This window comes from Podarcis liolepis (genome assembly GCF_965112155.1).
Source record: "Podarcis liolepis genome assembly, chromosome: 7".
Lineage (NCBI taxonomy): Eukaryota > Metazoa > Chordata > Lepidosauria > Squamata > Lacertidae > Podarcis > Podarcis liolepis.
This window is the reverse complement of record NC_139561.1, coordinates 22,565,032-22,796,464: the sequence shown is the minus strand read 5'-3', so window position 1 is coordinate 22,796,464 and position 231,433 is coordinate 22,565,032. Positions and strand designations below refer to the sequence as shown.

The 231,433-nt window shown below is 47.5% G+C and overlaps 7 protein-coding genes and 1 long non-coding RNA gene across 13 annotated transcripts; 5 read left to right on the top strand and 3 right to left on the bottom strand.

Moving 5' to 3' along the window:
• Positions 1 to 455: 455 nt before the first annotated feature.
• Positions 456 to 199,853, top strand: FNDC10 (fibronectin type III domain containing 10). Of its 2 annotated transcripts, none has more exons than XM_083513288.1 (2): positions 456 to 3,405; positions 199,841 to 199,853. In XM_083513288.1, the coding sequence occupies exon 1, from the start codon at positions 1,480 to 1,482 to the stop codon at positions 2,293 to 2,295; it is 816 nt and encodes a 271-aa protein (XP_083369414.1). In that variant the 5' UTR covers positions 456 to 1,479; the 3' UTR covers positions 2,296 to 3,405; positions 199,841 to 199,853. The 2 variants fall into 2 exon arrangements, with proteins under 2 accessions (XP_083369414.1, XP_083369413.1); XM_083513287.1 differs by lacking the exon at positions 199,841 to 199,853 and adding an exon at positions 5,950 to 7,562 and having other exon boundaries at positions 456 to 5,853.
• Positions 24,804 to 26,086, top strand: LOC310711352 (actin-related protein T2-like). Its single transcript, XM_083513223.1, has one exon. The coding sequence runs from the start codon at positions 24,906 to 24,908 to the stop codon at positions 26,004 to 26,006; it is 1,101 nt and encodes a 366-aa protein (XP_083369349.1). The 5' UTR covers positions 24,804 to 24,905; the 3' UTR covers positions 26,007 to 26,086.
• On the top strand, positions 27,349 to 79,033 carry SSU72 (SSU72 homolog, RNA polymerase II CTD phosphatase). The gene is made up of 5 exons (XM_083513334.1): positions 27,349 to 27,760; positions 49,774 to 49,917; positions 71,774 to 71,913; positions 75,500 to 75,618; positions 78,310 to 79,033. Exons 1-5 carry the CDS (start codon positions 27,681 to 27,683, stop codon positions 78,409 to 78,411), a joined length of 585 nt encoding a protein of 194 aa, XP_083369460.1. The 5' UTR covers positions 27,349 to 27,680; the 3' UTR covers positions 78,412 to 79,033.
• On the top strand, positions 86,175 to 126,103 carry TMEM240 (transmembrane protein 240). 2 transcript variants are annotated; one of them, XM_083513307.1, is made up of 4 exons: positions 86,175 to 86,194; positions 88,217 to 88,323; positions 122,552 to 122,760; positions 125,694 to 126,103. In XM_083513307.1, the coding sequence occupies exons 2-4, from the start codon at positions 88,232 to 88,234 to the stop codon at positions 125,840 to 125,842; spliced, it is 450 nt and encodes a 149-aa protein (XP_083369433.1). In that variant the 5' UTR covers positions 86,175 to 86,194; positions 88,217 to 88,231; the 3' UTR covers positions 125,843 to 126,103. The 2 variants fall into 2 exon arrangements, with proteins under 2 accessions (XP_083369433.1, XP_083369432.1); XM_083513306.1 differs by lacking the exon at positions 86,175 to 86,194 and adding an exon at positions 86,938 to 87,932.
• LOC310711449 lies at positions 126,211 to 127,657 on the bottom strand. The gene is made up of 2 exons (XR_014528442.1): positions 127,289 to 127,657; positions 126,211 to 126,949 (listed from the first exon to the last, which is right to left on the bottom strand). It is a non-coding gene; the product is annotated as an uncharacterized lncRNA (long non-coding RNA).
• ATAD3A (ATPase family AAA domain containing 3A) lies at positions 140,019 to 184,089 on the bottom strand. Its single transcript, XM_083513052.1, has 16 exons — positions 183,813 to 184,089; positions 181,422 to 181,498; positions 178,954 to 179,055; positions 177,992 to 178,051; positions 176,379 to 176,448; positions 175,271 to 175,436; positions 174,111 to 174,180; positions 166,528 to 166,683; positions 163,185 to 163,241; positions 160,205 to 160,330; positions 158,817 to 158,941; positions 156,347 to 156,398; positions 155,961 to 156,031; positions 150,383 to 150,550; positions 147,982 to 148,090; positions 140,019 to 140,506 (listed from the first exon to the last, which is right to left on the bottom strand). The coding sequence occupies exons 1-16, from the start codon at positions 184,018 to 184,020 to the stop codon at positions 140,339 to 140,341; spliced, it is 1,785 nt and encodes a 594-aa protein (XP_083369178.1). The 5' UTR covers positions 184,021 to 184,089; the 3' UTR covers positions 140,019 to 140,338.
• On the top strand, positions 184,805 to 196,234 carry LOC310711303 (uncharacterized protein). Of its 4 annotated transcripts, XM_083513088.1 has the most exons (6): positions 184,852 to 184,970; positions 185,670 to 185,800; positions 187,506 to 188,397; positions 189,655 to 189,828; positions 191,392 to 191,588; positions 196,013 to 196,234. In XM_083513088.1, exons 1-5 carry the CDS (start codon positions 184,864 to 184,866, stop codon positions 191,558 to 191,560), a joined length of 1,473 nt encoding a protein of 490 aa, XP_083369214.1. In that variant the 5' UTR covers positions 184,852 to 184,863; the 3' UTR covers positions 191,561 to 191,588; positions 196,013 to 196,234. The 4 variants fall into 4 exon arrangements, with proteins under 4 accessions (XP_083369216.1, XP_083369215.1, XP_083369214.1 ...); XM_083513089.1 differs by lacking the exon at positions 196,013 to 196,234 and having other exon boundaries at positions 184,808 to 184,944; positions 191,392 to 195,054; XM_083513087.1 differs by lacking the exon at positions 196,013 to 196,234 and having other exon boundaries at positions 191,392 to 195,054.
• Positions 194,385 to 231,067, bottom strand: VWA1 (von Willebrand factor A domain containing 1). The gene is made up of 6 exons (XM_083513081.1): positions 230,667 to 231,067; positions 212,591 to 213,154; positions 201,570 to 201,848; positions 197,728 to 198,000; positions 196,622 to 196,891; positions 194,385 to 195,516 (listed from the first exon to the last, which is right to left on the bottom strand). Exons 1-6 carry the CDS (start codon positions 230,734 to 230,736, stop codon positions 195,476 to 195,478), a joined length of 1,497 nt encoding a protein of 498 aa, XP_083369207.1. The 5' UTR covers positions 230,737 to 231,067; the 3' UTR covers positions 194,385 to 195,475.
• Positions 231,068 to 231,433: the final 366 nt, after the last annotated feature.

Here is a 231,433-nt window from a genome sequence, read left to right as displayed (position 1 = left end):
TAGTGTTCTGTGGGGGATATATACACCTTGCATAGAAACCAACTCCTAGGGGCCAAGGTCCCTTAATTCACTCCTTAAAATATTTCAGGGGGGCGCACCCCCACCCCCAAGTTCATGGGCATTGCCATTCAAAAGGTGTGTTTGCACCCCATCATGTGATTGATTGATTATGTGACATAAATCAAAACAGCTTCAGTGGCTCTGCTCTGGAACCAGCTCTGGACCTCACTGACTTTGTAGAAAAGCAGAGACTTCACCTTGCCAACAAAGGTCCATATACAGTGGTACCTCGGGTTAAATACTTAATTCGTTCTGGAGGTCCGTTCTTGACCTGAAACCATTCTTAACCTGAAGCACTACTTTAGCTAATGGGGCCTCCTGCCGCCGCCGCACCACCAGAGCACAATTTCTGTTCTCATCCTGAAGCAAAGTTCTTAACCTGAAGCACTATTTCTGGGTTAGCGGAGTGTGTAACCTGAAGCGTATGTAACCCGAGGTACCACTGTAGTTACAGCTATGGTTTTCCCAGTAGTGATGTATGGAAGTGAGAGCTGGACCATAAAGAAGGCTGATCGCGGAAGAATTGATGCTTTTGAATTATGTTGTTGGAGGAGACTCTTGAGAGTCCCATGGACTGCAAGAAGATCAAACCTCTCCATTCTGAAGGAAATCAGCCCTGAGTGCTCACTGGAAGGACAGATCCTGAAGCTGAGGCTCCAATAATTTGACCACCTCATGAGAAGAGAAGACTCCCTGGAAAAGACCCTGATGTTGAGAAAGATGGAGGGCACAAGGAGAAGGGGACGACAGAGAACGAGATGGTTGGATAGTGTTCTCGAAGCTACCAGCATGAGTTTGACCAAACTGCGGGAGGCAGTGGAAGACAGGAGTGCCTGGCGTGCTCTGGTCCATGGGGTCACGAAGAGTCGGACACGACTAAACAACAGCAAGCTGCGCGGCGTTCCCCGCAACAACCCTGTGAGGCAGGTTACGCAGAGAGCGAGGGGCTGACCCAACGCTTCAGAGCCAAGGTCGGATTCGAACCCAGGTCTCGCAGGGGTGGCACTCTACCTACTACACCACACTGCCTCTATACAAAATGCACTTTTAATTGTTCCCACACGCACCCCCCTCTTCTCTCCGATTCCACCTTCCAGACCCAGCGAGAATTAACCGCGCCGCTGCCGCCGGGAGGAGGAGGGCCGCTGGGCGGCGCCCGAACCTCCCGGATCCCACCCGAAAGGAGGCGCCACCGCCGGCTCCAGCGCCGCCGCCTCGCCCTCTTCAAGTTGGCACTTTGAAAATGTCTCTGCCGTTTGCCCGGGAAAGCCGAGGTCGCCGGGGTCCCGCCTCGGCCTGCCTCCGGCCGGGGCTTCCCTTTGCGCCCAAGCCCCGCTAGAGCGCGCCGGATCCCGGCCTGGCAAAGCCCTTTCCCCCGCGCTGCACCTGCTCCTGCTCCTCCATGCCCCGGCGCCAGCCATGCTTCTCCGGCTCCTGCTGCTCGCCCTGCTCGGCCTGGGCCGGGCGCCGCGGCTGGGAGGCGTCCCGACGGCTTGGGGAGCCTCAGAGGCGCGCGCCGCGCACCGGGACCCGCCGCTCGGAGGCGCCGAGGACGCGGGTGCGGAGGGAGACCCGTGGTGCCCGTACAAGGTGCTGAGCGAAGGCCCCGACGGCGGCGGAGCAGCCTCGGGGGCGCAGGGCGGGCGCCTGTGTTTCCGCAGCCGGGCGCGGGGCTTCCAGTGCGCGCCGCGGAGCTGCAAAGCGCACCGCTCGCCCGGGCGCGCCCTGCTGGCCAACGTGCTCCTCAACGGCAGCGTCCTCCTGCAGTGGGGCTGGCCTCCCCTGCTGGCCGAGGGAGAAGAAGACGGCGACGACGAGGGAGCCGAAGTTCCCACCTCCTCGGCCGAGCTCGGCCTGCTGCGCGGCTTCTCGCTCTCGTGCTCGTGGGAAGGCGCCTACACGCGTTTCCAGTGCGACCGCGTCCAGCTGGGCGCCGCTTGCCGCGACTACCTGCTGCAGGACGCGCACGGCAGCGTCCGCTACCGCCTCTGCTTGCAGCCCCTCTTCTCCGCCGCCGCCAACGGCACCGATCCTGATTCTGCTCCTCCTCCCCGGTGGCCTCCGGAATGCGTGGAGTTCACCGTGGAGCCGGCCGGCATGCGGGAGATCGTGGTCGCCATGACGGCCGTCGGGGGCTCCATCTGCGTCATGCTCGTCTTCATCTGCCTCCTGGTCGCCTATCTCACCGAGAACCTCACGCCCCCCGCCGCGCCCGCCGCCAAGAGGGGAAACTGAGGCGGGTTAAGCCCCGAGGAGCGCGCAATGAGACCCTGGCTGCCCTCGGGTGGACGGGGGAAGAGAGCCCCAGCGAGCAACCTTTGAGCGTGCGCATCGTGCCGAGGACGCACAACTGTGATCCCTGCTCCGAATTACTTTATGTAATCACGGGAGTAAGCCATAACGGGGTGTAGCGTCGGAAGCCCACCCCCCTTTCAGATTGGTTTCAAATCGGATGGGGGACCTGTGTGTTGAGATTCTTGCATTGCAGAGGGTTGGACTAGATGACTCTGGGGTGCCTTCCAGTTCTGCAATTCTAGTATTCTTTCAGGTTTGCTTGGCTATAAAGCCCCCCTCCCGGGGATTGCTTTCTGAGTAAGCCTGCCCAGGAGAAAGGGGCTGTGCAGGTGGGATCCCTGGTCACATTTACTTGGGAGAAAGCCTGGGCTTTAACTGGCGAGCGGATCCAGTTGCAAATTAGGGCTGCAAAGGCTCTTGGCCTGATTGGGGAAGCGCTTCTTTTCAAAACCCTTTTTAGCTCAGTTAAAAGGGTTCCTTCTTTGGATTAATGCCACACTTTAAAAAATAGATATATTTAGGTTAATTTCTAATATTCTCCCTCTTCTCACACATCCGGGAATGCTTCTTCCAACAAGAAACATGGCATTCTTTCTCTCCCCTCCCCTCCCCCCACTGCTGGGCATATTTATGCAAATTTAATTGGCTGACCATTTAATCAATGAAAACTCATAGGATGAATCGACATGGGGCCCTTCTAGATTACCTGTTTATGTTGCGTTCATCCTGATTTGTTTGCAGGGTGGTTAGACAACGCCTCAAAGGAAGCGTTGCCCTTCCAGTGCGTTTTCACTGTTACTTTCCTTACTGCAAAAACTCCAGTCTTTGGGGGAAGCAGGTTTGCTGCGCAAGACCTCCCCACTATAATTGGCCAGGCGGTAGGTAGCTCAATGGTAGAGCATCTGCTTTGCATGCAGAAGGTCCCAGGTTCAATCCCCGACGTCTCCAGCAAGGGCTGGGAATGTCACCCCTGTCTAAAACCCTGGGTCACTGCTGCCGGTTGGTGTTGCCAATACTGGGTTATATGGACCAAGAGTCAGCTTCCTGCTGGTATGTGATTGGACCCCGCTCAAAGAGAGCAACGGTCTGGAAGCACCCTAAGATATGTGAAGTGGTTATGATGGTGATGGTAGACTGTGCTGAGCCTCCCTTTTCTGTGGGGGGGGCAAGGAGAGAGGGAGGCTCCCTCCCCTACTTTATGAAGCAGTGGTTCTGGTCCTCTCTGGCTAGAGACCTCTGGGGGAAGCCCTCATCTCCACACCTGACAACTGCACCATCAAGTGACGACTTGACTTGGATTTTTGGATTGTGGGTCAGTCACCACCTAATAGGAAGTCCACTTGCTCCAGGCCGCCCTGCTTTCAGTGGTGTGAGCTCCCCATTCACTGCCTTTTCTGGTTCTTTGAGAAATTTGCAGGTAAAGTCCCACATGCTCTGTTAACCCCTCACTGACTTCACTCACCTTGCCTGCCTGCACAACGTACAGATGTTGTATTTTAAAGAGGCATCTCCATTTTTGGAGGAGCAGCCCTTTTTGGTGAGAAGTGGTGGGAAATGCCTCCAGTCTTGGAGATCCCAGGGATAGGGACCATGTCTGTGGGGCTACTGGCTATTAGGAAAGAGACTAGTGTCTGCTCTGGGAGCAGGAGGGGTATAAGAGGGGAAGCTAGGACCAAGGGGAATCCCTTGGGTGGGTGAGCAGAAATATAAGGGCTAGCTGAAGATGATGCTGGGAACAGCTGTGATGGAACAAAGCAACCTCTGGCTGTGCATTAATTTTTTCCCCTCCCCAAAGAATCCTGGGAACTGTAGTTTGTTCTGGGTGCTGGGAATTGTAGTGCTGTGCAGGGTAAACTGCAGTTCACAGGTTTCTTGGAGTGGGGTATGCTTCAAAGGCACTTTGTGTATGCAGCCTCTGTTTCTTCCCCATTCAGAAGTCTGTTCTGAATTCCAAAGCTCGGGTGGTGTAGGAAGTGCAGGAATAAATGCAAAGTGCCCCTGAGCATGTGCAGAGTCCACTTCTCCGAGCTAAGCAGCGGTTCCCTCCACCAGCTGGTTGGGGAAGTTGGACACCTTCAGAAAAAGTATAGAAGCATTTCTCCATGGCACCTGGCCCTGTTGAAACAAAGTAGGGTTGCCTCCATTGCATCAGCTTTAGCTTAGAGACACACCTGGACTGGTCCAGAATATGCATCTTCACATCCATCATGTCTAGGACTTGTTAGCCTGCATCTGGACTATAGATGGAAGGAGAACCAGGCACCTCTCTTCCCCAAGAGTTGAGCTGAATTCTTGAAGCAGAAAATCCCTGAACTCAAATGTGAGAATCTGCCGTCTGAATTTTTGAAGTTTTGAAAATGCAGTGTTTTAAAAAAACGATCTCGAAGCAACTTTTTCTATGCTGTCGTAATCCAACACCTGCTTAGACGGGGGACAGCGTGTAGCAATGAGCACATATGTGGGTGGCTCTAGGTATGTCCCCAAACCTTTCACCTTCAGCACAAAGAAGTACTGTAGATTCTTTTAAAAAAGAAGGGGGGGAAGTGGTTTTCAGGTTTTATATATGGGGGGGAAATGAATTTGAAGTCCTTCATTTCAAATTGTTGTCAAACATCGTTCTGTGTCTAACCGTACTCAAATAACTTTAGAGGGAGATGGAAGCTTCCTTGAAACTAGAGTTTCCCAGAGACGAAATTCAGGTTTCAAAAGGATTTTAGAAGCATATATGAGTTAGACTAGGGGTGGCTAAGATGATGAGTTCTGGGTGTCCCTGAGTTTTAGCTCGCATCATCTGCTGACTTGGGCCCTCCGGGTGTCGCCAAACTACAATTCCCACCATCCCTGGCTATTGACCATGCTTGCAGGGACTGATGGGAGTTGTAGCCCAACATCAGTCAGAGGGCACCAGGTTGACTGTCCCTGAGGTCAGACTTTGCATTAAAGCAGATGTGGGGAACTTGTGGCCCTACAGACATTGCTGGACTAAAGCTCCCATCCTCCCTTGCAAGTGTGGCCATAGCCAGGGAAGGTGGGAGTTGTAGTTTGGCAAGCCAGAGGTTTCCCACACCTGCTTAAAATAAGATTGGTCAACGGTTCTGTTGCTCTGTTTGCTGAATTTTCTCTGGATTGGTTTCAAGGGAGGAAAAACCTTCATCTCGCTCAGGTGCTTAGATATCGTTTTCTGTTTCTGTGATGGGAAAACGTAACGCAGTGGTGAAATGGGGAGCATAGATGCTCATTTGATCAGACTTCCTTGTTTGGGCGGCAGTAACGTGTGTGAATTTTCTGCCAGTTTTAGTAGAAAGTCCTGCATCGCCGGGGGTTAGACTAGATGTCCTTCGGTGTCTCTTCCAGTGCTACTGTTCTATTAAATGGTCGCTCTAGGGCAAGGATAGGAAATCTGTGGCCCTCCAGATATTGTTGGACTAGTGCCGCAGACCACCCGATGTGTTTCTTTATCTATCTACCCACCGCAAGGTCCTTCTGCAGGTCGCAACAGTACGGAAATACAGTATTAAAATCAGTTACAGATCTGCCACAGATCTGGTCTGCCATAGTCAAAATAAAAAAATTGCTTCCAGTAGCACCTTAAAGACCAACTAAGTTAGTATTAAAATCAGTTAAAACAATTGGTAATTGGAAGAACAGGGTGGGCCCTAGAAATCTCTATCGGGTCAAGTTGGGGGACCTCCCAGGTATGCGCCCCCAGTGAAAAAGCCCTCCTCCTGTGCCTGCTTGCAACTAAGCATCAGGCCATGGCGATAAATAACTGGACTCCATTAGTGGTGCCCTTACCAGGCAGTGAAGAAGAAGGTGATTTTTCAGGTAATCAGCTCCAGAGTTATTTGGGGCTTTGTTCGCAGGGAGCAGACCGCTAAAACTGGTTTGGTGGCTAAACAGGCGTGGAGCCTGACTTGGTTCCCATTGGGATAGCTCAGTCGGTGGAGCACGAGGTTGTGGGTTCGGTTCCCTGTCCTTGTCTAGCCTTGAGGAGGAAGGGCAGGGCTCAGTTAAAGTGAAAACGTGAAGTGTAGTGGATGCTGGCCCTTTGGGGCAAATGAGGCAGTGCCCTGCTAACCCCTGGCTGCCCTCTGCCAGGCCGTTCCCACCTCCCTGCCTTCTTACAATCAGTCCCTAGCTGGCGGCCTTCCTCTTACCGCTTGTAAAACTCAGCAGGGAGGAAGATGGGGTCAAAACTTGCTTGCCATTACCTTTGGCTCCCCCTACTGTTGGCCTCCTGCATTTCAGCCCGACGCACACCAGTCACCATCACCGGAGTGAGGAGAACCTTTAATAAGCATGATGTAAAATTGACTTACGTGGGTGATTTCCCCTGTCACCAATGCACAGAAGCTGTCCTTCTGGCAAAGGCACCTCCCACCACTGTGGTCCACTAACTGTTGTCAACGCTTTGGCCAGCTGGCTCTCAGCCCTTCTCGCTTACTGCTTCTGTAACACCCCAGTTGTCGCCATGCTTTGGTATTAACTATCTTGTGCCTTAAGTGTGTCCCCTCCCTTTGTGCTCTCTCCACACACACACACACACACACACACACACCGCTGGTTTCCACTCCATCAGTTTTACGGGATAACAAATACTTTGCTGTTGTCTCTTTTACAGTAGCTGTAAAGGCATTTTAGTTAATGAGCTGTTAAATTACGTTTAATTGGTTTAATTTGGTTTGTTGGTGATTTCCCCCACCACCACCAAAAAAAGCAATTGCCAGATCTCATCATAGGAGATCTGTTTGAGGACCTTTGAATGGTAGCTGTGGTTTTCTCTTTTTTTGGTTAGCACAATCTGTGTCTAGTCGTTCGGCATTTCTACAGCAATACCAATGTGTGTAGATTGTTTTAAAAACTGTTTCTGCTAGTTCCCCCCATGTTAACAGATGGGAGCTGTGCCCCATAGAGAATAACTAGCCCAAGGCTATATGCCGTGTTCCCAGCTGATTTATTTTGTCATTTTTTTAAATAAAAAAAACCACACACATTATTATGAATGCTTTTGGGAGCAAACACGCAAAGTGGCTTACACACAATTACATATGTATTAAAAATCAGTTTCTGGATCCTGTCTCTTTGTCACCGTGTGGCGTGACCAAGAAATAGAATTCAGGGTGGAGCTATGCAAATAAGGAGCGGGCTCGATTCTCAGCGGCTCCCATTACCTTCTGTCAGGAGCAAATAAAAGTTAATAAAAACAAGTATATGACTCAGTGTGTTGTTTCTTGCATGAAGATCAGGTCGCCAGTCCGTCTGTGTTGATTTATACATCCAAGCTTTAAAGCAGCATTACGCCTCTGCCCACAAAGCACCCTGGGAACTGTAGTCAGTTAAAGGTGCTGAACGTTGCTAGGAGACCCCTGTTCCTCTCCCAGCACTACCATTTCCAAGGTTCCTTGGGAAGATCGGTTGCCTGTTAAACACCCCTGGGAATGGTAGCACTGGGAGGGGAATAGGGGTCTCCTAACAACTCTAAGCACCCTTAACGAACTACAGCTCCCAGGATTCTTTGGGAAGAAGCCAGGACTGTTTAAAGGGGCATGGTGATGTTTTAAATGGGCAGTACATGTGGGGCCTACTGGAGAGATGTTTGGCTCTCTTTCTCAGGTACAGTTGCTTGCAAGGCTAAGACAAGCACAGAAGCAGTAGCCAATCGGATACCATGTGGGTTTGCCCAATACATAGTAGAGGCTGGACCATTTAAGCTGAGCAGGGCACTGCCTCACCAACCTCAGCCAGCGCCCACCTGCCTGCCTTCTGACATCCAGGCCAGAGGGTGGAGGCACTCTTTCTTAGTCTCAATGCTGCCCTTGTAAAACACACCAGGGAGGAGGATGGGGACAGAACTAGAATAAGTTGGAGTTGCCTGTCGGTGTCTCTGGTGCCACCTACTGTTGGGCTCCCTGCTTTCCACCCTGTCGGTTCCAAGAGGCACCAGCCACCACTGCCGATACAGGATCAGAATGCCTCCTTTTCATTGCTAACTTTTGCCCCTGCTCTTCCCACTATCAAACGAGTCCACTGGAAGCTGTCATCCTTGTTCCAAAGAACCAAATGACACAGGCCTCCTTGAATTACAGCCCTTCATTTTGCAGGTGTGGACAGGTGCAGAATCACATAACTGAATTCCACATTTCTGCACGTGGAAAGCTAGCACGTCAAGGAAAAGGGCTGGATCTAACGCTTTACCCTGCCAGACTAGATTTCAAGATGCAGGGAAGTTTGTTTAAAATGGAGCATTGCAATAACAGGGGTCAGCAAACTTTTTCATCAGGGGGCCGGTCCACTGTCCCTCAGACCTTGTGGGGGGCCGGACTATATTTCAACGAATTTATATGCCCCACAAATAACCCAGAGATGCATTTTAAATAAAAGGACACATTCTACTCATGTAAAAACATGCTGATTCCCGGGCTGGATTTAGAAGGCGATTGGGCCGGATCTGGCCACTGGGCCTTAGTTTGCCTACCCATGCAATAAAGGTTTCCTCAGGTGAAATTGGAATCTGTACAATCGAAGCAATTTGCAAACAAATACATTTGCCAATGAGCCTCGGATCACCTTGGTGCTGATGTTTAAGAAGTTGCCAGCATGGCGGAACCTGCTGTGTAAGAAAGTGGAGGAAAATAAACGTCAGAAAACATTTATGTGGTTCTAGGCTACCAAATTGGGCAGATTGATGCTAGTGGGATTGTGAAAAGGGTATCCCATTGAGTTTTTCTCGCTGTCCATTTGCTGCTGTCGCCTTGAGCTGGCGGTGGATATAAATAGTGTCTCTTCCCTTCCCCGCCTCCCTGCCTGGCAGGTTTGGCAGATGGTGTCGCATGTGACAGGGGACCCAGCTGAACAGATGGTTCTGTGAAGAGCTTATATCCTGTGCCATGCAGGCCGCCGGAATCCACACAAAACAGCACATCTGCCTTCCGAGGAAATCCTGGGTTACCCGAACCCTTCTCTCCCGGCTTGCACCCTCAGACAAAAGCCTTCGGCTCTCAGTGTGGGAGGTTATGGGGTTACACAGCTCCAAAGGCCAGAGACTAGGGCCAAATCCACACCATAGATTCAAAGCACTCTTAAACAGTCATGGCTTCCCCCAAAGGATTCTGGGAGCTGTGGTTGGCGTTGCTGAGAGTTGTTAAGAGACCCTTACAAGCGCAATAAATACGAATATGGTACTTGACTTAATTCTTTCCGGAGGTCTGTACTTAACCTGAAATTGTTCTTAACCTGAAGCACCACTTTAGCTAATGGGGCCTCCTGCTGCCGCCGTGCCGCCGGAGCACGATTTCTGTTCTCATCCTGAAGCAAAGTTCTTAACCTGAAGCACTATTTCTGGGTTAGCGGAGTCTGTAACCTGAAGCGTATGTAACCCGAGGTACCACTGTATCTAGATAAAAGTATTGGTTTGGTTTTTTAAAAAGGGGAAATATATTAAGTCTTGTATGTTTCTCTATAAACCTTAATAAAATCTATTTCAGAATAAATAAATGAAACAACTGAGCCCACGCTAAGTTTGTGTGTGGAGGTTTAACACACACAGCCCCCCCCCCAAAAAAAACTCAGAAGGTATCACAACCTCTGCACAGGTGAATCAGACTCTATTCACCTCTCCTCCCCACTCTCTCCTTTTACAAAGGACATTAATATCCCTAAAAGCAATCCCCTGCCCTTCCCACGCCCTGGAAATTGCAGCTCTTAAGAAAATGCAGCCAGGACAATTCTTCTTTATCAACCCTCAGATTTGTTCTGGCCTATCGGGGCGACTTAAAATAACTCCCTCTCCTTCTTTTCAAAGGGATAAGAAGAGGCGCCAAGATCAATATGACCGACCTTGAGTTTAAAAACGGGAGGCAGGAGAACGATCCATTTAGGATGCAGCAGTTTCCTTCCTCCTTTTAAATGGGGGTAATTTGATTTATTGGCAAGATAACACTGCAGAGGCTTGGAAACAGAGCACTGGGGAGAAGGGGGATGGTGACGGCAGGTTGTGCTCAATGGACAGTGTTTTTATTTAGGGGAGAAGGATGAAGCTGGCAGCCCCTATTGGGGATGGTCAACAAAGAGGATTTGTATAATCTTTTCTCATGGGGGGGTTTGGCTTCCTTATATACCTCCCTGTATCTGAGACCAATTTCTATGGCCAGATCAGTCCGCAAGAGAGACATGTTGACTTTTGCAGACTCCTCTCCCCTCTGCCAACAGCATCTGGGTCCAGAAGACTTCAGGCCGGTCCTTCCGTCAAGTCAGGCAGTCAAGAAGAGAGAGGACAGAACCTCTTCTTCGCTGCACATGAAGAAATGCATTCGTTCACAGCCCTGGACACAACCAGAGGCATTTCAGATAATAGAGGGCTATATTTGGAACAGACAGGCACGTGTGTGCGGCAGGAATAGAATGTGCTGATCACACCACTTCTCTTCCCCAAAGGACTGTAAATAAAGGTGGCACCTTTTCCCCAGGGCAGGGAGAGGAAAGTAGAAGAATAAACACACAGGAATGGGGGCAGAAGGTACAGAATCAATAGTAGGTTTGCCCCATTTCTCCCGGCCCTACCTGGAGACGCCAGGGATTGAACCTGTGACCCTCTGCATGCAAAGCAGATGATCTGCCACCGAGCTACTGCCCTTCCCTTCAGCCAAAGGAAGGTAGAAGGCTACCTTATACCAAGCCAGGTCGCTGGTCCATCTAGATTAGTATTGTCTACTCTGACTGGCAAGGGACGCGGGTGGCACTGTGGGTTAAACCACAGAGCCTAGGACTTGTTGATCAGAAGGTCGGTGGTTTGAATCTCCGTGACGGGGTGAGCTCCCGTTGCTCGGTCCCTGCTCCTGCCAACCTAGCAGTTCAAAAACATGTCAAAGTGCAAGTAGATAAATAGGTACCACTCCGGTGGGAAGGTAAACAGCGTTTCCGTGCACTGCTCTGCTTTGCCAGAAGCGCTTTGTCATGCTGGCCACATGACCCGGAAGCTGTACGCTGGCTCCCTCAGCCAATAAAGTGAGATGAGCGCCACAACCCCAGAGTCGGCCACGACTGGACCTAATGGTCAGGGGTCCCTTTACCTTACTCTGACTGGCAGCAGCTCCCCAGGGTTTTCAGACAAGGAGCCACTCCCAGACCTACCTGGAGAAGCCAGGGATTGATTCTGGGGGCTTCTGCACCCAAAGCAGATGCTCTGACCACTTAGCTGTGGCCCTTCCCCAATCCATCATGTTTCCCTATATATATGTATGTGCTGAGTCAGTTCAGTTTGATGGGGTGGGGTGGGGGGAATGATTGTGTACACCCAGCTTCATCTTCCTTTCCCTGTTTTGCGTGTTGACGGATGCTCCAGGTGGCGGGTTTGGCTTCCCAGATCAGGCTGTTGGGTGTTTAGCATGCAGGGCTTGTTTCTGCTGAGTCACTGATTGCAGGTGAAGCCTTTTATAGCAACAGAGGAGAGAGAAGGATGAAACGGAATGCAAAAGAGCGTGACTTAGAGAAGAAAGGAGAGGGGGAAACCCCACCTCTGTGGCCTTAACATGTGCCAGGACTTCCTATGGCTCAGCCGTGCCCTTGCATCCATTTCTCAGCACTGGGCTGTACAGAATGCTGGAAGCAAGGAGAGATCAAAGTGTTCCTGAGCTGGTGCAAAGTGCATTTTCTTTAGCACTGGGAAACTATAGCAAAGCCTTTTAAATTAGGGTTCCTTGGGAAAGGTTCACCAGTAGGAGCCTTCTGGACTCAACCAGGGCTTGCAGAAAAGGGTTCTGGTCCTTTAAGCCCCAACAGTCTCCTTAACAGAGAGCAGAGATTCAAATGCCAACTAGTGAACCTCCAGGTTTATCTATCTGGCCCTGGGTGCTCTCTCCAGGCCACGCCCCTTCTCTCCAGGCCACGCCCCTCACCACTCTTGCTTCGTACCCTGTTTTTGCCGCCTGAAATATTCGCTTGAAATCTGAAAATGCCGCTAGTTTATTTTATTTTTAAAATTTCTATACCACCCTTCATCCTAGGTTCACAGAGCGGCTTACAACATGACAACAGCACATGCCATCGTAACAAACAAAAACAGTATCTGCCCATCAGTTCAATGGGCTTTGGATTGTTTTATCAGCCAAAGGCCTGGGAGAAGAAGTGTGGTTTTTGCCTGGCGCCTAAAGATATGTAACAAAGGCGCCAGGCGAGCCTCCGTGGGGAGAGCATTCCACAAGCAAGGAGCCACCGCAGAAAAGGCCCCGTTCTTGTGATGCCGCCATCTGGACCTCTGGTGAAGGAGACACACAAAGAAGGGCTCAGATGATGCCTGGATAAAGGGGTATGTGGAAACTAGCCTGCCACACAAAGCTAAAGTTCATTGCTCTGTCCACTTTTGCCTCTGGCTCTGCTCACTAGGCGACTGTGGCCCCTGGCAGGTTACTCATGTGGCCCGCAGAATGCAAAAAGCCTTCCCAGCACTGGCTGAAGCTCTCCATCTGCTCCAGATGATTGCTGCAGCCACATTCCACCCTGGCTGCTCTTGGGAGCCTTGCGTCCTGCTAGGATGTGTACTGTATCTTGCTTCTCAGTGAGCTGACCATGGTCCTGCTTTCTGAGAATTAGCCTGTACTTCTGCTAGATTTACCCCATCCAAAAAGCCCCCCTGCAGAATCTAGCCTAGAACATGATAGGAAAGGGCAGCGATCTCTTTGAATTCTGCAACCGACCACACCTTCTTAAGCTTTTGTTGTTATTGTTCATCTGGCAGTGTGGTAGCCTAGAATTCTGTGGCGGCGGGAGATGTGCTTCAAATATGCTTCAAGGCAATGTGTACAGCCATAGTATCTCAGAGCAGCCTACCTCACAGGGTTGTGAGGATGAGACAGAAAAGGGGATGAAACAGAAAAGGGGAGAAACATTTTGTGCCACTTTGCAGTCCTTGGAGCAAAACACAGTAGTAGTAGTAGTAGTAGTAGTAGTAAAGGTAAAGGTAAAGGTAAAGGTAAAGGTAAAGGTAAAGACCATTAGGTCCAGTCGTGGCCAACTCTGGGGTTGCAGCGCTCATCTTGCTTTACTGGCCGAGGGAGCCGGCATACAGCTTCCGGGTCATGTGGCCAGCATGACTAAGCTGCTTCTGGCGAACCAGAGCAGCGCACGGAAACGCCGTTTACCTTCCCGCCGGAGTGGTACCTATTTATCTACCTGCACTTTGACGTGCTTTCGAACTGCTAGGTTGGCAGGAGCAGGGACAGAGCAACGAGAGCTCACCCTGTCGCGGGGATTCGAACTGCCGACCTTCTGATCGGCAAGTCCTATGCTCTGTGGTTTAACCCACAGCGCCACCCGCGTCCCTAGTAGTAGTAGTAGTAAATGCAATGAGTAAGAAGCTGGGGTAGCTTAGTTGGCAGAGCATGAGACTCTTAATCTCAGAGTTGTGGGTTTGAGCCCCACGTTGGGCAAAAAGATTCCTGCATTGCAGGGGGTTGGACTAGATGACCCTCGTGGTCCCTTCCAACTCGATTATTCTGTAATAAAGCATTTTGGCTCTCGATGCAGCTTTCCCCTCTATCCTCCAACAAAACGCCAATTTGTGTAGGTGTTTAGACTGGTGGGACCCCCCCCCCCTCCTGCTGCCCCTCTCTTAAGCTCCATAAGGAGAAATGAGTCTTGTGGCAATGGTCTGACCTTCAGCTGTGCTAACTGAGCCAGGAGCCAAGAGTACATTAGGCGGCAACTGATTCATTTGCTTGCTGGCTTAGATTGATAACCCTCCCCCCCTTTTCCGTGGACTCAGAAGGGAATCAATCGCTCTGCACTTCCAAGAGGAGAGTACGGCAACTGGCAGCCTCTGCCCCGTGGGCTACCCCCAGCCAATCCTCTGATCCCAACTGCCCCCTCTAATAGCATAACGGTGACAATGACAAGGCCATTATTGCGCCATTAGATGCTGGCTTGGGATCAGTGAAATTGGCTGGGGGCGGCAGACACACGGCCAGCTGATCTTCTTGCGGCCTTCATCTCAGACGCTGGAGGAGGTGCACACTTTCTGCTCATTTGCAAATGAAAATATCACACCCTTTCTGACTGCAGGGCTCCCCTCCTTCCGTGTTGGTTCCCAGGCACACCATCTCGGTTCAAAACAGTGTCCTAAGGTATCAAAATGTGGACCGAAACTCGCTGCTCCATCTCCAGAACCGCAGTGCCAAATTGGCCGGCGATATCTTGAGGGATGTTTTTTTTAAAAAAATAATATTTATTAGATTTCCAACAAATTAAACACAACACTACAAAAAACCAAAAAAGAAAAAAACATACAATACAATACTAAATAAAAGAAACAAACAAAACAAAACAAAACAAAACAAAAACCATTTAAAACACAATCCAGTTTCAACATCTTATCTTTCTTTCCCTTATTTCCTCGACCTCCTCACACCTCCTTTTTTGTATTCCACTTCTGTTATTTGTTTCAGCAATTCCTTTCCATCTTCCTCTGTTTTCTATCCTATAATTGTCTTAACACATTCTAACCATATTTTTCCCTTTAAAGCTCTATTAATCTATTTATACTTAATTCCTTATAGCATTTCTACTAAAGCCATATAACTTCATTCCAACATTTTTCTAACATTCATTAATTTTACAGTATTTCTGTAAATAGTCTTTAAACTTTTTCCAGTCTTCTTCCACCGACTCTTCCCCCTGGTCTCGGATTCTGCCAGTCATTTCCGCCAATTCCATGTAGTCCATCAACTTCATCTGCCATTCTTCCCTGGTGGGTAAATCTTGTGTCTTCCACTTGAGAGGTGTTTGAATGCACAGAAGACAGACAGACAAATCGCTTTGCAAAATATTGAGTAGAGAAATAGAAGTTAGAAAGAGAGTGGTACCCCTCTTGTTGGTGGCATTGCATCAAAAACTGCAAACCAGGAGTGATTTGTTACATGGCTGGAACTTCATAATGAAGTTGTTGTTGTTGTTGTTGTTGTTGTTGTTGTTGTTGTTGTTGTTGTTGTTGTTGTTGTTCCACCTTTCCCCCAGAGTGGGACTCAAGGTGGCTTACAGATAAAATATAAACAGCTAAAAATGTAGAGGGGGAAAACAATAATTATTTGTTATTGTTATTTATCCCATTTCTATACTGTTTTATATTCTTAAGAAAGAGAAAAATATCTCAAAGCAATTTACAGCACGTTAAAACGTCAAATATAACAACCCAGAATAAAACATTGCTGATGAAAGTCAAATATAAAGCATACGTTCAAAGCAACACAATTAAACATTGACTAGAATCAAAACAATGTTGATATGGAAAAGATCTATTAAAACATACAGGTAGTTACAATGAACACTTTGCAGCACCAGCCCTTTCCTTAAAGACAGTTGGTTACCCCAAAGCCTGCTGGAACAAGTTAAGTCTTCCCCTGTGGCAAAAGGGCAACAAGGCAAGGAGAGTCAGTCTAACTTCTCTAGGGCGGAAGTTCCAAATCTGGGGGCAGCCACTTAGAAGGCCCTTCCTACATCCACATCAAGTGTACCTGCGAGGGTGGAGGGACTGAGAGAACAGCCTCCCCTGATGATCTCAAAACCTGGGCAGGTTTGTATGAGAGAATATGGTCTTTCAGATAGCTTGGACCTAAGCCATATAAGTAGGGACGCAGGTGGCGCTGTGGGTTAAACCACAGAGCCTAGGACTTGCTGATCAGAAGGTCGGCGGTTCGAATCCCCGTGACGGGGTGAGCTCCCGTTGCTCAGTCCCTGCTCCTGCCAACCTAGCAGTTCGAAAGCACACAAAAAAAGTGCAAGTAGATAAATAGGTACCGCTCCGGCGGGAAGGTAAACGGCGTTTCCGTTCGCCAGAAGCTGCTCTGGTTCGCCAGAAGCGGCTTAGTCATCCTGGCCCCATGACCCGGAAGCTGTACACTGGCTCCCTTGGCCAATAAAGCGAGATGAGTGCCACAGCCCCAGAGTCGGTCACGACTGGACCTAATGCTCAGGGGTCTCTTTACCTTTAAGCCATATAAGACTTTATAGGTCATAAACAGCACTTTCACCTGTGTCCAGAAACAGACCAGCTGAGCTGTTGTAACAAGGGAGTCATGTGCTCCCATAACCATTAGAAGTTATAAATAGTCTCCATTGACACCCCCCCCCCCCCACACACACAAAAGATGCACAGTTGGCTGGGGCTGATGGGAGTTGCAGTCTAAAACATCTGGTGGGCACCAGCTTGGTGAAGGCTGCTTCAGCACACACACCTTCTGACTCAGTTGATCTGCACTCCAAACAAGTGGTTCTCAACACCAGGTTTTCCCTTCCAGATCGGGGCTTTTCCATTTTTAATTTTGACAAGACACTTTGAATAGCAGATTGATTTTTCCTCAAGAGCGATCCCACAGGCTGGAGATAGACTTTGCAAACGGATTGCGGTCTGTGGTGTTTCAATGCGGCCGCTGCCTGGACTAGAGAAGGATGAAATGGTGTCTGAATGGTTTATCTGGGTGTCATAGAAAATGTCTTGCCAGCAGCCAAAGAGCCATTTTGTTTTGCCTTGTGTTTTATAATTATTCAAGAGGGGGGTTCTTACCTTGCATGATCTTTCCCCAGCCAATAGATTTCCCTCCCAATTACATTATCTTGACTTCCACACCATTACCGATCACTGATGTGTGAGCAGAAAATACAAAAAGTCATGCAGAACAAATTGTATTATTATTAATATTACTTGCAGTATCAGTATTATTATGATTAGCAGATGAACTGGGTTGATTAATTTCTCAGCCTTTGGGCTAGCATCAAGTATCCTGCAAGCATTATTACTGCAGGGTTTAACTGCCAAGGATCCACAATTGAAAGCTGCAATTGGGGGAAGATGATATTCCCTAATCAGACTTTCTGGCCTTCTATTTTCTCCAGAAAGGAATCGCATGGTTTATTATATGCTGCTACTTACGATTGATTACTTGCTAAAACTGCTTCAGCATGTACCCAATTTCCACAGGAAAGATATAGACTTCTTCCCTGCCTATACATTGATTTGTGATCAGAAAATCTCTACTAAAATATTGATTATCAGTGTGTAGCTAAGGGAAACGGGTATTATTGGGTCACATCCAATTAAGTCTGACCCATAGCAGACCCACTGAAATTAACAGATCTAAATTAGTCATGAGCACAAATTTTCACTGTTCTACTCTAAGTATAATTGAGATTGGGTACAGTTGTTCTTATGGTTCTTGTTGCAGTTTTTAGCCAATTAATTGATGTTACTGCTACTACTGCCATGAAGCCCATCATTTCCCCTCCTCTACTCACATGTTTTTCTGCTTTGACGATTTGAGTCTGCCTTTACTGAAGTAGTGACAGATCATTCCAGTATATTATATTATATTTTATATTATATTATATTAGTACCTCAGGTTAAGTACTTAATTTGTTCCGGAGGTCCGTTCTTAACCTGAAACTGTTCTTAACCTGAAGCACCACTTTAGCTGATGGGGCTTCCCGTTGCTGCCGCGCCACCGGAGCACGATTTCTGTTCTCATCCTGAAGCAAAGTTCTTAACCCGAGGTACTATTTCTGGGTTAGTGGAGTCTGTAACCTGAAGCGTATGTAACCCGAGGTACCACTGTATATTAATCAGTGCTTTTTTTCTAAAAAAATGTTTAGGGGTACTCTCATTTTGACTCAAGAAAATCACCTTTTTATAGTTCAGTTCAGGGAGAATACAGAAATGGACAAAGGTACAAAGACTCACAAAATGTTTAGGGGTATGCGTCCCCCTGCGTCCCCCCAGAAAAAAGCACTCTGTTTGTGTTTGTGTGTAATAGAATTGAATGTAGCTTGTTTATCTTCCCCTGTTTGTGGCACCAGGGTGCCATCTAGCGGTCACCTGGCCTCTTAACCATCTGTATACAGACCTTTTCCAGCTGGGGAATTAACAATTTGCAACAATTTGGAAATACCGTATTTTTCGCCCCATAAGACGCACTTTTTCCCCTCCAAAAATGAAGGGGAAATCGGGGTGCGTCTTATAGGGCGAATGCCTGCAAGCCTCGCGCGCCCGGCAGGAGGTCCCACCGGATGCGCGAGGCCTGGGGCGGCAGCCTGTCGCCCGAAGCACGGGGAGCCCTCTGGAGGGCTCCCCCTGCTTCGTGCCAGTGTCTGCAAGCCTCGCGCACCCAGCAGGAGGTCCCACCGGGTGCGCGAGGCTTGGGGCGGCAGCGGACTGCTTGCCGGCATGCAGAAGCTTGGGGCGCGCTGACCTCAGCACGCCCCAAGCTTCTGGATTAGCGCAGGGGTCCGCTAGCCCTGGGAGAGGCGCCCGGCTCTCCCACGCTAGCGGAGACCTTGCCGGCACGCAGAAGCTTGGGGCGCGCTGAGCTCCGCACGCCCCAAGCTCCTGGTGTAGCGCAGCGCACCTGGGGGGGAAATAAATTTTTTTTCCTTTATTTCCCCCCCTAAAATCTAGGTGCGTCTTATGGGCCGGTGCGTCTTATGGGGCGAAAAATACGGTATAGAAGCAGCGAAGAAGGCTTAATTCAGAAGTATTTTCTGGCTCCCCTTATGTTGGTGAGTCACCTTATACAAGGGACGGGGAATGCCGCCCCCCCCCGATCTTTACCTTTGGCCCACAGGACTCTTTCCCAGCTACGTCTCCTCTCCCCAGGCCATTCCTCTCCCCATCCCCGCTTTCAGACTCTCCAAGTGTCCCTATTTTCCAGAGACAGCCCGGATTTACAGAAACCATCCCTGTTTCTGATTTGAACTCAGAATGTCTCTATTTTCATCGGAGAAATGTGGGAGGACATGGGAAAGGTAAAGGTAAAGGGACCCCTGACCATTAGGTCCAGTTGTGGCCGACTCTGGGGTTGCAGCGCTCACCTTGCGTTATTGGCCGAGGGAGCCAGCGTACAACTTCTGGGTCATGTGGCCAGCATGACTAAGCCGCTTCTGGCGAAACCAGAGCAGTGCATGGAAACGCCATTTTCCTTCCCGCTGGAGCGGTACCTATTTATCTACTTGCACTTTGATGTGCTTTCGAACTGCTAGGTTGGCAGGAGGGCATGGTAGGATATTCCTATTTTAATTGGACTTTATGTGACCCCCGAACCAAAGAGATAAGTAACTATACAACATTTAGAAGACATCCGAAGGCAGTCCTGTACAGGGAAGGTTTTAAAAAAAATGTTTAATGTTTTTAAATATGTTGGAAGCCACCTAGAGTTTTATCTCAGTGTATTATAAAAAGATACTTTGTAATGGGTACAGTGGATGCTTGGATTGCGAACGTGATCCATGCGGGAGGCACGTTTGCAACCTGCATCAGCGCGTCTGTGCACGTGCGGGTTGCGATTCGGCCCTTCTGCGCATGTGCAAAGCGTGATTTAGTGCTTCTGTGCATGCGCGACTACCGAAACCCAGAAGTAACCTGTTCCAGTACTTCCGGGTTTCGGTGGGTCCGTAACCCGAAAAAATGCAACCTGAAGTGTCTGTAACCCGAGGTGTGACTGTATGCCTTTTTGTATAGCTTTGAATAGATATTGTGATAGGAATTTTGAGGTCTTAGATATATGGTAATGTTCATAAGTGTACCAACCAAGCACATACATAGATCAGCACAGGAAGGCCAACCTGGGACCATTTTGATTCCCAAACTGAGCAAATGTCTTCTCTGTAAGGTCAAAGTGGGAAACCTCCCCATTGTCTCTTTCCTCACAAATCCTGTCTTAAGGGCACATTTAAGATATGAATAGGGCATGAGCCTGTGACCTGGCGCAGGAACTAAGTATTTATCACTACAAAAGAATGACCAGGCTCCCCAGGCAATCCAATCAAGTAACCTGCCAGACAGGAGATAAACAACAACAGGAGAAAAACAATATTCAATTTTCTGTTTTAGACCACCTCTTCTGTTATGTATGTTTCTGGGGGTGGTCTTGATCTACAGGATGGCAATTTCAAAAGTCTTTATAAGGCCTTGCACGCCATTTTTCTAGGTCCCTCCTCTCCTGCGGGTGAGGGGAGCACCCTGTTGCAACAGATCGATAAAGATCAAGCTTACTAGCTGCTTTGCTTCTCAATATTCTCTGGTTGGCCTCTGTTATTCTCTCCTACCAATAGGGAACCTATGTAAGGACTCTATATGGGCTCTTGGGTACCCCATAAGGGGAAAGGGCAATTTTTATTTACAACAGTATCAATAAATAAAATTAAAAAGAGAGAATGAGAATACTTGCTAGGTGGGGGGCATTGAGGGGTGTGGCTAGGGGAGAATTCCCAGGGCCAGGTAGAGAGGCCGGGGGCCGCATTTGGCCCCCTGCCCTACGGTGCCCCATCCTTGTCCAAGCCAAATAATTTACTCACAGCGTTCAACCAGTTTCTGAAAACTTTGCTGCAGCTCTTTGCATTCTTTTCTGTTGGGCAACTTTCTGCACAGAAAGAAGAGGTGGAAGCGGAGGTGGAAGTGGGTGGGGGAAGGAGACACAGTAATTCTCCCTCAAACCACACCAAAGCTGCTTTGCACATCAGTTTTTGATGGAAACCCTTAATTAAGTTAACGTAGTCACTGTCCTTCCCCAGATGGCCGGCCCTTCGCGTTCCACTGCAGTCTAATTACGGTCATTCCTCAGCTGCCTGCACGGCCGGCTGATTGCATTAAAGGAAGGATGCCCCTGAATATCTTTGATGGGCTTTTTCTTCCTTTTCGTGTTAGCAAAGGCACTTAAATAATGCAGGCAGAGTCTAGGGAGAGAAGAAATCATCACGACAACTCTACTGAGGAATGGGGGGGGGGGGAAGCAATGTATAATTTGAAGAGAAAGGAACAGAGATAGCAATGATTTTAATTTTGTTGTTGTTGTTGTTTAGTCGTTTAGTCGTGTCCAACTCTTTGTGACCCCATGGACCAGAGAACGCCAGGCACTCCTGTCTTCCACTGCCTCCCACAGTTTTGTCAAACTCATGCTGGTAGCTTCGAGAACACTGCCCAACCACCTCGTCCTCTGTCGTCCCCTTCTCCTTGTGCCCTCCATCTTCCGGGTCTTTTCCAGGGAGTCTTCTCTTCTCATGAGGTGGCCAAAGTATTGGAGCCTCAGCTTCAGGATCTGTCCTTCCAGTGAGCACTCAGGGCTGATTTCCTTCAGAATGGATTGGTTTGATCTTAATTTAGGTAAAGGTAAAGGACCCCTGACAGTTAAGTCCAGTTGCAAATAACTCTGGGGTTGCGGTGCTCATCTTGCTTTACTGGCCGAGGGAGCCAACGTTTGTCTGCAGACAGTTTTTCCGGGTTATGTGGCCAGCATGACTAAGCCACTTCTGGCGAAACCAGAGCAGCACATGGAAACGCCGTTTACCTTCCCGCTGGAGTGATACCTATTTATCTACTTCCACTTTCAAATTGCTAGGTTGGCAGGATTTAGGGGTAGCTAAATCACAGCCTGTAGGTTGTATGCCCCACCCGGCAAAAAAATAAAAAAGATGCTCAAATTTTTTTTTAATCACTATTTAAAAAATATTGACCATTTCCAGGAGTTTCCGACGGTGATGCAGTAATGACTGTTTAATCAAGAGGGGGGGGCACACAAAAAACCCTTTTACTGACTGCTTCCATAGCACTGTGATGCTAAAAGTCCCCCAAGGCTTTCTCCACATAGTTCATTTCAAAAATGAAAGAAAAAACATTACTCTTATAGGCTTCCACATTGTGATACAGTGCTGTGATAGCCAAAGGTTTTTCCCCCCAAACCCATCTCCCTTGAAACTGTAATTCTCTCTCTCTCTCACACACACACACCCCACGTACCATAGAGTTGTAAATTGGAATGGGACCCAAGGGTCATCTAGTCCAACCCCCTGTAATGCAAGAGTCACAGCTAAAGAATCCCTGACAGATGACCATCTAACCTGTTTCAAAAACTTCTCTCTGTGTGTACATATAGAATTTAAAATAATGTAGAATAACTGATAGCTGAGTTTTTTATTATTTTATTTACTTAAACAATTTATATACAGTGGTACCTCGGGTTACAGACGCTTCAGGTTACAGACTCCACTAACCCAGAAATAGTACCTCGGGTTAAGAACTTTACCTCAGGATGAGAACAGAAATCGCGCGGCAGCAGTGGGAGGCCCCATTAGCTAAAGTGGTGCTTCAGGTTAAGAACAGTTTCAGGTTAAGAATGGACCTCCAGAACAAATTAAGTTCTTAACCCGAGGTACCACTGTACAGCTTGGCTACAATCATCCGTAGAGGGAAGTGAGGGGAAGATGGGGCTTGTCAAGCTGGGAAGGTAGCCCATCTAGGAGAAGGAAAACTCTGATCCTGAATCTCTGCAGCCAGGGATCTTGTAAGTGCAAGGAGAAAATGGAGGGGTGCACCTTTGGAGGTGAAGGAAAATATTGGAAGGTTGCAGCGCCTGCTGTGGCTGTAGAGACTGATCCGGGAGAGACATGTTTTGTTGCAGCTGGGGCAGATGAAGGCGTCTGGTTGTGCTGCTGCAGATGTACCGCAGTATTTCTTTTTCCTGTGCTCCTCCCAGCAGGCATCTCTCCTCTATTCACTGCTATGTCTGTCTTTAGGCAGGGTTGACACTGCCATCCTTCACGTGATATTCACAGACATCTTTGTAGCACAGAGTTGGTCTGCCAATGGGCCTGGCGCCTGAAGCTAGCTCCCCATAGAGCACATCTTTAGGGATGCTGAGATCTTCCATTCTGTGAAGATGACCAAGCCCGTGTAGGCGTTCCTGAGACAGGAGCGCGAACATGCTGGGAGTGTGAGCTTGGCAGAGCACATCTTTGTTTGAGACTCTGTCCTGCCATGTGCCACCTCGCTTAACTAGCATCCCTAGGATTCTTTGGAAGAAGCTTGAAACCCACCCATACATCCTTTTTACTGGGCATTCATGATTATTTGTGCTCATGATGACATTGGGAAAGTTTTAAGTGACTCTGCTTTCAATACTGTACATGTTTCAGGGTGTACATACTGCTATGTTTCCAGAAATGCATGTCCCATAACTTCTGAAACACCACAAATGCGGTTTTGTGTTTGTGTACATTCTGCTTTTGTTGAGCTGTAGTAGTAATAGTAGTAGTAGTAGTATACCTGAAGGAGCGTCTCCATTCCCATTGTTCGGCCTGGACACTGAGATCCAGGGCTCAAGGCCATCTGGCGGTTCCCTCCCTGCGAGAAGCAAAGTTACAGGGAACCAGGCAGAGGGCCTTCTCAGTAGTGGCACCCGCCATGTGGAACACCCTCCCATCAGATGTCAAAGGAATAAACAACTATCTGAATTTTAGAAGACATCTGAAGGCAGCCCTGTTTAGGGAAGTTTTTTTAATGGCTGGTGTTTTAATGTATTTTTAATCTCCTGTTGGAAGCCGCCCAGAGTGGCTGGGGAAACCCAGCCAGATGGGTGGGATATAAGTAATAAATGATGATGGTGATGATTTAATTAGTATTATTTATTTTTTTATACCCCCTTCATCCACTCATTACAGGGTGGTAAACAATATAAAAATACAGAAATACATAGCATAATAACAAACAAAAACAATAACCCAACCACAGTTTAAAGATCCATAGATCGTTTAATTAGCCAAAGGCCTGGGAGAAGAGGAATGCTTTTGTCTCGCGTCTAGAGATAATGTAATGAAGGAGCCAGGCGAGTCTCCCTGAGGAGACCACCAAGCTATAGCACAGGAATTCCCTTCTAGACAGCAGTATTATGGTAACACTGGAGAAGCACCGCAGAACAACTAATACAGTGGAATTATGTGTGAATGTATAGGTCTCCCAGCAACATGCTTATTGTGTCAATGGCAAATTGCAGAATATACCTGCAAAACACACGAAGGAGCGCCCACGATAAAGTAAGGGCCCCAAGATAATTTAAGTGGGACAAGTGCAAGATCAGTTCACATTCCTGCCAACATTTTGTGATGAAAATTCGGCCTACTGGAAGGTCTCCCAGGCCTGTGCTGCTTCAGGAGGCGCAGTGCAGACTGGAAGAACCTACCAGAAAGTCATGCCGGCCTCCACTGCATCTAGAGATGCTGTGTGGACCGGAGAAGCCTACTGAATGGTCGACCCAGCCTGTGCAGCTTCGGGAGACACGGCGTGGACAAGACCTGCCTCCTCCTCCTCCTCCAGCGCCACAGACAAAAGTGCCATGGCGGAGGGAGGAAGAGGAGAGATGACACGTGGGGGGAAGGTAACTTTTCCTTCCGTTTCTTGGTCTTGCAATCTGGTTTTAGCCGACTCGTGCCAGAACTGAAAAAAGCCCACCTTTTGGTCCCACGCTCTGGCGTGGCTGGAGCACAGGAGCCAAAAGGGGCATCCACGATTGGGGTCAGAAGCTGGGGCGGCTTCTGTCAATTTGGGATGTCCCGCTTACTGTAAATCGGGACACTTGAGAGGTATGAGTTCAGGGTGTAAATAGAGCTGGAATTTTAAGCAGCTTTGCCTGTTTGTGATGCCAGGATTCTAGAATGTTCTACGGTCAGACATTGCAGCATCTTTTCGAGATGCCTCATGGAAATCACTGAGCTCTTAGTATTTGGGTTCTTTTGCCAACAGTGCAATGTTGGATATCAAGCTGCTCCAAACGCCAGCCGTGATAATTGATAATGGATCTGGGTCATGCAAAGCTGGGATCTCAGGTGAGTCTGAACCACGATCGCTTATTACATCCGTTGTTGGACACCTTAAACAGAACACGGAGGATTACTACATTGGGGAGAAGGCTTTCTCTAAGAATGGTGCCGTGTTGCTGAATTATCCTGTTGAGCGTGGCGTGATTACGTCTTGGGATGACATGGAGAACCTCTGGAAACACATCTATAAACAGGAGCTTAAAGTGAAAGCCAACGAGAGGCCTGTGCTGCTCTCTGAACCACCACTGAATCCACTGTTGAATCGGGAGAGAACAACAGAGATGATGTTTGAACGCTTTCAGGTTCCAGCTTTGTACCTCTCGGTCCAAGCCACACTGGCCCTTTACGCGTCCGCACGCACCACTGGGTTGGTGATGGACAGCGGAGACGGAGTAACTCATACTGTCCCCATCTATGAAGGATATTGCCTACCCCACGGAGTGTCCAGACTTGATGTGGCGGGGAGGGACATTACCAATTACCTCGCCAGCCTCCTTTTGGAAAACAGCCAGCCTTCCTTAAGCAGGGCCAAGAAAATCATGGTGCAGAGCATCAAAGAGAAGTCCTGCTATGTGGCTTTGGATCCCAAGCAGGAAGCAGAAAGAAAAGCTGAGGTCTTCAAGCTGCCAGATGGAAGCACCATCACACTCAATCTTCACCTCTGCCAAGCACCAGAAATCCTTTTCGTGCCAAAGATCATCGGTGTTGAGGCCCTGGGCATCCAAGCCATGATCACCAAGAGCATTAGAAAGTGTGACAGGGATATTTGCAGCCTCCTCTATGGGAACCTGGTCCTCTCAGGCGGATCATCACTTTTCCAGGGTCTCGATGAGAGGATTTTTAAAGAGATAGAACACCAAGTCCCACAGGGGGTTCCGCTGCGAATCATAGCACCTCCAGATACAATGTGCGCTGCCTGGCTGGGAGGATCCATTCTAACTCACCTGGACTCTTTTGTACCCATGTGGATTACCAGTGAGGACTACAAGGAATTTGGTGCGGGTGCAATCCACCGAAAGTGCTTTTAAGAAGGATGTATACTTATTATGATGATTATAAAGCTCATCTGCAAGATTGTAACTTTAATAAAAGTACAAAGAGTGTTCAATCCTCCAGTCTCTTTCTCTTTGTGTTTATGAGCGTGACCTTCATGTTATGATAATTATGTTTGTATTTTGTTCTGGAGGAGCTTTTGAGACTGTGAAAGGATAGCTTTCACTCATTACTCTGAAAAAAGCAGGAGGCATGAGGTGTTTTTTTCTTTTGAATTCTCCATTTTCAATTCTTCTCAATGAAAATCAAGAGGGGGAGAGGAATGAATCAAAATTTTCCATGAATATCCTTTTTTTCGCCTTCATACTCCTTCTGGGCTCTGCCTTAACTCTTGCAATATTTCGTGTGCTTTTCCAGAGTTGGCAGCCTTGTGACACCACAGGCACTCTCTTATAACATCACCCTGCATTGTGACATCACTAGCTTTGGGATACTGCCGTCATGGCAACCCTGGGCTTTAACTCTTCCCTAAGGGTCGGGAGGGGGGGATGCGGGTGGCACTGTGGTGTAAACCACTGAGCTGTGCCAACCTAGCAGTTCAAAAACACGCTAAAAAAGTGCAAGTAGATAACGCGACTGGATTTAACTGTCAGGGGTCCTTTACCTTTTTAAGGGTCTTGGGAAACTCTTCTGCGGAGGTTCATCAAAAGAGAGGGATCACTACCGAGAATTTCCAGCACCACCTTCCAACTATGCTTTTAATGCCTCACTTTTAACTTTTTAATTGATAAATTTAATATTTATTGTAAAGCACTTAAAGCTTTTGCTTAAGTGCTATATAAATGTTGTTAAACAAAACCAAAATAAAAAAACTACAGCTCGCAGCATCCTTTTTGATAAGGCGTAAAAATTTTAATAACCTTTTCAGTTTTGGAAGGGCCACACATTTCCAGCTCAGAGTTAATCCTGCTTTAGCGGCCATTTCCTCTGAGAGCCCCTCAGATATGTTTTTGCCTTTCCGAGGGTTACATTTCCCAGGTTTCCTGAGTGGAGGGCAAAGCAAACTGGGAAATGTAGTCCTGAGAACCGAAGGACTCTCTACCAGGGAATTTGTTTCATGCAGCCCCCTAAACTACAATTCCCAGAAGTCATTGGGGAAAGGAATGACAGTCAAAACTGAGGCGGAGGCGGCTGCTCCTCGTCCCTGTTCAAAAGTTCTCGCTCGGCCCTTTGCCGTTTCCATAGAGATATGCAAATATCACTCCTCTGGGGCGGGGGATTTCTCCCTCTGGCGCATAAATACCCAACTTTCCGCTCATTGTCGTTGTCGTCATGGGAAACTACGAGAAGGAGGTTGGGGAGGTAAAAAACCCCCTTGGCCAGACGCTCTGCCCCTCACTTCCGCTTCTCTATGGTTGGAAAGGGAAGGCGAAAAAGGTCGCAGCGAAAGCAGGCGGGGCGCGGCTCATAGAGCCGGACACGTCGGCCAGCCCCGCCTCTTCCGGTCCCAGTGGACGCCATTTTGTGTATGTGAGTGAGAGAGACGAGAAGGGAAGCGTCGCCGCCGCCGCCGCCGCCGCCACCACCACCACCGCCTGGGAATCTCACCGCGGGCCCTTCGCTGCCGTCACCCGCCGCCTTTCCCTCTTCGACCCTTCCCCTCCCCAGGCCCCCGCCCCGGCCCCTTCCTCGCCGCCGGGCGTCCAGCCATGCCCTCCTCGCCGCTCCGGGTGGCTGTGGTTTGCTCCAGCAACCAAAACCGCAGCATGGAGGCCCACAATATCCTCAGGTAAAGCAACTCTGGGCCTGGGTAGGCCTCGCTCAGCTACCTCACCCCTCTCCAATTCCGTTCTCTGGTTTCCCGTTTGAAGTGAGGTGGGGGGGGGGGTGTTTGACGCCACATTGGATCAAGGTGGGGCCTCCTCATCCTAGTCGTCGTCACAGTGACGTCAGTTAACCCTTACAGTCCCCCCCCAATTCTCTTGGTAGCGGGAGATAACGTCAAGGAAAGCTCTTCCACATCGGGTGGAATAATTTACGGCAAGGGGCTCCGTGACATAGATCGAACTCCCAATTTTGTCAAGAAGCCGGGCGGTGGATTATTATTATTATTATTGTAGTTATTACATTTCTTAACTGCCCTTCCCTGTAAGGTCACGGGGCGAGTTCCAGTAGTGTGAAGATGCCACTTTCAGATTCGGTTAAAACGATTATTGCTTACTGTTAATTGGCTTTAAAAGAGACTTAGGCAAGTTCATGGAGGAGAGCGGTGTCAATGGCTGCTGATCATGGCGGCTGTGGTCTGCCTCCATTGCTGGATGCAATGCAATCATTGCTGGAGGCAGTAATGCTTCTGAATGCCAGTAGCAGGAGGGGAGAATGCTCTTGTGCTCTGGCCCTGCTTGAGGGTTTCCCTTTGGGGCATCTGCTTGGACACTGAGAACAGGGCGCTGGACTAATGGGCCATTGGCCTGATCCAGCAGGCTTCCCTTATGTTACTATTTAGGTTTCTTACCTGCCATCCACCATAAAGTCCTGGGCGTGGGTTGCAGCAGTGTAAACATGCAATACTGAAAATGTTTACAACACTTAACAATAATAAGAATAGAGCGTAGTCTTTTAAAACATATCTCTTAAAGGCCGGGATGAAGAGTACGTTTATCCCACTTTATATCCCTGAGAGGCTCTCAAGACTGTCTTATGAAAATATTTTCACACAACAACAAAGCATTTTAAAATCTGGTATCAAGAATGGAAGTAACACAAGTTTCCTGTGGTGGTGGGATTATTCCTTTCTTCATCCTGGTTCTTCCCTGGTGCTGCCCTTGAACCTCTGCCTATTGGAGAAGAGCCATATCTGATGTTCTCTGACACAAGGGGGTAGGGGCTGATCCGATCACAGTGGAGCCAAGTCTTGACTTCTGTTTATAAAAAAAAATGTACTCCAGGATGTGTTGTGCAATACATTCTACATAAACCAAAATTAAAACAGAACCAAAATACAGCAATCTGGCAAGTAGAACAAATCAGCTTTATGCTTATTTTGTGGGGTGGGGGTTATGTATCATGACAATCCTTGGGAGATTTTGAAAACAAGGCTGTTGCATTATAAGACTATGCAAATATTGAGGGGTGGGATTTCATAATTGTCATTGACATGATTTAATATATTTTTTATTACAGGGTTTTTATACTGCCCTTCAATAAAACTCATTTTATTTTATTTGAGGCTGTGGCAGCATCACAGTTCTTGATAAGCTTTATGTAAAATGAGAGTGAGGGAAAGAGAAGAGATAGTGTTGATACAATCTTTAAAGGATGTGGCAGTTTCCTTTTCTGTCTCATTTTTACTTCCTCCTCGGATGCCAGCATGTGAATCTTGAAGTAAAGGAACTGCGACCTTATTGTGATTATAGATTCCCCTCCCCACTCTGGTTGAAGGGCTGCAGAAGGAAAAGATGCTGCTCTTGAACCCTTATTTGAGGGCTCTCTACTTGCTGTTATTCTCTTTTTTCCACTCTTCAAATTCACTTAAGGTTCCTAGGTAGGGCCGATGTGTTTTCATCATGTCTTTTCCCACCTTACAGTCTTGGCATAAATACAATATTTATATTTTGTTTACAAATGTTCAACAATGCTCTAATAGTGAATTGTGGGGGTGATGTGTACCTGGAGATATGTAGCTAAAAGAGGACAACTGAGAAATGGGAGGGAAGTACCTTTATGCTTAGGAGCTACCCTGACATTTGCAGGTGTGTAAACACCCTAGAGAATCCATAGGAAAAGCAAGGGTGGAGTAGAATGGAATGGAATATCCAGAAGGAGGGCAGCTTGACTGGTTGGTTGTCAGCCATCCTAAATAGGCACACTCCTGCCTAAGGGGTGAAGAGACACCACTTCATTTTGTCCTACGTCCCACTTGTTATCTCCACAATCCTTACAACAACCCTACGAGTTTGGTGAATATCATCACATTTTGAATTGTGTGAGCTGAGGAGGGGTGAGAGTGTTTTGCCCAGGGGTAGGCAACCTAAGGCCCATGGGCCAGATGCGGCCCAATCACCGTTTCAATCCGGCCCACGGGGAATCAGCATGTTTTTACATGAGTAGAATGTGTCCTTTTATTTAAAATGCATCTCTGGGTTATTTGTGGGGCAACAGGAATTCATTCATCGCCCCTCCCCCCAAAAAAAATTATAGTCAGGCCCACCACATGGTCTGAGGGGCAGTGGACCAGCCCATGGCTGAAAAAGGCTGCTGACCCCTGGTCTTGCCTAAGGATCTCAGTGAGTGACTGATAAGAGAGTAGGCTCAAACCAAGGATTTTTCTTAGCACACTTTCTTAGCCATAACTCTGAACACTTCTGTCCTCCAAACACACAATCCTTACAAAATCCAAGTGTGGTCGCACCACACTCCAGCATTTCTAAACAGACACAAACACAAGCACCTGAGGGATACCCAGCAGCAAGCAACCTACCTGTGGGCTGGAGGCAAGATGTGTGTTTTCATGGGATAATTGCTTTGTATTTGAGGAACACTTCTGGAAATGCTTAATGATATGGAGACTTGCTAGTCTGACTCATTAGGTACTACTCCCCAGACAGTGTGGAAGTACCAGGGGTGGGGGAGCAACTCACAACAAGGAACTGGCTGTAAGGCATTGACTCATGGCCATGTAATGCATATTTCTTAGCATTGTTAGCTTTGCTCTTAAGGATTAAGTGTCTAGAAGGTTTCACAGTTTACATATTAAAATATTTGGACATATTCAGGTTTCATACAGTGGATGTGGGGAATGCAAGGGGGCACTTTACAAACCCCACACATATCCTGTACCTATTCCAGATTCTAGTTGGCATCAAAGGACATGTGTCCCAGAGCCCAGTGTCTTAAATTTGATTGATTTACTCTCAAACAACTTGGTATCTTCAGCCATGCTTAACTACAACAGATGCAAATTAGAATTTTTGCTACTGCATGGGTAAGCATATATCAGGCTTCCTCAACCTTGGCCCTCCAGATGTTTTGAGACTACAATTCCCATCATCTTTGACCACTGGTCCTGCTAGCTAGGGATGATTGGAGAGGGAGGGTGTCTACCCTTTTGCTGCTTGAGCATTTGTTCAATAGTTTGCGTCTGGGTAGCTAATTAATATTATGTTTGTAGTTAGTTAAGTAGGTACCAGTGAACATCTAAGACGCTAATTGAAGAAAGAGTGATGTTTTATGTTTGATTAAGTGACCCCAGAACTGATGGTCATGTGGTTTTGAGTGGCTCCAAATTTTAGGGTTGATAATATTTAATCCAATAAATGTGTGTATATTCTTTCTGAAGTGCTTAAATCCCTCCAATCCTAAACTCCAGGTGAGTGCTGACAGCTGTTGATTTTAAGGATAAGATCCTGATCTTTTGGAGGGATGTGTGGCTGAGCCTCCTGTCTCCTCTTATCACATACCATTTCCTGTAAGGACTCTCTGCTCCTGAAGGGTGTCCTCATCAATTTACAAACCGTCTTGTCTTTTTGCTGCATCTAACCAGATTTGTTGATTATTGGCCTCCTCTGCATAGTGACTGTGTATTTGGCAGCTAGGATCCAAAAATGCTTTGGGTGGATGAGCTTCCCCATATTAGTGCCACCTCCTTCCAAAAGTCCCCTAAGATAGGTCTCCTTTTGGCATGAAAACTCTTATGAAGGGCAGCTGTTAAAAGGAAATATGGCTTCTCTTTGAAGCAAGTGAAAATGCACAGAGGTTGGAGTTTGGATTTAGTGAGATAGAATGTGCAAGTTTGTGTCCCCTGCTAGACCTACTAGTTCATTCTGTACAATTGCTGATACTATCACCAAGGGGTTGGCATTTTCTGTTGCCACCTGAAGAAGACTCCTCTCCCTCTGTGGGGGTGCTACAGCCACCCCAAACTAGGATACAAGTCTCTTAGCTAATATTTATGCTCAGCTGACCTCTGTACCCTGTATTAGATGAGGCCAGACAGCTCTGTTCTGTAGAGACAGTTGAAGCTGGCTGCCCCCAGGCTTCGTGCTAGCTGGAGGATATCCCAGGAGACAAGCACCAGTATTACCACTGACTATCAGGAGGCTCATATTCCACATTATTCATAAAGTGAACTGTCCTGTTGGAAAAATAAGTTTTGAGTTCTTAGCATTGCTTGCAGATTAGCATCATCCTCTGTATGCTTTCTCAGAAGTCCCACTTTGTTCAAGGGAGCTTTGTAATAGAGTCTTATCTGCTCACGCATTCATTTCTGGCCTGAAAGGAAAAACAAAAGCCAGCTTCTGTATAACTTCTCTTGGGGCCTTGCTTAGGCAACCGGACAGCCTACTGCTCATCACCATGGCTTAATGGGTCTGCTTAGGATTACTGTTATAAAGTCCTCTTCAGACTATTTATCTGCCTTCATCTCCTCACGTTTCACCAAAGAACAGCTGCACAGTTCAAGCCAGTTATGGGTGTTAGGATGAGGGCGGGGTTTTCTCCTTGAAGAGGAAGCTGCCTCTTTCGGTGAGAGAATGATTGCTTGTTTACCAGCACTAGCTGACCTTTTTCAGCCATTTGCTCACAGTACAGTATAAGTAGGAAGTACCAGTCTCCACCCTCCTCCCCATGGCTTTTAGGTGATAAGAACTTACAAAGCGCCAAAGGTCTATTTAGCAAGGATCCTTCTGCCCACAGTGACCAACCAGATGGCTCTGGGCAATACAAGACAAGAGGGCATGTCTGTTCTTCAACAACTGGTGTTCAGAGATGCACTGTTTCTGAACCTGGAGATTAACCAATCATAGTTAACCATTAATAACCTAATCTTCCATGAATTTTTAAAATTCCCTGTGGGCCGGCATTCAATCAGGCTGTTTACTCAGTGGGTACAGACTCAGACACTCTCCATTTCCTGGTTTGCTCTAACCATAGCTTGGTGTGATCTCTGAGTTGGGGCAACACCTTTTGTTACACTTGAATCCTGCACTTTTTCCAAAAACTCAGTGAGACCATGTCCATTGTTCTCTCTGATCTCTTTTTTCCTTCACAACCTCTGTGAGGAAGGTTAGGCTGAGTATGCGACTGAGCCATAGTCACCCACACCCAGATTTATGACTGAGTTGTCTTGGTCCTAGTCCAACACTATAATGATTCTTAACTACAGTTAGCTATAGTTAACGCTGTTTCTCAAACCGTGCAGTATATGATTGGCACAACACAGCAATAGTTTGACAGGATCAGTGTGCCAGAAGAGGGGTGGTCTACATTGAACCCAAACTTGGTTTTTCAAGTTGGTGGTTTGTATGAGAGATGGGCTGTACATTTCATTGTGGTGTCTAGTACTAAATGCAGCCTTGTAATTAAACCTTTATAAGCTACTGGCCTACACATCCCATCTGCGAAGCCTGCATTTCTCTGCTAGCCATGGAGAAAGGGATGACTCCTCCTTTGCAGACAACATGGCAACTCAGGGTTCAAAGCTTTGTCTAATGCTAAGTAGGCTGGCAGAAGAAAGATAGAATGCTCTATTACTCCTCTGCCAGCCCACTTGCATTTTGTGCTGGGTACAGGGCAAGGGGCTCTTTTCTGTCTCTAACATGGAAATCAAGCAGGCTGCAGAAGGAGTGATGGAGCATTCTATTTCTTCTCTGCCTGCCAGTGTGTCCTCTCACCTGCATGGAATTCATTGCTTCCTGTAGAGACCAGGCTTTTTACTTACAAGATTGTCCCAGTGAACAAGCCAGTTAAACCTGACTGCTTTGAGTCAAGCCTATTTTGTTCCACATCTTTCACGAAACTTAAATAGCCTTGAATCCAATTCCTTAGCTTTCAAGTGCCAGTGGATTGGGCTGCTTATATACTTCAGTGAGAGATTTGGGTTGATACTGGCTCCATCAGAATTTATAGCGATGAGTAGTTGTCACTTCACCCACCACCTACCTATCTGATTTGAGAACATGTGCTTTTCTTGCAGTCCAGATAAACATTAGAAGCACCTTCCATGTACAGGGTGTTCTGTGCTTTCTTAAAACGGCTTCAAAGCAAAATGTAAGAGTTTTGTATAAGATGAATCATGTCCCAAAATTTCAAGCTGGTGCCCTTTTAAGCAGATGATGTAAGATTACTTAGCATCAGAAGATTTCTATAAATGTCTTAAACTCCATTCTGGGTGGACGTGAGTAGGTTGTGTTTATTGCCACACTAGTTTCTCTACACTGGTATTGCAGGGATTTGTTACATCCCTAGTTTTATGCAGCAAGCTCTCACTTAAAATCCTGGTTATTGCTGTTGTGCCTTCCAGCCTAATTTCTTTGCTTTAGTTTCTGTAGCTCCTTAATTTGTCAGATGCTTGAAGAAAGTGGGCTTGAATTATTGACTGTTTCTCATTCTTTTTTTAAAAAAATCCTGCTCTGCCAAGGAAGATGGCATACATGGATATTCTCTCACTATTCCTCAGAACAACCCAGGCAGGTGGGTTAAGCTGGGATATTCTAACTGGCCATGGTTACCCAGCGAGTTTCATGACTGACTATGGAATTGAACCCAGATCCCTCTGTTCATTTCCAACATGGACCACTAGGCGATTGCCTACAGTAGCTCGGAACATAATCAAGTTAGCTTTTAAATTGCCACAGCATTATTTTGAATGTTACTGCTGCAGACTAACTGGTGGCTCTTTTCCTTTTCTGATGTGTCTTCCAAATCCCAGCTTCTTCATTGGGCAAGAATCATTGGAGACCTGTGCAAATTCAAGGATATTTTTGCTCAGAAATCGTATCTTGTCTCACATGCACATGCACATAAACACCCCCCACAAATGTCTATTTACAAATGTATTGTTTAATAGACACTGCCTTGGTGAGCAAAAGGGTAGGACTGGACAGTCAGGAAAACCATTGGTGTAGGGAGTACATACATATCCAATGCCCCATTGTTCCCAGTATCTAGAGGGCAGTGGGTGTCCCTTTTCCCACATCAAAATTTTCCCTGCTTTCTGATCCCTTCATTCCTCCCTTGGGATTTGTGTAGAGGCAGAGGTAGGGGTGTGTGTGTGAGAGGGGGGGGGGAGTGAAGTGTGAGACGAAGGTGTGGGAAGAGTTATTGTGAAAATGGAGGATGCTTCTTTTCCACTCAAGTCTTGATTGTTCTTGGACCCTGCTTCCCTCCATGCTGTTTGGTTGCAATTCTTCACCCTTCAGTGGAATCCTGGTTTTCCTTTTGGACATGGAATTGGGGTACTCTGCGCACTTGGCAGCTACTTTTAGGGGGAGGGCTTTGGAAGTTCTGCAGGCCCCACCCTGTGGTGAGTCTCTGGACAATATCTTTCACATAGGGCCTGAACAATTCTTTCCTCACCCACTTGCTATGACAGGCAGCTTGGAAGAATAAGATAACAATGAGTTATACACATAACACTCTGTTGCATCTGATTTGCCTCTGAAAGCTAGCTTTGCATAGCTATTTGTGGCTTTGACTATATTTCATCAGGTGAACAGGTTGCTTCACTAGCCTGTTGCACACACAACCCTCTACTGTTCACACTCTTAGCATTCCCTGACACAGAAGGGACTTGCATGTTTTAATGTGCCTTTTAATCTCTGTGTATCATTTATTGATTGATTATTGATTTGTATCCTGGCTCTTCATTCAAAGATTCCTTCCCCATTTTTATTTTAACAACTCTGTGAGATACATTGATATTGACTAGCTCAGTAGCACCCAGTGAGTTTGTGGCTGAGTGGGGATTTGAGCTAGTAGCCAGCCCTGGACTCGCACTACATCTGTAATCACCACACCTGCATAAACAGTGAACATTTATTAGTATATCTAGACCTTTAAATTGTGGATCTTCTGGCTCAGTTTCTACATTGTGCTAAATTGTTATTTATGCCTACTTTATTTGTAAACCCAAGCCATGGTTTGAGTTTCCAAATGGGCCACAGGCAAACCAAGGCTTACATTTCATTGTCTGCTTTTCATTTCCACCTTCAGCACTTCATTTGTTCACATTCCCTCCATAATATAAGTAAGGTAAAGGTAAAGTACCCCTGGATGGTTAAGTCCAGTCAAAGAGACTATGGTGTGTGGCGCTCATCTCGCTTCAGGCCAAGGAAGCTGGCATTTGTCCACAGACAGCTTTCTGGGTCATGTGACCAGCATGACTAAACTGCTTCTGGCGCAATGGACCACCGTGATGGAAGCCAGAGCGCACGGAAACACCATTTATCTTCCCACCGTAGTGGTACCTATTTATCCACTTGAACTGCTATGCTTTCAAACTGCTAGGTTGATAGAAGCTGGGACAGAGCAACGGGAGCTCACCCCATCACGTGGATTCAAACCGCCGACCTTCCAGTCAGCAAGCCCAAGAGGCTCAGTGGTTTAGACCACAGTGCCACCCGCTCCCTCCCATAATATAGTGTCCCAGGGAGACAGAGGAGATGGCTGAAAATAGTTGCCAACTCAGACATTATGCAAAGCCATGTTTTGTAAATCCACTGCAAATCTTGGTCCTCTGTTCTGACTTGCTGGCCTGTGACAAAACTTGGATGATGAGCTGCACCATGATCAAGCTTCTTTAACCATGGTTTGGCCTGGTGTCTGAATTGAACCATTGTGTCTGTTATGCCAGATCTAACAAAAATGTTTTGGGGGACAAACAGCCAATAGTTTACCAGGTGAATCTGTGACACGCACACGTATATAGATTGCTTGACTGACTACTTTGTGCGTGTTTGAAATGTGAATTATAGTACTTCCTTTATAAGCTGTTTGTTATGCCCCTGAAGTAACTAGTTCTGATGTTACTTCAGTGCCAACTTCCACTGTCGGCATGCTTCTATGCCTACAGTTGCTTGCAGATGTGAATATTTCCTTCTGCACAGATGGACATGAATTGAAGGCTTTGCTTCCTAGGAAGAATAAATTTTTAAAAGGGCACCAAGTAATCTTGGTTGTCTTCAGCTCCAATTAAATTGTTGATTTCTCCTGAAACGGGGCCCTCAGTTTCAAATGCAGCAAGAGAGCAGCCAAGACACTTGTGAACACACCCACAGGGGCCAAGGGGCCATGTATCTAAAAAGCACATTGCTTCAAATATAAAATTGGCAGTGTGTTGGGGAGGTGTAGTTTATAGCAGGTTGGCTGTTTTTCTCATCGTTAGTGGAACTCTACTGTTAGGGGACAAAGCAGTGGGTGATGCAGAGGTGTTCTATGCTCTCCACCCACCTACTCAGACAGGCCTGTCTTCAAAGACACTGGCCTGCTTCTGATGTGTGGGAAGCCCTAAGGCAGGGGTGGGGTTGGGGAAAACCAATTGCAGCCCAAAGGCCACATTCCCTTTTGAGCCAACTTCCAAGGGCCACATCATAGTGGTGGATGGGGCCAGAGGCAAGAGTGGGCAAAACAACAGATGTAAACTTTACCACTCTGTAGTTGGCTAGTTTCTGTACACACTCACACATCCCTTTCTGCCTTCCATCCTGAACACCGTGAGGCATTACCAGAGTTTAAGGACAAATCCCACACAGGCAAAAACACTCAAGGAAGGTTTGAAGCAAGGCCAATGAGGGATGTTGCCTGGGGAGAAAGTCCCTAGGGCTAGACAGAGAGGCCTGATCTGAAGTTCCCCATCCTAAAGGAAGGTAAGCAGGATTCCTGCATTGCAGAGGGTTGGACTAGATGACTCTTGGGGTCCCTTCCAGCACTACAATTCTATGATTCTGGGGAATACCAGATATGGAAGATGGCGCCTATCAGTCTGAGATTTCTAGGCAGCTCAGTAACTTAAGTGCTATTCTGCAGATGTCTTTGCTGAGAACTTCCATTGGTCTCCCAAGCATCAATTCTAACTTGTTCATTTCTCAGTGAATTTTGCTGTTGTGTGCAGATTGTTTCTCATGCATATCCTTTGCTATTCTTCTGAAACCACCTCACCTTTGGTGTGCGGCTTCAGATTTGCAGTGTGCAATCTGCTGCTCCTGGATAACACAGGCCTTATTGTTAGTGGCGTCTGCTTAAAATCTAACACCAAAGGCGAAACATCATCAGATAAACTTTCTGCAATGTGTGTTTTCAGTTGTCGCAGCAGATGTCCATCTGTAAACCATTCTCGGTGAAGCCTGACTCATCTCTCACGTCCTATAATTAGTCCCATAATTTACATTTGGAATGAGACGCAGTGTTCTCTCTGGATGGCATTCTCAGTTTGTAGAACAGGACTGCATTATGTACTGTGGTGTGGTTAGGAGTGTGAATGAGTGTGTGTTGTGTGGAGGGGGGAGCAAATGAGCCTTTCATGAGGAATGATTGTTCTCAGTTCTAGGTCGGTTGAATCAGTTTTGGGTGATGTGCTATAATAAACTCTGTTGGGATCTGGTGGATGAAGAGCATTGCTGGGCTTTGAGTGTGATCATCTGCTGTTGGGAGACGAGTAGTGACTGGTGATTTGAGAGTCTTGAGTAAGAGTTCAACCCCTGTAGCTCTGTTTCACTGGTCTCTGTTCCTAACCCAGGGATTAATCACTGTAGTACTATCTGGATGCTGCTGGACTCCAGCTCCCAACATGCCTGACCTTTGGCCTTTCTGGACTGTGGCTGTTGTGAGTCCAGTAACATCTGGAAGGCACTACATTAGCTACCTCTGTGCTAGGCTAAAGGATAGAGTGTGGGGAAGAGAAAGAACCTCACTAAAATCTAGGGTTTTTATTGATAGTCTTCCACCGCAGGGTGCATTCTGTGGTAGAGAAGACTCCCATAAGTCAGTCTCTCCCACCACAAGGGGTTCAGTGGGGTGGACCTGGGTGACTTAAGGAGCTTTGGAAATATGTTTACAGAAGTTAGCTGGTTCACGAAAACTGATGCAATGCAACAGGGTTTCAGCTCCAGAATACATGAAGAAAGCAGTGATCTCTGGGCACTACTAAAATGCCTTCTTTAGTAAAGAAGGAAATTGCATTGTCCTGGCTGGCTGTTGTTTTTTGCTTAAGCAAAGAGGTATGAGATCAATCCCAATAGCATATGGTCAGCAGGCAGAGTCATATAGGTGCTCATATTTTGTATCAGTTGAATGCTGTGGTGCTATATTCCTGTTTGAAATGCCATCTTCAGGAGAAATTAATACAGTATAGCAAAGGAAGGCAACGCTGCATTCCTGTCAAATGATCCAGTTATGTTTTAACTGCTATATAATGTATTCTCGAAGACAGTACTGTCAACTGCATTGGGAAATCCGTAATCCAGTCTCTTAAATGGTATTGGCACTTTTACTTGGCTCTGCCTATTACTGTTCTGCAGGAAAGGCAAACAGCTAATTGAGAGTTCACTTCACACCTTTTCCCTGAGGGCAGCCTCTGGCAAGGCAGAGGTAAATAGGGGATAAATGCTCTTTTCAAAGATGAGTGCCAAGCAGTTTGTTGACTTGGGGTGCTTCCAGTTGGGTGGATGTGTTGTGGGATCTGTGCTGCTCACATGTGCAGATTTTTCGGTGTCCATGTGACATTGTCAGCATCAAAACGCCAGCCTGTGTTTTCTTCCATTTAACTCAGATTAGCCCTTTTGTGAAAAATCTGATGTTTTAAAAACAACCAATTGCCAGCGACCAATTTGTGTTATCTGAATAGCCTGTTAGGCTCCCATCTGGAATCACGTTTGGTCTCTGCTTCACTGGGTCTTGTTCAGTGCAAAAGATTTAAAAAGCAGCAGAGCTCTTTCACAACAGAAGTCTCTTGCTTTGCTTAGCAAAGTACTGCATGCCCACTGAGTTATAAAGACCAAGGCTGTGTACACTCACTGTATTTAAAGCACTCCCACTACAGCCTGGGAACTGTAGTTTATTCCTCCCAGAGCTACAGTTCCCAGCATCCTTAACAAGCTACAGTTCCCAGGATTGGGAGGGGCGCGCTTTAAATGTATGGTGGGAATGCATCCCAAGACACATGCTGGGGAATGTGCTGTAAATCAGGAACTCTTGAGCTGCCGCTTGCTTGCCCAAGCCAGTTTTCTAGTTTCTGGTAGCTGTCAGCTAGTATATTTTGAAATACTGCTTCTCAGGCAAAACTAAAGCAAGTCTCAGCAATTAAAAATTCAATGCACAATTCTGTATGTAAATTGAAACATGGCTCTGCCACCAGGCTTGTGAACTAATAAAATGGGAGGGGGGAAGGGAGTAGAGGGTGAAAGGAGTTGGATGTGGGATCTACTTGGCAGTGCCAGCAAAAAATGAGAGATAGGCTTTTACATTCTGTTGTGGGGTCAGGCTTATGTTTCCCTGTTGCTTCTCTTGTTGAGGGGGCAATTATGTATTATTCCTATGGTCTTTAGGCCCCTGCCATCTGCCAGAGTACTAAGTGGCCTTCCTCTTGTGCCTGCAGATACAAATATTGGTCTGGTTTGCTTGTAATGCTAAGCCAAACCATAGCTTGGCTGAGGCTCTGGGAGAGGATTTCCTTCTTTCTGGTCATTCTGCTGCTGCACCCAAACCAGAACATGGTTCTGCACACTTTCCCAGGGCTAACTGTGAGCTATAACCAAGGTTGGTCCTAGGAGTTACGACTTGTAGTTTGTCCTGGAGAGCAAAACCATAAGCCCAGGTTTGGATAACTCATTAAGCCTGGCTTGGATGACTCATTGGTGAGGAGCAGAGTAGCCACAGTCTCTCTGAGAGCCTGCAATTGTGCTAAGCCAGACACCCCCAACCTTTGGCCCTCCAGATGTTTTGGACTACAATTCCCATCATCCCTGACTACTGATCCTGTTAGCTAGGGATCATGGGAGTTGTAGGCCAAAACATCTGGAGGGCCATAGGTTGGGGATGCCTGTGCTAAGCCATGGTTTTGGCCTAATGCCAACAATCGAACCGGGCGGTTGTTAGTGACACTGCTGCATTAAATTTAGAAGATAGGCCCTAGTTTTTAAAGCTTGAGATTAATTGCCATGTATAATTCTTTATTTGGTCCAGGCCTAGGCAGATGTAATGTGGGAGAGTGCATACATTAATCAACTTGCCTTCTTGCTTCCCTGCATCTTCCTCCCCTCTCACATGGTCAGCAACAAAAGCCAGCAGAGGGAAAATGAAATTACAAGTATTAAAAGCAGCCAAATTCATTCATTTTCCATTTTTGGTACTGCAGCAGCTGTGTGACTCGGCAAAGTGTTTTGCTGCTATCCAGACCCCTTTCTGGTAGGAGTGGTGGGAAATCCCTCTCATTGGATTGCCTCAAAAGCTGGTGCTTTAAAACTTGAACACTCTGTCTGGCCCTGCTTTAGGTTACTTCAGCTCAATTTCACTGATTGTCATGTACAGTTTCCAAAATGAGTGACTTGAAGCTTGCAGTGAACTTGGGAAATATTGGCGGCCAAGTCAGAAAGGTGCCAAAACACGGAAGTCTAGGAAATTGTTTTTTATATCTCACCCCAATTCCACTCCCCCCCAAAAACCCTTTCCAGACCTGCAAGGAGAGACTCTTATTTCCAGCAACATAAAAGGTCTCTGATAGTCACAAAAAAGGGCTGGTAACTATGTGGAAGAGCACTTGCATTGCACATGAAAGGTCCCAGTTTCTGGCATTCCTAGATGTGGCTAGGAAACAGCCCTCTCTCAGATTCTGGAAAAACTGTTTAGCCAGGGTAGAAAATACTGGGTTAGATGGACCACTGAGATTACTCTGTATAAGGCTGTTTCCTGTGGATGCAGCAGTCTCTTAGGCCTATCTGTCTGATTCTGCTAAAACACAGAGTATAATATTTAGTTTTTGGGGAATCTCTGCTTTTTTTGTAATAGCAAAGTATCTAGTGGCCCTTATTCTGTGACTATGCTGGTAGTGTATGGGCAGCAACTGGTTGAATTACCACAAAGCTAGTGAGGTTGCCCAGTAAGAGTTAAGTAGACAGAGCTTTTTGCCCTTTCCTATAACAAGGAGAATAAATTACATTTTAGAATTTAGAATGATAGCGCATGCGTGCGTGGAACAGGTTGCGGAATTTGGCTTGTGTTGATGTGGAATACCGTCTCTTAGTAAAGGGTATAAGTAGCCTTGTTGATTGATAAGTGAATGGCGCTTGCCAGTGAGTTGTAGTGAGCATTCAAGATGAAAGTCAGCTTGAGCAAAAGAGCAAACACATCCTGGAGTAAAATGGGATTGAACACACTGAGAGTTCTTTTGTGCCAAGCACACCACTTGGGCATCAAAAGTGCAAGGCATTGACTCCTTTGTAGTGGGCTTCTCTCAAGGTAAGTGCATCACAAAGTATCTTAAAATGATCTGCAGGTTTTAGTTGTTTGTTTATATGTACACCATTCTTGTGACACTTAATATTTTTAAAATTTTCTTAAGTGGTCTACAAAAAACTGAAGCGACAACAGACAACTTGAAACAAAAATACTACAAAAATACACAGTTACATATGAAACTTTGTACATTAGTACAAAGTTACCAATATATAAAAATCTATATTGTTTCATTTTCCTTCTGACACAACTTACCTCTCAGCCTCCGGGTTCTCACCCAGGGTCCAAACAAAACTCAGCTCACCCACAAAAGTATCATGATAAGAAGAGTTCCTGTAAACAGCAAACATCGCCCTAGTCTCTTACTATAGACTTGCTTTTTATGGGCAGGCCCAAGGCGGATGGTAGCTTATGTGCCTAGTCAACTTAATTGACTAGAAAACCACCACATGGGCCTAGCGCAGTTAAGAGGTGGTCTACTCTTCTCTTCCCTCCCCAGCATTGGTGGTGTAATTATGATTGTGGATATGTTGGGCGCTAACCATGGTTAGCTTTAAATCTGGGTTTGAGGTGTGGGATTTAAAGTGGATGTACACACTGGCTAACTTCATTGTAGACACAACATTACACGTTAATACTGTAGATGAAGGTGTGGACTTCGATGAGATGGAAAGGAAGGGAGCATTAATGTCTGGCAGTCGCTCCTGATCTAACCATGGGTAAGAGGCTTGGAAGTGTTGAATCAGCAGTGCCAGAATGTCTGCTTTTATCTTATTATGTTTGATCTCAGACAACAGGCAGGTATCCTCACTGCAGAATACCACCTTTTTCCTTTCATGCTGTCTGTACTAAAAGTTCAACATTCTGTGCTATTTGCAGTATTTATTTATAGTATTTGGACCCTGCTCTTTAGTCAAAAAGGCCCTCTGAGTGGCTTACATGCACATTTATTGAGTAACTTCAGAAAATTTCTCTTAAGTCTGGTTTTGCTGGTCATGGTGAGCAGAAGCCCTACTTTCAACCCCTAGGGTCTTATTCAGCTATCTCCCTAGCCTCTGAGATTTTAGCAGACATTACGTAATATTTGTAGCAACATGGATTAGAAATTCACTCTCTTAAAAACTAGCTGAAGGTAGGAACCACATCTAGGTGATATTTAGGTGCTTTCTACACAACACTATGATAGGAATAGGGAACATGTGGCCCTCTGGATGTTGGACTAAAATTTCCATCAATCCCATCCACCATGGCCAATAGTTAGAGATGATGGAAGTTGTAGTCCAGCAACATCTGGAGGATCACAGGTTCTCCATCCCTGGGGATGTAGCTGATTTATTTGATACTATATCTCCTTGTCTCCAGCATCTGGTAACCATTCTTTCAAGTAGTGGTTAAGACCCACAGAGGGGTCTCACCCTGACCTCAGGTGGGATGCGTTAGTGGTTCTACTACCATGTTAAAAACAGTTTGGTGGGAAGCTGACTAAAGGTGGGAGGATGGAGGGTGACTAGATAGAGGGACATTGTTCAATTTACCACCTAATTTGAGAAGCTTGAGCCTGACAAAAAATTTCCTCTGCAGCACCTATTTGGGACAGCCTTGTATTATATCAGTGCTAGCCTGATACCCACAGGTGAAACAGTTCCATGGAGGCAGGTCACTGGGCTGGCAGAGCAGGGGTGAAGGCCTCCCTCCTTTGCCAGTTCACAACAGGCTAGTAGACTTTTTTTTTGCTTGTTTACAAGGCTGTACCAATGTCCATTAAATCTGGAAATAAAAGCAAAAGAGAGAAGTGGACAAACACAGCAAAAGAACAGCAACCTCCATTTATTTGTTATAGATTGAGGTTATGAATGTGTCCTGAATTCAAAAGTGAAGTTTATTTTTTTTCACAGTGTGCATCCAATCATTTATGTTTGACTGCTTACACTTGGTTATTCCGCCGGTGTTAGAGCTCCCTGTTGGGAATGTGTTACGTGTCCAAGTGGCAATTATCTGTGTGCAGGAGAGCACTTCCATGAGCAATGGCACTTGTGTAACACTGTTTGGTAAGCATTTATGCAACCTCTGCATTGTGGCTCTCCCACCGAGTGGCATTAACACAATTCCAAACCACTTATTTTCCAGCTTCGAGTGAGGCTAATAATTTCCTAGAAGTGACACAGGCGGCGATGATAATAAAAAAACCTTTACCAACAGTAGTTACTCATGTTCTAAGTCATTTGTTTAATGATTCACTGGTTTACGCTTGGGATGTTTTCAGAAATTATCCCTGCAATCATAAGGGCTAAACAAATTTTAAGTACACATGAAAGAACAAAAGTGGTTCCGGTTCCCCTTGGTGAGAAAGCGTCTAGAAACACGTTCCCCACAAAATAAGGGCAGAACGAATTTCCTTGCAGTGCTGCTGGTCTTGAGTGGTTAAATATTTCCACTTGATGATCGAAGGAGTAGGAAAAGCACTTGGTGATTGGTCCAAAACGGTTTGTGAGTTGCTTAGCAGGGAGGAAGTTTGAACCCTGGTGCATGTTTCATAACAGCGCTCCAGTGTGGGGCAACTGACTTAAGCTAACTTCAAATGATCTCTTTGTTGAAAGCCAGTTTCTGTTGAGAGGAAGTAGCACGTCAAAGGGTTGCCTGCCTTGCAGCAATGGGGAGAAAATTCGTAACAGCTAATGCCAGGTGATGTGCTGAAAACCAACTCCAGGCTATAGTATTGTGAGTGGAAGAAGTTGAGAGCTCCTGTTGTGCACTAATAACTGAGCACAAAACACAGACGTCATAATTCTGGTTCAGGCTTGTGGTCCAGCGTTCTTCAGCTTCCTGTTTATAGCTTTGCTTTGTGTTTTTAAAGCATTTAATAAAACCTAAGTGTCACAGTCAAAGAGTCTCAGACCCTTCGGAAGTTAGAGTGGGTGGTGAAGAATCTATATTCAGCCAGAGGGCCATGTTCCCTGCTGGACAGCTTTTCAAAGGGGTCACCTGCCATGGGTTAGCAGGACCTCAAGCCAAAGGGGGTGGGGCAACAGAAGCAAATACAACCTTTGTACACAGTAGGCTGATTTTTACACAGTACCCTTCTGTAGCCTCCATCCAGACAAGCAGGAGGCATTATTGGAGTTCAAGGACAAATCCCTGCCAGGCAAAAACAGGAGGGGGTGAAGCAGGGCCAATGAGGGTGTGTGGTCTAGGGAGAGTTCCTTGGACCAGAGGCCTTGAGGGCCACATTCTGCCCCCTGGCCTGAGATTCCCCACCCCTGACTTAGAGCAGCTGGTCCTTCCTTTCTCTATGTCTCATTGAGTGCGTGAAGAGAGATAGCCTAACCTACTTTATCCTCCCTCAAGATTAAGCCTCCACCTTCTTCAGGACTCTCCGCTTCCTCCTTTCCCTAATTCCCCCTGAGGCTTATAGCTCAAGAGGAGGAGCTGGGAGCCTCTTTTCAGCTTGGCCCTTGTGCCCCCTTGCTGATTACTGGTTGAACTACTTGTGAGCAAGCAGCTGGTCTTGTGGCATTCCCGCTCCCCCCATTAAAAAATTACAGAGATGCTTAAATGCAGGTTTGAAATTAATGTAGCAAGGTTGGGAGGCCAAAGCAGAGATTCTGGAATGGCAAGGCTATGGAGACAAACCAGATGCAGTAAGTCTAGTGCCCTTTCCTAATTTTTCGCCTAAAGTTGCTTGGCCTGTAACCACCATCTTGTTGTGACTTATAACAAGCACCTTAGAAATTCTGGGAACCCATGATCTGGTTTTCGGATTGTGGGAAAGCTCGCTTTCTGGTTGTCATTTAGATTTTCCCAACACTGAGAATATCACTGAATCAGAAATATATTCATGATCTAAGGCCAAGGACCCGCCTAGTGGCTCGCCAGGGTTGGTCCCGGCCTACTGGTGAACAGAACACCCACCATTCCACAGATTCCTATCTAGAGGTCTAATTCCCAGTACAGGATAAGAGAAGACCCTGGCTTGTACCCTCTGTTAGTCCTACTCGGAGTAGACCCATTGAAATGAATAGGCATGGCTAACACAGGAAGTCCAGTGGGTCTGCTCTGAGTGAAATTTGGATATAGCCCTGTGCCTCTTTCCCTATCTGCATACTGCAGAATGTGGGGGAAGGAATTGGTGGTAACGCTAAATAATGACTGGCTGGTAAACCAAGCGGAACACTTGACTTCCTAACCAAGTAGCAGCTAGATAATAAAGTAGGCTGCTCTGTTTTACTTTACTATCTTCTGACACCCACCCCTTTTGCTGACAACAACTATCTAGGCAGCAGTGCACATGGAGTTCTATGTCACATAGCAGTCCAGAAGTGTTTCTAGTCAGCCGTTATTTTTGACTGCTTCTAGTTCCCCTTCTTCTTGGCATACAAAGGGGGCTTGATTCTTGCCTTATTTCTGTAGGATATGGGGTAAGCAAGAAATGGGGGGGGGGGGGTTTGACCGTCCCAGGCTGCTTCAAAGAGGATCATGCTTCAAAATACAGTTGAAATGAGACCTGTGGGAGTAAGAGACAAAAACGCCTCTCAAAGTAGTTAACTGTGTAGAATGCAAAAGGAGAGACCTGTGGTGCTGAGGTGTCGTGGTCACTAGAAGGCAGTGAGGACTTGCTCATGAGAAATGGATTTGTTGATACGTGTGCGTGAAAGAACATTGTGGTTCAGGATGAAGATACAGTAATAATAGGAGCATCCACACCCTGCATCAACCATAATTCTTTCCCTCTCATTCCCTTACGTGGCTCTACATCCGCTTCCCAACCAAGTTGACAAGCTGCTACCTTCCGAATGGCAGAAATATTTTTAGGGAGAGAAATCCTTTCGTTTTGTTCCCTGGTGGGGGAAAAAACAGCCTTCTGTTCATTTAAACAAATGGGTCTCTTGTTTAAAGTGCCCCCCCCCCCGGCATGATCTGCAATAGGGAAATGTTCTGTGCTGGTACTTCTGCAATCCAGTTTGCTCATGTAGAAGGAGAAAAGTACCGTATTTTGCGCCCCATAAGACGCTCCGGCCCATAAGACGCACCTAGTTTTTTGGGGGGGAAATAAAGAAAAAAAATTTTATTCCCCCCCCCAGGTGCGGGGCTGGAAGAACCAGGTCGGGGAACAGTGGGAAGGCACGCTCTGCCTCCCCGCTGTCCCCCGAGCTTGTGGGGCTGGCGATGGGGAGGGCAGCTCTATGCCGCCATCCCGAGCGGGGCGGGACTTAGCGCCCCGCTCGGGATGGCGGCGTAGACCTGCCTGCCGTCCCGCGACGGCAGGCAGCTCTGTGCCGCCATCCCGAGCGGGGCGGGACTTAGCGCCCCGCTCGGGATGGCGGCGTAGACCTGCCTGCCGTCCCGCGACGGCAGGCAGCTCTGTGCCGCCATCCCGAGCGGGGCGGGACTTAGCGCCCCGCTCGGGATGGCGGCGTAGACCTGCCTGCAGTCCCGCGACGGCAGGCAGCTCTGTGCCGCCATCCCGAGCGGGGCGGGACTTAGCGCCCCGCTCGGGATGGCGGCGCAGAGCTGCGCTGGTCCCAGGACCGCACGCAGCTCTGCAGGGCCACCGGGAGCGGGGCGGAGCTTCTCCCCCGGCTCCCGGTGGCCGGGCAGAGCTGCGCTGGTCCCAGGACCGCACGCAGCTCTGCAGGGCCACCGGGAGCGGGGCGGAGCTTCTCCCCCGGCTCCCGGTGGCCGGGCAGAGCTGCGCTGGTCCCAGGACCGCACGCAGCTCTGCGCGGCCACCGGGAGTGGGGCGGAGCTTCTCCCCCGGCTCCCGGTGGCCGGGCAGAGCTGCGCTGGTCCCAGGACCGCACGCAGCTCTGCGCGGCCACCGGGAGCGGGGCGGAGCTTCTCCCCCGGCTCCCGGTGGCCGGGCAGAGCTGCGCTGGTCCCAGGACCGCACGCAGCTCTGCAGGGCCACCGGGAGCGGGGCGGAGCTTCTCCCCCGGCTCCCGGTGGCCGGGCAGAGCTGCGCTGGTCCCAGGACCGCACGCAGCTCTGCGCGGCCACCGGGAGTGGGGCGGAGCTTCTCCCCCGGCTCCCGGTGGCCGGGCAGAGCTGCGCTGGTCCCAGGACCGCACGCAGCTCTGCACGGCCACCGGGAGCGGGGCGGAGTTTAGCGCTCCGCTCCGGATGGCAGCGCAGAGCTGCGCTGGTCCCAGGACCGCAGGCAGCTCTGCGCGGCCACCGGGAGCGGGGCGGAGCTTCTCCCCCGGCTCCCGGTGGCCGCGCAGAGCTGCGCTGGTCCCGGGATTGCAGGCAGCTCTGCGCAACCCTCGAGCCGGTCTCCCGAGGGTTGCGCAGAGCTTCCTGAAGCCTGGAGAGCGAGAGGGGTCGGTACGCACCGACCCCCCTCGCTCTCCAGGCTTCAGCGAAAGCCTGCATTCGCCCCATAAGACGCAGGCACATTTCCCCTTCATTTTTGGAGGGGAAAAAGTGCGTCTTATGGGGCGAAAAATACGGTAACTAAAAATAGTGCTCTGCATTCACTGCACAGCTGACTTTATTTCGGAGATTGCTGGGTTCTCTTTTGAAACGTCACATGTTCTTTCTGAAATGGCAAATCCAGGCCCTTGAGGAAGACTTGTCTTTGAGGGTCAGAATTGCTTTCTGCTTAATGGCTTAATTGAGGAGTGCTTTAAAATCGGCCAGTCTTCTGAAAGAGCTGTGATTAAGAGTATTTTTTTTTTTAAGTATGTGAAGCCATAGAAAAGTTACACAAGATCTCTACTTGTGCCATTTTCTCTCTCATTGAGTGAAATTCTTGTCTTGGTTGCTCTTATGAGAGCAACAAAGTTAAAAATAGCTGATTATGTTGGGAATAAGTAGCAAAATCAGAAGCTGTCATATTCAGAACCTGAATAACCAGCACAGACTTCTAGATTGCTTATTCTGCCGTAAGGGATCAAGACGTGGTGATGCTTGAGAGGGTCTTCTCTGAGGCGGGCTCTCAGATTGTGGAATGACCTCCTTTCTGATGTGCGTCTTGCGCCATCTCTGTATGCTTTCTTTGCAGTAAGTGCACCTCTGTGCCCAGGCCTTTGGTTATTGCCCTGTCCTGCTGTTTTCCTTCTGTCATTGGTGGGTTGTGGTCTTATTTTATGTTATCAATGTAAAATTATACTTGATTTTCAATGGTGACAATTTTGTAACCCGCCCTGGGACCATTAAAAGTGGGCTGGAGCACTTCAAATGTAGAATGAACCTGTTAATTAAACCTTCCAGTGGTGCAGTAACCTCAGTATCTTCCAGAGTTTCTCTTATTTATCTTTCAGATTTATAAATTGCGTCATAGCCAGAAGCTATTGAATCAGTGCATAATAAGATAAAATGAGGTAAAGCACAAAAGATGCAGACACTTAAACAATAAAACTAATTCTTAAATTTGTGCAGTTAATATTCCATAAGTGATTCAGGGAAAGGCTTATTTAACAAATATATCATCAGTAGCTTCCTAAGCATCAAGATACTAGGCACCTGTTGGATTCCAGAGGGTTGTGTAGATGCTATTTACTATGTATTGTTTTGGCATGTAAAAATGAATCCATCCAGAATAATTAAGCTTCCCTCTTTTTTCCCCTTTTTGTCTTTCAGTAAGCGTGGCTTCATTGTTCGATCCTTTGGGACGGGGACTCATGTGAAACTTCCAGGACCAGCGCCGGACAAGCCAAACGTTTATGATTTCAAAACGACATACGATCAGATGTACAATGACCTGCTTAGGAAAGACAAAGAACTGTATCCCTGTGGAATGCCCCTTTCAAAACCCTGCTGTTCACCTTTCCGAAAGCTGTTCTTCGCACGTTTGCATAAGGAATATGCTGCTACTTGACTGTGGCAAGGTCTTGGTATTTTTCCAGTTCTAGGCAGGTGCTTCACATGATTGAAGGGCTCTTACCACATCCCTTTAAATGCTCTCTTTACCCTCCAACCCCCGGTCCATTAAGTAGTGGTGCATGCGGTAGAGGAGATTTGACACTTTCTTGGGATGTGATTTGCACTTCTGTGCTCTGGATGACTATGTTGGGTTGCCCCCCATAACTGGCTACTCAAATGGCAATAGCTCTATAGTCATGAAATTCACTAGGAACCTGACAGCTGAAGGTTTTGGCTTGATATCCCAATTCCTGACCGTACACAGCTGCTTTCCTTTCTGGCCATTCTCCCTCTTAGTTTTCTGTCCTCTCCCAGGCTTTCCCTCAAAACCATTCCCATCTCCCCAAATCCCCCTGCCCCCTTTGGCCAGCCCTGACCCCCAGGCTCCTGTTGACCCTTCTGCCTTTCCCACCTCTCTGTGACATCAGGGGTAGCTCAGCCACTGACTGCCAGAGACCACAACTACAAAATCTTCTTTACAATATATATATAGAACTGCTCAGATGCTAAGCATCTTGTTCCCCCCCCCCCCCAGTTGTACTGGAAAAAGCACTTTGGACATTGTCCTTCAGAGAGAGCTAAAGTAGAAGCATTTTGTCCTAGAATAATTCAGTTCAATGTGGGTTCCCCCAGGATGATCAGAGCTAGTGTAGCATCTTTCCTGCACTAACAGGTTTAAAATATACCTCCCATTGGATGTGTGAACCCTACTGTGAATGGATTGGAGCAGTACAATGAGTGGTGTGAATGCATCCTTAGAAACAGTGTGAGGGTCTGGCACCTTTCCCACATGGCCTGGCAAAGATTTGTTCTTTGCAATGAACTGGCTGTGGACGACAGTTCAGGCAAGGAAGTAGGTAAGAACTATAAAAGTAGACCAGCCTGTACCTTGGACCAAGACGGAGGTGTGTGATTAGGTGTCACCACCCCTTTCAGAGCAGCTAAAATGCAGGTCCTGCAACTCTTCAGTACACTCATCCATATTCAACTCTAGCATATAGACTTAGATGTTCTTTCTGGTGCATCTCAAAGTGTTCAGGATCCATTGGTATCCTGGATTTACTGGGGTGGTGTTTTTGTCAACCTTGGGGGGGGGGGAATTAACCCTGCTTAAGCAAAAGCATGCCTGCTCCTTTCCTAGGATTAACTAATGGCATTTGTAACAAGAATGACACGCTTTCAAAGGTGTGTTTGGTCTAATGGGATTCCCCCTTCATCTCAGATATTACCTGGCCGAATTTTAAAAACAAAAACAGGAAAACTGCATACACTTTGGAAATAAAGGGGCTTTAATGAGTTCATTACCAGCCAAAGTTTTAGGCTGTAGCAGCCCTGGAACCTTTCTAATACCAGATATGAAACTCACATCTTTTGAGAAGTGGTATTTAAAAGTAACCTTTCCAGGTGCCTTAGCAGCTGAGGACAGCCAGGAAAGTCTGCCTCGCTTGAAACCTGGGGCCAGTAGTTCCTGCTACTTCCTTTTTCTCTGGAGCTTGAAAAGGGAGGAATGAAAGGGAATGGCCAGGAGGGACAGCACTGTTTACACTCTCAGAAGGCTCAAATAGGTTAAAAGAAGATGACATCCAGAAGTAGATGCTTAAAAACTAGCATAAAGCTGGTCCCAGGCTGCTGAGTTGAGAGGATATTGATAACCAAATACCCACAAGGTCAGTACAGAGAACAGTCTGGCAGTAACAGGTCCTCATTTCGTCTCCTAGTCTTGCTTTAGATCGTTAAAGTGATTGTCAGAAGACTTGAGGGAGACATCAGGGGGTCCATAAATCCACATGTTTTGGGGCAGAGTTATCAGCTCTGTGTGCGTGTGTTAACTGGTGGGAGACCATTAAACCTGAGAGCCTACAGCTCCCAGTAGTTACGGTTTTCATTTTGTTTCAGGCTTTCCTTAAACCTGCATTGCCACGTTTCTCTTTGGGGGCCGCATACACCACACCTGGAGCTTTTCATTTAGGGGGTGTCTTGTTTTATAAAAGGATTTCCCCATCACCAGTAATGCTGTATGTGCCAGGGCTTGAGGACTGGTGGGGATTGAACTGGGAGCCTGTAGCCCTTGAGCTTCTCATGTAGGTATAGTTCTCACTGAGGTTGCAGAACTGTGTCTGGGCCCTTCTACTGTAAGCTGGGAGGTGGGGGATGCAGAATCCATTGATGGAATATAATCCCTTTAATGGACCACGGGTCCATCAAGCACCACGCTTTGTCTGCCATGGTGCCTAGATGGCTCCAGATCACAAGCTGGGCATGTCCCACTAGAGGTAATACTGGTTCTGAACAGTTGAGTGTCTCTCTTTAACCATCATGGCTAATGGCAGACAAATCCTCCATGAATTTGCTCTTCTTGGCCACCTGAGTCACTGCCGGTTGTCACACCCCCAAGTAAATTATGCATTGCTTGAAAGATGTGCTTTTTCTTCTACCGGTCTTACTTCTGCTGCTACTCAGTTTCAGTGGGTGACCTGAGTGCTAGTGCTGTGGCAGAAGAGACGAATATTTCTGTATCCTTGTTTTTTCTCCACATCACACACAATCCTACTACTGTCATTCCCCATGTTGGTGATCTGCCCCCCAAATTAAATTGTCCCAAATTAGCCAGGGATGGGAAACTTTATGGCATCACAAAAGAGTGATAGGAGTTGTGATCCAACCAACATCGGGAGAGCCACAGTTTCCCCATTCCTGCCCTGTACATGGAAATGTAGCTGGTTTTGGAGAAGGTGAGATTAGTGCCCCTTCTTGGCAGTCTGTGTGCAGGGATTTGGGGAGGGGGACCACTCCATCATTCAAACCTCGTGTCAACAAGCCTCCGTTAATACTGTCCAGACACAGTCAAGACCTCAGTGAGAATTAGCACCCGAGAAGCACTACGAAAAAGGACTGGTCCCATAACATACCTCATATGGTTGGGCTGGTTTTTGTTTTAAATATACTTTTTTCCTGAGGTGGTGACCATCTCAGTGGGGCACTAGCGATTCTATTAGAAAATGGGGAAGACCATAGACATTTTGAGGATCTATGTGATGGTTGCCTTTCTTGTTAAAATGATTTGTTGTACTGAGAACATAACAATTAAAAAAGAAATACAATTGGCCCCCTGTCCACGCTCCTGGAGTTGCTTTTTTCTTAGTTCAGCGCTGCATTGAGAGGCAGAACTGTGGCCACCAAGCACTCCTTGCGATGGGGTGGGGTGGGGGAAGTGGAGCAGTCAGTTGCATTTGGGGCCCTAAGGGTCTATGAAAGGCACCAAAAAGTTTTTAGGGGCTCTGACCTCTTGTTCAGAAGGCAGTACTCCTTTGGATTGCAGTTGAGAAGGCAAGAGCAATCTTCCACTCACTATAAATTACCAGTTCTCTACCCCCCCAATCCCACCCGCTGTCATTTTGGGGGCAGATCTATGCTTGGCCTGGTGGGGTGGGGGAAAATGAGATGAATTGTTCTAATAAAATAGTTGCTGCAGGATACTTGGGCAGAGAAGAATGGCTACGGAGGAGTTCTGCTTTTTAGATGGGAGAGCCCACCTTAAGATGGGCAAGTTGTGTGGGGTATCTCAAAAGAAGTGTGGATGGGAACCGTCCTCCAGAAGCTGTAGCTCAGGAAGGGGGAACCTGTGGCCCTCCAGCCATTACTGGACTTTAACTCCCATCAGCCAGTAGCCAAAGGATGATGGGAGTTGGAGTTCCATCAACTCCTGCTTCCCCAAGTTCTGCTCATTTTCAGGTAGGTGAGGGCTTCTCCTTCCAGCCTTCCGTGTCTGAAAAGAGCAGCTCCTCTGTGTATAAATGGGCAAACGTTTTGTGTCTGCGCCTCCATGGTGTGTGGAAACAGGTCCATGTCTCGGCACCAGAAGGGGGTCTCCCTGCCCTAGCAGAGCATGGAAACTAGGGTACACGGTGGACGTTTGTGGAAAGGCTTCTGCTACCCATCTTCCCCCTCACCTCCCACCCACCCCTCCAGTCCATCTGGTCAGTCAAGGAAGCAGCCATCCCAACCAGGCAGAAAAAAGCGCTACAGCGACTTACATCAGGAAACCAAGGTAAAAAAAGAAAAAGAAACAGCTGCTTAGAATGGCAACATGTATGTTTAAAAAACAACAACTTTTTCCTACCCTTTATAGGGAAAACGGGCAGGGGTGGGGAATGAACCCCATTTGGTGTTTAAAGGAAATTGAAGATAGTCGTTGTTTTGGCTGAGATGCACGACGCACAGTCATACATGCAGGGCTGCTCCCTGTTCCTCTTTTGAGAAGGTGTGGAAATGTAGGCAGCTCCATATGTACTTGGGAGGATGAAGAGTGGCCATAGCTCAGTGGTAGACCACACGCTTTACTGCAGAAGGTACCAGATTTGATCTTTGGTATCTTTCTAGTGAAAGGATCTTGAGCTGGAGATATGGGAAAGACCCCACAGAGAGCAATTCCCTGTCAGGAGGATTCCCAAGTGCTGGGCTACATAGACCAGCAATCTGATTTCAATACAGTGATACCTCGGGTTAAGTACTTAATTTGTTCCGGAGGTCCGTTCTTAACCTGAAACTGCTCTTAACCTGAAGCACCACTTTAGCTAATGGGGCCTCCTGCTGCCGTCGTGCCACCGGAGCACGATTTCTGCTCTCATCCTGAAACAAAGTTCTTAACCCGAGGTACTATTTCTGGCTTAGCGGAGTCTGTAACCTGAAGCGTATGTAACCTGAGGTACCACTGTATAGGACAGTTCCTACACTGGAAGATGGCGCAGCCTGTTTGAACACGAACAATTTGAAGCATATTTGGATGGATAGGAGGAAATGGTAAAAGGCAGTTGTTGACGAAGCTTCAAGGTGGGGTTGGGGAAACCAGTGGCCCTCCAAATGTTGTTGGACTTCCAACTTGACTCAGCCAGCATGGGCAGTAGTCAGGGATAAAGAGCCGGCTGTGGGGCCAAAAGTTCCCATCCCTGCTGGAAAGGGCTATGGGTGAGCAAGGCTCACCCAAATCCTGCCAGAGCAGCTTATGGAGTTAGCAACCCAGACAGAACACCCTTAGCGAAAGCTATTGCTGAGGGATTCAGTTCTGCAGCCCATTAGCACTGATACACACAAAGCCCATTTCTCATTGCAGCAGATGGTCATGTGACAAGAGCATAGCAGGTAGCACTTAACCTATTAAGCATTTCTTTTTATTATTGCCTTTGGATACCACCCGCCCTCCGAGGAGCTGAAGGTGGCATACATACTTCTCTTCCTCCTCAGGTTATCCTCACAACAGCCATGTGAGGTAGGTTATGCTGAGAGACAGTGACTGGCTCAAAAGTCACCCAGTGATCTTCATGGCTGAGTGGGGATCTGAACGGTCTCCTAGGTGCTGCTCCAACTCTGGCCAACGCACCACACTGGGTGTACCATTCCATGGAGTTGAGCAGCTTTTAGTGAAGCTTCCATGCTACTAAAACACCAGTACATGTTTCTTCTTGAGAGGCTGAAGGAGCTTTTGTGTGTAAGAACTTAAAATGCAGTGAAAAATAGCTTTATGAGTCTTTGGTAAGAAGGCAAGGTATCTTCGTTGCTCGTCATTTCCTCCAGAACCAAATCAGTACCACAAAAACAAGAATCGCAGACTTAACTCCATCACTTTAAACTGTCCTGCACAGGTGAATCAAAAGCTTTAGTTGATCAGTCTGCTGATTTTAAATTTTGCAGTCAGTGAGTTCCCTTTCTGATTTTAAAAAGCAATATTGATTTCACCCTCCGTAACCTTTCTAACACTGCCCAGCCATGAAGCGTTTGCTTAAAATACTTGATGTATAGCATCACTGTGCGTAAAAGACAGTTGAATTAGGTTATGCCCATGGATTTGGTTTTTCAGCTATATTAGAAGTGCTTCATAAACCATTTGGCTGAATGGGATCTCTGTAGTTGGGGAAACTTTTAGGCTAGATTCCCACCCCCCTTAAAATTCAGAACATGAAAGATTAGCTGATTATTTTTAAAAGTTTGTTGTAGGGAATTTTTTTATCTCCCTCTTTCTCAGACCCAGCCACCAAAATCTTAAAATAACATGATTGGCCATAACTTTAGCTCTTGGAAAACGGTTTTCAACTTGGGTTGGAAATAATGCTTTTAAAATTACTTATATGTAAGTCTCTCACACATATTCATGTGCGTGCACACTGCAGTAAGCTAGTTTAAATGGGTTAAAGTTACTTTGTTATGTACTGAATGTGCATTTCCAGCAGTGTGGCCCATTCTGGTTGGCTTCAGTGTGCCCTGACAGTATCTGTGCAAAAATAATTATGTGTAAGCCCCCTTGAGCGCTGTTGATGACGATGGAAGGGTAGCACTTTGTACTTCACCATACTACTGCAGTTTATATGGCGAGTTCAAGTGTTCAAGGCATTTCACTCACTTTATCCTGTAATTCTAACCATTGCCTTTGTAAGAGGCTGATTTTCCCAAATTGCACATGGCAGGAGGGAGAGGTGGGATGCTGCAGGAGACCTCTTGAATTGAGGAATGGCCACAGCTCACTGGTAGTGCATCTGCTTTGCATACAAGAAGTCCCACATTCAATCCCAGCCATTTTTAGGTGGCTCTGGGAGAGACCCCTGCCTGGAGAGATGCTGACAGTCAATGTAGGCAATATTGAGCTAGATGGACTTAGTATAAGGCAGCTTCCTATGTTAGACACACACACACACACACACACACACACACACACACGTACGTTAATCATAGGGACTTCCTGATCCATTGTGTGATCTCGGCTGCATCAGTGTTTCAGGCTTTTTCATCATCCTGCTTAGAGGGCAATCCTTGAGCCAGAAGATGGCTAACAAAGTGATAAAATGCAATGCAGAATCAAAACAAAGGAGTAAAATTAAAGAAGACCATATCACTTCATACCCCCAGCAGCTTATAATTCAAAACCCAGTAAAGTAATTGTTGCTCTCTTTCAAAGGGCCAGTAGAGGAGATCTGGCAGGTCTCCTTTAAAAGGGGATGGGCTTCAGCAACAACCCCCCCCCCCCAATCTGCATACTTTCTCTCTGGTAGATGCTAATCTTAACAAGTGATGGTGGTGATGGATCATCACAACCTCCTTCGGTTACGGGAGTGGGGGAAGAGCTGGGCCAATTACATTGCTTCCAAAGCACTTAAGCCAGACCTTTGTGTTCTGCACCAGCACAAAACCTGGTGGTCAGGATTCTGAGGTTCCCAGTGTTAGGGGAGTATGGGAAGTACCCTATTTCAAATCTCGCTTCTGCCATGAACTCTGTTTCTCCCCTTCTCCACACTCAGCCCAGGCAGTTCAGGCATGAAACCCACATCTCTATAGTAGACTGCATGCATCTCCTGTTGAAAGGTTTGGGTGCCAGGTGATGAGCAAACACCCTTCATGATCTAGAGATGCTGGAGAGCCATTGCCAGACAAATTTGACCAGGTGTGGGGAACTTTTGACCCTCCGGATGTTGCTGGACTACAGTCTCCCATCATCTCTGGTCTCTGGCCATGTCTGCTTGGGCTGAAGCAGCCTTGCAGTTCAGCAACACCTGGAAGGTCAAAGGCTCCCCACACCCAAACTAGGTAATGCAAGGCTAGATGGGACAGTTACACAGACCTGGAAAAGGTAGCTTCCTCTTATGTGGGGTAACTTCTGTGCTTCAGCTCCTGTCGAGAGAGAAGTGAAGAACACCTGCTAGCAAGAAGGGACCTAAGTGATCTTCTCTTCCAACTCCCTGCAGCTATAGCATCTCTGGCAGGTTCGTCATCCATCCTCAGCTCAAATGCTTCTGGTTGAGAGCCTCCCTCCCCTTTCCATGGTGGTCTGTTCCTATCACTGTACCGCTCATCCCATTAAGAAATTTCTCCTAACTTTTAAGCCAAGATATGCTTCCCAGCATATCTAAGCAGTTTGCAAAAATATAAAGTAAAGCATCAACATTCTCAGTAATTAAAAACAGTTGAAAGCAAGTACAGTGGTATCTCAGGTTTTGAACGTAATCCATTCCGGAAGACCGTTCTGAAACGTTCGAAAACCGAAAACTCGACAGCTGACAGAATCTTGCACTCAGCGGAAGCTGCGTGGCATGTTCAACTTCCGAGGCGTGTTTGAAAACCAAAGCATTTACTTCCGGGTTTGCGGCATTCGTTAACCGAAATGTTCGTCAGCTGAGACATTTGAAAACTGAGGTCCCACTGTACTTAAAAGCATTCAAAATATAACTAAAACCAACAGGCACTAAAATGTGATAAACACACATAAAACTTCTCCATGTCTGGATAGGCTTGTCTAAATAAGAATGTTTTAAGCAGGAGCCAAAAAGTACTGGGAAGGTGCCTGTCTGATGTCAATAGGCAAGGAATTCCACTGAAAGGTGGATTTCTTCCGAGTGTGGAATGGATCTCATGTGGCACCTGTAACAGGGTCACTTCAGCAGACCTAAGCATTTGACTCCTCAGAGCAACAGAGAAACCAGTCTCTCCCATCCTCAGTGTGAAAGCCCTTCAGATATTTTTTCCAACTTCACCAGGCTAAGTACCCCAGCTCTCCTCAACTGTCCTTCATAGTTTCCAGGCCCCCTCACCATTCTGGCTTTTTTCTTTTTCTTTTTCTGGATACCGTAGTACTACAGATGCTGTCTGGACTGTTACTGATTGTGACACAGATACCACTTCTGCAATCTGAGATTGCATTAAGCTGCTTTGGATTGCACATTGCTGGCTTGTGTTTTTCACTTTTGACCTTAGATGCCCCTAGATCCTATTCACATGTATGACTGCCCACAGATTCTTCATATCTAAATGCAGGTTTTTACATTTTAATCTCTATTGAGGTCCATCCTGGAGTAAGTTAGCTACATCCATTAATTTTAATGGGTCTGTTCTGAGTAGGGGTAATGTTGGGTACAACCTAGAGTTCCGTTGGTACTCTTGACAGATTGATTCAGAACTATTCATGATCACTCATTGGGATCCACCTAACAGTAGTATTGTTAGTATATCATCAAGGATGTCATGGAAGACCTTGTGAAATCCTTCACTGAAATCAAGATAAACTACTGTCCTTAGCCTTCTCCTTATCTATAAACCTTAGTAACTCTATCCCCCCCCCCAAAAAAAAGGAAGGAAAAAAAGATAAGGTTAATTTGGCACAACTCAGTCTTTATAAAGCTTTCCCTGGCTCCCGGTAATCCATTCTTTTCTAGTTGCTCACGTACAGACAGTTTAATCTGTTCTAGAATTTTGCCTGTTACTGACGTTGAGTTGATTTTTCTCTAGCTTCCCAGATTTAACCCCCCCCCTTTCCTCCCCTTCTGAAGATATATAGGGACAACATTCATTTCTAGTCACCAGACAGCTGTTGTACCCTGAAATAAAATCTTGTTGCAAGCCCCTTCAGCAACCTGGGATAGGATTCCTCTGGCCCTGGAGACCTGAACTCCTTTAAAGTAGTAGTTAGGTGTTCTCTAGCTACCTCCTTAGCAATCCTGAGTTGCAAATCCCTCCTTGCATCGTTAGTCCTGCTTTTCCCGGTCAAACTCTGTTCCCTTTTTGGGAGAAGACCAAAAAAAGGAATTGAATGGTTCCGCCTTTCTCTGTCAACTCTTAACACTTCTCCACCATCCCTAAGCGACTGTCATTATCCTCCCTTGTCCTTTTCCCCCAAACATGGCCTGAGAAGTTCTTTTTGTCGTTCTGAGTGTCCCTTAAAAGCCACTGCTCATTTAGCTTCCCTGACACCATCCTTACAGCTTTGGACCTCTTTATTGTGCTCCTCCTTAGTTATAAACCCCTCCATTTCCTATATGTATTCTTTAAAAGTCTCGGAGGCTTCCCTGTGCTGTCTGCAAGTGGTAGAGCATCTGCCTTATATGCAGGAGGTCCCAGGTTCAATCCCTGACGTCTCCAGTTAGTGCCGAGAGAGACCCCTGTCTGAAACCCTGGGGAGCTGCTGCCAGTCATTGCAGACAGTGCTTAACTAGATGGACCCAGTGGTCTGGCTCTGTATAAGGCAGCTTGCTAGGTCCCTTACAAGTCTCCTGTTTATCATTTTTATTGGGAGAGTTCAGATTGTGGCATCTGCAACATACTTCCCTGCTAGACCTCATGAAAATATTTACACCAGCCGCTCATTTTCACAGTGTGTGGTGGAATAGATGCTCAGCGGCTGGACCCAAATCTTTCTTTAGTTTCTTGGACTTTTTCAGGTGGCACTTTAGAAACCGCAAACACTAATAAAACCAAAATTAAAGGGTAGAATAAAATAGCAGCAGTGCAGTCTTAAATAGGCATTATAAAGAGCAAACAATTGCTGGAGCCGAGTCAAGAATCAAATGGTCTTTGCCTGTAGGGAGTGCCACATTGGAGATGGTGCCTGAGGAGAGTATTCCACAATAGGGGGCCATCACCGAGAAGGCTCTTCCCCTGCTTTCCACCTGCTCTGTGACATAGCATGCCCTGTAACATGTGCCTGTTCAAATTCTATCCCATGCAAACATGGAGCTGATCTACTGCACCATGCTTGTGATTCTTGGCCACCATCTAATTTTTACTTACATAAAGTATTTTTTTTTAAAGATATTTATTAAGATTTTCAAAATATTACAAAGTAAAAAAAAGAAAAATACAAAATAAAAATAGTTAAAAACAATTCAATCTTTCAATAACTTATCTTTCATTTGCTTATTTCCCGGACCTCCTCACACCTCCCTTTTCTGTATTCCAGTTCAATTTGTTGGTTCAGCAAATCCCTCCCCTCTTTATTTATCCTAGTCTTCAATCTTAAAATATTGTGACATTGAATTCTTACCTATTAATAGCCCATTTTCTCATATTCCCTTGTAGCATTACAGCTATAAACCACTTAGTTTCTATCCAACATCATTCTAACATTCATTAATTTTACAATATTTCTGTAAATAGTCTTTAAACTTTTTCCAATCTTCTTCCACCGACTCTTCTCCCTGGTCTCGGATTCTGCCAGTCATTTCTGCCAGTTCCATATAGTCCATCACCTTCATCTGCCATTCTTCCAAGGTGGGTAGATCTTGTGTCTTCTAATATAACTTACGTAAAGTAAATACAATTGGTTTTATGCCAGGGAAAATTAGTTCTGACTAGCATCCCATTCAGTCCAATGGGACTTATGCATGTCAGCTTCCTCAGAATTGCACCCAGTTACCGTCCTGTTTTCTGCCACAAATCTGCCTTACACATGAAGCCAGTTGTTTGCATCCCTTTTATTTTGTGGCCATAATGTGCGACTGCAGAAAGTGATGCAGCATTTAATTGTTGGACTGTCTTTGTCCATCTGGAAACACTTGAGTTCGGTTGGGTGGGCTGGCTTCAGTCTTGTATGGTTCCCCCGTTTTCTCTCCCCTGGCCTGAATTCCCTCAGTCCATTGCTATTCGGGATCTCTTAACGTAGACTAGTTATAAGTGATTCTGTCTGCCTTCTCACTTCCAAACATATTCCAGGTGGGCGGCTGTCTTGGTCTGCTGCAGCAAAACTGGTAAAAGCACATTTAAAAGACTTGCAAATTTACTATGGCATAAGCCAGGTATGGGGGACCTCTGGTCCTCCAGATGTTGAACCACAGCTCCCATCAGCCCTAGCAAGTATGGTTGATGGCCAGGGGTTATGGGAGTTATAGTTCAGCAACTTCTTGAGGAACAGAGGCTCCCCACACCTGACATATTTTTGTGGGTCACAGTCATCTTCAGTAGATATATTTAGCATTATCCTGAGCTGTAGGTATCCATGTACAGGGTAAGATGGAATTATATTTGGTGAGCACAGAGGGGAATGAGGTGGAGTAAGTATACATAAGTTCTGATCCATCATTTGCAGAAAAGAAAAAACAGCCCTGAAGGCCCATAATCTATCTTCTGCCTTCCTGGAGTTACATGATGTTTCAGCTTCATTGGATAGACCCCAGTTCTCCCTCTCGGTCCTAGAACTTGGGATCATCCAGCAAGGCTGGAATGTTGGAAGATTCAGGAAAGGTGAAAAGGAAGTACTTATTCATGTAGCGTATAGTTGAACTATGGATTCCATTCCCACAACATGTAGCATTGACCAATTTAAAGGTAAAGGTAAAGGGACCCCTGACCATTAGGTCCAGTCGTGACCGACTCTGGGGTTGCGGCGCTCATCTCGCTTTATTGGCTGAGGGAGCCAGCGTACAGCTTCCGGGTCATGTGGCCAGCATGACTAAGCCGCTTCTGGCCAACCAGAGCAGCGCACAGAAACGCCGTTTACCTTCCCGCCGGAACAGTACCTATTTATCTACTTGCACTTTGATGGGCTTTTGAACTGCTAGGTTGGCAGGAGCAGGAACCGAGCAACGGGAGCTCACCCAGTCACAGGGATTCGAACCGCCGAACTTCTGATCGGCAAGTCTCTGTGGTTTAACCCACAGCACCCTTTGACTAATTTGGATTGCGTTAAATGTGGATTAAACAAATTCATGGAGAAGACCATCGGTGGCTACCATCTACAATGGCTGTGTCCTACTTCCACCGTCGGAGGCAGTATGCTTCTGAATACCGGTTGCTTGGAATCACAAGTGGGGAGAGTTGCTGTGGGGAGAGTTGCTCAGGTCCTGCTATGGGTCTTCACATGTAGGCATCCAGTTGGCCATTGTAAGAACAGGGTGGTATTTTAGGTGGCCTTTGGGCTGATCTAACAGCCATGCTCCTCTTACATTCTTGCAATACAGTTTACTGCAGGGTAGTGGCATTTAGCTGAAGATTCATTTTCATTTAAAACTTTGGAAATGTCAGCCTGCCTCCTCTTCGATCCCTGTGGAGCTCTTCTATTTTCCTGATAGTGTTGCCAGCTGGCCCAAGTAAAATGCTGATGTTTTTTCAACTGGGGTTCTGCTGCCCGGTAACTAATTGGGTTTGACAATTGTGCATCCATCAGATTAAACCTACAAATAAACCTAGCTGAAATGCCACTTGTTTAAGAAGCTTTTTGATTTCACCAGTGGTCTCAATAGTTTACTGCACCTCGATGAAGGTGGGAGCTTAGACATGCTATGTCCCTAAAGCATAGCATTACAATTAATACTCTCTCCAACCGAAACATCAAACCCGACCTTCCCTTCACAAACTCCCGAACCAACAGCATTCCTTGAGAGAGAGAAAAATCTGTGTTAGATTTATAACGTCAAGTTGTCCTGCAAAGAGGAAGCTTTGCAGCATCTGCGTTTGGCGGAAAGAAGTTAGGAGTGAGGAGAGTCTTAAAAGATTTGAGGAAAAGCTAGAGAGATCAGGAGGTCTTGGACCACAAATGCTTCTGCAGCCTTCCTGTCTTCAACTGGTAAGTTGAGGAGAGGGAAGCAAAAGCAGATCCCTGCCCCAAGGAGACGACAATCCTAACTCTCAACTGTGGGGCAGATGATGATGATGATGATGGGAGAGGAGATGGGAAAACATTGGCAAGGAGAAATGAAAGTGAACAGATTTTCTTAAGTTAGTTTCATCATGGTGAAGGCATCATACAATAACGTGAATTGCACTGGGGGTGCCACCACTGTCTTTTCAGTTGTTTCTTTAAAGGGGAGGGGAGCAAAGTGAGGAGGAAGAAGTATACAGTAATAAAAACAGATTTAAAAGTGAGTTTTATATTTCAGGTCAAACCAGTCCTCAGTTGCCAATATTGTAGTATCCACCCTTGGCACCCAACTGAGTGTCTTCCCTTCCCCTAGCAAACCTACACTTGTGGAAACCCTGGGATGTGTCCACTGTAGCACTAGGTTTAAGTCACTTAGTGGTATACTTGTTGCACTGGTATAACTTCTTGTGCATTGGGAAACATGAGTACATTCCTCTAGACCAGTGTTTCCCAACCTTGGGCCTCCAGCTGTTTTCGAACTACAATTCCCATCATCCCTGACCACTGGTCCTGCTAGCTGAGGATTATGGGAGTTGTAGTCCAAAAACAGCTGGAGGCCCAAGGTTGGGAAATGCTGCTCTAGACCACAGTGCAAACGTCTAGACCAGGCATGGCCAAACTTGGCCCTCTAGCTGTTTGGGGACTACAATTCCCATCATCGCTGACCACCGGTCCTATTAGCTAGGGATGCTGGGAGTTGTAGTCCCAAAATAGCTGGAGGGCCACGTTTGGCCATGCCTGGTCTAGACGGTTGCACTATGGATTGCACAACAAGCCTCTGCCAGTACAACTTCTTGAGGTGGATTCCTTTGTTGTGCCAGCTTTAAAACTGCCATCCATAGTGCAAAGGGGTCTTGCATTAGTGGGCAGAGAATGTTGGATGCAGCCCCCTGTAATTATTTCTGTGGCCAAATAGCTTCCTATGTCACTGCAGGAAATCCATTTTAAGCCTTTGGCAGCTTCCCATCCCAAAGATGGGGAAAATATATTTGGCAGCTGTTTCTCAGTTAATCCTAACAGTAGTGTTCACCTTACTGCCGGTTAGCTCTCCGTGGAGCAGGAACTACTTCAGTGCACACCCTGTGAAATGCATTCCTATGTCTACCCAATCATGCGCTAGTTTGGGGTCATGAATAACTTAACAAAAATACCCTTCCTGATTAACTTATAATTAATTATGCAAAGCAAGTGAGGTGTATGCGGCAATGGTCCCTTGCCATTTTATTTTACTGAAAGCTTTTTTTCCCAATGTTTACTTCGCTGTTCAGCCAAGCCAACCCCCCAGAGCTGCTTACAAATGCCAGTGATAAGACAGTCTCGGTCCTTAGGCGTACAATCTTAAAAGTCACAACAGGAAAGGGAGGAGGAGGAGAAAAGCAACACTGGGCTTTATTCCCCAATTACTGGATTCTTGTAATGGCCAGCTGGGGTTGAAAGATTTACACGAGAGGAGGATTTTGTTCCTAGTGTGAAGAAGAAATACTCTTGTGGCAGCTCGACAGTTGATGGCTGTCCCAGTGAAAGGGGGCTGCCTTGCTTGTGGCAGGACGAGGACGTTGTTGGACTCCAACTTCTATCATGTCCATCCAGCATGGCTAACAGGGATGATGGGAGTTGGCAGCCCAGGGATATCTGGAGAACTGTAGCTTCCCCATCGCTGCCATAGGACTGCCTCTGTCCCTTCCTTGCTTGGGATGGGAGAGGGGCACAGACAATGCTGCAATGTTCCTAGTGCCCTTTAAAGGGGGGTTAAGACACAGCTGTGACTTTGTTGTTGTCGTCGTTTGGTCGTGTCTAACTCTTCGTGACCCCATGGACCAGAGCATGCCAGGCACTCTTGTCTTCCACTGCCTCAAGCAGTTTGGTCAGACTCATGCTGGTAGCTTCGAGAACGCTATCCAACCATCTCGTCCTCTGTCACCCCCTTCTCCTTGTGCCCTCCATCTTTCCCAACATCAGGGTCTTTTCCAGGGAGTCTTCTCATGAGGTGGCCAAAGTATTGGAGCCTCAGCTTCAGGATCTGTCCTTCCAGTGAGTACTCAGGGCTGATTTCCTTCAGAATGGATAGGTTTGATCTTCTTGCAGTCCATGGGACTCTCAAGAGTCTCCTCCAGCACCATAATTCAAAAGCATCAATTCTTCGGCGATCAGCCTTCTTTATGGTCCACCTCTCACTTCCATACATCACTACTGGGAAAACCATAGCTTTAACTATACAGCTATGACTAGGCCAAGCATTTTTAGAGTAGCCCAATGGAATGGAGCCTCCAGGCTCAGCAGCAGTATACCTGTAGGGCCACACCACAACTGGCAGCCAATCACATTCATGTTTTGGTTGTGGGCTGCTTGGAAACCTGGCAGGACATCGCCGGGAGGGTTGGGCTGGAAGATCCTTGTTCTGCTTTTAGCAGGGCTCTTGGCGTTAAGCGTTATCATCTTGGACCCAGAAGCATTATGGGTTTGGGTTTTTTTAAGTATATAGGAAGAAGCCGGGGGGCGCCACAAGGATTTCCTTCTCCGCAGCAAAGCAAAGTAACAACATGGACATCCCACCTTTTTTCCTCCGAGAAGCTCAAGGTGGCACACATGCCTCTCTCCTTGTTATCCTCACAACAACCCTGTGAGGAAGGTTGCGCAGAGAAGGTGCCTGGTCCCAGGGTGCAGCCCAGTGAGCCTCATAATGGCTACGTGGGGCTTTGAACCCTAGACTCTCAGGTCCTAGTCTTGACACTTCACTAGTGGCATGCTGAAGCTGGTCTTGTAGACAGGCCCTGTATGCTTGCCAGCACCCGAAGAGCTGGATGGATCAGTTATCTGACTGATCAGCTTCCTTCTGAACTGAGGGTGCCGTGGGTGCTAATACAGTGGTACCTTGAGTTAAGAACTTAATTCGTTCTGGAGGTCCGTTCTTAACCTGAGGTACCACTTTAGCTAATGAGGCCTCCTGCTGCCGCTACCCACTTTCTGTTCTCATCCTGAAGCAAAGTTCTTAACCCGAGGTACTATTTCTGGGTTAGTGGAGTCTGTAACCTGAAGCATCTGTAACCCGAGGTACCACTGTACTCTTGCAGAGTGGTAAGAGGCAAGGTCATATTTAGATGGATCCCAAGTGAGCTACTTCAAGCAGGTTGAAGGTTTGAGCTTAAGGCAGTTTCTTTGGAGTGTCCCGAAGTTAACTGGATCGCTTCTTTTTCTCCTCTATCGTAACTCCCTAGCCCTTGGACCCACCTTTCTGAAATTTTGCAGGCTACTTTCCTAGAGGCACCTCTCCCAATATATACCTTTTACATAGCAAGACGCATTTCTCACAAAGCCACAAGGAAGAAAATAAACTTTGCATGTACTGTGCCTGCACATTTCACCCAATTCCATCAAAAAGGGGGTAGGTTTAAAACTTCTTTTAAAATTACCCCAATAGAGTGAATTGGGGGGAAGGCATGATTCACCCCCTGGAATCAGGATTTGGCTGGAAACCCTAAGCTGATTCGGGCATCCTCCGAATAGGTTAGGAGCAATTTGGGCTGTTTTCCAAAGTGCCACATCAGGGTCTGAAAAAGAGTTGGCGCACTCTCCTAATAAGCAGGAGTTTAGGAAGATTAGGAGATCAGGTTATCACTAATTATCTATTATACACCTTAATATGACAGGTTTCATGTGCTAGATTGACAGCCCTTAGTTGCACTGGAAGGGAATATTCAGCCTCCCTTTGCAGAGTAAAATTGCAGAGTGAAAATTGTTTTTAAAAGGCCCTTAGTTTACAGCCTCCCTTAAAAGCCTTAATTAATTCATTTTGATGCCTTCTTATAAAACATGTTTTCTGATATTATATAATTTATTCCAGCTTTACTAGTCATGGCAGTAACTCAGACTTCTCACCACTGGAGCTCCTGTCTAGCATTCACTTGTGTTGTTTTTTTGAGATTTTCACAGGCATTGCTGATAAGGCTTTGAGTTCATCTTCACAGTCTTAAGGTTCATTCGCTAGAGAATGAGACTCTTAATATCAGGGTCATGGGTTTGAGACCCATGTTGGGCAAAGGATTCCTGCATTGCAGGGGGTTGGACTAGATGACCCTTGTGGCCCCTTCCAACTCCTACAGTTCTATGACTGTATGACTAGAAATGTGATCCTTCCTCATCAATAAATGAAAGAGAAACAAGAATTGGCATGCTAAATTTTGAGTTTCACTTTCACTTGGCAAATGCAGAATGCCTGACTTAATCCAAACAGAAAACTGACATATGACTGTTTGAAAGAACATCATAGATTTATTATTAATGATTTATTATTCTGAGTAGTAATAATTTGCTAGAATCAATTTAGATTAAACATGTTTTTAACAATTCGAAGTAGTTACTTGACATTCCTTCCCCACCACTGTCATTTCTCAAAAGCTGGAGCATCTAAGGGAATTCTGCACTGATTTATCCCTTGAGTGAGCTGAACTTGATGGGAATTAACTTCCTACTAAAATAACACAGAGGGTTTGCTTTGAAAAACAAGAGATTTTGCTGCATCAATAGAAGAAGATGGGGTAGTGGTGGGATAACACAAGCAAAACATTCCCAGATAGGTCTGTACAGTACTAGTTGCCCTCAATGTCTGGGAGAAGATAAGAGAAGGAAGATAAACATGTTCCAGAAGGGATGCAGCAGTGAAAAGACAAGGACTTGGTTCTGCTCTTCTGACCACGAGATGACTCTTATCCATGCCCCTGCTCCGAAACGGTGAACGAGACATGTTTTGCGTACAGGTGCGTCATACACACTTGAGGAGCTGGGATGCGCTGTAGGTTTCTGTTGAGCGTACGCTCTTAACCCACAAGGCAGCCCAAAGAAGTGGGGTCTGTGCTGTGGGTTGCTGGAATGGTGGTGGTGGTGAAATTTTAGCTGCATGTGAAACTTGGCAAACTTTCACCACGGGGGAATGATAATCGCTACATTGCAAATCTCTGCTCTGGGAGAACTGGACTGGGGCTCTGGCCCACAGGGCAGATTCTCCATGGACAGGGTGGGACAAGGGTGAGTTTCTCCCCCTCCCCTAGAGGCTATTTTGAACAACACAATGGTGGCTTTGGCTCGATTTGTACCCAAAGTGAAGCAAGGGTTTAAAATAAAACTATGGTTTGCAACCCTCACAACCACTTTGCCCCTCCGCTGCTCCTAACTGGGCCATTCAGGGGAGGAAATAACCTGGGAGCCTGGCTTCTTGCCATGTTCAAACCTGGGCTTGTGGTTTGTTCCCCTCTAAACCAGGGATGGGAAACCCGTGGCCTTTCTGTTTGAACTGCAACTCCCATCATTCCTGACCTTTGGCCATGCTGGCTGGGGCTGATGGGAGCTGTTGTCTAAAACATTGGGGAGCGGGAGCCTGGGGTGGAGGAGCAAAGGTTCCCCATCCCTGCTGTAAACAACTCACGAAAAGTAAACCACGATGTGTTCTTGGCTTGCGGCTCGTGATTGATTTGGAGGAGATGGACTGCAAGTGCAGGCTTGCATTATCACAGTGAGCCAGACTCTGGCTTGTTTCTTCCCCTATTCTGCACAGTTGCCAGCAAAGTGCTCGGGTGCGTCAAACCGTAGTTTTATTTTAAACCATGGCTTAGCGTTGCATGCGAACTGGCCTGCAACATACTCTGTTGCAAACGCAGCTGTTAGAAAATGTTCAGGTAGGGCTGTGACTAGCCTGCGGCCCTTCAGAAATTGAGGGACTCCAGCTCCCATCAGCCCCAGCCGGCAGGGCCAGTCGTCAGGGGTGATGGGAGTTGCAGTCCAGCAGTAGCCGGAGAGCTCCGGATGAGCTGCCCCGGCCGTGGAGCCACACATGGAGAAGGCCATTAATGGCTACTAAACACAACGTCTCTGTTCTACCTCCACTGTCGGAGGCAGCATACTGGGAATCCTAGGTTCGAGCACTGTTGGCACTCAGGTCTTGCTTTCAGGCTTCTCATAGGCATGTGGATAACCACTGTGAGAACGGGAGGCTGGACTATGCGGGCCTTTGGCCTGATCTAGCAGGGCTGTTCTTATGTTAAGGGGACCAGGATAGGATTGCACAGTGAATGCCTTCCAGGTGCCGTGCGGGAGACAGAAGAGAGGGCTTGAGCCCTGGAGTAACTGTAGAATCCTGTTCCTTGATACCATCCATCTGGCATCATCTATATCAGGCTTCCTCAACCTCGGCCCTCCAGATGTTTTGAGACTACAATTCCCATCATCCCTGAACACTGGTCTTGCTAGCTAGGGATGATGGGAGTGGTAGGCCAAAAACATCTGGAGGGCCAAGGTTGAGGAAGCCTGATCTATATAGGGGGCAGCTTTTTGCAAGTCCTACCAAGAACAGTAAAGGCTATGTTTAGGTTTATAGAAGCAAGCGGCAGCCATTAGCTAACCTTTCAAGTTGGTGCATGCGGTTCTTTCCAATCTAGGGTAGGTGGGTATGGCATGACCGAAACACAGGTCAAAAGGGAAAGTCTGGTGTGGTTCTCTGTCATAGCTTTACAATATTGAGTCCCCTGCCCCGAGCAGCTTACAGTGTAAACAACGGCAACAGCTAAGTGGAAAAATCAAAGGGATGCTATCAAAGTGGACCTGTAATGATTCAACATTTTACAAATAGATCCAGAAATAAATTCCACTGTGTCCTTTGAGGCTAAATCTATTTGTTGCATTTCTTTCCCATATTTTTCTCTTAAGGAGCTCGAGACGGTGTAAATAGATCTCCCTTTCCTCATTTGACACCCACAACAGCCCTGGGAGGTAGCTTAGGCAGAGAGGCACTGACTGGCCCACAGTCACTCAGTGAGCTTCGTGGCTGAGTAGGGTTTCGAACCCTGGGCTCCCAGGTCCTAGTCCAACACACTAACCATTGTACTACACTGTGAATTGCAGTCTTGCTCGTGCTGGAGTGTGATGGAATGTTTGGGTACTGATTTTGAAAGCTGAGTTTATTTGAAGTTCTGCATGCTCGGTCTTTAGTGAGTTCAACAGGTTCAGTACGACTTTTGCCCAAGCAGAATCACGGGCAGCTGCCTTATCCCAAGCAAGACCTGTGGTCTGTTTTGCTAAGTATTGTCTACACACTTGGCAGAAGTTGTCCAGGATTTCAGCCCAGAGTCTGTCCCAGCACTATCTAGAGATGCCAAGGATTGAACCTGGGACCCCGAGGCATTTTGCAATGCAAGACAGATGCTCTAACCACTGAGCCCTTCTCCCGTCATGGAAGTATGCTTAGTGTTGTATCTGTGGTTCTGTTAGCCAAAGCTGTAGTGTAACGCCTACCTGCAAAAGAAAAAAGTAATTGGCAATAGAATTTGACTTTTCAGACAGCCTTTTTCACAGCTGGCCGGCACATTTGATAATCTTTAAACTCCATTTGATATACTTTGCTGGGGGGGCATTTGCAGAAAGATAGATGCCTGCTGCTCAGGACTTGGTAAAGGAGGAGGTTGGGATAAAAGTGGTTGTGATCGGATAACAAATGAATGTGGTTATATGGACTTTGATGTGATGCTATTGGTGCTTCACTGTTGAATTCAGGGATCAGGAACCAGGGCTGCTCCTCATCATCCCCAGTCACTGGCCTTGATGGATGGGCCAGATGGTCTTGTAGACCACAACGTCACAAGGGCACTGGTTTGGGGATGGCTGTTTTAAGATTTTCAGGTCCCCCATTTCCAGCTATAGACAGCACATTGGACCAAGTTGATGCGTGTGAAATCTCAGGTTCCTGACTATTTCAGGTTGGTTTGCAAGAAAGCAAGTTTCTAGTCCTTGTGACTACCAAGAGCGCCAGGGAGATTTTAAAAGCAAAATGAAGCTTTTTTATTTTATTTTACAACAGAAACGCTTATTTAAAAAATTGAGGTAGCAAGCATCGTCATAAAAAAGAGGGCTTTCCCCCTTCTCTGTCAGATAGGTGGGGGTTCTGTTTCCATGAAGTCGGCTGCTACGGCATGCATTATCAGAAAAAAAAAATGATGTTGTGTTTCTTGTGTGAGAAATGTTTTACTTGTGTGCGAATTCAATCCGCACACTTGTCATTTTAATCAGCTAAACCATTTCAAGGCTTCTTTGATCTCTAAGCCTTATTTTACCACACTGAGATTTCATATCCTAGGAGGAGCGCAAGGGATTGTCTTGTACATTCAAAGAGTTAAACTTGAGGGCAAGGGGAAATCTGATGGGATCGCTTGTTCCAAATTTACCTTACCCCCCCCCCACAACTGTCCTAAGTGATTCCCAAACAAACAAAATGTAACCACTAAAATCAACCCCAACGACAGCAACCTTTTTGACTTGTAAGTTCCTTAACCCTGGTAACCTCAGCTATACACAGAATGGGATTTTGCACATGTTGGACAGAAACAAGCGGATCAAACCACGGCCGGAGAGATTCCAGAACTGTAAAGACGTCTTTGATTTGATCTTGACGTGCGAAGAAAGGGTCTATGATCAAGTAGTAGAAGGTAAGGAGATGAAAGTTGTTTGCTTTAATGGCAAGGACCAGTATGCTATGGTGCCAGGGGTGGGGGAGCTGAATATGGCCCCCCGGACTTTCTTAGCTGGCCCTTCGGGCACTCTCTGGGCCACAACCCTCCTGGAATTCTTCTAACATAACTGGAATGTGTCCTTGAACTGTTCATCCCTCTAGCTTGCCTGAATGGAGAGAGAGGGGTGTTTGTGTGTTTTGCCTCTGGCCCCCGGAATGCTCCTTGTAAGAGAAGTGGCCCCCAAGCTAAAGAACGTTCACCACCGCTCCTTAGCTGTTGGCGTATTGGACTAGAGCCGCAGAGATTTTGGTTCAAATCGCTGCTCCCTTCTCAAGCTTGTGGTGTGACCTGCAATCAGTCGCTCTTTTTCTTTCTGGCCCACTTTGCAGGGGTTGTCGTGAAGATTTGCTGGAGGGCAAAATTTTCACAGAGGCTGGGTGGCCATCTGTACTTGTGTTGCAGAACGTCCATCAATCAGGGGGTTGGTCTCGTCTACCTTTCCAACTCAAAGGCTCTTTATGATTCCAAACAGGGTTGAGAGTGGGCAGTGGAGACTGCCTACCATTCCCCTGAACTCTCTGAAGAAGGGATGGCGTAAAAATGTGATGGAAACAATCTGGGCTCAAACTCGGATGGGGTTGTGTGTTCTGTGGTTCAGCAGAAGTTTCGAAGAGGGAATCCTTCCTAGGAACTACAGACCTAGGAAGCACCCCCACCCCCATCATAGTTCTGCAGTGGGAGCAACGAAATGCAAATCCAATTAGGTTTCTGCAGTGACGCTGCATTCCTGTTAGTGCAGCATTTATTCTGCTCTGCTATCCTGCTGTTCCTCCAAAGAGGCCTGGGAATCTATGCATTGGATTATTTCTGCTTCACCCTTGCATCAGCCTGGGGTTAGGCTTGAGAGCAGATCATTGGCCAGCTCTTGACTCATTGACTTTTGTGGCTGAGCAAGGATATGGAGGTAGGCCTCCTTGGTCCAGCAGTCTTATTTGCCGGGTGAAGTCCCAATGGCAGCTTGCATATTCCCGAGACAGGAGACAGGAGAGAGCACAGATTTGCCTCCGGTCTCCATTGATGAGCAGTTTCAAGGGCCCCTCCTCTCCCTTTACAAACCACGCATGGGACAGGCTGCTCTTCAAATAGAGGACTGCCCTCTGGAAAGTAGGCCATGTGGCCATCTTAGGTCTGGGCCTTCCTCACAATGGAATGGGCCCATTATTGTCCCTGCACATTCGTTTGCCCTCTCCCTGAGTACGTCAGAAGGGCCTCACTGGGTCCAGAGGTCTATCTAGTTCCGCCTTCTTATATCCCACAGTGGCCAATGAGATGGCTGCAGGAAGGCAATGGCCCTCCCTCCCTGTCACTCATAAGAAGTGCCCTGCAGATAACGGGCATTTGGAGGCACAGTGCAGAGGGGGAGAACATGTCCACAGTGACTGGTAGGCCGCCCAGCACTACCCACACAAAGAGAGTGAGGCCAGCAGGCAGCCATCGCAAGGGGGAGGAGAAAAGGATGGCCTTTTCTGAATCACAAGCGGGAAGAGACACTGTCACACTTGGGTCCTGCTTGCGGGCTTCCTATAGAACAATGTTTCTCAAACTTGGGTCTCCAGCTATTGCTGGACTACAACTCCCATCATCCCTGGCTAGCAGGACCAGTGGTTAGGAATGATGGGAGTTGTGGTCCAACAACATCTGGGGACCTACTGCCATAGAGGCTTCTGTGTTTGGCCAAAGTCAGAACAGGATGTTAGACTAGATAGGCCTTTGGCCTGATCCAGCAGCCAGGCTCTTATTGTGGCTCTTCCTCGCTTTTTAAATTTAAACTAGGCATTTACACAACCCCCGTGCAGCAACTCTGGCTAAGCCTTAAAAACAAAAAAAACCCAGCCTGGTTGGTGGTGTTGGCAGATCTGCCGCTCAACGTCTCTCCAGCCCCCTGGCTTCGCCTCGCCCCCCGCTAGGATGTGGCAGATCTTCTTCAAATTTAGGAAGCAGCCGAGTGGACACAGTGGTGTCTCATAAATAAAAAATGCTCAGGGGCAAGGTGGGTTCCTCACCGGCCAGACTCTGCCTTCGCTCCAGGGCTGTCCACTCAGTTGCCGCAGAGCTCAGAGTGCATTACAGGGAGCCGTCTTGGAGCCTTCGCCGGTTTCCTTAATGAGTCGCCGTGCCGAGAGATGAATGAAATCTTCACTCTTTGCTTCGGGGGGAGCCGTCCTCCTTGAGACAGAGGGTTCATTTTGCAGCAGTTGGGGAAGGCGAAGGCCGTCTGCTTGCTAATTTCCACCTTCTTTACCCTCTTCCCTCTCTCTTCTGAATGCAATTCTTCACATAAGTGGCACAGGAGAGAGCCCGAATCCCCGCTGGCAGTCCCCGCTATGAAGAGATGATGAGATTTTTAAGCTGGACTGCCTCGCTTTGCTTGGCCTGATCTGCTGGAAACACTGTTCAGGGAGGGGGAGGTGGACCAGTTTCTGAGCTTTACATTTGCAGGTCAGCATCTTGAGGCTCCTTAACACTGCCTGGGAAACCGTGTCTCTTTGGCCGTGCCGGATCCGTGTACGTGACAGCGTTGTCTGCACACCGGTCTTAAAAATAAGCAAATCTCCTGTCCTGCTGTGGGTTCCGTTGGCGGAACAAGAGAAAATGCAGTTATATTAAGAGAGATGCAGTACAACACAAACCTAGGCCCACATTCCCTTCTCGGCGCCCTTCTGGGGGCTGCATGCAAGGCTTGCATGACAAGGCTTGAGACAAACGTGGGCCAAGCAATGAATGTCAGTGTGTTACCTTTTTAAAAAAACAGTAGGCTGGTTTCTACGCTCGCTCTTCTCTATTTACCTGGATGAGTAAGAGGTGTTCAGCGCAACTCAAGGACATCTTCCAGCCAAGCAGAAGCACTCCAGGAGAGTTTGGAGCAGGGTGTTGCTTGGGGCCCAAGGGCCAGAGTTTATAGAGGGCCACATTTGGTTTCCCAATCCTTGCATTCAAAAGAACCAGCCAAGTGGCCACCAGATTAGAAGCCTCAAAACTGGGATTCCACCAACGTCTGTGCTGCTGTCAGACCCAACGCAAGGAGTGTTTCTTCAAAGAGCCTGGGGAAAGAGGCCTTAGCTCAGTGGCAGAGGCCCTACTTTGCCCAGGGTTCAGACTCCCAACACCTCCTGTTTAAAATAGTTTGGGCAGCAAGCCGTGGGAAAGAGCTTGCCTGCATTTGTGGAGAGCCACTGGCAGTCGAGTTCCTAAACAGGCAGAGTGCGGACTTGTCTAAGGCCACTTCCCGCACTCCTTTGCATTATTTTAATTCCAGTCGCCCAAGACATGCAAATGTTGCTCCTTTCCTTCCCCTGATGTCGCCTTTGCCAACCTGGCAACCCCCAGACGTTGTTGGACCCCCAACTCCCCATCAGCCCTGACGGTCGGCCAACACCAGCTGGGGCTGATAGCAATCAGACTCCCAGCAACATCCAGAGAAGACACGGGTTGCCTACTGCCGGTTTGAAGGCTTGATTTCGACCTGCACCCAAAACCACTTTTCTTTGTTTTTGCCCCTCAGACTTAAATTCTAGAGAACAGGAGACATGCCAGCCTGTACATGTGATCAACGTGGACATTCAGGATAATCATGAAGAGGCAACGCTGGGAGCTTTCCTTATCTGCGAACTATGTCAATGTGTAAGTATTTTTATTTTAACCTTTTTACTCCAATTTCCTCTTTGGGGTACCAGAGGATGCCTTTCTCCTGTGGTGATTTTGAACCCTTGCTAAGTCCTTCTGCTCCTAAGAAATCTCTGTGAAGCTCACAGGCAGGGGGTGAAAGTGAAACGCTTCCCCTCCTTGCTGCTCAGAGGTACACTGCCCCTGAACATGGCTGTTCCATTACTTGCTATGCATAAAGACACCCACCTGGACCAGCAGCCTTGCAGCAGCCAGCCTGATCCCTCCAGGACAGTGGCCTTCTGCTGGTGAGTTAGGAACCACCAGTGGGCCGCTGCCGTGATCCAAGGCAGGCTGCAACGGGAGCACTTCTACCATGCAAATGCTGAAGCAATGGGCCCCCCAATGCATTTGTGCTGGCTCTGGAAAGGTCGAAGGTCTCTGCTCCGGCGTGATCTGAAGCCAGAAGCTACACCTCCCCCCCATTCATCCCCAGCATCTGCTTGGGAAGTTCAGATCGCACAGCCAGGTCTTACCTTTGGCAGCCATGTCTGTGTGAGAAAGAGTGCACAAAATCATAAGGCAAGCTGCCTTCCTTCCTGGGCAACCTTCTGAGGGCCGATTGCCAGGGGCAGCCGCAGCCAGATAATAATAATAATAATTTATTATTTATACCCCGCCCATCTGGCTGGGTTTCCCCAGCCACTCTGGGCGGCTTCCAACAGAATATTAAAATACAACAATCTATTAAACATTAAAAGCTTCCCTACACAAGGCTGCCTTCAGATGTCTTCTAAAAGTCTGGTAGTTGTTTTTCTCTTTGACATCTGGTGGGAGGGCGTTCCACAGGGCAGGTGCCACTACCGAGAAGGCCCTCTGCCTGGTTCCCTGTATCTTGGATTCTCGCAGCGAGGGAACCACTGGAAGGCCCTCGGCGCTGGACCTCAGTGTCCGGGCTGAACGATGGGGGTGGAGACGCTCCTTCAGGTATACTGGACGGAGCCAGAGGGCGAAAGCAGCTGGAACACCAAAGGAGCGGCTCTCGCCTCTCTATCCTCTGCCCTAGCAAGCAAGAGGCATTGCCACGGTTTCAAGGGCGCTTTCTATCCAGGCCAAAACACTCAGGAAGGGTGCTGAGCAGAGCCACTAGGAAGGGTGCCCAGGGAGAGAGGCAGCTTGAAGGGTTGTGTTTGGCCCCAGTTCCCCACCCCTGCTGTAGAATCTAGGAGGCAAGCATGGAAGTCCCCTCCCTCCACTGCCCATTGGCCATTGACCCTTGACCCACTCTGCTCCATTCCAGGGTGTTGCTTGCTCTGTGCGGAATTTGAGCAAAGGGCATTGTATTTGCAGCCACCGTGGCTTTTTACCTGCCCAGCCTGCCATTGTGAGCATGTAGGGAATTAAGGCGAAACCCCGAACCCTGAACGGAGCGGAGGCATTTTCTCTGCTTTTCAAAGAGAAGAAAAGAAACCAGCTCACTTCTGCGTTGGGTTTGTTTTTTGTTTTTAAAGTGGGTCAGCCAGCCCAGGGCAGACTCGGGAATAGAACTCTCCTCTCCACGGGGCCCCACTCCTATGGAAACTAGGCCACTCTGCCTGCATCTGAATGGAGCATCAAGGAAAATGAAAGAAAGGCTTGAGCTCCTTGTCCGCTTGTCAAGTCTGGAGGCACTTTGTTTGGGCCAAATGGGGAAAGGCTGCTTTCACTCCCAGTGGTGTGTGATTTGCGTGTGTGTGTTTCGAAGCAGGTCCAGAGGCTGCTAGAATATATAAAAAGTCAGAGTGGTTTAGAGCCAAGCTCTTCAACCTGGAAATCTGGTCTTTCCAGATGTTTCAGAACTTCCATCACCCCAGCCTGCTTAACCAGTGTTGGGGCCCACGGTTGAAGAACGCTGGCTTGGGGTCTGTTCCTTTGGCAAAGCTTATGTGGCTTTCTTAGGCATGGGGTTAGCCGACGCAGTGCCTTCCACATGTTTTGGGATGCCGTTCCCATAACTCCTAACCTTTGGCTCTGCTGGCCGGGGCTGATGAGAGATCACGGAATTGTAAGAGTTGCAAGGTGCTGCCAAGGGTTATCTAGTCCAACTCCCTGCAACGCAGGAATCTCAGCTAGAGCATTCATGGCAGATGACCATCCAATCTCTGCATAAACATCTGAAGGGCACCATGTTGACTATCCCAGGCTTAGAGCAGAGGTGGGAGTCTTGGGGCCTTCCAGTTGTTCCCATAACTGCATCCTGACCATTGGCTGGGGTTGGCCCCAAGCCCAACAACATCTGGAGCATCACCGAGTTCTCCATCCCTGTTCCTTATTAGATCCAGGGTGGGGGAGCCTTTGCCTTCCAGGTGTCGCTGAACTACAACTCCCATCAGCCTCATCCACCATGGCCGTTGGCCCAGGACGGTGGGCATTTTAGTTCAGCAACACCTGGAGGGGTTTCCCCGCACCTGTTTGAGATGATAGCACGTGGTCTTCTAGTAGCAGACATTGTTTCAGAAGAGGTGTCTGCTCTCCTGGTGCACAGGAAAGGTGCTTTTTTTAAGGCAGGTGGCGGCGGGACTCCTCTTCTTCAATGGGTGCTTTCCACTGGGGTTTTTTTTGTTTTTGTTTGCACTTCTCTTTTTTTGTAAGAGAACAGAGCAGCACAACCCTCCTTTCAAAATAAATACTTGAGCCCTAACCCTTCCCCTCTTGCCTGTTTGCTTCCAGATACAGCATACGGAAGACATGGAAAATGAAATAGACGAGCTGTTACAAGAATTTGAAGAGAAAAGTGGAAGGACTTTTCTGCACACGGTCTGCTTTTATTAAAAGCACGCCCGCCTCTTCCTCTTAGGCCTTACTTGCGGACGAAAGAAGCATGTGTTAGTTCTGAATCTACTGGACTGTTTTCTCCCTTCCTCTCGGAGAAGTCGACTTAACAACCTCTTTCATTGTTGCTGTTTAATTTCTCTCCCCAACCCGCGCGTGTCTTCGTTTTTTGTTATTTTTAAAATTGTCTGTGGGATGTTTCCACGCAGAAACACAAACGAACTTTGTGTGTAAAATGAAAGAAATTCTTTACATGAAACGCTGCTTTATTTAAGAGATTTTTTTTAACGAAAAGGAAAAAGAAATCAAGGTTTTGTTTAACTCTTCCCCTATCTCCTGTCTTCCCGCCTCCCTCTCTTGGATGCCCTTCTTTAATTGTTATAAGTAGGGTTTTAATTATAAAGAGAATATATGCAGATGATATCATTTATATTTTCCACCGTAAATATCTTATTTCAGTTGTTGGGTATTGGGGGGCGGGTGGCAGCGAAGGGGAGATGCTTTTCTTTTAACGCAACAGAACTGAACGGCTGGGATATGCAAAGGTATGAATGGGACAATTAATATCTGTATAATATTAGGAATGAAAATTGGAAGTGTCCAATAAATATAAACTGCGCCATTTCTGTCCTGTTCCTTGTGTTAATATAGAGATGTCTAATATATCTTCCTATATATGTAAACATGAAGGTTATCGTCACACAGCCACTGTCAGAGGAATTGTAGTGCCACATCGCAATCCTAGAATTTCATGAAGCAGGTTGCACAAAAGCGACCACAGCATGAGAATGTGATGAGGGAGAAACTGATGGGAAAATTGGTGGTTTTAAACAATGGCAGGTGTTTGAGAAAAGTACCTTCACAAAGTAAAGTATTGAGGGTTCTTCATCCTGTATCCTCACACGAGGCAATGAGGAATGGAAGAGGCAGAAGTTTGAGTACAGTGAGAAGGGAGTTACACTGTAAGGAAAACAAGTGACTGTTTTAAACAACAGCAGGGACGGAGGGAAATGGAAAATGTGGCAATTTTCAACAATGGCAGAGGTTTCAGTAAAGTAGGCAGGGGTTGACCCAAGGAGGGGACATGACAGTTTAAAACAAGGCTTGAGCACAGCGAGAAGGAAACTGAAATATGTCCTGTTTTAGCTTTTTGGTGTTCGCTTTTGTGTTGTACCCATCTCTGCTTTTTCTCCTTGTTAAAACGAATTGATTCAAAACTAATCCCTCAATGTTTCTCCAACTCCTGCTTTACTCAAATTTACGTAGTTTGAGTACAGCTAGAATGGAGCTACACTGAAAGGAAAGAATCTGGTTGTTTTAAATACCATTTAGTGTTTGACTAAAACTCATTTGTTTGCTCTGGGTTTGCAGCCTTTGGAATTACCATTATGCTTAATTCACCGTGAATTCTGCCACTCAAAGGTACCTTATCAAGATCCGTTCTGACCTTGGGACATTTCAAGATCAGGAATCCTTCCAACAGCAACAAATACCTTTCAAGATAAATTTTGAGAGTGGCAGGCATGAGCATAAAGTGATGAGCTGTCCTAATTTGTTACAAGAACATGGCAACACTCCACAAACTTAATGGATTATGCTGTGTGTGGCAGGGGGAAGGGAATCCTACAATGGGCCAGATAGATAGATAGCCATATTTTTCACTCTATAAGACGCACCAGACCACAAGATGCACCGAGTTTTTGGAGGAGGAAAACAAGAAAAAAAATATTCTGAATCTCAAGCCAGAACAGCAAGAGGGATCGTTGCGCGGTGAAAGCAGCAATCCCTCTTGCTGTTCTGGCTTCTGGGATAGCTGTGCAGCCTGTATTCACTCCATAACACACACACACACACATTTCCCCTTACTTTTTAGGAGGGAAAAAGTGAGTCTTATAGAGCAAAAAATACGGTAGGTAGGTAGGTAGGTAGGTAGGTAGGTAGGTAGATAGATAGATAGATAGATAGATAGATAAACAGACAGACAGACAGACAGACAGATAGACAGACAGACCGACAGATAGATGGCACTTGGAAACTTTATAGTAGTTTGTATGGTACACAGAATTTTCAGCCTGGGTTTCTGAAGGGACACAAGTTGCCAATGATAAGAACAACAATTAATAATACTGGGCATTTACAGAGCCCCTCACTTATATTAACTTGTTGCCACTTAATAATAATAATAATAATAATAATAATAATAATAATAATAATAATAATTTATTATTTGTACCCCGCCCATCTGGCTGGGTTTCCAACAACCTTCTAAGGTAGGCTGGCTGAGAGCAGGCTGAGCTTAGTGGAGCAATGCCCTGTTCTCCCCACTGAACCAGCCTTCCCTGGGTGATGGGAAAGGTGATGCGCTTGTTGAGATCCATGGAGAGTTTCTGCTAGGGTAAAGAGCACAGGACTTGATGAGCAGATAACCTCTCCTAGGGGTTAGGGGAGAAATTTGGTTGGGTTCGCATTTTCATGTGGAACTCCCTAGTTCCTGAAACGAGAGGACCAAAACAGAACCCCAGTTCAAAGCGTGTGCTTCTCCTAAGATTGCAGGTGCAGTTCTCCAACCAAACAATGTCTCCAAAGAACATCTGTTCATGCATAAAGTAGTGAAAATAGGGCATATATCGGGAGAAAATTGCACGCAAATGCTGGTGAATTTCCATCAGGATATTTGGCTTAAAACTGAACCTAAGCTTGGAAACAATGGAAAAGGAGAGAAAATGAAACGGGCAGATTTGACCCATCTTTAGCCTGACCTGGTATTGGACAGTTTCTTGGGCTCCTGAATTAAAAGAAATAGAAAAGGTACTGTTTAAATATATATGTATACAGGCTGAAGAATAGGGGAGTGTGGTCTGCACAGAGTCTTGATTCTCTGGATAAAGTTTTTGAGAGTGTTGTGTTTTTTAAAAAAACGCACTCCAATTTACACACCAAATCCTGGCTCCGAATGATTCCTGTTGCGAGCCAATGATATATTTCTGCTTCTAATGACTGAGCATCCTTGATCTCCGCTGTTCTTTCCTAATTTGGGCTCTGGACCAGTGGCTTTTGGCAAGCCTGCTCCAGCTGATCCTCACATGATCTGTGCTCGTAGTTTAAGGACAGGAGGTGGCAGAAAGGAGTTCCTGACCTACAGCTTACTTCTCTGTGTTTTCCAAGACTTTGACTCACAGCAACTCGAAGAGGCTTGACCAAAATTCCTGATAGCTGTTGAGGTTTGTGTTTGTATTTATCTGTAATATTTATTACCCCAACCCACTTCACCATAGTGACCCAGGGCAGGCTTCAACAATGCAGTATCGAGGTATATAAAAAAAAACAGATGAAAACATTCTGTGTCATGTCCTTTCCCCCTTGCCATACATGAAACGGCAACCATCTGGTGCTTCCGACATATTGTAAAGACTTATCTTTTCGTCCAGACTTTCCGTGACCCATAGGACTAGACACTGATTTATGTGAGTGAGCCCCTGGACTCTCCAGTTTTCTATCCTGTTTTATTGATTTTTAGGCTATATTTTTGTTGTTGTTGTTGTTGAAATGGATCTTGCTTTTCTATTGCATGTAGCCTACACCACTTGGAGATTTTAAAATATATTAGGTGGTTTAAAAAATGCTTTTAAACAAAACAAATAAGGCCGATGTAATCGTCAAAACAAATAAAACGGTTCAAATTGGAACAGAACAATTTGAGTTTTCTTCCACTAAGTGCACAGCCTTTGGAAGCAATGCACCTAAATTAGTCCTGTCCATTAATTTTGATGACTCAACTCTTGAGTAGGATTGACGTTTTTTATTATTAGTTATTAAATTTTTATACCGCTTTGTACTCGTGGGTCTCTGGGCGGTAACAACATAAAAAACATCATAGAAAAACAAAATACATAATCAAAATAACACAGCCCAATAAATTCAGCAGAAGAGGTTTTCTCTTTCTCTTTCACACACACACACACAACCTTAAGTGGCAAAGCAGTGTGTCTTCAGCTCATGGTAGATGCAAGGTGCATGTCTGTGGGTTCAGAGTGCCAAAATCTGGGAGTTGCTGCAGAGAAGCCCATATCCTGTGTTCCCAATCCTCAAACCACTGTGGGTGGCAGTGCTACCAAGGGGACCTCCTCTACCAGTCTTAAGAAGGTCAGTACAGATGGAAACAGACTTTCAGATATTTGAGGCCTCTGGGTTGTGTAAGCAATACTCAGAAGAAACCCACTTAAACTGAGTTAGCCATGGTCAGTGGGTCTGCTCTGAGTAGGGCCAGCAGTGGCAATACACTTACCGTAAGCTCTCTAGGGTTGGGTTCTTGCCCAGGATTGCTGTGTTAGGCTGTAAATCCTAAGGATGCTTGACCTGGGATGGCGTAAGGCCCGTGGTGATCATGGGCACATAGCTCCGAACAAATGTGTGTAAGACCGCACTGTTTAAAAAAAAAAAAGATTTTGAAATTGAAATGAAAATTTTCTCTCTGGGAGGCATCCGCCTGTTTGGCTTCCAATAGTTTTGCTCTTGGAAAACATGTGTTTGTGTGTTCCTATTTTTCCCTTGAATAATAATTTCATCTCAGGGAAATGTATGTCTTCCAGCCACATCATGGAATTTATTTGTCACCTGAATTCATTTTAATCTCTTTTTGTAAGGAGAAGTGGGGGAACCCCAATTGCCTATTACAGAGTACAGTGGTACCTCGGGTTAAGAACTTAATTCGTTCCGGAGGTCCGTTCTTAACCTGAAAATGTTCTTAACCTGAAGCACCACTTTAGCTAATGGGGCCTTCTGCTGCCGCTGCGCTGCTGGCACACGATTTCTGTTCTCATCCTGAAGCAAAGTTCTTAACCTGAAGCACTATTTCTGGGTTAGCGGAGTCTGTAACCTGAAGCGTATGTAACCTGAAGCGTCTGTAACCCGAGGTACCACTGTACTGTAAGGCGCCCAAAATACAGATGCATCATTAAAATTAAATGTTGTCCTCAAATTAAAGCACAAATAACTCCAGGAATTGGGGGGGGGGGAGAGAGATAGGGAGAGAGAGACCCTGCCAAAAGCAGGATAGAAAGAAAATTCCAGGCCAGTGTCTTAAATATCTGTGTGGCATGTTAAACTGGTGCACCATTTTGCCTAAGTCCTGCTGTGATGCCTCCACAATTAACTGCAGGTTTCAGGTTGGCCTAGCGCAGGAATGAGGAGCTTATGTCCTTCCAGATGTTACTGGACTCCTCCTCCCATCACCCGTGATCCATGGCTGTGCTAGCTAAGGCTGATGGGAGATGGAGTCCAATGACATATGGAAAGTGACAGTTCTCCCCATCTAGTGCCTGCTTTTTCAAGCTCTACTCATTGGACCATACTGCCTCTGAAGATCAGCTATGGATTGCACACTTCCCCCTACCCTGTGCACATATCGACAGTGGTTTAAGGTTACCAGATTTTTTGCAATGAATCTGGGGACACTTTTCAACTTCCTCCTAAATAGATGGATTTTGTCAGGGGACTGATTTGTAAATCTGGGGACTGTCCCCGGGAAATGGGGATGTCTGTTAACCTTACTGTAGTTTATACGCACAAACAGGCACATGATTTTGCATATGATATGACGCTTAATATGGCTTAATATGGGGGATAAAATAACTTGGTTCCAGGGATGGATTTGTTGATTTCGCTTCTCTCCATTTCTTCTGACTAAACATTTAAGAGGAACTTTCTCTGGGCACCACAATTCAAGAAGGACACTGACAAACTGGAACGTGTCCAGAGGAGGGCAACCAAAATGGTCAAAGGCCTGGAAACGATGCCTTATGAGGAACGGCTAAGGGAGCTGGGCATGTTTAGCCTGGAGAAGAGGAGGTTAATGGGTGATATGATAGCCATGTTCAAATATATAAAAGGATGTCATATAGAGGAGGGAGAAAGGTTGTTTTCTGCTGCTCCAGAGAAGCGGACACGGAGCAATGGATCCAAACTACAAGAAAGAAGATTCCACCTAAACATTAGGAAGAACTTCCTGACAGTAAGAGCTGTTTGACAGTGGAATTTGCTGCCAAGGAGTGTGGTGGAGTCTCCTTCTTTGGAGATCTTTAAGCAGAGGCTTGGCAACCATATGTCAGGAGTGCTCTGATGGTGTTTCCTGCTTGGCAGGGGGTTGGACTCGATGGCCCTTGTGGTCTCTTCCAACTCTATGATTCTATGATTCTATGATTCTGATGCTTTGACAGTGGAACAGACTCCCTTGGAAGGTGGCCGAATCTCCTTTGCTGGAGGTTTTCAGCAGAGGTTGGACGGCCATCGGTCAGGGGTCACTGAGCTGCGATCCCTGCATTGCTGGGTTTTGGATGACTCAGAGAAGACCCACTGAAATGAATGGGGCCTAAATGAGTCGCGACTCGCACCTGCTAATTTCAAGGACCTAGCGTTCGGTTGCAAGCCAATTTTTGTGTGTGGATCTTTCTTTTTTCCTTTAAAGCCTAAAGGTAAAGGGACCCCTGACCATTAGGTCCATTCGTGGCCGACTCTGAGGTTGCAGCGCTCATCTCGCTTTATTGGCCAAGGGAGCCAGCGTACAGCTTCCGGGTCATGTGGCCAGCCTGACTATGCCACTTCTGGCGAACCAGAGCAGCGCATGGAAACGCCATTTACCTTCCCGCCGGAGCAGTACCTATTTATCTACTTGCACTTTGACGTGCTTTCGAACTGCTAGGTTGGCAGGAGCTGGGACCGAGCAACGGGAGTTCACCCCATCACAGGGATTCGAACCACCGACCTTCTGATTGGCAAGTCCTAGGCTCTGTGGTTTAACTCACAGCGCCTGATGTGCAAATGAAGCGACCTGAACTTAATATTGGATCGGTTGCGGGAGGGGGGGGATGATTGAAAGGAACCCAGAGCGGCGAGATATGCTCCCATCTCTAGCCTAGCAAGCTCATTTCTAGTGAGCCTGATCTCTGAGCGTGCCGAGAGCGTCCAGCAGAGGACGCCCACGAGAGCAGCAGTTCCTACATCTGGTAATCTCAATTTCTCAGCCTTATGGGGAGAGGTCGCTCAGGTCCCTGCCTAAGGAGCGGAGGTGTGCTTCGTGTCCTTTTGCACTTGGGTCGTAACTTTTGCAATGGAGAGCTCTCCACCCATAAACGAAAGACACTCTCCACCCATAAACGAGACCCCCGCCCTTCCTCCAACCATCCCCACCCCCCCGACTCAAATTTCCTTCCTTTTCTAATTCTGCACCCTTTCACAACAGCAGCAGCACACAAAACCAGCCCTTTCTGATGGCGAAATCACTTTTGTGGGTGTGTGGAGTGGGCGGGGGGGGGGGTCACTACTGTCTCCAGGTGAGAGGTGTCAGTGAAGATCTGTGCGAGAGAGGGGAGAGAGAGAGAGAGAGAGAGAGAGAGATATGAACGGAGCCTCTTTTCCACTGGGGATTTCCAGGGCAAAATAGGAGAGGTGTGATGGCTTTTTCTCCCCCGTTTCTTTTCTTGGTGTGTGCTAATACCAAGCTAGAGATCCTAGGAAGAAAAGGCAGAGCGGAGAGCGAGCGAGAGAGAGAAGGATTCCAAATTTGATCAAGCACCATTTTGATTAAAGGAAGGGAGAGTGGGGAAATTTGTGCAGAGAGAGAGGGAGGGAGGTTAGTAAAAACACACAGAGAGAGCACAGGATCTGCAGCGTGGAGGGTTTTTCCCCCCCTTTCCTCTCCCCCCCCCACCTCTGTCCCTCCTCCCACCCACCCCCCTCCCTCCTTAAGCAACGAGCCTTTAAGATGGAGCGGCGCCACCTCAAATAGGTAAAAAAATCCTTTCTCTATGCAAGCGGGTGGGTGGGAAGGGGAGAGAGAGAGAGTGCGCGCGAGCAGGGGGATCAAAAAAAACCCAAAAAACCACCTTGCTAATTTCCTAGGATGAAATCGACAAGACCCAGTTGCAAGCCCCTTCTTGCAAGCGGCGAGAGCACCCCCCAACCCAAAAGGAGGGTGCCACCCACCCTGCCGTCCCACATCTTAAAGTCCCGGGGCGGGGCTGGCTTGGTGCGGTGGGTGGGTGGGTGGGTTGGGGAAAGGAGGGCTACGATTATGGTTAATTATGATGATGATGATTTAAAGAGCCTGATTTGGGGGGTGGGGTGGGGGTGGGACTCGTTCGTGCTGACTTTGCAAAAGCACTAGCGTGTTGTTGTCTTTAAATAATAATAATAATTTCTCTCTCTCTTAAAAAAACACCCATTTTAAACAAAAATGCCTCTAACTTAGATGGTGCAGGAGGTATTTATTCCAGCTTCAATGTCACCAAGAGAGAGAGGGAGGGAGGGGGACAGGGGGTGGGTGGAGAAAGGGAAGCTGCCAAAATCCATCCTCAGGTCACGTTTTGTGGGGTTTTTCATTCCTCCTTTCCATCCCACCCCCCCGGGAGGAAAAAACACAGCAGCAGTTCCAGGCAGGCAGCAGAGCCTGGGGTCTCTCTCTCTCTCTCTGAGTGTGTGTGTGTGTGCGCGCGCTCGCGCTCTCGCGTGTGCGCGTGCATTTCCTCCCCAGCGATGGGTCTCCTCCCCAGCAAATGGAACAAGACCAGGCGACTATCTTTTTAAAAGACTCCAACATGACGCCACCCCGTGCCCACCAACATCTCATCTTGCCAGCCGCCTTCTTCCATTTTCCCCCCTGCTAAGGGGGGGGGGAGAGAGAGAAAAAAAGAGAGCAGAAAGGGGAAGCAATTTTTAACAGCCTTCCATCTCCCAGTCTTCTTTGCACCAATTGCTCACCCATACCTTCCCCCTCCCCCAAAAAGGATGGATCCTTCTTTTGAGCAGAGGATGCCGTGAAGCTCCAGAGTATCATCTGATGGCCCCAGAAGCAGAATCTACTCTTTATCATTCCTTTCCACCCCCTTCCTCTCTTTCTCTCTGCATGTTGGGTATTTTTTTTTTATTTCTTACTTGGTTTCGTGTTTTGCTTTTCTTAACAAAAAACAAAACCTCCCCACAAATTATTATTTTTGGGGGGCTGGATCAATTCCTCTGCCTGGTGTTGGCGGTGCACCGCTGTGATGTGGTCGACCTTTCGCTTGGACGGCTTGAGTGGATCGCATGATTTGCCCTAGGAATCTTTCTCTTCTGCCTACCTGCCGATCTTTTCTATCTATCGATATATGTTGGACTAATCCGAGGAAGAAGAAGAGGAGGAGGAGGAGTTGGAGGAGAGCGGGGTGGAAAGCAAAAGACCCAAACAGACCAGCCAGAAGGTTCAGCTTGGATAAGAAAATAGAGGAGTGCATTTGTGTATGCTTGGAAATTGGGGGGGCCAGGAGCCTGCCCCCCCTTCAGGACTGCAGATCGGTTTGAAGACCTTGTACCTGACCATCTCTGACCTCTATAGGAAAAGCTGGCACCCCTTTCTCTCCTTTTTCATTCTGGGCAAGGGGGTGGGGGGTGGGCTGGGGGGTAGTGACACAGCGGCTGTCCATTTCCAGTTGATGTCCATGAATACAAACACCATGATATTTATGATCTTGGGGGCCTCAATTGTTATGGTAAGGAGACACTTTGATTTCCTCTTATTTCCTTCTCTCTCTCGTCTTCCCCTTCCCCAAATTCTTAGGTGCGGTTGTGGAACGTCAGATCTGTGTGCCCCATTTCAATGTATGTGTGTGTGTGTGTGTGTGCAATATATAATTCTGAGGGCAAGTCGTTCTTTCATAGGCCTAGGTTTCCTTTAATATATATTAGCAATCAAACACGAGAGACTGTTTTATTCCAACACTTCTAGCCTTATTGGCTTGTGTGATTATTATTATTATTATTATTATTGAAACAGGCAATTGCGTGCTTGATGGATATGAACGCACTTTTGGACCGATTTCACAATTATATCTTACCGCATTTGAGAGGTGAAGACAGAGTCTGTCACTGCAACTGTGGAAGGTAAGGCCAGCGGCCAGCGGCCATGCACCATCCCATCCCATTTTTTGGGGGGGGGGGAGTTTGTACACTGCATTTCTCACCTCCCATTGGGAGTGCAGGGGTGGGGGTGAGAAAGAGAGAGGCAGAGAGAAATGTGGCCACGCAGAACAAGGAAGGATGAGGGATGTACTGTTTGGGTATTTTGCCAAATTCAAGGGAATCCGTTGCCTTGGAAAGTGGATGTCATCAGGGATCTCTTGAATGTTTCAAACGGTCACAGGAATCACCCTTAGCCATTCTGCCGTACGCTCCCTTGTAGTTATTCCTCACGACAACCCTGTGAGGTAGGTCGTGATGGCAGTGTCTGTACTGCAGTCTGGAAAGGGCAGTGTTGTTGGGGGCCTTACCTGGCGAGTTTACCTCAGGTGAGATTCAGCTGCTAGGGTGCCCGTTGCTGAGTTTGTTTGTTCTCATCATTTAACCCATCCACCGATGTGCAAATAATATACGTATGGATATACCTCTGCAAGGTTTGTGGTGATGGCTGGCAGCTTAGACGACTTAAAAAAAACAACAAAACCCACGAGGGGGACATCAAGCAGATTCGTTGAGAATAAATCGGCAGCTGTTTACTTTTGATGAGAAAATGGAACTTGCATTGCCAGCAGCAGTCTACCCTCCAGCGCCGAATTACGGGGGACAGCCAATCAGGGAAGGCTGTCCGCTTTGGGGGTTTTTTGCTTCTGAGTTCCCCAGTGACATCTTGACTTCCCGCTCTTGGAAGACAGGACGTAGGGACCCAGTGGATCTTTGATCTGACTCGACAAGCCTGATTTATAAGAGCAGTTGTGGCAGGCACACAAATGGGGCGGCAGTGGTGGTGGTGAAAGAGAGGCTGAATTTCCTTTGAAAACACTTGGTGTGTCCCCCCCCCCCCCCAGTTCAAAGACAGTGCCGCTTCCTAAGGGTGTTTTGTGGATATCTGAGAAGTTAGAATCGGGAGCTGCTCAGGAATGTACGAAGCAGCCTTATCCTGAGCCACACCATTCGTTCAGTACTGTGTACACTGACTGGCAGCATCTCTCCAGGGCTTCAAACAGAGGTTTCTCCCTCTACCTGGAGGGATTTGAACCTGGGACCTTTTGTATGCAAGGCTGATGCTCTACCAATGAGCTACAGCCTTTGGCTGTGTTTTATAAGCTCTTGGCATCAGCTGAGCATCTTGGCTCCCAGGCTTTCTCTCCCTGATCCCATTTTGGGGCTTTCCTTTCAAGATCTACAGTTTCCTCACATTTTTAGTGGTGTCTTTCTTTGATGGTGGTGTTGGAGGAAGTGTCGGAACGAGCTTCTGTTTTTAAGAATTCAAATTCAAAGAATTCAAAGGGCAGGTGATGCCCTTTCAGAGCAGAGAGAGGTGAAGTGAAATGGGTTTCAGAGGAGGCCAGAAGCCTCTGTTTCCCATCGCCAAGTGCCGCTAGGTGCCAACTCCCGTCGCCTCTAACCATTGGCCATGCTGGCTAGAGGAGATGAAAGTTGAAGCTCAGCAAGATTCGGAAGGCAAAAGCCTTTGCTCATCAAGGGTACGGCCAACGAGTCTTAGGTGGAAGGAACTAGGTTTGGGGAAGAGTTGAGGCGACTTGCGTACCTAAAGTGTTGATGCATAGAAACACAGCAAAATGTCTTATGAGTCAGATTGGTTGGTCTAAGTCATGGATAGAGAAACTAAAGCCCGGGGGCCAGATCCGGCCCAGTCGCCTTCTAAATCCGGCCCACGGACGGTCTGGGAATCAGCGTGTTTTTACATGAGTAGAATGTGTCCTTTTAAAATGCATCTCTGAGTTATTTGTGGGGCCTGCCTGGTGTTTTTACATGAGTAGAAGGTGTGCTTTTATTTAAAATGCATCTCTGGGTTATTTGTGGAGTGTAGGAATTCATTCATCCCCCCCCCCAAATAAATATACTCCAGCCCCCCACAAGATCTGAGGGACAGTGGACCGGCCTCCTGCTGAAAAAGTTTGCTGACCCCTGGGACTCTAAGCAGCTCAGTATTGTCTGCTCTGATTGGCAGCAGCTCTCCAAGGTTTCAGATGGGAATCCTTACCTGGAGATGCTGGGGGTGAAACCTGGGGCCAAAGCAGGTCTCTGCCTCAAACCTACGATCCCTTTCTTTAAAGATAAGTAAGCCCCTAGTCCTCATGTTTCGGAGACATGAGCTTTTTCCAACAGGAAGCTGCCTTTGTACTGCATCGGACCATTGACATATCTAGCTCAGTGCTGCCTACACTGACCACCAGCAGCCAGCCCTCCAGGGTTTCCGATGGGGGTCTCTCTCAGACCTCCTTGGAAATGGCGCCTATTGTACCCAAGGCCCCTCCCCAATGAAACAACAACATAGGAACATAAAGGTAAAGGGACTCCTGACCATTAGGTCCAGTTGTGACTGACTCTGGGGTTGCGGTGCTCATCTCGCTTTACTGGCCGAGGGAGCCGGCGTACAGCTTCCGGGTCATGTGGCCAGCATGACTAAGCCGCTTCTGGTGAACCAGAGCAGCGCACGGAAACGCCGTTTACCTTCACAGGGATTTGAACCGCCGACCTTCTGATCGGCAAGTCCTAGGCTCTGTGGTTTAACCCACAGCGCCACCCGTGTCCCTTGCATTATACCAAATCAGACTGTTGGCGTATGTAACACAGTGTTGTCTACACTGACTGGCAGCAGCTCACCAGGGTCTCTCCAAGCCCTCCTTTTCAGATGCAGGCACCCGCAGCCTTCTGTATGCTGCACTGTGGCCTTGAGGAGGACAAAGGCTGGGTCTTTGCTGCACCAGGGCACAGGTACGACTCTAATGGGCTCAAGTTGCCAGAGGGCAGTGTGTGGCTGAATCTTAGGAGGTGGTGAGAGCCGTTCGATAACTGGAATGATCCCTCATTGAGCCAGTGGGCATTCCCTGGCTGGGACAGTGGAGGCTGGTGCACTAGCGCAAAGGGGGCCCTGCCCTGCCAACTTCAGCTAGCCCCACTGCCTGCCATCTTACTAAGATCCAGTCTAGCTTCCTCCTTCTAATTCTCAGGGTTGTCCCTTGTAGAGCTCAACAGGGAAGAGAAGGATGGCAATGAAGCTGGACTGCATTGGTTTGGCCTCTTGTGGACTCTGGTGCCACCTACTGTTCAGCTCCCAGCCTTCCGCCCAAACAGTTGCAACGGGCACCGGTCACCCCTGATTGGGGTTGCCCTGGTCTCCGATTTTCCTGCTGAAGCCGGAGGGGCGAAGTACATTCCCTACAAGACTCTCTACAGCTACGTACAAACCATAGATTGAAAGCACATAACTTCCCCCCAAAGAAGTGGTGTTTGACCCCGCAGAGCTACAGTTCCCAGGGTTCTTTGGTGGGGACACCATGTACTTTAAACGTATGTTGAGTATGGTGACTGAAATTTGGCCTCCAACCGTTTAGCCAAAACCTGTCACTTCCACCCATTTGTTCTAGCTCTGCCTTCTGAAGCGACGCTGTACATTTCAAACACATTGAAAGCTTCCGTCAAAGAATCCTGGGAACTGTAGTGCACCCCTCGGGAACTGTAGTATACCCCTAACAGCCTTGGAAAGCTGCAGTGTCCAGGATTCTTTGGGGGGAACTCTTGGGCTCGAAAAGGAGAGCGTGTGATTCTGTGGTGATCATTCAACCTTCTTGTCATGTCGTGGTCAACTTAAGGTGAGCGATGAAAAATGCACCGCAAATAAACCTAAGTGAGGAGGTGGTTTACAGAGCTGTGCGTCAGGCACATTGTGCTCCTTTCGCTTGCGAGAAAAGGAACATTCATGCACGCCGCCAAGGAGCCAATTCGTAGGGGCCGAGGTCCCTTTGGGGCCCCCCAATAAAATATTTAAGGGGGTTTGGCCCCTGTTGATCAGCACTGCCATTCCCGATTATGTGTGGCAGGGCTTACCTCTCCCCCCCAAAAAATATTTTATTCAAGTTGGCACTCCCACGCGCATCATGTAAAGTTTGGACTCTGGCTGTGCTGTGTCCATGCCATACATTTCTCCAAAGAGCTCTGGGAACTGCAGTTTACCTTTGCACCTCCTGGCACCTTTAACAAACTACAGTTCCCATGATGCTTTGGCAGAGAACCATGTGCTTTAAATGTATGGACAACGTTTTGCAGCAATTAGCAGCATGACGGAGTTATCTCAGGAAGTTGAACGAGAGCAGAGCCACAGACCCTGTGTCCTTTTTGCGGGAAAGGCAGTGTGGTACAGTGGGCGGATTTGTGGGACCTGAACCAGAGATGTCTGCGTTTATTTCATTTAAAAAATATCCACGTTTTTATGCTACTTGATTGATCAAATTAATTTGTTATGCATTGATATCCCACCTTTTTCTGCAAGGATCTCCCGGTAGCATGCCAGGGCTTTCTCCCTCCTCACTTAATCCTCACAACAATCTTGTGAGGTAGAAAAGTCTGAGAGAGGTTTCCCAGGCCCTAGTCCAGCACTCTAACCACTAGACCAACTACCCCCTCCTTATATCTAGGCCTTCCTCCTTAAGCAGCCCACGGAGGCCATCAAATACAGAGTGTGAGCGGCAAACAGATTTTGACGCCTTCCCTTGAAAGACATGAACATAATAATAATAATAATAATAATAATAATAATAATAATAATAATTTGAGATTTGTTTTAGACAAGAGACACCTTTAGCTTGACAGATCACTGGGTGGAAATAATGAGAGAGAGAGAATGAGAATTGCTTCCACGTCAATTGATTCAGGACTGTAATGTCAGAAGAGTCGCAAATCTCACTTTGTTATCGCGGTCCATGTGTTTTGCTTCCACTGTGGACCATCGCGCCAGTGGGCTTGCGGTGATTTTCTACTCGTCGTTGGTTAGCGTGGGGGGGGGGGGAGAGACATCTTAATGGAGGATCTTTCAATCAAACAAACAAACAAACAAACAAACAAACGTCTCCCTGCTTGCTGTGAGCAATTAATCTGGACTTTGCTCAATTGCTAGGGCTGCAGTCAGAAACTCTGTCTTCGCGGTTGTCGTCCGCCCTCTGACAAGGCCTCAGGTGGGGCAGGGATGAGAGAGGAGAGGACCTCAAGGTTGCCTTCTTCCGTTTCAAGAGCTGAGCATGAGTAAAGGTCCCTCATCCTCAATATAAGGGCCTTAAAGGACAAAACTAACCCTTCTAATGGGCCCCAGAAACAACTAGGTAGGCGGTGGTGACCAGTAGAGAACTGACGGCATGGGGTACAGGTGCTTGGCGTCTAGAGGCACAAACTTGTTGTGTGAGAGAACGTGGGTTCAAATCATAGCTGTCAACTTTCAGATTTGAAAATAAGGGATCAGCAGCCTCACCTGTCCCGGGGGACAGTCTACGGGATATCTAACAATCTGGGATAGCAGCAGGAAGCAGCAGGAAACGGCGCTGGAATAAGGGAATTTCCCACAAAAAAAGGGAAGGTTGCCAGCTGTGGTTCAAATCACTGCACTTTCCACTCAAAGGGCTTCTAGTAGCCAGAACAGGGAAAACCCTTACTGGAGGTCAGTGGAGGCTGGTGCTTCAAGGCAAATAAGAAAATAAGACCCTGCTTAATCAGGCCAGTGGCCCAACCAGTCCAGCGTCCTGTTCTCACAGTGGCCGACCAGATGCCCATTATGGCAAGCCCAAAGGCAAAACCCGAAGACAAGAACCCTCTCCCTTCCTATAGTTTCAAACAACTGACATTGCTGCCTCTGAATGTGGAGGCAGACATAGCCATCGTGGCCGGTAAGGTAAAGGGACCCCTGACCATTAGGTCCAGTCGTGGCCGACTCTGGGGTTGCGGCGCTCATCTTGCTTTATTGACCGAGGGAGCCGGCGTACAACTTCCGGGTCATGTGGCCAGGATGACTAAGCCACTTCTGGCGAAACTAGAGCAGCACACGGAAACGCCATTTACCTTCCCACCGGAGCGGTACCTATTTATCTACTTGCACTTTGACGTGCTTTCGAACTGCTAGGTTGGCAGGAGCAGGGACCGAGCAACGGGAGCTCACCCCGTTGCGGGGATTTGAACCGCTGACCTTCTGATCGGCAAGTCCTAGGCTCTGTGGTTTAACCCACAGCACCACCTGCGTCCCAGGTAAAGGTAAAGGGACCCCGCACCATTAGGTCCAGGCGTGAATGTGGAGGCAGAGCATAGCCGTCATGGTCGGTAGCCTCTGTGAATTTGCCCTGTCCTCTTTTAAAGCCACCCGAGTCGGTGGCCATCACCGTTTCCTGTGGCAGTGAGTTCCACAGTTTAACTATGAAGAAGTGTTTTTGGCTACCTGTCCCGAATCTTCTAATGTTCATCTTCGTTGGGTGTCCAGTGTTATGAGAGCAGAAGGAAAACTTTCCTCTGCCCACTGTTGCCCTGCCACGCATGATTTTATAAACGTCTGTCATGTCTCCTGTTAGTCACCTTTTCTATAAACTATAAAGTCCCCAGTGTTGCAGCCTTTCCTCACAGGAGAGTCCTCCATCCCCTGAATCATTTTGACTGCCAACCTTTTCCAACTCCGCAATAACCTTTCGGAGGCGAGGCCAAACGTGGCACTGCCTGCCTGCCTACTTACAAGTCCAGCTGCTTGGCTTGGCCAGAGTGTAGCCGCTGTGTCCTCAATTCTGAGATGTGGGGTGAAGAGGAGGCCGATATATCATTTGGCTTCCCCGAGGACCGCTCTGCCCAACACCCAAATCCTCCGCTTGCCAGCTTGGTTGTGTGAATTGGCTGCTTGCATGTCCCTTCTTTCCAAAGCTGGCCAGTTGGCTAGGAAAATAATACCTGGCCCGTTCCTCACCCTCCTTCTCTGGGCCAATTGCCGTAATGTTTCCCGCAAGAGCCAAAAATGTGTCCTGGTTGCCCCAAAGCCTTTCCCCCCTCCCCCAAATTAGTAAACGGTCACACGGTCAATTTCACTCGGCCTGGACACAATTCAGCAGTGTATCTGAAGGGGAATCAAGAGGATCCCCGGTTTCTGATCTCAGCTACCAGGCTGGGCATTGCTACCCAGTGGTAAGTGGTGATATGATCCAGCCCTGGTAGGTTTGCCAGCTTCAGGGGTGCGGTAAGGTCATTTTGGACTCTGGGCTTCGTGGTTTCTTTTTTTATACATATATAAATTTTTATTAGGTAGGTTTCTTTTAACATACCATTTTCAACAATAATTAAACATACTTTTACATCTTATACTGTTTTTGGACTTCCATCAATCACATCTGAAAATTTTTCCAATCTATTCGCTTAATATACATTTCTTACTTTCACTATTACATTTAAATCTCATAACTAATATCTCTATTCTTTCTCTACTTTGCAATGTTTCATATATTTCTCTTTACAAAACTTCTTGTAGTCCTACTAGCATAATTTGTTGATTACAGTTGCTCTTCAAATAGTTCGTATATTTCTTCCACTCTTCTGTGAATCTCTGGTCCCGCAGGTTTCGAATCCTTCCTGTCACTTTATCTAATTCTGTGTAGTCGATTAATTTTGCCTGCCATCCTTCTTTAGTTGGAATCTCTTCTTGCTTCCATTTCTGGGCTAACAATACTCTTGCCGCTGTTGTTGCATATAAAAACAATTTAACATCCTGTCTATTAATATCCTCACCTATAATACAAAGTAAAAATGCTTCTTCTTCTTTTTTTAAAAAAGTATATTTCAACATCTTTTTCATCTCATTATACAGTGGTACCTCAGGTTAAGTACTTAATTCATTCCAGAGGTCCGTACTTAACCTGAAACTGTTCTTAACCTGAAGCACCACTTTAGCTAATGGGGCCTCCCGCTGCCGCCACACCGCCAGAGCACGATTTCTGTTCTCATCCTGAGGCAAAGTTCTTAACCTGAAGCACTATTTCTGGGTTAGTGGAGTCTGTAATCTGAAGCGTATGTAACCCGAAGCATGTGGAACCCGATGTACCACTGTACAGTATATCATTTCCCAGAAATTTTTTACTTTCTTACATTCCCACCACATATGATAAAATGTTCCTTCTTTTTCTTTACATTTCCAACAGTTATTATTTGCCTTATACACGGGCTTTGTGGTCTCAATGGGAGCTTAGAGGTAGAGCATCTGCCTTGCCTGGAGAAGATCCCAGGCTCAGTCTCCAGCGGTGTCAGGAGCGAGCCAGCAATAAATCACATCAGGCTTGTTGGAGTTAACTCTTTATTAGCAAAAACAGGATCTGTGCAGGCCTAATGAACACAGCAACTCATTAGATCAGGCATAGGCAAACTCCGGCCCTCCAGATGTTTGGGACTACAATTCCCATTATCCCTGACCACTGTCCTGCGAGCTAGGGATGATGGGAATTGTAGTCCCAAACATCTGGAAGGCCGGAGTTTGCCTATGCATGCATTAGATCTTGCCCCCATGAAGCAGTTGCTGAGACTGAATGTCCCCACCTCCCATCAGCTGTCTTAAGTCCTCTCCACTCCAGGGTTTTCCCCCAAGCAATCTGAGACTGCGCCTGCGTGCAGCCTGCTGCTGCTCTGCCCGTTTCAGCCCTCTGCTAGTTCTGGGGGGCAAACGGGGAGGGGAGCTTGTTGCTAGCAGGACCAGTGGTCAGGGATGATGGGAGTTGTAGTCCAAAAACAGCTGGAGACCAAGGGTTGGGAAACACCGGCGAAGCATCACGATGCTGAGAGGGCGGATGGGGCCTAAGTCCCTACTCAGTAAAGCGGAGCCCTTGAAGTCAGCACACCTAAGTTAGTCATGCCCATGAACTTCAGTGGGTCTACTCTGAGTAGGACTGGCATTGGATGCAACTCAAAGTCCGGACGATCACGTGCTGCGTTTTTTTTAAAAAAATGGTTAAGGGCCAGCCATACCGTGAGGAAGAAGTGATAGTAGAAGGTTGCTTTCTTTGTACGACCTTGGAGCACTTTATCGATGGATAAAGTTAGATGGTGGCCATCTGTCACATTCCTGCATTGCCGGGGGTTGGACTGGATGACCTTTGGGTTCCCCTCCAGCTCTACAATTCTGTGATTCTGTGAAGCGGTTTCTCTAAATAGGTAAAACAGTATTTGAAAAAATTGTTCAGAACATTCCCATAAGATGCGTAGACTTGAAGCTCTTTGAGAGCACCAATTATTTGCAAAAAAAATTAAATCATGATGAGAAATACATATTCTGTCATCCTTATGGGTGTGTATGTTTGGGGTGTGTGTGAGCAGCTTAAAGGGGGAAAGACCCCCCGGTTCCTTGCCCTTACCTGTTACCATGTAGAGGTGACCTGCTCTAACCATCTGTGCTTTCTTAGGAGGACACACTCTTTTATTTTATGTTTTTAAATCTCCATTGTTTCCCCGTAGTCTCCTGGAATAGCTCTCCCACTGAGAGCCAAGTGCCTTCCCCCTTTCTATTACCTTTATGGATGTTGCTCGCAAGCCTTTAGGAGGAAAACTGGTCTTTCAAGCCAATTCTGACTTCCCTCGAACCGGAATTGTCAATTAATTTCTTTGAAAGAGCCAAAGAAAACCACACACACACACAGACCTCGTGTAACAAATCATTGCAGGCATTTTGATCTGCTTTACGAGAGAGAGAGAGAGAGAGAGAGAGAGAGAGAGAGAGAGGCATACACATGTATGTGGAGATCAGGATCCAAAGGGGTGAGGAAGGGCTGCTCCGTGACAGAGCACGTGCTTGGCATGTAGAAGGTCCCAGGCTCACAACCCAGTGGCATCTCCAAGTAGGTCTGCCAGGCAGGCCAAGAGCATCGCAGACTTTGAGATTTTAGGGCTCAAACTTGAGACCTAGGGGTAACTCACAGGGGTAGGCCCTGGAGATGGAGGTTAATTGGGAATGGGGAGCATGTAATTTGCACACAGTTCCTGTGGGGCTATAGCTAGCAAGCTGCATGTACAGCCTTCTTAGTACACATATATATTTATTAAATATATATGTTTATTAAAGGGGCTCTCTCCCACTTGCCGAGTCGAGCTCTGCTCCCACCTCCCCAGCCTATCAGCTGGAGAATTCAGGTCAGACCAGGAGCTCTGGCAAATCTCAGCTGGGAGAGCTTCCCTGCCTGGAACCCTGGAGAACCGCTGCCGGCCTGTGTAGACAGTGCTGAGCTAGATGGACCAATAGCTTATGGTCCTGTGATGTAGGCTCCTTGCTCTTTAAAACCTGGGGGAAAGGACCATCGCTCTCTGGAAAGTCAATCCCTGGCGTTTCCAGTTTAAAAGAGGATCAGGTTACATAGGGGTGAGGAACTTCAGATCTGGTGTGTGTGTGTGTGTGTGTGTGAGAGAGAGAGAGAGAGAGAGAGAGAGAGAGAGACCCTGCCAAAAGCAGGATAGAAAGAAAATTCCAGGCCAGTGTCTTAAATATCTGTGTGGCTTGTTAAAGTGGTGCACCATTTTGCCTAAGTCCTGCTGTGATGCTTCCACAATTAACTGCAGGTTTCAGGTTGCCCTAGTGCAGGAATGAGGAGTTTATGTCCTTCCAGATGTTACTAACTCCTCCTCCCAACATCCATGATCCATGGCTGTGCTAGCTAAGGCTGATGGGAGATGGAGTCCAATGCATAGGCGCCGACTCCATGGGGCTTGAGGGGGCCCGAGCCCCCTCAAAAATTCGTTTGGGGGGGCTCTGCCCCCCCAATAATCTCCGGCGCCCCTCCAGCAGAGCGCCATCGCCGCCCCTCCCCCAGCCCAAAATGCACAGGGTCGGGCTGCATGCCTCCTGCCCTCCCTCCCGAGCAAAAGCTCCACCCAATTTCCTTCGGAGCTGATTAATAGGCGCAGCACGCTCTCCCCTATTCGCTCAGGAGGCGGCGGCGCCACTTTATTTGCATATTCATGAGCTTATTTATTATTCATGAGCCCCCCCCCCCAATATTTTTTATAAGTCCGCGTCCCTGGTCCAATGACATATGGAGAGTGACAGTTCCCCCCATCTTGTGCCTGCTTTCCCAAGCTCTACTCATTGGACCATACTGCCTCTGAAAATCAGCTATGGTTTGCAAACTTCCCCCTACCCTGTGCACATATCGACAGTAGTTTACACACACACACACACACACACACACACAATTTGGAGTATGAAATGGTGCTTAATATGGGGGATAAAATAACTTGGTTCCTGGGATGGATCTGTTGATTTCACTTCTCTCCAGTTCTTCTGACTGAGAGAGAGGGAGGGAGAATGCGGCCCTCCAGGACTCTGTTTGGCCCCCAGGTAACAACCCTCTCCAGCCCTACTTTGAGTGCTTTGGCCTGGCTGAATTGTGTCACTGAAGTACAGTGGAACATCGGGTTACAAACGCTTCGGGTTACAAATGCTTCGGGTTGCAAACTCCGCTAACCCGGAAGTAGTTGCTCTGGATTGCGAACTTTGCCCCAGGATGAGAACGGAAATTGCGCACCGGCGGCGCAGCAGCAGCGGGAGGCCCCATTAGCGAAAGCGCGCCTCAGGTTAAGAACGGTTTCGGATTAAGAACGGACCTCCGGAACGAATTAAGTTCGTAACTCGAGGTACCACTGTACGATGATGCCTCTTGCTAGCTGGATAGAGAGATGTGTGTTTCGGGTGTTGTGTGTGCAAACATCTGACTTGTGCGGGCCAGGATTGCACCATACTGGGCCCACCCATTGCTGCGCCCACTTTCCCTGTGGACTCGCTCCCACCTACAGGAGATTCCCCGTGAGCTACTGTGGCCCTCAAGCTACAAAGAGAGCCAGCATGGTGTGTAGCGGTTAGAGGGTCAGACTAGGGCCTGGGAGACCAGGGTTCAGGTCCCACTCAATAGGGAGTGACCTTAGAAGCCGCTCACTCTCAGCCTAGCCTACCTCACAGGGTTGTTGTGAGGATAAGACGCCGGGAAGGAGGCCTGTGCATGTTGCGTTGAGTGCTTTGGAGGAAATGGTGGGATAATAATAATAATAATAATAATAATAATAATAATAATAATTTTTATTTATACCCTGCCCTCCCCAGCCAAGACCGGGCTCACGGCGGCTAGCAACCAATAATAAAAACAAGTTGATTAAAATACAATTTAAAAAACAAGATTAAGGATTTTAATCTTGCAGCCTCTTCACAGGGGGAGAAGGAAAAAGAAAGAGGGGGAGGGAATCAAACTGATTCTAAGCCAAAGGCCAGGCGGAAGAGCTCTGTCTTACAGGTCCTGCGGAAAGAAATCAGATCCCGCAGGGCCCGCAGGATAAAATAAAATAAAATAAAATAAAATAAAATAAAATAAAAGTTCCCTGCCCCTAGGTTAGAAGCAGGTGAAGGAAAAGATGGAAATTTGATTCAGTTTGCAATAAAAGCTGAATCTATCAATTGCACACTTTCTGAAGCAACATGAGAACCAAAACACAGCCGCTCTAAAGAAAGAGGCACTTCCCTGAATTTTGCAATGCAGTTCGTCATCCAAACAAGGTTAACCCAAAAATGCATCTGTTAGGGGAAAGCATGCATAAAAAGGAATGTATTATTGGTAATAAACATACAAAAATGCAATATATTATGAGAAATTGCCTGCAAAAAAGTATACAAAACTGTACACAAGATAAATTTGTTCTCGGATGCTCCATACTTTTAAAATGAGGATTTCTTTTTTTAAAAATGCAAATTGCTGCAGAAATGTAGAGAACCGCATTTAGACTGGAAAAGTGAGAAAGGGAGGGGATCCCAATGGACAAGATCCTTCTACCCCTACTGGGGAGAAGTGAAATCGACAGGTCTTTCCACCACTGCCAACCTAGCCAAGCCTTGTCCAAATGCACAACACTGAGGTAGAGAGACAATTAGTCTGACCCAATATAAGGCCTCTTTCTGCGTTCCTAAGGACACAGCAGCATCTTAATACATGCCTGCTTTTCTCAGCGGCGGAACACACCTTGGTTGGTAGAGCATGGGTTGCGGGTTCGAGTCCCATGCTGGGCGAAAGATTCCTGCATTGCAGGGATTGGACTAGATGACGCTCGTGGTCCCTTCCAACTCTACAAATCTGTGCTTCTGTGACAACCCTGCATTTGGCAAGTATGGGGAACGTTTCCCAGGGCCACATCCCATGCTGCACCTTTCAAGGGCCACATGTCAGTGGTAAGCAGAGCTAGAAGCAAATGTGGACAAAGCAAGGCATGTAAATTTTACCCTTGTAAAGTAGTTTATTGGTTTGCTTTTGTTCTCTATTATGTATTTTTCTTTTTTACTTTGTATTTTCATGTTGTGAACTGCCCTGAGAACTACATATGAAGGGCAGAATACTGCTGCTGCTATTATTATTATTATTATTATTATTATTATTAGGTTTGTTGTTACACACATTTGCACTAACACCTCTCTCTAGTCTCAAAATTTTATTTGTATGCTGCTTTTCCATAGTTAAAACCATGCTCCAAGTGGCTTGCAATATGAAAATAATTAGGTAAAAGTAAAGGGACCCCTGACCATTAGGTCCAGTCGTGGCCAACTCTGGGGTTGCGGCGCTCATCTCGCTTTACTGGCTGAGGGAGCCGGTGTACAGCTTCCGGGTCATGTGGCCAGCATGACTAAGCTGCTTCTGGAAAACCAGAGCAGCACATGGAAACGCCGTTTACCTTCCTGACAGAGCAGTACCTATTTATCTACTTGCACTTTGACGTGCTTTCGAACTGCTAGGTGGGCAGGAGCAGGGACCGAGCAATGGGAGCTCACCCTGTCGCGGGGATTCGAACCGCCTACCTTCAGATCAGCAAGTCCTAGGCTTTGTGGTTTAACCCACAGCGCCACCTGCATCCCTTATGAAAAGAATTACACGAATGCAAAAGGAGCCATAAGCAATAAATAAAACACACTGAAAAGTGCACCAAATTGAACAGTTTCCGCAGAAAACGTAGCAAGAGCCAAACATAAAGATACAAAAAAGTTTAATATCAGTAACTCAACAAAAAAAACCCCAACAACCCTCCCTAAACAATACTGCAGCCCAAGAGTCTGTTCAGCAGCCTCTGTTTTTGTAGCTGGAGTCAGTCTGGGCCCCGTCCTCCCAAGCCAGGTGGGAAAAGGCCTGCAGGTCTTCCAGGACTTGCAGCCGAGAGGGTCAGAGTTCAAGGGCCGAAACACTCAAGGAGGGAGCATAGCAGGGCTGGGGAGGAGTGTGGCCTGGGCAGAGTTCCAGGGGCCAACAGAGAAGCCCGGAGGACCAAATTTACACCCCTGTCCTGGGTCTGAGATTTGCTGCTGCCGCTGCCGCCAAATAGCAATCTTTGGAAACAAACAGGGGCGTGGGAAGGGGGGCGGCGGGGGTGGACTGCCCCGGGTGTCCTCACTGAGGGGGGTCATTCGGCGTGCCACCTGCCCGCAGCTCCCAAGTCTACCCCGAGCCATTGGGGGAAGGGGCAGAGCTGTGCCGCCTTGCCGACGGCCTTCCCCCTTCGTTTTGACTGCTTCGGAGTTGTGGAGGGCCATGCGCCAAATGTCCACCATCGGTGGCTCACTCCGCCCCTGGCTGCAGGGCACGAACACTGCTCTGGTCACCTAAGTGGCTATCCCACGCCTGGGAGGGCACCCTCCGTGCCATGCCCCCCTCGGGAGAGTGCCCACTCTGGGCAGCATGGGCATATGGTCTGCCACTGGGTGCAAAGCAACTCAAGAGCAGATTGCGATCCTTGAATAGAGAAACGAGGCGGCGCCAGTTGCATCTCACATTGCAAATGAACAGCTAGTCTCAGAGCCGAAGAAGGTTGCCAAAACAAACAAACAGAAGCAGCAGATTTTGCTGGGGGGGGGGGGCAGAATGGAACCTTTTGTGAAACGCTTGGAAAACTGAGGCAATTCTTTGAGCAGGGCTGGCGTGTTCAACATTTCTCTGATGAAAATGGGGACGTCCTATTCCATCATCAACATCATCATTTTAGTTATACCCTGTCCATCTCACTGGGTTGGCCCAGCCACTCTGGGCAGCTTCCAGCATATTGTGGTACCTCGGGTTGAGAACTTAATTCGTTCCGGAGGTCCGTTCTTAACCTGAAACTGTTCTTCACCTGAAGCACCACTTTAGCTAATGGGGCCTCCTGTTGCCACCGTGCCGCCGAAGCATGATTTCTGTTCTCATCCTGAAGCAAAGTTCTTAACTTGAGGTACTATTTCTGGGTTAGCGGCATCTGTAACCTAAAGCATATGTAACCCGATGTACCACTGTATATAAAAACATAACAAAACATTTAAAAACTTCCCTATACAGGGCTGCCTTCAGATGTCTTCTCAAGTTTTTATTATATCTTATCTCTTTGGGTACATGACTCCATACCCTTTGACATTTCTCCGATGAAAATAGGGACATCCGAAGGAAAAGCGGGACATTCTGGAATCAGAAACTGGGATGGCTTGTGTAAATCTGGGGCTGTCTTTGGAAAATAGGGACCCTTCTGGGTCTGCAGTCCCTGCCTGCCTGCTCTTCCTCCTCTGGCTCCCATTGGGTGGGCAGGTGAATGTCAGCAATGGGGCGATGGGGGGGGGCTCAACAGAAGCGTCCTCCATCTGTTTGTTTGCCGCCTTGTCATCCGGCCAGCGTGTGGGTGGCATCAGGAGCAAGCAGAAGGGGGAGCAGCAGCTGGCGACTGTGGCGGCATGGAGGAGGTAGGACTGCTGACTGAGGGAGGGGGGACCTACAGTGAAACCCCCGCTAAGCAGCCATTGAGGAGAGCTCTCCCCCAAACCCTCTGAAACCCAAAGCTATAGCGCTGGCCCAAGTATACCAGCCTGTACCTTCTTGGGACGAGCAGCCTGTGCCTTCCTGGGACGAGCCTTTTTAAGAAAAAGGCTGTCCAAAGATTAAGAGGGGAGAATGAAGGAAGGTGAGGACAGGTGACCTCACCTAGGCCTGAAGTCACCCCCTACCAAAGCAGGCTCAAAGCTTCTCAAAGCTTTTCAAAATCATTTTCTCAGCAGCTAAGCATCAGAAACATTCCGCTTGCTGTAACTAAAAAGATTGCAGCAAGGTAGAGAACAGAGCCCATTGTCTTCTCAGGCCTTTCTCAGAACCACATTGCAACTTGCTTTCTCTCCGGGAACCATGCCAAAGCACAAGAATGAAACAACGGGAACACACTGAAACCCCCTCACTCCCTTTCCTGCCAAGAGTCCACAATAGCCCCAAGACAGCTTTCTGTACATGCTCAGGAACCTCAACATGGGGCAGGACTCCTGAGGGAGGAGAAAGGAGGAGGGATCTGGAAGGGGTATATATGCTTGTGCACATGACTGTGAACTTCGTGCATGCTTTTTGTGACTTATCACACTTGCTCCTTCTACCAGTTCATGGATGGTAGAAATAAAACCTTTTTCTCCGAAACTATTTCTTGAGTGTCTGTTGACTCCCACTTCCCTTTCCCAGGCGCAATATTTTTCCCACCCGAGGGCAAAGCCTCATAAGGCTACAATGTCAGTGCACACATCTGACTTGATTACTTTTCCTTTAAATATATATATATTTATTCATTCAGTTTTTACATTTAACAATTAGAATCAGACGTAAATCAATCATCACAAACACATAGGGTTCTCCGAATCCTTTGACTTCCCTCCACGGGTTCCATAGTTATTCTTTCCCAACTGCATTGTATAATGTTCTCCATAGAGTTGTATCTCGGGTTAAGAACTTAATTTGTTCCGGAGGTCCGCTCTTACCCTGGAACTGTTCTTAACCTGAAGCACCACTTTAGCTAATGGGGCCTCCTTCTGCTGTGCCGCCAGAGCACGATTTCTGTTCTCATCCTGAAGCAAAGTTCTTAACCTGAGGTAATATTTCTGGGTTAGCGGAGTCTGTAACCTGAAGCGTATGTAACCCGAGGTACCACTGTATTTCCTTAACACTCAGTTCTTACCATAGTTCTTGTTACATCGCAAGTGTTTTTAAAATCCTGCCAATGTTTTTAATTGTTTACAGTGTTCTTTTAAGTAACTTATAAATTTCCCCCATTCTTTATTAAATTTATCATCTTCTTGGTTTCTGATCTTCCAGGTCATTTTTGCCATTTCAGCATAGTCCATCATCTTTGTTAACCATTCCTCTTCAGTAGGTACATTATCTTCCTTCCACCCAGCATCTGTGCAGCTGTCGTAGCGTGCATAAACTGACTTTTCTATTCCTTTGGTATTTCTGGACCTAAAATTCCTAATAAAAAGGCTTCTGGTTTTTTAAACATTTTCTTCAACGCATTATAAATCATTTCCCAATATGCTTTTGTCATCTTGCATGCCCACTGCATATGGTAGAATGTGCCTTCCTTCTCTTTACACTTCCAATAGATATTTGTAGCAGTCCTATACATTTTTTGCTATTTTAGTAGGAGTTAGGAACCAATTATACATCGTTTTCACGACTACTTTTCCAGCTATAGCAAGGTTTGTTTTGATCTGTTGACAACCTGGGGCAGATGGTGCGTCATTCTTAACCACCCCGTTTCCCACCCCTTTGGAATATGTCTCCCTGAACGAACCAAATAACCTTGTGGCTTTTGCATCCCTTGTAGGAAAGGCTCCCACAGTGTGTATGGGGAGGTCTAGGTCTTGGATGAGAGTCATAATGCCTTCTGAATGTTGATGGACTCCGACTCCCATCAGCCCTAAGCCACCATGACTATTGATGGAGGGCAATGGGAGTTGTAGTCCAGCAATATTGAGAGGGTCACAACTCCTGTCATCTTTGACCCTTGGCCATGTTTTAGGGGTGGGGAAGAAATCTGACTGAGTTCACATTGAGAGGTGAATTTACATGCACTTTCTGGAAAAAGTACAAGAACCAAAGTGCCCCAACCTTTGAGATCTGTGCTTCTCTGAAGTTTGCTACGCAGGTCGAGCTGATGAATGTGTACCAAAATTGCATCTTATTAGGATACAGTGTGCATAAAAATGCATATATTCGTAAAAATTAAATCCAGGCATGCATTACGTAAGGGGAAATTGCTTTGCAACAATATGAATAATGGGCAAGAACTGCATGCGAAAAAAGGTGAGAAAATTGCACCAGAATGCAAACAGATGTGGGGTTGTGGAGAGCTGAGTATAAGATTCAGATATTTTCGTTTAGGGAAGTCTGTCCAGACATGTAGATGTTTTATCTCCATCTCTGCTGATTTTCGCCATCTCCTGCATCGTTCTAAATATTTGGTTTTGCGCTGGTTATTTTAATCAATGATTCTAAAGCTTTTGTAAACCATTTAGCGGTTTGTTCGTTGCTGTGGTTGCTGTTTTACAGTCGTGGTATATGGATTTTGTTGAATACTCCCTGCTAGGGAGTCGATGTACAGCTCCACAAACCCTGGCCTAGGCAGCTTCTGTACCGGATTTTTGGATGGGGTCTATGCCTGGCGCCCTCAATGCCTGTCCAAAACATCTGGTTGGTGGGCACCAGGTTGGTGAAGTCTGGCCTAGAAGTTGGTGAAGTTTCTTCCTCCATTCCCAGGCTCTTTTATTCTTTTCAGTGGTACCTCGGGTTAAGAACTTAATTTGTTCTGGAGGTCCATTCTTAACCTGAAACTGTTCTTAACCTGAAGCACTACTTTAGCTATGGGGCCTCCTGCTGCTGCTGCGCTGCCGGAGCATGATTTCTGTTCTCATCCTGAAGCAAAGTTCTTAACCCGAGGTACTATTTCTGGGTTAGCGGAGTCTGTAACCTGAAGCGTCTGTAACCCGAGGTACCACTGTATAGTGGACGCTCGGGTTGTGAATGTGATCTGTGTGGGAGGCACATTCGCAACCCGCAGCACCGCGTCTGCGCATGTGCAGGTTGTGATTCGGCGCTTCTGCGCATGCGCAAAGTGTGGTTTAACTCTTCTTCGCATGCGTGGCCGCCGAAACCCGGAAGTAACCTGTTCCAGTACTTCCGGGTTTCGGCAAGTCTGTAACCCCCCCCAAAATGCAACCTGAAGCATCTGTAAATGTATTGCATGTCCTCCAAAGTTCTTCCCGTTCCTTCTTTAATCCCTATAACAACAGCCCTGCGAGGTAGGCTGGGCTGAGAGGCAGTGACTGGCCCAAGGTTGCCCAGGGAACTTCACGGCCGATTGGGGGATTAAAGAAGGCAAGTGGTAGGACACCTGCTATGCCTGCAGAAGATTCAGTTCCCTGGCACCTCCTAGGAGAGCAAGGATTGCCCCCAAAGTGCAACCCTAGAGAGCCGCTGCCATTCAGTGTAGGTGATACTAAGTTTGCTGGGCCAGTGGTCTGACTCAGGATAAGGCAACTTCCTGTGTCTCCAGCAAAGGACCGCAGATCAGGATTGGAGCAGCTGCCTGGCAGGCAGAAGATCGCAGGTTCAATCTCCAGTCTGTCCAGGAAGGGCTGCCTCTAAAGTGCTAACAGTCATTACTGACTAGGGCGGAATCTAAAGGTAAAGGTAAAGGGACCCCTGACCATTAGGTCTAGTCGTGGCCGACTCTGGGGTTGCGGTGCTCATCTCGCTTTATTGGCCGAGGGAGCTGGCGTACAGCTTCCGGGTCATGTGGCCAGCATGACTAAGCCGCTTCTGGCGAACCAGAGCAGCGCACGGAAACGCCGTTTACCTTCCCGCCGAAGCGGTACCTATTTATCTACTTGCACTTTTTAGCGTGCTTTTGAACTGCTAGGTGGGCAGGAGCTCGGACCGAGCAACAGGAGCTTACCCTGGCGCGGGGATTCAAACTGCCGACCTTCCAATCGGCAAGCCCTAGGCTCTGTGGTTTAACCCACAGAGCTACCCGCGTCCCTCTAGGGTGGAATCTAGACACAAATAAAAAACGCTGTGAAAATGCATTTTAAAAAAACTTTTAAAAATATATATTGAATTTGCCATAAGCTAACCATGCCATCTAGTGTCACATTTGTATAATGCATTTAAATGTTATATTTTCAGCTGAGTTCCAGGCTTCTTCCAGATCCTCCAAGTGTCCCTATTTTCCAGGAACAGTCCTGGATTTATAGGAGCCGTCCCAGTTTTTGATTTGATCCCGGAATCTTAGGGTGTCCCTGTTTTCATCGGAGAAAGTTTGGAAGGGATGGAGATATGCAACCCCTGAGCCAAGGAGATAAATAACTATACAACCTTTAGAGGACATCTGAAGGCAGCCATGCTTACAGTCAGTGGCGTAGCGTGGGTTGTCAGCACCCGGGGCAAGGCAAGTAATTTGTGCCCCCTAACCCGTGGATTTGCGCCCCCTAACACTAACCCCCAGATGTTGTGCCCGGTGCGGCCGGCCCCCCCTGCACCCCCCACACTACGCCACTGCTTACAGTGTTAGAAACTGAGCTATGAAAGCTAGGAGCTAAACGGCACCTTAAACCCAGGTTAGGGACGCAACAACGGAATGCCTAGGCGTGCTTTTTTTGTAGCAAGAATACAGAGCTGAAGATGAATGAACTGCAGCTAAAATATTATGTTCATTTTTCACAAGGTCCAGTCCTTCCCCTGCCCACTCCCCTAATATTCTTAAGAGGGTCACTTCTCCAGTCTTCAGAGAGTAGCTGGAAGTGGGGAGGCAGAAAAAGCTCATCCTTTCCTTCCACTCTGTGGTTTTAATCTGAAATCTTAGGCGCCAAGAGCTCAGAAACTGCTCGCGCTAATGAAATTCCTTGTCGCAAAATGCGCCTAGAGTAATGGGGATTTTGAACACTGCCTGTCTAGGGAAGTTTTTTAATGTTTGATATTTTATTATATTTTGATATATGTTGGAAGCCACCCAGAGTGGTTGGGGCAACCCAGTCAAATGGGTGGGGGTATAATTATCATTATTTAGGACATCCCTATTTTCATCATGGGACGCGGGTGGCGCTGTGGGTTAAACCACAGAGCCTAGGACTTGCCGATCAGAAGGTCGGCGGTTCAAATCCCAGCGACGGGGTGAGCTCCCATTGCTCGGTCCCTGCTCCTGCCAACCTAGCAGTTCGAAAGCACGTCAAAGTTCAAGTAGATAAATAGGTACTGCTCTGGCGGGAAGGTAAATGGTGTTTCCGTGCACTGCTCTGGTTCGCTAGAAGCAGCATAGTCATGCTGGCCACATGACCCGGAAGCTGTACGCTGGCTCCCTCAGCCAATAAAGCGAGATGAGTGCTGCAACCCCAGAGTCGGTCATGACATATGGTCAGGGGTCCCTTTACCTTTTTATTTTCGTCAGAGGAATGTTGGAGGGTATGATCTTCCCAGACGATTGACGTTTGCCCTTGATTCAGAACCTTGAGGACTAGAACCTCAGTTTGTTTTTAAGGACTTATACTGTCGCTCAGTGCCGGAGTGTGGATTTTGCCTGGCTCAGGGCTCAGCCGGGCTAACCTTGTGTCAAGCGCCGCACGTGGAGGCCTGCATATTCTCTCGGGGCGGCATCAAGACGTTTGCCGAGAACCAGAAAAGACCAAACCCGGAGGGTGGGCAGGAGCGATGACAAGGGAGTGAATTAGAAGCAGGGAAGTGTGTGGAGCCTTGTCTGATTTCGTCTCTTGTCTTCCTGGCCCGGCTCTATAGAGTGACACACTTTCCCCCAGCTAATGAATTCAAGACCGTTTGTGCGTTCCCCATCTTGTGTTGTCAGCCGGCGTTATGCTCACCCGTGTGTCAGGAGAGAGGCCTACCAGCCGATCTGGGTGGTTTGTTCTCTTTCTCTCTCTCCACATTCTTGCACTCTGGAAAAATAATAATATCGAATTTGGATCCCTGCTCCTGGGGAAATCTGGCAAAGTGGCTGCGATAACGATCGGCTGGTCCTCAGAGCCACCTGTGATGGGAGCATCTTGTTCTGAGAGTGACATGGAGGGGCATGTTCTCCGCGAGCAACAAACGGCGGCATCCGTCGCACTGCCGGGTTTGCGAAAGGCTCGGCTGCTTCTAGAGACATAGGAAGTGGCCTTGTGTGGAGTCAGAGGACCGGTGCCTTGAGTTTGGTATTGCCTGCACGGACTGGCAGTGTCTCTCTCCAGGGTTTTTTATTTTATTTATTTACTTGTATTTATTGATTCGATTTACAGACCACCCTTCGTCCTGAGATCTCAGGGCAGTTCACAGAACAAAATACAGTGGTACCTCGGGTTACATACGCTTCAGGTTACATACGCTTCAGGTTACAGACTCCGCTAACCCAGAAATATTACCTCGCGTTAAGAACTTTGCTTCAGAATGAGAACAGTGCTCTGGCGGCGTGGCGGCAGCGGGAGGCCCCATTAGCTAATGTGGTGCTTCGGGTTAAGAACAGTTAAGAATGGACCTCCGGAACGAATTAAGTACTTAACCCGAGGTACCACTGTACAGGATAAAAACAAGTAAATAATTAAAAACGAAACATTGAAACAATAACCCACTTACATCTCTTCTGTCTAGCTTTTGGCTTGGCTGGTTAGTCTATTTGGGTGTTTCTGTCAATCTGTGTTTTCTGTATTATTTAAGTTTTGTTTTAAACGATATACTCAAGCCACCTTAAACCTTGGGAAATTGACTAATAAATGCCTTTCATTGCCTTTCAGAGAGGGGCACTTCCCAACCTGTAACTATACCGAGTCAGACCATTGTGCCATTGAGCTCAGTATTGCCTGCACAGATTGGCAGCAGCTCTGCAGCGTTTTAGAGAGAGCCTCTTTCTCAGACCTACTTGGAGATGCTGGGACCTTCTCTATGCTTAGTTGCTCGAACTACTGAATTACAGTCCTTCCTCATCAAAGGAGGAGGTTGCGCCCCAGAGAGAAACACTGCCAGTCAGTGTAGACAGTATGGGGCCTGATGGGCCAATGGTGTGGCTTGTTATAAGGCATCTTTCTGCACAGGGGAGAGAGGCAGTGGCCGTGGAGTCAGTTGTGGATGTGAATTTTCCCTGGTTCAATTCCAAGTGGTAGGAAAGATGGCAGCGACCTCTTGCTGCCAGCTGGGCACAGAGGGCACTGATTTCTTGAAAACTCTTCTCTCCTGCCTTTCTTAAAAGTTCAAGGTGGCTAATACAGGGCTCAATGGTGAAAAAAGAGTCAGATCCCGGGGTAAGGAGGCGTGCGGATATAGGCACCTGCCTCACCATTGGCCCACCCATCTCAAAAGTGGGTGGAGCAACAAATGCAAACGTTGCCTTTGTTCAATAGGCTGGTTCCCACATGCATATGCTTGAACACACCCTTCTTCATCCTCTATCCAGGCAAGCAAGATACAGGTGCCCAAAGTTGGAAGCCATGAGGACTAAAAACTTATTTAGGGAGGTTCACTGGAGGTTCTTTGCTTGCCAAATTCCTCACCGGATACTCCATTCCGGGTAGGACAGATGCTTGATTTGTCTGGCAGTGGAGAGCCGCAGATGTCCAGTTATGGAATTGTTATCATTGTTATTTTTCTCCAGTATATGTGTGTGTGTGTGTGTGTGTGTGTGTGAGAGAGAGAGAGAGAGAGAGAGAGAGAGAGAAAGAGAGAGGCAGGATGAGATCTGCAAGCAGGGTGACTCCGGGAAGCCCCTTGCGAATAAGCGCAGCCACTAATGGATTCGTGTAATCGCCACATAACACGATGGAGCATGAACAGCCTTGTGGGGGTCTTTCCAATGACCTTGTTAGCAGCCTGGCGCAGGGAGAAGGCGGGCAGTGCCCAGCCTGTCTTAATGCGCTGGCTTTTGCTGCTATCAGCAGCGATCAACTTAGGAAAATTATCCCATCGATCGGCCCTTTTAAAAAGCAATGGAAACTTCTATTGCCTTTTAATTCACCTCGTCTTTTGGGACGCTGGCAGAGAGGATGTCCGCCCCCCCCTTCCCCAGACGGCTTTCTCCTGCGTTGTGCATTTTGCTCCCCCTCCAACCTTATTGTCAGTGGACGCATTTGTCGCATTTGTCGTTTGAACGACTTGGTTGCCTCAGAAAAGGATATTATAAAGGTTCAGAAGAGGAAGACCAGGGTGATCAAGGAGGTGGGGTGACTCCCCTGTGAGAAAAGGTTTGGGGCTTTTTGGAAATTACTTTAGCCAAAAGTGGAGGCATGACAGAAGCGTAGGAACAGACAGAGAAAAGCTTTTCTCCCTGTCTTGTAACTCGAGAAACGGTGGACATCTGGCGAAGCTGGATGTTGGATGATTCAGGTCCAATGGAAGGAAGGACTTCTTCCCACAGTGTTTAAACTATAGAACTCACTGCCCCAGGAGGCTGTGATCATTGTTGTTGTTGTTGTTGTTATTTATATGCTGCCCATCTGGCTGGGTTTCCCCAGCCACTCTGGGTGGCTTCCAGCAAAATATCAAAACACAGTAATTCATCAGATATTAAAAGATTCCCTAAACAGGGCTGCCTTCAAATGTCTTCTAAAAGTCAGATAGTTGTTGATTTCCTTGACATTTGGTGGGAGGGCGTTCCACAAGGCAGGTGCCACCACCAAGAAGGCCCTCTGCCTGGTTCCCTGTAACTTTGCTTTTCGCAAGGAGGGAACTGCCAGAAGGCCCTCAGAGCTGGACCTCAGTGTCCAGGCAGAACAACATGAAGCTCGTGTAAGCAGCTTCTTGCTGTTTGAAGCATCTGGGTGGCTCTGAAAGGGGATCACATTTGGGGAGGAGAAGGCAATTGAGGGCTGCTGAATCCCTGCGATGGGGTGAGCTCCCGTTGCTCGGTCCCTGCTCCTGCCAACCTAGCAGTTCGAAAGCACGTCAAAGTGCAAGTAGACAAATAGGTACTGCTCCGGCGGGAAGGTAAACAACGTTTCCGTGCGCTGCTCTGGTTTGGCAGAAGCGGCTTAGTCATGCTGGCCACATGCCCTGGAAGCTGTATGCCGGCTCCCTTGGCCAATAAAGTGAGATGAGCGCCGCAACCCCAGAGTCGGTCCGGACTGGACCTAATGGTCAGGGGTCCCTTTACCTTTACCTTTTTAACCCTGATCTCAACGTTCTTCCTCCTGCGAATCACAAGTGGGGAGATCGGCGCTTGCACTTGGAACCTGTGTGATGTCTGTGGCAGTTTCCTGTGCTTTGGGTTTGCAAAGGCTGCCTTGGAAGCTGATTTCTTCTGAGTTTCTCAGCTCCTCGGAGCAAGGACTTGTGTTTTTAATATCACCGGTTAAAGCGCCGTGTGCTATGGAGATCTAACGTTGCTCTGAGTACGTTTGTAGAAGGGGAACGAAGACTGCAATTTGAAACACACTTTCTGGGAAGGAAGCCTGATTAAACGCAGTGGAACTTGTTCCCGATGAGGAAAGCACTACAAAGCTCGCCAAAAGACTCTTGGAAATGAAGGAAACTGCCTGGTTGCGAGTCAGACCATTGGTGTAGTGAGCTCAGTGTTGTCTGTACTCTCTGGTAGTGGCTCTCTACAGTGGTACCTCGGGTTAAGAACTTAATTCGTTCTGGAGGTCCATTCTTAACTGAAAGTGTTCTTAACCTGAAGCACTACTTTAGCTAATGGGGCCTCCCGCTGCTGCACGATTTCTGTTCTCATCCTGCAGCAAAGTTCTTAACCCGAGGTACTATTTCTGGGTTAGCGGAGTCTGTAACCCGAAGCGTCTGTAACCTGAAGCGTCTGTAACCCGAGGTACCACTGTATAGAGTTTGAGGCAGAGGTCTGTCTCTCCTACCTGGAGACGTTGGGGATTGAAGCTGTGACCTTCTGCATGCAGAGCAGGCGATCGTTCCATTGAGCTGTGGTTCTTCCCACACCAACTGATGCCAAAGAGAGCAGTGAATGGGTAGGCTTTGCAGAAGCAAGAAGTACCATTGCCACCCCTGTAATAATGGATCCGGTTCTCACCAACGATGCTAATTTAAGCAAATGGGAAACTGGCTGGGAGAATTTGTGACTTGGGCTCCCTGCTCATAAGGAAGTATTTGGTTGCCAATGCAAGCTGGCAAATTCCACCTTCCATAATCAGATTCCCTTGGTGTGAGCCAGGACTGTACCTCTCCCCCAACCCCTGTCCACCCACCAATGTCTCTGTTCCATTAATAGCTCCCCAGGCAAAATGTGAATAGAATCAAGCAATCATAGAATTGGAAGGGGCTCCGAGGGTCATCAGAAATGAGGGGGTTCTCCAAGGAGTTTGGCAGGCTGTAGAGAAAGAGCTGTACCTCAGCGGCAGAGCATCCGCTTCTCATTCAGAAGGTCGCGGATTCAATTCCTGGCATCTCCAAGTAGGGCCGGGGAAAACCGCTGCCTAAAACCCCAAAGAGCTGCTGCCAGTCAGTGTGGACAGTATTGTTCTAGATAGGCCAGTGGCTTGAACTGATAGAAGGCAGCTTCCTTCTGAATCCTATTTATCCTTGTCGTTGGGAATCTCAGCTTTCATTTCATTTTATTTTTTAAAAAAGCCCAAGTATCTAGTCCTTATGAAAATGTGCAAGCAGTTCTGCTAAGGTCTCAGAACGCAAAGGGGTGGTCCTGGGACCTTCTGAATTCAAAGCAGCTGTTCTGGGACTGAACTGCAACACCAGTAGTGCCTCTCCCCCCTTTGGAAGGTGCCTGGAGGTTGATTTCACAAATGAAAATGGCGGATCTCTTATGCTCCACACCAAAGACCTCCAGTTCCATTTCCACACACAGAGAAGCAGGCTTTATTCCACCCGGGCCTTATTCCAGGGATGGGAAGCTCCCACATGTCGACTACAACTCCCATCGTCCCTGACTGTTGGCTTTGCTGCCTGGGGTTGGTGGGAGCTAAAATCCCAGCAGCAACCAGAAAAGCCACAGGTTCCCCATTCTTGCCTCTGTTCATTGACTCAGCAATCGCCTGTCCTGGGCTGGCCTCTGAAGCAAGGGACGTTGCCTTAGTTCACCTGACAATTCCCTTTTTCTATTAAAAAGAAAGAGAGAGAGGTTTCATAGAACATTGAATCCCAGAATGAATGGAGTTGGTCTTTGCTATAGAATAGCTGACCCTCAAAATACATTCCAGCAACGTTTCCGTATTTCTGCGTCAAAGATCTCGGTGCACTGCCCCTTCTCTCCAGCAGTTCAGAGTCTCTGCAAGTGTGTGCCTAGGACATGGGTATGCAAACTAAGGCCTGGGGGCCGGATCCGGCCCAATCGCCTTCTAAATCCGGTCTGTGGACGGTCCAGGAACCAGCGTGTTTTTACATGAGTAGAATGTGTCCTTTTATTTAAAATGCATCTCTGGGTTATTTGTGGGGCCTGCCTGGTGTTTTTACATGAGTGGAGTGTGTGCTTCTATTTAAAATGCATCTCTGGGTTATTTGTGGGGTGTAGGAATTTGTTCCTTTTTTAAAAAAAAGGTCTGACCCCCCACAAGGTCTGAGGGAGAGTGGACCGGCCCCCTGCTGAAAAAGTTTGCTGACCTCTGGCCTAGAAGGAGCAAACTGCCAAGGCCACCGCGGAAATGGAAGTTCACTCAATTTACAGTGGATCAAAGCGCCCTCTGGCACAACAAATCCACTTAAAAACAAACAGGCCTTATGCGGTTAGGAAAGTGCGTCACAGGGGGTTGGAATAGATGACCCACGGGGTCCCACACAACTCCACAATTCTATGATTCTATGGGGGAAAGGGTGAGAGGAAGGCATGATGAATAGAAAGGCTTCTACATGCCCTGCAAGCAAATCAGAAAGAAGGCTTGATAAGGAGCAGGCCTAGTGTCTTTCCAGTTCTGGGGTTTTTAATGTGGGCGTATTCTGCAGCATGTCATTGCCGCGATAATAGCGTATTAGCAGTAGATTTGTTCAGGACTGTCCACACAGCGTTCTGCTCTACTACTTGTTCTGTGATGCTTCCTCCGTATAACTGTGTGATTGCCATCCAGGGGAACACTCTTGCATCGTGGTGTGGCAAAAGTGCATTGTTAAACTATGGAACTCTCTGCCACAGGAGGCAGCGATGGCCACCGACTTAGGTGGCTTCAAAAGAGGGAGAGACAAATTCACGGAGGACAAAGCTATCAAGGGCCATGATGGCCACGCTCTGCCTCCACAGTCGGAATATACTTCTGAATACCAGTTGCTGGAAACCACAGGGAGGAATAACGCTCTTGTGCTTTGATCCTACTTGTGGGTTCCACAGGCATCTGGGTTGACCACTGTGAGAATAAGAAGCTGCACTAGGTGGGCCATTGGCTCGATCTTCCAGGCAGTGGCGTAATGTATTGGTGGGGCCCCGGGCGCAATATTGTTAGGGGGCGCAAACTTTCAATACAGCTGCATGCTTCTGTTGCTGGGCTCCGTTGAAAACAACTTCTCCATGCAAGCCAGGAAGTGACCTCTCCAGATAATGGAACGACTCTTCTTTTCTTATCTCTGTGGTTGCGATCTCCTGGGTGCTGCAGACAGTTGACTGCCCATTTCCCTCCACATGGCCCTGGGTACTGACAACCCATGCTACATCACTGCTACCAGGCCTCATATTCTTATTCTTGGATGGCTTTAGGAGAGAATTAGGCAGGTTCATGAGGACAAGGCTATCAGTGGCTATGTTCAGTCTCCACCAGAAGAGGGAGCTTGCCTCTGAATATTACCATAGTTGCTGGAGAGTTGCTTTGGTCTTCCTATGGGGGCATCTGGTTGGCCACTGTGAGCAAAGGCAGTTTAGGGTGGCGTGACCAGTTCGGGTGCATTGGGTGCCATGCTGCAGGGGGTGCCACAACTGTACTGTGGAATGGAGCGAGAGAGGCAGGGGGCACAGGATTTTAGCGCAGCACAAGGCGCTGCTGAAATTTGAGAGCCCAAAGTCTGCCAGTGCTGTGAGAACAGAATGCTGGACAAGCTGGGTCACTGGTCTGATCCAGCGGGCTCTTTTTTTAGGTTCTTACAATGAGAAATAAGCCAGAACAATTATTTCAGCAGGAAGTTACAGGACAGACACTGATTGGAAGCGAAGAAGTATCTCCACATCGAACCACTCTGTAACCACCATAATCACAGATAACCTCCGTGTAAGCTTTGGGAGAGCAAATTAAGATGAAGGCTCAAGAAACGGGTTATCTGGAGGAGCCCTCTGGGTGAATGCATACCCTCCAACATTTCTCTGATGAAAATTTTGTTGTTGTTTAGTCGTTTAGTCATGTCCAACTCTTTGTGACCCCATGGACCAGAGCACACCAGGCACTCCTGTCTTCCACTGCCTCCCACAGTTTGGTCAAACTCATGCTGGTAGCTTCGAGAATACTGTCCAACCATCTCGTCCTCTGTCGTCCCCTTCTCCTTGTGCCCTCCATCTTTCCCAATATCAGGGTCTTTTCCAGGGAGTCTTCTCTTCTCATAAGGTGGCCAAAGTATTGGAGCCTCAGCTTCACGATCTGTCCTTCCAGTGAGCACTCAGGGCTGATTTCCTTCAGAATGGATAGGTTTGATCTTCTTGCAGTCCAGGGGACTCTCAAGAGTCTCCTCCAGCACCATAATTCAAAAGCATCAATTCTTCAGCAATCAGCCTTCTTTATGGTCCAGCTCTCACTTCCATACATCACTACTGAGAAAACCATCGCTTTGACTATATGGGCCTTTGTTGGCAAGGTGATGTCTCTGCTTTTTAAGATGCTGTCTAGGTTTGTCATTGCTTTTCTCCCAAGAAGCAGGCGTCTTTTAATTTCGTGGCTGCTGTCACCATCTGCAGTGATTATGGAGCCAAAGAAAGAAAAATCTCTGCCTCCATTTCTTCCCCTTCTATTTGCCAGGAGGTGATGGGACCAGTGGCCATGATCTTAGTTTTTATGATGTTGAGCTTCAGACTATATTTTGTGCTCTCCTCTTTTACCCACATTAAAAGGTTCTTTAATTCCTCCTCACTTTCTAGGGATGTCCTATTCAATAATAACAATAACAATAATAACACTTTTATTATTTATACCCTGCCCATCTGACTGGATTGCCCCAGCCATTCTTCCAATTTATATAAAGACATAATAAAACATTAAACATTAAAAAAACTTCCCCATACAGGGCTGCCTTCAGATGTTATTCTAAAGGTTGTATACACCCTTGGCTCGGGGGTCACATAACTCTTTACTCTCCAACATTTCTCCAATGAAAACAGGGACATCCTAAGGAAAAGTGAGACATTCTGGGATCAATTCAGAAACCAGGACGGCTTCTCTAAATCTGGGACTGTCCCTGGAAAACAGGAAGACTTGGAGGGTTTGCAAACGCACACCCACTCCACCGAAACTGAACTTCTTTGACATCTGGGCAAGGTTGTGACTTGATACAGAAGCTCTGTGCCCATATGGAGACGCAGAATCACTTTCCATTATTTTAAGGGACCCCCCTAACATCTCGCCACCGTGGGCGCAAAGAGGAGCGGTGCCTGTCCCTGACAAAACAGGGAGCCAGAGTCGAGGGAGCGCTTTCCTGCCGCTGTGCTTGGAAGTAATCGGGAGATGTGCTCTTTCGCTGCTGCTGCTGCAGTGACCAAGTTTGACTCTGCAGTGGCTCGATGCGGGCTGTTGCGTTGCCGAAGGGGATGTGGGGGGTGCTGAGCGTCCTTCTTCTCTGTTGCAGCCTGGCTGTCCGGCTGCCAGAGCGAGGTGCGCTGCCAGGGTGGTCCCAGGGGCTGGCTGAACAGAGGGAAGAGGCCGGGAGCGCAGCAGAGAGGGAACCGGGGAAGGGTCGACGGCTGGGGAGGGAAAACAGCACGCCTCCCAGCCGTGCCTGAGCCTCCAAACGGGGCTTGCGGTCGAGGTGGCTGTGGCATGACGCAAGGTGACAAAGCTGCTTGAGCGGAGCGTTTCTGGACACCGTTTACAAGGCACTTAGGCGCAGGGATTTAGGAAGGCGACGGATGTGGAGTCAGCTGATTGGTGCATCCAGCTTGGTGTCGTCTGCACTGACTGGCAGCTGCTGTCCAGGCTTTCAAACAGCCCTACCTGGAGATGCCAGGGATTGTGCTGAGTCAGATCACAATGTTGCCTGCACGGACTGGCAGCAGCTCTCTAGGGTTTCAGATAAGGGACCTTCCCAGCTCTACTTGCAGATGCCATTAGGGTACGGCTACCAGATTTTTTTCAATGAATTCGGGGGTACTTTTCTTTTTCTTTGAAGCTGAGTAGCAACAGGGAGTCAGTTGTGGGGATGGTGAGGCAAAAGACCCTGGGCCCAAGCACACATGCATATTGTATAAAGGTGCAAAGCCCTTCTTTCACACCCTGTGAAACATAAATGCACAGAGTTTTTAAAAAACTGGGCAACGGTGCGCCACGCGCCTGTGATTCCCGAGCCTTCCCCGATCTCCTGCCCCCTTCCCCCTTTGTTTTGACAGATTGGGGGAGGCTCAGGAGTCAAGGGCAGGTGGCCATTGCCCAGGAGGGGTGCAAGGTGTGCGGGTTCCCTGCCAGGCAAGGTGCAAAGCCCTTATTTCACACCCTGTGAAACATAAATGCGCAGAGTTTTTAAAAAACAGGGCAACAGCCGCCCGCCCGCAACTCCCAAGCCTCCCCCGATCAGTCAAAACAAAGGGGGAAGGAGATTTGTACCGCCGGACGTCCCCGATTCACCTCTGGCAGTGGTGGTGGCAGTGGCAGTCAGCAGTCTGGAGCCAGCCTGGTAGCACAGTTGGCTCTGGCTGGCTTCAGGAGTTGCTCGCTGTCATGGCGCCCACCATTTTTCCTCGCCAGAAGTTCTAGCAAGGAAAAATGGTGGGCGCCAGGGCAGCGGGCAGCTCCTGAAGCCAGCCAGAGCCCACTGCGCTACCAGGCTGGCTCTGGACTGCTGAGGCTGCTTCTGCCACATTTTCCGGGGACAAATTTGCAAATTGGGGGACATTCTGGGGACGGAATTTGTCCGGGGACAGATTTGCAAATCTGGGGACTGTCCCCGGGAACTGGGGACATCTGGTAATCCTATATTAGGGATTGAAACTGGGACCTTCTGTGTGCAAGGCAGATGCTCTGTCCTGGAGCTGCAGCCTCACCTTGAACCATTTGGCCCAAATTATTGGGGAGGAGGGAAAGGGCAGGGGTCCCTTTAATGGTACCCATGAGCTCTACCCCCTTAATCCCTCCTACCCATTGCCAAATTTCAGCCTCCCCTGTAACCTTGCAAAACCTGTAAGGGGCCTCCTCTCTCCACACCCCTCCCCAGTAATTTACCTAAAGTACTGTAGTTAAGTTAGCCTCTCCTACTCTGCGCTGCTCATATTTTAGTGGGTGGGAGGTTGTTGGATGATATAGAGCAGGGGTCAGCAACCTTTTTCAGCCGTGGGCCCGTCCACCGTCCCTCAGATGTTGTGGGGGGCCGGACTATATTTTTTGGGGGAGGGAATGAACGAATTCCTATGCCCCACAAATAACCCAGAGATGCAGTTTAAATAAAAGCACACATTCTACTCATGTAAGAACACACTGATTCCCGGACCATTCGCGGGCCGGATTGAGAAGCTGATTGGGCCGCATCCGGCCCCTGGGTTGCCTACCTCTGTTATAGAGCAATCCATATAGCTCAGTTGGTAGAGCATGAGACTCTTAATTTCAAGGTTGTGGGTTCAAGTCCCACGTCGGGCAAAATATACCTGCGTTGCAGGGGGTTGAACTAGATGACTCCCACGGTCCCTTCCAACTCTATGATTCTATGATCCATTTAATGGATTTGTATTGTACATTTTGTTTTTCTGGTTTTTATGTTTCCCTGTTTGTATTTTACCTGGTTAGGTGGCTTGGAGATACACATACACACAAAGGGCTGCCGCCCCTGCTTGCTGTGCTTATCAACCCTGCTCACTCTTTTGCCTGCTGCCCTTCCCCCACATGTAACAACACACCCTCCTGTCACAGCCCCCACAGCCCCTCTCACATATCCCACCACAACTCGCCTCCCTCCTTCCATTAAACCTCGCAGCAGGCTTGTTTCACGAAATACTTGCCTGCATGCCTGCTATTCAGCATGCTGCAGTTGCAGCGGCCACCTTCTGGTGGCCACAAGAACTGCAGCGTGACAGCATTTTACATTTTCATGTGTATAGGAAGATATGCCACAACTAAGTCATTCAGTAAATAAAATAAAGATACAGTGGTACCTCAGGTTACAGATGCTTCAGGTTACAGACGCTTCAGGTTACAGACTCTACTAACCCAGGAATACTACCTCGGGTTAAGAACTTTACCTCAGGATGAGAACAGAAATTGTGCGGCGGGAGCGGGAGGCCCCATTAGCTAAAGTGGTACCTCAGGTTAAGAACAGTTTCAGGTTAAGAATGGACCTCCAGAACGAATTCAGTTCTTAACCAGAGGTACCACTGTAACTACTTGGAGCCCTGTGACCAGCTCTGCTAAGGGGACACCATCCAGTTGGACATTTACCAGTGCAAGCCTCTTTGAACTTAAATGCTTCCTGCTGGGAAATATTCTGGATCAGCTCCACATTGTTCAGTTGGTTGTGGGTGGTGCTATTTGGATTCTCTCTCTCTGTTTCTCTCTCTCTCTGTCACACGTACACCCTGTTGAAGTTAACGGACCAAAGCGAGTCATTGTGGTTAGGAGACTCCTATTCCCCCTCACAAAACTACAAACCCCTTAGTTTCCTGGGAAGAGAGACTGATGGCTAAACCAGTCTGGGAATTACAGTTCTGTGAGGAGAACAGGGGTCTCCTAACACGTCCCGGCACCCTAAACAAACTACAGCTCCCAGGATCCTTTGGGAGAAGCTATGACTGTTTCATAACGCTTTAGATGTAGGTAGGCAGGGATGCAGGTGGCGCTGTGGTTTAAACTACTGTGCCGCTTGGGCTTGCTGATCAGAAGGTCGGCAGTTCGAGGCCCCATGACGGGGTGAGCTCCCGTTGCTCTGTCCCAGCTTCTGCCAACCTAGCAGTATGAAAGCACATAGTGCAAGTAGATAAATAGGTACCACTCCAGCGGGAAGGTAAATGGCGTTTCCGTGCGCTGCTCTGGTTTGCCAGAAGCGGCTTAGTCATGCTGGCCACATGACCCGGAAAAACTGTTTGCGGAAGCGGACAAATGCCGGCTCCCTCGGCCTGTAAAGCGAGATGAGCGCCACAACCCCGGAGTCGTTCATGACTGGACTTAAATGTCAGGGGTCCCTTTACCTTTTAGCCCTGTTTAGGTATCTGAGGCAGTATTAGCCAGTGACACGGGAGCTAGTGAGCCAGCAGAGGGGGTGGACTTAACACGCATTGATGTTTTTAAACGATGCCACACCAGATCCAGTATCCTACTGATCAGCTGTAGGCCCTGTTTCATTGCAAGAGCCCAGACAACTGCTCAAGGATTCCACCTGATGGCACCGGCCTAGGACCTGGGCGGAATCCCTAATGGCTGCAAATCCATTTGTTCTCCTTTTTTGCCCTCCAATCTTTGATGCTTTCCTCCTTTTCTCTCTCTCTCTCCCTCCCTCCCTCCCTAACCTCACAGGCACCATGTTCATTACGTCATCCCCTACGACGGAGACCAGTCCGTGGTGGATTCGTCGGAGAACTACTTTGTGACTGACAATGTCACCAAGCAGGAAATCGACCTGATGCTGGGACTCTTGCTGGGATTCTGCATAAGCTGGTTTCTGGTGTGGATGGATGGAGTGCTTCACTACGCCGTACGGGCCTGGCGGACAAGCCGACGGTATGGTAAGTGAGTGCTCACCGGCCTGTTGCCGGAGGGGTTTCGCTGGCGCTGGCGATGCCCCAAGGGGAGGTGTTTTCACATGCCCCAGGGGGAGCAGGTTCCTTGTGGTTTCTGGGTACCTCGTTCATGCTCCTCAAGCTTTCATCCCCATTTTGAGGATCACGTCTCTAGCCCTCAAGGATGTGAAAATGTGCTTATGTTGAAGGGAAAGCCAGGCGAACGTCACCTTTCTGGCTCTGAGCTAAAAGATGTCCAGCAGAAACGAAGGGTTGTCCCCTCCAACAAAGCCCTACTCAAGAGTTGACCCGTTGAAATTAGTGGGCCAAAGTTATTCATGTCCATTTATTCCACGTGGGTGAGCAGAACTTTGTACTGGATGCAGCCCTGAGTGTTTGAACCATGAGTCAACAAATTTATGGCCCCACTATTTTATTTGATTGGGGCTTTTAGATTTAGAGAAAAGATGGGGGGCGGAGAAGGGACAACATGGTAGAAGCGTGTAAAATTATGTTTGGCGCAGAATCATAGAATGTGACCCTGCTCTGTGTTGCCTCCCTGTTTGGTTTTAATTAAAAGCAACAACTACCGAATGTCACAGCAAGCAATTAAAAAAACAAACAAACAAAAAACCATTATTATTTATTAATTAAATTTGTTAGCCCTTTTATTTAGCCCAGGGCAACCCAAAACAACTTACAACCCAAAGCAGCTTACAATCAAACAACTGCCCCCCGCAAACACCACATAGATACATTAAAACAAAGTGGGAAAAGAAATACCGTATTTTTTGCACCATAACACTCACTTTTTTCCTCCTAGAAAGTAAGGGGAAATATCTGTGCGTGTTATGGAGGGAATGCCTACGGGTGGCATGCCTATGGATTTTCCTCCTCTAAAAACTACGTGCGTGTTATGGTCGGGTGCGTGTTATAGAGCGAAAAATACGGTAGATTAAAAAACACCCCACCCACTTCTAAAAGGCCACAGAAAGTTAAGGGCTGGAGGTTATAAGGTCTTGTTTTCTTGCCACTTAAAGATGTCTAATTAAGGCACCAGGCAAGCCTCCTTGGGGAGAGCATTCCGCAAATGGGGAGCCACTGCAGAAAAGGCCCCGTTCCCTTGTTGCTGCCCTCCAGACCTCTTGCAGAGGAGGTGCATGAAAAAGGACCTCAGAAGATGATTTCGGGGTCTGGGGCGGCTCATATGGGGAGAGGCAGTGCTTGTGGTCCTGAGCCGTCTAAGGCTTTATAGCTGAAAACCAGCACTTTGAATTGGGCCTGGAAACTGATTGGCAGCCAATAGGGTCAGGCCAGGAGTGGCATTATAATGCTCAAACCGTCTTGCCGGATTGAGCAACCCGGCTGCCTAATTCCGCACCAGCTGAACCATCTTCAGAGGCATCCCCATGTATAATGCATTGCTGTAATCTAATCTAGAGGTTACCAAAGCACAGACAACAAAAATTAGGCTATCCCTGCTCAGAGAGGGGTGCAGCTGGGCCACCAGCCGAAGCTGATGGAAGGCTTTGGTGACACTGAGGCCACCTGAGCCTCAAGTTGTCACCTGAGGATCCAGGAGAACCCACAAGCTACGTACCTGCTCCTTCAGAGGGAATACAGTGGTGCCTCGCAAGACGAAAAGAATTCGTTCCGCGAGTCTTTTCGTCTTGCGATGTTTTTCGTCTTGCGAAGCACGGTCCGTCGCAACTGCGCCTCTTCAAGCGGCTTTTTTAAAAAAGCGCAAGACGTTTTCATCTTGCGAAGCAAGCCCATAGGGAAATTTGTCTAGCGAAGCAACGCAAAAACGGAAAACCCTTTCGTCTAGCGAGTTTTTCGTCTTGCGAGGAATTCGTCTTGCGGGGCACCACTGTATAACCCCATCAAGAGTGCAGCAAATCAGAAATAAACTGGTCCCAAGCTGTTAAGGGCTTTTTTATGCCCATAATAGCACCTGTAACAAATCAGCCGCAAGTGCAGATCTCTGGTGTTCTACCCTGAGAGAGTCTAGCATGCAAACATGTACATTAGTCCATTAAAATTTTATTCAAACCTGTGGGTTTGATTTTTGGGAGATGTATTTCCTCTCTTTGGGGACTGTAGTTCAAAGTAGGATGGCTGCCTGATTAAGTAAATCTTAACTAATCATAGGAATTAAATTGAGCTAATTGATTAAATTTGCATATAAATTAAAGGAGAGTTTCAAAGCCCAAAACTCCATATATCATGATAGGTAAATCATAGATCGGGATCTATTGGTAGATCAGTGGATAATTTGATGTATATCAGCAAGGAATTTCTTCACTCTTTTTAGTTTTTAATGTTTGATGTTTTATCATGTTTTTAATATTCTGTTGGAAGCCGCCCAGAGTGGCTGGGGAGGCCCGGCCAGATGGGTGGGGTATAAGTAAATAATAATAATAATAATAGTTCTGGCTGGAAAAAAAGCCCCTATTACAAATTGAGCAAAAGTAGTCAGAAACAAGAAATGCTTCTCAAAGTCTACCACCAAATTTAACAATCATGGGCTGGGTTTTTAAGCATGGCTAAGCTTTTGGCGCTGTGGGTTAAACCACAGAGCCTAGGACTTGCCGATCAGAAGGTCAGCGGTTCGAATCCCCGCGACGGGGTGAGCTCTCGTTGCTCGGTCCCTGCTCCTGCCAACCTCGCAGTTCGAAAGCACGTCAAAGTGCAAGTAGATAAATAGGTACCGCTCTGGCGGGAAGGTAAACGGCGTTTCCGTGCGCTGCTCTGGTTCGCCAGAAGCGGCTTAGTCATGCTGGCCACATGACGTGGAAGCTGTATGCCGGCTCCCTTGGCCAATAAAGCGAGATGAGCACCGCAACCCCAGAGTCGGCCACAACTGGACTTAATGGTCAGGGGTCCCTTTACCTAAGCTTTTGCTGAAGTCTCTCTCTCTTTTCTCTTTCTGTTGACAGACACCACTTGGTCTTGGATTCCAAAATTTTGTAACTTCAAGGAGTTCAGGAAACGTCACCACCGGCAGTACGACGAGCCGACCGGGAACATGGTGCACATCAAACAGAAGTTGTACCATAACGGGCACCCCAGCCCCAGACACCTCTAAGAAACCCAAGACTGTCGAGGGGTTGTAGAACTTTGCCTTTTTGCCGTCTGTCGAGGGGCTCCGCCCGTTCCTCAATGGACGCCACTTTAAGGACTTACGTTTAGTTACCCTTATCGGTGTGTGTCAGCCCGGCACACCCAGAGAATGCACAATCCAATCCTGTCCCGGCTGCGAGGCTCCCGGGACGTTGCACTGTGGTTACCATTTTATTGGTGGACTCCTGTATATATGTAAACAAAAAAACAAACACAAAACCGGAAAGAGAATTTGCATTGTACTTCCGCAGCCCACCAAGCTCCTCGATGGTGTGTCCTGCAACGCCGATGTACCCTTTTTGCGTTTTGTTCGTTATTTATTTGGTTTTTGGGGGGGTGTTTCTTCTTCTTTTCCGGAAATCTGTTGTTGTTCAAAGTCTTCGTAGGTGAGTTTGGACAGAAGATGTAATGTTTAGCCTAAAGTGTTTCCATGTCCCCCACCCACCCCCAGCCCTGCCGCTGCCGCCACCCCCCAGACCCTTCCCGGATGCAGAACGCGTCTCGTTTCCAGTTGCAGATTTGGCTTGAGGTTCATAACGCCCGGTAGCTCTGTTGCGTACAATAGACGGCGCCCCATTCTTGGTTCCTTTGGAACCAAGTTGCTAGCTTGTTGTCACGACACCCTCCCCCTCCCCATTTTTACAATTTTGTTCTGTTTCTTAAATTAATGGGATCTGTAGTTCATCCTGTCTGGTTTTTTTACTAGCTCGGAAGAAGCAACCGATGCTGGTTTGCCGCGGAAAAAAATGTTAAGCAGGTTAGAAGCCAGGCGGAAGGACACCGGCTTTTGTGGAATGTGTTTGAGGGCCTGTTGATGCTTATCTCTGACCACGTCAGCCCCCCTGGGTGTCTCTGCCAACTGTTCGCCTCACCCTGCCTTGAGAATGATTTATCCCTTGATAAACGTTGCGTCGCTAATGCGTTAGGAGCTCAAAATGCATCGATTACCAAACGGCATTTGTTGGTGTTTGTAATAACTTAACCACTTGTCCAGAACACATGACAAGGTGCATGGCAGTGAAATGAGAGCTAGTTCAGGCAGCCATTGGTCTCATGGTGAAACCATTGAGCCCTGTACAGTGGTGCCCCGCAAGACGAATGCCTCGCATGACGGAAAACTCGCTAGACGAAAGAGTTTTCCGCTTTGGAGGTGCTTCGCAAAATGAATCTCCTATGGGCTTGCTTCGCAAGACGACAATGTCTTGCGAGTTCCTGCTGGTTCCCCCCCCCTTTTCTAAGCCGCTAAGCCGCTTATCAGCTGATCCGATCAGCAGATAAGCTGCTAAAAGCCTCTAAAAGCCGCTAATAGTGCTAATCCGCTAATCCTTCAATGGGCTTGCTTCGCAAGACAAAAAAACCGCTAGACGAAGAGAATCACAGAATGGATTCTTTTCGTCTTGCAAGGCACCACTGTATATGTGTGTGTGTTGTTGACTGGTCTTGTAAATGTAGAATTGTAGGGTTGGAAGTAACCCCCTTGGGCAGGCATAGGCAAACTCGGCCCTCCAGATGTTTTGGGACTACAACGCCCATCATCCCTGACCACTGGTCCTGTTAGCTAGGGGTCATAGGAGTTGTAGTCCCAAAACACCTGGAGGGCCGAGTTTGCCTATGCCTGCCCAAGGGGCATCTAGTCCAACTCCCTACAATGCTAGAATATGTTTCTTGAGAATGGAGAGTGCTGCTTTATACCAAGTCTTTGTCCATCCAGCCCAGTACTGTCTGCACTGACTGGCAGCCGCTCTCCTGGGTCTCAAGCAGAGAAGGGTCTTCCCCATCATGCTGTGGGGAACCTTGGGTCCTCCAGATGTTGCTGAACTCTCAACTCTCCCAGCAGCCCTTGCAAGCATGGCCAAGAGCCAGGGATGATGGGAGTTGTAGTTCCGCAACACCCGGAGGGCTCAAAGTTCTTCCGTGCCTGTTTTATGTAGAGATTTGCTGGCCAGATTCAGAAGGTCTTCTTGGCCAGGGGTGGGGAAACCTGCAGCTCTCCAGAGGTTGTCCAACTACAACTCCCATCAGTCCGACAACACCTGGAGGATCACAGGTTCCCCATCCCTGTTTTAGACCATGGTGATTTTCAGCTTACCATAGCTGGAATCTTCTGTTTGGATGGAAAATGGGGCCCAGAGTCCAGGAGTAGCTAACAAGCGTAGATGTTTCTGGACCGCAATTCCCATCATCCCTGATTGGCAATGCTGGCTGAGGCTGATGGGAGCTGGAGATTGAGACTACGCCTGGACCAGACAGTCAGGGACTGCCATCTCTAATTATTGTAGCATTTCTAAGACCAGCTACCTCCAAGGCTTAACTCCGCAGTGGCTTCAGGATGTTGAAGGAACAAACCATCGTCGTGTGAGTTGGCCATAGACCTTTTCATGCACTCAAAAGGACATGTGAGGCATTAAGTGTGGAGGGAGTTTATGTGTGAGAGAGAAAACGAAGGGCGGGGGGGGGGAATTGGCTTCATTTAGGATTTTAATGCAAACCTACCTGATTCGGACTTCCAAAAACAGGATGAAAACCAAGACACAGCTGCCTTTCAGATTTCTGAAATTTTACAATGCAGTTCTCCAGTGCATAACAAAATGTGTACATTAGGGGAAAGCCTGCATCAAAATGCATATATTAGGGTTTTTGTTTTTAAAGAACCCAGCAAAATGCATTATTTCAAGGAAATTTTTTCATGCAGATTTCAGGGGAAATTGCGTATGAATTTTGGAAAGACTTAAGAGCCAGCATGGTGTAGTGGTTAAGAGCGGTAGACTCGTAATCTGGTGAACCGGGTTCGCGTCTCCGCTCCTCCACATGCAGCTGCTGGGTGACCTTGGGCCAGTCACACTTCTTTGAAGTCTCTCAGCCCCACTCACCTCACAGAGTGTTTGTTGTGGGGGAGGAAGGGAAAGGAGATTGTTGGCCACTTTGAGACTCCTCAAGGGGAGTGAAAGGCAGGATATTAAGTCGAAACTCTTCTCTTCTTCATAATAATAATAATAATAATTTTATTATTTATACCCTGCCCATTTTGCTGGGTTTCCCCAGCCACTTCTACACTTATAGATTATAGACTTACAGATTTCCATGAGGATTTAAAAATAATAATCGCAATTATTAGCGGAAAATGTGGAGAACTGAATTTAGGCTTGGAAAAAGGAGAAATTGGGGGAAGTGAAATTATTAATTCTGATTATTCTTAAGAATAATAAGAATAGTAATAGTAACAACCTGCTCTTCACCTTCTAAGGCTGCAGGGCGGGTTTCGACCATGGGAATGCCATGTTTAAAACACATTTAAAACAGCTTCCAGCCACAGAGAATAAGCTGTGTCCTAAAAAATATAAATCTTTGGGTGTCCAAAGCTGGGGAGAAAGGGGGGAAATGGACAGATCTGTTCATTCCTTGGTGGCACAGGGCTCCCGGCATCCTCCGTTGCTCAATTGCAAGGCGGCTTCTGAGCTCATTCAGCCAGATTCCTTGCTCAATACAGGAAGGTGAGAGGTGGAGTTGGTGAGGACTTTAGGAACGGTGCTGGTCCTCTGACACTTTATGCCCTCATGTCTTCTTTTGGACGCATGAAGTGGGCACCTGCCATTTTCATGCATGCGGAGATAACTCCCAGTTCCATTGCTGCCTGTTTATTAACTCACCAACCAGGATTCATATGAAGAGTGATTTATTTATTTATTTTAATGTGTATTTATGGAAAAAAGCTTGGTCCCATTTTGTGTGTCAGGTGGCCTCATCCAACCAGGGGGTGGTCTCTTGACTGCCCTGGCTCATAAAGGGGCACGGGACTATGTTATGAGGCAGAAATTCCACCGCCAGACATTAAAGTTGCTGCCATACCTGCAAGAGCTATGTGGCAGGCAGATATCAAACAGGTGCTGACTCATCCATCATTACTGGGGGTGGGGGGGGGAGGAAGCGGAAGCAGCTGCACCTGTTGAATTCCTGTCTGCCAGGCACAAACTCCCCCCACTTTGAATGCAGACAAAGCCATTTGCATCTGTCGTCTTTTCCTTTTTCCAAATGCCGGGTGTCCCACCAGCCAACCGTTTCGACCGTTTATTTATTTTTGAAATTTGAAACGATATCCCGCTTAACTTTTCTTTCTTTTTATATATATAAAGAAATATAGACTCTAGGTGGCTTACAATTATACAGAAAAGAAAAAAAATCAATAATAATCCAAACGGAATTGCATGCATGCATTAGTGCGGATGAATACCCGTGTTAAAACAAGGAACATCCTCGCCAGGCAATATTGAGAATGTTGTCTCTGTGCTGATTTTGGGGAATTGGGGTTTTTTTGGGGGGGTGGGGAGGGGAGCGGAAGACCCTGATCTGACACAGAGTTGAGTGTGCTTAAGCCTTTGATTTGAGTGGCTTTACGTGTGCCCTGGCAAATGCTAATGATAGCTTTCCACCTGAGGGGTGTTTATATCCTACGTCCAAAATGTGTACAATCTGTGAACACAGATTGTGCGAGCTGTGTACCCCTAGTTATTTGCACGTGGTGCTCAATGAGTGTACGGTCTGTGTGCCTGTGCTTACAGCTGTTGTATACAAATGCCCTCCGAAGCAACAAGTGTACACACTCTTGCCACGAAGGGATGGAGGCAGCGTTAATGTACGAAATCTGAGGTTTGCCATGGAAGTAGGGCCGGAGCTGGTTTCTGAGTGGTTGGGTGTGGGGGTGAGTAACCTAGTAAAGACTTTGGGAGTTCGCAGGATTGAACCAGTGCAATAGGAAGAGGGAAAGGGGCTTGCTTTTATTTTATTTTTTAAAGAAAATTATCCAATGGGTCTCTCTGCCTGGGGCTGTTTTGCTTCTGCAGGGTCCAACCTCTCATTCTTTGCATATTTCCGGAGGACAGAGATGCACCAGTCAGGACTAGCGGGCTGATACATTTGATAAAAATAAATCTTCTCATTGCCTCAAAGTACCTGGTCTGCTGAAGACAAACACTTGATAAGGGGAATGCCAAATAAATATTAAATATACCCGGTGGCTGCTCTGGTTTAAGCACATTTAACTCTCGTCTTGTGCGTCCGCTTTACTTGGAGGTAAGGTCCGTCCAGTACAAAGGACTTTCCGAGTGAAATCTGTTTAGGATCAGGGCTCTGCGCCAGAAACCCAATTCTCCACCCTTCTCACTTTCAAGTAGACACGGCAAAGAAAGGAGGGGGGGAACCCACCATTGTTATTATGATTTAAAATGTTGCAGGCTTTGTGTTTTGAAAAAAAAGAAAGAGAAGCTGCCCCCTTGTTAAATGTTACAAAAAAAAAAATTATAATAAGAGAGGAGGGGGGAAATTGGACAGACCCTCCTTCTGAAAAAAATATTGACAATGTCTGTGATTACTCTATTGTTTGATTGCAATGTCTGTGATTAAAAGGAAAAACAAAACGAAACACGAGAAATCTACTGCCAAAGTTAACCCCATGAATGTGACGGCTCATTTGATTCGATGGTTCCTGTCAGAGAGCGGATTTGCGAATGTGTGTGTGATGTGGAAGGCTACCCCAAAGGTTTGGAGTTGTATCAAGGTCAGAGTTAGACCCATTGAAATGAATGGACCCATGTTAGCCATGCCCATTAATTCTGATCCATCTGCTCAGAGTAGAATTATATGCGACCCATTGCATAAAAGCTACATTTTTGTTTCGTCTCTTGATATCCTATATATATATTTATCTATACATTATTACCAGGGTGGTGTAAGTGGTTAGAGTGTCGGGACTGTAACCCAGGGGACTGGGCTTCAAATCCTCCCGCTAAACTATGAACCTGACTGGGTGACCTCACAAGCCAGACAGTCTTTCTCAGCTTAGCCTATGTCACAGATTGCCACTGAATATAGTTGTCAGGGAACAATGGCAAGGACGGTATTTTGCTGAGAAGCCGCCTTAGGGGGAAAAGCTGGAAAAGGTTCGGAACGGGGAAAACAGATATCAAAGGGGTGGAACAACTCCTGTGAAGAAACCTTACAACATTTGAGGCTCTTCTGTTTAGAGAAAAGAAGAGGGAAGGAGGGCCAGAAGCAGATTTAGGGGTGCAGAACTGGTTCTCCCACACTTGGTGCCAATCCGAGAGGGCACTGTGACAATGATAAACAATGGAAGGTGAGAGGTAGGGGGTTGCGCCAAATTTCTGGTGTTGCACAGGGCACACCGCTGGAATTTCAAAGCTCACTTTAAATGCCACTGAGAGGGCACGATAGAAGTTTGCAACATTATGTATGGCAAGGGTATGAATAAAAATATTGTTTTTTTGTGTAGCCGAAGGCTTTACCCCCCCAAAAAAGAGAGACAGAGACATAAGACGAAATAAAACACGTTACAAAATAAAGCACATCACACAATTAGAATATTTATTAAAACCAGGCATTCTGTCAGATAAGGGCTTGGTCCTCTGGAAAACAATTTAACATCCCCATGAACCTTTCTCCTTAAAATTGCTGCTCTAGAGGTAAAACAGGCCGGCACCATGGCTTGGAGAAAGTGAGAAGTTTTTTCCCCTCTCTCCTCATGACAGAACTTGTGGAAACCTAGGGAAGCTGAAAGTTGGAAGTTTCTGGTCAGATAAAGAAAGGACTTCTTCATGTAGCACATAGTTCAACCATGGAACTCGCTGCTGCAGGAGCGCCACCAACTTGGATTTGGTTTTAGAAGCAGATGAGATAAATTCATGGAGACGTAACACTTTCAAGGGCTGCCAGCCACAATGGCCGCGCTCTGCCTGGTCCATGGCGGGAGACAGCTATGCTTCTGAATACCAGTTGCTGGAAAATGCAGGTTGGGGAGAACGCAGTGGTGCTCAGGTCGGGCTTTGGGCTTTTCAGCAGAGGCATCTGGTTGGCCAGGATCCTGGACTAGATGGGCCTTTGGCCTGATCCAGCAGGGCTTTTCTTATGTTCTCGCAAGACGCCATGCAGAAAAATGCTTCTCTGCTTCTGCAAGAGAGAGTTCCTTCACCTTGGGGTGAATGCTACTTTCAGAGCAGCCCAGAAGTTCTTGATCATGGGATACACACACACACAATAACGTCAAAAAGCTTCAGCAACAAAAAGACGGAGAACACAAGGGCAGGGTGGAACAGCAGGTTGGAAAGGAGCGGGTGGGGACATGTCTGAAGACCTGCTTCCCTCTTGGTTCCATATGCAGAGCTTACTTCGAACAGCACCCTCATTTTTAAAAATAGTTGAGGGCCACATTCCCTACTGGGCAAGCTTCTGGGGGCCAAATGGTGGGAGGAGCTGGCCAGGTGTGTGTGTGTGTGGTGAGGGAAGCAGATGAGAGTGCCTGTTCCTTCAGCACAGAAAAAAGGATGCCTTCCCCTAAGATTGACTGCCCTTCTGTTTACATGATGGCAAGTGCTTCCGTATACACACCAATACATGCACAAATATTATGCAGATCTGCGTGGCTACCCTTCTCCAGGGGCATTGGCTGTGGAGGGAATGGGCAGGCGAAACCACCACCAACTTGCCTGCTGCCATTCTTAGGAGATTTCAAGGTGTACGATTGTTCCACAGCGTCACGATTTGGCAACCTGAACGGGCAGGCGATGGTTGTGCCGGCTCCCTGGCGGCCAGGGAAGGGCCTTTGTGCCAACTCGCCCCTTTTTTCTGCCCAGGCTGTGAGCTCTCCTTAATGGTGCTTGCAGAGGATCTTGGTTCCAAGGATAGTCATAAAGAAGTAAGTATGTTTTCATTCCAAAGGCAGCCTCAAAGGAACTGGCTTTCCTCAAAGAGGATTAAGAAAACGCCCGTCACATTAAAAGTGCTCTGATGCAACGAGAGCGAGGAGCGGATCAAAAAGGGGATGATGGAAGGAGAGTCCTGACAGATCTAGTGCATGGGTAGGCAAACTAAGGCCCAAGGGCTGGATGCGGCCCAATTGCCTTCTGAATTCGGCCCATGGACGGTCCAGGAATCAGCGTGTTTTCACATGAGTCGAATGTGTCCTTTTATTTAAAATGCATCTCTGGGTTATTTGTGAGGAATAGGAATTCGTTGTTTTGTTTTTCAAAATATAGTCCGGCCCCCCCACAAGGTCTGAGGGACAGTGGACCGGCCCCCTGCTGAAAAAGTTTGCTGACCCCTGATCTAGTGCAACCCACCAGATGCTCTAAAAGGGAACACACAAGCAGGACCTGGGCGCAAGAGCACATTTCCCCACCTGTGGTTTCCAGCAACTGGTATTCCAGCAACTGGTATTCCTACTGCGCAGGAAGAGCATAGATTGATGGCCATCACTGCCTTCTCTGGGAGTGAGTTCCATAGTTACTAGGTACTTTCGAACATTCAGGCCTACAGAATCATAGAGCTGGAAGGGATCCCCCCAAAGGTCATCTAGCCCAACCCGCTGCAATGCAAGAATCTCAACACACACGGTCCCCCATCCAATCTGCAACCCCATCAGACCCTGCTTAGCTTTGCAAATGTGCTAGCAGTTTCATTGCTGCACCACTAGGAGGTAGGTAAAAAGGTAAAGGACCCCTAGAGGGTTAAGTCCAGTCAAAGGCGACTGTGGGGTTGTGGCACTCATCTCAGGCCGAGGGAGCCAGCCTCTGTCCACAGACAGCTTTCCGGGTCATGTGGCCAGCATGACTAAACTGCTTCTGGCACAACAGGACACTGTGACGGAAACCAGAGCGCACGGAAACGTCGTTTACCTTCCCACCGCAGCACTGACTATTTATCTACCTGCACTGGTGTGCTTTTGAACCGCTAGGTTGGCAGAAGCTGGGCCAGAGCAACGGGAGCTCACCCTGTCACAGGGATTCGAACCGCTGACCTTTTGATCAGCAAGCCCAAGAGAATCAGTGGTTTAGATCTCAGCGCTACCCACATCCCTGCTGCCACTAGGAGGATGCAGTTCTTGCAGTGAGGAGATGAGAAAACACCAATGCTCTGAGAGCCCAGGGTTGAATGTGGCCCTGCAAACCTCTCCATCCGGCCCCCAGAACTCTCCCTGGGCTGCCCTCCGGCTCCCCAGGCCAGACCCCTCACCCAACCTGCAGCACACTATTGCTTTTGCTTGGCAGGAAGGCATCCTTGAACAGTGATGCCTGTTTGGAGAGAGGTGTAGAACTTAATTGGCTGAGGTGGAGTATTAGTTTAAGGCACTCAGTTTAAGACATTCAGAGGCTAGAGTCAGTAGCAGTGGCTCTTGAGTATGTGGAAAGTGCCATCCAGGTCCCCAATATGGATATTAGTTTTTCCCTTTGTGTATAAAGATCCCCTTTATAAGCCCACTTGTAAATGTATCCTGCCTCTGGTAGTGGTGTTCATCTCACGTCCAACTTCAAGCCTAGCCACGTTCCTAAGAGGTCGCGAAGCCTCCTGAGGGAAGTGGGTGTTAGTGGCAGGATTAAAAACACAGCCACTTGTGTGTGTATAAGTGAGGCTGAGCAACTGCGATCCCCGACAATCCAGAGGAAGCTTGAATAAAGTGCTGCTTGATGCTCTTCTAGTACGCTATCTTCCTATATATATATATAAAGGCAAGGCTGTCGTCACGCAGCAGTTCATGCGGCCACCTCTACTCCAGCATGATGACAGAATGCCAGGTGAGAGAGTAAGCAGGTAGCAGGCAGCCCAGGCAAGCGGGGAAGGCATTTCAAAGAGCTGTTTGCCAAACCACTCTCCGAAGCTCCTCCCCCCTTCCTTAAAAGAGGTTTGAGAGAGCTGTGAAGGGAAAGGTGAAGTCTAAAGGGAGGTGGTTCCCCCTTTAGGAAGGAGTTGGCCAGGTGGAGGGCGGGAAAGGGGGTGAGAGTCCCCACTCTGTGTGTATGGGTCTCTCTGACTTGTGTGTGGTTGAAATTTAGCCTATAATATTGAGGTCACATCCATTGCTCCACCCACTTCCCCCCAGGCCCCACCCACCACTAGAAGGTGGCCTATGATGGAATGTGGCCCCCAGGCCGAATACCTTTCAAATTCATGTTTGCCTTCTCTGCTTACTAAAATATTGGGAGTCTACATTTTTGCCCAGCAAAGGCTGGCTCTTCCAGGCACTAAAGGATTGTAGCTTTAACATTCCTTCCCTCCAGTTTAGCTGGATCGGAAATTATCCAAGTGGGTCTTGGAGTGTTTTTTTCCTTCTTGGATTCCGTTTTTTTTAAAAAATGGGATGCTAAATTGACTACCAAATAAGCAGGCCCAGTAGCAGGATGGAAGTAATCCAGCACTGGAGAGAGAAAGAACTCCTCTGAATCTGGAGACATGATTTGACTTACGAGCTTGTAGAGAAAGCCTATTATAACTGTATTCCCTGCCAGCTGGTTGAATGTGGGGAAGCGGTGAGGGAAATGAGATTATCCATCACAAGCAGTCACCACCAATACCAGCTCAATATACCTTTGACATGGGATAGCATCACATCGTGGAGACAGACTAATTGGTTCTCTTTCTCTCATGCCACCTCTCGGCTTCGCCATCAATCACAGGCTTGTATTTTGCTCGGGATAGCGTTGGCAGGTATAAAAGATGGGCAATCTGTTGCTGTAGCAGGTGCCAGGAAGCCAGAAACACAAAGCCAGGTCAACATTGGCCTATTTCTAAGGTGCCAAGCGACGCCTCGTTGGAGAGATGCTTGGTGCATTATTTTTTTTGGGGGGGGTGAGGGCCCCCTGAAAATATTAGTTGGCGGCCAGAGGAGCAAGAATCTGTGGTGATGTCTTACCCTGACCAAGGCAGATGATGCCAATGAGCTACTGAGCGAAGTTCAAGGTGCTGCATTTGGTACACAGAGCCCTGAAAGTTAATCTCATTTCATCTTTCCATTTGATCACTGCAGGTGAGAGCCTCATACAGACACCATGGTATCAGGAGGTACATTCTGCATTATGTAGGAACTGGACCCACTTAGGCAGGAAGAACCAGCTGCACAAATGTAATTTGGGGAATACCTGGCTTGCCAGTGTTGTTGTTTGGTCGTTTAGTCGTGTCCGACTCTTCGTGACCCCATGGACCAGAGCACACCAGGCACTCCTGTCTTCCACTGCCTCCCGCAGTTTAGTCAAACTCATGCTGGTAGCTTCAAGAACACTGTCCAACCATCTCGTCCTCTGTCGTCCCCTTCTCTTTGTGCCCTCCATCTTTCCCAACATCAGGGTCTTTTCCAGGGAGTCTTCTCTTCTCATGAGGTGGCCAAAGTATTGGAGCCGCAGCTTCAGGATCTGTCCTTCCAGTGAGCACTCAGGGCTGATTTCCTTCAGAATGGATAGGTTTGATCTTCTTGCAGTCCATGGGACTCTCAAGAGTCTCCTCCAGCACCATAAATCACAAGGTAAATCAGGAGGTACATTCTGCATTATGTAGGATCTGGACCCACTCAGGCAGGAAGAACCAGCTGCACAAATAAAAGATGGGGAACACATGGCATGCCAATAGTAAACGTGAAAAGGATCTAGGGGTCTTAGTAGACCGTTAGCTTAACATGTGTCAACAGTGTGATGCAGCACCAAGAGAGGCTAATGCTATTCTAGGCTGCACTGACAGACATCTAGTGTCCCAATCAAGGGAAGCAATAGTGCCGCTTTATTCTGCCTCGGCCGGCCCACACCTAGAGTCCTGTGTTCAGTTCTGGGCTCCACAACTTAAGAAGGATGTTGACAATCTGGAATGTGTGCAGAGAAGGGTGACCAAGATGAAAAAAGATCTGGAGTTGGGTTTGTTTAGCCTGGAGAAGACTGAGATATGATAACCATCTTCAAATATCTGAAGGGTTGCCTCCTGGAAGCTAGCCTGTAGGACCCAAACTAACGGATTCAAGTCACAAGAAAGGAGATTCTGACTAAACGTTAGGAGGAACAGGAAGTACTGTTTGATGGTGGAACAGAGTCCCACAAGAGTTGGTGAACTCTCCTTCCTTGGAGGTTTTTAAGCAAGGGTTGGATATACCGGTCATGTATGATCTAGTTTAGATCCCTTAGAATGTTAGAACCAGAACAGCAGGCTCTGTGCTGTGGAGAAGAGAGTGGAACTTTAATTTTACTTTACGTGATTATGCAAGAAAGGTGCCAAATGAGTTATTTCCACTTGCCCTCGGCTGTCCTCCTCGCTTCCTTCCAGAGCTCCTGTCAAGGCCAATTTCCTCAGAGCTGTCCAGCACTTCTCAGCAAAGTGGCCAGAGCAGAAACCCTGTCACTTAGTGTAGTAGTCTAAAAATCTGATGCCAGGTGCGTGTGGGAGGCAGAGAGCTAAGGAAGGTAAACTCAAAAAGTTGCATGGCATGGGCAGGAAGGAAGGAACATGCTTTCCTCCCCCAGGAACTCTTGGGTCAGCCTGCGTTCAACTCCAAATTAAGAGGTAGTTGTTGTTTTCTTAACCTGCCCTGCAACACATAAACAGCTACCTATGAGGCTGTTAGTCCAGAGAGGAATGATTAGCCGCCCTCACATCAAAGGGACATGTCCGCAGCTTCAAGAAATCAATGCTAAGAGCCCTGCTGAAAGCACCATTTAGTACAAAATCTTCTTTTTCAGAGGCCAAGCAGATGCCTTTTGTTAAACCCAAAAGGACATGAGGGCAACAACCTTCTTCTGTTGTTCTCTGGCATTGAGGCACACTGAACGTGGCAGTTCCGTACAGCCATTACGCACAGGAAAGACTATGAATGATTACCTCTTTGAAAACCATAATAGCCAGAGAGCCACTCTTAAGTTAGCAAAGGCAATACTGAGCTAGGTGGTCTGAACTGGTATGACAGCTTCATAATACAGTCATAAAGGTAAAGGTAAATGGACCCCTGACCATTAGGTCCAGTCGTGGCCGACTCTGGGGTTGCTGCGCTCATCTCGCTTTACTGGCTGAGGGAGCTGGCGTACAACCTCTGGGTCATGTGGCCAGCATGACTAAGCCGCTTCTGGCGAACCAGAGCAGCGCATGGAAACGCCGTTTACCTTCCTGCCGGAGCAGTACCTATTTATCTACTTGCACCTTGGGGTCCTTTCAAACTGCTAGGTTGGCAGGAGCAGGGACCGAACAACGGGAGCTCACCCCGTCGCGGGGATTCGAACCGCCGACCTTCTGATCAGCAAGCCCTAGGCTCAGTGGTTTAACCCACAGCGCCACCCGCGTCCCTACAGTCATACCTTGGGTTAAAGACACTTCAGGTTGAGCTTTTCCAGCTTGCGTTCTGCAGTGACCGGAAGTAACAGAACGGGTTACTTCCAGATTTCGTCACTCACGCATGTGCAGAGGCTCAAAATGACGTCATGCGCATGGGCAGAAGAGGATCCTGTTTGCATCCAGAGGTACCACTGTACAAGCCACAGCTTTCATGCAAAAGAAAAAAAAAAGGTCCCAGGTTCAACCCCCAGGAAGTTGCTGCCAGTCAGTGTAGGTAATGCTGAGCTACTTGGAACAAGTGTCTGACGCGGCAGAAGGCTGCTTCCTATGTTTTGGTGCTGCAACCCTAAAATTTGGGGGGAGCTGCAAATCTGCGTGCAGAAGGCCCCACGTGGAATCACAAGGCCTCTAGGTAGGGCTGGGAAATCCTGCCAGTTGTTGTAAATAAAACTGAGCTAGATTAACTGTGATGCCAGGGCTCCTAGCTAGAAAGTTAAGAACAGAAGAAAATCCCTGCTAGATCAGGCCAGTGTCCTTTCTAGTCCAGCACTTACAGTGGCCAGCTAGATGCCCCGGACGGGAAACTCTCATACAGGACACGAGCACAAGAGCTGATCTCTGAATGCAACTGGCATTCAGAGGTAATAATAATAATAATAATAATAATAATAATAATAATAATAATAATAATAATAATAATAATAATAATTTATTATTTATAACCTGCCCATCTGGCTGGGCTTCCCCAGCCACTCTGGGCGGCTTCCAACAAAATATTAAAATACAGTATTGCATCAAACATTGAAAGCTTCCCTAAACAGGGTTGCCTTCAGATGTCTTCTATTTACTGCCTCCAACAGAGGAGGGAGAAATATAGCTGCCATGGCTCCATGAATTTCCTGCAAGACTTAATCTACAACGAAAAGACCAATAAAAATCAAAATCTACTGAGTGAAAATGCCTCTTTAGTTTCCCAAGCAGAATCTAAACCAAGACTGCATAAGATGGTTCATGGGGGTCGTGTTCAAAAGAAACAGATACACAGAAGAACAAGGTGCTGAGGTGGGGTGCCGTTTGGGCAAAAAGAACTCTCTTTTTTTTAATGTATTGGTTGATACACACACATACACGCACATGGTTATTCAAGGTGTCACCCTGAGGTATATATATATAAAAACCCCCAAGAAAGCAGACTCCAAAGATTGGCCCTCCCTTTCACCAGCGCGACGCTGTGTTCACTTTTGACATGATTCCAGCTGGACCGCGGCTGCAAGGCGAGAGTTGGTTTCCCCAGCATCCTTTGCTCCACACGTCGCAATGGTCTGTGGCGTCCTCCCCGTTCTCTTCTGTCCTTCCCTCTCCCGCCCCCAAAGCTTCCTCATAGGCCCTTCCCCATCGTGAGAGGCAACGGTTGGCTCTTGCCCGGCTCCACCCCCTCAGCTTTTAACCACTCCATCTTCTGTTTGTGTTGCTGAACGGCATCGGCCACCCGGGCGTCGATCATGGCTTCCGTGAGGACGCCGTCCTCGGAGGCATACGCTGCGGCCTGAAGAGGAGAAGGAGAGGGAAATAAACCTGGTTTGGTCATTCCTTGAATGGCACCCGCGAAGTGGAAAAAAACCCTTTTCTGCATGGCATGGATAAATTGGTTCCTCGATAAGCCTTTTAGGTGAGCCTCATTTCTGTCCCAGGATCCTTCACTGCTGACTTGCAAAGCTGCCATTCCCTCAACACAGAGCAGGGGGGTGGCCCTGCAGGCTTCTCAGTCTGGCCCTCGTATCTCTTCCGCAGGCCGCACCCCACAGTGGCCTAGCTTTTGCATGCTCCCTTGAGTGTTCATGCCTCTCTAAAATGCGTCCTTGGGACTCTTGCTTGCCTGGATGCCGGATGGAGAGAGGGGTTCGAGTTGCGCAGAAACCAATCGCCCAGCGCACAAAGGCAACATTTACATCCATTGCTCCGCCCACATTTCCCTCTGGCCCCTCCCACCACTGGCATGTGGCCCTCAGGCTGAGAATCACTTCCCACTCTGCTGCACACTAACAGCGAACTCCTCCTCAAGTGTATGGATCCTGGTGTAGACGAAATGCAAGCGCGCACCCCAGAGCAAGAGGGAGAAGGTTTGGAGAAGTACAAATGGAAACCATTTTCCAGAGAGAGCCTTAAAGGGTGGGAACCCCAGAAAAATCCCATTGAGGTCTGTCTGTGGGCATTCAGCGGGCTTGACATTCATACCAACTGTTGGGGGGGGGGAGGAAAAAAATATGAGAAATCTAGGGAGGAATGGAATGGAGTAGCCTGGGAGAGGGGAGAGGAATGGAGTAGCCTGGGAGAGGGAGGAGGAATGGAATAGAGTAGCCTGGGAGAGGGAGGAGGAATGGAATGGAGTAGCCTGGGAGAGGGGGGAAGAATGGAATGGCATAGCCTGGGAGAGGGAGGAGGAATGGAATGAAGTAGCCTGGGAGAGGGAGGAATGGAATGGAGTAGCCTGGGAGAGGGAGGAGGAATGGAATGGAGTAGCCTGGGAGAGGGGGGAGGAATGGAATAAAGTAGCCTGGGAGAGGGGGGAAGAATGGAATGGAGTAGTCCATGAGAGGGTATGGCCAGGGGGAACCTGGGCTACAGGCACTCTGCAATGCAACATTTTGTAGAATTCTACACCCTGGATTTGTCACCTAGAGGAGTGACAGCCCAATGATGCTTGGGAGCCGCTGCCTCAAAAGAGCACTTCACAATGCAAGATGCCCGGGGCAGGCAGCCTCTGATGGCTTGGCATGCTCAAAGCTTGCCCAGGTGCCCGTCACTAATGGAGCTGCAAAATGCAGGTGCTCCCTGGCGAGACGGGGCTCAGCGCCAGGAAGGATCCAGTGTTTGTTCAATGGCCGCCGAGCGCTTTCCCTTTGCTGTGTTTTTTGCAGGGTGTGTGTGTGCACAAGGGTGCAACCTTCATCCCCCCCGGCCAGACCGCCTGCAAATTTTTATTGTGAAGACTCCAGCTGGGGCCGTGCGATGCACGCTTGGCTGATTCTCTCAATGACTTTCTAAAAATAGACCTGCCTGGGGCCCCGACTGTCAGGAAAGGAGTGGGAGAAAGCAGATGCCCCTTCCAGGAGGAGCTTTAACTCCTTGAAATTGAACACACCAGGCTTTTTCACCATTTTTTAAGATGCAAACACTCCTCCACTCACCAGGCCGGACTTCTCACTGAGACAAAAAGGCTCTGTGACTTCTTATCCTGTCATTTCAACAATCCCCTCCCTTCTACTTCTATCGTCCTAATAACGAGGGCTAGAAACTTAGGAACAACCATAAAAGCTGTGTTTTCAAGAAGCTGGATTTTGTGTGGCACAGAGGAACTGTGGGAACACAGAACAATTGCCCCATTGGCTTCCAATTCCTCAACCACCGCCTCTTCCGCGAGTAAAAGGTTGTAAAGTTTTCCCCAAAGAACATCATTCTGTACTATGTGTGTGAGAGAGATATATTCTGCAACTGCAGAACATTTAGGCCTGCATGAAGTATGCAAATTGAGAAGAAGAGAAGAAGAAGAGTTTGGATTTGATATCCCGCCTTTCACTCCCTTTAAGGAGTCTCAAAGCGGCTAACATTCTCCTTTCCCTTCCTCCCCCACAACAAACACTCTGTGAGGTGAGTGGGGCTGAGAGACTTCACAGAAGTGTGACTGGCCCAAGGTCACCCAGCAGCTGCATGTGGAGGAGCGGAGACGCGAACCCAGTTCCCCAGATTACGAGACTACCACTCTTAACCACTACACCACACTGAGCAGCAAGAAGCCTGTTGGATGAAGCCACTAGCTCATCTAACCAACCAAATACCAATGGGAAGCCTGCTTGAGTACAAAAGCAACTCTCCCTACTTGTGACTCTCGGTAACTGATATTCAGAAATATTGCCCATGGTGGAGGAAGAAGCAAAGTCAGCGTGACAGGAGGAGAGAGCTGCTGCTCTGCTCAGGTCCTGCATGTGGGTTTCCCATGGGTAGGCATCTGGTTGGCCACTGTTGCAGAACAACATGCTGACAAAACGCTTGCAAAATACCGTACAGAGCAACTTTGTAATGGTGCAACTGTGAAGGCACACGGCAGCTTTCTTAAGATGCGTTTGACGTGTGTCAAACGGTTCTAAATGGCTCTGAAATGTTTTAAATTACCTTTTTATTTTAAAATTGCACTGTTTGAACACTCTGAGCCTTCCCCGCACAGGGCTCCTCTGGGAGGGAGGGCGGAAAAGAAAAAAGGAATCATAAATAAATCATATGAGATTTCCTGGTCTGGTTGACACGTCGCGCAACGAAACAACGGCATTATCCAGTGCACATTGTTGTCAGCCCCAAGAGGGTTCACAGCAGGGAACTGGCTCTGCTGTGCCACCCATCCATGTCTCTTTCAACCCTTTCCATGGGCCAGCTTTGATGGGTGGGCACAGTACCCAACTAAGTCCTACTTGAAGCAGATCCATTGAAATCAACCTGGATTCGCCAAGTGCATCCGTTTCAATGGGTTGCCTCAAACTAAGCCCCTGCTCAGAGCAGACTGCCTGAAATCAATCGCCCCAAGTCTGTCATGTTCCTTTGTTTGGTATGGGCTTACTCTGAGTAGGAATTAGTTGCCAAAGAGGTAAAGGTAACGGGTAAAGGGACCCCTGACCATTAGGTCCAGTCGTGACCGACTCTGGGGTTGCGGCACTCATCTCGCTTTATTGGCCGAGGGAGCCAGCGTACAGCTTCCGGGCCATGTGGCCAGCATGACTAAGCCACTTCTGGCGAACCAGAGCAGTGCACGGAAACGCAGTTTACCTTCCTGGTGGAGCGGTACCTATTTATCTACTTGTACTTTGACGTGCTTTTGAACGGCTAGGTTGGCAGGAGCAGGGACCGAGCAACAGGAGCTCACCCCGTCGTGGGGATTTGAACCGCCGACCTTCTGATCAGCAAGCCCTAGGCTCTGTGGTTTAGACCACAGTGCCACCCACGTCCCTAGTTGCCAAAGAACATAAACATAAAAAGAACCTGCTGGATCAGGCCAATGTCCCACCTAATCCACTGTCCTCAAAGCGGCTGAGATGCCTATGGAAAACCTCCACAGAAAACTTACATAGTTTAACTGGTAGGGTTTTGAAGAGCAAAAAAGAGGAGACATCTGCCGACTTCTACTTTTAACTATGGATCGCTGTGATGACTCTACACTCATGAAAAATAGGACGTGTCCGGTAAAAAGAGGACATATGGTAACCCTACCATGGGATGCATAGATAAGTTACTTTATTTCATCCCAAAATTCAGCTTCGTTGGATGGCCACGAGGTCTAGCGTTATGAGAGAGGAAGAAAAACCTTTCTCTACCGATTTTCTCCATAATATGCATATTTCAGTGAACTTACTTCACACCACTTGCCTTTTCTCTAAACTAAAAAGTCCCAGATGCTGCAACGTACAGAAGTGCTGCCCCGTCCCTTGATAATTCTGGCTGCCCTTTTATGAACCTACATTGGTCTAGAGTAGGACCGAACTATAGTCTGCCAGAGAGGTTTTCTAAGCCTGCAAAATGGGGGGGGGGGGGAGAGAATGCTGCAGTGTGGATGGTGGCGAGGCAAAGTAATTGAAAATACGAATTGGAGGTGAATTAAGCAGCAGTCGTTAGCAGCAATTAAGCCTCCCCCCCCCTTTTGGGATTATATCGAAGGTGCTCTGACCAAGAGAAGGTTTGAGAAATTGCTTCATTAAATCGTTTGGCTCCAGGAGGCAGAAATCGTGGCTTTCGCTGACCTGAGGTGCTGGCTAAAAAACAGGTTGTGAACTTTCATTCCTGGTTAGACTCTTTTCTTTTAAAGCACCGCAGTGCCCTTCCTTCCCCGCCCCAAGGCTGTCGGAAACAGACCAAGGCAGGCAGGCAGGCAGGCAGGCAGAGAGAGAGAGAGAGAGAGAGAGAGAGAGAGAGAGAGAGAGAGAGAGACTGAGGCAGGGGAAGGAATTCTAAAACACCTTCCACGAGGCATCCACTTGCGTCAAGGCTGTTTGAAGGATGCGCACAGCCGCACCTGGCTCGCCACAGCTGCTGTTTGTCAAGATCAGGAAACGCAAGCACGCTCACAAGGAGGGAATGGGACCTGGGAAGGTGACAAAGTCACTCTGCGCCACCCAATCACGTCACAAACTGGCGGGCGTCAATGTCCAGCGTTCTCAGAAGAGGCAAAGAACAGGCTTGATTCCCCCCCCCCTTCTAAATTCAATCCCTACCTAGCCCTAGGATGAAGGGCTGGGGGAACCTGTGGCCCTCGAGATAAGCCTGGACCCAACAGGCAGAGATCATGGGCTTTGTAGTCCCTCGATGTCTGGAGGGCTTAGGCTCCCCAGCCCAGCACCCTATGGGTTTGGATCAAGACCAAATTTCAGGGGTTGATTTCCCTCCCCCTGTGGATTTAGGCTCCCCTCCCTTCAAAAGGACAGATCCTGAAGCTGGGGCTCCAATACTTTGGCCCACCTCATGAGAAGAGAAGACTCCCTGGAAAAGACCCTGATGTTGGGAAAGATGGAGGGCACAAGGAGAAGGGGACGACAGAGGACGAGATGGTTGGATAGTGTACTCGAAGCTACCAGCATGAGTTTGACCAAACTGCGGGAGGCAGTGGAAGACAGAAGTTCCTGGCGTGCTCTGGTCCATGGGGTCACGAAGAGTCGGACACGACTAAACAGCAACAACCCCTCAAAAAGTGCCATGGTGCTCAGGTTCTGCTCGTGGGGGGCTTGGCTCTTGTAAAAACAGGATGCAGGATGAAATGGGCCTTTGGTCTGATCCGGCAGGGCTCATCTTAGGTTCTTAAGGGGTGCCCCAAAATTCTATATATATAATTGCCACAGTTCCTGACGATGGCTGGCTGTTTCTCCCCCCCCCCCCCCAGAGGATAACAACACTGCTGCCAGTGACACCCCCACTGGCGGCAATAATTCCTGTCACCACACAAGAAACTCTGCATGAGCTCCCCGCCACCACCAATAGTACCCCATTCTCCCCACGGCTGTGAATGGGGTGATGAATTTGGGAGGGATTTCATCTCAGCACTAGTCAGCTGTGTGTGTTGCAATTCCATAGAAGCAAAAACGGCACAAAATTGCACTTGTGAAGAGTTTCGGCTCTCTTTTCTATTCAAAACTACGTTCACAGTCCTTATGACTGCTTGAAAGCATGTGAAATCTCACAAGTGCGCTCTCTCTTGCAATGTAACATAACGTAACACTGGGCAAGGAAATGAACTTGTAGAAAATGTCAGCTCTCTCTTCTTTCCAAAAGCAGTCCTGCAAAGTTTTGCTTGAAAGCGTGTGAAATCTCACAAGCTCTGTATCTGTGGAGTTGCTGGTGTTTGACCCCCAACAACACAAGCGGTTATTTAAAAACAAATTTGCCCCGGGAGAATGCTAAATGTTCTAGTGTCGTGTCTTATTTACTGAAGTTTAAGCTGCTGTTTTATTAATGTATTTTTCAAAATTAATTATACAGTTTTATCTGGCCCACATTGTCTTTATTTTTTGCTGATATTTCGTAATTGTTATAAACCACTTATAATATTTTAAAAATCTCTAAGCGACCTACAACATAAAACACACAAATTATACCATTAACTCGAAAGTACAACCTGAACCCACCGTCTCCCTCAGTCTAACCTACCTCACAGGGTTGTTGTGGGGATTAAATGAGGAGGGGGAGAACCACCTCGAGCTCCTTGGATGAAAAAAGGCAGGATATGAACGAAATAAATATCCAGTTTGGTGGGGATTTATTTTTAGAGATAATATGGTTGTTCTGGTCTTAGACTGGGTGTTATTATTTAATATGTTCAGGTACATTGGTATGCCCCCTCATTATATCCATGTTGAATTTCTGTTATTGTTTACTTGCCCCTGTGGTTCCATAATAATTTGCAAACGAATAACAAAATATTAAAAATAAAGAATATAGGTATACACAAACTCCTCTCTCACACGTCTAAGGCCAGAGTAAAAAGGTGCTGTCTTCAGCATACGACAAGAGGATGGGAGATGGAAACAAGAGTTTTCAGGAGGCATTACGCAACCCGAGGCTCTTTGGAAAAAGGAGTCAATGGGCAATTTTATTGCGGCTGCCTCAATCGGTCCCAAGGGGCTGGATGCGCCAAGGCAGTGTTTTCTTTCTTTTAAAAAAAAGACCAACTGAAGCTTGCGCACAGCAAATTTGCAAGCTCGCGCACCTTACTGAACTCTCAAACAGAAAACCTGCAATATTTTGGATGAGGTGTGGCAGCACCAGCCCTGCCTAAGGCTTGCTTTATTTTTCAAAACGTATTTATAAACCGCACGGAACGTTTTCATCAGTCTTACCGGGGTTCTACAGACGGCAGGCGAAAACGTTACTCTTCAACCAGGCCTTTTGCTGCTTAACACCCGATACCCTTTTAAATGTGTTGTAGGAGGGGGTGGGGTGAAAGCTATGGGTTTGTTTTTGTTTTGATCATGTATTTTGTGCTTTTTTCACATTGTGTTTTTCTGTTGTGATCCGCCCTGAGATCTATGGGTAAAGGGTGGTATACAAATTTAATAAACAGCAAAATAAAATAAACAAATACTCCCATCTCTAGTCTCCCTCCAGGCAACAAGAGTTAGCAACAACAAAAAAGCAATGCTGCCTGGAAGCCGGTCTCTGTGCTTAGCCCATTCCTGTGTTGAAACCATGCATTTACTGCAATTATATTTTGCTTTTCCTCCAAGGTCAAGGCAGCAAACCCAGCTCTCCCCACTCCATTCCACCATCACAATGATTTTGCGAAGTGGGCTACCAGAAGCAATTTTCTCCTGGTCCCAGGTGTATGTGGGGTTATGGTTACAGGGAAGAAAGAGCATGTTCAGCAACATCTAGAGGTCCAAAGGTTCCCCAGTGCTGAGCTCAGCCAAAGCTAGGTGAAACCAAGCAGACTGGTCTGAGCAGGCAAGAATGCGTCGAAGGACCGGCTCTCTCATAGGATGCTGGACTTACCTGCCAGGCCACGGCGAGCTGAGAGATCTCTCGGCCAGACATGCCTTCGGTCAGCTTGGCAATCTCTGAACACTTCTTCCCATAGTCAAACTGGGCGAGCTTCAGGCGCCTGGACAGGAAAAAGCACACCAGTTTGCATCAACACTGCCATGTTATATTTATTGGAAGCTGCTGGGAAACACCGTAGGTAGGGTCTAAGACAGCGTTTCCCAAACCTGGGTATCCAGCTGTTTTTGGACTACAACTCCCATCATCCTTAGCTAGCTGGACCAGTGGTCAGGGATGATAGGAATTGTAGTCCAAAAACAGATGGAGACCAAAGTTTGGAAAACCCCGGTCTAGGGTTTATAAGTTGTATTTAACTACGTACCCATCAAAAGAGTTAACCTGCTGAAATTAACGGGCATAAATTAAATCACTTTGATTAATTTATGAAAGCACTCTTGAGTAGGGCCAGCGTTGGATGCAACCCTTTATCCAGCAAATAAAACTATTACCGTATTTTTCGCCCCATAGGACACACCTTTCCCCCTCCAAAAATGAAGGGGAAATGTGTGTGCGTCCTATGGGGCGAATGCAGGCTTTCGCTGAAGCCTGGAGAGCGAGAGGGGTCGGTACGCACCGACCCCTCTCGCTCTCCAGGCTTCAGGAAGCTCTCCGCAAGCCATGGGAGCCCGGCATGACTTTTTCTTTATTCCCCCACCCAAAAAAACTAGGTGCGCCCTACGGGCTGGTGCGCCCTATGGGGCGAAAAATACGGGTATACGATTTGCTAGCCGGTGAAGCAGTTCGGTTAGGACCCACGTTCAAACGCCTGCTCAGTCTGCAACGACTTGGCTTGTCATTCCCTCAGACTGACCCGCTTTGAAGGCTGTTGTGAGGATTAACAAAAGAGGAACCGCGAAGAAGCTTTATGCCAACTCAGGCCCACTGGCCCACCTTCCTAGGTACTGCCTATGCTGGATGGGAGCAACTCTCCCGGGATGCCGCTGGGGTTTGAGTCTGGGACCTTCTGCATGCCAAGCAGATGTCCTCCAGCTGAATTTTTGGGGAATATTTTATGATATTGCTTTTCGATACAGGGCAGACACGCAGCACATCGTTGTTGTTGTTGTTTAGTCGTTTAGTCATGTCCGACTCTGCGTGACCCCATGGACCAGAGCACACCAGGCACTCCTGTCTTCCACTGCCTCCCACAGTTTGGTCAGACTCATGTTTGTAGCTTCGAGAACACTGTCTTCTCCTTCTCCTTGTGCCCTCCATCTTTCCCAACATCAGGGTCTTTTCCAGGGGGTCTTCTCTTCTCATGAGGTGGCCAAAGTATTGGAGCCTCAGCTTCAGGATCTGTCCTTCCAGTGATCACTCAGGGCTGATTTCCTTCAGAATGGAGAGGTTTGATCTTCTTGCAGTCCATGGGACTCTCAAGAGTCTCCTCCAGCACCATAATACAAAAGCATCAATTCTTCGGTGATCAGCCTTCTTTATGGTCCAGCTCTCACTTCCATACATCACTACTGGGAAAACTATGGCTTTAACTATACGGACCTTTGTTGGCAAGGTGCTTTTTAAGATGCACATCATTAGAACGATGGAATTCGCTCCCACAAGAGGCTGTAGCTACCCAGACAGGGACTGTTGATGCCAAGCCCTGTACAAATGAAAATCTGCCTGGCTAGACCAAGCGACTGCAGGAGACGAGCTTGACAAGGCAACCCCTCCTCCCACTCCTGCGGGATCTTGAATGAAGTGGACCGGACAAAGTTTAAGATGCATTCCCTGTTGCAAGAGATCTTTGCCCGATACAGGGGGAATCCTCTTGTCAATTCTGCTTCCGCTATTCAGTTGCAAACGATGACAAGTGACTCATGTTCTCAACAGATTTCATAACCCAAATAGGATATATTTGGGAGCAGCAGGGCCCAGTAGTAACATTAGCCAACCTTCAAAGCTAGGCCTGTGACAAAATGCTCCTGTGCAGCCACTGCTGTCATTCCCTTTTGCTCACCTACCCTGTCCTGACTTCATGCGAATACAGTGGCACCTCTAGTTATGAACTTAATTCGTTCCGGAGGTCCATTCCTAACCTGAAATTGTTCTTAACTAGAGGCAGCACTTTAGTTAATGGGGCCTCTTGCTGCTGCTGTGCCGCCAGCACACGATTTCCGTTCTCATCCTGAAGCAAAGTTCTTAACCTGAGGTAACTCTTCCAGGTTAGCAGAGTTTGTAACCTGAAGCGTTTACAACCTAAGGCGTTTGTAACTCGAGGTACTCAGACTTAAGAAAATGGGGGGAGATGTATCCGTGTATAAGATGCCTAATTTTCGGCATTATTTTTAAGGGAAAAAAACCTAGTCATACACTGAAAAATATGGCAATTAATTAAAAAAATAAATATACTGACTGCTTTCCCTCAGTGGCCGGCTTCAGGACGTGCTTGTCAAAATACATCCGGACCAGACGCTCTCTCTCTTCCAGCTCTGGCAGCTTAAAATTAACCATTTCGTCTATCCGGTCATTGATGGCCCAGTCAAACTGCTCTGGTTGGTTGCTGGCTAAGACAAGCATGAACCTGGGGAGAGGAGAAGAGAACCATCATTTCCCCCCTCTCTTAGAAAGTAAGGCAGTTCTATTGGGATTCATCCTCCACATGAGCAACCCCTTCCACTTCAAACAGAGTTGTGCATGCAGGGAGGGTGGGAATATTTCGAGGGACTGTATCGGTGATCAAGCGCGCATCCCCCAAACACCATAAAACCATTCAATGCTCATTCGTCCAATACAGAAAGGCACACATTGTGTGTGTGTGTGTGTGTGTGTGTGTGTGTGTGTGTGTGTGTGTGTAGGCTTGTATCCAATGCCAGCCCTACTCAGATGAGATCCACTGAAGTTCACGGACTTAGGTCCACTGATTTCAATGGGACTTGGTTGGGTACAACCCATCATAGAGGCATAAAAATGTCAGGCTGTTGTCAGGATGCAATTCATATGGCTGCAGTGAACTGCCTGTCCCCTCGATTATACAAGGCTGCAGGAAGGTCTAACAGAGGGTTTGAGGTGCTTCCAAAAACTGCTCTCAGAAGCACCTCCCCCACCTCCCTTTAAAAGGCAGTCCCTAATAAATGCGCGCGCACACACACACACACACACACACTCCTCCCACTGCAGAAAGTTTTGGCAGCACACTACTGCTAATCAAACCAAATTTCTCCCTCATTCTTAACCAATAATACCACATCCCACTTTTCTGCAGAATCAAAGCATTTTTATTTATTTCATAAAATTTATACACCACTTGCTGCTAACCCCCCCAAAAAACCTCATTCAAAACACTACCATACCCTTTGTCACGTAAATACAAAACCGATAACAACACTAATCAGATGAAGTACCTGCATACAAGGAACGCTAGAATTCTTAAAAGCATCTTCATGTGGAACAGTACAAGATCGATATAAGAATTCCACACCGTGGATATTGCCAATATAAGAACTGAATAGATTGTATTTCCTGATGAATCTGCTGGACTTTAATTTCTCATAATATGTTTCATTTATATGACATGTTGGTCTACAGAATGATATATTTTGATATATGTTGAATTGCATTTAAAAAGAATTTATATAGTCACATACAGTGGTACCTCTGGATATGAACGGGATCCGTTCCGGATCCCCATTTGCATCCTGAAGCGAACGTAATCCACGCCTGCGCGTTGCTACTCACTGCATGCCGTCATTTTGAGTGTCTGCACATGCGCGAGCGACGAAACCCGCAAGTAACGTGTTCCGTTACTTCTGGGTCACCGCGGAGCGCAACCAGAACGCTCTCAACCTGAAGCGTATTTAACCGAAGGTAGGACTGTATAGCCTGTTACGTTGTTTGTGTTGTTATCAGGTAAAAAAACACACCCTCAAAGTGGTTTACAAAAAAAAGAAGGCGCACGCGCGCGTACACACATATACACACACACACACACACACACACACACACACACTGAGTGTATGCTGGTGAAGCTTAAAAGCAAAAATCCTATGCCTATCTACTCATTATTTTATATCCCATGGGTCTCACTTCCCAGGACTTGTGTGTTTAGCATCGCAGACTAAGGCACACCCTCTTCCGCCTCTTGCCTCCTTTACTTCTCTCAAAGCGCTCCCAGCTCCTTCCCAAAACTTCACGCAGTGCTTTAAGCATCCTTTTGCTTCACAGCCAGCACCTGCCGCCTCTCTTCTGTCCGCAACCCCCTCTGGCCCTCTCTCTCGCCGACTGACAATAAGCCCTGATTTAATGGCACATTATGATTTGAATCAGCCTGTTTTCCTAATGGGCGCTGGCGGCGACACTCTCGCCATCTGCTCAGAGATGGCCCCCCTGGGGTCAGCGGGGGGAGGGGGGAGGCCAGGGAGGGTGCCACCATCTCCACATTCATTCGGAAACTGGCTACTTTTCTTGATTTCCCCATTCCTGGCTTGCGGCTACGCAGCCCTGACGAGATCCCAGAGGGACAGACACAATGACCCAAAGTCCTAAATGCTTTCCCAGACATCAATGACAAAAAAGGGGGCAATTTCTTACCTGTTACCGTATTTTTCCGTGTATAACATGACCTCATGTATAAGGTGACCCCTACTTTGGGGAGTCCAAAATTAAGAAATCAGTATTTTAAAGTTCAGCTTTTGGAGGAAATCGCCCAAAATTGCTTTTTCTTTCTTTTGAAAATTGCCAAAAAAAAGTTGTTCTGGCAGTCAAGTGACTCAGGAGCTGCCAGAAGCCGCCAGCTCACCCAAGACTCACCGTATAAATCTGCATATAAGACGACCCCCCAATTTTTGACAAAAAAATGGGGGGGGGCATAGTCTTGTACATGGAAAAATACGGTATTTAAATAACATCCTTTTAACATGCCAATATTTAACAGACTATTTCTGATAATGACAATAAACCCCAGAATGTATTTATTTATTTCAGGGGTAGGGAACTTTTTTTCTCCAGCCCAAGGTCCACATTCCCCTCTGGGCAACATTGTGGGGGCCACATAACAGGGCTGGGCAAGGGCAGAGCCAAAAGTTGGTGGAGCCATGGACTTCACCCTTCCCGATGCAAAACTCATGCAGAAATCTTAGCGTTGCATCCAGCTAAGTTCTACTCAGAGCAGACAAAATTATTATTTCTATGTTAGTCATATGCATTAGCTTCAAGGGGTCTACTTGGAGTGGGAGAGAACACACACACGACACACACTCACAAACAAGGCAAGCAAGAAGCATTATTACAGTTCAAAGGCAGCCCTGTTGAGTTTTTATTTCTCCTCCTTTCATTTCAATGGCTTTAACCCGACAAAAATCTTCTGCCTTTTTATAGTGATACCTTATTTTACAAGGCGTATTATATGGTGTATAAACTGCATTATACTGATTTACTGTAAATTTTGTTCCAGTTAATCCGTGGCAAGATGGCCACAAATATAGCTTGGCTTATACAGCGGCCAATAAATAAATAGTTTATTAGGGATGTGCACATTTGGTACAAACTGGAAACATCCCCCCTTTCCCCTCCCAACCAACATAAGCAGAATCTGTAGTATTATTATTTAATGTTTCCAGCCTAAGGCAAAGTATAAGAGCAAGAAAACTATTTAGACTGTCCTGGAGCTGTTCCGCTTCACATTTAGCACACTCCTAGCGCAGGCCCTGAAATGAAGAACCTCAGAGTGGCTGGTTTGAACAGCAGGTACCAGGAGGGCCGTGGATCAGGGTTCAAATCCCCATGCAGGGCTGAGGAAGACCCTGACCACAAACTCTAGAGCAGGGGTCTGCAACCTTTAAGACAAAAAGAGCCACTTGGACCCGTTTCCGAAGAAAACAACAACTGGGAGCCGCAAAACCGGGAAGGTGACGTCGGGACGGTGCGTGACTAACGCACGCACTGCCCCCATGCGACGTCACAGCCAGTACAGCACCCGCCACAGTGGGGAGTGTCGGGGCACACAATGCGCCTCCTCCTCTCGCTAGTATCCGCCCCGGAGCCGCGGCAAAGGTGTAAAAGAGCCACATGCGGCTCCGGAGCCACGGGTTGCAGACCCCTGCTCTAGAGAGATGCTGCCTATCAACATAGACTGGCTTTCTCCAACTCTAGATGTCACTAGACTACAATTCCCAATATCCTTGACTGTTGGCCATGCTGGCTGGGGCTGATGGGAGTTGGAGTGCAACAACATCTGAAAGAACAATACTGAGCTAGATGGGCCATGTCTGACTAGGGAGGCGTATACAACCGTACATTTAAAGCACATGACTCCCAACCCCAAAGAACCCTGGGAATTGTAGTTTATGCCTCACAGAGCTACAATTCCCAGCACCCTTAAACTACAGTTCCCAGGATCCTTGGGGGTGGGGAACGTCATATGCTTTAAATACATGGTGTGTACACAAGCCTGTCTGACACAGCTTCTTACGCTACTATTTTTCTGACCGAATCTCTCTATCACGTTTAAAATTCATATACGTTCCCCAGACCACCTCAGATTCACTCCTCAAACGAAAGTAAAAATGCACAGAGCAAAACAAAAACAAGAATTACAGGGGTCAAGTGGTGGTTTAACCAAATCTGCCAATCTAGCAGTTTGAAAGCAGACCAGTGCAAGTAGATAAATAGGGAGCACTGCAGCGGGAAGGTTAATGGCATTTCCGCATGCTCTGGTTTCCATCACGGTGTCCCATTGTGCCAGAAACGGTTTAGTCATGCTGGCCACATGACCCGGAAAGCTGTCTGCGGACAAACGCTGGCTCCCTTGGCCTAAGAGCGAGCTGAGTGCCGCAACCCCATAGCTGCCTCTGACTGGACTTAACCGTCCTACCTTTTTACCTTAACCAAACTTCAGAAGCATGAAAAAAGCTTGAGTGAGAGGCGTCTCCCGTTTACGCTTCAGGGGGCACTCTGAATAGGAGAACTGGCAGGCATTTTGGAAGAGGATGAGAGGGCAGCCATCTTGGACCCAACCAGTTTCTCTTGGAAACAGTAACTCTGAACGTCCAGGACTCGGCATTCCTGAAGGGTTTGCTAGAAGCGTAAAATTGGCTACTTAAAAGCACACATTTTCCTGACAGAAGGCAGAATTGCCAGTTAACTGTCTCCCAGGGGGCTCATTATTGGTGGATTCGCATACGTTACTGTGGCGTTGAGTGACTGGAGTCAATTCCTTACAGGCTCTGCAGAACATTGTTTTTTTTAAGAGGGAACCCAGAACTATTCCCTAAACGAAGATATGCACCAATCAAATTTGCTTTTTTTTTGGGGGGGGGAGAGTAGAACCATCAAAACAGGATAACTAGAGTGAAGCCAAATGTATAATTAGACAGGCCTGCGGGCAATAAGGAATTCTGCAGTGGAAAGCAACGCTGAGATAATATCCCATTTCATCATTTATTTATTTTAAAACAAAATGGGTTGGCTATGCCCAGAGAAGGCTCAAAATCCAAGAGTAATGCATATGTCTATGGTATGGGGGAAACTTTGTTCAGCCTGAGGGCCAGATTCCATTCTTGACAACCTTCCAGGGGCCACATGGGCGGAGCCAGAGGCAAAAGTGGGTGGAGCTATACAGTGGTACCTCGGGTTAAGTACTTAATTTGTTCCGGAGGTCCGTACTTAACCTGAAACTGTTCTTAACCTGAAGCGCCACTTTAGCTAATGGGGCCTCCTCCTGCTGCTGCTGCACCGCCGGAGCCCGATTTCTGTTCTCATCCTGAAGCAAAGTTCTTAATCTGAAGCACTATTTCTGGGTTAGCGGAAAGTTCTTAACCTGAAGCATATGTAACCCGAGGTACCACTGTATATGGAAGGTAAGGCGACCTTGGAAGTCAATGGATCTAATCTGAGTAGGACAAATGTTGGACACAACCCAAAGAGTCTGTTTCATCTTCTGCATGACACACCTTCAGATATTGGAAAATGGCTCTTATGTTTCCCCTGAATCTTACTTGTTGCTGTGCTGCCCCGTCCTGTGCAGGAAGGCATTCAACGTGGCTCGTAGGTCTTCGCTGATTTTTTCCTGCAAGGAGGAGAAATCACAATTAAATTAACCATGCATTAAAATATAAAAATACAGAAAACACATACTCTTTCAGTTATTATCAAGTATTTATAACCTGCTTTTCACGGAATATTCCAGAATCCCAAGCAGGGAATAACGAAACTAACTAAATGTGTGTGTGTTTTCTGTATAGCCATATTTTAATTATTTTATTTCGTGGTTCCCCACCCTACGATTGCGAAACATTCGACGAAAAGCAGTGGAAAACTAAAAGCTAAACGATCGCATGCGTACAACATGCAAGAGAGAGAAAAGGGCGTGTGAAGTACTTGCCGTCGACCTCTTCCGCAGGAATGCATCAGCTTCATCCACAAACAACAAGAGGCTGTTAAAGAAAATGAAAAACCCGGGTGAGCTTGGCAGGAGCAGTGGGTCAAGCAAATGGGCCCGCCATCCTTGCAGAGTTGGGCCATTACCAATCCAAAGTTCACTCAATACGCTTGGGTGTAAAAAAATAACAAATATGGGGTTGTGCCTAACCAAGACTTCCTTGGAGCGTGCCCACCGGAGGACCGAAGTTAGACAAGTTCATTCATTTCAACGCATCTGCTCAGAGTAGATTTTGTGGCATCTATTGCTTTTGGGTTGTCGCCCACGTTAGTCAGTCCTACTCAGAGTAGGCCCGTTAAAATTTAACACGCGCATGAGTAACTTAGGTCCGCTAATTTCCATGGGGCAGCTCTGAGGACTGCATGAAAGCCTTCAATTTTTATCCATGATACGGTCTAAGAGAGAATTTTGCTTTCTGGTCCGTTACGCTGCTTTAAAGGCACATTATATACGCAAGCTTCATCTGTTAAGGTTTCGTTCTGATATTGTGCAATTTTTTAACTTGGTGCTTTAAACTGGGTTGTCAACAGCTTTTGAGATTAAATAACAGCAGCAGCGGCAGCAGCGGCAGCGACAACAAGGCACGGAAACAATTCAAATAAATAAATAAAGCGACTACAACAGTAGCAACAGCTCCTCTCGTCAGCAACTGCCAGCATCTGCCAGCGTGGCCGATAGGCATGGATGATGGGAGTTGTAGTCCAAAAACAAACTCCTCCCATCAGCCAGCATGTCCAATGGCCAGGTGTGAACTAGACTGATAAAACCATGGATATGTTTTTCTGTGTTACTATGCTCCCTGGCATACAAACCACAATGCTTTTTTTATTTTTAAAAAGACTCCTTAAGGATGGAATAGCATGAAAACACGCCATAGCTCTAGGGTTTGGCTTGTAAAGTACCAAAGGGGAGGAGGGTTTCAGAAGCCACTCAGGGAGCTATGAGAGGCTGCTTTGTCACATTCTGGGATCTGCAATTCTGCTGGCTTTCTCTCTCTCCCCCCCCCCCCAGTCGGTGAATAATTTAAAATGGACCGCCAATGCATTTTTAAACACATGCAGCGTTTCAGCTTTTCTTGCCCTTTCCCCCAGCAAAAAGCTGGGCCACGAAAAACCCTCTGCAAAAGGAAGTTTGTTTTGCAGTGCTCTAAATATTTCATTTCATGGGTGGCTTTCCATTCTCCCTCTCCCCCCCCCCCATTCCTTTCTTTTTAAGGAAAGAAAAAGGTGGAAAATAGAAACATTCTGGTGATGAATGTGGCTGCGTATCAGTTTGGACAAAGGGAGCGAATGTCTGTCGGAGCCAATCAAGGGACACATACATCATCAATTAGCCACGCTCAGCGCCATCCCCGAACCTCCCTCCTTCGGCACCCCCCACAAAATAGGACGGCATAGGCACACAGCGCCGGACCCCCAGTTCCTCTTACTCGGTTTTAATGGGTCTCTGGGAGACGTTTGGAGGTTCAGGAGAGAAGAGACGAAGAGACAAACAGCACCATCACTGCGGAAGGTATTTGCTTTCCCTTTACAGTGGTACCTCGGGTTAAATACTTAATTCGTTCCGGAGGTCCGTTCTTAACCTGAAACTGTTCTTAACCTGAAGCACCACTTTAGCTAATGGGGCCTCCTGCTGCTGCCGTGCCGCCGGAGCACGATTTCTGTTCTCATCCTGAAGCAAAGTTCTTAACCTGAAGCACCATTTCTGGGTTAGCGGAGTCTGTAACCTGAAGTGTATGTAACCTGAAGTGTATGTAACCCGAGGTACCACTGTATTGTAGAGAACATGCTGGGCACCACAACAGCAGAGCTGTAGAACCTCTTTCAACTCGATGGCCGCATGTGAGCAGCAGGCGGGGCCAGAGGCAAAAGTGGGCGGAGCCAAGAAGGTCAACTTAACCTCTGCACAGTAGGCTTTAAGTTTTGGGGGAGCGCCGTGGCTCAGGGGCGGTGCACCCGCTGCGTGCGCAGAAGAGTCAGGGTTCAATCCCGAACGCTATCTCCAGGTGGGGCTGGGAGAGTGTCTCTGCCTGAAACCCTGGACAGTTGCTGCCAGTCAGTGTGGACAGAACCAAGCTAGATGGACCATTGGCCTGACTCGGTGTAAGGCAGGGGTCGGCAAACTAAGGCCCGCGGGCCAAAACTGGCCCAATTACCCTCCGGATCTGGCCCATGAACGGTTCTGCAATCACCGCTTGGTGATTTTTAACGCTTGATGTTTTATTGTGTTTTTAATATTCTGTTGGAAGCCGCCCAGACCACACCGAGATTAAATGAAGTAACTGACAACTGCGACGGATTGTGTACTGAAAGAAAAGCGACATCTTGTGTGTGTGTGTGTGTGTGTGTGTGTGTGTAAAAGCAAGATGGAACTCTTGATCTGAGAAAGTCGTGGGAAACAGATCCAAGCTTACCCTCTCCGGCTTGTGTTTGCCCAGTCAAAGACCTTGTGCATGGCAGTAACTCCTTCCCGCCCCATGGGGGCGACGTCACCACCAGTCATGATGGCGTAATCCATGCCAGAATGCATGGCTAATTTCTGGAGTAGAGAAAAGGGGGGGGGGGAGAGGGAGAAATCAAATAACAATCAACATTTGCCCTGTGATATTTACATAAAGGGACGCGGGTGGCACTGTGGTCTAAACCACTGAGCCTCTTGGGCTTGCTGATCAGAAGGTTGGTGGTTCGAATCCCCGCGATGGGGTGAGCTCCCGTTGCTCGGTCCCTGCTCCTGCCAACGTAGGAGTTCGAAAGCATGTCAAAGTGCAAATAGATAAATAGGTACTGCTCTGGCAGGAAGGTAAATGGCATTTCCGTGCACTGCTCTGGTTCGCCAGAAGCGGCTTAGTCATGCTGACCACATGACCCGGAAAAACTGTCTGCGGACAAATGTCTGCTCCCTCAGCCTATAAACCCGAGCCATTCGCAACTGGATTTAACTGTCAGGGGTCCTTTACCTTTATATTTACATAACTGCAGAATCTACAAACTATCTTCCCATGAATATTTTAAAAAAATATTTTAAAAAAGCAGGTTCCTAGTCCTCATTTCTAAACAACACAGAAACGTACTCAGGGGCCCCATCAAAGGCTCAGCAACTAGAGGAGCGAGAAATAATAATAATAATAATAATAATAATAATAATAATAATAATAATAATAATTTCTTATTTATACCCCGCCCATCTGGCTGGGTTTCCCCAGCTACTCTGGGTGGCTTCCAACTGAAAGAAAATCAAGCAACGATAAACATTGACACCCAATGCCCTTTTAAAATGTGTTGGGCCGGGGGGAGTTATTGGACTGTTTTTGTTTTTACTTTGATTATGTATTCTGTGTTTTTATGTTGTGATCTTGTCTTGTAAACTGCCCTGAGACCTGCAGGTATAGGGCAGTATACGAATTTAAATCAATCAATCAATCAATAATAATAATAATAATAATAAACATTTGCCCTGTGGTGTTTACACAGCTCTGTAGAATCTATTGCAAAACCCCAAATTCCAAAAGTATCATTTCCAAAAAAATTAAAAAGCATCCTAGCCCTCATGAATAAAGGTCACAGAAACACTCTCAGGTGGTCCTATCAAAGGCTTAGTTACTAGGACTAGCCTGAAGCCCCCGACCCTCAACTTTAAGCCGACCAGAGGGCCCCAACCCTCAGGTCTGATGCCGACCAGAGCAGGATTTATAAGTGTGCCCTGATGCGAAGAGCTCTCCCCTGCCTTCAGGAGCAGTGACCCCAGAGGCTGTCAATCGAGCTGCTGGCAGTGATCACATCGTGATGATGCCACTGGGGCTACCTTGGCAAAGAGAGTCTTCCCCGTCCCAGGGGGGCCGTACATGAGGATGTTCCTGTACAAGCTTTTGTTGTTCCGCGTGTTCCGTGTCGCAATGGCAATGTCTCTCACTCGCTCCTCCAGCTTTGGCTGCAAAAAAAAAAAAAAAAAAAAAAAAAGAAGGGAAAAAGGGCAAGCTTGAACTAACAAGACACGGAATAAAAACCGGGTGGGTCAGGGACTCTACCCACGCACGAGCCCTTGGGCTCAGGCCAAATTTCCAGCCAGCCCAGTATCCTGTTTCTGTCATGATGCCTCTGTGACGCCCACAATCAGGGCATGGAGGAAACCATCTTTGGTGCTTGCTCATGCGTGTGTTCTTGTGATGCGTGCCAGAAGCAGCGTGGGGCTTCCCTTGCGCTTGACTCGCAAGCTGCAGAGTGTGCAGAATGTTGCAGCACGATTGCCGGCAGGAGTGAGACCTGGTCGGCATGGAATAGCTGTGCTCAGAGACCCACACAGCATACTCTTTGCTACCAAGCTGTTACCATTAATAGGTAAAGCCCTGAGCAACTTGGGACCTGTGAGAGTGCTTTCCCCCATATCTGCCCACTTGACCATTTTGATCTGTGGATCTGGCGCTGTTATAGCGGCTGCATGACACTGCATTTGTAAGAAATCATTCTTTTAGAGAGCATCTTCGCTTTAGAACTCCCTGCCTACTGACACCAAAAACGTACTGCTCAAAAACGTTAGGCGAGCTGACACTTGTTTTGATCTATGTGTAGTTTATAACTGATTTTAACTTTGGAAAAAAAAATGTTTTAAATAGCTGTTTTCCCCAGCAATTGCATCGTTTTGTTCTTTCCGTAAACGACCTTGCAGTTTTCTTTACAATCGAGGGGCAAACAGTTTTCACTAAAAAAAAAAAAAAAATGAACGCGCTTGCATTTCGTTGCTTGCTAGCGTGTGGGATGAGCAGCTCCTGGTGCATGCTGGGAACAGATGGCATGCTCTTGCCTATGGCCTCGTTTACATTTACTCGCTCCTGTGAATGCGCAGGCTTGCTTGTGGGTGGTTTGAACAGCGAAGGTGTATGCTGATGTGTGGCGGGAGCGGCTCCTGTGCGTGATGCTCTCGCAAAGCATCCTTGGAGCTTTTTGGCAAAAGGGATGCCTAGGGCTCTTTTAGCCAGGGGTGGGGAACCTCCAGCTGGCAGGCTCAATCAGTCCGCATTTGGCCCGCAAGGTCGTTTTGACCAAACTGCGGGCTGCCTGCCCTGCTACACTTGACACCAGGTGAGCCAGAACGGGGGTCGTAGGCACAAACCCTGTGCAAATTCTGACAAGACAGATGACTGGAGGGTCTTGCCAAGCCCCTGTGCAGTCAGCTGATTGTGGTCGGATCCTGCGGAGCCTCTTGCAAAGTGCTCTGCGAGACCCAACAATCAGTTGAGAAGCCCTATAGCAAAGTGATCCATACAATCCGGTCAGACAGCTGATGCCCTTCTGCCAAAAGTGACCCACAAGCAGTGGGGGAGATAACTGTCCGACCCGTCAGCCCGACTCAGTGCCCCACCCTTGCTTTTAAGTGTAGACACATGGCTCTTTTTGAAGAAATGGCAAAATTCCTGAATAAGGTGCCATTAGCGAGAGGCAAAAAGCAGAGACAAAAAGCAGAGACATCACCTTGCTATCAAAGGTCCGTATAGTTAAAGCTATGGTTTTCCCAGTAGTGATGTATGGAAGTGAGAGCTGGACCATAAAGAAGGCTGGTCGCCAAAGAATGGATGCTTTTGAATTATGGTGCTGGAGGAGACTCTTGAGAGTCCCATGGACTGCAAGAAGATCAAACCTATCCATTCTGAAGGAAATCAGCCCTGAGTGCTCACTGGAAGGACAGATCGTGAAGCTGAGGCTCCAATACTTTGGCCACCTCATGAGAAGAGAAGACTCCCTGGAACAGACCCTGATGTTGAGAAAGATGGAGGGCACAAGGAGAAGGGGACGACAGAGGGCGAGATGGTTGGACAGTGTTCTCGAAGCTACCAGCATGAGTTTGACCAAACTGCGGGAGGCAGTGGAAGACAGGAGTGCCTGGCGTGCTCTGGTCCATGGGGTCACGAAGAGTCGGATACGACTAAACAACAAAGCGAGAGCAAAGGGCAGCCTCAACTTTGACTAGCATGCTTTTTTGTTGGGAAAGAGAGTCGTCAGACTGTGGCGTTATTCCCACAATTATCCACGACAAGCGGCGCCCGGGCAGAAATTATTAGCCCATTAAGGTGCTGGCATAAGGGGGGGGGGGGAAGCTTGCGAGTGCTGACTCAGGGATTTTTTTCACTGGCTGCTGTGTGGAGGTGAGCAAAGGTTCCCCACATGTGGATTCTTGGCTCGGAGTAAAGACTCACTCGACCCCTCTTGAGCGACGTTTCTCTCCAACTGTCTTGGCAATGAATCAAAGCTGGGAAACGCTTTTTTGACCTCGAGGAAGCTGCTTTTGCAATCTTCAAGGGGAGCAGAAGGAGAAGACCAACTCCTCTTTCAGAAGTTGGTGCAGCTGAAGCAGAAAGCCGAGGTTCAAATCTCGCCCTGGCTGAGAACTTACTAGAGGTGGGGAAACCTTCATCCTACATCCATTGGGGGCAATTCACACCATTTGGCGAATTAGCTGATGGCTGGCATAGGAAAGTTAAAGCCTTTAGTGTGCACTCCCAATGGCCCCTTGGCAGATGTGGCTCAAATTCGGCCAAAACCGAGGTACTGATGGAATTTGGCACCTCTTCCCCATCACACCGCTCCGGGCAGGGACCCAAAAATGTAACACAAAAGCATCCCTGCTGGATCAAGCCATGGCCCACCTAATCCAACCCCAGCCATTGGATGTATTAGCTGAGGATGATGGGAGTTGTAGTCCAGGAATGCCTGGAGGGCCACAGGTTAGCCATCCCTTCTTTATACAAATAGTCTTTTTTATTTTAATTTTTTTTAAAAAAACTACTCACGCTGAGAATGACTCCTTCAAGGGCATCCTGGGCTTTGCTGGTGAGCCGCTTGCCAAGCTAGGAAAGAGAGTGAAGGCAGTCAGGTTACCTGTTGTGGTGGGCGATGGACAAAGAGCATGGGAGAAGCCTATTTCCCACCGGTGGGGACACACTGCCCCAAACCAAGATGGCTTTGAAAGAGGATTAGGCAAATTCATGGGACGGAAGGCTGCCAGTGACCATGAGCTATGATAGTTTTGCTCTACCTCCACTGCCAGAGGGAGGATGCCTCTGAATACCAGCTACTGGTCACTGCAGGTGGGGACAGTTGCTGCTGCTCGCAGGCTTCCAAAGGGGGCATCTGGTTGGCCGTTTGCACCAGCAACTGGTCTTCGGAGTCGCACTACCTCCGACAATGGCGGTAGAATATAGCTTATTCACCCCGTGAATTTTGTAACACATGCAGGCAACACCAATACCCGTTTTTAATTTCTTAAGTTTCTGTTATGCAGCATGCTCAGTTCCAACTCCCCCCCGAAACACTTCACCTTTTGGCCACTAGGTGGCAATCTCATAAATGCTATCTTAAGCTCCTCCCCCTTCACTTTATAACACTTCACCTTTTGGCCACTAGGTGGCAATCACATAAACGATATCTTAAGCTCCTCCCCCTTCAGTTTATATTGTCAACATATCTATAGGCAATATGAATACCGAAAGGTATTTGTGGCGGGACAGGACTAATCTCCATATATCTTGTTTTTGGCATCTGTCTGTCTCCAGAGAGAATGCTGATAATGCCAAGGTTGCAGGTTCGATCCCCAAATGGGACAGCTGCCTATTCCTGTATGGCAGGGGTTTGGACTAGATCAGGTATAGGCAAACTCCCGCCCTCCAGATGTTAGGGACTACAATTCCCATCATCCCTAGCTAACAGGACCAGTGGTCAGGGATGATGGGAATTGTAGTCTCAAAAGATCTGGAGGGAGGGCTAGAGTTTGCCTATGCCTGGACTAGATGACCCTAAGGATCCCTTCCAATTCTACAGTTCTATGATTCTATGTTGTGTCTCCGGGGGTGAAGGCAAGCCGCTTGAGGATCACAGAACCTGCTGCGGCTGTAGTGACTGGTAACTTGTAGCTGCTGCCTCCCATGTTGTTTTTGCAACATTAGCAGCACCGAAATGACCCAGCAAACCTGGGGTGCTGTGTATGGAGGTCCTGGACTGCCCAGACGACAAGACCCCGTTCTTGGCCTTGTTGATGTGGACCAAAGGGAAACAGAGCAATACATTTGGCACCAGCTGGGCTGCAGGAGTTGCCAGAAGGAGGTACCGTATTTTTCGCTCCATAAGACGCGAAGTTTTTAGAGGAGGAAAGCCCTGTTTTTTTGAGGATCAGCTCAAAGTTGTGCAGCTTCTTTTGCAAAGGGGAAAAGCCCTGGTTTTTTGAGGATTAGCTCTAAGTTCTTGAGCTTACTTTGCAAAGGGAAACAATCCTGTTTTTATGGGGTTCAACTCAACAGTTCTGCAGCTTCTTTAGGAAAGGAAAGGGAGCCGTTTCTACAGTTTCCACACAGATAATCTAATCAGCCAGTCACATGTCACCGGGGAAACAAGCAGCCTCCGTCTGCAGAACATTCAGCAATGGAGGCCTGGGCAAGGAGGCAGGGCCAGAAAGGGAGCCAGTGATCGACCACACATTCGCTCCATAAGACGCACAGACATTTCACCTAACCTTTTAGGAGGAAAAAAGTGCGTCTTATGGAGCAAAAAATACGGTATGTGCCTGCTGTCTTGAGGGACATCTTCAGGAGAAGAAAAGGCTAAGGAGTAGACCCTACACAAATCCGGAGTGAAGTTTCCATACATATACAGTGGTACCCCGCAAGACGAATGCCTCGCAAGACGGAAAACCCGCAAGACGAAAGGGTTTTCTGTTTTGGAGGTGCTTCGCAAGACGAATTTCCCTATGGGCTTGCATCGCAAGACGAAAGCCCATAGGGAAATGCTGGCGGTCGGGAGCAAAGACTTTTGCCCACAGCCGGCCTTCAGAAGAGGACCTCTTCTGAAGGCCGGTGGGGGGCAAAAGTCTTTGCTCCCCCCCCGCCTGCCTTCCCCCCCCCGCCTGCCCCTGGCGATCTTAAAATGCTGGCGGGCGGGAGCGAAGCGTTCGCTGCCGACCCCCAGCATTTTAAAATCTCCCCGGGACAGCAGAGAAGTCTCTGCTGTCCAGGGGAGATTTTAAAATGCTGGGGGTCGGGAGCGAACGCTTCGCTGCCGACCCCCAGCATTTTAAAATCTCCCCGTGTCCCGGGGAGATTTTAAAATGCTGGGGGTCGGCAGCGAACGCCTGCCCCAGCCGCCCCGCTTCGTAACGCTGTTCTGAAGCGGGGCGGGGGGCGGGAACACCTGCCCCAGCCGCCCCGCTTCGGAACGCTGCTCCGAAGCGGGGCGGGGGGCGGGAACACCTGCCCCAGCCGCCCCGCTTCGGAACGCTGCTCTGAAGCGGGGCGGGGGGTGGGAACACCTTCTGAAGGCGGGCGGGGGGCGAAAGTCTTTGTCCCCCCTGCCTGCCTTCCCAGGGGCTTTTAAATCGCCCCGGACAGCGGAGAAGTCCTCCGCTGTCCGGGGCGATTTTAAAATGCCGCCCGCCAGCATTTTAAGATCGCCCGGACAGCGGAGAAGTCCTCCGCTGTCCCGGGGTTTTTTAAAATGCTGGGGGTGGGAAGAAAAACCCTTGTCCCCCCCCCCAGCCTTCAGAAGAGGTCGGGGGACAGACTGTCCCTGGACCTGGTCTGAAGGCGGTTTCCCTAGGAACGCATTAATTGATTTTCAATGCATTCCTATGGGAAACCATGCATCGCAAGACGAAAAACTCGCAAGACGAAGAGACTTGCGGAATGAATTAATTTCGTCTTGCGAGGCACCACTGTATAGAACTAAATAACAGGTGCATTGGTTTCAGCCCATAAAATCCCTTCTGTTTATAAATTCAGAATCTCCCTGGGCTTGAAAATTAAGAATATAACAGTCCTGCTGGATCAAGCCAGTAGTCCATCTAGTCTAGCATCTTGGGCAACCAACTGTGTGGGGGGAAACCTGCAAGCAGGACCACGCGGACAAGACCATTCTCCCCTCCCGAGGGCTCCAGCAAGTGGTATTCAGGAGCATTCCTGCCTGTATCTGTAGTGGCAGGGCATGGCCACGAACTCGACAAACTCTTTGGGGGAAAAAGGTGGAACATAAATGCCACAAATAAGTTAAGTACAAATGCGTTTGATTATGATGTCGCTGAATGTACCTTCCGCCTGGTTATTCCACCCCCTCATGAGAGGAGTCGTGCGGTATGTTAGAAGGGATTACCTTAATGGGATGCTTGAGAGCTTCCAGGATGGTGAAACGAGAGGTTTCCCTCACCAACGACGGCTTGCCCAGGCGGGCCTCAATGTACCGTCCAGCGACCGCAGTTGCGTTCTTGGCGCTGTAAATGCCAACAGCCAGGAGGGTCAGGCCAGCCACCTGTCAAAGGAAGGAAGAAGGAAGGAAGGAAGGAAGGAAGGAAGGAAGGAAGGAAAGAAAGAAAGAAAGAAAGAAAGAAAGAAAGAAAGAAAGAAAAAGAAGATTTGCCGGTTTTGTTCAAGGTTAATTTACGAAAAAGCAAGCAAACCCCCAAACCTGCCTGATGGTTGTTGTTCTTTTAAAAACAAACAAACATGTTTTAAATCAGACTTTTTGGGGGGTGGCATGGGCAGATATTGACAAATCTGAATTTCATACAAACTAAATGAAAGCCTTCGTTTTGGGGTGGAGTGGGGAATTCTGGAGTTTGCCTTGCACCCCCCAGAGCTGACCCACTGGAATTAATAGACATAATTCACTTAGGTCCATTAACTTCAATGGATCGATGCTGGGCAGAAGTTCGATACCACCCAATGGATAACACCTATTCTATGTTTGAAGTTGCTCTGAGTTTATATTTTGTTTAAAATGTGACTAATAAGTCCAATAAATGATATAGTATTAAATAATAATAATAATAATAATAATAATAATAATAATAATAATAAAGTAATAATTCCACCCCACCTTTCTCCCTGCAATGTGACAAGAAACTATTGGGCTGTTTGAAAAAGCTCTCCTTAGGCGGTTCTGTTTGAAACGGTGGAAGTCTTGCCCTGAAGAACCCTCTTAGGTTTTATGTTTTTGCACCGCAACAGTGAGGACTAGAAACCTGAGACAAAGACAAAATGCTAGGATCCTCAGACTTCCAATCTAAGCCAGCCAATCCTAAATTGCTGGTGTGTGTGTGCGTGCGCACAAAAATGATAGGCTTACGGGTCTCTTGCGTGCATGACTCATCACAGCCCCTGCTCCCCCCTTTCTGCTCCCGAAACACGCATGCCGCAAGGCCCCTTAACCCCCCCTCCATCTCAGTTCCTGTCCTTTAGGAGAACAAAAACCTGCCAGCTCCTCCACTGCAGATGCTCTTTGCTTCTCTGCACAAGCTGAAGGAATCATAATAAAAACAAAGGGAGGCCAGGGTTGATTAATGGGCCATTTTGATGTCCCTAAGAGCTCCCTCTCCTTCTCCTCTCTTCCCTTTTAACACAAGCATCAACAAATTACAGCTGCAGGCAGAGGGTCCCAGTTGGCAGGATGTTCGCAGTGCCTGTTGAGTTATGCAGAATAACTTCACCAGAGTCGCAGGCACGATGCGGAACACGGTCTCCCGCTTCCTTCCTCGCGCCCACCAGAGGCGATTTCTCTTCCACGACACGCTCAAAATGAACCCGTGCCCCCTTTCTCCTCAACCCGCCTCCAGGGTACGGCTGTCACAGGGGTTGCAAGGCTGGGCTCGATGGGGTGCCTGACCTCCCTTGTTTCGCTACGGGCAGTTCCGATGCCATCAAAGAGTCTCAGGCTGGCTGCCGCTACATAAAACACTCTCTCCCCTTGCCAAGGTTCCTGATGCCCGGCGGCACTCGTTAAAGGAAAATACACACCGGATCAAGAGGAGGTACGGAAAAGAGGGGAGGGGGGAAGCAACAGCATAGCAAAGTTGCTCAAAACGGCACTGTGATTTGATGGGCTCCAAATCCCATCTGCCCCCCCAATGGTCAGGCTAAACATACGAAGAGATGGATTAAGCCAATGGCCCATCTGCGCCCAGCGTCCTGTTCCCGCAGTGGCCAGCCAGAGGCCCCTGGGAAGTCTGAAAGCAGGATTGAAGCACAATATTCTCTACTCCTGCAGTTTCCTGCATCCGATATTCAGAAGCAGAAAGCAGGGAGCCCAAGAGTAAGATGGCGCCAGAGCCAATGACAGGGCTGAGCCAACTCATTCTAGTTCTGTCCCCATTCTCCTGCTGGTTTCCACAAGGGCAATGCTTAGATTAAGGAGGAAGAAGCTGGCCGCCATATTTTGGTGAAATGGAAAAGGGATTGCTGCTGTTTAATTATCTTGAAACTTGTGTCTCCTTGTCTGCTTAGGAATACTTTTCATCGCATGGTTCCAAAGGAATAAATTGCAGAGGTGATTAAAGGATGGCTTTAGACACTGAACTGTCCTTGCCAGTTATGAACAGTGTGTTGCGTTGTTCTATACCATGGGTAGGCAAACTAAGGCCCGGGGGCGGATCCGGCCCAATCGCCTTCTAAATCTGGCCCGTGGACGGTCCGGGAATCAGCATGTTTTTACATGAGTAGAATGTGTCCTTTTATTTAAAATGCATTTCTGGGTTATTTGTGGAGCACAGGAATGTGTTCTCCCACCCCCTCCAAAATATAAGTCTGGCCCCCCACAAGGTCTGAGGGACAGCGGACTGGCCCCCTGCTGAAAAAGTTTGCTGACCCCTGTTCTATACGTTACTGCGGATTAATTGGGGGATTTTCATACTGCTGTTTTATTGTTGTCAGTTTCGAAGTGGTTCCACCTTGCACATTAAGCATTGGAAGACAGTATATAAAGTTGACATGCACGCTACAGAGCTTTTTCGCCCCCCACCTCAAGGACTGCATTAAGAAAAGAAGAAGAGATCTGCTGGATCAGGCGACTGACACATGAAGTCCAGCATTCTGTTCCCCCTACTTGTGATCTGTAGTCACCGCCATTCCTTTCTGGGCAACCTTCCGCCACATGCCACTGGCAGGCAGGGCCCAAGTCATAAACTGGGCAGAACAATGAGAATATGTTTTAGCGTTGCACAGCAGAATAGGAGGCCTCCCTATCCTCTATCCAGGCAAGCAAGAGAAATGCTCAGAGTTCAATGACACATTCCAGCCAGGCAAAAACTCTCAAGGAGGGTATGAAGCAAATGTGAGAAGGGGGTGTGGCCTGGAAAGAGGGTGTGGCTAGAAACAAGTTGCTAAATCACAGGCAACAAAGCAGTGACAGCCTTTGGGAGAGGGAATTACATGGCAGTGGTGGGCGGGGCCAGAAGCAAAAGTGGGCGGGGCGGAAATAGCAAAGCTAACAACAAAATTAATTGATCAAAATGATGAACTTTCTAGAGAAGAGTGGAAGCGATTTGTGGACTATTATAAAAAATATTGTAGTCAAATGAAATCACTGGCATGATTTGAGATATGAGCAGGGGAAGAAAAATGACAAAATAATTGTATTAGAGGGACTTGTTTTTTGATAAAGAGCTTGAAATACAACGCAGTAGGAAAGGGTTTGAATAAAAACACTGCAGAGGTGTGGGTGGGAAGTCTATCTATGAACGAAGATGTGATTAAGTTTTTGTGAAATTCTGAAAATTTAATAAAAATTGTATTTTACAAAAAGAATCACAGAATTGTAGAGTTGGAAGGGACCCCAAGGGTCATCAAGTCCAACCCCCAGCAACGCAGGGATCTCAACACACAGTCTCCCATCCACTGTGAAACCATACCGGACCCTGCTTAGCTTTGCAAATGTGCAAGAGGCCTTATCAGCGTTACCAGGCTGCATTCCTGCCAGGCTTAATAAGCACTCTGGTTGTGAAAAAAGCACCAGCAAGGGGTGTGGCTTGGGGGAGAGTTACAAGGGCCTGGCAGAGAGGTCTGGAGGGCCACATCTGTCCCCCGGGCCTGAGGCTCCCCACTGCTGCCCGGCAAAGTCACGTAAGCAAGAGGGGACCTGCCCTGAGAATCTTGCAACCTTTGGGGGAGACACAAGAGATTCACGGTGCATTTCCCAGCAAACTGCTGAGGCCATTCTTGGCCTTTTCTGGGGTTAGGCTGCTTGAGTCTTCCCACCACAAGGGATTTCTCATTCCACCTGGAAACAGACAACAGATAGGGAGCGTCTCCTGGGCCAAGAAGCAGCTGCGGAAAATCCTCTGGCGGTTGCCTGGCAACTGCGGCAGGCCCCCTTCTCTCCCTTGCCTGTTGGCTTTCGGCAAAAACAGGCTGGGAAGGAGCTGGGATCCGAAACACCAGCAGCCTCAAGAGATGCCTGTTCCATTTAATGCCCGAAGTGTTACACAAGGGCTATATTTTTGGCATTGGGGAGAGAGGGGGGAAAAGCGTTGCTTCAACAGCTTTCCCGCTGCGGCAGCAGCTGATGATCAGTTGCAAGCCGAAAGGCACGATTCGAGCTCCACTACCAGGCCGGCAGTGGTAAAAAAAAGGGGGGGAAGGAGTAGTGACTGTGTGCAGGTGGATTGCGCCACTAAAACGGCAAAGGCGCTACCTACTGTGCCTAAAATGCAATTACGGTTCGTATCAAAAACCCAATGCAGGGAGGGATAGAAAACTCAGGTCGCACCATGTCTCTCCACCCCAATGACCTCCCATCTTTAAGAGCAGGCTTCCTCAAACTCAGCCCTCCAGATATTTTTGGCCTACAACTCCCATGATCCCTAGCTAGCAGGACCAGTGTTCAGGGGTGATGGGAACTGTAGTCTCAAAACATCTGGAAGCCGAGTTTGAGGAAGCCTGTTTAAGAGTGTCATCTCTCTGAATGCTTCTCTCAGTGTCCCATCTGCAAGGTGAAATACGAGCTCTAAGAAACCTTTTTTATTTTTGCCCCATTGTAATGGTTTGTTGGAACCACCAGTGTGGTATACAGTGGTACCTCGGGTTACACATGCTTCAGGTTACAGACTCCGCTAACCCAGAAATAGTGCTTCAGGTTAAGAACTTTGCTTCAGGATGAGAACAGAAATCGTGCTCCAGCGATGCGGTGGCAGCAGAAGGCCCCGTTAGCTAAAGTGGTGTTTCAGGTTAAGAACAGACCTCCAGAACAAATTAAGTTCTTAACCCAAGGTACCACTATAATGGTTAAGATTGCTGGACTGCAACCAGGGAAACCCAAGCTCAAAACTCTCCACTTGGCCATGAAACTCATGGTTCTTGAGAAGAGAGGGAGCTGGGGAAGAGAACCAAGTAGTCATACCTTGGCTCCCGAACGCTTTGGTACTCAGACGTTTTGGCTCCTGAACGCTGCAAACCCGGAAGTGAGTGTTCCGATTTGCGAATGTTTTTTGCAACCCGAACGTCCGACGGGGCTTCCGCAGCTTCAGATTGGCTGCAGGAGCTTCCTGCAGCCAATCAGAAGCCACGCTTTGGTTTCTGAACGTTTTGGAAGTCGGACGGACTTCCAGAATAGATTCCGTTCAACTTCCAAGGTACGACTGCACGTTGTTTTGAACTCGTTGGAGGAAGTGTGAATGGAAAGGGCACAGCTCAGTTGGTAGAGCATCTGATTTGTGTGCAGAAGAGCCCAGGTTCAATCTCTGGCATCTCAAAAATATAATGTAATGTAATGTAATGTAATATAATAATATAATATAATATAATATAATATAATATAATATAATATAATATAATATAATATAATATAATATAATATAATATAATATAATATAATATAATAATATAATCAAATCTCTGGCATCTCCAGAGCTAGGGCTAGGAAAAACTCTGGGCCTGAAACCCTAGCCATTGCCAGTCAGTGTTGGCAATGCTGGACTAGGCAAACCAATGGTATGACTCGCCGTAAGGCAGCTTCCAACGCCCTTGTAACAGATAAATAACTCCCAACACACATGGAAGGATTTTGGGAAGCCTTTTTCTATTCCTATATAAAACCCTGGGAAGAGCTGCTTGCTACACAATTCTCTTCCTATGTCTTACCAGCCAGCATTTGATTAGCGCTCCCGAAAATATAGAGCTCCCACCAGCGTAATATCTGATGAAACAGGGACTGCTTGGAGCCAGTTTGAAACCGTCCTCCACCCAACGCTATCCCGAGCCTGGAGGTCTGGGCCCACATTCTCAAGTAGCGCTTAATATCTATCTGAAGGACCGTATATTACTGTAAGGCAGGGGTGCCAAGCTGAATAAAATATTGGGGGAGGGGGCCAGGGAAGCCCCACCCCACCCCACATAACCAACCACATGATGCAGTACGCACACACCATTTGAATGGCAACACTCATCAACTTTGGGGAGGCACCGGCCCCCTCAAATATATTAGGGGGGGGGTGAAAACCCCTCGGCCCCTAGGAGTTGGCTCCTATGCTCTCAGGCTAATGCCCACTTTGATTGGTCCAATACGTGATGTTTGTGGTTTAATAAATGCTGAGGCCGCAGACACGCTATGTTTTCTGTCCAGGCCTTTTCAGTGACCATCTGTGAAAAGATAATTTTACTCTGGCTTTGATCAGGCCAATACCTGAGGCCTGGTAGAGTCAGGCCCTCATTGTTAGGCCTTACCTGGGTGCTGCTCCAATAGTTATTATTGTTCATAGCATTACTTATTTTATTGCTTTTAAAATATGTATGGTGTGCCTTTAGCTGTATTCATTTTAATTTATACCACAAACCGCCTTGGGTTCTGCACTGGGAGAAAGGCAGGATATAAAATAAAAAAGAATGTCATCTCAAGGAAGACTCAAGGCCCTTTTTGGAAAGGCTGACTTCATTCCACCATAAGGGCAGCATGCTAGGAAAAACCCAGAACTATACATACACCAAGGAAACACTTGATCCTGTGAATGTCTCAGCCTTTTACATCTTTTTAAACAGGCTCTTTAAGCTCTCCCGGCTGAAAATACATTACTGACATCCCATCTGCTCTTGAAGATGCACCTGTTCAGACAAGCATCCCCCCGATCTCCCAACATAAATCCTCTTGCTTTAATTGTTTTAATTGCTGTTCTAAACCCTTGCGCTGTTGCAATGGGCTAGTTTTTATTGCACATTTTAATTGTGTGTGTTTCAATGATTTGGTGAAACTGTTATATCGCATTACCCTATGCTAAAGCTTGGGATTTAATGCTGTGTGATGAGTTAAAGAAAAGCCAAAGGAAGAAGTGGGAAAGACTTTGGCTGAGAACAGATGGACTGTTTATTTCTCTGTGTGAAGATTTTGCTCTTCTTATAATGGGAGGGCCAGCCATGGCCTACCTTCTGTGCAAAACTGTGTCAGATCTTGTGCATTTGTGTGTGTGTGTTTATATGTTCTAATAAATGGTATATATTCTAATATAAAGACATTTTGTATCCCACCCACCATGAAATTGTTTTGCAATCATACAAAGACAATGCAAAACAAAAACTAAACAGAGAGATAAAGAAGAAGGAATAAAATTTGTTACACTGAACTTAACTAGATAAACGTTTAAAAGTATTCCCAGTGAAGTATATTGATATGAGTATTCTCGTAACTTATTATACCCTCGAACTCAGTACTGTCTACACTGGCTGGCAGCAGCTCTCCAGGGTTTCAGAGCAGCTTTCCCCACCTACTTAGAGAGATGCTGTGGGCATTGAACCTGGGACCTTTTGCATGGAAAGCGAGTGCTCTGCCAGTAAGCTACGTCCCCTCCCAATTTCTTTCTGCTTCCCTTCTCTCTCTACTTCAGCAGCTCCCTGGTCACCTCCCACTCCCAGGCCACGGAGAGAGAAACCGAGTATTTGCACCTTTGCAGTGCCTCTGCCCACCAGACCCTGGCTCACCGTAGCTGTCACTTTGTCCCAGTCAGTCACAAAGGCACGAAACCCTTCTCCAAACAACGTCCCAGCAGTCCTAGGGAGACAAACGAGCAAGAGATGTCAAGAAGGAGGCAAAGAGAGCTACCATCACCCTCACATCAGGCCGCAAGCTGGAACTGATCCTCAAATGAGCACCTCCTCTCGGTCCCATCAACACCAGGAGCATGGTTTGTGATGACACGAGACAGGGCCTTTTCTGTGGCCGCTCCCAGAACATGGAATTTCCTCCCAAGAACAGTTAAGACTGGCTCCTTCTTTGTTATCTTTTCCACTGGCAGCCTAAGAGCTTCCTGTTCAGACAGGCCTATGGGAAACTAAGGTTCAGACGATGCTGGTCTCTGGGCTGCTATCAGGGCAAATTACATTTTAATCCCTGGTATAAGATACGTAGTAATCTACTTTGATTATTGTTCTCAACTAGCTCGTTCTCATTACTCTGCATTTTATAGCCGGTGTTCCTAAATGCTGTAGGCCACCTTGAATCCAAGCTTGAGAGAAAGGTGGAATATAAATATATCAAATAAATAAATAAATAAACAAACAAACTCGGTGGCTTGATTAGTTCATTTCAGTCAAGGGTTTGAATCTTGGGTTGTACATTTATTTATTTTTTATTACGTATCTTGTGTTTTTATCTTGTAATTTTATGTTGTGAACTGCCCCAAGACTTGTGAGTACAGGGCAGTATACAAATTTAATTAATCAATAATAGTGAATACAGTGGTACCTCATAAGTTGAACGGAATCCATTCCGGAAGTCGGTTCGACTTCCGAAATGTTCATAAACCAAGGCGCAGCTTCCGATTGGCTGCAAGAAGCTCCTGCAACCAATCAGAAGCCGCGGAAGCCCTGTCAGATGTTTTAGTTCCAAAGAACTTTTGCAAACCAGAACATTCACTTCCGGGTTTGCGGTGTTAGGAAGCCAAACCGTTCGACCCGCAAGGCGTTCGGGATCCAGGGTACAACTGTAAAGAGTTTGACGGTGGAGAAGAGGGCAGCTCCCAATTATGGGAGATGGGGAGGAGCTGGAAGAGGAAGGAGGGGTGTCTGGAAAGGAAAGACGCTGCAGTTGCAAAACCACAGGCCTGCATGGAAAGGAATGAAACGGGTTTGTTCAAACGTACTTGAGGGAATCAAGCACCGTCTGGCGATGCTCAGCTGCTTTTAACCGGATCTGCTCCCGGATGAGGTCGGCGTTCTCCCGCTCGGCCTTCGCACGGGCGCGTGCCTCGGCCTCGATCCGTAGCATCTCATTCTTGTGCCGGAGCTCCATCTCCCGCTCCACGGTAGCTGGAAGAACGGCAGACAGAGGCACCGTTAGCATCTGGGGACTCTGCCTTCATCCACCAAGGATGCTAAAGGTGGCTTTTCAACTACAGTGGTGCCCCGCAAGACGAATGCCTCGCAAGACAAAAAACTCGCTAGACGAAAGGTTTTTCCGTTCGCGATTTGCCTCGCAAGACAAATTTCCCCTATGGGCTTGCTTCGCAAGACGAAAACGTCTCGCGACTTTTTTTCTTTGACTAAAAACAAAGACATGTTTTGTTTATAAAGTTAATTTATTTTCCCTTAATTTTTTGAACTGCTCTTTACAGTATGTGTGACTTTAAAGAGCAGTTAATAAACTGTTGTTGTACCAAATTTGGCTTTGTTTGGACTTTTTTTGACCATAGGAACGCATTAATTGATTTTCAATGCATTCCTATGGGATTTCGTGCTTCGCAAGACGAAAAATTCGCTAGACAACAAAAATTGCGGAACGAATTAATTTCGTCTTGCGGGGCACCACTGTACTAGCCTGTGTGAGCTGTCCCTCCCCCCCCCCCACCCCGGAAAAGAAAAAGGAAACAGCTTTGCCTTCCTTGGGCCTGTGGGAGGCTCTTTGCTCTTCGTGGCTCAGAAAATGTGGGTGGCACACCCTCGCCCCCAAACCGTAACTGAAAGAGCAAATGGTGTCTCTTTGCGTGGCTATGGGAGTCCTGTTGCTTTGCTTCCAGCGTCATCAGAATGCAAGGATAGCCCGGCCCATTTAGTTCAGCATCCTGTTCTTGCAGTAGCTAGCTGGATGCCTTTAATTGGAAGCCCACAAGCAGGACCTGAGAAAAAGAGCTGTGGTTTCCAGCAGCTGGTATATGGAGGCATATACCAGAGCATAGCCATTGTGGCAGCAGAGCATGGCCATTGTGGCTTGTAGCCGCCAAAGAGGACCCACTCCTAAGATTTGACACCTACCACGCCTCATTGCCTCCTGCTTCTGAACCGATTCCTCCTGCTTCCTCAAGTTCTCTTCATTTAGGAGTTGCTGGAGGGAGAGAAATCACAAAGTGGGGTCAACCGAGAGGTCTTCTTTTATATTCTTTATTGAGAAATAAGAAGTACAAAGTTATAAGGGCACAAGGTAAAATAAGATGTGAAAAAAAGGGGGGGGGACTTATAAACATTACATGATTGTTATTGTAGTTTACCTAAATGTAACCCAGGGGTAGGCAAACTAATGCCCGGGGGCTGGATCCGGCCCAATCGCCTTCTCAATCTGGCCTGCCGACGGTCTGGGAATCAGTGTGTTTTTACATGAGTAGAATGTGTGCTTCTATTTAAAATGCATCTCTGGGTTATTTGTGGGGCATAGGAATTCGTTCATATTTTTTTCTCCAAAATATAGTCCGGCCCCCCACATTGTCTGAGGGACAGTGGACTGGCCCACAGCTGAAAAAGGTTGCTAACCCCTGATGTAACCTAATACAGTGTTTATAAAAAATGAATTCCAAGTGTCGTTAAATTTGTGCATGGCGAGTCTACGTTTATAGGCACTTGTTTGTGTGTTCTAAGTTTGTCACAGGAGTTGAAAAGTCAGTGGAAAATGCGAATCCAGGGCTACCCAAACTCTTGACAGCAGAAGCACATATTTTCTGAATTAAGATGGGAGCCTTTAGTGTCGTTTCAAAGCCTGAAGGAGGGAAAGGCGCTAAACGGATTCCATTTAAAGTGGGTGGGGAGGGACACAGCTCAGTGCTAGAGCATCTGCTTTGCATGCTGAAGGGTCCAGCTTCAATCCCCAGTATGCCTAAGTAGGGCTGGTAGAGAGCCCCTTTCTGAAATCCTGGGGAGCTGCTGCCAGTCAGTGTAGACAGGCCTAATGTCCTTGCTCTGCAAAAGGGGGGCTTCATATGTTCCTAACCTGTTGCTCTCCAGATATTGTTGAATTCCATCTCCCATCAGCCCCTGCTGGCATGGCTCTTGGGGTCAGGGACGATGGGACTTTGAGTCCAGTAACATCTGGAGGGTCAAAGGTTCCCCCATCCCTGGACCAAAGGCTAATGGAAGCAGGAACTGTTGCCAAACAGTTCCCATCGTGGCCTCTCTTCTCCCAACTACCACCTGAAGGACCGTCCTTCCCTGAGGGGGAGAAGCAGCAATAAAAGCTTTTTTCTAAACAAACAACTTATTTTTTCCCATTTTTTTGCAACTTTCTTTAAAAAACAAACAAACTGATGCTTTCCTTTCATAATCTGGTGAAACTTCTTTGTGAAGTCTTCCCGAGAAACAGCACATAAATCCTGCAAATAACAGTGCATTCAGAAAGGAAGCTCTCTGCCGCATCTCTGCGTGAGTGACTGTATGACTCAAAGCATGCTGATAAATCGCAGGGAACCCTATTTGCACGTTTTCAAAGAAGAAGTAGATGAGTTCAGGGTTGCTAGCTCTAGAGATATATTTCAATTAAGAATTCTAGACCTTCCCTCTTTTCCGGCAACAAAAGCTTTGATTTTGTCCCTGCAACTCACGGCAGTCTAAGCACAAATGGAAAAATGGGAGGACATTTTCAGGAGACGGACGGGACTGACCTGCTGTCGCAGTTGGTCTTCGTAGCGTTGCCTGGCCAGCTTGTCTTGGTACTGCGCTCTCTTCATGGTGGTAGAGGGGAAAAAACATACATGGAAAATCAATTCCATACACAAGAACACAGTGAACCAAGCAAACACGGTTTTGCGAAGTAACCTCTGGATTAATGGGATATATATAATTTTAATGCATTTTTTATAAAGGTATAATAAAATTTCAAACTTTGATTATGAATTTTTTTCAAACCTTTATGATGAAATTAAAATAGCAATATGAATTAATTCTGTTAAGTACAAAAACCCCCTGCCTTCAAAGCCATTACAACATAAAATTAAATACCTATCAATGGGGTTTTTCTTACTCCCGTCTGCCTTTCCATGTTAGTTAATGATACTGTATTTTTTAACAAACATGTGTATAAATATATTACACATTGATTTTTTTACACACACACACAAATATAATAATAATAATAATAATAATAATAATAATAATAATAATAATAATAATAATTTTTATTATTTATACCCCGCCCATCTGGCTGGGCCTCCCCAGCCACTCTGGGCGGCTTCCATAGAAACCAAAAATACAGTAAAATATCACACGTTAAAAACCTCCCTGAACAGGGCTGCCTTAAGATGTCTTCTGAATGCCAGGTAGTTGTTTATCGCTTTGACATCTGCTGGAAGGGCGTTCCACAGGGCGGGCACCACTACCGAGAAGGCCCTCTGCCTGGTTCCCTGTAGCTTTGCTTCTCGCAATGAGGGAACCGCCAGAAGGCCCTCGGCGCTGGACCTCAGCGTCCGGGCAGAATGATGGGGGTGGAGACGCTCCTTCAGGTATACTGGACTGAGGCCGTTTAGGGCTTTAAAGGTCAGCACCAACACTTTGAATTGTGCTATTGTGTAATATAAAAGTTTATCCATGCTACTAACGAAATAAATAACAAAAGCCAGCCTTGTACCGCTTGCTGCTGCCTTGTCTCTTCGGTAAGCGTCTTCCTCCTTTCCTCAGCTTGCACACGGATCTGCTCGTTCTTCAGCTGCTCTATGGCAGCCTCATATTCCTTTGGATAGGAAGAGAAAGATCAATGGGAGATGCACTGCCTGTTCATGGAACCTTGTCCACTATTATGGTCCTAGTCAATGACAAACCTCTGAAAAGACCCCAAGGATTCTTTTCCAGTTGGGGGGGGGGGGTGCCTCGCTGGAAAAAAAGGATAATATTGGAGGCTAATGAGCTGTAAATCAGGAAGTTCCCTGTTCGAATCTTGCCTCTGCCATGAACTCTCTAGGTCAGGTGTGGGGAACCTCTGGCCCTCCAGATGTTGCTGGACTACAACTCCCATCAACCCCAGCATGCCTATTCAATGGCTGGGGATGATAGAAGTTGTGGTTCAGCATAAATGTCTGGTGGGTCAGAGGTTTCCCTGCTCTTCTAGGTGGTCATAGGAAAAGTGCTCAAATTCTCTCTTAGTCACTCCATTTGCAGTACAGTGGTACCTCGGGTTAAGTACTTAATTTGTTCTGGAGGTCCGTACTTAACCTGAAACTGTTCTTAACCTGAAGCACCACTTTAGCTAATGGGGCCTCCTGCTGCTGCCGCGCCGCTGGAGCACGATTTCTGTTCTCATCCTGAAGCAAAGTTCTTAACCTGAAGCACTATTTCTGGGTTAGCAGAGTCTGTAACCTGAAGTGTATGTAACCTGAAGCGTATGTAACCTGAGGTACCACTGTATGGGGAGATAATACTGATCTACCTTACTTTTTTTTTAAATAAATATTTATTAAAGTTTTCACAGTATTACATAATGAAAAAGAAAAAAGAAAAAATAGGAAATAAAAAACAGTTAAAAATAATTCCATCTTTACATCACTTATCTTTCATTTACTTGTTTCCCGGACCTCCTCATACCTCCCTTTTTTGTATTCCAGTTCAAATACTGATGTACCTTACAAGGTTGCTGTAAGAATTACAACCAAATAATGCACCAGAAGGGCTTTGAAAACTGGAGCACCCTATACAGGGGCCAATTATCTTAACCTAATACCATTGTCATCACCGCCGCCTTTCCTTTCGAAATGCTGAAGGATCCTCATTTATATATCATATGAATGATAACATGGAATTCCAGCAGGCTGCCACAGTGGAAAAAGTCCAGTCCCATCAGATTCCTCCTGTCCCTGAACTATATCCATTCCACCCAGTCATTAAAATAACTACTGTTTTAACTTTTAAGAATTAGGATCAAAGTTTATTTCCTCTTCCCTCCTCATTCCTTTTTCCTTTAGTGTTGTGTAGTTTTTAGTTTGTTAAGCCAGGGTGAGGGTGGGGGCTGTCTTGCTTTAAGTAACTGTCATGCAAGCCTTTTCGACAGCAGGATAAGAGTATGCCAAATCGACAAACACAGGCAGAAATAATAAAATACATTAACACATTTAATCCACTAAAAACACACACACTAAAGAACAACAACTAATGAAGCCAACTTAAAAACGAAACAAAAATACTGGCGGCAGAGTAAGCAACATGAGATAAAAATATTCTGCAAAATAAAAAATAAAATGCTTTATCCGCTGTTTTTTCTCATTGGCAAAAGCTCTGAGGGTTTCTCCAAAAACACGGGAAGATGCCTTTAATCAAGTATAGTCTGCACTAACTGCTAGCCGCTCTCCAGCATTTTGGACAGGGCATGTTCCCAGCTCCACCTGGAAATGTCCGGAACTGAACCTGAGGCATTTTTCATGCAACATGGTGCTTTTTTGCTGAGCTACAGCCCTTCCCCTATTGGGTCTATTTCAGGCATAGGCAAACTCGACCCTCCAGATGTTTTGGTTCTACAGCTCCCACCATCCCTAGCTAACAGGACCAGTGGTCAGGGATGATGGGAGTTGTAGCCCCAAAACATCTGGAGGGCCGAGTTTGCCTATGCCTGGTCTATTTTGTCCATCTACCCAAGCATTGACTACGCTGAACAGCAGCATCTTCCCAGATCTCAGCCAGGAGTCTCTCTCATTCCTACCCGGAGATCCTGGGGACTAAACTGTAGACTGAGCTACGGCCCTTTCGCCAAAATTTAAAGGGAAAGTGATTGAGGGTTGAATCATAGGAAGCTGACATACTGAATCAGGATTGTCTATGCTGAATGGCAGCAGCTTTCCAGGGTTTCAGATCTTTCCTAACCCTACCTGGAGATGCCAGGGATTAGACCCAGGATCTTCTGCACATCAAGAGACGCCCTGCAACTAAGCCATGGCTTGTCTGCTAAAGCAAAGGCCTTTCATAGCCTTGCTGTGATCTTTGGTACTGAAGATGCCAGACGCAGAATCTGAGAGCATGGCCTCTAGAACAGAGATATGACGCCACAAAGAAACAACAACAAAAGGTAAAGGTGATCACACAGTGCAATTTGGGTACCAGAACTGGGCTTACCTTCAGCTTGGACTGCTGTTCTAACTGGAGGGTCTGTTCCTGCAACTGGGCCATGTGGAGGGCCTCTTTCGCATGTCCTAGAAAAGAGCGTGTCCCAGTTAGTCCGTTTAAGCTGTAAAGAAATTGACCCACCGCCACCTGACATCCCTCTGTACAAGAGCTGGGTGACCACAGCCTAGTGTGAGCACAGCAAGGGTTCTGATCAGACCCCCCCCCCCGCCCCCAACACTTCAATTCCAACAAGCCATCTGCTTTATACATTTAAAAGGAGTATCAACGCTGCGTCAAGCAGGCATGGTTCCTCACGGGAGATGGGAGTTGTTAGGAGACCCCACCCCCCAAGCAGCTACAGTTCCCATAGTGGTTTAATAATCAATCCCTCTTCCTTGGGAACGTTGGGAATTGTAGCTCTATGAGGGGGAATAGGGGGTCTCCTAACGATTGTCAGCACCGTTAATGAACGACAACTCCTAGGATTCTTTTGGGGAAGTCACAACGGTTTAAAGTGGCATGATGCTGCTTTAAATGTAAGGTGCAGATACAGCCTAATTCGAGCCTAACTCACAGTCTTCTCTTAGGAATGAAAGCTCCTCTGTGAAGCTTGCGCTGGCCCTTCAAGGTAGGTGAGTGGAGTTGGAACACTGTCTCTCATCTGCAGTTCAGACATTGAGGCAGTTTTCAGGCAGCACAAATAACAAGAAATAAGTACAGTGGTACCTCGGGTTACATACGTTTCAGGTTACATACACTTCAGGTTACAGACTCCGCTAACCCAGAAATAGTACCTCGGGTTAAGAACTTTGCTTCAGGATGAGAACAGAAATCATGCTCTGGCGTCACGGCAGCAGTGGGAGGCCCCATTAGCTAAAGTGGTGCTTCAGGTTAAGAACGGACCTCCGGAACGAATTAAGTACGTAACCAGAGGTACCACTGTAATTCTCAAAGGTAATTGAGGTTAAGACGGAGCAGGTTTCTCCCAGGCCCCACTGACTCCAATAGGCCTACTCTAAGCATAACTAAGTATGGACCAAACCTATAAATCAGGAGTTTCAGAAAATTTTTGACCTGAGGGCCTCACTCTCTTCTATACAACCTTTTGGGTTTTTGTGTTACTATGCTACATGCTTTTGTGTTTTTATATTGTGAACTGCCCTGTGATCCTATGATGAAGGGTGGTATAGAAAGCAAATAAATAAAATAATAATAGCAATAATTCTGGGGCAACGCAGCCCCTTTGGCCAACCTCTGCTGTAACAAAGAGATCTTAGAGCTGCTGAACATTTGCTGAACATTTACAGAGCCTGCTGGTGTCACATGACAGTTGCAAGGTCAAAGGGCAACCCTCCCTTGGCTGAGCACTGATGCAACCACTGTTGGGGAAACTGCAACACGGCTCTCCAGAGTTTGAAACATGAGGGCACAAACGCCGCTTCAGAAATGTGCCCTCAGACTCACATTTCTGACATTTTGCAGCAGTTTCTGGAGCCTGGTTTATGAATTTCCCATTTCTGTCCTGTAAAAACAGAGCTGCTGGGGCACACGAGAGAGGACCTTGCAGATGCAGCTCACATGTGGCTTTTGCCACCCTAGCGTTTTAAAGACTGGATTTTTGAGGGTGGGCATCCTTTAGATCCAGTTAACCCTTTACACGGACACACTCTTATTGCCCTCACACCCTGCTTTTCAAAGAAGCGCTCCAGCCCTGTAGATCCAACCAGCCCTATCACCCCCCCTTACAAAGGTGCTGACCTTTAAAGCCCTAAACGGTCCTGTATACCTGAAGGAGTGTCTCCACCCCCATCGTTCAGCCCAGACACTGAGATCCAGCGCCGAGGGCCTTCTGACGGTTCCTGCATTGCGAGAAGTGAGGTTACAGGAAACCAGGCAGAGGGCCTTCTCGGCAGTGGCGCCCACCCTGTGGAACACCCTCCCTTCAGAAGTGAAGGAAATAAGCAGCTATCCTATCTTTAAAAGACGTTTGAAGGCAGCCCTGTTCAGGGAAGTTTTTAATATTTAACACTGTACTGTCTTTAACATTTGATTGGGAGCCGCCCAGAGTGGCTTGGGAAACTCAGCCAGATGGGCGGGGTATAAATTATTATTATTATTATTATTACACATGACCTTCCTTCTACACTACGGTCAGCTCCCTGCTCCACCTGGAACCCATACACTCCCAGCACCTGCCCACCACACGCTCATGCATTCATGCCCCACGTATTAAAGGGTGTTTTTGTGTGTGCATCCAACTAAGTCCTATTCATAGCAGACCCACTGAAATCAATGGCCCCAAGTTAGCCGTGCCTTCATTAACTTCAGCGGGTCTACTCCCGAGTAGGGCCTAGGCCTGCCCGCGGCGCTGGCTTTCCTCCCCTCCCTCCTCCGACTCACGGGAGGCGTCCAGCTCCCTGGCAGCCTTGGCCGCGCGCTCCAGGCCGGTGGGGTCGAAGTTGCTCCATTTGTCCTTGGGGCGGCCCCCTTCGCCCGGCCCTTCCCCAGAGGCCCCCGCCGGCGAAGGCGGCAGCGGCGGGGCCCCGGGGGGAGCTCCCAGGCCCGCATCTCCGCCGCCACCGCGGTTCAGCCCGAAGAGCCACGACATGAGCGCCGCTCTGCTTTTTGCAGCCCAGCCGGCAGGCAGCAAGCAGCGGTGCACACGCGGACCCAGCACCGCTCACACTGCGCAGGCGCCGTCGCCGCCCCTTCCGGTTCCCGGCGCGTTGCCATTGGTGGGAAACATAGGCGCGCAAAAAAAAAAAAGTGAGGAACCATAGAGTTGGGGGACAAACGGACTCGTTCCGGCTTCATCTGTACAGTTTCGTTTTAGAGCCAAGGACGCAGAACCGGAAGTCCTATGAGTATTTGCTAGACTACAACTCCCATGGATCCTTTGCCATTGGCCATGCTGGTGGGACATGGCTAGGGGAGGGATGGATGGAGAATGTGTGTGTGAGAGAGAAAAAATATAAATATAAATATATCTATAGCAATTTATTCAACGTGTCACTCTATACCAGGCATCCCCAAACTCGGCCCTCCAGATTTTTTTGGGACTACAACTCCCATCATCCCTAGCTAAAAGGACCAGTGGTCAGGGATGATGGGAATTGTAGTCCCAAAAAATATCTGAAAGGCTGATTTTGGGGATGCCTGCTCTATACTTTTACTATCTCTGCGGGTTCTCCCTTTCAGGAATGCTTATTGGGCCGAAGCAGAAGCAGAAGGCGGGACTCCTAAATCACGTGCCTTTGACTCTTCTCGTCTTTTATTGGCTCCCAGCACAGTGAACCCACCCTTCCCGCGGAGAACAGTGATGCGATTGGGTGATCTGAAAAGAAGGGCGGGACCTGAGAGAGAGAGAGAGAGAGAGAGAGAGAGAGGCAGGCAGGGAGGGGAATTCAACCTGAAGCAAAGAAGGAGGCGGTCCTTCTCCTTAGCAACGGGAATGTTGAGGCTGTCGCTAAGGAGCATGCAAAGTGATGCTTTGCAGAGAAGGGCGCGCATGGCGGAGGCTGGAGCTTTGCGGGTGCGGGGCAGTGGAGTCACCCTCAGGTGCTGGGAGAGGGACGGGCGATTCTGGGAAGGCTATATTTTATTTATTGTATGTTTTATTTATTTATTTAACTAAATTAATAGGAGAAATGGAGGTGGGTATGATCTCTCAGCTCCATTCTTTCAGTTCCGATTTGAGAGTGGAATCCTGTGTATGTCATCTACTTAGAAGTAAATCCCAGTTGCCGCCAACTAAGTCCTACACAGGGTAGATACATTGAAATTAATAGACCAAAATGAGCCATTTCCATTAATTTCACTGGGTCTAATCCAAGTAGGACTAACACTGGCTACAACCTACAGAGTACACCAAGGCTTGTGATGCAGTCCTATGTATGTCTACTCAGAATTTAAATTGGGATGGTCTAAGTACAGATATCCAGGGCCAGATTTAAGGTGCTTATGTTGTCATTTAAAGCTCTAAATGAACTAGGTCCAAGGTAAATGAAATACCATATCCTCCTGCCACTGTGTTAAAGATCTGTGGGTAAACCCTTTTAGTAGTCCATCGGCTGGGGACTCATGGGTGGGCTTTTTCAGTGGTACCCCATGGAGACAGGGCAAGTATGTGAAGCACTATAAAAACTAATACAAATAGTAGTTTCTTTACGGTGACTAATACAAATAGTAGTTTCTTTACGGTGACAGGAAATGTTGGCGAACATTGTTGGTGAACAGTGTTTGTTTTTTCTTTTAAAGGGAGGTGCCAAAAGTGTGCCTTAGCAACAGCCAAAGAACCAACACTACACAGAACTTTAGCTTCTCAAGCCTAGGGAGATACCAGGCGCCTGATAAGCCGGGAAGATCATCACCGGTTGAAGGAGAAAATGGTAAGAAGACTAGACTAGGACCCAGGTTCAAATCCCCACTCAGCCATGAAGGACATTGGATGAGCGTGAGCTAGTCATCATCTCTTAACCTAACCTACCTCACAGAGCTGTGCTGAGGACAAACTGAGGTGGGGGTCCCTCTCCTGCCAGCCTGCTTTGTAAAAGTCAAGGGGGTGGGATTTATTCTTCTAGCCTGAGAGGAGAGAAGGCCATAGCTCATTGGAAGAGCATTTGCCTTGCATGCAGAAAGTCCCAGGTTCAGTTCCCAGTGGCATCTGCTGGTAGGTCTGGGAGAGAGAGCCCTGGAAAGCTGAGAAACTAATCAAACTAATAATATTATATACTAAATCACGATACACATAGAAAATGAAACAAAACAAAACCATGGTGCAAAATTTTAAAATAAAAAAATTCTTTGAGATGGATTGAAGTAACAAAAATAATGAAACCTTAATTCAGAATATTTACATAACTATAGCACCACCTAGAGGTATAAGAGATGTTATTTTTTCCATAAAAAGGTAAAGGTGCCCCTGCCCGTACGGGCCAGTCGTGTCCGACTCTAGGGTTGTGCGCCCATCTCACTTAAGAGGCCAGGGGCCAGCGCTGTCCGGAGACACTTCTGGGTCACGTGGCCAGCGTGACGAAGCTGCTCTGGCAAGCCAGCACCAGCGCAGCACACGGAAACGCCGTTTACCTTCCCGCTATAAAGCGGTACCTATTTATCTACTTGCACTTGGGGGTGCTTTCGAACTGCTAGGTGGGCAGGAGCTGGGACCGAAAGACGGGAGCTCACCCCGCCGCGGGGATTCGAACCGCTGACCATGCGATCGGCAAGTCCTAGGCACTGAGGTTTTACCCACAGTGCCACCCGCGTCCCCTATTTTTTCCCTCCATAGGTGAGCCTAGTTCACCAAAGAAGCAGAAGTTAGGAATGTTATGTCTGCATGAAGATGATGCCAGAAGATTACCATGTTCGACTAAAAAAATCTATAAAGTTAACCCAGATTGCAGTGATTTTTTTTTTATTTGTCCTCATGCAAGTCTTGAATTATTTGTCAATTTTTGTAATGCAGTGGTACCTCGGGTTACAGATGCTTCAGGTTACAGACACTTCAGGTTACAGACCCTGCTAACCCAGAAATAGTACCTCAGGTCAAGGACTTTGCTTTAGGTTGAGAACAGAAATCGCGCGGCGGCAGCTGGAGGCCCCATTAGCTAAAGTGGTACCTCAGGTTAAGAACAGTTTCAGGTTAAGAATGGACCTCCAGAACAAATTAAGTTCTTAACCTGAGGTACCACTGTAGTGCAATCTGCCATACCTCTTTAAACCAATTTGTAACCTGCTCACCTCTGATGTAATGATGCAACAAAACATCTATGAAATTAACATGTGGTCTCACACATATTCCGTTACAAGCAAAACTGATCAAAAATGATTTCCCCCCTCATATTGTTGAATAAAAATGGGCAAATTAACTACAAACCTTAGTTAATGAATGCCAGTTAACTACAGTTAGTAAACCATCATTAACCCATTAGGTTTGGACAATAATTCTTAACTGTGGTTAACTAAACCGTGTTTTATAAACCATGGCATAGGGTGTTATGCAAACCAGGTGTTTTGGGGCAGTGTCAGGTTTGCTCTGCTGACCGTTTCTTGGTTGTTGCTTCTTCTAAATAAATGGCTTTTCCTTCCACCTAGGCAGTTACTCATCTCGCCGCAGGGGGGAGATCCCCAGCATTGACAACTTGGAAGAAAGCTTGCGGAAGCTTCAGCTCCAAGTGGATAGCTTGGCTTCCAGTCTCCGCTCACACCCAAATCACGAACGCACCGTTGACCTGCACCCTGCAGCTGACTCAGGTCCTTTCAGTTCCAGGTGGCCAGCGGCTCCTACTGGGAGCTATATGGAATCAGGCGTTGGAGGCCCAGCCAAGACCCCGGTGGAGACGGAGTGGTTCCTGAAGCCAAAACACTTGCTCAGATCCGTAGGAGAGTATTCAGCCCTGACGAGCCTGGACCTTCCAACCTTTACCACGTCCCCAGTGAACCGGCTGGCAGGGCTGCTGGGGAGCGAGATTGCAAGTCAAAACTCTTTGCACCCCTCGGTGGATTTCGCTTTCCCTCTGAAACTCGGAGCCCCTCATGTGATCGGCGTCAAGTCTTTGTTGCCTCCGAAGACCCCAGTCAGAGCATCCTTGCTGAAAAGGACTTCTTCCTCCCTCGACAGAGGCCGCTCACTCAGTCTCAGCTCCTCTGGGACCAACCGTGAGCGTTCGCTCTCGCCTGCCAACAAACGCACCCGCTGGCTCCGATCTCGATCTCAGTCTCCAAAGCCCGCCTGGAGACCCAGCTCGGCCAAGGCGAATGCCTGTGCGCAGCCACCGCCTCAGCTTGGCAAGTCCGGGGAAAATGGTAGCAAAAGCGGGTCAAGTAAGCGGTCACGGTCGAGGATATACAGGCCAGGGACATTAGCCTCCAGATCCTGGATTCCCAGCAAGGCAATCGAGAGGGGAGCTCGGAGCAATCCATGGACTCCTTACAGCTTGCCGTCTGCTGCCATTTCCTCACCCACAGCCCAGGAGCTCAATGAACGGTAAGTGGAAACCTTTGCCATGACGCCCAGTCGGATTCACCCCTCAACAATTCTCCATTCTGCTCTTGTGATAGTCTAGATTATGATGCCCTAAAGGAAGGATGAGGAATTGCCATCCAGGTATTGCTGGACTACAATTCCCATCATCCCTTACTGTTGCCCATCCCGGCTGATGGTAGCAGCAGTCAGCATCTGCAGTCCACCTGCCTTAGGACCTCAATACCTTAAGAACCGCCTCTCTGCGTACAAACTGACCCGGACTCTGTGCTTGTCATCCGAGGCCCATCTCTATGTCCCTCCTCCCTGAAAGGTTCAGAGGGTGAATTATCTAGCTGTATAACCAGGGCTGGGGAACCTTTTTCAGTTCGAGGGCTGCATTCCCTTCTGGGGGCCACATGGCAGTTCTAGGTGGGGCCAGAGGCAAAAGTGGGTGGAGCAATGTATGCCAATGTTACTTTCATACTGCAGGCTGATTTCTAAACACACACACACACACACACTCTCTATTCCAGGCATGGCCAAACTCAGCCCTCCAGATATTTTGGGACTACAATTCCCATCACCCCTGACCACTGGTCCTGTTAGCTAGGGATGATGGGAGTTGTAGTCCCAAAACATCTGGAGGGCCAAGTTTGGCTATGCCTACATTCTCTATACATATAAACAAGAGGCATTATCAGAGTTCACAGACACATTCCAGCCAGGCAAAAACACCTGGGGTGTGAAGCAAGGCCAGTGATAGTCCCAAGGGCCAAAGAGAGAGATGCCTAGAGTGCCATGATGTTCAGGAAAGGAAAGGAAAGTCCCCTGGGAATTCCTTGATTTGTGAAATACTCCCCTCTCTTCAACCCTGCGGACAGCATAGCAAATAGGTTGTCAGGCCTGAAAACATTTGACTAACCCCCAGCAGCCCATATCCTCCCAACATTTCTCCAATGAAAATAGGGACATCCTAAGGAAAAGTGGGACATTCCAGGAAACCGAGACGGCTTCTCTAAATCAGGGATGTCCCTGGAAAATAGGGACACTTGGAGGGTCTGGCAACCCCAAGAAAAACCACTAGCTTGCATTAGTCATTTATCGTCCACAAGAAACAAACAATTCACCCAGCAAAATATCCCCGCCTCACTGCTTTTAGGAGATGGCTTTGAAAGCAGGTTTGAAAAGAGTCACTTGCCTGGCAAATCTGTGCCAAATGCTTTCAAGGCTGCTTGGAGGCCTTGCAGAAACCGTAACAAGGCCTCACTGGCTCCATAGGTTCCTGCAGACTATTGCTGAAGGTGATGTCGGCAGAGCCCTGGTTGAGATGTCTCCGTACCAGCAAGAGCTGGCTCGCCTCCGGCTTGAGAGTCTGCGTATGGAAGAGGCGTGGTTGTTAGAGCAGAAGAGGCAGCAGGAATTGGAACGGACCCGAGGTCCCAAGCCTAAATGGTAAGTGGTGGTTGTCAAGCTTTGGGGTGGGGCTGTGGGGGAGTGGTAAGGTGTGGGGAGTCCAAAAGTAGGAAATCTGGCAGGTAGATCACTGGGCAGCAGAGGGAGCTATTGACTTGCTCTCTGCTGCAATCGCTGTGGAGGACAGTTTTATTGCGGCTTCCCGTTTTGCAGAGGTCACTGGAAAGCTGCTTGGAGCTATAAAGGTTCTAACTGGTTCCTCATTTCAGAACAACTTATTTCTTGGGTACGGACTGAGGTTCATTGTTATAACTACCATACAGATTGCAATGTATTTGTTTTGGTCACTACAGTATGCATTTGGACACCACTTAATATATTGTAGCCGAAATTGTGCGTGATGGTTCCTGAGACCAAGAAGCAGGTTTTCTTTTATGCCTGGATACAATTGGGTGCCATTTTGAATTAAGATGGCGGACTGAACTTTTCAAAACTCCACTGATTTACTGATTTTAACCACTGTTTTCAGAACTGCACTGATTCTTTGGTTTCTTAGAATTCCTAGGCGATGGCTGGCATAAGTCACATAAAGACTAGCAGCGTCTAAGTCAGGCTTTGCCTTTGATGAATTGTAAGGCCACCCAAGAGGCAGACAGAGAAATCTGGGGGAGATTTTGGAGCCATGAGCACCATTTTCCATGTCCAGTTTATGCTATCCTGATTTGCTTTCATAGCTAAATGCCCCTGTTCTTTCTCTTGTCTGAATTAGAGAGATTAGATGTGTATGGTGATGGAGTGAGAATATAAGCAGGGATTTATTTATTTTTTAAGAATCCAGGAGACGTGTAGCCAGAGCCTCTGCGATCCCTTCCATTTTTCTCTTTCTGTGGTGGACAATGGGTTGCTCCTCCCACTTGCTTCATAGGTGGGGCTATGCAAATGAGGAGCCTTTTCCATTCCCGGTCCTCCCTACATCAAAGCAAGGGATGTGGGTGGCACTGTGGGTTAAGCCACAGAGCCTAGGACTTGCTGATCAGAAGGTCAGCGGTTCGAATCCCCGCGACAGGGTGAGCTCCCATTGCTCGGTCCCTGCTCCTGCCAACCTAACAGTTCGAAAGCACGTCAAAGTGCAAGTAAATAAATAGGTACTGCTCCAGCGGGAAGGTAAAGGGCGTTTCTGTGCGCTGCTCTGGTTCGCCAGAAGCACCTTAGTCATGCTGGCCACATGACCTGGAAGCTGTACGCCGGCTCCCTTGGCCAATAAAGCAAGATGAGCACTGCAACCCCAGAGTCGGCCATGACTGGACCTAATGGTCAGGGGTCCCTTTACCTTTACCTTTACATCAAAGCACCAGCCCTTTCCTGAAGCTTCAGTTCTGTGGGTTTATTGTTCCAACTGTTGTGGCTTGGACTTGTGTGGCTTACTTTGACACCTGACGGGTATAATGATCTGGGCTTCCTTTCCATGCCTCTCACCTGCATGGTTGCCTCCCTGACCATCAGCCAGACTCTGAGACCTTGCCTGAATTAACCTGAGGAACCCCCAATTTGTGATCAGACTAAGTAACTCAATTCTCCCCCCCCCCCCGCCCCTGTCTCAAGGTACGAGATGCGGAACTCTCAGTTCCACTATGAAGCCCGCAAGAATAATGAACTGTTGAGAAACAGCCAGGATGTACAGTCCATCTATGACTACAGGCACGAGCTGGCAACAGCCTCCAAAGAGTTCCGGCAGCAGCCCTGCTCTACCCACCTGGAGTCCCATGGATAAAGATCTCTTCATAAACCTTCATTGTTGGGTAAGGATCTTGATTCTCTCTTCCTTGTCGCTGGTGGAGGTCCAACGGAGAGTGGGCAAGTCAACCTTCCCCAAACTGGTGCCCTCCAGGTGCCTTGGACCAATGAGGTGTCTTCCAGAAGTTGAGGACTACAACTCCCATCAGCCCCAGACAACATAGTCCATGGTTAGGGAGGATGGGCGTTGCAGTCTGCAGCTCCTGGAGGGGATGGTGTTGAATGGTGCAATTTTGGACTATAATTCCCATCATCCCTGACCATTGGCCATGCTGGCTGGTGGGTGTCCAAAATATTTAGAGGCCCACCAGTTGGGACAGGCAAACAAATTTAATCTTTGGGGGAACCATCCAATGCCTTGACCTGACCTCAACCAACCACACCCACCTTGGTGGGATGACAGGATCTAAGACCAATTTTTTATTAAAAGCAGCAGGTTGAGGTCAAGCACAAATGATTTTGGATTGCGCAAAGCTATGTTTATGTGCAGCAAAGCAGTTAGTGTTTATGTAGCTCTGGTTATGAGTGTGATACCAGGAGAGTTACACTCCACATTGACAGACCAGACCCACCGGGCCTCCCCTCCCCTGTCACTTGGGGGCAGCCACGCCATCAGGCTGCCTCCGTGGGAGAGATATGAAGCAGAAGGCTCATTTCATCAGCTTTGATAGAGCTCCTTCTACACCAGGCACCTCCTGCCCCTGAACTGTACAGACTGGTCAGTAAGGGAACAACTTGACTACTGCTGGATAGCGAAGTTGGTTGGAGCATGGTGCTGAGAACACCAAGGTCACAGGTTTGATCCTAACAACTGCATTTCTGGGGATTGGGCTAGATCATGGGTAGGCAAACTAAGGTCTGGGGGCTGGATCCGGCCCAATCGCCTTCTAAATCCGGCCCGCGGACGGTCTGGGAATCAGCGTGTTTTTACATTAGTAGAATGTGTCCTTTTATTTAAAATGCATCTCTGGGTTATTTGTGGGGCATAGGAATTTGTTCATCTCCCCCCCAAAAATATAGTCCGCCCCGCCCACAAGGTCTGAGGGACAGTGGACCGGCCCCCTGCTGGAAAAGTTTGCTGACCCCTGGGATAGATGATCCCCAGGGTCCCTTCCAACTCTACAGTTCTATGAGAACCGTTCAGAAATGGTTGCCAGAGCTTTTCATTTTCATTTTCCTCCTCCCTTCTTGTCCCTTTTCCCTTCTATATTGTGTGTGTGTGTGTGTGTGTGTGTTTATTAAGCTTGTAAGCCTGCAGGTAAGGACTGCCTTGTTTTGATTGTATGTAATTGCTCTGGGAGCCTTTTCGGCTGAAGAGCAGGGTACAGTTTCTCCAGATAAATAAACAAATGAGCAAGCCAGCCTTTAATGTGCCTTTTGAGATCCCCCAAGGTGTCTTTGTAGCAGCACTGTGCAAGTCAATTATTTTCAGGGCTAACAGGTCAGCCGAGTTTCATCCAAAGTTGAGATTTCTGGTTGAATAATTGTGGTTGTTCTCTCTCCTCATTTGTTGAGTTGAGAAGCCAGTCCTCCATTTCACTGGGATTTCACATGCATTGATCTCATCCTGAACCACTGGAAAGGCGACTTGGATGACGAACCTTCCAGCCCAAGAAAGTGCAAACAAAATAATGACCTGAAATAGTCTGACCAGTTGTCTTATATTTTATACCCATTCCACTGAGAAGCCGGTTGGTCAGGAGAGAAACAGGTACCCACAACCCCTTACTAGGCAAGTAGTAACACCACAGAACAGGGGAATGGGCAAATCACTCATTAGATAAATGACTGAGCAGATAGGATAGCCCAGCTGTCCAGCCTCTGTCTGAGCACACTGAAGAACAAGGCTGAAAGCAGAAGCTTTATAGGACTATTGGAACTACCGGTCCTTCGTATCACCTGATCCCTGTTCAATATCTAAAAGAACAACTTCTGCAGACCCTCAGGTGCTGAGATGGGCGGAGGGGCCCCTCTTGGCAGCTCTGCCCTCAGAGGCTCAGGGGTGTCCGTGGTCTGGGAAAGGGCCTTCTCAGTGACAGCTCCTAACCTGTGGAACTCCCTCCCCATAGAACATTCATTATACATCTCCTGGCAAATGCTGAAGCTGCATGTCTTTACCCTGGCTTTTGTCACCTGAGGTGTATATTTTTAGGACCCACCTTATTTCTGTGATTGTAAGTTGCTTAAAGTAGTTTTTAATATTGCGTTTTAATGCTGTAACCTGCCCTGGGACCTTAGACAAAGGATGGTAATAAATACAGTCATACCTCATGTTACGTTTGCTTCATGTTACATTTTTTCAGGTTGCGTCTCGCGGCGACCTGGAAGTACCAGAAAGGGTTACTTCTGGGTTTCACTGCTCATGCATGCACAGTAGCACTAAATAGCGCTTTGCGCATGTGCACATGCCGCACACCTGCGCAGATACGGTGCTTCAGGTTGCGGGCTTTTCATGTTGTGAACGGGCCTCTGGAATGGATCCCATTCTCAACCAGAGGTACCACTGTACCCAAATCATAATCGTAATAATTCGGTACCTGCAATACTACCCTGTGGCCACCTGCAGTGGTGGCGCTAGAGTGCAGCAATTTATTCATCTGGGATTCTACTGTAATCTGGGCTGGCCCTGTACTCTCTCCTTGCCCCGTCTGCCACCATCCAAGAGCCCTGGACTAATCATTTTTCATGGACCATGCTATTCCAAAATATATTTTCCCTAAAATACTGGATTTGAAAGCTAGGGGGCGAAACCAGCACTTAGCTTAGGTCCCAGTTGTAAATGCCTTCCAAATCAAACAGGACATTTGTTCTCTTGTTTAATTCACTGACTTCCAAAGGGATGCATTATAAGGAGACAGAGAGGCAATCTCTACCACATTAGCAAAACAACACATGGAAGAGTTGTGCAAAAGAGTGAAACGCTTTCCGGCTTACAAGAAAGAATAAGGAAGGGGACATTTTTGATGCAGGGAAAATCCAGGTCGTCCTCTCCAAAGAGCTCTTATGGAATACATGCTATGAGGGTTTACATCTGCCTTGGAGGCCTGACATCTTCTTATCTGTCCCGTGGCCAGAACCGAAATCAATCCCACAAATACTATCAGGCATTCGCTGTTGCTGCTGCTTTCAGTCCGCAAATTGTATGAAATTGATTACATTTCCCCCATTTGCATTGTGTTTCCATTGCACTGAAATGAACAGAGCGGGATAAAGTAACGGCAACATAAGCTATGTAATGATTAATTACGCGAATTAGAGAAGTTGCGGAATTTCGGCACAGCAGACAGCGAGATGAATGATGTAGAGTTTGGAGGAAGGCTAACCGCAGCAGAAGGGAAACAGTGCTGCTTGCAATGAATACAGGGCGGAATGGAAAGGGATGCCTTCTCCCATCCTTAATTAACTCTGGCATTAACTAGGTCCTCATGGAATCCATCTTTATCTTCCTCGCACCTCTACACTGTGTGCCTCCGACTGAATTGCAGCTGTATCAGTTACAGAGCACTTCATATAGCAAGTGTTGGCTTAAAGGGTAGGGGATGGGTGTCCTGTGACATTCTTCCCCAGCTACAGCACATACTAAAACACAAATAAATAGAATACAGTAAGGAAAGAGGAATTCTGAGTCCCAGTCTTTTTTTTTTTTTTTTTTTTTTGGCTCATCCCCGCAGCTGAATCTCATCTTCCAGGTGGAGCCCCTTTTCTGAACACCAAACTGGAGCTTGGGATCTTGTAGGCAAGATGGCTGCCGGGGGGAGGGAGCCAGAGTGCTTCAGGGGGGGGCTTGAGCAGGCTTGGGAGGGTGACCACCTCATACGGGTTCCTCCGGCCTTCCTCCTTGTCCAGTCTTTCCCTCTGCTCTGCAGAGGTGCTCCTCAAGTCTCTTTAACGCTCACGCTCTCTGTCTGTGCCTGTAGCTTCCCACTGCCGAAGCTGGAAACGGGGGAGAAAGCGCAGGAGGTTAGTTCTGGCAGTCGATGAACATGCAAAACAACTATTTGGCCTTTCGCCTGGGGCGAGCAAAAGAGACAGGCAGGCGATTAGGCCCAAAACTTTTTGTAAAATGAAAAAAGAAAGGTAGTTGTTTGGCTCTTCTGGCCTACAGGGGTAGGCAACCTGTAGCCCTCCAGATGTTAAGCTACAACTCCGATGGTGCCTGACATTTGCCATGCTGATAGGCGGAACTGTCACTGTCACGAGTGCCACGTAATACCTTTTCCACTTTTGTAAGAAAGCAATCTTTTAGCACCCACACCCTGGAACTCCCTGCTTATTGAGGCCAAGCTGGCCCATCCATTGTCCTCTTTTCAGTGCCTGCCCAGAACGTTTTTGCTTAGACCAACCTATGCAGACTATGTAGAATACGGATTTACTCTTTAATCTGTTTTTAGTTCATTGCTGATTATATCTTTTGCTTTATGGTTTTTAGGGCTGCTTGGCAGTGGCACCCTGCCTGTGGATGTCAAGGAGATAAAGAACTACAGAACTTTTAGAAGACATCCGAAGGCAGCCCTGTACCAGGAAGTTTTTAATGCTTGACATTTTATTACATTTTATTATATATGCTGGAAGCCTCCCAGAGTGGCTGGGTAAACCCAGCCATATGGGTGGGGTATAAATAATAAAACTATTATTATTATTTTACTGATAATTTTATCGTTTTGTTCTCTTTGTGAAACATGTACGTACATCTAGACCTCTGTATGTGTGTAACAAAGTATAGTAACAGATGCCAAATAAAATTAAGTAAATGGGGGCTCTCTAGAGCTAAGCACACAGGAGCAGATTTTCATACCAAAATCAAACCTAATATACTGGATATCACAAAGTTCCAAGCAAATTGGGGTTTGTGAATCTTACGGGATGAATGAATAAATCGTGACTCCTCAGTCACGGGTGATCAGAGGCATAACTGCCTCCAACAATGGCATCCACGACTAGTAGATGCTGCCAGCCTTCTCCTCCATGCACCCATCTTATCCCCTTCTAAGGCAAGGCCATCCACGTTGGAGGGCTTCGCAGTCTCCCCACAGCTTACCCGGCTGCTTGTGGACCATCCGGCACACGCCTTTCCCTTGCTGGTTCCTGTACACGGGCTTGACGCACACTTTGTTGGTGCTGCCCTCCGCCAGGTCCGACAGCAGCACGCTGTGGATCTGTGGCGAGACGCTGAGGAGGGTTGAAGAGCCGGCCTGCCGCCGGCACCTCACCCGGTAGCCCAGGACGCTGCCGTCAGCAGGCTCCCACGAGGCCTTCACGGTGGTGGGGCTCAAGTCTTCGAAGCGCAGGTGCTTTATCCTGGAGTTCTCTGCCCAGCAAGAAGAAAGAGGGCATTTCCATCAGCAAATGTCAACAGAAATAACTGTATGCTATTGGCAGCCTGGTCCCCAAAGCTCTGCCCCTTCTCATAAACCACGCCCATTTTGCCGTGGGACAAGCAGGTTTGTCAATACCACCACCACCACCACCACCAGCAATAATAATTAATTATTATTAATTTATTTACATCCCACCTGTCTGGCTGAGTTTCCCCAGTCACTCTGGGCGGCTCCCAACAGAATATTAAAAACACGATAAAAATTCAAACATTAAAAACTTCCCTAAACAGGGCTGCCTTCAGATTTCTTCTAAAAGTCAAATAGTTGTTTATTTCCTTGACATCTGATGGGAGGGCAATCCACAGGGTGGGTGCCACTACCGAGAAGGCCCTCTGCTGGTTCCCTGTAACCTCACTTCTCTCAGGGAGGGAACTTTCAGAAGGCCCTCGGAACTGGATCTCAGTGTCCGGGCCGAACAATGAGGGTGGAGATGGTCCTTCAGGTATACTGGGCCGAGGCCATTTAGGGCTTTAAAGGTCAGCATGAGCACTTTGAATTGTGCTTGGAAACGTACTGGGAGCCAATGTAGGCCTTTCAGGACCATTGTTGTATGGCCTCGGCTGCCACATATTAGACGGCACACGTTGGGCTATTTTGGAAAGGGGAAAATCCATATTTCTTCAGCATCTTGAGACACATTCTCTTTGGTTTGGGGCCTCCGAGCATGTAGAAAATGCATCTGTGCCACCAGTTTAATTTGCCAGCACTCCTCTTCCTCCCTTCTCTCCAAATTTTGTCCCTGTGGAGGACATGGGTACCTCCTCACCTTCTGCCGTGCATGCTTTGGCCGATAGCGCTTTCTCCTTGCCCGATTTATAAATGGCAGACACAGTCACCAAGTAGGTGGTGTTGGCAGTCAGGTCATCCAAGAGGGTGGAGTTGAGGCTCCCATCGACCTCCACCAGCTTGACTGCATTCCCAGGCAGGGGCCCATACAGGACCTGGTAGGCAGATACGCTGTCCGGGGTGGGAGCCCAGCTGACCCGGATGCTGTGGGGCCTGGAGTCTGAGATGAGGACTCTTGCTGGGCTGATGGGCTCTGTGGAGAGAAGGTAGACAGATTGGAAAGGGGGCACTGTCAGGGAATGGTCTGAAGACGAGGACTGGGGAATGAAGACCAGCTTCTCTCTGATGGAGAGCTGGAGGGGAAAGAGTCGCCCCCTCCTTGTTCACAGCGTGTTCAGAAGCAGAGAGAGAGAGACAGAAGCTGGACAGCTTAGAGAGGAGTCACCCAGACAACAGTTGAAAAGGTACATTGCACAAACAAATCTGTACTCGACGGATGAAAGGTTATCTGATTTCTGACATAATTGAGGATCGCAGAGCCAGAGACAAAGAAGTTTGGAGAGATAAAATTGAGATATGGAAATATCGATGAGAGGCAGGACTGAGATTTGGACATGCTCAAGGTTCAGACTGTGGGAAGTTGTAAAATTAAAAATTACAATTCAGAAGAAATTGGAACTTTTTAAATTTAGATTTTTATTTTTATTGGATTATGATTTGATATGTTAATTGGATGCCTTTTATTGGAAAATTGATAAACGTTCTAACAAGAAGAAGAAGAAGAGAGGAGTTACTCAGTTATGAGATAATGACAACAGAACCAGAAGGGAGGGGGCAGCTAGTTGAGACGTCTCTTGAGAGTGTGGGGGACCCTCCCCCACTCACCACGGACTCGGTGGTTCGAACGTATCATAGAGCAAAGGAGTCAGAGGGAGGGAGGAACTTCCCATTGGCGCCTAAAATGCTGCGGAAGTCGGAAGGAGGATTAGACCTGCCAACTGCCCTCTTTGTGGAGAGCTGTGTATTTGTGCTCGCAACATGATGCTGCAATAAAAGGACACGGGTGCTGCTGTGGGTTAAACCACAGAGCCTAGGACTTGCTGATCAGAAGGTCAGCAGTTCGAATCCCCGCGACGGGGTGAGCTCCCGTTGCTTGGTCCCTGCTCCTGCCAACCTAGCAGTTCGAAAGCACATCAAAGTGCAAGTAGATAAATAGGTACCACTCTGGCGGGAAGGTAAACGGCATTTTCATGCGCTGCTCTGGTTCGCCAGACGCGGCTTAGTCATGCTGGCCACATGACCCGGAAGCTGTACGCCGGCTCCCTCACCCAATAAAGCAAGATGAGCGCCGCAACCCCAGAGTCGGTCACGACTGGACCTAATGGTCAGGGGTCCCTTTACCTTTTTAAACCTATCAACTGCTCATTAGTTCTGATCTGTGAAGTTACCGAAGGGAGGGGACGACTCTTTATGCCTGACAAGTGCAGACAGATCTGGTGCAAGGCATCTTCTGACACACTCCCTCAGTTAAGATGGGAGCAAGACAAACATGGCCGTATCTGTAGTATCAATTGAATAAGATTTTATTCCGAACAACAAAAACAACAACAACAGAAGGAGGGATCAAGACCTCGGCCACTCCTTGCCTATTGTTCTCGGCATCTGTCTTGTCTCGAGAGAAAATGGAGTGTGCCTCCGGGGGTGAAGTCAAACCTGCATTAGCAGCACTGAAGTGACCCCAGCAGGTGCAAGCCTGGGCAGTGTAAGGGGCTCCTGGGCTGCCCAGAAAACAAGCCCTCCCCCTCAGCCTCAGTGATGTAGACCAAAGGAAAGCAGAGTAATATGTTTGGCACCTGCTTGGCTGGAATGAGGTATACACTCTGGGCGGAACGAGCCACCCAGAGTGGTTGGGGAGGCCTGGCCAGATGGGCAAGGTATAAGTAAATAATAATAATAATAATAATAATAATAATAATAATAATAATAATAATACAAGGCACCATCCAACCATCTTAGGGACTCCACTCTGGATTTGTGTAAGGTTTACTCCTTAGCCTTTTCTTCTCCCAAAGATATCCCAAAAGGCAGTGGAGGTTTAGAACCTGAGTCTTCCTTCTCATAGATGGCCTCCCTTCCCAGGTTGATGAGCCCCATCTGCCCCTCACTTCCCTCTACAGCAGCCTTTCTCAACCTGTGGATCCCCAGATGTTGTTGAACTACAACTCCCATCACCCCTAGCTAGCAAGGCCAGAGCTCAGGGATGATGGGAGTTGTAGCCCAACAACATCTGGGGGACCCACACGTTGAGAACCCCTGCTCTACAGCATGTGCAGAAAACGTCTTCTTGACCGTTGGACCCAATATTGGCCTTGTCTGCTCAATCCCCCAGAGCCTGTTTTCTCAAACAGGTGAGATCTCTATCTCACCAAGCCTTGAGTTTGAGACCCATAGGGTGTCCTCATCTGGTTTGGCTGGCCAGTCAAAGCCATTTCCTGGGGTGTGGCCACTGCTGTATGCTGACAGCTTCTAGGAGCGAAGAATTCAGGGAATCTATGACAGCGTAGAATATGAACCCGCAGCAAGGACTCCTGAGATTGGGGTTCCTGCGACAACTTTTCAGCAGTTGCCTTCTTGGTAGTGGCGCCCTCCCTGTGGAACGCCCTCCCATCAGATGTCAAGGAGATTAAGAACTACATAACTTTGAGAAGACACCTGAAGGCAGCTCTGTATCGGGAAGTTTTCAATGTTTGATGTTTAATTATGTTTTTATACATGTTGGAAGCTGCCCCAGAGTGGCTGGGGAAAACCAGCTAGATAGGCGGGGTATGATTAATAAAATTATTATTATTATTAATTTATTTCCCAAACTAGGTATAAATGAAAGTTGAGGCAGGTCATAGCCACTGTGGCTGGCTGCCTCCTCCTCCGTGAATTTCTCTATCCCTCTTTTAATGCCATCCAAAAGTTATAGGCCTTCACTGCCTCTCATGGGAGCAAATTCCATACTTAGGCTCTTGTCTGCATGAAGAAGTCCTTCCTTTTATCTATCCCAGCTGTGACATAAGCGAACAAAGTGTAAGAGCTGCTCCAAAGTGGAATGGCACTAGCATCCCATAATAACCCCCTTAAGAGCAGTTTCCAACACAATGCAGAGACTGAGCCGTGCCAAACCTCATCTCACCATCTGCTTCCTGGTTTCCACCCCCCCCCTACTGAGAGGAGTTCCACCAATGGCAAGAATTAGGTGCCTGACGTGAAAACTTGCTTATCCTGGTAGAAGCAGAGGTAATTATTTCTCGGCCCTTAAAATCCTGGAGCTGTCATTGCAGTGAATGAAAGGAAAACATGACCAATCGCTTCCGTATCTATTGCGTGGATCAGCAAACCTTGGGAAGGATGAATTGAAGCTATTTTAAAAAAAATTCCATAGGAACATTGGAAGGGCATTATGTCCCATCAGATAATGTGACCATCTAGTTTTGGGGCAGGAGGAAACCTCATGCCTGGAGGCCAAAGGTGTCCAACAGGCTTCTCTGAGTAGCCCTTGAAAAATCTCCCCAGACTGCACACCCCTCACTGATCCTCTTTTGCCCCTACTTGAGAATTTTTACCTGGCTAGAATGTATCCTTGAACTCTGACAATTTATTTTATTCATTACTATTTATTCAGAGTTAAAGCTATGGTTTTCCCAGTAGTGATGTATGGAAGTGAGAGCTGGACCATAAAGAATGGCCAGAGAACTTCTGCTTCTCAGTTGACCACTGGCTCAGTTAGGATGGCTTTCCATTGTGCCCACCCCCTCCAGACCTTCTTTGTCTTACCTTCCAAGGTGGTGACCCTGGTGGTTTGGGGTGGCATGTATCTCTCGTTGGACTCGGGAATGAGGGCGACCTCGTACGTGGTTTGGGGCACCAGGTTGCTCACCAGGAAGCTGGTGTGGTCGCCTGTCAGCTGCTTGGTGAGTTTCCGCCTGGGGTCTCCGGTCGGGGCGTACTCCAGGACATAATAACCCGTCTCCCGTGTCAAAAACTTAGGCCAAATGAGGCGGAAACTGCTTGTTGAGATATCGGTCGCACGTAGACGCTTGGCCTGGATGACACCTGGAGTGGAGAAAGGCACATTGATTCATTGATCTATGTTTTTTCCTTAGGTAGGGAAGGGTGAATATATCCATTCCAGTTCCTCTGGGTTAGACATGTCCATGAAATGATTTACAGTGGTACCTCGGGTTACATATGCTTCAGGTTACATACGCTTCAGGTTACAGACTCAGCTAACCCAGAAATAGTACCTCGGGTTAAGAACTTTGCTTCAGGATGAGAACAGAAATTGTGCAGTGGCAGCAGGAGGCCCCATTAGCTAAAGTGGTGCTTCAGGTTAAGAACAGTTTCAGGTTAAGAATGGACCTCCGGAACGAATTAAGTTCTTAACCTGCGGTACCACTGTATTTGCCTATCTAGATGATTTACACACTGCTTCTGTTTAAACAAAACTCTGAGCAGTTTGCAACATAGGCTAAGGTATCTTAAATAAACAGCAAACATCCAAAAATATCAGATGGTTTCTACATTTCGTGAAGCACAATTAAGTACAGCATCTTCTTTTGTACGAAAAGAAACATTGCATGTAAGAATCGGCTGCGAAAGCAAGGGAAATTCATGGCAAACAAGGAAAGAAAACAGCCTCAAAACAAGCTGTAAAATGTGACAAATGAAAATCAACAAGAGAGTATTGAAATAATATGATTAGACAACTAGGCAAAAGAAAACCGACTTGCTCCTCTCAGCCACCATTTGTTCAACCAATTAACTGTGCCATTAAACCAGTGGTTCTCAAAGGAGAGGATGGAAAGTTTGCTGGAAAAATTGAAGGACAATCAAAGAAACTTCTTAACATTTCAGGGTTACTACACTGATACTATAGTATCAAAATAATATTGTTTGCATTTACAACCAGAAACAGCACCCACACATTGGCTATTCTTCTGCAGTTTTCCATGATATATTGTTGCGAACAGGGATTTTCAAACTGACAGGTATCAAGGAAATAAGCAACTATCTGACTTTTAGAAGACTTCTGAAGGCAGCTCTGTATAGGGAAGTTTTCAAGGTTTGATGTTTTACTTTGGTTTATAATTTGTTGGGAGCCGCCTGGGGCAACAGTCAGGTGGGTGGCATGCAATTAATAAATTATTATACTTATTACTACTATTATTAAGATCAAAAAAGAGAAAGGTTTCCTTCTGTTGGTGAGGAGATGTTTGTCTCAAATTAGACCTAATATAAATGAAATTACCCAGCAAAATCAAGCTCACACATCTCCTTGAATTTGTAGACATACTAAAGTGCACATGTAAGAGGCTTTGCTTATAATATTTTGGGAATGATTTGTGTTCTTATGTAACTGCATTGCTTTATACTTTATCAATGTCCCATGATCATATTGTAAAGTACTGTAGTTGTATTCTGTTATAAATCAAGCACTGCTGGGAGTTCGTTTCTTTCTGTTTTCCAATGTATTTCTTATCAATAAAAACGTTGGTGTGGCGTGAGCAAATTTTTATTCTTAAAGTGTGACCCAGAGAAAAAAATATTGGAGACCCACTGCATTAAAGAAACCAATTCGATTACATTTCCAGACCCCGATATAGCAATGAACTTCAGTAGGTCCGCTCTGAATAGGACTAGTGCTGCAGACAGCCCCACAACTTGATATTATGTTTAGATTAAAAGTACTTATTAAGGAGGAGGAGATGCTCAGGTGAGTCAAACATGCCCCATCCCCCCAAGTGTGTTTCTGCTCTCTGCATCTCTCCCCCAAGACCAGCAGGTGGAAGCAGAGACAACATCATCTACATCAGTGTGAGCAATCTGAAGGTTAGAAATTGGTGGGTCTCTTCCCTTCTTATTAGGGAGAGAATGCCTAATATACAAAATCAACAAATGAAATAAAAATAAATAAACACCTGGGGATATTCCAGGGGACAGGGTTTGCAGATCTCAAGCTTGGGCCCGAGAATTGGATTTTAGGGACTATTCTCGGGGCTGTGAGCTACTCCTAAGTCACTGCCATTTCAGTCTTGGGTCTAGGATAGGTTTGAAGAAGAAGAAGAGGAGTTTGGATTTGATATCCCGCTTTATCACTACCTGAAGGAGTCTCAAAGCAGCTAACATTCTCCTTTCCCTTCCTCCCCCACAACAAACACTCTGTGAGGTGAGTGGGGCTGAGAGACTTCAGAGAAGTGTGACTAGCCCAAGGTCACCCAGCAGCTGCATGTGGAGGAGCGGGGAATCGAACCCGGTTCACCAGATTACGAGTCCACCGCTCTTAACCACTACACTACACTACACTACACTACACTACACTACACTACACTACACCACACTGAGTTGGGGAGCCAGTGGTCCTCCAGATTTTCCTGGACTCCAACTCCCAGCATCCCTCTGGCCTTGGACCATGCTAGCAGGGGGCGATGGGGAACAGCAGCTCAGCAACATCTGGAGGGTTAGATGTTCCCAACTCCTAGAGTGAACGGCCAGGTGTTCATTCTTGGCTCCTATTCAATTGCATGAACATCTCCCTGCAGACCCAAGCAAGACCTTGATTAACCCTCAGGTTAAATCCCTTCCTGGTTATGAGTGCGACACCAGGAGAGGCCAGCAAACCAGACTTTAATGTGCCAAAAAGGTCGGCTGACATCAGTGCAACACTAGCTGATTGACAGGTGGGCAGCCCAGCCCACCAGTGACACTCGGCCCTCGAGAGTTGGGGTGGGAGAGAAAAGGACCTGATCCGCGGGGGTGAAAAAGGTCTCTCACCCGTTTTAGGTGGCGATGGGATGTTTCATTCCGTGTAGACCCATTCAAATGAATGGACCTCTGTTAGGCATGCCCATTCACTTCAATGGGTCTACTTTGGGAAGGTCTAGCACTCGATACAACAAAGCAATGTTTATTACACCATACGTTGTAAGGCAGCCCTGCCATAGTGGCAGGTGGGATGTCTTTCTTATTCTGCTGAATGGGGACCCAGTTTCATGCTTCAAACTCCTGCCCTATGGTGCCCCTTAAAGGACATATTCTGTTCACACACACCCCTTAGCTGCCAAGCTCCTAAGCAGGCCTGTTGATGGCTGTCAGTGAAAGAGGGAAATCAATAAGAGGGAGGAAGGGGCTTGCTGCGGGTCTGGAGGAAGCTTTAAGCCTGCTTTGCCTTCAGTTAAAAATAATAATAACCAGGCACTAGGCAGTCCAGGGGCGTGTGAACTCCTTGCGTTTGGCCTGGCTAGTTTTCTGCTCGCTACTGTACAGAGACAGTCTCCAGCCCATCCCAAGCCAGGTCCTGCCAAGGCACGGAAATCTCTCCAGCACGCTCGGCAGGCCTTGAAACTGTACAGACATTACCCCAGAGGGCCGCCAGGTTGCTAGAACCGCGCAGGATCACGTCGCTCCCCGCCCAAAGCGTCCAGACAGATGCAAGCCCTCTGACAAACCTGAGAACGTTGAAAGCTTCATTCATTTCCGTAGCTGAGATTTGGAAACCGGAACTTAATTGCTTCCTAGCTAGCTGTAGGCGATGCATAAATTCTCCCTGTCCCTCTCCTCTCTCTTAGCCTCAGTCCTCCCATCCGCAGCGTGGGTACACCCACATTGTGGTTACTTTGCAGATGAGAGTCAACTGCCTACAGGCAAATAAATGCAGGGTGCTCAGTTAAGGTGGGTTTGGTGCTCTTGTGCAAAAAAGATAAAAATAAAAAAATGCTTTGGGTGTGGATGGGAATTGCCTTTATTTGTTTTTGTTTTTTGGAAGGGATGTGTCAGGGAATTGCACTGAAAAGTGTGGAAGTGGTAGGTGGGGCCAGAGGCAATAGGCGGCGAAGTGATGAATGGGAGTTTTTAACAGGCTATTTTCTAAACACACCCTTCTCTATCCTCTGTCCAGACAAGCAAGAGGTTCAAGCACACATTCCAGCTAAGTGAAAACACCCAAGGAGGTTGCTGAGCCAGGTCAGTGAAGAGTGTGGCTTGGGGAGAGTCCCGATGGCCGGATTTGGCCCTTCAGACTGAGGCTCACCACCTCTGCCTGATAGCGTCCTCGCTCTTTCTGCTTCAAACCCTCATTGTCTTAAAGCTTTCTTGTGCCGTTTCTCCTCTTTGAGCTGGTAAGCAGCTCTCCCCCCTTGAAGCAGCTGTTTCCAAAGCATCTCTTAAAAAACCGAACTCTAGGGCATTTTCTTCTCAACATTCTATCTGGCTTTTAGTCTCCCTCCTTCTTGCCGCTGAGTTAATATTGACCCAGGCCATGCCTCCTCACCAGCCAAGCCCCCCTCTCCAGGCCACACCCCCTTTCCCAGGCCACACCCCCTTGCCAGCCACACCCATTTTCTCCCCAGGCCACGCCCCCTCACCAGACACGCTTTGCAACTTCCTTGAGTGTTTTCTCCTGGCAGGAACTCTGATCATGTCCATCGCTTGCCTGGCTGAAGAATGAGGAGGAGTGAAGGACCGCGTGTGTAGAAACTACCGTATTTTTTGCTCTATAAGACTCACTTTTTCCCTCCTAAAAAGTAAGAGGAAATGTGTGTGCATCTTATGGAGCGAATGCAGGCTGTGCACCTATCCCAGAAGCCAGAACAGCAAGAGGGATTGCTGCTTTTACTGCGCAGCGATCCCTCTTGCTGTTCTGGCTTCTGAGATTCAGAATAGTTTTTTTCTTGTTTTCCTCCTCCAAAAACTAGGTGCGTCTTGTGGTCTGGTGCGTCTTATAGAGCGAAAAATATGGTAGTTTAGCATGTTTTTAAAACCCACATTTGCATATCTTGCTCCGCCCACTTTGGCCTCTTGCCACACCCACCCCTGGCATCCCCCACCCCCCACAGAAGGTTGCCCAGAAATGAAGGCGGCTCTCAGGATGAAGGGGGCTCCCCTGCTATAAAAGGAAGGGGAACAGAGATTACACCGTTGCTGTCTGTGCTCGCTCGGCCGGGTCTGTTGCTGCAGACACAGACAGCCCCAGGGAAGAAAGGTGACATCACTCAGCCTGAGAAGCAGCAGCTACAAGTGTGTGTGGGGGGGTGTGGAATCCAGGTTGTCAAACATGCAATTGGCATGTGAACCTCAGACCGTGCCTTCCTGCTGCACCTCCTTCTCGGCATGACACTCGCCCTGCCTCCCTGTCAACTTGGTGATCAAACCTTGGCAGGCGCCCCGGACACAACGTGAGCGGCCTGCTTGCCTGCTTGCAGACAGTCTTCACAAACTGAGGAAATGGCTCCTTTAAAAGGGTAAAGGGACCCCTGACCATTAGGTCCAGCCGTGACAGACTCTGGGGTTGTGGCGCTCCTCTCACTTTACTGGCCGAGGGAGCCGGCGCACAGCTTCCGGGTCATGTGGCCAGCATGACTAAGCCGCTTCTGGCGAACCAGAGCAGCGCACGGAAACGCCGTTTACCTTCCCGCTGGAGTGGTACCTATTTATCTACTTGCACTTTGACATGCTTTCGAACTGCTAGGTTGGCAGGAGCAGGGACCGAGCAATGGGAGGGCACAGGGATTTGAACCGCCAACCTTCTGGTCAGCAAGCCCTAGGCTCATTGGTTTAACCCACAGTGCCACCCACGTCCCATGGCTCCTTTAGAAACCTGCAAATGCCTGTAGCTCCAATCCCCAGAATCCAGTTCCCAGGAGTCTTTGGGAGAAGCCACATGCTTTCAATTAATCTACGGCATGGATCTGATCTAATACCATGTCAAAGGCACCTCGTTCACAGTTGTTCAGATAGACTGACAGCTGCAATATTGGTTGCTTCGCCCACTTTTGCCTCTGGCCCTCCGCACACTGGCATGTGGCCCCTGGAAGGAGATGTGGCCCTCAGGCTGATTTTAGAATGTATTTTAATTGATTGTGATTTTCTGTAAACTGTGTTACTTTTATTGGTGTTAGCCACTTTTAGCCCGGCTTTGACTGGGGTGGGCGGGACATAAATAAAATTTTATTTTATTATTATTATTAAAGGTTCTGCACCACCAAGCCAGCCCCCACCTGCCTGCCTTCTTACAACCAAGAGGTTGTCCAGTCTCAGTGTTGCCCCTTGTGGAACTCAGCAGGGAAGAGGATGAGAGGGACAACACTAGAACCAGTAGGCACTGCCTTTTAGTGGCTCTGGCGCCACCTACTGTCATGCTCCCTGCTTTCCGTCCTACCAGCCCCAAAGGGCACTACTGCCAGATCTCAAAATAATAATATATCAGCCTGTGAGTTCAACAACCCTCAGAATTCTATGCCTGCCCTGTCATTCCCTCTCTTTCTTTGCACCTGTGGGACAGCAAACAGAGAACAGAAAGTATTGGGGGAATCCTGCACCCTGGAATGGAAGCAGTGATGGAGTTTGGGCTTGAAAATTTCAGCAGCTCACTGTGCGATGCCAGAATTTGGTGCCTCCTGCCTCTCACCTTCCGTTGTCGTCATGGTTGCGGCACCATCTCAGCTCAGCACCCAGTACGGGCAAACTGGTTGTGCTCCCTGAAACCCAGCTCTGATGGAAGGCCAAAATCCTGTGGTGTGTCTATCTCTGAAAAGCACAAGCTGCCCTTTGCGCAGATCACATGCAGCCGAGGAGAATTCTTCTTTTCTGTCTCTTCCAGGTTAAGGGAGTCCACGGAGGCGGGGCAGGGAGGGATGGGCAGCCAGGAAGCTTTGGCTTGAGCTGAGCCAGCCCTGCGGGCAATGCCAACCAGCTGCTGGCAGATGCGGGGAATTCAAGGAGAAACCAGCCCAGCTTGACGGAACAATGCCCGCCTTGTGCCTCTTGACAAAGGGGGCCTTTGAAAAAAAAGGCCTCCTATGATATCATAGTGCAACTTCTGGGCGTCTTCCTGGGCAGCCAAGTCTGGGTGGTTCGGACGCCCTCCTAGCCCTGCAGCTCAGAAGCTGGTCATCATTCTGATCTGTGGCTTTGCAGCAGCCTTTGCCGACCTGGTGCCCTCCAGCGGGTTTGGGAGACCAGACATTGGAGGGCACCAGCTTGGCGAGGACGGCTTTATCTGCTCAGAGGAATCCTGATGGGTGTCAGTGGGTGCAAGATGGGGAATGGCCTTGGGGTGAAAAATGGAAGCCCCCCCCCCTATTGCTCTGAAGGCCGCAGCCATGTGCTGCAAATGAGTCAAGGGCCACAGAGGTTTCCATGGCAGTGGAGATTGTTAACCTCCCAAGGCCAGACCTTTCTTGAACAGAGTGCTTGAATGGACAGAGAACAGTTTCCTGGAACCTTTCTCCATCCAAGGGGGAGTGGGGGGGAGCAACAAATCTGATTATTACCTTTGGGCACTAAGCTGCTTTTCATACAGACTAACAGTCCGCCCCCCCCCCCCCGTCTCTATTCGACATCCAAACAAGCAAGATATATATTTTTTTATCCTTTTAAATTCCTATTCATTTTATTCTTGCATGATTTTACTTTGCTGGTATTTTTGCTGTCATTCTGTGTTAACGATGCCGTTCCTTCTTTTTATGCTGTACACTGCTGAGAGACGTTTAAATCTTGAACGGTTTTTAAGTGCTTTGAAAGCAAGAAGGAGCAGAGTTCTGGGACGCTCATGAAAGCCATACTGGAGGTGTGGGGCAGGGAGGGTGTGGGGAGCCGAGGGGAAGGGTGTGTGGCCTGGGTACAGTTCTGAGGGCCAGAGAGGTAAACTTGGAGGGCCACATGATGTCAGCTGACTGACTGATCAGTGGGCGCTCCTGCTCATCTGTTAGACTTGACCCAAGGGATGGATGGAGGAGTCTAACTCCCAAGTGCTTTTCCCACAGGATTTAGACCCTCCACTCCCCAGTTGACAAGTGGAGAGTCCAAACTTGCTGGTCAAGGAGGAGTGAGCCCTGCCCATCAGCTGACGTCACATTGGCTGTCATCACCCAGTGACATCATCATCCAGCAACATGGCTGGAGAGGCAAAGATTAGTGGGCCCCAATTGGGCCATGGCTGACTCATAGCTGTCCTTGGAGGTGCAGGTCAATTCTGTGTCCAGGGCAGCTGTCTACCAGCTCCATCTGGTACGCCGGCTGAGACCCTACTTGCCTGCGCACTGTCTTGCCAGAGTGGTGCATGCTCTGGTTATCTCCCGCTTGGACTACTGCAATGTGCTCTATATAGGGCTACCTTTGAAGGTGTCCCTCAAAGTCAGTTGGGCTGCTGACTGGGAGTGGCTGCTGAGAGGACCATATAACACAGGTCTTGAAAGACCTACATTGGCTTCCAGGATGTTTCTGAGCACAATTCAAAGTGTTGGTGCTGACCTTTAAAGCCCTAAACGGCCTCGGCCCAGTATACCTGAAGGAGCGTCGCCAGCCCCATCGTTCAGCCCAGACACTGAGGTTCAGCGCCAAGGGCCTTCTAGCTGTTCCCTCACAGCTAAAAGCGAAGTTACAGGGAACCAGGCAGAGGGCCTTCTCGGTGGTGGCGCCCACCCTGTGGAACGCCCTCCCACCAGATGTCAAGGAAATAAACAACTACCTTACTTTTAGAAGACATCTGAAGGCAGCCCTGTTTAGGGAAGTTTTTAATGTTTGATGTTTTGTTGTTTTATCATCATCATCATCATTATTAATATTCTGTTGGGAGCCGCTCAGAGTGGCTGTGGAAACCTAACCAGATGGGAAGGGTATAAAAATATTATTATTATTATTATTATTATTATTATTATTATTATTATTATTATTCCTGGTGAAATGAATTTGTGCCAGAGCTGTGGAGCAAAACAAGACTGAGGAAAGACTTTAGCTGCAGAAGGGACTTTAAAAAATAATAAAAATACATGAAATAAAAACCATCCCCTAAGATTAAGGAGCACAAAGGTGCCAAGGAATGGCTGGAAGCTTCCCCAGCTCCATGGTAACCCTCGTGAGTTTCCAAACCATTAGCAGCCCCAAGAACTGCCTGCAGCTGCAGGGAAAATGTCCAGAGTGAAAGCAATAAAGGAGCAAGGAGGTGCCTTGTGGGTAATAGACATGCAAGCAAGCTGGATCAAGGGGTTTCGGCCTTTGCTTGGGGAATGAGGCTTGTGACCTGGAGCGCGCTGGATTCCCTTCTCGAAAGATGGACCTCTTAAAAGAGAGGGATTTAAGAAGGCATCGTTTTCCTGTTCTGCCCTGCGCTAGGTGCCCAGTTTGTCTTCTGCCAAAAGTTAGGTTATTCCTCTCATCGTCTGCTGTGCTGAAATCATGTAACTCAAGTAACGGATCATGTAAGCGACACTGTCATGCTATTCTGCCCCATTCATTTCGAAGCAAAGGACGTGTAATTCAAATTGTGGGTGGGTGCCTTGTTTGCGGACTAAAAGCAATGACAAGATTGATCGCTGATCATGTTTGTTGAATTTATTTCCATTCTGGGCATGGCGCAGATACACAAACACTGGCCATTTCCAACCCTGCTTTTGCTTCCACTGGAATTTCCTGAGTGGTTTAACAGTCCTACCTTTCCCCCTAGGAACTCTGGGAATTGTAGCTCTGGGAGGGGAGGGAAAGGGGTCTCTTAAAAGCTCTCCTCACCCCTTAACAAATGACAGCTCCCAGAATCCTTTGGGGGAAGCCATATGTTGGAAGCCACCCAAAGTGGCTGGGACAACCCAGTCAGATAAGCAGGGTACAAATGATGGTGATGCAGATAACTGTTTAGAGTGGCATACAGTGGTAGCTTGGGTTACAGACGCTTCAGGTTACAGAAGCTTCAGGTTACAGACTCTGCTAACCCAGAAATAGTACCTCAGGTTAAGAACTTTGCTTCAGAATGAGAACAGAAATCGTGTGGTGGCGGCGCGGCAGCAGCGGGAGGCCCATTAGCTAAAGTGGTACCTCAGGTTTAAAACAGTTTCAGGTTAAGAAGGTACCACTGTAATAGTATGGTGTGAATGTGGCCTAACTCAGGCATTCCAATGGGTCTAGCACTGGATACAACCCACAGTTTGGAAACTATGGGGTATAGCGGATGCTGATCCTGCTCAGAGTAGGCCCATTGATGTTAATGGACATGACTAACTTAGGTTCATCTGTTTCAATGGGTCTGCTCTGAGTTGGACTTAACTGAAGATAACCCTGTGGAATTTACCTCTAAGTAGATGACATGAATGGGATTCCACTCTCAAAGCAGAACTGCAGGAATGAAATTGAGAGAGTCATTCTTAATTCATAGTTAGGTATTATAAGGTAAAAAAAGGTAAAGGACTGGACGGTTAAGTCCAGTCAAAGGCGACTATAGGGTTACAGCGCTCATCTTGCTTTCAGGCCAAGGGAGCCGGATGGCGCTGTGGTCTAAACTGATGAGCTTCTTGGGCTTGCCGATTGGAAGGGCGGTGGTTCGAATCCCCGTGACGGGGTGAGCTCCCGTTGCTCTGTCCCATTCCTGCCAACCTAGCAGTTTGAAAGCACACCAGTGCAAGTAGATAAATAGGTACCACTGCGGTGGGAAGGTAAACGGTGGGAAAGTAAAAGACATTTCTGTGTGTTCTGGCTTCCATTATGGTGTCCCATTGTGCCAGAAGCGGTTTAGTTATGCTGGTCACATGACCCGGAAAGCTGTCTGTGGACAAACGCTAGCTCCCTCAGCCTGAAAGTGAGATGAACCCCATAGTCACCTTTGACTGGACTTATCCATCCAGGGTCCTTTACCTTTTTACCTTTTATGTATTATAGTAGGCTTTGTGTATGTGTCAATTTAATGTACCCACAATGTACTGGGACTTCTGCCGAACTGCATTCTGGGACTTGGGCAGGCCAGAGACAAGACCCAACAGATCTAGTTCTGATCTGGCCGAGCATTTGTTCGTTTTGACACGCTACCCAATTACCTGCAATGGAGTCTCTCAGGTCCTTGGTAATGATGGTCAGGTCGTCCACGTCCACAAAATGCAGGTGTTTCTCCGGAGGTTGGCTGGCAGCAGCGGACAGCTCCAAGTAGTTCCCACGCCCGGTGCTGACGATGAAAACCGTGACCCCCATGTCCTTCAGGAGCTGCATTGGCTGGGAGATGTCGTCTGTAGAGAAGCCGTCGGTCACCCACACCATCACCTTGGGGACATCAGCCCGCGCTCCGGCCTTCCCACTGAAAAGCATGTCTTTGGCGAAGGAGAGGGCTTTGCCTGTGTTGGTGTCGCCCATCACCTGTTGGATGCTGCGAATGGCATGCTGGACCGCCCCGGTGGAGAGGTAGCGGTCAAAGGGGAACTCCATCGTGGGCATGGTGCTGATGTGGACAACCCCAGTCTGGACATCGTGTGGGCCGAAGGCAAATGGCCTGAGGAGGTCCGCAATGAACTCCTTGACCCGGGAGAATTCGTAGTAGGAGACGCTGCCAGAGCTGTCCAGGAGGAAGAGAAGGTCCCCTTCTAAATCCGGAGCAATGGGACGAGGACCTAGAACAGGCACAGGATGAGAATTAATGGGGCAGAAAGGGCGGAATTGACCGGGAAAATCAGAAACCCGGAAGAGAAGAACTTTAAGAAGGAACGGGGGAAATTTACAATGTGTCTCAGAGAACACTGTAAACAACTAAAAACTTTGGCAGCAGTTGAGTAACGCTTGTAATGTACTAAAAACTAAGGTAAAAATGGGTTATTTAAGAAAAACAGAAAATAAGTGAAGTAGTTGAAAAAAGATGGATAATAGTAACCATGGAAGGGCGGAGGATTCAGGGAATCCTAAATGACGATGTTGGTGTTTAATGCTTGAATTTAAATTTGTAACGTAAAACTTAATAAAAAAAAAGATTTTACAAAGAATCATAAGAGAATTAATGAAGCAGAACATAAAGAAAACATTACATGTAGGCTCTAATCTTACTAGGGAGTAAGAGCTGTTGAGATCAAAGGGGCTTACATCAGACTAAACATGCGCAGGGCCTTTGACCTGCTTGAGCAACGAATCTTAAATTTTGCACATTGGATTTTGGGCCTCAAATCAAACCTTTTCCCTCACCCACTCAATCCAAAGTTCTGTTAGGGATTGGAAAAAAAATATCCAACCATCTGAGGTTCCCGGTTGCCTCAATTCATGCATTAAATGTAATACAATCTTTCATCATTGCTGTTGCAAAGTGGTCTGCCTGGGTCAAATTGTTCCCAGCAACACTGGCTTTGGGATATAGTGATAATGGAGCAAATGACGCATAATTTTAGATTTCAACAAGGTCTGGAACCTCCAGACACTTTTAAAATATGACTGCTTTATCACATATAGAGCGGAACCGCCGTTTTCAAGGCAGCCCCCGTCGCAAGTCTGGAAAATCTGGAACTGTACTCAATCAAATAGCACAAATATTCCTTCTTTATTCTTTATTCTTTAATTGCTCAGACTCCATTACTTAACCCATGTTGAAACTGCACTTGTTATACGTGCATATTTTTTTGGGTTTGGTCTTTAGATTTTCATCTCTTGTTGTAATTGTTCTCTCTGTCTTACGTATGTGCAGTGGTACCTCAGATTACATACGCTTCAGGTTACAGACTCTGCTAACCCAGAAATAGTGCTTCAGGTTAAGAACTTTGCTTCAGGATGAGAACAGAAATCGTGCTCCAGCGGCACAGTGGCAGCTGGAGGCCCCATTAGCTAAAGTGGTGCTTCAGGTTAAGAACAGTTTCAGGTTAAAAATGGACCTCTGGAATGAATTAAGTACTTAACCCGAGGTATCACTGTACATCATAAAATGAAATAAAAAATATTCCCCTCCCAAGAAAAGTCACTCCCAGCTGCAGTGATTGGATGTTTTGTGGCTGCTGTGATTCCTTACCTGTGACCTGGTCTTTCCTTCCCCCCTTAGAGAACCAGCCAGGCTCCCCATCCCATCTGCCTTTTCCCCCTTGGACATATTGCCATTCCAGGCAACGTTAACTCCTTCCCCGCCACAACATACTCTCCGACTGTTTATGGGGGGAATTATTGTTTCTGAGTGGGGAACCTCCAGGCCCTGGAGGGCACAGTGTGGTCCTCCAGGCCTCTCTGCCTGGCCATTCAAGACCTTTCCCTGGCCACGCCCCTCCCCAAGCCATATCCCACTTCTGACACCATGTGGCATCAACAGAGAGTCAGGACACTGCATTGGGAGAGAGAAAATCTCTTAAGCCTCAGCCCAATAAGCCAGAAAGTCCCGTCAAGAGTTTTCCCTCATGAAAGCTCTCAGGGATAGAAAGTGGGGCAAAGCGGGGGACAAAGTCTCTCTCCTCTCCAACTCTCACCCTTGAAACAGGGGTGGAGGACCTTCTGACAGGCTGGGGTCCACATTCCCTTCTGGGCAAGCTTCTGGGGACCATATGGTGGCAGTGGGCAGGGTCAGGGGTCAAAATGGGCAGAGCAATGCGAGGGATTTGGGGCATAATATCCAACTCTCATCTTGGGAGAGGTTATGGAAAGCTGATTTAAAATTCTCGGCATGCTGTACGTTGAAAGAAAATTATATGAAAATGATGTACCGTTGGTATCTAACTCCTAGTAAGTTAGCAAAAATGTCTAAGACTAAGACTACAAATATCTGCGGGAAATGTAAAGAAAAAGAAGGCACCTTTTAGCATATGTGGTGGATGTGTAAAAGCATTCTGGGAAATGATATATAATGAATTGCAATGCGCAATTCATACTGCAATGCGCTCTACGTGGGGCTACCTTTGAAGGTGACCCGGAAACTACAACTAATCCAGAATGTGGCAGCTAGACTGGTGACTGGGAGTGGCCGCCAGGACCACATAACACTAGTCTTGAAAGACCTACATTGGCTCCCAGTACGTTTCCGAGCACAATTCAAAGTGTTGGCATTGACCTTTAAAGCCCTAAACGGCCTTGGCCGTTCTGCCCGGACGCTGAGGTCCAGTGTCGAGGGCCTTCTGGCGGTTCCCTCATTGTGAGAAGCAAAGCTACAGGGAACCAGGCAGAGGGCCTTCTTGGTAGTGGTGCCCACCCTGTGGAACACCCTCCCATCAGATGTCAAAGAGATAAACAACTACCTGATTATTATTATTATTATTGGAAAGAAAATGTTTAAAATAACTTTTATAAAACAGCAACATAGTGGCTTTTTTATTAGGAATTGTAAGTGCTGAAATTCCAAGAGAGCAGAAAAGACTTTTTATGTATGCAACGATAGCTTAATGGATGTTATTAGCCCAGAAATGAAAGGAAGATAAAGTCCCTACCAGAGAAGAATGGCAAATTAAATTGATGGACTATGCCAAGATGGCAAAACTGACCGGAAAGCTCGGGAACCAGGAAGACCAAAACTTTAATAAGGAATGGGAAAAAATTATAATTTACCCTAAAGACCACTGTAAGCAGATGAAAACACTAGCATACTGCAACAACATTTGTAATGTAACAAGAAATATGGACATAGTGGAGTTATAAAAAAATTGGATTATTGAAAAAAGATGCAGCAGAAAAGGTTTAACAACAGAATCCATGGAGGGGAAGGTGGGAAGTCCAGAGTTTCGGAGGAATCATTTAACTGTGGATATGTTGTGGTGTGATTATAATTTTCAATATGTACAACCAAATAATTTTTTTTTAAAAATCGAACAAAATAGGTGGAGCAATGAATGCAAATTTTACCTTTGCCCTCTAGGCTGGTTTCTTCAGCCATACTCACCCCTCTCTATCCAGGAGGATAGAGACATGACTAGAGTTCACCAGGCAGGTGGAAAAAAACTTGAGAGAGGGTACAAAATGGGATTTGGGTGTGACCTGGGGAGAGTTCTGAGGGCCTGATCGAGGGACTTGGAAGGGCCACTTTTGGCCCCACAGGACTGAAGTTTCCCACCTCTGATAAATATCTATTATTCAAAATAAAAATAGTATTACGAAAAAAGGGACACACATATCCAGCACGTGTCTTCTCACAAGGAAATGGATCTGGTATAGCCTCATGGAGAACCATGCAGAACAATATAGCTCTCATGACTTAGCCAACAGTGAGGCCTTGTCAATGAATAACAGACAGAGTCTGAAGGAAGTCGTGTCCACAGGTGCCTTGCTTTTACTAATCCCTTTCCTCCTCTGTGCTAGACAATCGTGCCTGGAAGCCATGAAAGGCAATTTAAGTCTCCAGCCATAAACTTCCTGGCATATATCCTGTCACATACTCTGCCGGAGGCAAGAAATTTGCTGGGCCACAGACTGTCCCGAGCTGGGAATATGTTCCCTCAGCCTACGTGTCAACAGGAGAGAAGAAGCTAAAGTCAATTTGCTCCAGTTGTAAGCGGGGTTTGCTGCGGGATATGGGAAAACCTACTCCCAAATTATATTTGCCAGAGAAGGGGTAGTGTCACCAACATTTGGGGGGTAGTTCTAATAATACCGTGAATTGTTTTCTGCAGCTTAAAAACACAAATAAATACCGTATTTTTTGCACCATAACACTCACTTTTTTCCTCCTAGAAAGTAAGGGGAAATGTCTGTGCGTGTTATGGAGCGAATGCCTGCGGGTCGCGGGGGGGATCTGCTGCAACCTCCTCCGTGGTTACAAAGCATGGATCCACATGGATCCTCAGGATTTTTGCATTGGGCTACTCCAAACTCACTGTCTGTGATCACATGTCTGTGGCCACAGCATGAACCACAAAAATCATATATCCACTATTTCGTTTAGAATATTTTTTTTCTTGTTTTCCTCCTCTAAAAAACTACGTGCGTGTTATGGTCTGGTGCGTGTTATAGAGCGAAAAATACGGTACATTATTCCACCTTCTGCCAGTTGAACCCCTTTCACTCCACCCAGGGAATATTTTGGAAATGCTGCTTTAGATTATGGGTGGGCAACTTTGTTTTCTGTTGGGGACCACATGTCAACAGTGTGAGAAACTCAGATATATAAGCTAAGCACCAAATGGCTCCTTAAACTAGGGTTACAGTCGCCAAACTGGAATAATATCTAGTTGCCATTTTGGAGCCAGACAGCTTGAGAGTCGTATTTTTTCAATATGACTTTTGGGTTCCTGAAATCCGTTCTGAGTGTGCAGATAAAATATCATGGGGAGAATACTATAGGATGTGTTGTTAGTGTGTGAAAACAGTCAAGATCCAAGGACCCCCAGGCATACGTCTCCAGATGGTGAAGACATCAGACTGCATCCTGGGGTTGCAAGTGGCCAATAGCCAGGCTCAAAATGCGCCTGGAGCCTGGCGAATTTCGAACATTGCATGCCAACTGTGAGAGTCAAAATACCAGAGTCAAAAGAGGATTCTCTTAGATTTTGCTTGAGTTTTCTAAGGAGAAATAGAAATACAGTGGTACCTTGGTTGACGAACTTAATCCGTTCTGGAAGTCCGTTCTTAAACTGAAACCATTCTTAAACCGAGGCGTGCTTTCCCTAATGAGGTCTCCTGCCACCGGTGCCCTTCCACCGTTCGGATTCCATTCTTAGTCTGAGGTAAAGTTCGCAAACCGGGACACTACTTCTGGTTTTGCAGAGTTCGTAAACTGAATAGTTCGTAAACAGGGCTGTTCTTAAACCAAGGTACCACTGTAATATGTACAGAAATGCATATACTAGGGTAAAGTGTGTAGGGAGACGTCTATACTAGAAAAAAATAGATTGCAAAAATGAGCCTGTTAGAAGAAACTGCACAGAAGAATTTGGGGGTAGATGCTCAGTGTTTGAGCATCTGCTCAGCATGCAGAGAGTGCCGGGTTCAAGTCACAGTATCTCCAGCTAGAACCAGGAATGTTCCCTGTCTGAAACCCTGGACAGTTGCTACTGGTCAGTGTAGAACAGGGTTTCCCAACCCCTGGGAATCTCCTGCTGTTTTTGGACCAATACTCCCATCATCCCTAGCTAGCAGGACCAGTCATCAGGGATGATGGGAATTGTAGTCCAAAAGCAGGTGGAGATCCAAGTTGGGGAAACCGTGGTGTAGATAATACTGAATCAAATGGATCCAATGGTCTGGCTCAGTATAAGGCAGCTTCTTAAGCATATCGGAAGAAATTCACACTCAAATGCTGCAGCATTTTTATGAGGACTTTTCAGAAAAATTGCAAGCTGGTGTGCAAAATGGAACTTAGAACTGGAAGAACGAAAAGCCCAGAAACACACACACACACACACACACACACACACACACACACGGATAGATTCGCCCCTCACTAGGAGATGGAGAGAAGGAAAACAGGGATATTGTTTCAGCGCTGGCCTTGCAACTGACTCAGGTTTACCACGCCAAGAATGTGTGTGCTGGGAGGAGGAAGATGAAGGAAACTGACCACAGTTGTTAAATGGATGGTTGGTCATATGCAGCTGTAAAGAAAACCTCAGACTCTCTCGGGGACCTTAAATTACATTTGGTGGAGAAACTACGAGAGGGAAAAATGCTCCTGAAGAAAAGGGGAAAGAGAAATGCAATCTACCCTTCAACCTTTCACAAGTGGAAGCAGTTGGTGACCCTCTTGGGACACCGTCCACTGTTACGTCACATGTCCATGGTGGGAGGGGCCTGAGGCAAAAGTTGGTGGAGCAACTACAAATGCAACTTTTTTTTTTGTACAAGGGATGAAAGGATCTTTTGGCTTCAGTTCTCCCACTTTCTAATTTTCTTCCAATCTTAAATTCAGTTCTCCATATTCCTACAGCAATTTTCATGCAGATTTTGCCCAATGAACACATTTTTAGAGGCGGCTTTGATTCACGTACACCTTTTTGCAAGCAATTCCCCTGATAGAATTCACTTCTCTCTGTTATTTTCACTAATATCTTCATAATTCTGCACAGCTTCCCTTGATAGATGCACCTTTAGAAATGTTGTTTGGTTGGAGAATTGGGTCGCAAAATTCAGATGAGTGAGAATTTCGAAGGAGGGCTGTGCATATATTATTCCGGAAAGTGTGAATTTGAGAGATTCGGTTTTCAGTGTGAACGGAACTGAATTTATTCTCCGCCCTTGCCTTGTATGGTAGATCATGCTAAAGTCAGAATCTGCTACACAACTTCTCGTGCACACAAACATTATTCCATCCTTCGTACTAGCAAGCGAGGGACTTTGTGGTTCAAAAGACATTCCAGCCAGGTGGAAAGCACTTAGGGAGACTGGCAAGGAGCATCGCTTGTGGGGAGCCCCAAGATCTGGAAAGAGAGGCCGGGGGGTGCCTCCAATTCCTGAGTCCCAAATTCCATTCCCCTGCACCACCCATTGCTGAAAGTTTGACCCAATTTGCAACCTGCTTGCATTCCCTGCCTGCCCAGCCACCCCAATCTTTCTTCAGACTGTGTGACTGACCTTTCAAAGATAAGATCTCTCTGCTTTCTTGTGGGGCTGCCTTGAAAAGTAGCCTGGAAATGTCAACTTGGTCAAGAATGCAGCCAGCACGTTGTTACATGAGGTCCAAAGATCAAATCGCATTGCCCTGGTCTTACAAGATCTGCATTTGCTAGCTATCAGTTTGCCAGCAAAATTTAAAGTGCTGGTTTAAATTTGCAATCCTTTGCATGTTTAGAATGTGGCGATACCAGCAGCTATTCCATCAAGCATGGCAGCAGAGGAAATATAGGGAAACAGGCCCTGTTCATCTGTTCTACTTAAGAGACCAGCAATGGCTTTGCTCTCTTTCCAGTTTCATAAGAACATATGACGAGCCCTGCTGGATCAAGACATGAATCCTGTTCTCACAGTGGCCAACCAAATAATGATGATGATGATGATAATTTATTTATATCCCGCCCTCCCCAGCTGAAGCCGGGCTCAGAGCGGCTAACAACAATAAAAGTAACGTAATTTACATAAAATCACCATCAATTAATTGAAATGCATTCTAAAATCAACTCATTCTAAAATCAAATTCATGGCAACCATTGGGCTAGAGTTCTGTGAGGATTACCGAAGGAGGGGGTCAGACTGTGCCTTGGCCAAAGGCCTGGTGGAACAGCTCTGTCTTCCAGGCCCTGCGGAAAGATGTCAAGTCCTACAGGGCCCTAGTCTCTTGTGACAGAGCATTCCACCAAATTGGGGCCACGGCCGAAAAAGCCCTGGCTCTGGTTGAGGCCAGCCTAACCTCCCTGTGGCCCGGGATCTCCAAGATGTTTTTATTTGAAGACCGTAAGGTCCTCCGTGGGACATACCAGGAGAGGCGGTCCCGTAGGTATGAGGGTCCTAGGCCATAGAGGGTTTTAAATGTTAAAACCAGCACCTTAAACCTGATCCTGTACTCCACCGGGAACCAGTGCAGCTGGTATAGCACTGGGTGAATGCGATCCCACAGCAAGGACCCTGTAAGGAGTCTCGCCGCAGCATTCTGCACCCGCTGGAGTTTCTGGGTCAGTCTCAAGGGCGGCCCCACATAATCTCCAACCAAGCCCCAACCAAGCAGGGTCCAAGCAATGTTGGAGGCAGTGGTTTGTGTCCAATGAATGCTAGCCCTACCCAGAGCAGACTTGCTGAATGCAGGCGAAACCAGCTAGAGCAAATTCTCCTCCAAAGAGATTCTCTGCAGGTTCTGCAGCTCTAATCTACAGAGGAACCTGGGGTCTACAGTGGTACCTCAGGTTACATACGCTTCAGGTTACAGACTGCGCTAACCCAGAAATAGTACCTCGGGTTAAGAACTTTGCTTCAGGATGAGAACAGAAATCGTGCTCCGTTGGCGTGGCAGCAGCGGGAGGCCCCACTAGCTAAAGTGGTGCTTCAGGTTAAGAACTGTTTCAGGTTAAGAACGGACTTCTGGAACGAATTAAGTTCTTAACCCGAGGTACCACTGTAATGAGCATTGAGGTCCCAAATCATCTGGAAGCTGCCAGGATCACAAAGACTGCTCTAGGTGAAGAGCTTGAGGTTGGAATAAAGAAAAGCCCATTCACAGAATCACAGAATCATGGAGTTGGAAGATACACCAAGGGTCATCTAGTCCAACCCCCTGTGATGCAGGAATCGCAGTTAAAGAATCGCTGACAGGTGGCCCTACAACCTCTGTTAAAATAGCTCCGATAGAGGAGCGTTCACCAGCGTCCAAAGAAATCTGCTCCACTGTTGAGCAGCTTTCACCACCAGAAGGTTCTTCCTAATACTCGACCCAAAAACACAGCTGTCTTGGGATCACTGCAATGCCGTTCCTCACCCCACCCCGGTTAATGGCACACCCTCCTCAGGCAATGGAAGCTGCCCCACCTAGCTGTTTAATTAACCTCTTTCCAGGTTGGGTCTCTTAATCATCAAAGGATGGGGAGGAAGGCATACCAGCTACATGACAAAGCACCGCAGGGAGCAGCAGGGATAGTAGGATGAGGAAGAACAGAAAACAAACTGCCTGATATCCCATCATGGAACCTCAGAAGGTGCTGTTTCTTCCTTGCCTCGGGCTATCGCAGCCACCTCTGCCTGCTGGAAGGCAGAGTCTGTTTGAAGCGGCAACTTGAACACAATTCAAACTTGTGTTCTGTCAGAGGGAAGAGGAACCTCAGGCCACGTTTGGCCCTCCAGGGCTTTCTGTCTGGCCCTCAGGACTCTCCCCGTGGCACACCGCTTACGGTACTGCCTTGCTTCCCCGCTTGAGGGCTTGGGACATGTCCTTAAACTCTACGAATGCCTCTTGCTTGCTTGCAAGGATAGAAAGAGGGGTGCGTAGAAACCAGCCTTCATTGACATTTACTGTCCCGCCCACTTGTTCCTCTGGCCCCGCCCACCAGTGGTGAATGGCCCCTGGAAGGTTGTCTGGAAGGGAATACGGCCCCCTGTCTACAAAAAGGTGGCCCACTCCTGTTCTGTCATATCCAAAGCTACCTCAAACCTCCATCACCTCCCTGATCAATACAATGACATGCTTTAAAAACCAGGACGGATGAAAGATCGTTTGACCAATTCTGCAAGGCTTAGTGGGTTAATTGATTCATCTACTGAACGAAGGTGTCTGTGGGTTAACAGGGCAAGTCGTAGCCAACGTCACACAGATAGCTCAGTATTGTCGACACGGACAGGCAGGAGCTCTTTGGACGTTGAGAGAGGGGACCATTCCTAGTCCCTACCTGGAGATGGCAGAGATTGAACCCGCGCCCTTCTGCATGCAAAGCAGATGCACTGCAGCTGATGCAGTGGTACATCTGTCCATGTAAACATGCTGTAAGCAAAACAGACCCCAGTTGGGGGAGATGAGCTGTTCTGTGGCTCCAGTAGGGAGAGTTTCCTTTTCCTTTCTTTTTTATAGGGTTCGAAGCCCAGACTTGCTGACTAGAAGCTGCTATACGGGCCTAATTTGGGGATATTCTGGAGGATGAAAAGCCCACTTCATTAATGTCTTGGCTTTCCATCTCCCAGCTTTATGATTCCAGGTTGCTGGCTGCCAATTAAACCGTCACATTCCCCATAATAATATAGAGAGGGGGCAAAGCGGTCTCTTGCTCTGTGAAGTGCGCCTGGAGCCAATTGGCTCTTGGTGTTTTTTGGAGCTGTGCTTTACGATCCCAGTCCTGGAGTTCAGCCTTGCCAGAAGGAACGGTCGGGTTTTCCAAAAAGCCCCCCAAACAGAAGCAGCCGGGTCTGTTCTAATGATGCTTGATGCTGACAACTATCTCAGAGCAGAGCCAGATCTGATCTGATGCTGCCAGCTGATCTGAAAGAGCGAGGCGGATGGAACAATAATTTATCTACTTGTGGGCCTCCCTGCTGCGATGCGTGGCAAAAGCGGCCGAGATCAAGCAGAGGAAAGCAAAGAGGATGAAAAGTGCACCTCTGGCTGTGAGCCAGGTATGGCTAAATAGATCCTGCATGTTCAAAAGCAGCCTATCTCTGAATACCGATTGCTGGAGAACAACAGCAGGAGAGGGTGGCTGCCTTCGTGGCCTCTTTCGTGGAAGCCACTGTGGGAAACAGGACACTGGGAGGAAATGGAGACTTGCTCTGATCCAGCAGGACTTTTGTTCAGTGACATAGCGTGGGTTGCCAGTGCCCGGGGAAAGACAAGCTGCAGACATCCAGGCACCCATCGAAGCTCAATTAGACACGGAGGGCTGTACTCATCCTTTGTTTTCTCATTTCTGCTGGTCAGGATATCCCTCTCCCCACCAATCCCCTCACACTACTGCAATTCTCAGAGGGATTGATTGCTAAGCCACTCTGGGAATTGTAGCTCTAAGAACTCTCAGCATCCTTAACAAACTACAGTTCCCAGGATTCTTTGGGGGGAAGCCATGACTCTTCATAGTGGTATGATACCACTTTAAAAGTGGACCTTAGGCTGGTGGCTTCTCTAGCTGACATCCAGACACAACATTAGCTGAAGGAATGTGTTGCTTTTCCCTGTAATCTTTTTAATTATTATTTTTATTATTACATTTTCATCCTGCCTTTCGTCCAAGCAGCTCAAGGGTGGTGTGCATGGTTCCCACCACTCCCCCATTTTATCCTCACAACAACCCTGTGAGGTAGTTTAGGCTGAGAGATAGCGACTGGCCTGAGGTCATCCAGCTAGGCGGGGGATTTGAACCCAGGACTTAGTCCAGCACTATAAACCACCATGCCACAGAAATAGTCCTGAGGAAATCTGAGCAGATCTCTCTACCTGCCAGGGAGACACAATATCAACTGTCTCCATGACCTGCTGCCTGCCTTTCAAGCATGTGGGAAGAAGTGCAGACAAGAGGAGAGGCAATATTTGTTGTGACCATGTAAAGGAAACGAAGAGTTAAATTCAACCCTCTTCATCCACCCACCCCATAGTCCTGAGGGTGCTCAGGCTTCCCCAGCAGCTGAAGTTTACATAACAAAAACCCTACAGTCAGTTCCACTCACATAAGTGCCACGCTGAGTAATTTTGTAGCTGCTGCTACAGAAGTCTTGTTCAGCCCTTAGAGTTTTGGTGCAGCAACTCAGTTTTGTCTCTCTCCCTCTCTCTGTATGTGTAATGTACTTCTGCTGCCGGGCTAAGGGTTTCTGTTGCAAAACACAGCTGCATCAGCCCAGTGCTCTGTGTTTCCATAATAGCAGGCAAATGGGTGGCAGAGGGCAATCAACAATGCAACAGCAATGTGGGCAGCCAGAGGCGGGAGGAATCCCGGCACAGCGCCAGAGCTGTGTGTTCCATCCCCTCTTGGGTGTCAGAAAACAAGCACAGAAGCAGCTCAGTTTACGAGGCTAATAATAATAATAATAATAATAATAATAATAATAATAATAATATATTATTTCTACCGCACCCATCCGGCTAGGTCTCCCCAGCCACTCTGGGCAGCTCCCAACAGAATCTTAAAAACACAATAAAACATCAAACATTAAAAGCTTCCCTAAACAGGGCTGCCTTCAGATGTCTTCTAAAAGTCAGATAGTTGTTTACTTCCTTGACATCTGATGGGAGGGCGTTCCACAGGGTGGGCGTCACAACCAAGAAGGCCCTCTGCCTGGTTCCCTGTAATGTCACTTCTTGCAGTAAGGGAACCGCCAGAAGGCCCTTGGCGCTGGACGTCAGTGTCCAGGCAGAACGATGGGGGTGGAGACGCTCCTTCAGGTATACTGGGCCAAGGCCGTTTAGGGCTTTAAAGGTCAGTACCAACACTTTGAATTGTGGTCGGAAACGTACTGGGAGCCAATGTAGGTCTTTCAAAACCAGTGTTATATGGTCTTAGCAGCCACTCCCAGTCACCAGTCTAGCTGCCGCATTCTGGATTAGTTGTAGTTTCCGGGTCACCTTCAAAGGTAGCCCCATGTAGAGCGCGTTGCAGTAGTCCAAGTGGGAAATAACCAGAGAATGCACCACTCTGGTGAGACAGTCTGCGGGCAGGTAGGGTCTCAGCCAGCGTACCAGATGGAGCTGGTAGACAGCTGCCCTGGACACAGAATTGACCTGCGCCTCCATGGACAGCTGTGAGTCCAAGATGACTCCCAGGCTGCACACCTGGCTCTTCAGGGGCACAGTTATCCCATTCAGAACCAGGGAATCTCCCACGCCTGCTAACCCCCTGTCCCCCCAAAACAGTACTTCTCTCTTGTCAGGATTCAACCCTAACCCTCTGCTCATTCTCTGCTGGCCTTTCCTTGCAACTCAGGCCCAGCACCCAGATGACACCCTCCAGACCTCTCTAGCTGGCCCTCAGGACTCTTCCCCCTCCTCAGGCCTCACCTCTCTAACTGGCCTTGCCCCGGACCCTCCTTGAAGGTTTTTGCCTGGCTGGAATGGGCCCTTGAACTCTTGCTTGGACAGAGAGAGAGGAATGTACAGAGGTAAGAATTTCACAGTTGTTGCTCCGCCCATTTTTGCCTCTGGCCCCACCCACCGCCAGCATGTGGCCCTTGGAAGGTTACCCAGAAGGGAATGTGGCCCTCAGTCTAAGAAAGGTTCCTCATCTGTGGAGTGAAGCTTCATGTTAAGGAAAAACAGGGTATACATAATAAAATGATGATGACTGCAATTCTGGTAAAGCGTTGTCAGGATTTCTTTTCTCTCTGGGCACTGTCTGGGTTATTTAAGTGGTGTTGCTAACAGGAGGAGCCCCCAAGATTTGCAGGAGAGCAGAAAAACCTTTCGGGAACTGTACTCCTCAATATCTGGAATGCACCAGATTGGCAAAGTCTGCTTTAAGTACACAACCGAGTTCCTTGTGATTCACATCACTGGTTGCAAAATAAGTTGTATTTCCACACTGCACAAAAAGGGTCTGGCTGCATATTAGAACCAGTGTTGCGTTGTGTGCAAAACTGGCCTGCCTTGTATCAGGGTCACAATCTCCAGGTCAGTCCCTGATAAATCTGAGGACCTTTCAGACCCCTTTGAAGGATTTTGCTGAGTGATAGAGCCCATGCTTTGGAAAAGGAAGGCCCCAAGGTCAATCCATTCCTTGCTATCTCCAGTTAAATGACCACATGTTTATTTATCAAGAAGTGTTTCCCGGGGTTGAAATCCCCCCAAAGGATGTTACTTTTTTCTGCATGCCACAACAGCTGCGAGAATATTGCTAGCGAAGAATTGGAAGAAACAAGATTTACCAACTATCGAAGGATGGCAGATGAAGATGATGGACTATATGGAACTTGCCGAACTGTCTGGGAGACTCTGAGACCAGAGAGAAGAGACGGTGGAAGAAGATTGGAAGAAGTTTAAAGAATATTTGAAAAAATATGTTAATATTTAAATCTTAGACTAGATTTGGAAGTGGATATAGGCTGTAGTGTTAGAAGTAGAAGATAGTGCATTTTAAAACAGTATTATTTGTAAGTGATAAAATGTGAAGATTTTATGGTAAAAGTAAGCGTGATAAAAAATGGTTTAAAATTATGATATATGTAAACTACTAAAGATGAGGTTAAATGAAAATCAGATGGGGGGACTTGGGGAAGCCCACCTAACAATGTTTAGAAAAAATAAGGATAAGACAAGAATTTGTTTGTACTGTTTGTTTTTCTGTTTGTGTTGTTTAGTTGTGTTATAAAATGAATAAAAAAAATTGGGGGGAGTGTTTCCCAAAGGGGGCAGTACTACCTGCCGGGGGGGGGCAGTGGGGTTATTTAGGGGGCAGCTAAGAGGCAAGTGGGTGGCAGGGGGGCATCGGAGGTGTAAACGACTATCAGACTTTGGAAAGCATGTAACACTGGATCAAGTCCCTCAATTTGGCTGAATTCATTAAACTAAATAGTTTTAATTGGATTCTGAATAAGTGCGCAATTAACTGTGACTGTTTTGAATTTTATTGTGCTGTTATCGTCCTCAGCAGGTTGTCCAAACTGCGATTCTGAATAATGCTTTTTATAGGGTAGGGGCCAGTGAGGATGACTTTCTGGCACCAAGGGGGTGGCGCAGTGGCGTAGCGTGGGTTGTCAGCACCCGGGGCAAGGCAAGTAATTTGCGCCCCCTAACCCATGGATTTGCGCCCCCTTACCCATGGATTTGCGCCCCTTAACCCTAACCCCCAGATGTTGCGCCCGGTGCGGCCGGCCCCCCCTGCACCCCCCATGCTACGCCACTGGGGTGGCGGCCCCAGGACTTTTTGTCAGCCGGAACTCAGAGGAGCTCAGCTCCTGCACCTCTCAGGTGGGCGCCATTGCCATTCCAAAAGAGCAAGGGAGGTGTTCCTGATAAGTTCCAGCACCTCTTTCCCCAGAAAAATAGTGCTGAGTAGCCTCAAAGTGTTTGAGAACCACTGAGGACAAAATGCATAGAATGCCAAATTTAAAAGCTCTCTCTAAATGGTGAGCGTTAGCAGGAACTCTCCTGTCCAACTTTACACGTTCAACAAGTTGTTCTCAATTCCCACCACCACCTGCAAAGTCTCCTTCTTTTTAATTTTTATTACATGGTTACATTATTCTTACATGGGTTGTATCCAATGTCTGAACAAACCCCTCTGAAATCAACAGACTTAAGTGAGTCATGGCTATTAATTCCAATGGGTTTACTCTGACTAGGACCAGAATACAACCCATACTATTTAAAATCAGTTTGAGATCAGTTTCAGTCACATAGAAATCAATGGTCCTTACTAACTAAGGTTCCTTAATTTCAATGAGTCTACTCCCAGCAGGACTAGCATCGGCTATAACCCATTATTATGATTTATATTTATTATTAACAACATTTATTATTATTGATATTATTCTCTTTACGTGTTCAAGCAGTCGTGCATCGCAGGGGGTTGGATTAGGTGAATCTTGGGGTCCCTTCCAACTTTACAATTCTATGATTCTCGATGTCTCCTAATTTATTTTGATTCAATATATCTATAGCTCATCGTTCCTCCAATGAGTGCAAAGCGGTGCCTTGGGTTCTCCCTCTCCCCCATTTTATTCTCACAACAGCCCTGTGGGGAAGACTAGGCTGAGAGATAGTGACTGGCCCAACCTTCCCAGCTGAGTGGGGAATCGAACCCTGGTCTCCCAGGTCCTAGTCCGGCAGTCTAACCTCTACACCACACTGGCTATAATTCCTAGCAGGAACCATCCCAGCAGGGATGTCTTGTTTACCAGTAGCTGTGGTGCTGTCGGTGGTTTACCCGCAAAACAACATGTGGCCATGTCAAATTCCACAGCAGATGGGACTTATCTTCCGGCAGCAAACTGTTTGGCTTGGACTAACTGAAAGGGACTTTGCCAAATGTTCAGAAACTGCCTTATTAGCTTGTTAAAAAGCACCTTAGTGCTTCAGAGCGACCTGTTGACTGAGAATTCAGCCCAATTTGCTTGCACAAAACTTGCCAGCGATTTACTGAGTGTTCATTCCAGATATGTTTGCAGAGGGGTTCAACGGTGTTGCCTTGAGAAACCTTAACGCACATCTCCCCATCACTTTCCTTATTGCAAAAAAATAAATTCAGTTTTGGTGGGGAAATACCAAAGCAACTTTCATGGCACAGCCTAAATTTCCTGAGACGTGATGAAATCACACCTGCAAAATAGCATCAAGTCTCTGGAAGCATCCTTTAGTCTCCCATCAAGACACAACCCTCTTAACAATCACCCACCGAAACAAAGTTGTAAAATACACGTCACTGCATTGGCCTGCATTCCTCTGGTGGTGGGAACCAAGGAAGCAGAGACTGTAAGTTCACTGGGGCAGAGATTTGTTGTTTGTTTGTTTGCCTACGTGACTCTCTGCAACGTTGCGCATGTGGCCGACGCTGTGTAAATAACGGACAGCATCTTTTCATCTCAGTTTCTCTGAGAGCGTTACACTCCTAACTGTGAGCATAGGTGCAGTGAGGGGGGGGGTGCGTTAGGAAAATAAGAAGCTGTCTCAAGAAGAGGCAGTGTGGTGCATTGGTTAGAGTGTCAGACTAGGACCTGGGAGACCAGGGTTCAAATCCCCCCACTAAGCCATGAAGCTCACTGCGGGTAATCTTGGAAGCCAATCACAGACTCTCAGCCCAGCTGACCTCATAGGGTTGTTGTGGGGGACAAATGAGGAGGGGGAGAATTACGTATGCCACTTTGAGCTCCTTGGAGAAAAAGATGGGATATAAATGAAATAAACAAATGCAGTGGTAGCCCGGGTTAAATACTTAATTCGTTCTGGAGGTCCGTACTTAACCTGAAACTGTTCTTAACCTGAAGCACCACTTTAGCTGATGGGGCCTCCCGCTGCCGCCGCGCCACATGAGCACAATTTCTGTTCTCATCCTGAAGCAAAGTTCTTAACCTGAAGCACTATTTCTGGGTTAGCGGAGTCTGTAACCTGAAGCGTATGTAACCTGAAGCGTATGTAACCCGAGGTACCACTGTACAGCACATTGAAAGTTAATGGCTCCCCCCCCCAAAGAATTCTGGGAACTGTAGTTTGTTAAGGGTGCTGGGAATTGCAGTTCTGTTGGGGTGAACTACAATTCCCAGGACCTGGGAGATCAGGGTTCAAATTCCTACTTAGACCTGAAGCTCACTGGAAGCCAGTCACTGCCTCTCAGATGAAACTCCCTCACAGGGTTGTTGCGGGGAATGAATGAGGAGGGGGAATAATCCTGCCATGTTGTAATAACCTGCAGTTTTATAAGAGTATATATTTAAAGTAGAAGAATAAATGAGCAAATTGAGTTAATTTGGATATGCAGAGGATATTAAAAATAAATTTAAGGAACCGCACAAAGAGGGGGAAGGAAGTCAAGTTCTGAAATGCTAAAATGATTGAAAAATTAGTGAAATGTATAAACTTGAAAAGTATAAAAAATTGAAAAATAAAATAAGAGGAGGGGGAAGAACCATGCTTGCCACTTTGATCTCCTTGGAGGAAAAGAGGGTACTGTATATAAATGCAATAAACAAATAAATAATAGAAGTTAAGCACCCTTTCTTTCCCTTGGCATTTCCTAGGAGAGAAAGCGCAGTTGTGTGCGAAAGCAACTCCAGTTAGTATTGACTTTGGAGAACACCCAACGCACCTTTTTCTTTAAAAAAAAAAAAGATAAAGAAGTAAAGACACACAGAGGCAAGAAGCAGCAAAACTCAGAGCTGGAGGAAAACAGACGCTCTCCTAGCCAGCCACTCACTCACCTCTTGGAAGGAGGGTTTGTCCCAGCGCAACATGAAGCCAGAGAAGGAAGAGCAGGGCTCTGGAACTCATAGCAACTCCTGCGAGCGCAGCTACCTTAAACCCAGAACCTTGACGCCGCCGGAGAGACAGAAGGGAAGTCTGGGCGCAGTCATGTTAAGAGGACCACGCAGAGAGAATTCAGATTGGTGCTTGCTGTGCCACTCTCGCCTTGAGCTGAGATGCCCACCCTCCCCAGACTTTGCAAAGAGAGAGAGAGAGAGAGAAGACAAATCTCCCTGCTCTCTTGCGAAATATCCAAGTCAGTTTTTTCCTCCGTCTCTCTCTCCCTCGCTCTCTTCCCCTTTTCTTTTTCCAAGTCGTAAATCCTTTCTGACAGGAGTGGCTTGCAGAACAACACCCCCCCTCCTTCCCCTCTTGTGGGTGCTGCTGACTTTTTTTCTTTTTTAAAAAAAGTTAGGCCAGCCTCCGCGGAATTGCGGACAGCTAAAAAGCAGGCATGGTCAGGCCAGTCCCTCGGGATGCTAGCCTTGGAAAAAAGAAAAAGAGAAAAAGTTCCTGCGCTTTGAGTAGAGTTGCCAACTTCCCCCCTGGATTCTGTAGCTGTGTCTGGAGCAGCGGCTCGATTTGAGGCAATTAATAGGCAATTAATGTCTGTGCTTCAGGGGTTGTTTTAATGTTTTTTTTTGGGGGGGGTACTTAAATTGCATTAGGAAAATCTTTACATTTTTTTAAGTGTCACCTGCTAAATGCTGTAAACCCAGCTGTT

What these genes read in the sequence shown, in the direction of transcription:
- FNDC10 (XM_083513288.1), top strand. Translation starts at nt 1,480, where the DNA reads ATGCTTCTCCGGCTCCTGCTGCTCGCCCTGCTCGGCCTGGGCCGGGCG.
- LOC310711352 (XM_083513223.1), top strand. Translation starts at nt 24,906, where the DNA reads ATGTTGGATATCAAGCTGCTCCAAACGCCAGCCGTGATAATTGATAAT.
- TMEM240 (XM_083513306.1), top strand. Translation starts at nt 87,684, where the DNA reads ATGCTTGGAAATTGGGGGGGCCAGGAGCCTGCCCCCCCTTCAGGACTG. An exon ending in TGTCACTGCAACTGTGGAAG is followed by an intron (nt 88,324 to 122,551) that starts GTAAGGCCAGCG and finishes CTAACCTCACAG; the next exon opens with GCACCATGTTCATTACGTCA. An exon ending in GCGGACAAGCCGACGGTATG is followed by an intron (nt 122,761 to 125,693) that starts GTAAGTGAGTGC and finishes TTCTGTTGACAG; the next exon opens with ACACCACTTGGTCTTGGATT.
- ATAD3A (XM_083513052.1), bottom strand. Translation starts at nt 184,020, where the DNA reads ATGTCGTGGCTCTTCGGGCTGAACCGCGGTGGCGGCGGAGATGCGGGC. An exon ending in GCAGGAGGCAATGAGGCGTG is followed by an intron (nt 175,437 to 176,378) that starts GTAGGTGTCAAA and finishes CCGTTCTTCCAG; the next exon opens with CTACCGTGGAGCGGGAGATG. An exon ending in GGAAGACTCTCTTTGCCAAG is followed by an intron (nt 158,942 to 160,204) that starts GTAGCCCCAGTG and finishes TCTCTACTCCAG; the next exon opens with AAATTAGCCATGCATTCTGG.
- VWA1 (XM_083513081.1), bottom strand. Translation starts at nt 230,736, where the DNA reads ATGAGTTCCAGAGCCCTGCTCTTCCTTCTCTGGCTTCATGTTGCGCTG. An exon ending in CCTGAGAGACTCCATTGCAG is followed by an intron (nt 201,849 to 212,590) that starts GTAATTGGGTAG and finishes TCTCCACTCCAG; the next exon opens with GTGTCATCCAGGCCAAGCGT. An exon ending in GATGGTCCACAAGCAGCCGG is followed by an intron (nt 195,517 to 196,621) that starts GTAAGCTGTGGG and finishes CCCCGTTTCCAG; the next exon opens with CTTCGGCAGTGGGAAGCTAC.
- SSU72 (XM_083513334.1), top strand. Translation starts at nt 27,681, where the DNA reads ATGCCCTCCTCGCCGCTCCGGGTGGCTGTGGTTTGCTCCAGCAACCAA. An exon ending in GAGGCCCACAATATCCTCAG is followed by an intron (nt 27,761 to 49,773) that starts GTAAAGCAACTC and finishes TTTGTCTTTCAG; the next exon opens with TAAGCGTGGCTTCATTGTTC. An exon ending in CTTAGGAAAGACAAAGAACT is followed by an intron (nt 49,918 to 71,773) that starts GTATCCCTGTGG and finishes TGGTAACCTCAG; the next exon opens with CTATACACAGAATGGGATTT.
- LOC310711303 (XM_083513088.1), top strand. Translation starts at nt 184,864, where the DNA reads ATGTTGAGGCTGTCGCTAAGGAGCATGCAAAGTGATGCTTTGCAGAGA. An exon ending in ACCGGTTGAAGGAGAAAATG is followed by an intron (nt 185,801 to 187,505) that starts GTAAGAAGACTA and finishes CCTTCCACCTAG; the next exon opens with GCAGTTACTCATCTCGCCGC. An exon ending in GCCCAGGAGCTCAATGAACG is followed by an intron (nt 188,398 to 189,654) that starts GTAAGTGGAAAC and finishes CTGGCTCCATAG; the next exon opens with GTTCCTGCAGACTATTGCTG.